This window comes from Tursiops truncatus, chromosome 2, assembly GCF_011762595.2.
Source record: "Tursiops truncatus isolate mTurTru1 chromosome 2, mTurTru1.mat.Y, whole genome shotgun sequence".
Classification (NCBI taxonomy): Eukaryota; Metazoa; Chordata; class Mammalia; order Artiodactyla; family Delphinidae; genus Tursiops; species Tursiops truncatus.
The window spans coordinates 45,422,915-45,691,176 of record NC_047035.1 but is presented as its reverse complement, the minus strand read 5'-3'; the positions used below and the strand labels follow the sequence as shown (position 1 = coordinate 45,691,176).

General features: G+C 41.1%; 3 protein-coding genes across 27 annotated transcripts; 1 reads left to right on the top strand and 2 right to left on the bottom strand.

The window, feature by feature from the left end:
* Positions 1-39,886: 39,886 nt before the first annotated feature.
* Positions 39,887-133,610, top strand: FBXO34 (F-box protein 34). 24 transcript variants are annotated; one of them, XM_033851111.2, is made up of 6 exons: positions 39,906-40,044; positions 59,648-59,752; positions 62,913-63,003; positions 90,299-90,386; positions 110,350-110,520; positions 122,363-125,617. In XM_033851111.2, the coding sequence occupies exon 6, from the start codon at positions 122,373-122,375 to the stop codon at positions 124,509-124,511; it is 2,139 nt and encodes a 712-aa protein (XP_033707002.1). In that variant the 5' UTR covers positions 39,906-40,044; positions 59,648-59,752; positions 62,913-63,003; positions 90,299-90,386; positions 110,350-110,520; positions 122,363-122,372; the 3' UTR covers positions 124,512-125,617. The 24 variants fall into 24 exon arrangements, 19 of the variants coding, with proteins under 19 accessions (XP_033706995.1, XP_033707002.1, XP_033707003.1 ...); XR_012329970.1 differs by lacking the exons at positions 90,299-90,386; positions 110,350-110,520; positions 122,363-125,617 and adding exons at positions 126,259-126,461; positions 131,602-133,610; XR_012329971.1 differs by lacking the exons at positions 90,299-90,386; positions 122,363-125,617 and adding an exon at positions 111,733-112,127.
* ATG14 (autophagy related 14) lies at positions 133,048-170,923 on the bottom strand. Of its 2 annotated transcripts, none has more exons than XM_004328634.4 (10): positions 170,517-170,923; positions 157,691-157,753; positions 156,130-156,172; positions 153,817-153,898; positions 148,915-149,152; positions 145,794-146,023; positions 142,898-143,015; positions 141,484-141,574; positions 141,319-141,404; positions 133,048-135,995 (listed from the first exon to the last, which is right to left on the bottom strand). In XM_004328634.4, exons 1-10 carry the CDS (start codon positions 170,735-170,737, stop codon positions 135,689-135,691), a joined length of 1,479 nt encoding a protein of 492 aa, XP_004328682.1. In that variant the 5' UTR covers positions 170,738-170,923; the 3' UTR covers positions 133,048-135,688. The 2 variants fall into 2 exon arrangements, with proteins under 2 accessions (XP_004328682.1, XP_019779319.1); XM_019923760.3 differs by lacking the exon at positions 170,517-170,923 and adding an exon at positions 155,306-155,385 and having other exon boundaries at positions 157,691-157,755.
* A 1,754-nt stretch (positions 170,924-172,677) lies between these two features.
* Positions 172,678-197,577, bottom strand: TBPL2 (TATA-box binding protein like 2). The gene is made up of 7 exons (XM_033852580.2): positions 197,444-197,577; positions 194,481-194,845; positions 193,602-193,689; positions 191,508-191,599; positions 187,988-188,155; positions 184,441-184,535; positions 172,678-172,898 (listed from the first exon to the last, which is right to left on the bottom strand). The coding sequence occupies exons 1-7, from the start codon at positions 197,495-197,497 to the stop codon at positions 172,822-172,824; spliced, it is 939 nt and encodes a 312-aa protein (XP_033708471.1). The 5' UTR covers positions 197,498-197,577; the 3' UTR covers positions 172,678-172,821.
* Between the last annotated feature and the right edge of the window lie 70,685 nt (positions 197,578-268,262).

Sequence of the window (268,262 nt, the reverse complement as noted above, 5' to 3'; positions counted from 1 at the left end):
AAAACTCCAAACCTGTAGAATAACCAGATGTGACATTTGCTGAACTGTCCTGTATAAATAAGCAATAAATTACATAGTGAACAAGGACTATAGCAGGTGTGGTAAATTAGGAATGGCTTTTTGACATAAACTGATGATATTTTTACTTCTTCTGGAACAATCAGAAGTATTTTTTTTTTTTACATGCTCAATCTTTTTTGTGAAACTTTCTTTCATAACAGTATAAAATCTAGCAACACTTTATCACAGCATCCCTGGGTGGGAGGTGTTGCTTTCCTTCACCATCTATAAATGTCCCTAAATGAAGAATTTTTGCCTCAAGATGTGCATTCCTCCAAATTATTTGTGAAATTTCCTTTGAAGAGAGTCCAACTACTGTAGAAAAGTTTAAATCCCGCATAAGGATAGTCATTTTGTTTTCCAATATTTCACGATTTTTAGAAGGTGGCAAAGTCTTTAAGCTTTTTTGTCCAGACCTGGGCTTTTTTATTTATTTTTATTTTTGTTTGTTTGTTTGTTTTTTGTTTGCAGTACGCGGGCCTCTCACTGTTGTGGCCTCTTCCCGTTGCGGAGCACAGGCTCCGGACGCGCAGGCTCAGCGGCCATGGCTCACGGGCCCAACCGCTCCGCTGCATGTGGGATCTTCCCGGACCGGGGCACGAACCCGTGTCCCCTGCATCGGCAGGCAGACTCTCAACTACTGCACCACCAGGGAAGCCCTGGGCTTTTTAAAATAAGAATTTGAAGAAAACCGGTCTTCACTCAAGACACATGGAAAGACATCCCTAGTTTACAACGTCTTCTCAGACCCTTATGGTAAGGTATCCATAATCCTATTCTCTCCACAGAAAACTGCAAGGCACTTTTGGTTACAATTTGTGTTGCAACTTCTCTTACTTATTTATTACCTTTTGGTTAATTATTGGAACTCACTGTTCCATAAATCTGTGCCTGTCTTTTACCTTCTGTTTGACTCCCTGATTCTTGACTCTTACCTTCCTTCAACTTCAACTCTCAGGTGAAATGGGTAAACTCAGACTTGAAGATATATTTAATGTCTTAAATTGCTTTTATTATCGTCTTCGATGTTATATATAGAAAGAAGTTAATAGATCCTTTCTTTCACATCGGGAAATTATAAGTCAATCCTGTTTAGTAGCATGTGTCTCTCCATGCTCACTAATAAACTCATAGCAACTGATGGTTGGTATGAATCTCTTTCTAATTAGGGAAGCACATGCTCTCATATCATTCTGAATAAGAGCAATGGTGTTTAATTTCTCTGATCCTTCTCACTTTATTGTCCATTAAGCAATACATGATGATTGTACAGCTTGTCAGAGAGAGTATGGGATGGTAGAATAACATGGGATTTGGAATATATTGCTTGGATTTGAGTTGTACACCATAACCAAGAAATTTATCCCAGGAATGCAAAGTTGGTTTAATACCCGAAGTGAATTAATGTAATATACTTTATCAATAGAATGAAGGACAAAACCATAGATGTAAGAAAAAGCGTTTGATAAAATTCAATGCCCTTTCATGATAAAAGCAATCAATAAACCAGGAATCAAAGGGAACTTTCTCAACCTAGTAAAGGACATCTACAAAAGTCTTTCTTCTGGGAGCCCACACCGTCCTTTGCTCATCCATTCCGAAAACTTTACTTTTACCTGATTTTATGTAGAGAAGTCTGGAACAGTCCAATGTCTGGGCCTGGGTCAGATTGTCTTCTAAGTGTGGGACTCAGTTTTAAGAAGTCTACTTGCTCACAGGTATATGCCATATTATCCACTCTAGTCTTTATTAATAATAAAGGTGATATTTTGGTTCATCTCAGCCCCAAATGCCTTAGACTTTATATTATTCCTCAATTGGCTCCGAATTGAGGCAGGGAAGAGGGGTGATAGTGTTGGGTCCCTTTAAAGACCCCAGCATGGGGCAATAGAAGACCCCAGCATGGGGCAATAGAAGACCCCAGCATGGGGCAATAGAAGGAGCAATTTACAGACAGGTTTTAGACATGCACAATAGTAATCACCAGAGTAATGACTAGAATCTTAGACTGTTTTTTAAAAGTTGGAAAGGATCCCAGAGGTCATCTAGCAGCTAGATTCTAACCCACAGGGGTTAAGTAATGTGTACAAGACTACCCGGCCATCTAGTGACATATCACAACTAGAATCCAAATCTTCTTTCAGCCCACTGCACTTTCCACCACACCCTGCTACTTCCTCAATATACTGAGATAAAAAATAGCACATTATGCTGTTTGTTATCATCTTATCTGCTTCCATGAAGGTCAGAATTTTGTCACTGCTATAGATGAAGAAAGAAATGCACTTAAGTTAAATAACTTTCCTTCGGTAATAGTGCTTATCAGAGGTAGCCCTGGAAATGAAAAATAGTACTCTAATTTTAGTTCAAGGCTGTACTCATGAGATCATTTTTTCTGTCAAAATGCCAAACTGAAATAAATAGGAGAGTGGGGCAGCATGGAAATACAGTCATTGCAGCAGAATCTCTGGTTATGTTAATTCAGCTGACAATCTTTGGTTCCTTTTCTAGCATGATGTCAGAGTATGTTGTGGTATTAAAATTTCCTCCTTTAAGAATAGAAGGAAATAAGTAGAATGGGGTGTCACTGCCTAACTCGAAAGCCTGTGATCTTAATTAACTATGATGTTTACTGCCTCCTCAGTTTCATAAGGTGCAAAGGCAAAAGTTTAGACAATAAAATGAAAGTTATTCATAAAAGGAATAGAACTTAGCACTTGGCTATTACAGCTTTCTTTAAATAATCGTTCCTGTAAATTTATTGGTGGAAACACAATAATGTGAAAGGAACACATAAGGCCACTGAGATGACAGCAGATCTGTTAATCAGGCCACTACTCTTTGCTTTTCTACAAAATCTACAAATGAATTTGATTTTCTACAAAAAAAAGGTCTTTAATCCTATCTGCTTGCCGTGTTGAGAAGTCATTCATTCATTCATATGTGGTTTTTGAGCACTTACTGTGTATCAGGCACAGCTTTATGTACTGGGGGTAATACACAGAACGAAGTCCCTAATCTCATTGAGAAGAGGGTATTATGAAACATGATAAAATCCCTTATTTGCCGTTGTTAGAGGTAGGCATTACTCTATTTAATAAAATTGTAATATAGAAAATAGAATAGAAAAAAAACTGTGGTCAAATAAGTTTGGGAAATAATGCAACTATAGTCTCTTCTTAATGCTTCAAATTACACAGTGGTATATTAAAACCCCTAAGATCTTAGCCAATAAAAGAAACTCTTTAACTCCATTTCCCTGACTTATTTGACCATTTAGGCTTTTTTTTTTTTTTTCATTTTTGGGATAGCACTTAACCTCCTGTGGAATGAGTGTTCCAAAGAAGCCAGTTTTAGAAAATACTGAACTGTAAGAGCTCTTCATATTGCTCTTTTTCTGTTTATATATGTTCTATGATTCTTTTTTTAAAATTATAGTTGATTTACAATATTGTGTTAGTTTCAGATGTACAGCAAAATGATTCAGTTATATATATTTTTTCCAGATTCTTTTCCACTATAGGTTATTACAAGATGTTGAATGTAGTTCCTTGTGCTACACAGTAAATCCTTGTTGCTTATCTATTTTATGTATAGTAGTTTTTATATTCTATGATTCTATATCAGTTTTAGTTTTATTTTATATGGTTAAGTTTTGGAAGACAAAAATGGACCTGCACTTGCCCAAATACATAATAATAATCAACTATATTATATAAGGGTCTATTCGGGCTTCCCTGGTGGCGCAGTGGTTAACAATCCGCCTGCCAATGCAGGAGACACGGGTTCTAGCCCTGTTCCGGGAAGATCCCACGTGCCGTGGAGCAACTAAGCCTGTGAGCCACAACTACTGAGCCTGCGCGTCTAGAGCCCGTGCTCCCAACAAGAGAAGCCACCACAGTGAGAAGCCTGTGCACCACAACGAAGAGTAGCCCCTGCTCACAGCATCCAGAGAAAAGCCTGCATGCAGCAACGAAGACCCAATGCAGCCAAAAATAAAATTAAATAAATAAATAAATAAATAAATAATAAGGGTCTATTGGACATACTTTTTTCTTTCCTTTTCCAGGTTTATTTATCTCTGTAAACCACTGTAACTTTTTAAAAAGTAGAGGGACTTCCCTGGTGGTCCAGTGGTAAAGAATCTACCTTACAACGCAGGGGACGCAGGTTCAATCCCTGGTCGGGGAACTAAGATTCCCACATGCCGGGGCAACTAAGCTCGTGTTCCACAACTACTGAGTCTGCATGCTGCAACTACTGAAGCCCGCACGCCCAGAGCCCGTGCTCCACAACAAGAGAAGCCCCTGCAATGAGAAGCCCGCGCACCGCAAAGAAGAGTAGACCCCGCTCGCCACAACTAGAGAAAGCCTGAGTGCAGCAATGAAGAACCAACACAGCCAAAAAGAAAAAAGAAAAGAAAGAAAAAGAAAAAAAAATCTTGTTATGTCTTTTAAATCTCTTTTAATCTACATGTTCTCCCTCTGTCCTTTCTTTTCCTTATATTTTGTCTGTTATAAACTCAGTCTGTTTGGCACATAGACTGTTCTACCAACTGGATTTTGCTGATTGCACACTCATGATATAGTTAAGCATGTGTCTGTGCCCTCTGCATTTCCTAGAAGCTGGCAACTGGATCCAGAGGCTTCATCAGGCTCAGGTTCGATTCCTTTGTGTTCTTTTTTCAAGAAGTCTAGTTTTTCACTCTTTTTTCCTTTTAACATTAGCAGCCATTGATACTCAATATTTAGATTCATTAATTCACTGAGAGTTGCAAAAAGATGATATTCTCTTTCTACCATTTTGCTTTTATGTATTACTTTAGATAAATGATTGTCTAATGAGGTGCTATCTTTCATCTACTATTTGGTTATCCAATGGAACAGTTTTTACAGAAAAGGCAGGAAAAATGTTTGAGTTTTCCCTTCTACTTCCCTAGGTTTTGGTACAATGAATTGATTCCCTATCATGTTTTAAAATTTTCAGTGAGGGCTTCCCTGGTGGCGTGGTGGTTGAGAGTCTGCCTGCTAATGCGGGGGACACAGGTTCGAGCCCTGGTCTGGGAGAATCCCACATGCTGCGGAGCAACTAGGCCCGTGAGCCACAACTACTGAGCCTGCGCGTCTGGGGCCTGTGCTCCGCAACAAGAGAGGCCGCGATAGTGAGAGGCCTGCCCACTGCGATGAAGAGTAGCCCCCGCTTGCCACAACTAGAGAAAGCCCATGCACAGAAACGAAGACCCAACGCAGCCAAAAATAAATAAATAAAATTAATAAACTCCTACCCCCAACATCTTCTTAAAAAAATTTTTTTTTCAATGAGATTTTTAAAATATTATAATGAACTTAAACATATTTAAGGGACTTCCCTGGTGGCACAGTGGATAAGACTCTGCACTCCCAATGGAAGGGACCGGGGTTTGATCCCTGGTCAGGGCACTAGATCCCACATGCATGCTGCAACTTAGGAACCGACAAGCTGCAACTAAGGAGCCCACCTGCCACAACTAAGACCCGGTGCAACCAAATAAATAAATAAACATATTTAAGAGATTTCAGTTTATTGCAACTCTTATCCATTTTTTTTAGGCCGCGCCCTGTGACATGCAGGATCTTTGTTCCCCAACCAGGGATGGAACCCACGCCCCCTGCAATGGAATTTCAGAGTCCTAAACACTGGGCCACCAGGGAATTCCCCAACTCTTACATTTTTTGAAGTTTCAATTTTCCCTTGTTTGACTGTGGGGACTCTTCACATTGGCTCCTTGGACATGATCATAATAGTTTTCAATAGCATTCTTGCCAGCTGGTATGTCAAGGTGCTCCATTTTCTGCCACGGACTTTGAACCCTAGAATCAGCCATTTCCCCGAGGACTCCTGGTTTCTTTGAATAGGAAATGTTTCAAGACCACAACATAGTTGCTATTTCTAAGCCTCTTTAGTAGAATATATATTACCTTACAAGTTCATATTCATACTTCTGTTTTAAATTCAGAACGACATAGTTTTTACTTAACCTCTTCTAATATATTACATCTGTATCTTCTGTCTTCCACACCAAGAACCCTGGTTCTCGAGGTAACAGGGGATGATAGAGTTAGCATATTCCATAGTTTTCATTTACTTTTTCCCACACGATACTAACAACCAACAACAGAATAACAATACTGGTTGTCTCAGAATAACAATACTGGGACTTCCCTGGTGGTCCAGTCGTTAAGACTCCGTGCTTCCACTACAGAGGGCATAGGTTCCATCTCTAGTCCCTCGTGCTGCATGGTGCAGCCAAAAAAACAAACAAAATAAAAACCAAAAAAAACCACAAAACTAATACTACTACGGATATTAATATTACTAATATTATCACCAATTACTAAAAGAATAGAAAAGCTATCTAACCTGACTGTGGTGCTTCTTCTTGTTTTTATTTAATGTTTAAAAAATATGACTGCTTTCTGAGATATCCTAACCCTGTTCCCCTCAACTACTTTTCATCTGGATCTCCTCTTTACTTCATCAGTGTTGTCCCTATCCTTAGCAGTTTTTATTCCAAGGCCAGTAGTTTCTCCTCAGGGGTATGTCCTGGAAGCGAGGTTTGGTTGGTCAGCATTGAGAATTCATATGCGTGAGACTGTTCCCACCCTTTCAGGTCTTACGAGGACTCCATTGCACTCATCTGCTATTGGAATGGACAAAACCCCTCCCAGTTTCATTTGCTATTCTCAGATTGGCTTTCCAGCAAATATCTGTTTCTCCTTGGGATTCTCCAAGTTTCTGGTTCATTGACTATCTAATTGATTGATTCCTCTCCTCTCTTGCATAGACTCCAATATCGTGGTCCTGTGGTTGTTGGTGATTTGTCCCTACCTGCTCATATTTTGTGGGGATAATTTATCATCTTGTTTTGTTGTAAGTGTTATCCATGGGTTTTAATTTTGCTTTTCAATTTCTCTGTTTGTATGTAGGGTTTTGAGAAGATCCAAAAACTATGCTGTTACTTCCTAGATGCCCAATATAACTTTCCATGGACTGAAATTTAATTATTTTTAAATGACACATTATGCTTTTTCAAAATAACTATTCTAAAATCATTTCACCCTTACAGAAAATTCTCAGAACAGTACGAAGGATTTTAGTTTGCCCTTTACACAGATTCTCTAATCAGTTGTTAACATTTTACCATATTTGTCTTATTCTCTCTCTTATCTCTTTCTCACTCAATTATTTTGTATGTGTAGTAAAATTCAGTAAAATCATTAAAATCGAGAAATTAAAATTGACACAAAACTACCATCCAACCCATAGCCTGCATTCGAATTTCACTAGTTACGTACCATTAAATCACCCGTTCCCTTTTAATCCTGGATCCAATAGAGGATCTTGTGTTATACCTAATTTTATGTGTCTTTAGTCTCCTTCTTGGAGCAGTTCCTCAGTTTTCCATGTCTTTCATGATGTTGACTATTTATTTATTTTTTGGCCACAGCACGCAACTTGCAGGACATCTTAGTTCTCTGACCAGGGATCAAACCCCAGGCCCACATCAGTGAAAGCACCGAGTCCTAACCACTGGACTGCCAGAGATTTCCTGATATTGACTTTTTAAAAGAGAATAGGCCAGTTACTTTGTAGAACGTCCATCAATTGGAGTTTGCCTTATACTTATTATGATTGGATTCAGGTTATTCATCTTTTTGGAGAAGTACCAGAGACATGATGCTATGTTCTTCTCAGTGCATTATCAGGAGGCAAATTAGCAAGTGTTAATTTGTCCCATTTCTATCAGTGTTGACTATTATCATTTCATTAAAATGATGTCTGCCAAACTTCTTCATTGTAAAATTAATAAGTATCTTGTACTTATTAATTAATACATTGTTAATAAGTATTTTATGGAGAGCTACTTTGATGTTATGTAAATGTCCTGTTCCTCATCACATTTTCACTCCCAGTTTTCATGTCCGTTGTTGGTTCTTTGCTGAACCAATTATTACTATAATGGTTGGCAAATGGTGATATTCTAATTCCATCATTCCTTCTACATTTATTAGTTGGCATTGTCGTACTCTAAAATAAAGCTTCTATTCTTGCCCCATTTATGTATTTACATCTATTTACATCAGGATAGACCCATGGATTCCTTTTTTTTTTTTTGCGGTACGTGGGCCTCTCACTGTTGTGTCCTCTTCCGTTGCGGAGCACAGGCTCCGGACGTGCAGGCTCAGCGGCCATGGCTCACGGGCCCAGACGCTCCATGGCACGTGGGATCTTCCCAGACCGGGGCACGAACCCGTGTCCCCTGCATCGGCAGGCGGACTCTCAACCACTGCGCCACCAGGGAAGCCCCATGGATTCCTATTTTATCCAAAGAATCATAATCTGTTGCTTTCATTATTCATTTTAAGTTTAAATTGCCATAGGGGCTTCCCTGGCGGTCCAGTGGTTAAGACTCCGTGCTTCCACTGCAGGGGGCCTGGGTTCAATCCCTGGCTGGGGAACTAAGATCCTGCAGGTCACACGGTGTGGCCAAAAAAAAAAAAAAAAACGTTTAAATTGTCCCAGATTTAGCTGACAGAAACTCTTCAGTCTGGCTCTTGTCCTCATGAGCCTCATCATTTTCACCACATGTCCTCATCATTTTTCGGGTACTTCTTTACTTTTATGCTCAACAAGATGTTCCAGGAACATAGTGTACTTTCCCTGTCCCAGCCCTGAATTCAACCATTTCTTCAAGGAGTTCTGGATCATCTTAGTGGAGAACGATATTCAGAAGCCACCCTCTGGGTGCCAGGAGTGCTCATTACTACTAGGGGATCACTTCTTCCAGGCCAAGTTTTCTTCCTTTCCACATTAAGTCTAGCTCCCACTGTCTCAATATACTTACTTAATCTTCCTGTGTGCCATCAATCTCCTGACCTAATGGCAGACTGAGACATCACCCGCCACTGAGGCCAACGTGTAGTGGAAATGAGGCCTCTCCCAATCAGCCAGCTCCATTGCTCTTCCCACTGTAACGTGTGAATTGCATTATACCAATACAAAGCAGATGAGATACTTTTCAACTCATTCCTATTCTTTATGCAAAAGAGAGTATATCTGAAACTTGGGATTCCATTCATATAATTTATCGTAATTTAAAAGATTCATTTTACTGTAGAAATTAATGTCATAAATATTATAACTCAAATTTTCTTACTGAAATTTCTGGTTTTGTGTTTATGTGTTTGTTATGACACAGTGAGAATATTTGCTCAACTGCTTTCTGGGTGTACATCAAACAGTCTAATAGGCGACACATGACCAGTAGGAAAAAAATATAGTGAGAATTTTAAAAAATTCAATTAGCCACAAAAATCACTTCTTGTACTGAAAGACTGATCTTAAAAAGCTAACACAGAGCACAATGATGTGAGTGTGTTTATTAATACCACTGAACTGTACACTTAAAAATGACTAAGATGGTAAATTTTATATTATGTATATTTCACCATAATAAAAAAAAATGGGGAAAAAAAAAAGCTAACACAGGGACTTCCCTGGTGGTCCGGTGAGTAAGACTCCACACTCCCCGTGCAGGGGGCCCAGGTTCGATCCCTGGCTGGGGATCTAGATCCCACATGCATGCCGCAACTAAGAAGCCCACATGCCACAACTAGGAGGCTGCATGCCACAACTGTGAGCCCGCATGCTGCACTAAAAGATCCCACATGCAGCAAGCAAGACCTGGCACAGCCAAAATAAATTAAAAAAAGGAAAAAAAGCTAACACAAATTTAACTCAATAAATGTGTCTCTGAAATATGAACAATGTTATTGTAAGCTTTGCCATAATCGATAGCTACTGTTTGCAGATAATAACTTTTATCTGTATGAGCATTACTGCTTATAAAACACTTAACAACTATTGATATTATCTCAATTAATCTTTTTCCAGCTCTGTGAAGTAGAAGATATTATCGCCATTTTACAGATAAGATCACAGGCTTATAGAGGTTATGCAACTTGTTAAGGACTGCCCAACTATTAGGTGGCAAAAATGGGATGTACACATAGTTCTTTTAACACATAACTTATTGTTTCCTTTTCACTATTTCATTCCTCTGAATTGGGATTTTTCTCTCATTTCACTCCTGTTGGCCAGATTACAAATGGATAACTACTTTCCCAAGTAATTTACTAATTAGCCTGAGGTTATTCAAGCAACTCAGATCTCATTTCTCCAGAGCAGCAGAGAGTGCTTGTCCCCCAATATTAATTTTCCCCTCATTCTACAGTAATAGAATGGTTAGCCGGGAAAATGGCCACCCAGAGTAAAGTTCATTCCCTAGCCTTGCTGGCAGGTAGGTATGATCATGTGGTAAGGTAGCCATGTGTGACAGCTTCTAGGAACCTTCCTTCACATGTGCCCCTTTGCCCTTTTTTGTTTGTCACTTCCTCCATCCTGCTGCCTGCAGGAGAGATCTTCCCTTGGACAATGAGAATTAGGGCTACCCCCTAGGAATGTCATTAGGGTGGTGAGCTAGAGCGAGACTTCTGGGTCCCAAGGACGTTATGGAGCAGAGCTGCTGTACCAATCCTGTGCTACAAAGTTCCAGACTCTTAATGGAGAGAGAGAGATTGAAAATTTCTACTTTGTTTAAGCTAATGGTACTTTGACTTGTCCAGTCACAACCTAGTTCAGTATCCGTTTGTGGAATACTAGTTATCTTCCCAACATTTGTTTCAGCCTTCTGCCATTAGGAACCGGCCTGGTGGTGGAGTGAGATTGACCATAAACCCCACAACTAGAGGTCACATGACTGATTACCAGCCAACCTGGGTTATTGCAATGTGAGGTGGTAAGAGTGATTGGTTCAATGATGAGAACCCAAGGCAATCAGCTTATGGCTTTCCAACCTGGCCCTAGCAGTTGGTTCAGGTGTGATACAAACAGTGTGATGTTTGGGAGAAGGATGTAACCCTAGATGTAAACACTGAAGCAGGTAGCTTTAGAGAAACTGGGGTGAGGATATAGCTGGCTTGTGGAGGAAGGTGAACCAAGAGAAATGTGGGAAAATGGTGTTTTCCCTAAGTTTGGACCAACCCTAAAGCCTGCCCATTTAGTGGTCTTTTCAGGAAAGTGAGCCAGCAAACTCAGTTACATTGGTTAAGATAATTTGAATTGGTTTTTATGTTATCTGCATCTAAAGACATCTTAACTAATATACCTTCCAATGGCTTCAGGATTATATCAGTATCCAATAATGTAAATCAACATTTCCAGGGAAGTTTTTTTTTTTTTTTTGCGGTACGCGGGCCTCTCACTGTTTTGGCCTCTCCCGTTGCGGAGCACAGGTTCTGGACGCGTAGGCTCAGTGGCCATGGCTCACGGGCCCAGCCTCTCCGCGGCATGTGGGATCTTCCCGGACCGGGGCACGAACGCGTGTCCCCTGCATCGGCAGGCGGACTCTCAACCACTGCGCCACCAGGGAAGTACTTTTGACAGGAGGTCCTAATTTAACACAGCTTGTTCATATTGGTGACCCTGTTGCTTTATTCTCTAATTTTATTTTCAAAATCTTGAAGGATCCTTTTGCAAAGGCTGAGGTGTCTGTGTTAAAGTTCAAATGTAGGGACCCCCCCTGGCAGTGCAGTGGTTAAGACTCCACGCTTCCACTGCAGTGGGTGCAGGTTCCATCCCTGGTTAGGGAACTAAGATCCCACATGCCCTGCAGTGCGGCCAGAAAAAAAAAAAAATTCAAATGTAGAGTTCATCCTTTCTGGAAATATTCCTTGGTTTTCTTATGCTGTCTCATTTCTCACCTTTTTCTCTGCCAATTTTTCACATTGTTTCTGTACTGACCCCTTTATTTTATTTTCTCTGTTTTCTCTTCTAACTCCCTAAAGGTGGGCATGTCTTAATGTTTAGTCCTGGACCCCCTGATTTTCTTTTTTTTTTTTCGGGCCCAGCCGCTCCGCGGCATGTGGGATCCGGGGCACGAACCCGCATCCCCTGCATCGGCAGGCGGACTCTCAACCACTGCGCCACCAGGGAAGCCCCAGACCCCCTGATTTAATACGAAGTCTTTCTCAGAGGTGCTGCTCACTCTTATGACTTCAAGTCATGTCTTCGGCCTTCTCCTTTTGTTTCACGCCTCCATTTCCACCTCCACTACGAAGTACTGGAGCCACCTAAATGCAGTGTACCTAAAGCCTAAATAATTTTTCATCTAAAACAGCTCTCTCTAAGAAGTTTTCTATTTTTGCCTCTGCACCATCATTCTCTCAGTTTCTCAATTTCAAAACTTGTCATCCTTATGTTCTACTTTCCCTTTTCTACCACACGTACCCTGTAACCAAAGTGTAGTTTCTTCCTTTGTGATGTTTTCAAGGACCACTACCCTGGCACAGACCTTCACACCCTCACATCTGGATAACTGCATTTATTTTCTAACTTGTCATCCTCTCTCTATACCTCCAATCTATTTTATATGTGAATTCTGAAAAACTGTCTTGCTAAAAAGCTGGGGCGAAGTAAGAGAGTGTCATGGACATATATACACTACCAAACGTAAAATAGATAGCTAGTGGGAAGCAGCCGCATCACACAGGGAGATCAGCTCGGTGCTTTGTGACCACCTAGAGGGGTGGGATAGGGAGGGTGGGAGGGAGACGCAAGAGGGAGGAGATATGGGGATATATGTATATGTACAGCTGATTCACTTTGTTATAAAGCAGAAACTAACACGCCATTGTAAAGTAATTATACTCCAATAAAGATGTTAAAAAATAAAATAAATAAAAAGCTTTAAAGACTCCTTACAGCTTTTATCCTGGCATTTAAGGCCTCCCAAATTGGTGTTTGCTTACATCAACCAGCACAGTGGTGTACTCATTTCTTCCCAACTGCTGCATTTATATCTTCTTTGCTCACATCCTTCTCCACTTTCCGAAATGCCCTCTTCCTTATCCATTGTCTAATGTTTCTCCTTTAAAGCTAATCTCAAGTTCTGCTTCCTCAAAGAAGTAGTTTTTAGGGTGGTAGGATAGAGGTCCCCTCTCCAACTCCTCCCTTTCTCTCCCAGAGTTAGATACATGTCAGGCCAGCCTAGTAGAAGACATCCAGCCTTTTAGTAAACCTTCTAGCAAGTGCAGGAAACAACTACAGGATTTTTAACCATATCTATGGATGATTGATTATTTTACGGATACCACAACCTGTGTGCAGACCACTAAGTTCTCTTTTTTCTCTTTCCATCTTGAGCCTCCAGGGTTGGAAACCCCAAGGGACTTGGTCAAAAGACTGACAACTGGCACAAGAAGAAATGGGTCCCTGAAGCCAGGGAAAGGGAGATTAAAAAACAAAAAACTCTGTAGCTATAGGGGAGGAGGCTTCTCTGATAAGGAGATGGGGGAGGGAGAGGTTGAGATCTGGCTCCAGTGAAGGAATTTGGGGAGTAGAAACTGATATAAGAAAACAGGTCACTCCTGTATCTCCAGTGCTAGATGTTAAAGGCTGTTTTGCACCTTCTTTCAGTCTCTGTGAACTGGACCTGTCTCCAAGTGGTAAGACTACTTGGGGACAAGTACAGTACAATTTCCGCCTTTCTAGAATATCAATATAATGTATCGGTCAGCATGCTGGCTGGAAATAAATGGCACACTCAATGGGGTTAACTGAAGAGTTTATACAAGGACTATTGTCAGAGTTGTGGGCAGGGTTAAGGGCCCCGACACAGTGCTGGTGAAGTACCCAGGGATTAGCAACAGCTGAGAGCTGTTACCACCATAGATCTGAAAAGGCAAGGGAAGTGAGCAGTGTCAATAGAGACTCGGGGAGCTGGAACCATGGAAGAGAGACTCCCTGGCAGTAGGTGCGGCCATAGAGTAACATGACCTCTGCCAGAACCACGCAGGGTTGTAGACAATGAGTTCCCATATCTCTCCTTCCCTCCCTCCCATTATCAGGAGCAGTGCTTCTCTTTGGCTATTCCCAAGGGAGTACAGGGCATGCAGTCCTTGGAGGTCATCCTTCTAAGGCACAGAAAGCAGGGCAGAGAAGAGCAGATAATGGATTTGTGGTGAGCGGACCAACCCAGAGTACCTCACGCACTGGAGTTAGAACAGCGATTGTTCCCTATTCTGAATCCCACAGCACTTAGGCTTACATCCTCATTTCAGTTTTCAACAAACATCTCCTGAGCACTTTCCATAAATATTAGATGCTTTGGGATGAAATTAACCAGACGTGGGTCCCTTAGGAACTCAAATCTAATGGGCAAACCCTGGACATTTGGAATTTGCTTGGCTTTGGGGTGTGCAGAGGATTGCACATTTCAGACTGCAGGAGCAGAGATGTGTTCAGAGATGTCTTCTCTTGGGATGTGAGTTTTATGTCAGGCTCCTTTTAGAACTAGAACATTAGTCCGGATATTGTGGCAAACCTGGCAATACCACAATGGCTTTTGCAAGAATCACCTCTGAATCAGGTGGTGTGGCTCTCTGTTCCCTGCTCTTGTCTCTCTCCCATCTTTTTTAAATTTTTTTTGGGGGGGCTACATCGAGTCTTAGTTTAGGCATGTGTGATCTTTCATTTCGGCATGCAGGCTCTTCGTTGTGGCACGCAGGTTTCTCTAGTTGTGGCGCTCAGGCTCAGTAGTTACAACATGTGGGCTTAGTTGCCCCGCAGCACGTGGGATCTTAGTTCCCTGACCAGGGATCAAACCTGTGTCCCCTGTGTTGGGAGGCAGATTGTTAACCACTGGACCACCAGGGAAGTCCCTTGTCTCTCTCTATTCTTGTAACCCTACTTTTCTCTGTTTGCTAACTGCTCATCTCTTTGTATGTCTCCCTCAGATTCCCTGAGACAGGGTTATACTGTGTCACTTTGACCCTCTATGCCCCTATTAGAGTTCTTCTATAAGCCACTTCAAGGGCAAATATTTTCCTTATGTTTAGTCTATAGATGAACCGTTATGTCCTGTGTAGCCAGGTCACATGATCCAAGTATGGCAACTGTAATGAGCATCTGTCATTCACGGCTGCCCCAAATCTTCTGATCATTCTCTCTCCATAATCATACTTCCTCACAGTAGAAATCCTGCCTTCAGTGTGGAACCATTTCCCTTTCCCAGCTTTCCTTCTTGTTAGGGTGCAGACATGTGATATAAATTCTGCTAACCAGATTCAAGACTTTGTTTCCGAATGGAGTTCTATGCACAAAGAGGGAGAGGTCAGGGTATGCATTTTGCAGCTGCAGATCCTAGCAAATGTGGTGTGATTCTGGAGCTGGTGAAGTGAACCATAGAAACAAAAGGAGATGGGCATCAACAGCTACTCTTACTCTGTATCCCAGTTCCAAAAAGCTTTTAGTCTCCCAGAGGCTGAGGACTATGGAAAGAAAAGAAAAGGCCATCAAAACAGTTGACGTCTCACAGCCAGAGGAAACTTCTTAAAATGCAAAGACTCCCTTCTGCCTCTGCTGTTGCCAAGCAAAGGTGTGACTGGGCTTTTCCGCTGTTCTAGGTGGAAGATATGGAACAGATAGGGCAGAGCTCAGTGCACAGCAGGGTCCAATCTACATCAGCTGATTCCCATCTGACCCAGAGATACACTGAGCTAGTCTAGCCCCACCTACCCTACATCCACTCACCCCAAGACACATGAGCAAATCTAGCCAAGATCAGCAGCACTGCCCAGATCAGCCCAGATCAGCTCACCCCCAGGTAACCTTGACACATGTAAGCAAGGCCAGCTAGGGACCATCAGACCTACTCATCCCTGACTAGTTAAAACCAGCCAGTTCCCAGATGACACAGTTTCATTGTCAACAAGATTGAGCTACTCATTGAGCTGGACCAGACCTGGGTACCCCATGATTCAAGGACCAGGCTCTGCATTGAGGAGACGCTCACATGGCCCAATACTCCTGCCACTGAGAGGAGCATCTATCCAGCACACAACAGCCCCTAAGATTCTCACTCTGAACAGCAGCCCCTGAAGGGCTTCTGGGTCATCAATCATTTTACCACTATATACAGGCATAGTTTGAAAATCATGCTTTCTTTGATCCCAGCTGGACTGCACATTCTTGAAACATGAAGACTTTGAAAATACCACTTGCTTCTCCCTTAGTTTTTTTAAAAAATTTATTTAATTTATTTTTGGCTGCGTTGGGTGCTCGTTGCTGCCCATGGGCTTTCTCTAGTTGCGGTGAGAGGGAGCTACTCTTCGTGGTGGTGCACGGGCTTCTCATTACGGTGGCTTCTCTTGTTGCAGAGCATGGGCTCTAGGTGCGTGGGCTTCAGTAGTTGTGGCATGCAGTCTCAGTAGTTGTGGCTCACGGGCTCTAGAGCACAGGCTCAGTAGTTGTGGTGCACAGGCTTAGTTGCTTCGTGGCATGTGGGATCTTCCTGGACCAGGGCTCGAACCCATGTCCCCTGCATTGGCAGGTGGACTCTTAACCACTGCGCCACCAGAGAAGCCCTCTCCCTTAGTTTTAAATGTAAAATTAGTGAAGTTGAAACTCTGTAACCCCTTCAGCACTTCTCACTCACATTCAAAGGCCAGCCAGACACAAACCAAGGAAGGGAGCTGAGAACAGGGAGTTTTCTGTGAGCTTTGTGCGCAGGATAAGGCCTCCAAGGCCTCAGAATAAAATGTTTACTCAAAAAAGGGAGAGCCATTGGCTAATGTTTTACTGGCTCTTCTTCCCCGCCTCCATTGAGGTCTGTGCCTATTGCCAGCCACTGGTTTGGCTCTGGGCCAAATGATCTGGTGTCTTCTCTGCAGTTTGAGGTAGCTGGCAGGGTCCTGGGAACATGAAGTATTCCAAGAGATTCTCTGTGTCATACCAGTCCCAGAGACACCGTGCCAGGTGGTGGCAGCACACACAGAGGAATGCAGACCTGGCCCAGATCCTCATGGATTCCTGGAAATGATGTACTTATATTCATAGTCATAGTTTTAATTATTAAATGCTACTTTATGCAAGTAGACAGAAAGAACTGGCTACTGGAGTCTGTGCCCTTCTGGAGAAAGACATCTAGTTTTTGACAAGCTTAGCCTCATTCAAAAAGAATTTAGAAAAGGCTACATGCTGCATGATTCCAACCACATGACATTCTAGAAAAGGCAAAACTGCAGATACAATAAAAAGATCAGTGGTTGCCAGGGGTTGTGGAGCTAAAAGGAATGAATAGGTGGAGCACAGCAGAATGTTAGACCTGTGAAACTGTTCTGTATGAAACTGTAAGGAGGGTTACCATTTGTCAAAGCCCAAAGAATGTACAACACTAGGAGTGAAGCCTAATGTAAACTATGGACTCTCGGTGATAATGATGTGTCAGACTAGGTTCATCAGTTGTAGCAAATGGACCACTTTGGTGGGGGATGTTGATAATGGAGGGGTGTGTGCTTGCGTGTGAGAGAGAACAGGGGGCGTACGGTAACTTTCTGTCCCTTATGCTCAATTTTGCTGTGACCCTAAAAGTGTTCTAAAAAAGAAATTTTATTAATTACAAAAAGCAATCTGAAACTTACAGAAAAGTTGCAAGTGCAATACAGATAACATTTTATCTTAAACCATTCAGGAGTAAGTTACCAACCTGATGCCCCAGCAACCCCAAATAGTTTAGGGGTCTGTATAGGACATTCTCCTTCATAGTCACAATACAACCATCAAAATCAGGAAATTAACACTGATAATACAAACCAATCCTGAGAGCTCATTAAATTTTTTTTTTTTTTTTTTGCGGTACGCGGGCCTCTCACTGCCGTGGCCTCTCCCGTTGCGGAGCACAGGCTCCGGACGCGCAGACTCAGTGGCCATGGCTCACGGGCCCAGCCGCTCCGCGGCATGTGGGACCCTCCTGGACCGGGGCACGAACCCGCGTCCCCTGCATCAGCAGGCGGACCCCCAACCACTGCGCCATCAGGGAAGCCCAGAGCCCATTAAATTTTATCAAATGTCCCAGTAGTATCCTTTAATGCAAAATAAAAGATACAATTCAGGAAAAGAAAAAAAAATGTAGACGCCTCAAATCAACTTTAATGGATGCCACATTTGAGGACAAATGATCAGAAATATAAAAACTGGAAATCATTAAAAAAGAGTTGGAAATTTCCGATGCTTTTTGGGGGCTTAAAGAAATTGAGAAAAGAAACGAAAGAAGAGAAACGTAAACACTTAAAACAAGTTGAGCTGATGATTGACATTAAGAAAGATTCAGTCTTTAGAATGTTACCAAGTTCTAGTTCACTCTGCTCCCCACAGGACAGGCCAATAAATCGGGAGACAAGGTGTTGAGGCAAGGAAGAGCGACTTTATTCGGAAAGCGGGCAGAAGGAGAAGATGGCAGACTAATGTCTCAAAATAACCATCTTATGGGGTCTGGGTGCCAGTTTCTTTTATACAACAGAGAGAGGGAGGAGGTGAGGAAGTAAAGTTAAAATGCCATTAGTTTTGCCTGGTTGGCCAGCATTGGGGATGGGATGTGTTACTTTCTTCTTTTCTGTAGCCATTCACAGGTGGGCAGGGTCAGATTGTCTCCCTGTGAGCTGAACAAAGGCACTTTAGTTTAAAATTCAGGCAGATGGGCTTCCCTGGTGGTGCAGTGGCTGAGAGTCCGCCTGCTGATGCAGGGGACACGGGTTCGTGCCCCGGTCCGGGAGGATCCCACATGTTGCAGAGCGGCTGGGCCTGTGAGCCATGGCCGCTGAGCCTGCGTGTCTGGAGCCTGTGCTCCGCAACGGGAGAGGCCCGCATACCGCAAAAAAAAAAAAAAAAAAAAAAAAAAAAATCTTAAAATTCAGGCAGAGGGGCAGGGTTCCCTGAGGCAGGCCATTATATATGATTATAATAACAGAAGCAACAAAAAGCAAAGTTAAATTCAAAGAAACAGATCCAACATGGAGTCAAAATTGGCTCTTCCCTGTTACAAGAAGAGGCATCAAAAAACCCCCACAGAATATCAAGTAACTGCAACCAAAACAGCCTTCAATATACATGACAAGAGTGAGAAACAATTTCAGAAGCACTAAAAGATGCTTTGAATGAAAATTCTGATTTTCAGGGAAACGTAAATCTGTACTCAGAAGAATAGAAAGGAAGAATGACCAAACTAATCCAACAGAAAAAAAAAAAGTTAGAATATGCTAAAATGCCCATGGAACAAGTTCTGGATGATAAAGTCAGAGCAAGGCTCTGGTGAGCGTGTGCTAACAATGAGCCATCAGGCTGCCATCCTTAAGACTACATACATGGTGGGCACTTGGAATTGGATATAACAAATGCTTTAGAAAATGTTCACCTCCTAGAAGATGAATAAAAGGGATTTTGAAGAAGTGGATCGATACATCTGAGTTAAATATTTATTTAAAACTTTTTAAAGAAAAGAGAAACCAAATGTACACTGAATTAATGGAAAAAGGTAAGTTACTTGATGCACTTAAGATCACATTAAAAGTCTGTAAATGTAAGTGCCTTTAAGTGAGAAAAAAAAAAAACGAAACAGGGCAAGGGAGGGGCCCACAGTCTGGCTGAAGCTCCAAGTTCTTTCTGAACTGCATCAAGAAAACGAAATGAATTTTTACCAAATAACCATTTTACTCTCGGTAGATAGAGGAAAACCTTTTCAAAGCAGATGTGAAGATCAGCTATGCATGTGAAGAGCTGAAGTCCTACTAAATAGAAACCAAAGTTCTTTCAGAAAAATTCAAAAGAACTGCTGGCTATTATCAATGGTAGTTTATTTTCCATGAGAGAAAGGCTCATGTAATGGGTTGAGAGCTGCTGGCTGAGAGAAACTTTGATAATTTAAGAAGAGAAAAGCATGCTTTAAGACGTTTGGAAAAAGATCCTGATGTTCCTGGTCTTCCAAATAGGATATTTGGCAGAGATCCATGAGGGCCAGGGTCCTATATGGACCAAATGCCACCCCCAAGGGGTTGTTACCACATGCAAGTTCCTGGGCCCGATGCACAGTGAGGCCAAACAATCGGAAACATGGGAGTTTGGAGCAGAGAAAGGTTTATTGCAGGGCCAAGCAAGGAGAGTGGGTGGCTCATGCTCAAAACTCCCCCCTGAACTCCTCAGTGGTTTTGGGGGAGCTTCTATAGGTAAAATTTAGGGTGAGGGCTGCAGGGTGTATGACCTTCTCCTGATTGGTTGGTGGTGAGGTAACAGGGCTGTGTTCCAGGAATTCTGTTCTCAGCCAGAAGTTACCAGCCTCCTCCTGGGTGGGGGCCTTAGCTCCTGCAGAAGAACTCAAAGATATTATTATGTATATTCCTTGAGAAGGAACCGGGACTCTGCCCCAAGACTGTATTATTGTTTCCTGACTGCTCCTCCCTTGTTTCTGCATTCCCTCCCTTCCCTCCCTTCCCTCCCTTCCCTGATTAGCAACTGTTTGAATCTGCCCTTTGGAACTCAGGGAAAGTCCAAGAGGCTGAATGAATCCTATTTCCTACAAACAAGAAAGGGGTGGGAGGGGAGGGGTGGACAGAGAAAAGATTTGTACCCGGAAGGGCCCCACAGGGTCCTGCTCCGTTCCAGGGTCTGGATCCCAGAAAAAGGATCCACCCATAAGGCCAACTTCATCTTTTTTTTTTGGCCATGCTGCTCAGCTTGTGGGATTTTACTTTAGTTCCCAGACCAGGGATTGAACCTGGGCCCTCGGCAGTGAGAGCATGGAGTCCTAACCACTAGACAGCCAGGGAATTCCCAGGCCAACTTCATCTTGATATGAATCCTCTACCAGGAGCAAGACAGAGTTTTCCCGGTGCTCCTTACATTGACAGATGCTTAGGATCTTTTTTTTTTTTTTTTTGGTTCAACTTCCCACTGAACTGGGAGCCTCTGAGCCAGGCAGTTCCTCTCTCATCCTCCTTTCAGGATTTTGCAGGGGGGACACTTGGCAATTTCTAAGAAGTAGGTCCCCCTATTCTTCCCTTATTCTGGAAAGTAAGGACAAAGCTCCCCAGGAATTCTTCCCACCCTCCCCTGGGCAAATTCCTGACCCAGCACATCCTCCACTGGCAGCAAGAAAGGTCTGTACACCAAGGCTCAGTCTCTATCCACACAGCCTGAAAACAAAGTGTATCACCTTCCAAGTTGATCTGCCCTCAATGAGTCTACTTTTGAAAATCCAAGACAACAGCAGGTTACTTTTTTTCTCTCTTCTAAAGTAAATTACATTTTTTTCTTTTAGTTTTATTGCTACTAAGTGATTATACAGTGGCTCAAATGGAGGCTCGATAGGATTATAAATTATTAGGGTAATGTTTTACAATGGTAGATCTTTAAAATGTGAATCTTTTAAAAATGTGAATCAATTGCTGGACTTCCCTGGTGGTCCAGTTGTTAAGAATCCGCCTTCCAATGCATGGGACATGGGTTCCATCCCTGGTCTGGGAACTAAGATCCCACATACCATGGGGCAACTAGGCCTGCATGCTGCAGCTACTGAGCCTGAGTGCCACAATTAGAGAAGGCCGCATGCCACAATGAAGAGCTCGCAGGCTGCAACAAAGATCCTGCGTGTCTCAACTAAGACCTGACACAGCCAAATAAATTTTTTAAATAATCAATTGCTTTCATTTTACAACATTTGTAGATAGAATAATTATAATATTTTCATCTTTGTTAATAGATTCATTAAGATAATTCAAAACACACGAGTTTTTGCTTCTAAAATAATATTTGATTTTTTATTTTGTTTAACTGATTATACAATAGCTCAAATAGAAACTTAATAGGACTATAATTCTTTGTACACTACATAAATGTGAATCTTATTAATAAATTGTTTCCATCTTATTTGATTTCTAGCTAGTGTATGGTACTTTTGTATTGTTGTTTAACAAGTCTCTTCTATTGATCCAGAAAAAGCTTTTTTTTTTTTTTGGTCTCTCTTACAGGGTGATTTTGAATTTTCTCATTTAGTTTCTCTGCTCTAGTTAAGTAGTTATACACTTGCTCAGAGATAAGCTTGATAGGATTATAATTCACAGGTAGTGTTTTATAAATGTATTATTTAAAAATGACTTTCACAAGTGAATGGTTTCCTTTTCTTCTATTTCTGGATGGTATAAGGACAACATTTCTGTTGTTTCTGTTTAACAAGTCTTCCATACATGAATTGTTGTAACAATTTTATATGAGATGTCTCACAACCAGAGGCATTTGAAACTCATAGTTTATTTCTCTACACCAAAGACTAAATTTACTCTAGTTATGAGACTGATAAGTCTAAATAAATTATTATTGCAAAAATGACCTAATTTCAAATATTAATTATTAGTAAAGTGGAAAAAGATATAATTCTATTTATAAGAGTGATATTTAAAAAATAAATTTTGGTTTAAAGAATAGAGTGGAAAAACAACAACAAAAAATAAATAATAATTTTAAAAAAATTTTAAAAACAAAAAAAATAGAAAAAAAATAAAGAATAGAGTGGAACTGAAACCGTGCACCTCAGATTGGGACTTGAACCCACGTGGCAGGACTCAAACCCAGCCAAAACCCACAGTCTTCCAACTGAGGTCACACACCTGGTTTCAGGACTTAATGAAGCTCAGGTTCTTGATGTCTCACTGCAGAAAGAATTCAGTGAGAGACAAAGTGATAGGTAAGAAGTGGATTTATTTAGAGAGAAGCACACTCCACAGACAGAGTGTAGGCCATCTCAGAAGGTGAGAAATGCACCAGGATATGGGGTTATAGGGGTGGGTAATTTCGCTAATGAGTGGGAGGAGTATTCCAGCTATTTTGGGAAGGGGCAGGGATTTCCAGGAATTGGGCCACTGCCCACTTTTTGATCCTTTTGGTCAGCCTTGGAACTGTCATGGTGCCTGTGGGTGTGTCATTTAGCTTGCTGATGTGTTACAGTGAGCACATACTGAGGCTCAAGGTCTAGTGGAAGTTGACTTGTCCACCATCTTGGACCCATTTGGTTCTAATCAGTTTCTGTCATGTCCTCGGGCTATGTCATTCTTTCAAAGGTTGTGCCCTGCCCCCTTCCCTCCCGTTTCAGAACAAGCAAAAACTGATGAAATTGTAGATAAGTCATGGTTTAATATAATGTTGGTTTTTCCTCATATTCTCATGAGGAAATGATCTTTGACTTAAGGCTCTATGGTATGTAAAAAAGCCCCAGGACGTAATTTATTGCTTTCTCACCCCTGACTGTAACTTCATCACCAAAAGCTCCTAAGGGTGGTTGCTGGAGCTGGCACTCAGGAGCTTGTGGGGGCCGATTATGCACGTCTCTTTCCAATTCCACGTTGTCTCTTCACATTAGTAGCTTGAAATTGGCCAGGGTGGGAGTATTTACACGAAGAAACAGGCACATGCTGTATGAATCAGAATCCCTGGAATAACCCTCCCCCACCCCCAAGAAACACTTTACCAGCAGATCCCTGGCCCTATAGCAGCAATTCTTAATCTTATTGTGCACCAGAATCACAAATGCCTGGGCTCCTCCTCCCAGAGATTCTGATTCAGTTGGTCGGGTGGCGCCTTGGCATCCTGCTCTTCAAAAACTCCCTGGGTGGGCTTCCCTGGTGGCGCAGTGGTTGAGAGTCCGCCTGCCGATGCAGGGGACGCGGGTTCGCGCCCCGGTCCGGGAAGATCCCACGTGCCACGGAGTGGCTGGACCCGTGAGCTATGGCCGCAGAGGCTGCGCGTCTGGAGCCTGTGCTCCGCAACGGGAGAGGCCACAACAGTGAGAGGCCCGCGTACCGCAAACAAAACAAAACAAAACAAAAACTCCCTGGGTGATTCTAACGACAGCCAAGGTTCAGAACCACTGCCTATAAATACTTTCAACCAGCCTTTGATCTGTTTATTGTGCAAGAGACCTTTGGATGTTTCCTTAACACTTCTTTATGGAAAAATAAATCTACCCTATCAAGTCTGAGTTCTCATTTCCTGGGACCTCTCTTGAGAAGATTGTAGAATGCCTTGCACAGAGCCACAGGCTTTTCTCAGCTGGAAATCCCTCCTGAGGATGCTTGGGTATTATCAGTTCTCTCTCCCATCAGCTCTCTAACGTTATCACTGCATGGTTTCTTTATGCTGCACTGCTGCTTTTGACGTAAGTCCCTGGCACTAACTCATTTAAATAAGTAGAGCCTTTTCTTTTTCTTTTTTTTTATAAGACTTTTAAATCTTTCAGGCAAAAGTAAAAGGTTTTAATGATTAATCAGCTTTTTGTTTAGAGCTTACTGAGACTTCATTAGCCCTAACAATATGTTTGAAATTTATTTTGCATGAAGCATAGGGGTCAAGGGTTTGGGCACTTGGTGGGGTGACCATAGACAGTGCCTTTGCCACAGCTCCGTAAAGACACATGATGGAATCGTGTGGGTGTCTCCTTACATGCGTCTTAGCTCCTGTGCCCTCCAGAGTGCTTAGTCATTGAATGATGCTTTGTCATAGGTGAGACATATATTTCTGTGCTTTGTTTGTGTACAGCTCTAGAGGACATGGAACTAACCAGAAAAGAAGCTGATAGGGACTTCCCCGGTGGCGCAGTGGTTAAGAATCCGCCTGCCAATGCAGGGGACACGGGTTCGAGCCTTGGTCTGGGAAGATCCCACATGCCGTAGAGCAACAAAGCCCGTGCACCACAACTACTGAGCCTGCGCTCTAGAGCCCGTGAGCCACAAAAACTGAGCCCGTGTGCTGCAACTACTGAAGCCCGTGCGCCTAGAGCCTGTGCTCCACACAAAGGGAAGCCACTGCAATGAGAAGTCCACACACAGCAACGAAGTGTAGCCCCTCTTTGCCGCAACTAGAGAAAGCCCGCGTGCAGCAACAAAGACCCAATGCAGCCAAAAATAAATAAATTTATTCTTAAAAATTAAAAAAAAAAGAAGCTGATAGGAGGATGATTTAGGGATGAGAAGAGAACTTTGATACTCTGTCTCACTGCCAATTCTGTGTGTGCTTTTAAACCTCTTTATGGAAGCATTTGCCCCTAGAGTTCACATTCCAGGTGGCTTATAAATGCCTGAGATTTGTTATTGCCTTCTTGCTGGAAAAATGGAGCAGTAATGCCAGGGTAAGTAAAGACAGAAATCTTTTTTTTTTTTAACGTCTTTATTGGAGTATAATTGCTTTACAGTGGTGTGTTAGTTTCTGCTTTATAACAAAGTGAATCAGTTATACATATACATATGTTCCCATATCTCTTCCCTCTTGCGTCTCCCTCCCTCCCACCCTCCCTATCCCACCCCTCTAGGTGGTCACAAACCACTTAGCTGATCTCCCTGTGCTGTGCAGCTGCTTCCCGCTAGCTATCTATTTTACGTTTGGTAGTGTATATGTCCATGCCACTCTCTCACTTTGTCACAGCTTACCCTTCCCCCTCCCCATATGCTCAAGTCCATGCTCTAGTAGGTCTGTGTCTTTATTCCTGAAAGACAGAAATCGTAACTTCACTTCCTCCACTTAACAAAGAAGTATCATTTTTGTATAGTAAGACTTTTACATGTTTCACTAATAGTGTCATAAATACTTTAGGGGAAGAGGGGAAAAAAGAGGAATGAACTGAAGGTTTTTTGCTTTGCAGCAATATTACCTATAGGCAATAAGTAAGTTAATTGGTTTTCTTCCCAAGGGTATTCTTCACATCACAACGTCTTCTAAAATTTTCAAGTGAAAATTTTTCATTTACTTGTTACATTTATGAAATACATCTAAGATGCAAAAGAAAAATTCAGAATAATTTTACAAATATCTATGTATTCACCATTTTGATTTTTGCAAATATTAACAGTGAACCACTCATATTTGGTTCAGATATTTCCTTTCTTAAATAAATAAAATGTTCTGATATGATCGAAGTCCCTCTTTGTGCCTCTTTCTAATAGTTTCTTCTCCCTTTCTTCTCAGAAGTAACTATTATTCTGAAGTTGTTTTGGACCCTTCTCACCCATGTCTTTATACTTTTATTGCGATTGTAGCTGTCCATAAACAATACTTAGCATTGTTGTGTGTGTGTTTTATTTGCATGTTTTTAAGATTTGTGTAAATGGTAACGTATAGTGTGTATCCATCTGCGACTTGCTTTTATCACTGAACCAAATGTTTTCTGAGAATTACCATGTTGATACATATAGATCTAAATGATAATTCTAATACTGTTTCTTATTCCATTGTATGAATATATTCCTACATAGTCATCTATCCCCTATTTGTCCAGATCTCCTTTTCTTCTTTTTTTACACCTATAAATAAGGGCAAATTATATATACATGAAAATAATTTACTTTTCCTTAAGTATTTGAAAACAGCTTTCTTCTTCTTCGTCCTCGTCTTCTTCTTCCTCCTCCTCTTCCTTTTTCATTAGGTGCTAGTCATTCCTGCTCTGGATTTAAACTTGACTGACAGTTTTATAAAAATGACAAGGGTGGGCTTCCCTGGTGGCGCAGTGGTTGAGAGTCCGCCTGCCGATGCAGGGGACATGGGTTCGTGCCCCGGTCCGGGAAGATCCCACATGCCGCAGAGCGGTTGGGCCCGTGAGCCATGGCTGCTGAGCCTGCACGTCCAGAGCCTGTGCTCCACAACGGGAGAGGCCACAAGAGTGAGAGGCCCACGTACTGTAAAAAAAAACAAGACAAGGGTAAAAGAGAAGGGGGAGCCCATCTGGAATAAAATTTAAAGTTGGAAGGCTCAATTACTGCCTAAATGAATATTAAATTGTGCTTTTAAAACAAATAAGAAAACAACACTTGCCACAAGTTCATTAAATTGTAATTTAATATTTTTAAAAAAGATTCAAATAATTCATCTTTGACAACAATGCACAAATTATAGTCCAACACAGGATAAAACCCAGTGTTAATTTATAGCATCAGTGTCTCTGGAGAGAATATATAAGTCATTTTACCTTTGAGAAGGCACCGAGGAAAAATGTGAGCCTTTGAAAGGCCAACAGGCAGCGCTCCGGGCATGAAGACAAGTTAACCACTCAGGGAAGGATAACAGAGCTATGACCGTTGGAGAGGGTCATGCTCTTTAATTTGGTTTCATTTAGGTAAAATTGACAAGTTTGGCAATTGAAATAGCATTGCACTTAATGAAAAGATATTTTTACCTCTGAATATTTTGATATAGTCAATAAAATTGTTCTCATAGCTCATTCATTCACTGATTGCACAAATCAGTTTATGTCTTTAAAGAGCTCACAGAGGAGAAGGCAAGCTCTATACATAATAAAGTACATTGAAATGGTTTAAGTTAAATAGCAAAAGTGGAACAAGTTACCATGAAACATAGATTGGGAGGATGACAAATTTTGCTTAGGGATTCAGGGAATGAGTCACCGGAGTCGTGATATTGTAGTAGGTAAATAACATGTTTGTGTGAACCACAGCACTTGTGTCTTCTCTGGGCAGCTGGATAGCCACCCTAATGTAAGGGCAATGGCGAAAAAGGTAAAAATGAAGAACACCAGTTTTATTCATTTTATGCCTCTTAGTCTAAGAGTGGCTTAACCAATAATTTTGGAGCTTGAAAAACAATTTTTTTTTCCTGTGATGTTCTAGCAAGGCTTTTATCATCAGAGTACAACTTCCTCCGCAAAGCAGGAAATTAAGAATCAGATGTGTCAACATAGAGAATAACTCATATGTGGAAATATATTTAGGACATTTCAGAGAAGTATTTAATGAACTTAAGAATGAGATTCTTACCACACATATTAACCACACATTGATTTTATTCAGAGAGTGGAGCTCTAGAGCTTTGCCAATACTGGAAATGTGAAAAAAATAATGCATGCAGCCATGCAAAAGTAGCCCCTGAGTAGCAGGGAATGAAGGAAGTCACTGAGAAAGAGAGAGGATTCAAACCTACCCTCAACATGTAGAGACTCGCATGGTATCATGTACGGACCAACAGGAGTCTTCTTCTCGACTAGCAATGTTTATAAAAGTCAAGTCATTTTGGTAAGAAAGTCAGGAAATATGAGAGGTATAGTGAGGTCAGAGGCAGAAGAGAGAAGGACAACATACAGGGAGCTGGAGAAGTGCAGCAGTAGTCAAAGGAACAGATGGCAAAGCCACGGGAGCAACGAATGGGGCCTTAAGGAGCATATAATCTGAATGTGAAAATGGGGGCTCCGAGATAAGAAAGCCAGAGTGGCTCTGAATGAGAGGGAGCAATCAGATGCTCCCACTCTTTCGTAAGGTCATTATGCCACTTTGGAGGCATGCTTTGTCTTTGTTGAGAGGAGGGGCACTGAAAGAAAGGACAAAACAGGCTCAATTTGCTTTAACAATACACGTATGTATTGTTGATCGCATGCGTCTTGCTGAAGGCCCACCAAAACATTACATATAACCCAGCAGTCTTAAGAAGGGGCAAGGAGTGAGGTGTGAAAAATTGGTGGGATTCTCTTAGAGTAACGGTCAACTCTAATACAGTAGGGTGATGGGGTCCGTGTGGTGGTGCATTCAAAAGAAGCCAACCACTGTATACTTTTCCAAGGAAAATATCTAGTTGATTAATTTAATATTAGTACAGTACTCATTGATAAAACAAATGATTTAGCAAGGAAATGCTGGGAACTGAGCTCTGTACTTTTTGCAAAGTATCTTTGGTATTTCAAAGTAAGACTTGGCACTAAGAGCGTAGTTATGCCTGGTAGAAAATGTCAGCAAATTCTATAATTGCAGAATATGTTGGTGGCTTTTTTTTTTAAAGAACTCACTTTTGAGCAAAATCTATGCCCTGGACCATTTTAGCAAGCTGATGTAACTACGTCCCTTTAACCAGGCAGCCTTTCCTTTGCTATGGCAGGTGCCTGTGAATTAGGTGTGCTGGAGCTGAGGAAGAATAAGGAGAGGCTGGCTAGTCTTGTGCTAATGCCACAGGCTCCCCCAGATTACATTTCAATGATTCGAAAATATCATTTTCTTAAAGATTTCAAAGTGTCACGAGTTCCTACTCATTTATTTAAAGACACAAACAGGGCTTCCCTGGTGGCGCAGTGGTTAAGAATCCACCTGCCAGTGCAGGGGACAAAGGCTCTATTCCTGGTCTGGGAAAATTCTACATGCCGTTGGAGCAACTAAGCCGGTGCGCCACAGCTACTGAGCCCACGTGACACAACTAGTGAAGCCCGCGTGCCTAGAGCCCGTGCTCCTCAAGAAGACAAGCCACTGCAATGAGAAGCCCACGGACTGCAACGAAGAGTTACCCCTGCTCTCCACAACTAGAGAAAGCCCGCGCTCAGCAACAAAGACCCAATGCAACCAAAGATAAACAAATAAACTTAATTAAAAAAATAAAGAACACAAACATGCATTAACAGAGATTCTTTTCCCACTGGTTTTGTCAACTTCTAGTATCATTAGTTTAAGATTATTCCAGAAGCATAGCAAAACAAAAATTTTTTTTTTTCGGTACGCGGGCCTCTCACTGTTGTGTCCTCTCCCGTTGCGGAGCACAGGCTCCGGACGCGCAGGCTCAGTGGCCACGGGCCCAGCCGCTCCGCAGCATGTGGGATCTTCCCGGACCGGGGCACGAACCTGTGTCCCCTGCATCGGCAGGTGGACTCTCAACCACTGCGCCACCAGGGAAGCCCAACAAAATTATTTTATTATTAGGTTATGGTAGCACTTGCACCCAAAGAAATAGGTTAGTGTCTCTCCCCTCTGATTTATTTTCTATACGACAAACTCCCGCCCACAAATAAATATTATATGTATCAGGATGTTTTCAGCTACTTTCAAATTTTTCAGGAAGTCCTATAAATGCCTTAAAAGTAATATAATTTATTATTTCATATAAAAAGAAGTCTCAAGGACTGTTTTAATCAGAAGTTCAACGATGTCATCAAGGATGCAAGTTACTTCCATCTTTCTGCTTTGCCATTCTCTCATGTTCTCTGCAGCTAACAACTCTCATGGTCCCAAGATGGCAGTCATAGTACCAGGCACCACATGCAGACACAATGACATCTAGCAGCAGATGAGGGACTTTTTCTACTTGTGTGTTTCTCTCTCTGTCTTATTGTCCCTAAATATAATTTTATTTAGGAAAGTAATGCATTTCAACCAAAAATGAACGTTTTTTATTTAAGGGTAAGAAAAGACATTTCCAGAAGTATCTCAGTAAACTACCCATTGCATTTCATTAGCTAGATTTGCATCACACACCTGTGCCTGAACCAGACCCTGACGAAGAGTTCGGGACCACACCGATTACTCTAGTGCAGTGTTCCCCGAGCTTAGCACCTTTGGCCTTTGGGGAGGGATAGTTCTTTGTGCTGGCAGTGCTGAACTGTACACTGTAGGCTGTTGAGCAGCGCCCCTGGCCTCTCCTACTAGATGCCAATAGTACTTCCCCCCAAGTTGTGACAATCAGAAATATCTCCAGGCCTTGCTGAATGTCCCTTGGAGGACAAAATCAATCACCCCACTGAGAACCACTGGCTTAGGTCAATCATTATTCATCCCATGGATCTGGGTCCAGCTCCCCTGAAGCACACAGAAGGTGCCCCAAACCAGGATTCTGTTAGCAAGGAAGAAAAAGGAAATTGCTATTTTATAGACAGCCAATGGACTCCTCTCTGCCCCCACCATTTTCTTTCTTGTCATTTTTCAACAAACAGATCAGAGCCTTATTAAAAATATGAAAGATATAAGAATGAGTTACCTGGTATTACCCAACGAACACTAGTTCCCGTCTAAATGCCAAGTAGATAGTATAAATATACTTACAATCAATTGGTGAACCAGAAAATTTGATCAAGCGTAATTTGTGTTGAAGCACTAAAATCATGACTGGGTGGTTGGGTTCTGCAGGGTTCAGATGTTCCTACTTTTGGTCATTTTCTTGTACCGATACCTTAGATTCCGACTTTATTCAGGTTCTATTTCTAATGTATAAGACCTTCTACTCTTGTTGCTTTTATTAGTCATCCATTGGTGATGAACATATGCATCCTGGATTAAGTTGTTTGGTGTGAAAAAGTATGAACATTTAAAATAATTCAACAGATATTTATTGGGCGCCCATTATGTGTCCTGCATAGATACTGTGAAGGAAAGTGACAAGGCTGAAATACTCCATAGGAGAGTTAAAGAAAGCTCTCTGGGGAGGTAACATTTCAGCCAAGACAAGGGGCAGAATGGAGAGAGATTGAGGAAGGGGACATGTCTAATTATAATGTGCTGTAGTAAAGAGTTCCAATTTTATGCTAAGAGCAGGAAGAAGGATTGATGGGCTTGGGGATGGTGTGTGTGTGATGAACTGCTTTCCTTTTGCCTGTTGTATGTTTGTACACAGAATGCAGCATGATTCTTGAGTGGGTTTAATTTCCTTTGTGTTATAATAATTAGCAGGATATGCAAAACTGCTTTCTGCTTTTTTTAAAAAAATATCTATCTATTCATTTTTGGCTGTGCTGGGTCTTAGTTGTGTCACACGGGATCTTTATTTGCAGCATTTGGGCTTCTTAGTTGCGGCATGCATGTGGGATCTAGTTCCCTGACCAGGGATCGAACCCGGGCCCCCTGCATTGGGAGAGCGGAGTCTTACCCAATTGACCACCAGGGAAGTCCCTGTATTCTCCATTCATGATTTTCTTTTCCTTCTGTTTCTTTAGACAACATTGCTCCTTGGTTTCTAGTCTCTTCCCTACCCCCCACCCACCATGTGGCATGCAGAACTTCCCTGACTAGGGATCGAACCCATGCCCTTTGCACTGGAAGCACAGAGTCTTAACCATGGGGCCACCAGGGAAGTCCAGGCTTCTAGTCTCTTAAACACAGCTGTCCTCCTGGTTCTGTAAGAAGCCCCACCATCTAGCTTCAGACTTGGTGTTCTCACATCAGTGGCTACAGGCTACTGAGTCTATGGTCTTATCTGGACCATCACTTTTGATCTTATTCCACTAGCTGTGGAGAGAATATCTCCTGGGGAAAATCCCACTAAGAAGATTCTTCTAGGAGCAGGAAGATCCTTCTATTTTTTCTACCTCCCTTCAAAAATTTCTACCTCTCATAACTGCAGGAGTTAAGCCATTCTGAATATAGATCACTGCTGTCCTTGCAGAAAAATCTTTCTAGCATTTAAAAAGAAGTCACTCAAACATTACTCACTGAGTACCTTCTAAGTCTCAGACACTGGACTTGGCATTGAGATAGAGCAATGAATAAAACTCAGTCCCTCTACAGGGAGTTATAATAAATAAAAAAGTAGTGTGATTAGTATTATGAAGTTTTGTGAAACAATTTTGTGAAAGAGGGTAATTTGGGAGATGTTACTGAACTCAAGTTCAGTTCCTCACCAGTCGAAAGCCAATATTTGAGAGACAAGTGCTAGTAGGAAGAGAGAGGTTACTTTATTCAGGAGGCCGGCAAAGTGGAGAAGGTAGACTCATGCCCCAAAACCAACTCTGAAGATTCTGCTCAACTGTGAAAGTTTTTAAAGGGAGAACCACTTGGGGAGGGGGTAAGTGTCTTTGTTATTTTCCTTATCTTCCATTGTGTGCAGACTTCCTTCTGATTGGTTGGTGGTGAGGTAATAGGGCCGTGCTCCAAGAATCTTGTGCTTCAGCCTGAAGTTACCATCCTCCACCTGGGTGGGGCCTTAGCTCCCACAGAAGAACTCAAAGGTATTGTTATGTACATTCCTTGAAGAGGAACCAGGACCCTGCCCCATGGCTGCCCTATTGTTTCTTTTTTTTTTTTTTGGTCATGGGATCTTAGTTCCCAGGGATCTAACCTGTGCCCCCTGCAGTGGAAGCATGGAGTCTTAACCACTGGACCGCCAGGGAAGTCCTGCACTATTGTTTCTTGACTGCTCCTCCTTGTTTCTGCATTCCTTCTCTTCTCTGATAAGCGACTGTTTGAACCTGCACTTTGGAACTCAGGGTAGGTCAAGGAGGCTGAATGAAGCCTATTTCCTACAAACAAGAAAGAGGGTGGGGGGATGGGGGGAGACACAGAAAGGATTTGTACCTGGGAGGACCCCACAGGGTACTGCTCTCCTTCAGAGAGAATAGATAGTATGGCTAGGGAAGTCATGGCCTGAAGAGGCTTTGGCTACCTCCCCATGTGACCCCAGATGAAAATAAAACCTAGGGGAGGGAAGGACTGGGAGATTGGGATTAGCAGATGCGAACTACTATGTATAGGATGGATAAACAACAAGGTCCTACTGTATAGCACAGGGAACTATATTCAATATCCTGTGATAAACCATAATGGAAAAGAATATATACATGTGTAACTGAATCACTTTGCTGTACAGCAGAAAGTGTTGTACAGCACAACATTGTAAATCAACTATACATCAATAAAATTTTAAAAATATATAAAATCTAAGTAAAAACCGGATTTGCTAGGCAAAGGTACTTTAAGCCAAGTTCGCCAGCTCACCTTCCTCTCCCTCCAAGGTCCCTCTTAAATATATTAAGGCACTTCCAATGCTCTGAAGAGCTTTTAAGCCAACATGTAAAGTAGTGTCGGAGCTAACCAGGTGCTGAGAGGGGGAAAAGGGGCCCTCCAGGCTGAGGGATGTGTAGGCCCAAAGGCCTTGAGATGGAACAGAGATTGCCTGATTTGATAAAGGAGCTAACAAAATGTTTCTTGCTGAACTACTCTTAGATTTCATTGACAATACAGAGATTTAGAATGTAGGAACATCAGGAATGCAGATTGTTGCTTATGCCTTCATTTCTGGTAAAAAGTCAGACATTAGGGAGGGAGACCATTGGGCAGGGTATCAAATCTACCCAAGTGTTAATTATGATGATAAGAATGTGAAGATTTCTGGAAGGATTCCCTTTTTTTTAATGTTATCAAGAGGTGGGATACATATGGAAATTGCTGTGGATCTTTGTGTTGGTGTTGTAGAAGCCATCATCTGAATGTTGCTGAAAGGTCAAAGGGCACTGACAACAATGGGATTTTTTTTTTAATTAATTTATTTAATTAATTTATTTTTGGCTGCTTTGGGTCTTCGTTGCTGTGCAGGCTTTCTCTAGTTGTGGTGAGCAGGGGCTACTCTTTGTTGCAGTGCGTAGGCTTCTCATTGTAGTGGCTTCTCTTGTTGCGGATCATGGGCTCTAGGCGCACGGGCTTCAGTAGTTGTGGCACGTGGGCTCAGTAGTTGTGGCTCGTGGGCTCTAGAGCACAGGCTCAGTACTTGTGGCACACAGGCTTAGTTGTTCTGCGGCATGTGGGATCTTCCTGGACCAGGGCTCAAACCTGTGTCCCCTGTATTGGCAGGTGGATTCTTAACCACTGAGCCACCAGGGAAGCCCAACGATGGGATCTTTTAAGGGCAATACCTTGGAGAGAGGAAGTCCTGAGACCTTGATTTGGTTTTGCCTTGGCATTTCCCTGGAGGAGGCTGCTGTCTTTTACTTCCCTTTATAAGTGTGCAGGTCACCATAAAGCAAGTTGATCTAAGGGACTTTTAAAAAAAATTTATTAATTCATTTTTGGCTGTGTTGGGTCTTTGTTGATGCGCGCAGGCTTTCTCTCTAGTTGTGGTGAGCGGGGACTACTCTTCATTGTGGTTCGTGGGCATCTCATTGCAGTGGCTTCTCTTGTCACGGAGCCCAGGCTCTAGGCAAGGGCTTCAGTGGTTGTGGCACAGGGCTCAGTTTCTCCGCAGCATGTGGGATCTTCCCGGACCAGGGCTTGAACCCATGTCCCCTACATTGGCAGGCAGATTCTTAACCACTGTGCCACCAGGGAAATCCCCTAAGGGACTTAGTTTTTGAATAAATTAAAATTATTTTCAAAATGATTTCTGCATATATCAGTTTTTGTTTTTGTTTTCTCCTGAGAAGACTCCTGGTTGTTAACTTTTATCAGATTTTCACAAGGGCACAAGATCCAAAAAGAAAGATAAGAACTATGATTTTCTGGTCTTTTTCTGGTTTCAATACTTATTCAACTTTCTATCCCTCACAATCCACATCTCAGTTATGAGATATACTCTTCTCTCTTGGCAGTTTGCTGCCCTGGTTCTTCTGTTTCTCTTTAGTTGCTCTTTTATTTACTGTGAATGAAGCTCTTTCTTGTGGCTGCGTAGCCTCTACCGTCTCCATTCACCACCACCACGTTTCATCCATGCACAGGCCGGGCATAAGCTCAGCGCTTCACACATGCTCCAATGACTTCATTCCAGGCGAAGTTAAGTGCGTGCCTTTGTAAACTTTAAATTTTGGAAAGCACGTTCACTTTTCTCATTTATTTGAGCTTCATGGTAATACAGTTAGTAGGTAGGGAAAGGCACAATCACACTCAGGGTTGTAGTTCTGTAGTAAAGAGACCTAGAGGCAAAGTCCAGTGGAGCCTGCCTCTTGGTTTCCTCTGTCTGGCAGTGGAGGGAGAAGGTTGGGTTAAGGATGAAGAGTTTGGAGGTGGGGAGGAAGATGAGATGGTGTTTTTCCTTTGGAGGTAGGAGTGAGCTATTGAGGAGCAAGTGGTAAGTTCTTAGTTTTTTTCTGAGCTGAGAGTCCCGGTCTATACAAATAAGCCCATTGCACTGGGTTTTAATTTAATGTGATGTTTGCTGATTTGAGATGACTAAGTTCCAATCATTGATGAAATAACCAAAGTTATATACTACGTATATTTAGAACTTCTCTGTGGCTGTGCCATCTCAGGCCACCTTAATCTGTTCTTCTGTCAGCACCTTATCAGTCCCATGACCTCACCACGCCACACTGATGCCCAACCCCACCCAAGAGCTCCCTCTCAGGCCTGAGGCACTGCACTAGCTCTACTGGCTTGTTTCAAGGATTATTCCCATTGTACAAATGGAGAAATAGAATCAAAGGAAGGACTTGCCTCAAGTGGTTTCACTGCCTCCTAGTCTGATCCTTCTCCTAGACCAGTGCTATTCGAAGTGTGGCCCACTGGCCAGCTTTAGAGCAAGCCTGTGGTAAGAGCAGAAATGAGAGGAAAAGTTTCAGAAAACTTACTAGCAATTTGACTAACTTTCTGTGTGCTGAGTTTAAGAATCAAGAATTTGAGCTTTTATTTTTTTTCAAACAATTTCATATTTCTAGTAGTTTCAGTTTTACTATATTTTACAAAATAATCAGTTCTCAATGTATTAAATATTTTTAAAAAAACCCACAACTGGTCCTTAACCAGAGACAATTTGAGAAACACTGCATTAGACCACACAGACTCTTTTTTTAAATTTATTTTTTATTTATTTTTGGCTGCGTTGGGTCTACGCTGTTGCACATGGGTTTTCTCTAGCTGTGGTGTGTGGGCTTCTCATTGCGGTGGCTTCTCTTGTTGCGGAGCATGGGCTCTAGGCGCGCAGGCTTCAGTAGTTGCAGCATGAGGGCTCGGTAGTTGTGGCTCGTGGGCTCTAGAGCACAGGCCCAGTAGTTGTGGAGCACGTGCATATTTGCTCTGGGGCATGTGGGATCTTCCCAGACCGGGTCTCGAACCCATGTCCCCTGCATTGGCAAGCAGATTCTTAACCACTGTGCCACCAGGGAAGCCCCATAGACCACACCGACCCTAATGGAACTCTTACGATGAAGATGTGCTGGCCACATGGAAACCATTGTCATTTCATTTTGATGATATTTGTGTTGTGTTTTGTAGTTTCAGTGTCTTTCACCCCTCCGAAATTCCCAGTAACAATACAGTGAGTGATATGGTAAGAATTCTGGGGCCTTTGCTAACTTTGGCTCTAATAATACCTGTTTAATCTTGGTCAAATGGTTTAACTTTTCAAGCCTGGGTTTCCTCATCTGTATGAAAATTTTATATTCCATACATATATATATATTTTATATTCCATACACATAGATATATTCCATACATTCATACTGTGTGGAATTTTATATGGAAAATTTAATATTATATTTTGCTTAAACTGCAGAATATTCATAAGCTCTCAGTAGGTATACTTAGCTTTAAGGTTATACATTTGAAACAAGAGGCAAGGCACAGTACATTTTTTATTCTGCATTGGTTAATGTACAGAATATCCCCACTTCAGTTGAGAAACAGTATCATTTCTAAAACACACTTTGATGAACACAGAATATTGAAACATTATATAGTTGTCCCATGGATTCTGAGGGTGATTGGTCCTAGGATCCCTGGTGGATATCAAAATCTGCAGATGCTCAAGTACCTTATATAAAATGGTATGGATATGAAGGACCAACTGTACTTATCTCATACAGGTGTTTTCTGATTAAATGAGATAATGTATACAAAACAGTTAACATAGAGTCTGGATTATACGTTGTAAATGCAATAAATGGTGGCTATTAACCAACTTCAGAAAACACTGAAAATGGAGATCATATTCATCTATTGTCACGAGAAAAGTGCAGATGATTAACATGGATTTAATTATTAAATGTTTAAGCAATATCAACTGCAAGATCCTTTGGCGGATACTAGGGTATAATTCTTATTTTCCAGCAGTTTAGAATCTTTTTTTTTTTTTTTGCGGTTCGCGGGCCTCTCACTGCTGTGGCCTCTCCCATTGTGGAGCACAGGCTCTGGATGCACAGGCTCAGCGGCCATGGCTCACAGGCCCAGCGGCTCCGCGGCATGTAGGATCCTCCCAGACCGGGGCACGAACCCGTGTCCCCTGCATCAGCAGGCAGACTCTCAACCACTGCGCCACCAGGGAAGCCCTAGAATCTAGTGGGGTGTATTAAATACACATATGCAAGATGTGCATGGAGTAAAATAAGGGCCATAAGGGAAGAGGAATCAATTATTGATTCATTGAATAATCAAGAGGTTTTGAGGACAGTGTTTGAGATGAACCTGAGAGGATGGATTGAACTTTGAGTCAAATATTGACATAGGGCTTCCCTGGTGGTGCAGTGGTTGAGAGTCTGCCTGCCGATGCAGGGGACACGGGTTCGTGCCCCGGCCCGGGAAGATCCCACATGCCGTGGAGCGGCTGGGCCCGTGAGCCATGGCCGCTGAGCCTGTGCATCCAGAGCCTGTGCTCCGCAACGGCAGAGGCCACAACAGTGAGAGACCCGCGTACAGCAAAAAAAAAAAAAAAAAAAAAATTGACATAAAGAAGGTTCAAGTGATCATGATACATTGAGCTAATATTGATCAGATATTAAATAAGACATGGCTTAATTCCAGTATGTACAATATGACCCCCTCCAACTTTGATTAAAATTATCTATACGGATAAAAGTCTAGATGGAGGTGTTATGTGGTTATTTCTTGGTGGTGAGATCATAGGAAATACTTATTTTATTTAATTTTTTGATACTTAAGGTTTTATAATATATATTTTAAGAGTAGTTATAGGGCTTCCCTGGTGGTGCAGTGGTTACGAATCCACCCGCCAATGCAGGGGACACAGGTTTGAGCCCTGGTCCCGGAAGATCCCATATGCCACGGAGCAACTAAGCCCGTGCGCCACAACTTCTGAGCCTGTGCTCTACAGCCCATGAGCCACAACTACTGAAGCCCACGCACCTAGAGCCAGTGCTCTCCAACAAGAGAAGCCACCACCATGAGAAGCCCGTGCACACAACGAAGAGTAGCTCCCGCTCGCCGCATCTAGAGAAGGCCCGCGCACAGCAATGAAGACCCAATGCAGCCAAAAAATAAATAAATAAGTAAATTAAAAAAAAAAAGAGTGGTTTTATAACTGGACAAAACTACTTTTTAAAAGGGCTGGCTAAAATCAAAGCTGCAGATTTAAATGAAACTTGGTACAACCTTTTAAAATGCATTTTGGCAGTTTGTATTAGTAACTATAAAAGTGGTGATACTCTTTCAACTAGAAATTTCATTTCTGGGTATTTATCTTTAAAAATTTACATTCATGAGAATGTCCTATGGTTTCTTTATAACGGCATAAAGGGAAGGAAATAAGTAAGTCCAAGAACAAAGAATTTGGTAAAATTTGTATGTCTGCCTAATATAATTTTATGCAGCTGTTAAAGTGTTTATGAAGCTTATGTAGAAATAGCAGAAATAGTTATGAAAGAAACCCCCCCAACCCCAAAAAACCCAAAACCCACCAGGATCCAAAATTTTGTGTACACTATGATCACAACACTGTAAAATAAATATGCATGAGACAAAAGGTCTAAAAGAAAACAAGCTGAATGCTGAGTGGCTGTGTTAGAGTGAAGGATTTTTTTTTCCTTATTGTCCTCATGTTTTATGATGTGGTTAAAATTATTTTTACAGTGAAAGCAATTAGCATTTTAAAGGCTGAGTGTAAAAGGGTCCTCACTGGCACTCTGATTTGAAAGTATTAAGTAAAATACTAAAAACTTCTTATAGTCATCATTTACAATCTCTTAAACTTCTAAAGATCATATTTTGAGACTGTCAACCTCAAAGTTTATCAGCTTGCTGGTAGATATTCCTGCCATGATTTGCATAGAAAAGAATAACATAAAGGACTCTTTCAACCCCTTCATTTTACAAATGAGAACTCTGAAGCCCAGCCTCCCGACTGTAGCAGAAGCAAAATTTGAACCCAAGTCTACTAGGTTATCTAACAGTAATCTAACACCATTTATAGCTCCACATCCACCCATGAGTATTATTAGTAGATGTGTCATGTCTATTGGCTGTTGAACACTGGCGTTACTACCATTCTGGCTAGCCTGAGGGGTTGATTCCTTTCTCTTCAGGTCTTACTCGAGCTTTCACTCTTCACCACTTGGGGTCCCGAAGATGCCTCACCCGGTTCTCCCTTTTTTAAGTCCCCCACTCTTCGCACCCCCAGCGTCCGAAGTGTCGCAGAATCCCGGCAGGGGCGCTGCGACTCCCTGGCTCCGCGGCTCCTCCCCTGGCCAACCGTCGATTGGGCCGGCGCGTGACGTCACGCCGTTCTAGCCAAACAAATGGGTTTCGGGGCGAGCGTTGGGCTCCGCCGCGCCGCGCTGGGCGCTCGGTCCGCCTCAGCGGTGGGGAGCGAGCCAGGCCAACTGCCGCCGCCGCTGTATCGCGGTGTGCAGCCCCGGGCCAGGCCCCGGCCGGGGCAGGAGCGCAGGTGGGTCTGGGCCGGGGTGGGGCGTGGCGTGAGAGCGGCGCGGTCGGGGTCTGGCGGCGGCCACCGTGGCCGCTCCCCGCCCCCTCCCGCCGGCCGCCTGCGCTCTCGGGGCGCCGGGCGGGTGGGGGTGGGGGCGGGGGCGGCGCCCGCGGGTCCGGGGCTCGGTCTGAGGCAGGGACCCGGCGGCCCGCACCTCGTCCGGGGGCGTCCTCTGCCCGCACACGGGCCGGGCGCTGAGCGCCCCCACGGGGCACGGAGGGTCGGGCAGGCCGGCGGGCGGGAGTGGGGTCCCGGGTCAGGGCTGAAGCGGAGGAGATCCGGGATAGGCCGTGGGGAGGTTCCAGGTCGGCTCTCCCACCCCCGGGACCGGCGGCCGGTGAGGAAATCGGGCCCTGGGTGGGGGTAGCCTCGCCCTGTCGCGCCCGCCGGGGCTCTACCGCTCCGTCCTTCCCCGTCCCAGCGCAGGTGAGCTGGCGCCTGTCCTTAACCTTCTTCGGGGACCTGGCAGGACCGAGGCTCGGAAGCTTCTCTAGCCTCCGGGCTGGCGCAAGTCGACTGCGGTTCCGCCCCAGTCCCGATGAAGTCATAGTGCTGTGGTTTAGCGTGTCTGTGACGTCAGGGGTTTCCAAGAGATGAGCTGTGATGTCATGCAGACTCCGGCGGGGAGCTTGACACGCAGAAGGGCCAGGAGGGCCGGGAGGGGAGAAAAAGGAAGGTAAAGCTTCTGTCAACGCCTAGCATCGCAGAGATTTTGAATCGAAAGTTGTTCGATATCAGCATTTTACAATTTTAATGTAATAGTTGTTAAGTTCTTTAACTTCCATTTCGAATATTGTTAGTACAGTTCAGTAAGACCCATATGATTTAGGAAAATCTCAATCAGGAGGTTTTTTTTTTGTGGGGGGTGGATGGGTGGGTGTTTAATGTAAATGCATTTGAGAAAGCTAAACTCATAGTTTGATGGCTTGTGATCGGAATTGCTGGAAAAAATAGAACCAATTCGAGTGCTGATAATTATTTGCCTTACTCTTTTTTGCTAGACAATTTTGAAATCATTTATCTACCTATTTGCTTTCTTTGTTAGTGGTCTGGAAGAGAGAGAGGAGATTTTAAGTCAACTTTTTCTTTTGTAAAGAAGGGAGGAGGAGTTCTGAATTAATCCAACATTCTTCTTAAATAATAATTACCTGGGGATTTAATTTATCCAGGTTGTCCCTGTCCATGGATAGTTGAGGGTTTCCTATGCTTATAGCTCAACAAGAAGGATTTTCCTGTTTTCTTACTGAGACTGGGCTGTAACAGTATAATAACATATACCAGGACTGCTTGCCTGGACAAGTAACTAATATTACATCTGTAATGCTTTCAAATATGAAACTACAGAATTAAAAAAAAAATGCCCTGCCTATGAATATTGCTTTTCTTCCAAAAGAGATCAGGCCAGAAGAGAAGCTAGTCACCTGCCATTAATGACTCTCTTCAGGTATTGCAGCATCTCAGTACTTTTGCTCATTTCTTCCTCTCTATAAAATCACTTAAATAGGATCTAGTTTGAGAGGTAGATGGCTTAAAATTGAAGCATAATTACAATTTAGTGTCTTCAGCAGGAAGCTTGGATAGGAGTCCTCAGCCCGTCCCCGCTGACCTTGACTTGTAATGTTAGGGTTTTTTTGTTGTTAATACTTCCTTCTCTTATTTGCTCTTTAAAAGTGATTGATAAGGTATTGTCTGTCTAGATTCTGCATCAACATGCTGGTGGAAATCATGCTCGGTTACTACGTTTTTGTAGAAAATGAAAGCAAAAATTTACCCTTGTTAATTACCATTAGATTTGACTGGAAGTTTACAAAACAAGGTGTTCCTGTAAATCTCATTTTAATGCTTACTGTATTTGGAAATTCTATAGCATTTTGTGCAGTACTTGAAAATTACTTTATATTTATATTTATTTTAAGAAATTAGGAATCGTGTGGTGACAGTGTTAAGGCTCTAAAGACAAAATTTGGGTTTTTGGGTCTTCAAGACTGATAAGTACCAAATTAACATGAAATTGCTGATTTTGAGGTGTTAATCAACCTACTCTTTAAAATGAAAAGATCCTGACAAGATCTTATGTAATGAAGTTGAAGGAGGTACAGAAAGGACACTTGCATGTGTCTTTTCCAGGGAGCCTTTCTGGGGGAGACTACGTGGATCTGTGTAAATTAAATGTACTAGGGTATATGGTGAAAGTCAAACTACATGTGAGTTGAAAGACATATAAATGCTGATAATAAAATAGCTTCTCCTTGGCAGTACGTTTTTCCTCCTCAATGGTGTTTAGCAGTTATGATTTTTTTATGAAAAATGAGTTGATAGGGGCTTCCCTAGTGGCGCAGTGGTTGAGAATCCACCTGCCAATGCTGGGGACACGGGTTTGGATCTCTGGTCTGGGAAGATCCCACATGCCCTGGAGCCACTAAGCCCATGCACCACAACTGCTGAGCCCGTGTGCCACAACTACTGAAGCCCGCACGCCTAGAACCCGTGCTCCACAATGAGAGAAGAGAGAAGCCACCACAGTAGAAGCCCTTGCACTGCAACGAAGAGTAGCTCCCGCTTGCCGCAACTAGAGAAAGCCCGTGTGCAGCAATGAAGACCCAACACAGCCAAAAAATAAATAAATTAAATAAATAAATTTATTTTTAAAAAATGAGTTGATAGGTGGAGAATAAATGTCTTCATGTATTCTGATATGACCTAGGAACAATGACAGGTGTAAAAAAACCAGCTTCTTTGTATAGTTGTATAACCGTTTCACCAGCCATAACACATAACACTCTGAAACATTTTTACAGTTTGTTTCTACTTTTGGCAGGTTATTTTTCACCCAGGCCTAGCAGTTTTGGGTCTAGGAAGCAGCTTCCACTTCTTATAAATGGAAATTTATTTGAGATCGGTATTATTTTGAAATATTTTGTCATTTTATCCAGTTACAGCATTTAAGGGACTATATCAGCCAGTCATTAGTGATATAGCATCTTTCTGACAGGTAAAAGCAAATGTGAACAATGAAAGTGTTGTATTTTGAAATTCTTTAGGATATGTTTATTGGATCAATTCTATTAACATAACATCTAGAATTTAAATTCTTGTACAAATTTTCTACTTTCTTTTCTTTCTTTTTTTTTTTTTTTTTGAGGTACGCGGGTCTCTCACTGTTGTGGCCTCTCCCGTTGCGGAGCACAGGCTCCGGACGCGCAGGCTCAGTGGCCATGGCTCACGGGCCCAGCCACTCCGTGGCATGTGGGATCTTCCTGGACCTGGGCACGAACCCGTGTCCTCTACTTTATTTTCTAATAACTTTATGCTCAGCCAGTTTAATTTGCACAGTTTTGATACTCTAGTAAACCTTAATCTTGTTTTCATATTTGTTGGGGAGAGAACTACTAATGGTTAGAAACATCATTCAGTGTTATCTTCCAAAATTTGCAGCTGTTTAGAACCAGATACTTGAGAGAAGCTACTATGGTAGAATGAATGCCTTCCTTGTTAGGTCATGTGTGACAAAGGCAAAATTCAGCAAGTGCATAATCTGCAGTCCTTTGGAAGCTACAGTAACAAAAAGCAAATTAACTCCCAAGTGCATTTAGGTCATTGGAAGTTGAATTCCTATCAATTCTTACTGTTGCATAATTTATCTTTCCCCCTGTAGTTCATGTTTATGGCACTTTGAAGCTGATGAATGTACTGTATTATCTGGGAAAAGCATTAATAATTTAAATGTAGGTGTTTCTTAATGTCAGTTGAAAGAGTTTGTCAACCTTCTGTTTCCAGCTCTGTCTTCTGGTTTGCTCTTCACAGAAGAGGCTCCAGATCTCCCCTTTTTAAATGTTCAACTCCAGAAACTTAGCACACACATTTTCAACCCTCAGCACAATGTAGATTTAAATGTGAAACTAAGCTCTATTTATGTGTGTATTATATTATTATCAGGCATGGGTTTTATTCATCTAACAAACATGTTTTGAGTACCTCTCTGCCAGGTCCTCAGCCAGGGACTGTGTGACCTTTGTTTTAACATTCCCTTGCCATGGGGGCCATGGGTCTGAAGGGCAAGAATTGGACCAAGAGGATGAACCATTTATGTTATGCAGATTGGCCAGAGGTTTTGTCTAAAGGTCAGTTAAGGAGGTATTAGAAGCTCAGGTAAAAAGAATAGGGAACAGATTATCATAGCCCAAGACAGACAAAGGGGTCAGGCTCCACAGGTTTGGATTGTGCTAGAATGAAGGGAGCTTAGTGAGAGCATTTTCTTTCAGGCAAGAGCAAGCACTCAAGGCCAGAACTAGTCTGTACAGGCAGTCTAAGACTTGAGGTAGAGAGGAGAGGAACAATCCAGACATCCCTCTCTCAGAGGCATGTATATATACCTTCCTTTTCTTCTCTAAGGTCAATCCTTTAATTGACAAACTTCTGAAATAATGTGAGCCTCACATTATTGCCACTCTGCTTTTTTCCCCTAACATTTTATCATGAAAATGCCAATCACAGAAGAGTTGCAAGGAGTGTTTATACATTGAATATGAATATCTAAATATCCACAATGTAGATTCTGTAATTCTTATTTTGCTGTATTTGCTTATCTATTTATCCATCCATTCTACCCTCTATGTATTTATCAATCCATCTTATATTTTGGTTGTATTTCAAAGTAAGTATACTTTACCAGTAAATACTTTTGCATGCCTATCATGAACTATTTGTTTACTTATTAAATAAGTAAACAAATAGTTTAACTTGTCCCTTAGTTTGGACAAGTGCATACATCTATTTAACCCATAACCCTGTCAAGATATAGAACATTACCATTTCTACGGAAACTTTCTTTGTTCACCTTCCAAGTCAATTTAATTAAATTTTTAATCTCCTGCGGTCTTACTTCCACTCTTCTGAAACTACCTGTTGAAAGGGCCTAGCTGTTAGCAGTGCATTTGAGTGGCATTATGCTGGGTGTTCAGAATATAAAGAAATGAAGAACATAGCCTCTGCTCTCTTTAAGCTTATAATTTAGTTTGGATTTTAATTAGGCGTCTGATAAATGTTACATGAATTCAGAGGAGGCAACTGGGACTGCCAGACAAAGCTTCCTAGATGTGGGCCTTGGATTGGGCGTTTATTTTGGGATCTGGAGAAGAGGGTTTATTTACTTATTTATTTTAAAAAGACTGATTAAAAGTATGGTATTAAAAAAACAAAAAGAAAAAGTTATGGTATGAAGCTGCAGTAGCAGACAAGGGACCCAATTATGGAGGGAGTTTGAGCATTATTTTTTACTCAGGACAATCTTTGAGAAAGGAAGTAATGTGAAAAACGGATCTTTTAGTTAAATTCCTAGCCCATTTGTCATCTTTGGTATTTAGTTGTACAGAAGACATCTTCATTTTTTGAATTCTCTCCTTTCGGTTCTTTGCCTATCTCTGATTTCTTCTGATTTATCAGCTTGGCTGGCAATTCTTTCTCTTCCAGATCCAAACTATCTAAAGCTCTGTTCTCTTCTTTTTTTTTAATTGAAGTATAGTTGCTGTACAATATTATATGTTAACAGGTGTACAATATAGTAATTCACAATTTTTAAAGGTTATAGTCCATTTATAGTTATTATAAAATATTGGCTATATTCCCCATGTTGTGCAATATATCCTTGTAGCTCATTTTATACCTAATAGTTTACACCTCTTACTCCCCCACCCCCAATTGGTAACCACTAGTTTGTTCTCTATATCTTGAGTCTGTCTAAAGCTCTGTTCTTGACTCTTGTTGTGCTCCTTGTAATCTGGCCCTTAGCTCTTAAGGCTTCTCAGTTATTATGCTTTCCAGGTCAAGCCTATATCTGTATCCATAAGCTGTTAACTCTTGTTAGGTTTCTAACTGGCAATAGGATACTGTTGATTTTTTTTTAAATTTTTAAATTTTATTTATTTATTATACAGCAGGTTCTTAATTAGTTATCCATTTTATACATATTAGTGTATATATGTCAATCCCAATCTCCAGATTCATCACACAGATGCTGCTGTTTTTTACATCCATGTTTACTTTGTATTTATTTTTCAAGAATCTGTAGCAAGAGCATTTGCTCTAAGTAGTTGTAGCAAATGGGATTTATTAAGAAAGAGATAGGTAAATGTTGAGTAGGCTGAATGAACAGATTAGACTGAACTTCTAGAACAAACACCACAGAGACACTGTAGAACTTGCCTGATAAGGGAGCTACTGCCATTACGGGCCACCATATGTGGCAGAAATTTTAACTTCCTTGGGCAGGAACATCATTACATGTTACTTTCTGCTCTCTGTATCTTAAGTGGGCTGCTTGGCCACACTTAGGTCTTATGTGAAACCTTAGCTTCAAAGGCATCTGGAAAATGTGGTTTTTAGCTCTACAGCCTCTGTAAAATAGGAAGTCCATGTGAGAGTGGATTGGAGTGCGTATTGAGTGAGTCTTCAGCACACTTGGTTTGTGAAAAACTAAACTCATTTTCCCCAGATTCCCTAATGGTGGTAAAGTGAATCCTTTTGTAATTTTGCTGTTGCTATGCCAAGAAATGGATATTGCTCTGGTTTCCTGAGATAGAAACTATTGCAATCAGCTGTACCATTTAGATGTTGAGTGTAGTGAGTATAACAGGAAACCAAATCAAATTTACTGGCTTGTAGTACTAAAAAGACCAAAGATGAAGCTTGATCCACTTGTACTTAGGTGGTCAGAATCTCATCTTCTTCTTATTTCCTTTATTTAATAAGCTCTGCTTCCATGGTGTTGTCCCTTTGTTGTTACAGTGTGTTTGTCAGCACCTCAAGCTCTACGTCCTTCTGTCATCAAATCCAGAGGTGGGGAAGGAGAGTTCTTCTATAGAAGCTGTAGGGCAGGGCTCTTGACAGTTTTTGCTCCATAGACACCTTTGGCAGTCTGAAGGCTATTGGACCCGTTTTCTGAGTAGTATTTTTAAATTACATAGGATTACAAAGAAAACCAGTTACATCAAAATACAGTTATCAAAATATTTTTTTAAATTATGAGTTAGTAACATGTGCTTCTGTATTAAATAATAAGATTTAGCGTGGGTCTAATAATTTCCAAGTAATGATGAACATTGTCACTGTTTGGAGGTGTCTGCAACTTACGATTGTGTGATAGGAAAATATCTATGATTTCTACTACTGACAGTGGCAGATATTGTTAATATTATTGTGGTCTGACTGACTTTCCAATAGAAGGAAATGCTAAATTTCAGTTGGAGGTTACTGAAAGTAAAGATAATTTCCCCCATCATCTGAGTTTATAAACATCCCAAATTGAGTACTTAGCCACTTAGCACTTTATACCGTTATTTATTACTCTTTGTTTCATGTGTATTAGTCTTCTCTCCTCTACTAAATTCTAAGCTTTCATATCTTATATCCCCAAATTGTAGACACATAATTGAAGGCTTAGCTTTTTCCCCTTATCTTTAAGGACATACCTGGGCTATTTAAATTTGTACCTTTAAAAAAAAATTTTTTTTTCCATTTTTCTGTTTAACTGAGACACCTTCTAGCAGATTCAGTTATAGGACTTTGTGTATTAAAGTGTTCATTTGCTTCTTGAAAATTAAAAATTTAAAAAATAATGTATTTTAAATAATAATATAAAAATAGTCTATCTAAAGCTCTGAAATCACTCTTGGAACTACTGTAGGGAATTATTGATTAAGCTGGAGTTTCTGAAGATGAAATTTGAGTTTGGTAAGGAAGTCTCAAAGGACACATTTGGTCTATTGTCCAGGAACCAGGAGAGGCAGGCTTGTTTCCAAAGTAGGGCAAGAGATTTGATTTCAAGTTCAGTCATCAGGATTGTTCTCTGGAGGTTCTAGGTACTTTCTACACACCACTTCAGCCCTTGGGGTTAGGTTTCTCTGGTTCAGGCTGTATTCTAGTTGAAGAGCTATACCATCATCACAATAGTCAAGCTTATTTGGGATACTACAAGGACTATGAAAATGGATCCTGAAAAGTCCGTAGAAGGTCTATAGCTTTATGCTTTAGGAATCCTATTTTTCATTTGACATTTTCTTTGCCTATGTTTTATTCAACATGCTATGTGGTTAGCTTGATAAAATGGTTATATACCACCATTTTTAACTTGTGGAATTTCAAGGCCTTTTATTTATTCATTTACTGAAAAAAAGGGTAGCATGTTTTATACTCCAGGCATTATGCTCAGTGCATTAGTTAACTTCTGTCACTTTTTCTCTTAGCACTATTTACAGATCTGTGTATTCTTTGGCAAGTACCAGTCTTAAATTTAAGAATTTATTCTTTTGTCTTTTTATTGTTTATCTTAACACCTTGTGGGTTCCCCTGCCGTATCATTAATAGAATTGATTATTAAAGTCCAGATAAATACTAACTTTTCTGGAAAATCCACATTTTTGTTTGTATTAGTAGGAGGTTGTATATTAAAACATAATTTTACACTCTAGTTGCATATATTTTAAGACTATATAGTATAACGTTTTTGCACTTAAAAATGACAGTATAACACATTTTAAAACTACTGATGTTTAAAAATTTCATGGCCTTGGAATTTAAGTGAGAACTTTAGCCATGTTAGCTATTGTTTTGTTTCTGAATCTAACAAATGAATTATTTCCTCTCCTTTATTTGATCTAGGGGCTTAGCCTCTGTATTACAAATGTTATCAGTTACCTAATATTTTTGTGTATATTACCAAAAAGTTACTTGATTCTTACTGTAGTTGTTACCTTGTTTTATTGTGTGAACCAACTTTGACTATCTTGTCTATACTGCTTGAATTTTTTTTTTTTTTTTTGCTGTGCCATGCAGCTTGAAGGATCTTAGTTCCCCCACCAGGGATGGAACCCATGCCTCCCGCAGTGGAAATGCGGAGTTCTAATCACTGGGCGGCCAGGGAATTCCCTATTCTGCTTGAATTTTAATTGTTCTATTTTAGTAGAGAATGAGGAGTTGTAAAGGCTTTTTAAAGAATTGTTCCTTTATTAAGATGTCATGGATTTTCCCTTTTTAGGGGACGTGGAAAGAAGGGGACTATGCCTCTTTAAAAGATATGAGTAATTTTGGAGATTAAAATTTGCTTGCCAACTCATTTGTTGGGTTACATAAATATTATGGTTTCATTTTATTAAAGTTCTTTTCATGTGTTCCCAGTGTTCCCAGGCATTTCTTTTACCAAACACCTGTTGAGTCTTCTCTTGTTAAATGGTTCTGATTTAGATACATGTTACCTCTTGACCACAGTTTATAGTCCAATAGAATTCTTAAGATTTTGGCTTTTTGAGTAAGTCCCTTAAGGACTGGTCTGACAATTACTGATCTTTGTTTCCTATAGAATCAAGTAATAATTTGTTAGAATTGAATCTGAGTAACCCCTATCCTTGTGTTTATGCTGTTTATTTCGTATTCTTTGAGAATATTATATGAAATTAATTTGATTGGTCCATTTTTCTTTCCTCCAAATTGATAGTTCAGGAGAAGTTAGGAGGAAATTAATCTTTACCTTTTCCCTTTCCAATTTTTCAAAAACAATGAGCATAACTTCTCACCTTTCTACTTGCAAAGGATATTAGTGTTACTGGTTTACTAAGGTAATAGCAGTACCACTTTTGAAGATTTCAATTTAGTGTTCTTGGCAGATAGCAGATCTGTTTTTTCCCCCTTTGGAAAAAGTCAAGCCTTCATTAATGAACCTCAGTATAATTACTCAGTTTTTAAGAAATTTGTCATTTGTATGCTTTTAGTGTAGACATCTTATTCAGAGAAGTAAAGCTTAATTTCATTTCCATGTGCACTGTCTTTGTTTCTAAACTGTTAGTGTTCAGTTCACCAAATGTTAATTCTATGCCTACTTTGAGCCTTCTACATTTGAATGTTCATTTAGTCTTTGTTGCTGAAATCTTTATAGGATAATACACAGTACTGTATTGGAAAATATAGTCTTTGCCTTCAGAAGGATTTACTTTGAAGGGCTTAATGATATTGTCTATGCCTACTTGTGTGCCAGAGGCCCCAAGAAATTTCCATAGTAGCTACTAGGAATTTCTAAAGGGTTAGAGATTTTGTTTGTGACCATCCAACCCTGTTAGAAACAATTTAATATTTTTACTGTTATCAGCAAGAGCATGTAAATGATGCCTCCTTTTTCTGGGTTTATTTGTATGTATTTGTCACTTAAGAGGTTGTTGGTAGTTGGGATCATCAGTAAATGGTTGGTGGCCTCTGACTTAGGATCTGAATAGTCATCTTCCGGAATTAGAGCAAGAGATAGGGCTTTCTTACTGAGTTACCTTTTTTTTCTCTCTTTTTTTTTTGTGGTACGTGGGCCTCTCACTGTTGCGGCCTCTCCCGTTGTGGAGCACAGGCTCCGGACACGCAGATTCAGCGGCCATGACTCACTTTGGGCCTAGCCGCTCCGCGGCACGTGGGATCTTCCCGGACCGGGGCACGAACCCGTGTCCCCTGCATTGGCAGGCGGACTCTCAACCACTGCGCCACCAGGGAAACCCCTTACTGAGTTACCTTTTAAAAATAAAAATCCCAAATTTTATGGATTTATAAAGTGAATATTTTTTATTTCATTCAACTTAATTATCATTACATAGAAATAAGTATGTGAAAATGGTATATAAAATATATATACCAACCATACACAAAAATACATGAATGTATAGGCCAAGGCTTGGGCAACTGACAAAATTAAATGGTCTATTTAAGAGTAGTAGATTTTCAGTAACTTTTTTTTTACATAAATTTATTTATTTATTACTTATTTTTGGCTGCGTTGCGTGTTTGTTGCTGCACACAGACTTTCTCTAGTTGCAGCGAGCAGGGGCTGCTCTTCGTTGCGGTGCGTGGGCTTCTCAATGCGGTGGCTTCTCTTGTTGTGGAGCATGGGCTGTAGGCGCCCGGGCTTCAGTAGTTGTGGCTCGTGGGCTCTAGAGCGCAGGCTCAGTAGTTGTGGCTCACGGGCCTAGTTGCTCCGCGGCATGTGGGATCTTCTCGGACCGGGGCTCGAACCCATGTCCCCTGCATCGGCAGGCGGATTCTTAACCACTGCGCCACCAGGGAAGTCCGAGTAACTCTTTTGTTATACTGTTTACACCATAAAAACTTAACAGAATTTACATATACATGTTACAAAATAGTGTTGAGAACAGAAAACCACCTATGGTCAATTTGATAAATTTCTCAGAAATCCTCATTTTATTTCAATTTCTAATCTGATACGGAGACTTTCACATTACTATTTGTAACTCTTCAGAATCTATACTCCTAACAAGAAAGAACCTTTTGTTTGATTCCTTCAGCTAATCAGAGAAAAGCCTTGTTGGCCTTTTTGATTTAGCTAGCTGCTTTTGTTTGTTTTTCATTAAAAGCAGATAATGAGAAATTAAAAGATACATAGTATATATTTCCAGCAGTAGAGTGACCCCAGTGCTTCTCTTTTTGGTTAAAATGTTTTCTTGCCGTTTTCCTCAAAAGAAGAGTTCTCAGCACTCTCCTTCCCTTTTTACCACTTCCAACACTTTTTATTCTTTTGTCATTTTTGTATCTAGTGGTCTCAGTAATTAAGTTCAGTGTGGGATCATCTTGAAACTAAAGTCAAAGTAAGTCTTCAAATCATTAAAATCTGCATATACCAAAATTTCAAAAAAGTTAAACGAAATATTTAATTTTGTTTAATAGGATTAAAGAACATTTATTTTTTAAATAGGTAATGTGTTTGCATGGTTCAAAATGTGAAAGGTGCAGAAAGTGAGATATTTTCTATTCTGTGCCTTGGGCATACTTTTCCCTCACTAGGGCAACCACTGTTACTAGTTTATAGTCTTCTGGTGTATAGTCTATTTTCCCTACCTTTAAAAGCATAAATGGTAGCATAGGGCTTCCCTGGTGGTACAGTGGTTAAGAACCCAACTGCCAATGCAGGGGACATGGGCACGAGCCCTAGTCCGGGAAGATCCCACATGCCGCGGAGCAACTAAGCCCGTGCGCCACAACTACTGAGCGTGTGCTCTAGAGCCCGCGAGCCACGGCTACTGAAGCCCACCTGCCTAGAGCCCATGCTCCGCAACAAGAAGCCACCACAATGAGAAGCCTGCGCACCGCAACGAAGAGTAACCCCCGCTCGCTACAGCTAGAGAAAGCCCGTGCGCAGCAACAAAGACCCAATGCAGCCAAAAATAATAAATAAATTAAAAGTAAATTTATTAAAAAATAAATAAATGGTAGCATATTCTACGTAACGTTATCTTGCCTTTTTCACTTGATTTTTTCATTCTTTACATATTGGCATATGAAGAGTGTATTAGTGATAGAAAAGCTAAACTAGCAGTGGGTTAAACAATGAAGTATTTCTCTTATAAAAGTTCAGGTAAGTGTTCTAGGGCTGGTATAGCACTCATGGCATTACTCTTTTCTCTTTCTCTCTTTTTGAGGCATAATAATTACAGTAAAATTCACAGAAACATGTGGATAGTTCGATAAGTTTTGACAGTTGGATGTACCTGTGTAGCAAACGCTGCAGTCAAGATAGCCCTTTAGTCTATCCTCATTCCCCTTGTCCCCTGCCTGTCAGCCCCACCCCCATCCCGCAGTGATTGCCTGGATTCTTTCTATGCTCTTACAGCTCTGCTGCATGTTGCTCTCGTCCTCATTGACCTAGCTGGATCTCCAACTACTGCAGCCCATTCTAAGCAGCAGGAGGATGCAAGAGGGGGCAAAGGTTTACATGCCAGCCTTTTTACAGGGAGGTTTCTAGAAGCTGCTACTTCAGGACACTTCTAGTCAGGTTTTGTTAGCCAGAACTTAGTTCATGGCCACATCTGAATGCAAGGGAGGTTGAGAAATGGAGTCTTGCTATCTTTTCCTATTAGAAACAATGTTGTAGCGAATAATTTTCTTCGTGGGTTGTCTTTTGGGATAAATTCCCAGAAGTGGAACTACTGGGTCAAAGAGTATTTGCAGTTTGAGAGTACACCTATTTTTTCATATCCTTGCTGACAGTTTTCATATTTGCTAATCTCATTGGTAAAACATGATGACAGGGCAGCTCTAATATGCCTGATAGGCCATTTAAGTAGAAAGTGACAAAGTACTTCTGCTCTATGTACGATACCTTGAAAACATGGACTACACAGCCAGCTAATGTAATGCTAAGTTGGGTGAAGCATATAGCAGCATGTTACCATTTTATTTAGGCCAGTCCTAAGAGGAGACTGATGGTTGAGGTTAGAAGAGAAACGCTTCTAGCCATAAATACTTAGGAGTGTTTTTCAGGATTTGTGCACTTAATTAAAAAGTAGATCAGGGCATGAGGTTAAAGTGTGCTACTCTTTTTTCTTTTGGTCCTCTGTTTTCTCTTGCATACATGCCTTAATATGTAGAAACTTGTTTTCAACTAATCTTAAAATATCCGTTAACATAATTGGGGAAAAATAAAGTAATCAATAAATATATTCCATTTGGTTCCTTTTTTTTTTTAGAATTATTTCTTTTTCTTTTTTCTTTTTTTAAATTTATTTATTTATGGTTGTATTGGGTCTTCGTTTCTGTGCGAGGGCTTTCTCTAGTTGTGGCAATCGGGGGCCACTCTTCATCGCAGTGCACGGGCCTCTCACTATCGCGGCCTCTCTTGTTGCGGAGCACAGGCTCCAGACGCGCAGGCTCAGTAATTGTGGCTCATGGGCCTAGCTGCTCCGCGGCACGTGGGATCTTCCCAGACCAGGGCTCAAACCCGTGTCCCCTGCATTGGCAGGCAGATTCTCAACCACTGCGCCACCAGGGAAGCCCCATTTGGTTCCTTTTATATGACATTTCTTGTTGTGGGTCTCTTAACTTTCTAAGCTTTTACTCTCTAGTTGCTAAGTGGGATCAGATAAATGATATAAAATATATTCTGCTAAGATTGTAATTTTTTATAGTGTAAGGGTTTGTAAAATGTGTTTTCAACTCTATAAATACAACCTTTTGGTTGGGATTTGAGGGAAAAAAATTCATAGTATTTTTCTTTGCAACTAAGTGGTATTATGAGCTATACTTACTTTTGAAGTAGTAAATAGCATAAAAGATATATAATGCATATGTTTTCCATACCACATGATGAGGTTTTGGAGAGCAGAGACCTCTTACTTAGCTACCATGGTGCATGGCATATAGCACCATGTACTTGGTAGATCACATTTTTTCTACAATTGAAGTGGATCTTGGAAAAGTGTTAGAAAAATTATTAGACTCCCAGTAGCAATGTTTTGGCCTGTTGGAGGCAGGGGGAGAAGACGTTAATATAATATCATTGTTAGTATTTTTGAAATTTTCAACTCTTTAGGTGAAGAAACTTAAGGGGCCAATATCTGTGCTTTAAAGAATAGAGACTTTGAGATACTTTCACTGTAGGTAGTATCATCCCACCTTATCTGGAGGACAGATTTCTGTAAATCTGCCTTTTTTTTTTTTTTTTGAAAAGCAGTGAAGTGAAGGCCCAATAAGCGAAATAACAGAAAAAAACCGTATTTCTTACACTTCAGAACTTTGTAGTCAACCTCAATCCCCTTGCTGAGGTCTTTATAGTTGAGAATAGAAAGTGGTGCATATCATGTTCTCTTCTGTGTCCTTAGCTAAACATTTGTTGAATGAATTAATATATATATATATTTTTTGGTTTTGTTAGCACAGGTTTTTCTTGGGAGAAGGTGATATTAGTAAGAGACAACATTTTTGCTTATTTGTTAGATCGTGGTGATGGTGTAGGCAAGTGCCTGCCTTAGGCTGTTACCTGTACCTAGATAAATCTTCATGCCTAACTTCCTTACCTCTTCCAAATCTCTTAAGTAGCACCTTCTCAAGGAAGCCTACGCTGACCACCCTGTTTAAAATGGCAACCGCCACTCTCCTCCTGCACTTCCAAGTTCCCCTACCCTAGTCTGTTTTTCCCCCATAATAGTTACCTCCTTGAAGCATATGCTATAAAATTTGCTTATTATGATTATTTATTGTCTTTCTCACCACGAAAATGTTAGTTCCTTGAGGGCTTTGATCGTTTGTTCACTGTATTCCAAGAGACTCATAGATGCTCAACAAACATTTGTTGAGTGAATGAAGGTCAAAAAGAAAGTAATGTGAGAAAGCTAGCTATAAAATAATTTACATTAAAAATTTATATTTAGAAGTACTTCCATTGTTTAAAAAGTTTTGCTTTTGTCTACCACTGTGTTCCATAATGATACCAAGGTAAACAAACCTGTGCAAAGTTTAAGGACTCTGTCCTCTTGGTAGAAAAGTGACTGAGTTTGGCTTGCTGAAATGCATCATCTGCTTCATGCTTCTAGCATCTTTTTAGTGACGTTCCTTTCCATAGCCTTCAGTGGTGGTTTAATTAATAAGAAGAGTCTCTGTTCCACTGTGTGCAGATGGAACATCTCTTTCCTACTGGAGGTGGCTTTCTATGAAGTAAGTAGTGACAATATTAATAGCTGTCTTCTTCCCTTTCTTTCTTCCTTCTTTTCTTTCTCTCTTTTTTTTTTAAATTTTATTTAATTAATTAATTTATTTTTGGCTGCGTTGGGTCTTCATTGCTGCATGCGGGCTTTCTCTAATTGCAGCGAGCGGGGCTACTCTTTGTTATGGTGCGCGGGTTTCTCGTTGCAGTGGCTTCTCTTGTTGCAGAGCACGGGCTCTAGGCACGCTGGTTTCAGAAGTTGTGGCACGTGGGCTCAGTAGTTGTGGCTTCCAGGCTCTAGAGCGCAGGCTCAGTAGTTGTGGCACATGGGCTCAGTAGTTGTGGCTTGCAGGCTCTAGAGCGCAGGCTCAGTAGTTGTGGCACACGGGCTTAGTTGCTCCACAGCATGTGGGATCTTCCTGGACCAGGGATCGAACCTGTGTCCCCTGCATTAGCAGGTGGATTCTTAACCACTGTGCTACCAGGGAAGCCCTCTTTATTTCTTTTGACTAGGTCTTATGCCAAACATTTATGTGTATTTTTTAAAAAAATCTTGATAACAACTGTATGAGGAAAGTATTTAGTCCCTTTTTTCTTGCAGAAAACTGAGTCTTAACCTGCTATATAAAAAAATAAATAAAATAAAATTCAAAAGGAAAAAAAAAGAAAACTGAGTCTTAGAGGTTAAGTAGCTTGCCTAGGCAGTGTGTTGGAGCTGGATTTCAAACCCACGCAGTCTGACTATTGAGGAACTTCACTACACAAAAAGCCTTCCTAGTGAAGAGCACCTAGAAGTGAAAAAGAAATTAGCAACACCTTAGTGAAACTCTAACTTCACAGAGATCTTTTATTTGCTCCAGCTTCTCAAGAGTTAAGTAGATTGACTGAGACCACTGTGATTGAATTAGTAATGTTAGGTTAAAGTTAACTAATGCTGATTTAAATAAAGTGTATTTTAAATAAAACCAGAGCTAGCTCCTAACCAGATCCTATTTTACTTAGACTTACAGTTTAGCTCAAGAACACTTTAGCTTATTTCTGGGGCAGAATTTGTATGCTCTTCCTTTATTTTCCCTAAAAATTAGATTCAGCAGGAGGGCAAAAGTTACAATGTGGCTGTATAGGAAGTATAATTTAGTGGAGGAGTAGAGGGGTAGACAGTGGGTAGGCTTTGCTGTTCTGGATTTTTAAGAAAAAACTTCCCTGTAATTTGTATAAAATTATACTAAACAGAAATAGTCATCCCCTACCTACCATACAAAATAATTTGTAATTTCAAATTTTGATTAGAAAATTCTGATTCTTTAATGTGAATTACTTTTTGAACCTTAATTAACTTTTTTTCTTGTAAGATGGCATATTTTATTCCCTTTGCCATAAGAATATTTCTTCTTTGTTCCCATAAATTAATTTTAATTTCACTTTTAAAACTAGTGATTTAGGGGTAACCTAGAATCTATAATTGCAGGAAATTATGCTTAAGGATACATATTTATATGCTGAAGCCAGTAATGTGCTTTCCATAGAAGTTGTAGGACACTATTGTGTACATAGCTAGTAGAATCATTTTATTGAACAAAACTTCTCCAAAGCAAGATGTGACATACTTCTTTTGAGATACATTAAGACTGTTTTCTGGCTTGAGATGATCATTGGTGAGAGAGTTTCCCTTTTAGGTTTCCAGAACTGTGATGAGAGGATCATACTTAATTAGGTACTTTTCTTGATGCTACTATTCAATTTTAGTGGGATGAAAGTACTGAAAAGATTTTTTTCTTGTACACTTCTTTTTTTCCCCTTTAAAGGAGCCAGGAAAGGCTTCTTTCTCAAATGCATGATGGTGGGGGGAAAATGTAATGGTTCAGAAGAGTTTATGGTGAAAACAGTAATCCTCTTGTCCTATGCCTCCCCAGTTCCTTTCCTGAGGGAACTACTTCAATTGTTTCTCTGTTTGATTCTTTTAGTGATAATCCCCCATATTAATGTGCTTTTACTTCCATTTCTTTTTAAAAATTAATTAATTGATTAATTTTGGCTGCATTGGGTCTTTGCTGCTGTTCATGGGCTTTCTCTAGTTGTGGTGAGCAGGGGCTACTCTTCATTGTGGTGTGCAGGCTTCTTATTGTGGTGGCTTCTCTTGTTGTGGAGCACGGGCTCTAGGCGCGTGGACTTCAGTAGTTGTGACATGTGGGCTTCAGTAGTTGTGGCACACGGGCTTAGTTGCTCTGCGGCATGTGGGATCTTCCTGGCCCAGGGCTTGAACCCGTGTCCCCTGCATTGGCAGGCGGATTCTTAACCACTGCTCCACCATGGAAGCCCTACTTCCATTTCTTGATGTGTCAATTTTAAGCATTATCTATTGACTTTCTGAAGTGATAGTCAAGATTTAGCTCCCATTTACCACCTGTCAAGAATTACAAAGGGAACTTCCCTGGTGCACCACAACGAAGAGTAGCCCCCAGTTGCCACAACCAGGGAAAAGCCCGCGTGCAGCAACGAAGACCCAGCACAGACCAAAAAAAATTAAATAAATAAATAAAATAAAATAAATTAATTAAAAAAAAGGATCCGCCCGCCAATGCAGGGGACTTGGGTTCGATTCCTGGTCCAGGAAGATCCCACATGCTGCAGAACATCTAAGCCCTACGCCACAACTACTGAGCTCATGTGCCACAACTACTGAGCCTGTGCTCTAGGGCACAGCTACCGAGCCCGTGTGCTGCAACTACTGAAGCCTGCACCTGGGGCCCGTGCTCCGCAAAAAGAGAAGCCACTGTGTTGCGAAGCCTGTGCACCACAGCGAAGAGTAGTCCCTACTCGCCACAACTAGAGAAAGCCCGCACGCAGCAACAAAGACCAAACGCAGCCAAAACAAAAAAAGGAATTAGAAAGGATCTGAGAGTTTACTCTACTTGAAGCTAACAAATTAACCTGCCACAGTTTCATGGATGCTGGTGGAAGGTAAAGACTCCTATTCTGGTAGGAGGCAGAGTCAGAGATGAAGTAGAGTTTATTACTTACAGCAATAGCAGTAGCTAAGGTTTCAACATTCATTTGTGCCAGTGTCCTGAGCCACAGTTCCCACAAGGCACTGAGGGGAGGGCCAGATAACACCTGTTCACATAATGAGTTTTGTTACTGGAGAAAACTCTTGAGTTTAGGGATTACAAATATTTTATAATGGGCAGTAAGCATGCCTGCTCTTTGCTCCAGAGGGAGAGAGTAGTATGCTGGCTCTTTGCTCTGGAGGAAGAGTTTCTGTCTTCTAAGGTGGTTTGATATATGAACATCCTTGAGATTATATTCCAGAACAAAGAGCAGACAACGCCTTGCTTGCAAGACGTAGAGACCCATGAAGAATTATATCCCAACACCACTACCCCATTCCCTACCTTCTTTTTGAGATAGTTATATATCATCATTTTTAGCTCTGGTCACCTTAATAAATACTATATGTTTATTTTTATTTCATTAACAATAGGTGGTATCTTTTGACTTCTGGCTTTGAAAGAGGAGTGTTGTGGTTAGGGATCCTTATAAGTGTTAGAAAACCAGTTCAGTTAGAACTTAAGTGAGAAAGGAAATTGGTTTCCAGAACTGAGAGTCCAGAGGGATAGAGTAGGATTGGATCCATGTGCTCAGATGTTACTTTGAAGAATTGGTCTCTCACTGTATCTGTGTGCTTTCCTCCTTTGCCTTTATTTTCAGTAACATCCTACTTCACCTCTCTCCCCAACCAGTACTGATTCTCGGCTCTGTGCATATTTCTGAACCAGTTGCTATGGCAAGGTGGAGAGAATAGATTAGAATAGTCAGAGCCTGGTCACATGCCCAGATGGAGATGGGTGTGGAGTCTGCCCCATTTGAAGCACATGTGTTGGGGTGGGGAGAAGGTAGTTCTACAAAGATAAAACAGGGTGCCACGACTTCTCCACATCAGAGTTCTCTGTTGTATTTTTTTGGAGGGGGGGGTATTGTTAGCTTTTATAACTGACCTTAAGTTTTTCATTTTCTATAAGATAGAATGAAATTTCTGGTATCTCCCTTTTTCATTAGTTACCCCTCTCTTGATGTTCTGTATCTTCTGCTCTAATCTGTTTTATTTAGAACTGCTGCTCAGTGAACATCCTGTGACTTGCCTTCATTATGCTCATTTCGCATAGAGTCGTCTTCCTTGGTTTATTGCCTTGTTTTGCTGGGGTACATACTAAGGTAAGATGTGTGGGAGGTAAATATTGAGTAATTCCTTGTCTGAAAATGTTTTTATTTTATTCTTAAAATGGAACGTTAGTGTGGCTGGGAGTAGAATTCTAGGTTGAACATAATTTTCTGTCAGAACTTCAAAGGCATTGCTTCATTATTCACTAGTATTCTTCAATATTGATAAGTCTTACTTCAGTTTGATTCTTTTTTAAAAAATTTATTTTATTGAAATATAGTTGATTTACAGTGTTGTGTTAATTTTTGCTCTACAGCAAAGTGATTCAGTTGTACCTATCTGTACATTCTTTTTCATATTCTTTTCCATTATGGTTTATCCAAGGGTATTGAATATAGTTCCCTGTGCTATACAGTAGGACCTTGTTGTCTATCCATTCTATATATAATAGTTTGCATCTGCTAATCACAAATTCCCAACCTCTCCTCCATCCTTGGCAGCCACAAGTCTGTTCTCTATGTCTGCGAGTTGGTTTCTGTTTTGTAGATAAGCTCGTTTGTGTCATATTTTAGATTCCACATATAAGTGATATCATATGGTATTCGTCTTTCTCTTTTTTTAAATTTAATTTTTATTTTACATTGGAGTATAGTTTATTTACAATGCTGTGTTAGTTTCAGGTGTACAGCAAAGTGATTCAGTTTTACATATACATATATCCATTCTTTTTCAGATTCTTTTCCCATCTAGGTTATCACAGAATATTGAGTAGAGTTCCCTGTGCTATACAGTAGGTCCTTGTTGATTATTTTATATATAGTAGTGTGTGTATGTTCATCCCAAACTCCTAATTTATCCCTCCCCCCCCCCCTTTCCCCTTTGGTAACCATAGGTTTGTTTTCTATGTCTGTGAGTCTGTTTCTGTTATGTAAATAAGTTCATTTGTATCATTTTTTTTTAGATTCCACCTGAAACTGATATCATATGGTATTTGTCTTTCTTTGTCTGACTTACTTCACTTATTGTGATAATCTCTAGGTCCATCCTTCTTTTTTGCCCACGCCATGCAGCATGCGGGATCTTAGTTCCCCGACCAGGGATCATACCCACACCCCCAGAAGTGGGAGTGCAGAGTCTTAACCACTGGACTGCCAGGGAAGTCCCTAGGTCCATCCACGTTGCTGCAAATGGCATTATTTCATATTTCATTCTTTTTAATGGCTGAGTAATACTTCAGTGTGTGTGTGTGTGTGTGTGTCTAGACACACACACATCCTACATCTTCTTTATCCATTCCTCTGTTGATGGACATTTAGGTTGTTTCCATGTCTTGGCTATTCTAAATAGTGCTGCAGTGAACATAGGGGTGCATGTATCTTTTCCAGTTATAGTTTTGTCTGGATGTATGCCCAGGAGTGGAATTGCTGGATCATATGGCAACTCTATTTTTAGTTTTTTGAGGAACCTCCATACTGTTTTCCATAGTGGCTGCACCAATCTACATTCTCACCAACAGTGCAAGGGGTGTTCCCTTTTCTCCACACCCTCTCCAGCATTTGTTATTTGTAGACTTTTTAGTGATGGTCTTTCTAACCGGTGTGAGGTGGAACCTCATTGTAGTTTTGATTTGCATTTCTCTAATAATTAGCGATCATGAGCATCTTGTCATGTGCTTGTTGGCCATCTGTAAGTCTTTTTTGGAGAAATGTCTCGTTAGGTCTTCTGTCCATTTTTCTTTTTTTAAAAAATTAATTTTATTTAATTTTATTTATTTTTGGCTGTGTTGGGTCTTTGATGCTGTGCATGGGCTTTCTCTAGTTGTGGCGGAGGGGGCGGGCTACTCTTCGTTGTGGTGCACAGGCTTCTCATTGCGGTGGCTTCTTGTTGCAGAGAACAGGCTGTAGGTGTTCAGGCTTCAGTAGTTATGGCTCATGGGCTCAGTAGTTGTGGCTCATAGGCTCTAGAGAGCAGGCTCAGTAGTTGTGGCACACGGGCTTAGTTGCTCCGCGTCATGTGGGATCTTCCCGGACCAGGGCTTGAACCTGTGTCCCCTGCTTTGGCAGGTGGATTCTTAACCACTGCACCACCAGGGAAGCCCTTCTGCCCATTTTTTGATTGGGTTGTTTGGTTGTTATTGAGTTGTGTGAGCTGTTTTATATTTTTGGAAATTAAGCCCTTGTCAGTTGCATCATTTACAAGTATTTTCTCCAGTCCGTAGGTTGTCTTTTTGTTTTATTTATGGTTTCCTTTGCTGTATAAAAACTTGTAAGTTTGATTAGGTGCCATTTGTTTATTTTTGGTTTTATTTCTATTGCCATGGGAGAAGGCCAGTTTGATTCTTGTTCCTTTGCAGATGAGCTTTTTTGTCTTTGTTGTCTGAAATTTCCCAGTGATATAACTTGATGTGGGTCTCTATTCATTTGAACACTGAGTGCCCCCAATTAATTGGAAGACTCTATAAATCTATTAGTTTATTAAATCTTTTAGTTGTGGAAAATTTATATTTCTCTGAAAATTTCCTCTCTTCAAGTTTTTTTTCCTTTTCATCCTGGAATTTTTGTTAGTTAAATACTGACCTCCTGGACTGATGCTGTGTGTCGTTTGGTTAATTTCTTGTCTCTGTTTCCTATTTCTACTTTCTAGGTTTTGTCTCCACCATATAAAACCTTATACTGCCTTTTTTTTTTTTTAAAGAAGATATTGGGGGTAGGAGTTTATTAATTAATTTATTTATTTTTGCTGTGTTGGGTCTTCGTTTCTGTGCGAGGGCTTTCTCTAGTTGTGGCAAGCGGGGGCCACTCTTCATCGTGGTACACAGGCCTCTCACTATCGCGGCCTCTCTTGTTATGGAGCACAGGCTCCAGACGTGCAGGCTCAGTAGTTGTGGCTCACGGGCCTAGTTGCTCCGCGGCACGTGGGATCCTCCCAGACCAGGGCTTGAACCTGTGTCCCCTGCATTAGCAGGCAGATTCTCAACCACTGCGCCACCAGGGAAGCCCTATACTGCCTTTTAAAATTTTTTTTTTCAAGAGTCTTTTCTTGTACTCTTTTCCCTTTTCACAGCTTCCTGTCTTGCTTTATGAATGCAACATCTTGCCTTTCTGAGGATCTGAGTTAGAGAGCTTTTCACAAGTTCTGTTCTGTTTTATGAATTGTTTATTGCTTTGTCACATTTCTTTAACTTTTTGTTTCCTTGTCTCTTTCATGTTACAGATGTTTGATTCTGATTTAACCAATCAAATGGAAGAATGAAGCAATATGAAACTGATTGGGATCTCTGTATCTAGACAGGGTTCGTCAGCTGGTGAGCTTTGCGTTAGGGTGGGCAGTTAGGGGACCCTATTAGCCTTGGTCAGTGGTTCTAATGTAATAGCTGCCGTTAATTCTCTCCAGACTATTTAATTTCATTAAAGAAGGACCTGCCAGAATTTTTTGGTTTTGTTAATTTCCTTTGTTTATTTTGTTTTTTTAATAATGTAAAATCTCAAAGGTAACCAGGAATGTGAAGAGGGTCAATGATCTAGGGTCTAGAAATGTTCAAGTGGTCATCTTTCCTGCGCTTCAGGGTGAAAAGTTAGGGTACAGAGTAGTATAGCAGAGAGTAGCCCAGATATTGGAGCCAGACTGTTTGGGTTCAAGTCTGGTTCTGCTACTTAGTTATAGAAAGCTACTTAACAAGTTACTTAACCTTTCAGTGTTAAGAGGACTTAGTTAAAAATGCATATTAAATAGTGACATTTAGTAAAATCTCAGAAAGTGTTAATTTCTTTTTCTCCCTTCTAGTAATAACAATTATGGTGGTGATTGCCCACAGCAGAAATTTTGGCGGGATTAGGTAATTTTAGATTGTGTTTTTCTCTTTAGAACCTCAAAGTGGTATCATTACTTGAAGTGCTGAGATGTATATGGGCAAATGTTTTCATAAAAGTCTTTCAAAGGTCCTCATCTTCTCTCCAAGAAAGGATCTCACTCAAGATAACTTGATAAAAGTAGTTTTGGAGCACAGCCAGAAAACTAGCAATGAAAAAATACCATTTTCACACCCAGAATCTCTATGTACAAGCAGAATCATATATGCTCAGGGTATTAGGAAGCTTTGTTTCCATACAAAACACTCACTGACAATCCTACTTCTTGAACTTGAGAAACACTGAAAGTTTCTTTATAAATGGATATCTAGGGCAAGACTGGCAGGAGGAAATAATTCTTGAAAAAAAAATTTTTTTTTCTTTGCTTCGAGTGTTGCCCCAATTATGGTGGAACACTCTGAGATTTTCCTTACCATACTGTCTGCTATTTGTAAAATTCAGGTGAGGTGAAGGAATAAAACTTTTTTTTTTTTTTTTTTTTTTTGGCTGTGTTGGGTCTTCGTTGCTGTGTGCGGGCTTTCTCTAGCTGTGGTGAGCGGGGGCTCCTCTTTGTTGTGGTACACAGGCTTCTCATCGCGATGGCTTCTCTTGTTTCGGAACACCGGCTCTAGGCGCGCAGGCCTCAGTAGTTGCGGCACGTGGGCTCAGTTGTGGGCTCACGTGGGCTCTAGAGCTCAGGCTCAGTAGTTGTGGCACATCGGCTTAGTTGCTCCGTGGCATGTGGGATCTTCCCGGCCCATGGGTTCCCGAACCCGTGTCCATTGCATTGGCAGGCAGATTCTTAACCACTGTGCCACCAAGGAAGCCCGGCAGGTGGATTCTTAACCACTGCGCTACCAGGGAAGTCCCAGTAAAACTCTTGTGTAGTGGTTCTTGCCCTCCTCCCCCCAAACTTGACCCTTATCTGAACTAAGATGTTTTAGTTTGGGTTATTTATCTTGTTTTTTTCCTTCTCTCACATAGTGGAGGAAGTTCTTAGAATCTATTATTGTTACTGTTATTATAATCATATTATTTACGTTTTAAAACGGAAACACACACAAAGATAGAGTCACTGAGCCCCTATATATGTACCAGTTAGTTTCAATATTTTGCCATACTTGTTTATTCTTGTCCCAATTAAATTTTTTTAAAGCAAATTCTAGATATCATGTCATTTTAGACCTAAATACATCAATATGTGTCTTTAAAAAATGATTTTCCCCCATAACCACAATACCATTATCCTACCTAACAAAATTAACAGATTGATCTGACACCTAGCTTCTGAATTTTACTCTCCATCTGAGTATCATAAGATTCCTTTATGTCATCTAAAACCCAGATATGTTCAAGTTATATGTGGTATCATTTTTAAATGATTTGGTTTTCATTTACATAAAAATATTTGCATCTTGCAAGTATTTGACTTTAACTTGTTATGGAAAATTTTAATCACATAAAAGTAGATGAAATGCATTAGTAAAGCCCCATGTACTTATCACCCAGCTTTGACAGTAATCAAAACATGCCTAATTTTGTTTCATTTATTCCCCCTCTTCTTCCTCCCGGATTATTTTTAAGCAAATCCCAGGTATCATTTCATTTGGAGTCTAGTGTATCTTTAAAAGATAAGGACTCTTTAAAAAAAAAAATCTATCTATCTATCTCACCCCCCTTAAATTCCTTAATATCATCAGATATCCAGTGTTCAAATGTCTGGTTGTCTCAGATATCATAGTTTGAATCAGTATCCATATAAAGTCCCTAATTTGCAGTTGGTTGGTAATGGCTTTTAATCTAGAGGTTCCCCTTGCTGCCTCTCTCATTTTCTCTCTCCCTTGAAATCTATTTATTAAAGAAATAAGGTTTTATGTCCTTTAGAGTTTCTCAGAGTCTGGATTTTAATGACTCTATCCCTGGGGCTTAGCTTAATTAACACGTTCTTATGTCCTCTGTATCTCCTGTAAATTGGTGATTGAATCTGGAGGCATACTTCCTTATAGAATATATAATACATGCAAATGATAAAGGTTTAAAATGGTACAAAAGGGTATATATTGAAGTCAGTCATTTTCTCACAGTGTACCTTTAGATGTCTTCCCCAGAAGCAATTATTGTGTGTAGAGTGAATGATATGTTTTTATTAAGCTGTTATATCACCAGTAAGCATACTAAATATCCTAGTAATTCTGAAGATATAAAGATTACTAATTTGTACATTTTAGAATTTGATTTTTTTAAATTTATTTTTAATTTTTACCTTGTTTGTTTTATTTGGCTGCATTGGGTCTTAGTTGCGACACGTGGGATCTTCGTTGCGGCATGCGGGATCTTTTGTTGTGGTGCATGGGCTCCAGAGCGTGTGAGCTCAGTAGTTGCGGTGCACGGGCTTAGTTGCCCTGTGACATGTGGGATCTTAGTTCCCCAACCAGGGATCGAACCTGCGTCCCCTGCGTTGGAAGGCAGATTCTTAACCACTGGACCACCAGGGAAGTCCCTAAAATTTTTTTATATTTTATTGAAGTATAGTTGATTTACAATGTTGTGTTAGTTTCTGGTGTACAACAAAGTGATCCAGTTATACATATATATTCTTTTTTATATTCTTTTCCATTATAGGTTATTACAAGATATTGAACATAGTTTCCTGTACTATACAGTAGGACCTTGTTGTTTCTCTATTTTATATATAGTGGTTTGTATCTGCTAACCCCAAACTCCTAATTTATCCCTCTCCCCTTTCCCCTTTGGTAACCATAAATTTGTTTTCTATGTCTGTGAGTCTGTTTCTGTTTTGTAAATAAGTTTATTTGTATCATATTTTAGAGCCCACATATAAGTGATATCATATGATATTTGTCTTTCTCTGTCTGACTTACTTCACTTAGTATAATAATCTCTGGGTCTATCCACATTGCTGCAGATGGCATTATTTCATTCTTTTTTATGGCTCAGTAGTATTCCATTGTGTGTGTGGGGTGTGTGTGTGCGTGTACCACATCTTCTTTATCCATCTGTTGATGGACATTTAGGTTGCTTCCATGTCTTGGCTATTGTTAATAGTGCTGCTGTGAATATTGAGGTGCATGTATGTTTTTGAATTATAATTTTCTCTGGATATATGCCCAGGAGTAGGATTGCTGAATCATATGGTAACTCTAGTTTTTTAAGGAACCTCCATACTGTTCTCCATAGTGGCTGCACCAATTTACATTCCCACCAGCCGTGTAGGAGGGTGCCCTTTTCTCCATACCCTCTCCAGCATTTATTGTTTGTGGAGTTTTTAATGATGGCTATTCTGACTGGTGTGAGGTGATGCCTTGATTTGCATTTCTCTAATAATTAGTGATGTTGAGCATCTTTTCATGTGCCTGTTGGCCATCTGTAAGTCTTCTTCAGAGAAGTGTCTTTTTTTTTTTAAAGAATCCATGATAAACTTTATTTTTAAAAATTTGTTTATTTATTTTTGGCTGTATTGGGTCTTTGTTGCTGTGTGTGGGCTTTCTCTAGTTGCGGCGAGCGTGGGCTCCTCTTTGTTGCACTGTGTGTGCTCCTTGTTGCAGTGGCTTCTCTTGCTGTGGAGCACGGGCTCTAGGCGCGTGGGCTTCAGTAGTTGTGGCTTGCAGGCTCAGTAGATGTGGTTCGTGGGCTCTAGAGCACAGACTTAGTAGTTGTGGTGCGTGGGCTTAGTTGCTCTGCAGCATGTGGGATCTTCCTGGACCAGGGCTTGAACCCATGTCTCCTGCATTGGCAGGCGGATTCTTAACCACTGCACCACGAGGGATGTCCCAGAAATGTAATTTTTTGATTGGGTTGTTTGTTTTTTGTTATCGAGTTGTATGAGCTGTTTGTATATTTTGGAAATTAGGCCCTTGTCAGTCGCATCACTTGCAAATATTTTCTCCCAATCTGTAGGTTGTCTTTTTGTTTTGTTTATGGATTCCTTTGATGTGCAAAAGCTTGTAAGTTTGATTAGGTCCCATTTGTTTATTTTTGCTTTTATTTCTGTTGTGTTGGGAGAGTGAGCTAAGAAAATATTGCTGTGATTTGTGTCAGAGAATGTTTTGCCTGTGATCTCTTCTAGGAGTTTTATGGTGTCCTATCTTATATTTAAGTTTTTAAGCCATTGTGAGTTTGCATATGGTGTGAGGAATTGTTCTAATTTCATTGATTTACATGCAGCTGTCTAGCTTTACCAACACAACTTGCTGAAGAGACTGTCTTTTCTCCACTGTATAGTCTTGCCTCCTTTGTCAAAAATAATTGACCATAGGTGTGTGGATTTATTTCTGGACTCTATTCTGTTCCATTGATCCATACGTCTGTTTTCATGCCAATACCACACTGTTTTGATTACTGTAGCTTTGTGGTATTGTCTGAAGTCTGGGAGGTTTATGCCTTCAGCTTTGTTCTTTTTCTTCAGGATTGCTTTGGCAATTCTGGGTCTTTTGTAGTTCCATATAAATTTTAGGATTATTTGTTCTAGTTATTTGAAAAATGTCATGGGTAATTTGATAGGGATCACATTAAATCTGTAGATTGCTTTGGGTAGTGTGGCCATTAGAATTTAATTTAAATAGTGTATAAGTATATGATGCCGTTTAAGATGTGGCATTTTCTTTTTGGTGAAGCAGAATTTTTAAGGTGAGGTGGTAGCTAATTAGAAATTGTTTAAGCTAGATTCCTTGGCACTGCAGTGGACTACTCTTCACACGGTGAACAACATGAAAAGTAACCCTGTTAAGGGAAACATTAAAAAGAATATTAACATTATTCAATATCTGATACAGTTAGCTTTATTTTCTTAAATATGAAGATAGTGGAGTTCTGTGGTTTCTTCATGTAAAATGAGGGCAATATTTATATCAATGGGCTTTGGTGGGTCTTGAGTGAGAAAGCTCCTAGCACAGTACCAAGTGTGGAAGAGATACTTGAATGCTAGCTTCCTTTTCTGTAAGCATGGCCATAATTAACCATGAGACTCTTCTGCTTAAGTAGAATATTTTGGGTACGAGATGGGTGGCCAGGGAAACCATACCCAGTTTAAACGGTTAGGTTGGGTCAAGAACAGGTCTGCTAGAGTGAGCCAGGGTGTACAATCTGAGTCACTTGGTCAGGACAGGTTGTGGAACTGCTGGTTAGAACAGGTGAGTTATGCCACATGTACCCATAGTCCACTACTATTTCTTGTGGTCTCTCCCCCCCACCTCAGCCCCCTCCCCAGTGGTTTTGCTGTCTGATAGACAGTACAGTTCAGAAGATAGGCATTAGATCAGTTTTAGGCGTACAGGAAGAACAGTGATTGGATTACTGGGAAGACAAGCAGCAGGGGGGACCATGTGAAGCCAGGGACCAAGCAAGCTGACTGGCCAGAAGATGTAGCTGTAGCTCTAGCTGCACAAGAGCAAGCTGGTTACAAAGTTATATGCAGAAAGTCTAATGAGAACAAAAGTAGGGGAACACTTTCTGGCTCCTTAAATGATAGTTTCTTTCATGAGACCAACCTAAAAACAATTTACTGGTAAGAGTATTCCAACTAAGCTTCTAGGTTTGAATTGTGGGACATCAGCTGGAGATGACTTTTGGATTTTATTTCTGTTTACCAGCTAGATCAGACATTTGGGCCTGGGATAATGACCATCTGTTAATTTGCCTCTGCTTGATCACGTAGGAAATTTGTATGATGTTAGGCTAGTTAATAGGATAGAAATGTAAATGGCTTTGCTCACAACAAGTGATTCCGTAGTATTTTGTTTGGGAGAAAGTATAGAGATAGCGGAGTATTCTCAAGGAAACTCCCTTTAGTTATTTTTCTCATAGCTAGACGTGGGTCTGAATACTCTGTGACTATAGTAGGCTTTATAATTAGAAAGTAGTGCTGGGACTTCCCTGGTGGCGCAGTGGTTAGGAATCCGCCTGCCAATGCAGGGGACACGGGTTCGAGCCCTGATTCAGGAAGATCCCACATGCCGCAGAGCAACTAAGCCCGTGTGCCACAACTACTGAGCCTGTGCTCTAGAGCCCGTGCTCCGCAACAAGAGAAGCCACTGCAATGAGAAGCCCGCGCACCACAATGAAGAGTAGCCCCCGCTCGCTGCAACTAGAGAGAAAGCCTGCGCGCAGCAACGAACACCCAACGCAGCCAAAAATAAATAAATAAATATTTTAAAAAAGAAAGTAGGGCTAAGTGGTTACTTACTAGATATGGGAAACAAATTGTATGGTGTCTCCTGGGTTTAGAGAAGAATTGATTAAAGGATAAGAAGTTGTTTTCCCTTCTTTGGCAAGGTTCTTTCTAAATCCAATCTAATAGTCTTTGGGCAAATATGTCCAAGTATAAGGGACTTGACTGTGATTTGAACTAAATCTGTTTCCTTTTTCTGGTGAATAATGGAATAGTAAAGGGGCTAATAGTTGTCAGCTTGTGGAGGGATTCTGAGGCAAGTAAATCTTGCCACCACTGTTTGCTCCTAGTGTTCCTTAATTTAAGCAGGTAGTTTTATGTTCCTGTTCTAGAACAACTCTGAAAACAATATATTGGATCAGAGTGGAGTGTAAGAAATAGTCAAGGACATTGTGCATTCATTGACTGGAGTAGAAGGTACCCACATGGCCTACATTATCCTCATACAATAGAACAACCTAGTTAAAACAGATAAAAAATATTTTAATACGTATTAATTTCTAGAGTTCTTTAAGACCCTCCCCCTCTTTTAAGCACAAGCTGTTCATTCTTTTAGATAAAATTTATGTGCTGTCATCATTACAGGAATTGCTCCAGCTGTTGAAAAATAATTATACTAGAGTGAGCACTTGTTTTGGTTTGCTTTGAACAAAGTAGACAACACCTATCTGCATGATTATAGTATCAACTGGGTATTGTGCTGAGTGATCTAATCCTCACCACAACTCTGAAATATCAGAAGTAGTGACTTGCCAAGGCCATAGAACTAAGAAATGGTTATTCTTAGAGTAGAATCCAGGCTTTACTAGAAGTGAGGTGAAATTTTTAAGTAATTTACTGTATCTAAGGCTATGATATCATAATTTACTAACTTTTACCAGGTTTTACAAATTAGAATTTGATAGCTGGGACAACACCCCCCTGTGCCCCCCAACATGGAGATAAACTAGGATGGGAGTCTCTAGTTTCATAGGCATTAGCCTGTGGGGAGCTGTTGGGAAGGGAAGAATTTGAATCCCCTTTCTATTTCTGTAGTTGTAAAGTTTCTGGAACTTTTGGAGCCATGGGAACATGTTTTGTTTTTCCTTATCCCCTTAATTTCCTTCTCCCTCATCTTTCCACTCCCACTCCCCAATAAAAATAAACATATTTGTGAAAGAGGGCTAAGGGTATTGTGAATCCAGCAGGTTCAGACAAGTGTTGTAAGTGTGAAGGGCAGGAAGCCATGTTTGCTAGGACCAAGTTACTGCCTGAGAAGAAATGTGTCCTTAGAGAAGAGAAAGCCTGGGTACAAGGGTAGGAAAGAGGGAGACAATTTCAGTTGCTCTTGAAGACTGTCATTCATGTGGATCCTATAGGGCTAACGTAAAGAGGAGTTGTCTCACTAGACTGATGGAAGGCCCTCGTTATTCTGTGTCCAAGTGGATCAGAGGTATTTTCTTTCTGAACTATAGTGAGTGGTCTGTTGAGCACATAGGAGCTGAGTGTGGAGTCTTAAGTAATAGTCAAGCACATTGTACATTCATTGACTGGAGTAGAAGGTACCCACAGTGGCCTGGATTGTTCTGATACAATAGAATAGACAGAAGAGAACAACAAAAATGAAACAATTCTCAGTTCTTTAAATTTTAGCAGTTTGTTTCGAGATCCATTTATAATAGTAAATCAATTTATAGGTGAGTTGAATCAACAAGTTTTTGCTTGGTTGCTGTTGCAACTCTAATGGTTCCTTTCCCTACTGGGAATCCAGGTGGACATTTTTAGAGAGGAGAGGAATTCCTCAGGTCCACACTGGGTGTGGCAGAGTGGAATTGGAAGCTCACTTCCAGATGCTTCCTCAGACAAAACTTGTTCCCTTTGGGAGGCTGCTGGGTGATGCCCACTATTCGGAACAACTAACAGTCCTGAGAACCCATAGCAGCACGTAGTAGGTGCTGAGTCGACAGACTTTGTTAATTGAATAAATGATTCTATTGGGACACAAAAAGCAAGCCTTGAGGCTGGGAGGGGATCCTCAGTCTTGTCTGCAAACAGGAGGTCTTGCTCCTTTTTGGTGTGGGTGGCTGAAATGGGGCTTGGGAAGGGAAGAGGTGCATCATGAATTCTTTTGTAAACAGAGGACAACGGGGTGTTGGGAAGAGGATGTGAGCAGGCACATCTCAGAAATTGAACACAGAGAACTCAGTGGCTGGACCCTCACCTCTGCTCTCTCCGTATCACACTGTCTCCCACCCAGGACACAGGGCAAACAGCTCACCCAGGTGGACTCTGGAGAAAAGTACTTGATTATGTCACCTGGCATAAGTGTTCCACCTGGCATTGGTGATCTGCTGAAAAACATTTGAGATGTATCTCATATACCCCTATGAACTTGGGACTATGAATGTACCAGGGTTTAATACTACGATGGTATTAAATAAATAAACTTCCTCATTTTGCATTTAGGTTTTTCAAACTTTAAGTTTGAAAAGCATGCTGTTAGTCCTTTGGCAAAGCTCTCTGAAGTTGAACAATCTTTGCTCATGGAATGACTTCCCTACCACTGGAGAGGTTCAGGCTGTGTGATCTCTTAGGGGATGGGTTATAAAAATATATTGGTACAGCTCAATCTTACATAATAATTGTACATCAACTATACCTCAATTAAAAAAAACACTAAAGCTATATGAAAGGCTGTGTTTTAAAAAGGCACCCCAAATGATCACATCCTAATATTAAAGCTGACTGTGCAAAAAGTAAATTAAAACAAATAATAAAAGGGACTAATGTTTTCCCCACTGATTGAACCCAACAGTTCTTTTTAAATAAATCATTTATTTATTTATGGCTGTGTTGGGTCTTCGTTGCTGTGCGCGGGCTTTCTCACTGCACTGCCAGGGAAGCCCCCAAAAGTTCTTAAGAATGAGGCTGACATTAAAATCTCAAAGGGGAAAAAAAAGAAAAAAATATATATACACATATATATATGTATATATATATCATATTGAAAATAGGTAACCTTTAGATTATATACACATTTTGTTCATTTATAAAATGTAAAAATTAGGGCTTCCCTGGTGGCGCAGTAGTTGAGAGTCTGCCTGCCGATGCAGGGGACACGGGTTCGTGCCCCGGTCCGGGAAGATCCCACATGCCGCGGAACGGCTGGGCCCGTGAGCCATGGCCCCTGAGCCTGCGCGTCTGGAGCCTGTGCTCTGCAACAGAGAGGCCATAACAGTGAGAGGCCCGCGTACCGCAAAAAAAAAAAAAAAGGAAAAATTAAAGATTTTCCCAAATCTAACAAAATAAAACTGGGGAAAAGCCTTTAAATTTCTTCTTTTCTCATTCCTCACCCATGTTAGGTTTTCATAATTCTAATCAATACCTGTGTTTCCCTCCTATTTGGAAATATGGTTACTTCGTACATAGAGTTTTTATTAAAAAAGGGGGTTCAAACCTTCTCTGCTTCCACCATCCAAATGTAAATAAAGCTTATTTCCATTGATTCCATTTCAGTTAACAACTTTAAGTCCCTTTCCACTTACCAGGCAGTGAATTGTTTTTGAAAAGGATGGTTTTTTAGTGTGTTTATATACTCTGGTGGTATTTGCATACACATTTTATTTTTAAAATATATAGCTTAATTCTAATTCATTTGTAACACAGATGTACTACTGATTTGTTCAGCTAAAGCAAACAACAGTCAAAGAAAAACAACCCTTATCCTTTATTCCAGTCGAAATTTTTGGTAACTTTTATTCTTTGGTTTTCTGTCATATTCCAGGCTATTTGTGAGCTCTCCTGTTATTGCTAAAGTTATAAGAAACTGGCTTTCTTGGGTGAAAGTGGCAGAATTTTGCAGCCTTAAATGAACTTACTGACTTACCATTTGCCCATTCCTGCACATCTTTTCAAGAAAAAGTAGATTTGCTAACATCATTGGACAAGGGGCACAAACAAAACATTATACTTTGGAAGATAGCGGCTGTGTTAAATCTTCGTCATTCTCTTTTGAAAATACTCAAAATACAAAGTAACACCAAAGAGGAGCTTTGATATCACTGTGGAGTTGAATGTCTCATTTGCAAACACTTTTAAGTAACCTTGTATTGTATATAATGGGCTTCTCCTATTAGCTTGTTTGAATATATTGGTGTCTCTTTTTTTCCCCGTTTATGGGGAAAATAAGTGTCTGTGTGAATGGCTCTATGAACAATAGACTTCTCTCACTGTTTTGTGTTGCCTCTTATCCATGGGCCAAATTTTAACTAGAAATCTATGATTCAAGTGATATAATTAACAACTTTTACTCTTCCCTTTATAAATCAACTATAAGGATCTATATACCAAAGGATATTTGAAAAAAGTAGGAATATGAATTTGAACCCGAGTTTTTAAAGTTTACCTTAGAGGGGCTTATAAACAAATTTTTTCATTTGTTTGATTTTTTGTTAATGAAACAGCTTAAACAAATGTTGATTCTGATCAGAAACTTAAGAAGAGACTTCAGAAGAGCTGAAATTTAAAGTGTTTACAAAGATAGCTCCCTTTTCCTGAGTGCTCACAAGTATTTTTTGCTAGGCACTTTACATGCATGTGTGTTAAGGACATAGAACAGGATTATTGTTGTCATATTATTACTAGACCCACGAGTGAGGTTTTTTTTTTAAGCTCTTTGGGAAGTTCTAATATGCTGCTAAGGTGAGAATGATTGCTCTAGGAAGATTCACAGATTTCTGGCTTGGGCCTCTGCGTGGATAGTTGTGCTTTTTGAAGAGATAATATGGAAAGAAAGAGGCTTAGTTTGTAAATATGTGGTTGGGTTGGCAGTTGGAAATAGGATCTGAAGCCCAGAGGCAAAGTCAGTTCTAAAGATGAGATGTGGGAGAATTATTGGCAGCTAGATGGTACTCAAAGTTAGGGGATTAGGTGAAACTGCCTTGGGAGAGCTTGCATGTAGAAGAGAAGACCCAGAATTCTGGGGAACCTTGAGATGTTTTGAGTGGACAGAAGGAGAGGAACCAGAGAACAAGTGTTCAAAAAAGAAGTAGCAACAAGGGAGTGAGTGATATTTTGGAAGCCAAGGGAGAAGATAGGATCAAGTTATAGGGGACAGACTTGCGTAGCACGTGGTAGGTGCCCCATACATTTTTGTTGCAAGTAGAATTGAATTAGTTTTAAGGAGTCATAAGTTTCCACTGGATTATCAGTTAGGAGGCTGCTGGTGACCTTGGTAAAAATAATTTAATTGGAGTAGTATTTCTCCTACCTTACTGTGGCCTCTTCTTGGTCTCTTTTGTAAGTTTCCTATCCTAACTATCAGAGTTTTGTAGGGCTTTGCTGTAGGTCATTGATTCTCCCAACTGTGGTTCCCCAGACTTGCCACATCAACATCAACTTGTTAGAAATGAAAATTCTCAGGTCCCACCCAGACCTACTGAGTCAGAAGCTCTGGGGATGGGATCCAGCCATCTGTGTTTTAACAAGCCCACCAGGTGATTGTGATGCTTATGAAACTTAAAAACCAATGTTTTAAGACCTTTTTTCTGTCTATGCTTTCTCCTTAGGTATTTAATCTATTATCATGGCTTGAGTTACCATGCTGTATGCCCAAACTTCCAAATTTATCTCCTTGGTCCAGTTCTTCTGAGGACCAGGTCCACAGATCCAGCTGCATGTTAATTCATTTTGACTTTGATATCTCATAGTCATAGGGACTATCGTCCACACAGATGCTCACACTAGAAACCTAAGCTTGATCTACTTTCTTACACAAATACTAACAAGTTCTAACGACATTCTACTTTACTGGTTTATACACATAAATGAAATAGTGATAATATTAATAATATAATGAATAAATGCCTCCTAAGTTGTGTGAAACACGTCTTTCAGGAAGTCCTAATTCTCAGAGCTGCTAATAAGTGATCAACGTGTCTTGCTGAGTGTGATTCTAGAGTTTAAAGGTTAAAAGTGTTATAAAACCTGGTCTCTAAACCCAAGTTGAGTACTTCACCTAGTGCTCAACCAAAGAAACTTGTGTATAAATTTATAATATATCTGCTTACTGTATAGGATTGAATATATAAAACTAGGTCAGTTGTAATTAATTGATAGGCAATTTCCAGGAAAGGGTGGGTTTTGAAGTGTTAGAGTGTGGGGGGCTTTGGGGCCAGAATGCTTTGGTTCAAGTCATGATAGCACCACTTGCTGTGACCTTGGGCAAGTTACTTTCCTCCACTATGCTGCAGTTTCCTTATCTGTAAAATGAGGATAGTAACTGTCCATACCTCAAAGAGTTGTTAGGATTAAATATAATAAATAAGGGTTTGGAGTAAGAAGTGCCTGGCACATAGGTAAAGGTTCAGTAAATGCAAGCTACATTATTACTATCTCTTCCACTTATTCACTGTACCCCAGCCATTCTTAAATTCTCTTAGCTACTAGCAGCCATTCAGACGTGCCATGCATGCACTTTTATGTTTTAAAACGCTTATGCATCCAGGTCTTCACTAAACTCTCCTGATTCTCCAGATTAGGTTAGGATTCCTTTTATATGTTTCCTTAATACCCTGTTTTTTAAAAGTAACAGCTTTATTGAAACATAATTCACATACCACACAATTAACCCATATAGAGTGTACAGTTCAGTGCTATTCACAGAGTTGTGTAATCATCACCAAAATCAATTTTAGAACATTTGATTCAAGTCATGAGAGTACTACCTGCTATCATGAAGGTACCAAAAAGAATCCCTGTACTCATTAGCAGTCACACGCATTTCCCCCATCCCTCCAGCTACTAGCAACCACTAAATCTACTTTCTGTCTCTCTAGATTTGCTTATTCTGGACATTTCGTATAAATGGAATCATACATTATGTGGTCTTTTGTGTCTGGCTTCTTTCACTTAATGTAATGTTTTCAAGGTTCATCCATGTAGCACATATCAGTACTTCATTCCTTTTTATGGCTGAATAGTATTTCACTACATGAATATACACTATTTATTCATCAGTTGATGGACATTTAGGTTGTTTCTACTTTTTGGCTATTATGAATAATGCTGTTATGAACATCCATGTACAAGTTTTGTGTAGATAACATGTTTTCATTTCTCTAGAGTACATAACTAAGGGTGGAATTGCTGAATCATGTGGTAACTCTCTCTGTTTAGTCTTTTGAAGAACTGCCAAACTGTTCTCCATGGCTGCTGTATATTTTACATTTCCAACCCGAGTGTATGACAGTTCCAGCTTCTCCATATTCTTGCCAACAATTATTATCTCTTTTTGATTCTAGCCATCCTTAAGTGGATGTGAAGTGGTTTCGATTTGCATTTCCCAGATGACTAATGATGTTGAGCATCTTTTCATATGTTTATTGCCATTAGTATATCTTCTTTGGAGAATGTCCTTTCCTCATTTTAAATTGAGTTATCTCTTTGTATTATTATTTCTTTGTATTATTTGTATTTCTTTGTATTTTATTGAGTTACAAGAATTCATTATATTCTAGATACAAATCCTTTATCAGACATATTATTTGCTGCAGGTATTTTCTCCCATTCTGGGAGGTTCTGTTTTTTACTTTCTTGATAGTTAAAATTAAAAGTTCTAAATTTTGGCAGAGTCTATTTTTTCTTCTGTTGCTTATACTTTTGGTGTCATATCTAAGAAACCATTGCCTAATCCGAGGTCATGAACACTTAGAAGTTTTATAGTTTTAGCTCTTATTTGTTTTATAACTCTTTTTCTGTCTTCCCTGTTAGAATGTCAGCACCACAGGAGGGCTTGGATGATGCTTATCTAATTTATTTGTTGTTTGGAGCTCGTTTAAGTCTTGGAAAATACTAAGTGTTCAATAATGATTGTTAGTTGTTTTGGAAAGGCAGACTTTAAGGAGCTATTATCAAAATGTATTTAAACACCCTAACTTGAAACACTTTTCTATTTTTTCTTTGAAAGCTAGGAACTGAAATATTGTATTTTGTTGGTGTTGCCAGGAGTTGTATTTATACTGCCGAGGGTTTAGGAGACTTAAAATAAGTGTGTTTATTATGATTGCCTTCCTTAGTTCTCAGAACTTGTCCCTCTTTAGGTTACAAAATTGGGCTTTGTATCTGTACAAAATTGGGCAAATTACATTTGCTTTTAGCCTTGGAGAGTTTTGTTTATTACTCTGGTCTCCATCAGTGATTCTAGAATAAACCAATGAGCAAGTCCCATGTTTCTAAACTTCTCTGTTTCCTTGTGATAAACAGAACTTTCATGCCACTTTCCAGGAGTCTGATAAACACCCGCAGTAGGTGTTGAAAGACAGATTCTCTTTACTGATTATTTCTACTAGGAAAGAGAATTTTGTAGGGGTTTGCTACCACAGATTGTTACTTCTTCCTGTCATACTAGATACGGGGTTAGGGTAGCATCTGAAATGAGGGCTTTGGCATATATTAAATTCAACTGTTGTGACTTTCTTTCGAGGTTAATGTATACTTTGTCATTATAAAACTGAATGCTTAATCTTTTTATATATATATTTAATTTATTTATCTATTTATTTTGGCTGCATTGGGTCTTTGTTGCTGTGCGCAGGCTTTCTCTAGTTGTGGTGAGCAGGGGCTACTCTTCATTGCGGTGCGCGGGCTTCTCATTGCCGGTAGCTTCTCTTGTTGCGGAGCACGGGTTCTAGGCACACGGGCTTGAGTAGCTGTGGCACGCGGGCTCAGTAGTTGTGGCACACTGGCCTTAGAGCACAGGCTCAGTAGTTGTGGTGCACGGGCTTAGTTGCTCCGCGGCATGTGGAGCATCTTCCTGGACCAGGGCTTGAACCTGTGTCCCCTGCATCGGCAGGCGGATTCTTAACCACTGCACCACCAGGGAAGCCCCTGCATACTTAATCTTTTGAGGAGGGAGAACTGACACTTTGATAATGAGTGATTTTATACCTTAGACTATAAAATCCGTTTTTAGTTTCTGTTTTTTAGTGTATTGGTGTTATAAAGTAACTTTAAAATGAAAAGTATCGAACTGGTGCATTAACCAGATGTAGGTATATTGCTAGACATTGGACAGAATCCTGGAGGAATATTCTTAGGATTAAGCTAAATCATGGATGGAAATACCGTCTCATCTACCTTTTTTTTTTTTTTTAATGTGGGTTTAAGAAGGTCTCGGTAGTGGGTGTTTTTAAAAAATGTGTATGTGTTTGTATGCATTAAACAAATTTAGGATTTTACATCAGAAAATAAATCAAGCTATTTGATACCTTCTAAGGATGCACAAAGGAAAGAATAGTATTTGGATTTATTGCTTAGTTACAGTGACATGTCTGCTGGTAAAGTGATGAAATTGTTTAATGAGTTAGTATGTCTCAATTCTAATAAAATTGGCTATAGGTTTATGTTTATGCTTGTGATTTTAGTTTTTACTATGGTAACCTCTGTTCTACCAGTTAAAAATTTAAAAAGACTTTCCAGAATTGAGTGCTGTACTTTTTATATTGGGAATCGCAGATCATCTCTAATTCTTGAAACACCAGCCCTGAGTTGTCTTAATACCATCACTGTCATTCTCATCCATGAAAAAATCTTTCAGAATATATAAGTTTGGGTATTAATTAGACATAATTTCAAGTCATTTTGGGAGGTGGGGCTGGAATCTTTCAATGAATTCTCCTGTATTTCAATTTCCTTATACTCTCCCACCACTTTATTTTACTGTGAACTTGAATAATTTTATGTTTTCATATGATTTTTCTTTGATCCATAGCAGTCAGTTTTATTGGAAAACAAAAGCACAAAGCAAAATACCCCAAACTGAAGCTTCCACAAATGTCAAGCGATTAGCAGAGTTCCTGTACTTCAAAGTAGTGAGGGTGAGGTGAGGGTTTGATTGAAATGAATGATTTATTAGTTTTCTATGTTCTGTTCAATTAAGCTGTTTTTTCTTTTGACCTTTAAGTAGGTTCCAAATACATAAAACAGAGTGAATTCATTTATATTTTCTAATTTTGCTTTAAAAATAATTTATTATTTATAATAAATAATTCTGAAAAGATTTACAGCATTATACTTGCTTTGGGCAGTTTTTTGGAATGCCATTTGGAGACATGAGATGTACCTCTCTTTTGCTTTTTGCAGTGCTTTGGGTAAGTGCTAAACTTCTTGCATCGTTCTCACCGAATTTACAGGATAAGTTTAAAAGTATGGCCTCAGTCTTAACGATAAATGATTGTGCCTAAAGTCACTGTAAATAACAAATAATTTAGGTAGCCAACCTTTATTTATTTATTTATTTATTTGGTTGCACCAGGTCTTATTTGTGGCAGGCAGGCTCCTTAGTTGCGGCAGGTGGCCTCCTTAGCTGCAGCATGTGGGCTCCTTAGTTGCAGCTCCAGGGCTCCTTTAGTTGTGGCTCGCCAGCTCCTTAGTTGTGGCATGTGAACTCGTAGTTGTGGCACGCATGTGGGATCTAGTTCCCTGACCAAGGATTGAACCCAGGCCCCCTGAATTGGGAGTGCAGAGTCTCATCCACTGCACTGCCATGGAAGTCCCAGTGGCCAACCTTTTTTTTTCTTTTTTTAAAATTTTTATTTATTTTCTTTTTTGGCCGTGTCGGGCAGCATGCAGGATATAGTTTCCCGACTAGGGATCGAACCCATGCCCCTTGCAGTGGAAGCAGAGTCTTAACCACTGGACCACCAGGGAAGTCCCCAACCTATTTTTTAAAAAGTATTTATTTATTTAGCTGTGCCAGGTCTTAGTTGAAGCACACGGGATCTTTGTTGCGGCATGTGGGATCATTTACTTGCGGCATGCGGGATCTAGTTCCCTGACCAGGGATCGAACCTGGGCCCCCTGCGTTGGGAGCGTGGAGTCTTAACCACTGGACCACCAGGGAAGTACCATCCCAACCTATTTTTATTGTAATCTTTCTTCTAGGTTTGGAGCTCTGTGTGAGGCTGGTTTTCAAAATACACATTTTAAAAAGATTTGTTAAAAATATGGGTTTTATCTACCTTGTGATTTTTGGCAGAAATTTTCATAAATGGTTCCTATTCTTAGAGCAAAATAGGGCAGTAGATATTGAACCTACTGAGGAGCTGCCCAAGAAGAGAGAGCTTAAACTCTGTGGGGTCTTTTAAAAACAGCGTGTCTGGGCTTCCCTGGTGGCGCAGTGGTTGAGAGTCCACCTGCTGATGCAGGGGACACGGGTTCGTGCCCCGGTCCAGGAAGATCCCACATGCCGCGGAGCGGCTGGGCCCGTGAGCCATGGACTCTGAGCCTGCGCGTCTGGAGCCTGTGCTCTGCAGCGGGAGAGGTCGCGACAGTGAGAGGCCCGCATACCGCAAAAAAAACAAAAAACAAAAAAAATAACAGTATGTCTGAGAAGATACTCCCCTTTCAGTTTAGTTTGAGCAGTAGCTCTCTTGTACTAGCTATTAACCTAAAATAGAAGTTCTAATTAATGCATTAGAATTGTATCTGAACGTAATATTTCATAAATATGGGTCTTAAAAGCAACCTGAACGTAATACTTCATAAATATAGGTCTTAAAAGCAACCTATTAAAATTGTTGTATAAAAGTTTTCACTGAATTTTATCCCTCATATTTTTTCCATTTTACTACTAATAGTACTGTTTGTATATAAGGCTATGTTGATGTAATTATGGTCATATCATTGTTTAAGCTCTTTTTTGTCCCTTTTCTGATTTTTGCCTTGAAGCCAGTTAACAGAGCATCAACTATTGTAATTAATTTAGATTGAATACATTGCTTAAAATATTGACATGCCACAATGACAGATAAAGTGCTGCATTTTAAACCTGTGTAGTCTAGTCGTACAGAGTAGCTCACTGTTTTATCAGACAAATTTTACATTCTAGCTGAAAGGCCTACTTAAATATATGTGCATGTATATAATACATAGTCCTCTTCCCAATCATTTAAAAAACAATTAGCTTATACTGTGCTTGAAAGTAAGCCATGAAGTTATGTGATTACCAAATTTTCAAAAACAATTGCTTAATGTTTTGAACTTCATTATGGTTAGGAAAACGGAGTCAGGAAAACCAGTGGGAGAATAATTTGTTTCCTGAGGAATAGAGCAGTAGAATACCACAACAAACCAAGCATTAGCTTTTATGTTACTTATTGCCTTCATTCAGTTTCCATTTTCATTAAATGTTTGTGAAACACCTGGTTTTCTCTAGTTGCAGTGCCTATGTTTAAAGCTTTCTACTATAGTTGTTTCTACATAGTATCCTTTTTATATGATGTCAAATCTAGTATCCCGTGCATATATTTTAAGTTTACAGATTATACAAGGAAATAATAAGCATCTTTGTGCTTAAAAAAAGGCCATATTTACATCTTAGTAAATGGAACCTTTCTCGACTAGCGCTTTTCAAATAGTAAAAATTTTTATTGTGTAAAGGAGGAAGGGAACTTAAGCATCGGCATTATGATCATTTTTTCCCATATCCTATTAGCTAATTCCAAGATTGTTTAATATGGTATCCACCCATTTCATTTGGCTGCAACCTTTGCTCTTATGAAAGTAAGACTGATTGTTCTGAATTGCTCTGTATATGTGCTTTGGCACAGCATGAAGGTACCCTTAATAACATTGCCATTGTCTTTAAAACAGCTTGCAGCTATGACTACAAATAAAAGGGTGTGACAGGAGGGCATGACAGATAATGGTTCTTTTTTCCGCCCCTAGTGTTTAACAAATCTGCTTTGGACTGTGAGCCTTTTGTGTTTCCAAGACTACCTACTGTATTTTCTGTATATTGTTCCTAGTCAACTAAAATGTTTGCATATAACTTTGACATGTCTACAGTCGACCACTTTGAATTCTTTTTGTGGAGGCAAGCAAAACAAAATGCATGGGAAGAAGTTGAGTAGCCTTGCCTCTATTGGCATTTTATTCCCCCACTTGCATACTTAAATATGTACTTAAATTATTTTGTGTGACTGTTGTCTTCCAAATGTTTGTTTGCTTTTGTCTGGTTTAGAAATTTGGGAATGGCCTTTGGTTTTAATTCCCTTCCTTTTTCAAAGCACAGTAACACTATCTTTACTGTGTAATTTCTTTTTAAACATAGAAAAAAATTGCTGGCTATTTGATTGGCTTTCTTTTAGATTGCTGAGAGATTCTGCACTGACCATGAATTGAGGATATTATTTGTGTCATACTTTATTCTATTTTAAATAATTTTATCAAGTGACATTGAAACAAGAGGGAAGGGGGCAGGGCACAACCTTTAAAAGAATGACACAGCCATAGTACTTGGCGAAAACTTGTGAGAACCGACTAGGTCCAAGATGGCAGAAGGTTCGACTTCCAGTAGACCTTGAGCCTCATTATACACTCATTGTAATACATTAGCATGCTAAATGACACACCCACCAGCACCATGACAGTTCTGAGGCTAACCATAAAAGGCCGAAAAGTGGGCGGTGGCCCAATTCCTGGAAATCTCTGCCCCATCGCCAAAATAATTGGAATAATCCTCCCACTCATTAGCCTATGAAATTATCCAGCCCATAAAAACTAACCACACCATATGTGAAAGCTTCTTGCCTCTTGACTTTCAAGATGGCCCACACTCTGTCTGTAGACTGTGTTTCTCTCTAAATAATTCCACTTCTTACCTATCACTTCTTTTCCAAATTCTTTTGCGATGAAGCAAGAACCTCAAATTCACTAGGAACAATATGGGGGAAAAAGTAAATATCCATAATGCATAAATCAGAAAAGCTTCCTTACTGCTTTATGAAGTTATCTGAATCCCATATTCCTCACTGACCCTTTTAAGAGAAAGGGATTGACGTTTAATTATGGCAGTCTCATATGGTTGTTAGCATTTACTCCTATTTTACTGATTGAAAAACGGAGGATCAGATAAAACAAGCAGTTTGCATAGAATTACAGGCACATAGCTTGTAAGAGTCTGACTCCAAAGCCAATACTTTTCGTTCTAAACATATTTTCTACTTGAAGTTGAAACAGGTGGGAAGGGAGCAGGGCCTTTGAAAGAATGACATAGCCCGAGGACATGACATAAACTGATTAGAACCAAATGGGTCCAAGATGGCGGACAAGTCGACTTACCCTAGACCTTGAGCCTCAGTATATGTTCACTGTAACATGTCAGCAAGCTAAATGACACACCCACAGGTGCCAAGACAGTTCCAAGGCCAAGCTTAAGGATCAAAAAGTGGGCAGTGGCTGAATTCCTGGAAATCCCCGCCCTTTTCTGAAGTAGCTAGAATACTCCTCCCACTCATTAGCCTATGAAATTACCTGTCCCTATAAAACCTGACAAACCCATACCCTGGTGCCTTTCTCACCTGAGATGGAGTGTGTTTCTCCCAAGGCCACTCTTGCCTTCTGAGATGGCCCACACTCTGTCTGTGGAGTGTGTTTCTCTCTAACTAAATCCACTTCTTACCTATAACTTTGTCTCTCACTGAATTATTTCTGTGATGAGACATCAAGAACCTGAGCTTCACCAAGCCCTGAAACCAGGTGTGTGATCTCAGTTGGAAGACTGTGGGTTTTGGCTGGGTTTGAGTCCCGGCCGCATGGGTTCAAGTCCCAGTCTGGGTTTTGGCTGGGTTTGAGTCCCAATCTGAGGTGCACGGTTTCAAAGTGGCTTATTTCTAGGGTCAGTTTGTCTTTTGGCAAATCCACTTGATAGCATAAAATATTTAATGTAAATAAATCACAATTTGATGATATTTAAGGTGTACTAAGGAACAAGAATAACTTGCCTTTGATTTCTCATGGAATTAATTGATAATTATTAGCCTTACCTTTAAAGGTACTGCTATAGTATTTTAACATGGATTTTAAAATTTGGTTTTCACATTAAAATTCTTCCAAAGTTGGATTATTATCTTTATTTTACAGATGATGAAACTGAGATGCAAGTTTGAAGTAAGTGCTAAGTATGTCTAGATGTGAGATTCAGGTTTTCAGAAGAAAACAGTGGTTTACTTTACATAGAACTCGGTGATTTGGAACGAAGATACTTCAGGCAAGCAGTGTCATCAATTCCTCCTTAGTTCCCTTATCTTTTAAATGAAGAGGTTGAACCAAGTGATCTCTAAATGCCTCTTGTGCGACACGTGGGATCTTAGTTCCCTGACCAGGGATCCAACCTGCACTCCCTGCATTGGAAGGGCAGAGTCTTAACTGCCAGGGAAGTCCCTAAATGCCTCTTTAAATGCTCCAGGATGAGCATACTTTAAAAGCCTCAGCGATCCATGAGCTTGAATGAGAAAAATGTTAGATTCTTGTTTTCACTAATCTCTAACTGAAATGTACCATTTGCTTCAAACCACAGCAAGTCAGCAGTCCCTGTGACTTTGTCATCAATTGACAGATATTTTTATATTACATTGTAGTTGTTATAGATACCTTGAAAATATTATTTATGTTGGTCATAATTTGGAAATTATGGTAGTTAATAGACTTGTCATTAGAGCTCACTATTTTATATATTAAACAAGAAGTGTATTGAATACTACATGAGTTTTAAATATTTTGATAACCGTATAATCGGTTTTCTCAGTGTATGTATTTTTGCTTTAAAAAATAATTCCAGAGTCTATAATGTTTGCATACTGCCAAAGAAGTTTGTAGCACAAAAAAGGTTATATACCCCTGAGCTACACGTTCTCCGCTGTGACTACAAAATGGCCCATGTTGATTCTGGTCGATGTGAAATAACTTTTGGACATTGCTTCTTCAGGGGGCTGTGTATGAATGGGGGAATCATCTCTGCATTGCTCTCTCACGTTTCCAGAATGAATGGACTATGATTATGTAACTTTCCATGAATATTGAGCAAGCTAGATAGACGCAAAATGGTGATGATAGAAATACATGATCTTCTCTGTTTTGGATATCTTTTTTTGCAAGAATTAAGTTTCTAAATAGTTGTTCCATTTGAGGGATACAGGAAAAGACCTATTATTTTAGGTTATCTGCTGTTGATTGTCCAAGCCAGGAGGACTAGCTTGCCAAAAACAAGTTACCCGCACAACACATGTACTGCACAAAATATTTCTGAAACAGATGATCAGTTGGAAGGCTGTATCACCTTAAAAACATTCGGGCATTTGCTGCTGTTTCACCTTTTTGTGTTGAGTGTGTGTGGTGATTTTTTTTTTTCCATTTTTCTTTTGTGCTTGCTTGACTCTTAGTAATTTATGTATTAATTGGTTATGAGGAAGGAAATAGTAAATTCTTCATATTAGTAAGAATTAGGATTATACACAAAACTCAATAGCTTAATTGGAACACAAAGACTGCTAGAGTTCTGTCCTGTGGTGAGTCCATTATTCCATTTGTAATAAGTTTATCTTTAGATTGGGTAGGGTGGGATTTGCATTCCCGAAGTTACAAAGAGTTTCCAGATTCTTATCAGTCAGTATTAGGAGAGATTGTTTTCAATGGTGATAATGAGGCTATTCCCAGGAGGAGACTTAGTCACTGGCAGAATTGTCAGAACCCTGAAATAGTTTGGGAAAACTTAGAATGGAAAAAGCAATCGTTTCAAAAAACAAAATGTGACAAAAAAAGCTGCTTTTGGGGGGAGGGTTAGATGGGGATGGATGGAGGTGGCAAGAAACCAGATGAAGGCCGAGAGCTATCTAGAAGCTGGAAGAGATGAGTATTATTTACCTAAAGCACTCTAGTGTGAACATGAAGTTTTGAGTGTCCTGAGATTAAGCTGGTTAACAGCCACTAATCTGGAAGTATGTTCTTTGTGTATATTGGCAAGGTTTAATTTCACTTTGACAAAAAAAGAAATTCTTCTGGTAGCAGCTTGTTTTTGTTGCAAGTTTGAGAAAAATTTAAGGCTTTTTTTTTTTATGTCAGAGGCATATTTTATTGGCATTAGGTGTACGTATGTAAGGAGTGTTCATGATCCTACAGGCCACATGACCTAGGCTAGGGTTCACTAATGAATAATGAAGACAAAACAGTCTTTGCCATGATTAGGCAGAATGAAGATGAGAAATGTAGTCCGTGCCTTCAGGTATGTCTGACCCACCTCAATTTTAAGTGCAAAAGGGATCTTTTTTAGATTAGGATTTCTTCATGACTACCTGCCTGCCAACATAATGAGCTGTAAAACCTTGTTTAGTTTTCCTTAAATCCAGAAATGATTCTATAGCAAATCCAAACAAATCCAATCACTCTTAAAGGAATAAGTGAAAACATGTGTAGCTGCTTGAGCTGGACTACATCTGTCTACAGATAGGCTTAGTCCTCTGTGCTAAGCAAGTTCCTCCTTGAATATCCTATGCTGACCATGACCACCATCATCGTTCAATCTGGAGGTGCACAGAGGATGTGACAGCATTTACTTATCTGAACTGTGTTTTGTAAACTGACTATAATAACTTTACTAGCTAGATAAGAGTCAACCTGACAGCTATATAAGGAAAGAATAAAAACAAATACTAAATGCTATCCAGTTGTGTTTAAATAAGGTATCTTGAAATTTATATGTACTGAAAGCTTTTAATTTAGTGTCTGGAATAATAAAGATGTGAAAGAAATTGAATTTGTTGCCCTTAAAGGCACACTCTTGAGTTTGTTGTGTTTATTATTTGAATTTCTCACAGGGTTAAATGGAAAGTCTTTTTTATAGTGTTTTGAAAGAATGTAGGCTTGCAGAGGGAAACCCATTGTGAGATAGGGAGTCATTTGGTGTGGACTGCTGTGGTAACTCCTGGGAGGTAAGCTACCACCATTTCCCAAGCTGCACCAGGTTGGGTATCATATGATACAGGAATATCCCTAAATAATAGTTGGAGTATCTGTAAGATGATTATTAACTTTTTACTGGGCAAGTAGTAAATGTTGTAGAAAAATTGGAAATACCACAAATGAAAGGAGAAAAATTTCTTATTGGGAAACCTTGTAATCTGAAAAAGGAATCATGAACTAAATCAAACTGAACTTCTGCTAGCTTTTCTCATGTTTTTATTTTGTATTTTTTTCTATCAAAGTGTTAAATATGCATAGTTTAAAGAGTCAGTAGCTCTGTAAGACTTGTTTTGAAAAGCAACAGTTCTCCCACTTCATCCCTCACTTCTCCCTCTCTAGAGGCAAACACTTTAATTTCTTATAGCTGATTCTTACCTCTTTGTTCTTGCAGGGGAGTAAAAATTCTTCCTACTCTACTCCTAGGTTCTCTAGCTAGCGCCCTGTAAATGGACTGACAAGAGACGTACTAACAAAGGAAAAGCATATACATTTATTTAATATATGTTTTATGTAACATGGGAGTCTTCATGAGGAAATGCAGACGTGAAGAAGTGGTTTAGCTTGAGCATTTTTATATTGGGTTTGAAAGAGTAGAAAGTCTTGGAAGAACGTGATAGGACAAAATAACATGAGCTAAAGTTAGTAAACTGGGGAAACAAGGCCAGTTACTTTGAATTTCTCTCCTTGTCCTTCCAGCTTCAGAAATGAGGATCCTCCCTTCCTCCAGGTATAGGGAGGACATCTCTCACATGAGGGTCTTAGGATCTGCTTCAGGGTAGAAGAGAAGGTCAGAGAGTCCTTCCTGCACCTGTCCTTTCTCAGATTTCTTCAGCTTAAAATATTCACTATGCCAAGGCACGGTTATTTTGGGGTAGCAAGTTCTGAACCTTGTCATTCTTAATAGCATTCTTGTATTCTGATTTCTCACGTTCAAGTATTATCTCTTGATTTCCCATTATGGCAGATGAGGATTTAGTTCTTTTTCCACATCCCCAGGTACCTTTTTTGTTTTCCTGTCTTGGTATAGATGTTCATAACTGCTTAGATCAGTATTCAGTGTTTACACTGAATACTGGAGGTGGTCCAGTGGTGGTCTGGTGGTCCAGTGGTCCAGTGGTTAAGACTCTGTGCTTGGTGGTCCAGTGGTTAAGACTCTGCACTTGGTGGTCCAGTGGTTAAGACTTTGCGTTCCCAATGCAGGGGGCTCGGGTTCGATCCCTGATCAGGGAACTAGATCCTGCATGCCGCAACTAAAGATCCCGCATGTGGCAACGAAGACCCCGTGTGCCACAACTAAGACCTGACACAGCCAAAAAAAAAAGTATACACACACACACACACACACACACACACCTTTAAAAAAAAAAGAGTGAATGTGCTATTCACAGTTAAGCCATGTAGTAATCTGTGAACACTTTTACTTTTCTGTACAACGTTTGTTTTTCTCTGAAATTTATATTTTTCTTTGTTGCCTACTTTTATATTAACTCCTTTTATAGTTCAAATTGCAACTTGCTCAACTTTCCTTTCAGGATTCTGACACTTCAGGTGTTCCATTAACTTCCCATCTTCCTGAAGGTGTGATCACATCTGGACTGGTTGCCCACTGTTTTTATGCATACTTCTTATCCTGGGACTTCCCTTCACCAGCATCTTGGGGTTACTCTTTGCCTCTGTGTGTTGGATTTCTTGTTTTCCAGATCTCATATCTTCCTGTGTCTTACTTTGTTAGAATGTATTCTCTAGTAGCTGCCTGAGAAAGATTAATGGGAGTTTGATTTTTAATCACCTCTGAGACCTTGAATGACTGAATATGTCTTACTTTGTCCTTACTCTTAATTGTTTGTTTGGCTGGTATAGAATTCTAGCTTGCAGATCTTCAAGGCATGACTTCATTGTTTTCTAATTTCTTCCATGTTTACTGCATTGCTTTTGAAGCTGAAAGCCATTAAGTTTGTGATTATTTATATGATCAGTTCTTTCATTTCTGAGTGTTTAAAATTGCACAATAATATACCTTAGTGTGAGTTTGGTTCCCTCCATTGTGCTGAGCACTTGATGAACCCTTTCAATCTGGGAACTGTTTTGTTGATGACTTTCTCCCTTTTTTCCTTTTTATCCCCTCTTGAACTCTTATTATGCAGATATTGGACCTCCTGGACTAATCTTCCAGAATTCTATGCTATTCTGTTGAGTTTTTCATTTCAGCTGTTACATTTTTAATTACCAAGAAAGCATGCTTGTGATCACTTTCTCTTTTTTGTCTTTTTTTTTTTTTTAGCATACTCTTCTGGCTTCATGTTTGTAATATTTTATCTTATGTTTCTGAAAATATTAATGGTGTTTTTCTCCCCAGAATTTTCTTCTGCCTACATAATCTCTATCAGGACTAGCTATGTAATTTGTAGGGCTGAGTACGGAGTGAAAATGTGGGACTCCTTGTTTAACATTATTAAAGCATTCCAAGACAGCAAGAGCATAGCGTCAAACCTAACATGGAGCTCTTCCAAGTACAGGGTGCTATGTGACTGCCCAGGTCACGTGCCTGTGAAGCTGACCCTAGTCTCTCTCTCAGCTTTCTTTTTCTGTTTCCGTTTCTATTTTTCATACTAGAGATGTCTAACAACTCTTGGCTGTTTGCTAATATTTAAGAGTGGGATCCTAAGAAGCTGACTGTGAGCTCTGAACATGCAAGTAGGACTTATCAATTGTGTGCTTTGAGGTAGGATGATCTGTCTGGTCAAATTTAGTTTGGGAACTTTTCAGTGTCTCTATATTTTTCCTTGTAGACTAATCACTGGTCAAATTCCCCAGAGACATCTCTTCTAATCTCCACTGCCTGGAAGTGAAGGCCTGGCTGTCAGCCTTTTGGGAAAGGTATTGATAGAGGGGAGGGAGCTGGGGTCAGTGACTAGTACTAGCACATCAGAGACAATTGTTAAATTTTCAGGAACTTTGCGAGTGAGTTGCTACATACTACAATTATTAAAGGTTATGCGGATTTATAATTAAATGTTATATTAAAAATTAATAAGTACTAAAACCCCACCACTTTCTATGTATTGTATTACTTTTTTTTCTTTTATTGTGGATGTTCTTGAGAGTACGTCTGTCTATATGGTGGGAATACCATGTAGTAATAGACATCGCTTCTGAACTCTGCATTCAGTGACATCATTTGGTAGCTTGAAGCAGCTATACTAGTAAACAGCAAACATTGCAAATAACTACACTTGTCCTCCCGCCCCCCCAAACCCCAGCCAGTTGTTAAACGTTTATTTACCAACACACTATGGACTGGAATCTAGTACATATGTTAACTTAAACTGCCTTCACTTTACCTGGTGATTCCTAGTCCATACAAATCTCTGTTTATTTATAAACCTCCTTAGATTACCTTCAGTCTTGCAAGGGTGAGGGAAGGGCATTTGTCTGCCTGCCTGAGAGAGTGAAAAGGAATCTGAGAATTGCATTTCAGAAAGATTTTCTGTTAATTCTTCCCATTTATCCCTGCTGAGCCTTTTGGAGAAGTATTCCCGGAAGCTTACCTTAGGATTCGTTTTCTTGGGTCTTTGGGTCCTTTACCTTTTAATCATTTATTTTCCAGCTTTCAAAAATTTGTGGCTGTAATCTTCAGTTCTCTTCATCTCTGTGGGTTTATATCTTAAAAAAAAATTATCCCTTGGTGTTTGGGGAAGGATCAGTGAATAGCTATGTGTTTAGTCCACCATCCTTACCCAGAAGTCTCAGATCTAATTCTTGAAAAAAATAGGTAAATAGATTCAACAATTTAAGGGAGTTCTCAGTAGGCTTAGCCAGTCTCCTGTTGGTTTGCAAATCATATATAAATGCAGTCAGGAAAAAATTCTACTGATTCTAGAATACTTTTCATTTTCATAAAGGAAGAAGTTACCATCTGTAAGTAGATGTTGAACCAGATGACCTGCTGTTAGTTTTTGGTATGGATGTGTGGGGACATAAGGAAATACAGAGCAGTTTCAGGTCACATACTTTGGTATTACAGAGAATTGGAACCACAGTACCTAGCTGTCTCAGATTCTGTAGCCATTCCAGTTGCCCAAGTGGCTGGATCTGGCAACCTGGTCACCTCATCCACTCTGCAGCAGACATTTATTGCTCACTCATTTAGTGAGTCGTCCAATCTTGTGACTTGTCTCCATTCTTAACTTATTTTGCTCAAATTCAGTGTCCTGCTTTCCCCATTAGATTTGATGTGTTTGGGTTGGTTAGACTCTCATTACCCTTAATTTCACACCAGGCCACCTCATAGTCCATTAAGTTCTCCTTTGTCGATTGATTGATGGATGGTTGCCTTAGGTCTTCATTGCTACCCACGGGCTTTCTCTCATTTTGGTGGCTTCTCTTGTTGCGGAGCACGGGCTCTAGGTGCGTGGGCTTCAGTAGTTGTGGCTCGCGGGCTCTAGAGTGCAGGCTCAGTAGTTGTGGCGCACGGGCTTAGTTGCTCCACGGCATGTGGGATCTTCCCAGACCAGGGATCGAACTCGTGCCCCCTGCACTGGCAGGTGGATTCTTAACCACTGCGCCACCAGGGAAGTCCCCTTTGTCTATCTATTGATGGTTACCTTTTGGTTAAGTCTAGAATAGAAAAGTGTTAGGATACCAGTGTGGCAACTGAAGTGGAAGAAATTGCTTGTAATCTCTCAGGAGGGGGATGTGGGACTCTCAGGTACTTCTCCTGGATTCCTCTGTCGAGAAATGCATCTATTTACATATATTTTTAAGGCTCAGGACAGTTGTGGCTAAAAGGAACAAATATCTGACAGGATATAAAAGGAATAAATATTTGACACTGTGCATGTGAAATTATATTAGATGTCCAGGTGAACCTTCTTGTTCAAAGCTGTGAAGATGGTAATAATTTCTAAAGACCGAGGGTATAGCCATATCCACTTGTTAAATATTGCTACTAAAATGGCTTCTGGTAACTGCTGCTTATTGCCCCTTTTTTCAGTCTTCAGTTTTTTCTCCTTCCCTCACCATCTTTTGTGTTTTAATTAGAGAGTTTTTCCCCCTCTGTTTATGAGATACAGGTCAGGCACTTTGTATGTGCTAATGGCTGGGGCGGTTTTTTTTTTGGTTGTTATTTGTTAGTTTTTGTTTTTTAAATCTGTTGTAATTTCTGGTGATCTCCTGCCTGGGAAGAAATGCTTCTTTTTCTCAAATGGCTCAGGGGGATTAGGCCAGGTTTTTTCCATATGATTATATGCTCTCTACAGAGAGTCTGAAAAGACTTTTTTTTCTGGGCTTTGAACTTTATTCTTTTTTTAAAAAATAAATTTATTTATTTATTCATTTATTTATCTGTTTTTTTGTCTGAGTTGGGTCTTTGTTGCTGCGCTAGGGCTTTCTCTAGTTGCGGCGAGCGGGAGCTACTTACTCTTAGTTGCGGTGCGCAGGCTTCTCATTGCGGTGGCTTCTCTTGACGCAGAGCACGGGCTCTAGACGCGTGGGCTTCAGTAGTTGTGGCTCACAGGCTCTAGAGCACAGGCTCAGTAGTTGGTGCACGGGCTTAGCTGCTCCACGGCATGTGGGATCTTCCCAGACCAGGGCTCGAACCCATGTCCCCTGCATTGGCAGGCAGATTCTTAACCACTGCGCCACCAGGGAAGCTCTGAACTTTATTCTTATTAAAAAAATATTTCATGAGTACGACTGTTAAATCATTTTGAATAACGTATTTAATTAACAAGGCATCTTATGTGAAAACAATAAAATACTATGAAATTGGGACTGTTTTGGGGTGTGCAGGTCCTAACTGTCATGCTTGCCATAATCTCTTCCTCAGAAACTGACCTCTATTTTCCTTGGCATTGCCCACAGCATGCATTTGAAATAGGAAATCTAAAAATGAGGGACCTTGTTGGTATGGTTTGGGGAGAATTGTGGTAGCATTATGGTACCTTTAATAAAAGCTCATTCAGGCGGTGGACTTTGTCTAGGTGATAGTGATTGCCTGCTTAACCAGCAGCGTCAGAGGAGCTCCTTTTCTCAGCCCTAGATGATAAAGCAGTTAGCCCTAACGTAGTGGTATAACGTGGAGCTGCTGCCACACTTCTCACATCTTTGAAATGCCCCTAAGCTAAGTGGTAGGGTGAATTGTTTGCCAAAGTTACCAGCAGGTTTTTTTTTATTTTTCCTGCCTCCCTTCACTTAGTGGACACTTTTAAAAAATGAGTTTTAAGATGAGAAAGTTTAAAAAATTTTTATGTATAGTCATGGTCTTTAACTTTTGCTAAAACTGGGTTGCTGTTGAAATAGCAGATGGGTGTGATAAAAATGGGAACATGTCAACTGTAAAAAGAAACCAGTGCAGATTAAATCACAATTAAAAATATCTATAATATGATTCACTAAAATGTTTTTCCTTTGGGTTAACTATTAATATTGTGTCCTGTTTTTGGTCATCTTTTGTCAAAACCAAGGAATGAAAAAAAAAATGGATACAGAGAAAATGACCAAGGGTGGCTTTGAAATTTCTTCGTTCAAAGATTTTTAGGACATGGGGTTTACACAGTCAAAGAATCTTGAAAACAGGACTTGCAGGAACAGGCTGATATGGACTTTTTGCTTTTTCTATTCAAGTTGTCAAAAAATGGATTATACTTATTAGCAGTATCTGGTCCTCTTGTAAGGTAAGGAGTATCAGAAGGATATTATCCACAGAGGCCTTAAAAATGATGCCTTATGTCCCTTGTACCAGTCCCCAAAGTATTGTATACCTAGTATACTTGACCTTTTGCTGAGACAACTTGCAACATTTCTAATTGGTCCCAGTGCTTAACTCAGTGCCGAGCCCCAGTAGGTGTTCAGCATTTGTTGAATACAGAAATGAATCAATACCTGTTTCCAAACTGGTGCTTTTCATAGCCCTTCTTTGTAAAGCTGCTCCAGGGATCTGTCAAGAAAACTAATCCAACCAGCCTACTTCTCTTTGAAAAATCCTTCAGTGGCCCTCATCTCCTTGAAGTTTTGCTTCTCAGTCTTTTTTCCTTCTAAAATTATTTTTGATATTGTAAAGTCAGAAATTCAAAGAGTGTTTGAAAATAGATGTGAAAAAAATAACATGTCCCTAACTCACCTTCCAAAATATCCAGTTTGCTGGGCATTATATATCTTTCTATGTATTTGGCAAACTGTATATAGTCTTTTCAGTTTTGTTTGTTTTACACCAGTAGAATTATGCTAAAATATTGACACTCAGCTCCTTCCCCATTGGCTAGGGTGAACTGTTTAATGTCATGGAAATTAATCTTTGTGTATATTGCAAATATTCTCCCAGTCTTTTGCTTGTCTTTTAACTTTATGGTGTCTTTTCCCCAAATAGATGTTTAAAATTTGTATTTAGTCAGATATGTCAATATTTTGTGTCTTTTGCTTAGGAAAGGATTTACTTCCCACTAAGATTTTAAAATCATATTCTCATAATTGACAGTATTGAATTTTACAGTTTACTCAATATGGCACTTTTAAGTTTTTATGGTATAGTAGGCATCTACCTTTTCACTCAGATATTTGGTTTTCTCAATTTATTCAAACATTCTGCTTTTCCCACTAACTATGCATCTCCAATATTGAGGATGCTGTTATCTTGAACTCCTTACCTGTTTCTGCTCTACTGCCATACTGTTTTGGTTACTATAGTTTTAGCATATGTTTTGGAGTTTTTATGTTTTTCCCACCTCAAATCTTATTGACTGTTCTCTTCCATTCACTTTTTAAATTTAGATGTAAATCACATACTGTAAGATTCACCTTTTTTGTCTTTCAATTTTTTTTTTTTTTGGCTGCGACACATGGCATGCAGGATCTTAGTTTCCCAACCAAGGATCAAACCCTCACCCCCTGCAGTGGAAGCATGGAGTCTAACCACTGGACACCAGGGAAAGTCACCTTTTTAAGCTGTATGGTTCACTGGTGTTTAGTGTAGTTACAGAGTTGTGCAACCATCACCTCTAATTCTAGGACATTTTCTTTCTTTCTTTCTTTCTTTTTTTTTGGCTGCTCTGTGTGGCTTGTGGGATCTTAGTTACCTGACTAGGGATTGAACCTGGGGCCACAGCAGCAAAAGTGCTGACTCCTAACCACTGGATTGCCAGGGAAGCTCCTCTGGGATATTTTATCACTCCAAAAAGAAATTCTATGCCCATTAGCAGTCATTTCCTATCTCTCTGTGCTCTCTCCCCTCCCACTGCCAACCAACCCTAGGCAACCACTAATCTACTTTCTGTCTCTATAGGTTTGCCTATTCTGGACATTTCCTACAGATGAAACCATGTAATGTGTGACCTTGTTATCTGACCTATGAGTCTTTCACTTAGCATTAATATGTTCAAGGTTCATCCATGTTGTAGTACATATCAGTACTTCATTCCTTTTTATGGCTAGATAATAATCCATTGTATGTATATGCCACAATTTATCTATTCATCCACTGGTGGAAATCTGGGTTGTTTTCCCCTTTGGCTATTCTAAGTAGCTCTGCTATAAACTTTTCCATACAAGTATTTGTTTAAGTACCTGTTTTAGGTACATACTTAGTAGAATTGCTGGGTCATGTGGTAATTCTTTTTAAGATTTGTTTTGTTTTTAATTTTGATCTTTGATAAGTTTTTGTACTATTAAACCAAATAGTTTTTAATTTGATTGTTTAACTTGAAAGCCCCATAACATATAGTTTGCAAATAATGACAGATTTTTGTCTTTTCCCTCAATGTTTTAATCTTTTTTTATAATATGATGGCTGGCATCTTTATTCTTGGTTCTAAGAGGAAATATTTTTAATATTTTGCTGTTGTGTATGCTATTTCCTATAAATTTCTGGGAGAGTGCTTTCATTAAGGTAAAGTTTTACTCTATCCCTAGTTTGCTAAGAACTTTTTAAAATCAGGAATAGATGCTGAATATTATTTTCTTTTAAGAATTTTCTTTTAAGAATTTATTGAGATGTGGCATCTCTCCTTTAAACTGTTAATGTTTTGGGAGCATTGGGCTTGGTACCACTATTTGCTTTGGTTGATTTCCTGGTTACTTCAATGGATTTTTCTTCCCATCCAGACCAATCTGAAAACCAATCTGAGAACCTCTGTTCTGGAAAATCTGTAGTGCCAGGTTCAGTGATGGTGTAGAGCTATACGTGTTAGAATACGCTGCAGCATGTTTATTTTCTTCAGTTCTCTTATTCCCTTCATTTTTTTCTTGTAAACTAAACAATTTAAAATCTTGTTATTCAGAGTTAAGAAACACACTTCTTTACATGTTTATAAATGCACTCCATAATTGCTTCTGCTGCTCCTCCTACCTTATTCCTGATAAAAAACAAAGCTACCGAATGCTTTGAAATTACATCTGTTCCTAGGGCCCTCATTACCATAGTAACAAGGAGGCAACTCCATTGCTTTTCAAAAGGACCTAAGACAATCCAAATACCTTTTCATAGATTAGACCGCAGGCCTGCTCAAGGGGGTGTCTAAATACCCTCAGCATACACAAAATACAACTGAGATAGTTTGTAGAGGAGAGGAAGTAAAATCTAAAATCCCCTGAGTTGAGGTTCCATCACATTACGAAGACTCCAGACAAATCCTGATGGGCTTTACTTTCTACCTGGTGATGATCAAGTAGCTTCCTATTAAGGCTCATTAATATGACCACCCCACTCCACCCCCAGTCCACATTGAAAATAACTGGTAGAGGTCTGGGACTAGAGAATCAAATGAGGCAAAGGTTAAAAGTGATATTTATCTAGTTTTTGGCCACACCGTGTGGCATACGGGATCTTAGTTCCCTGACCAGTGATTGAACCCACACCCCCTGCAGTGGAAGCTCAGAGTCTTAACCACTGGACCACCAGGGAAGTCCCCAAAAAGTGATTTTTATTTTTGGGCCAAATTGTGTAGGTGGGGCCCACAGGTAATCTTTGGTTTAAACATGTTGTGGTTAGATTTTTATTTTTGGCTGCATTGGGTCTTAGTTGCTGCACACAGGCTTTTCTTTAGTTGCGGTGAGCAGGGGCTACTCTTCATTGAGGTGGGCGGGCTTCTCATTGTGGTGGCTTCTGTTGTTGCAGAGCACGGGCTCTAGGCGCACGGTCTTCAGTAGTTGTGGCTCGCTGGCTCTAGATTGCAGGCTCAGTAATTGTGGCACATGGGCTTAGTTGCTCTGCGGCATGTGGGATCTTCCCGGACCAGTGCTTGAACCAGTGTCTCCTACATTGGCAGGCAGAATCTTAACCACTGCGCCACCAGGGAAGTCCTGTGGTTAGATTTTGAAGTGCCTTGCCACCTGAAACATCTCCCCTGATTTTATCTAATCTTTTAGCTTATGAATAGAATTAAAGAGCTTAGGAAAATCAAAGTATAATTCATTGTGGACTAGCCAAATAATTTTCTGTATGGATAATGATGACCAAAAAAAGCCTAAGTTTAATTATTATCAGGAAAACAGGAGAGTTTGAGATGCAGGATAGAAAAACTCCCAATAATACAAACTCTGGGGAGTATTTTGATATTAAGTAAAACATCCTAAAGCAATTGGTATAATTTTTATTCAACAGTATTGAGTGTCTGTAACATATGGTTTGGGGCCTGGTAGATATAACAGTGAACAAAATTAAGTCTTTTCCTAGAGCTGATGTTCTAGCAGAGGAAAGATGCACCAGCATAGACATGTCAGGAGGGAAGGAGAAAGTGCTGCAGAGAATGTAAAGAAGGGGTAAAGGGAATAGGGAATGCAGGGGAGTAATACTCCTTTATGTGGATGGTCACGGAGTGTCTCTTGAGAAGATGACATTTGAGCAAAAATGTGGAAGAAGTCAGAGTGACACAGGTAAATATCTGGGGGAAGAAGCAGAGGGAACAACAGCAAGTGTAAAGGCTCTGAGGTGGGGTTGTGCTTTGCATGTTTGACAAAGAGCAAGAAGGCCAGTCGCATTGGAACAGAGTAAGCAAAGTGGGGAGAGACAAGTAAGGAATGAGAGATGGTGGGGTATCATCGTAGGGGAAACCATTGAACGGTTTGGCATTGAAGATGATATTGTTGAATTTCCCTTTTTCCTTATAGGATCACTCTGGCTGCTGAGTTTGAGAGTAGACCATATGGGGAGTAAGAGTAGAATTGAGAGAGACCAATAGGAGACTCATGCAGGTGAAAAATGCTAGTGGTTTAGCAGGGTAGTAGCAGTGGAGGTGGTGAACGGTAGTTGCATTTTGATTATATTTTGAAGGTAGAGCCAATGGGATTTGCTGATGTGGTTGTGAGAGGAAAAAGGGGGTCAAGGATGATTCAAGGATTTTTGGCTTTAGCAATTGGAAATAGGATTGATGTTTACTAAAATGGGTAAGATTTTGGAAGGGTGGTTTGTGGAACGTGCACAGGGAATCAGGATTTTGTCTTGGACGTTTTGAGTTTCAGATGCTTATTAGATATCCAAGTGGAGATTTAGAAAAGTCAGTTTACAAACCCGGAGCCCTGGAGAGAGGTTGGGAGCTGGCCACTTTGTGCACTGTGTAGGTTATTTTTAGAAATGTTAGACTGGGGGTGGGGCACTTAAGGTGCCAGTTTCCAAACTGTTTGAGGTGCCCTGAGGCATCATAGCCAACTTGGGTTGCTGCAGGTTATTTTCAGATTTCCAGGAAAACATTACAGATGGTGCATGTGCTTGACGTGTGTTTTTTTAAAGTTTTAAAAAAGATGTTTGAGTTGTGTGCATGTGTGTGTCCTGTGCTGCTGGGATCAACTGAGTGCAGTTTTGTATGTGCACCTAGTGTTTCTGACAGAAGAAATCCTACGTAAGCAAACACGAAATTCATATTTTACTCAAATTGTTCCCCAGTATATCAGTCAATCCTGTATAGCAGAGCTGATTTTACTTATTTAGAAGTTCTTGGAGGGTGGGATAGAGAATCTGTCCTGAAAGGTAGAGAACCACTGCCTGGAGGGCCAGGAAAGGACTGATGGGTATTTGTGCAAAATGTCTTTAAAAAGCAGTTTATTTCAAAAATTCTTGCATATTTTGCATTCTTTCTCTAATGTATTATCCCATTCTTAAACCTTAAAAATGGTTCAAATTAATGCCATGGAGTAACATTTGTGGCAAGAATGAATGGTTAAGTAGGTTCTTCTCTTTCAAGTTAGTATGCTATTCAACTTTGAGATAAGATGACTCTCATAAAATTAGGGAGAGTTGAGTAGTATTGGATGCAATCAGACATCTTTAGAAGGAACATAATCTAGCAAATGAGCAGTTAGAGAGATTTAGAACCGTCAAGGAACTAGTTCAAACTCAGAAGGGTAGGAACACCTAGGAAGCTAAAATCCATTTAGTTAATCAGCTGAAGAAAGTATGTAATAAATGGAAGTTGATTAGGCCTTAAGGAGGAGCTTAAAAACAAAAATTTAAGCCATGTTTGTCCAGCCTTTAGGAGAGAGAGGGGTCGGGGAAGAGGCTGAATCTTTCAGTGTTGAGTGAGCTCTTTGCCGGTGCGGGGTGGTGTATAGAAACTGATTATAGCTTGGTTGAATTCTTCCTTAGATTCTTCTTTCTTTGTTTTTTTCATGTATAACCCAAACCTCCTGGTTTAATATCAGAAAGAGGGGACAGTATGAATGGAGGACTCAGGTATTCCAATTTCTGAAATTGGAATTTTGATCCCCATTACGACTTAATAAATTGACACACTGATTTATAGTATGAGCTAGCCTTGGGAGCCTTGTCAGCTCAGAGCACAGTGATAAAGGTGGGTTTCTGGTCCTCCATCAGTGTGTGAAGTTATGGCTAGGTGGTCATCTCATGATTCCTTTGTGATTCTCAGGATTTATAATTCTAGCACTAAGGAGGTACTATTCAGGAGACCACATAAATATCACACAGTTTTTTGTTTTGAGCATGAAATAAAAGAATTGCATGATCTTAAAGTATATTTAACCAAGTTTTGTGTTTCTTGAAATTTTTGAAACGCTGTTTCTTTCTATTCAGTATTGTTTTGGAGAGTCACTGAATTTTCTTTGTTTCTGGGCTTTGTGGGATGTGAGTAGACATGTGACGGTGGGATAGAATTAAAATACCTGTGTAACTTTTTGTAAAAGGCATTTGGGATTTAAAAAAAAATTTCACAATAATTTGATTTTTCTAATAAAATTTGCCTATTTTAAGGGGATTTTCTCTTGATTAGCCTATTCTTTGTTCCTCTAACTACTGATGACCCTCCCTTCCCTTCCCCATCTTCCCAAATAAGAGCCTGTGGAAGGCATTTATCTATAGTTTTGATTTGTGTGTTTTCTGTAACCATTAAAGAAATTTAGAGCTGAGTGGCATCAGATAGCCATGATGTCACTTTTCTCTTTCTATCCAAATTAGTTTTTAGTATTGAAATCAGAGGAAATACTGTGCACTTAGGCTAACAGTGAGTGACCTACAGAATAATCTACCTATTTTTAACTTAATTCCTGGGTATTCTTCCTTTCCCTGTATTATCTCAATCTCTCCTTAATTTTTGTGTGTGTCTCCATAAATATTCTTCTAAAATTTGTTTCACATCTATTTAGAGTATTTCAGGAATGGGTTGAGCACATACCAGGATCAGAGTCAGTGTCCAAAAAGACCTTGCTTTTTGTGCCATTTTGCTTCTGTGTGTTATCCTGATAGTCTCATCTCATTTCTGGATTTGTCATGTAAATGGGCACTCATATTCTTTCTAATGGGTTTTATTTATTACATTTTTGTTTCATGATACAGTGACTAAACATAGCTTTCTGAAATCTTATGCCTATATATATCATTAGTACATGATGCATATACTTCTTGCTTCCCTTTCCCTCCATAGATAACTTTATGTATCATATGCTTTATTCATCTGTCTCCCACTTAGAACACAGGTTTGATGAGAATGGGAATTTTTGTACTTGCCCACTGCTGTATCCCCAATTTCTGGAAAAGTTCCTGGTACTATCTACTATAGATGCTCAGTAATATTAAGTGAATGAATGAAAGATCTGTTCAATAATTTAGCTGTCAAACTGTGAGATTTGAATAAAAGGAGAAATAATTGCTTGAACATTCAATTAGAGACTAGAAATTGTTTTATACTTGTGAAATGGGAGAAAATTCACCAAGGTTTAGGATTGGTGAAAATTCCCAAAGGTAAGGGGCCCGATCTCTTTACGTCCCTCCAGATGGTAGCAGTTTGAGTGCAACTACCAGTGTTGCCAATCTGGATGAGGATGGGCCTACCTTTTTTGTAGTTTTAATCAAATCACTGTAGTATATACTTATATATTAATAGTTTTTCCTATGCGGCTCTCATCCTCTCTTTTACTGAATAACTTCAGGTCTTGGAGCAGTGTTTTGTAAATTTGAGGAACATGTGAATCCCATCCTAAGGAAGAAATTTATTGAGGTCCTTCAATATGAGTAGAATTGAAAGTTTTGTAGGGAATTCCCTGGTGGTCCAGTGGTTAGAACTCCACGTTTCCACTGCTGAGGGCCCGGGTTCAATCCCTGGTCAGGGAACTAAGATCCCGCAAGCTGCATGGCGCAGCCAAAAAGAAAAAAATAATTTTTTTTACATTACATTATAATGTAGTTAAATATATAATGAACAAAACTAGTAAACCTTGTATGCTTCTAGATCTTAGGCAACACTAAAGAGCAAATAGGTACATAATATATACAATACTTCAATATTATTTTGATGTTAGTTTGAGTAAAGTTTGAAAAACTAAATTGGTACATGCAATATAAATGCTGACATTCAATCTGCAGATTCTTATGGGTTTGTCGTGTTTTAAAGATATGTGACTGTGATAACTCACTCTCAACTTTTTCTCCATTTGAACTGCTGCTGAAACCTTTGTTCACATTGTTTGGCTTTCATTTTGCCCTCATTAAATTAGGGTTTCAAGCACATGGGAGCATATCTGTAGGTATTAAATAATTATTTTCTAAGTGAATTCAGGAACTGAAGAATATCCTATATGATTATGCTTTGGTGTTTAATATTTTTCTCACCTAAACATTCCACTCAGTAGAAGTAAGAATTACAGTTAGTGTTACTCTCCATGAGGGCATTGTTATGTGCAACACTGAATAGACTGATTTAAAGGGTCTATTTATATGGGAACCTGGGTCTAGCACTATCACCTCTCCATAAGTTCCCAGGTAATGCAGGTTAGCTTCTGGTTTGCCCCTGGGTAATTTTTAGTTCTTTGCTAATCACTGTAGAAGATTTTTCAGATACAAAGCTCTTTCTCAGATTGTCTTTTACTATGCTTTTTAAAACTGGGAGGGAAGTGTTTAATACAAGATGAGACTGAATGTCAGTTCCTGAAATAAAACATATTGTATAATGTTTTCATAAGGAGGACTTGGTGAACCTCTTTATTTAAATCTTTTATAACTTAAAATGTGCGTTTAAAATTTTTAGTGTGTCAGAAAATGTTGACCTCTGAAGTAATGACTACATCACTACTGTGGTCTTGAGCAAGTTTCAGTTTCTGGGCTTTTATCTCCTTTTTCAGCACAGTGGTTGCAGGCTGTGAACTACAAAAACACTGAGGAATATGAAGTTTGTGGTGACGTGAGGGCCACAAGGTGATAGGTGGGCATGCAGGGATTGGGGAGAAAGAAGGAGCAGCTGGTACAAAGACCCCAAGATGCAGATGCGCTGAGGAACAGAAAGAGGACCAAGTGAGATGTTTGTAAAAGTGCTTTGTAGATACAAAACATTCCTTACAGCTCAGGTGCTGTTATGTTTAGGGAAGATGTTTGTTTTCTTTTTCCAGTGGGCTATGTTTGTTAGCTACAGGGCCATCTTGCCTAGGGAGTAGGATCCTGCTTTGAGGATGGAAAGCAAGAGTTGGACCCATGTGTCACAAATTCAAGCAGTTTGTGAATTAGGATTTCTATTACTTTATTTGTGCTAATAATCTTTTATATAAGATTGGGCAGTAGGAAAGAGGAATAAGCTTATTACTAGAAATTTTTGGGGAGGGAGTTTTGTATCATTTCTAACTCTCACCATGTTTGGCTTTGCTTGCTGTGTGTAGTTTTGCATCTATTATAAATCTGATCTTGGGTGTCAGTTTTTCCTTTGTGGTTTGGTTTGTTAACAGTTGAAGTACCTAAAGGTTCTGGGTGTGAACTCTGCATGCTTTATAACTAATTTAGAACCAGGGAAGTTAGGGTTTTCTATTGAAGTAATTAAAGCATTGTGATATATATATATATATATATATATATATATATATATATATATATACACACACACACATACATAATACACACACACACACATGTAAACTTTATATATATAAAAACTTACACAGAAATTACCAAAACATGATAATAGGACATTATTTATGTTTTTATATACTTTACAGATGGAAGTTTTAAAAATTTCTTGGTGTCTTCTTCTTTTCTAGTTTGGAAATTTATTATACATTTATTATACATTATACATTTTGTTAATGCTGTTTATTATACATTTTGTTAATGCTCATGTTGGTTTGGCTTTTTTTTTTTCTTAATCTATATGTAAACATGACCTTAGACAGCTGTGTTTAATATAGTAAAGAGTCATGGGGAGACTTTGCAGTGTTTCTTGTTGGGACTTAGTGTCTATGTATTTTAGTATTTAAAGGATGTGGTTTGGGGCTTTGAAAATGAGAAGGAGGTTGCCTAACTCATAGCTGAATGCCTGCATATCTAGATTGTTCTGTCCTGGAGGTTATTAGTAACATGAAAGTTTTTTTTTTTTTAATTGCTTTCCATTAGTCTGGTGTGAAAAAAATGAAAGTTGTTTTTATTCTAGTTAAAGTGACAGTATTAAGTATTGTGGCTCTGTGTGTTTGCGCATGGCTGAGAGTAGGATTTTCTTTAAAATCTGATGTTGCATAGGAATGTTTTAGGTAACTAGAGTGCTGGAGAAAAGCTGCTGCTCAAGCCAAACTACTTTTTGCTTTGCAGAAAAGTGGCGCCCGAGAGTCTCTGTGTCTCCACCTTATTTATGAACCTCCCGTCTCTGAGAGAGCAGGGTGCTAGATCAGGAAATGGTGGGTGGAGTTGCTTAATCGCATCAACTTCCTGGGCTGCCCAAGCATTGATTAGTCAGACACTCATAATGTTCCGTTTAAGAGGTTCTTGCTGATTGGCTGGTTTCTTCTAAATCCTTAGGTTTGACATTCATGCTTAGAAAACCCTTGCCATGTGCAAGGCACTTTGCTGCATGCTCTGTGAGAGATACAGAAAGGAGTAAGAGTATTCTTACCTTTCAGGAGCATACAGTATAGTAGGGGAGATGAAGACAAGATAGACCATGGTAAGTCTCCCAAGAGAGTAGTTCTGGAAATTCAAGCAAGGCTTATAGTAACCATTGATGGGTGTGGGTGGGGCTGTGGATGAGACCTGGGCAGGGAAGGGCCCAGTTGGGTTTCAGTAGTTCCTGTAGGTAAAGAGTGACAAAGATGTTAACATCTTTGTCACTCTTAGGCTTCCCTGGTGGAAGATGTTGATAGGTAGGGAAGAAAGGTCAAATGGCTACTGTGAAGGTGAAGGAAAAAGTAGGAGGAGGCAGGAGCTATTAATCATAAGCACTGAGTTTTCCCCAAAATTCTGTCCAAAATTGTTCATGTGCGTACTCTGGCATTTTTCTGGGCCAGAGAACTCAGACGTTTTCTCAGATTCTGAAAAGGATCTAGGGTCCAAGAAGATTGAGAACCACTGGGCTGAGTTATCAACCTTAGATGACTGAGAGGATGTTGAGGCTTTGTAGAGAAACAAGGAGGTCATGTGGAACAGTTTTCCTTGTGGGAGGTGGGGTGGGATTTGGGGGAACTGAGCTTTTGAAATGGTTCCCCTAGGGGGGCAGGTTGCCTTGTCAAACTAGCAAGTTAGGTGGGTCCATTAATAACCCTGTATGACCCTGAACGGCAGGTGTTTTCAGGAGCTCCTTAACATTATTTCCCCCTTTATTTGGAGTTCAGATTGATGAAGATGTGGGAGACGAGGATGCTACTGTAGAATAGTTCTGGCATTTACTTTTCATGAAGCTCTTCCTGTGTGTAAAGCGTTCCGTGCTTGATCCAATGGGGTATTTATAAAATGTCAGACAGGGAATTGCCTTTAAGGAGTTGATGGTATTGTAATGCTTTTCCTTTGGCTTTTTGTTCAGCTTGGATCTGTGTTCGGTTATCTTCAGGTCTTTGACCATTTCCTGGGCAAAGAGAAACATTTCTATTAACATGAACTTGAAGTGACTTTGGTCTGTGACAGTTATAAATATACTGTACTTATAATTAGGAACCTCTGTACAGCTGATTTAGTGACTTCTGGACAAATCATTTGACTCTTCGATTAATTGTTATATAGTATGTGTTTGTATACACACACATGGCCTCGTTTAAAATACTATGAAGCACATTTTAAAAATGACCTAGTGGGAATTCCCTGGCTGTCCGGTGGTTAGGGCTCCACGCTTCCACTGCAGGGGGCACGGGTTCGATTCCTGGTTGGGGAACTAAGATCCCACATGCTGCATCACATGGCCACAAAAGACCCAGCACGTAGTATTCATTACACTTAGTTGGTCAGCTTCCACATTTGTGAAATGGGAATAATAAATAATAATGATAATTTTATGTATCTCATAGAATTGTCCTGAAGATGAAACTAATACATATACATACATAATCAAGTTCTTTAGAATAGTATACAGCTTAAATACTCAATAAATATCAATGGCTACATTATTAATAATAACATTTTAATATTAATACTATCATTTCCCCTGCCCCATGAGTGAATGTGGGGCGACTATTGTTGTAAAAGAATTTGCAGTAAGATGTCTCTAAATAGTAAAATTCCCTATGTATTTATTTAAATATTTAATTTATGTTTATCTTTAAAGTTGTGGAAGTTAAGTGCACTTATGCAAGGCAGAGTCAGGTATTAATTAGGCTGCTCATTTAGGTTACAGCATGAGGGATTGAAAGCCATATTTGTTTAATTAATGGGTTGATTGGCCTTGACCACTGTTGTCTTTCAGTTCTTTTTTATTTGACTGCCTGTGTGTTTGTCTCCCTTTTCTTATCTTTTTTGTGCCTTCTGGTTTATTTCCTGTTCAGTTTTCAGTAAAGGGTGTGGAGTAGGGCAAGAAGAACTTATGTTGGTTGGTGCCCTGGGTCTGAACCAGGAAGGAGTGCTGCATCAGACAGCCTGGGGCTTAGTGGGGATGGACTTAACAATGATCCCTGCAGAGCTGCCCTACCCAGGGAACCTGTGAATTCCACAGTTTCTCACTCCAGATCAGATGGTATGCAGCTCCACCTGTGTGTGCATAATTAACATTTCTGGGCTCATTCATCCATTGTTTCCAAATGCTTCCATTTATTTATTTCTCCTCTTGATTATGAGAAAATTTAGTTGTGTAACAAAAATACAGAGCTAGAATGATAAAACCCCACTTTGCCATTGCCCAGCTTCAACAGTTTATCACCTCATGCAATCTTGCTTGATTTCTACTCTGAATCTCCTCTTCTCCCCCATCTTGTTTTGAAGACATCATATCATTTAAGCTAAAAAGATTTTAGGATGTATATCTAAGGGATGAGGACTTAAAAATACATACATACATACATATATGTTAATTTTTATGGTATGTCTGTTTGAGGATCCACATATTTTGTTGATTGGTTGGTTAAATATCTTAATGTATAGGCTCCCCTCTTCTTTCTTTCTCCCCCCAGCCCCCCTCCCATCTTGGAATTTGCTTGAAGAAACCAGTCTTATTTTGTTCTATAGTTTCCCCTCAATCTAGATTTTGCTATTTTGTATTCCTCAAGTTTTTAGCATATTGCTGTCTTCTACATTTCCTCTGAGACTGGCTCTAAAGGATTAACCAGATTAGAATAGATTTTTTTTTTTAAGTGTCTTTCCCGCCCCCCCCCCATCAGGAGCATGTAATGTTGGGTTGTGTTTCAGTTTTGTGATGTTAGCAGCTACTGATGATCATTGCCTAGATCCATTAATTCAATAAAGTTGGAAAATGGTGATGTCTATTTCTATCATTCCTGCTATTTATTTTGAATCAAAACCTGTCGGGAAATAAAATTTAAGGCATTTAATGGCTTTAAGTGTATTTTATTTTGAATAAATATTTATTTGAATTAGTATTCTCTCTCTGACTTTGTAGCAGTGGTTAAAATATAGTGCATGATTTGGTGTTGAGATGTGCGATATGTTATATTGGGTAGCTGATAACTTCAGAATGACTTAAGACCCATGTAGTTCACCTAGTTAGGAAATTACCTTAGAGTGCTTAAAATATGTCTGCTTAGTATAGTTAACTTCGGTATTACTTATTGAAGACCTTGGTTTCAAAATTGTGCAGTTTTTTTGTAAAACTGTAGAAGGGAGGCTTGGAAGATGATCTGATTTTGTTGAGTTTTTTAGTCCTATTTCATAACTGCCACGTTTTACATTTGAGTGTTTTTTTGTTTGTTTTGTTTTTATTTATTTATTATTTATTTATTTTTTGGCTGCATTGGTCTTCGTTGCTGTGCATGGGCTTTCTCTAGTTGTGGCGAGCGGGGGCTACTCTTCATTACATTGCGGTGGCTTGTTGCAGAGCACAGGCTCTAGGTGCGTGGGCTTCAGTAGCTGTGGCTCGCAGGTTCTAGAGCACAGGCTCAGTAGTTGTGGCTCACGGGTTTAGTTGCTCTGCGGCATGTGGGATCTTCCCGGACCAGGGCTCGAACCCATGTCCCCTGCATTGGCAGGCGGATTCTTAACCACTGCGCCACCAGGGAAGCCCTACATTTGAGTATTATTCACTGGTTTGTGGGGCTTACTTGGTATCTTTGATGACCTTCCAAATATTCCTATTAATATTTATAATATGACAATATTTTTGTTTATGGAAAGAATTAATTTGTTTATTAGAAAAACCCAGTCACCTCATTTGTATTTCATTTAAAGCAAGCAGCTGAAGCTAGGGACTAGAGAGTGATCTAAGGCCTAGTGGTCTGAGCAGCTCAATGAAGCTCATAAGAATATCTGTGGTGGGGTTAATAGGGGAGGTTTTCTTCAGTAGATCTAAAAGTGACCAGATAATTAACTTCTTTCCTCTCATACATTCTTACTGACTTTCTTCTGTACTCTCTTCACATCTTGTTGTCAAGCTCAGTGCTCCTGAGGTGAGCCAATTTACCTTACTATTCATAGCTAATAAGTGTGGTTGAATTTTTTCTTCAGATACATCTGCAATGAAATGAACCTGATTTTTTCAGTAGTTTGCCAGATGGATCTTCAGCAAGTTAATTACCTAACTCTAAAGAGTTACCTAACTCTTTAGAAAATAATGGTATCCCTTTAACAAATAGCAGTTTTGTTTTCTGAGGCTTCATCTTGCCACTAATACTTTGTTGGATCCAACAGGCTATAGCCATCCAATTGAGGTGCTTGTACAGTAGAGGTGGATGTTACATTCTCACTCTGTTTTCCAGATTCCGGCTGTCTCATTTAGAATACATCATTCATTCAAATTCAACAAACATTTTTTTGAGTAAAATTCTGGGCAGCAGTGGTAAACCAGGCAGATTAAGGGTCCCTGTCCTTGGGAGCTTACATCTTAGTGAAATTATCCGCAGAGTTCCCCAGGTCAAATTCTACATAAATTTCTCTTTTGCCCAATTGTCTGAACATGTCCAAAGCTGCTTTTTGAGGAAAGTCAAAGAGAGCACCTTTGCAAAGAGAGAGAGTAGACTACAAGCCAGGTTTTAAAATTTCACAGCACAATGTTATCTTTGCTGGCTATGAGTTTGGTATGTAGAAAATAATGGAGCTTCTTTCACTAAACAAGACTTGCTAGTGATTTCTGCCTATTATTTTCTTTTTATTCTAGGATTTTGTGCTGAATTGCAATAGGTTTTCTTAGTTTAGATTTTCTGAAATAATATTTCTTCTCTCTTCCCCCCTCTGCCCACCTTTAGTGTTGGCTGGTAAGATTAAAATTTATTCTGATATTATTTGGTTGATCATTAGCTACTTCCAGGCCTTTGGGAAGTAGCTAAATGTAAATGATTATCACATATCCTGTATTTTTCAAGATAATCTCAATTTCAACTATTTTGTTCCATTTTTGGACAAATTTGGTTTTTAATTTAGACAGTAAGGGGTCCTTTAGGACAGTCCTCTTTAACCTGAATCCATGGACCCTGATGAACTTCAGGGAGGTGTGGTTTGTAAATCTCCTGAAACAATGATGCCAAACTTTGTAGACAAGTGCCCTTTACTCAGGAGAGGCCTCTTTATTTTCATCAGAATTTCAAAGTGCTTATGCGGACTGCAAAATGGCTAATAACCACTGTATTCTGTATAAAAAAGATTTTAATTAATAGGAATGATGACATTTTTCCCTTCCAGACATATTTTGCAGAAAGTTAGAAGACTGTCCAGCTGTTTACTGTTGGAGCAGTGAGCTCTTGAATCATTTGAAATGTTCTTTAGCGCCATCTTAGGTTATACAGAGATCAAATTGAAATAGCTTTCTTGTTATTTTTATTTCTTGTTATTTTTCTTTTATGTGTTCTTAAAACATCACACTTTAACCTGTGAGTCCTTACACTTACCCCATTGTTACGGGCTGAATTGTGCACTCCTCCCACCTGCATATTTTGAAGCCTAACACCTTTCCCCCCTCCAGTACTTCATAATGTGACTGAATTGAGAGGGGCCTTTTAAAGAGGTAATTAAGGTAAAATGAGGTAGATAGGGTGGTCCCTAATGTAATCTAACTGGTGCCCTTAGAAGAAGAGGAAATTGGAACACAGAAGAGAGACACCAGGGACCCGTGTGCACAGAGGAAAGTCCGTGTGAGGCTACAGTGAGAAGCCGACCATTGGCAAGCCAAGAAGAAAGCCCTCAGAACAAAGCCAAACCTGCCCGTACCTTGATCTTGGACTCCTAGCCTCCAGAACTGTGAGGAGTAACTAACTGTTCTGTTGTTTAAGCCACCTCGTCTGCGGTATTCTGTATGGTAGCCCTAGCAGACTAATACACTTATGATGAAGTAGCAGTTGAGTGACAATAAAAAGTGTAGCAAGGCAACTATTTCTCTTTGTCCCAGTACATTTTGGGACAAATGATGAAGTGTTGTGTATAGCTTCACATAATCTAGTGCCTGAAAGAGATGGTACGACCTGTGAAATCTCAATAGAACATATTAATTTCTATTCTTATTGGTCTTATTCTTTATTGATTTGTTTTATCCTTTTACAGTTTCCCGTTTGCCCATGGTTATATCTTAATGTCAGTCTCTTTTATTCTCTAGCATTTCTCACTTTATGGAACTAATTTTTATAAGTAGGTCTATTTTAAATCAACACCAGAACAGTATCTTTGTATTCTTCTGTGTGTGTTGTGTACAGTCATTCCAGCCCAGCCTTATTCAGTAATGTCACCTGTCCTTAGGCCTCTGTTTCAGGCCACCACACTTACATTCAATTTTTCAAGTTTCTCTTTGTCAGAAATAATAAATTCTAATGATGTCTGCTTCTACTGCTAACTTGATTCGATACCTTGGAAACTTTTAGATTTGGAAGTGAATGAAAGGCTAAGGGAACGATGTGTTTCTCAAATTTGCCATGAGGGTAGTTCTATCAGTTTTGTTTAGACTGAAGCCCTATGGTCTAGCACAACACCTTGTTTCAAGGAAAATTAAATATTTGATAAATGAGTAGATTAATTTTAAGTAAGGGATCAAACCCAAGTATCCAAAATTGAACCCATAGCCCAGATTCTGCCGTTTCACAGACTTCTCAGTCTTTATTCATGACACTGAGAATAAGCTTGTTAAGGAGTACCTACTCCATCCACATGTTCCTCACCTGCTCTCTTCCTCATTGCATAGTGTGGTAGGTAAGAGCCTGGCCTTTGGCTCCTGACTCAGTGCACATCCATGCTCCTCGATGTGCTTATGTGATCTTGGCAAGTTCTTAACCTCCACACCTCTACTTTGGGTTCTTCATCAGTAATTGGAGATAATAAGAGTATACAATTTGCAAGTTTTTTTGGAAATTATGAGTTTAGAACAATGCCTGGCACATAGTAAACATTTTAAAGCTGTTAGAGCTAGTATTATCCTAGAGTAGAAACAGATTATTCTCACATATTTGTATCTTTTCTCTCTAGTTCTACGTTGATTTCTTTCTCTAGGCACAAAACCAATTCACTTCAAATAACCAAATCTTTGTCATCAAACTGGCATGGTTGGGACTTTCCTGGTGGCGCAGTGGTTAAGAATCCGTCTGCCAATGCAGGGGACATGGGTTCGATCCCTGGTCTGGGAAGATCCCACATGCAGCGGAGTAGCTAAGCCCGTGAGCCACAACTACTGAGCTTGTGCTCAAGAGTCCGCAGGCCACAACTACTGAGCCCATGTGCCACAACTACTGAAGCCTGTGTGCCTAGAGCCTGTGCTCTGCAACAAGAGAAGCCATGACAATGAGAAGCCTACACACTGCAATGAAGAGTAGCCCCTGCCCACTGCAACTAGAGGAAGCCTGTGTACAGCAATGACGACCTAACACAGCCCAAAATAAAAACAAACAAATAAATAAAATTTATTTAAAAAAAAAACTGGCATGGTTTTCGTGGTGGTAGCAATGTAAATTAGCGTTAACCTGTTTGGAAATGGTTGGGCAAGATATATCCGGTCATAAAAATAGTGACACTCTGATTCATGAATTCCACTTCTGAGAATCTTCTAAGGACATACCCTTAAATGCTTAAGAGATTGTATCCATGAAGATGTTACGTTATAATATCCAGGGCTGGAGGGAACGGTTTAATATATTCTGGCACTTACACATTTACAGTTGATGGGTCTGAAGACCGTGTAATAACATGGAAGATATTTGTGGTGAAAAGTAAAACATTGTATGTACAATATGATTACAACCATGTTACATACATACATCCAGGAATTTCCAGAGGATAGGGCTTATAAGGGCTCTTTTAACCCCCTGACTTCTTTTCAGATTCTGGATTTATATAAAGCTGGTTCTAAAGGCCCAGAGTTAACCCTGAAATTGAGTTCTTTATATCTTGTTATAAACCATTACCTTTCTTCCTATTTGGTTTGGGAGCTCCAGATTTAGTTACATTCTGCAGAATGGGATTGGCTGTGGGGTTGCAAAGATGAACAGACCCTCTGTGTACTCAAGGAATGGTTTTATATGAGATGTCTTATGCAAGTACATAAAACCCAATATGTAGTTTTTGTCCAATAACGTGACAGTTTGGGCTCCTTGGTGCCTAATGGTTGGTTGGTTTTCTGTAGTGTAGATTTCTCACTTTTACCCCTGGAAAAATACTCATTTTTAACTTCAGTACTTAAACTGGCTTTAGTAAGCTCTAATAACAGCCTCAAAGCAACAACTTTTTCAGTTTTCTATTGACCATAAACTTCTTTTCTCTACAAGTGGTAATTCTTAACAAGAATTAACAAGTAGCAGACTGCTACTTCAGTCTTGGTTCAACAGATTCTAGAGGGATGTGGTAGAAGGAAGAGTAATTACTAAAGAGCTGGGCACAGTCAGGACTGTGATTTAGGCTTATTTCTTTGATGAACACTGTGGGTCCTATTTCTGAAGTAATCCCCCACCCCTTCCACCGCCACCCAGGATTGCTGGCAGAAATCTTAACTTGCCAGCTCATTTGTCTGCATTGATAATGCAAGCAAACGCTTTTGCTTGATGCCTTAACGTTTGTTACCCTGAAGTTTTACTTTTTTTACCTTTTCCCTTCCTGAGGGGATAAGCCATTTTAAAATTCAGATGTCTAATACATAAAATAGATAACTAATAAGGACCTACTGTATAGTACAGGGAACTCTTAATACTCTGTAATGACCTATATGGGGAAAGAATCTAAAAAAGAGTGGGTATATGTATATGTATAACCAATACACTTTGCTGTACAGCAGAAAGTAATGTAACATTGTAAATCAACTATACTCCAATAAAAATTAAAAATAAAATAAAATTTAGTTGTCTGTAACAGTGTTAATGGGCCAGCTTGTGCCCAGTGGGCTATGTTAGGTGCTTGGCTCAAGATCGAGGCCCGAGACTTAGTGGTGTGAGTACATTGGCAGTCAAGCGCAGTGTGGTGCTGCATTTATTTATACTCGAGAATTAGTTGCTATTCTCTGATTTTTTCATATGAAATGTTATTTGGCACCTTAATGGATTTTTGAACTGCATTCACGGTTGGCCTTAGAGTCTTTAACATTTATTCCCTAAAGGGGATGACATCCTTATGTCCGAGTTACATTTTGATCAAATAGGGCATATGTTAAAGCTCTGATTAGTTCTTTGAAAGTACTGCATGTGCAAATGATATCAAAAATTGTTGCCTCAAAAGTATATAAATTCTGGGCTTCCTTGGTGGCACAGTGGTTGGGAGTCCGCCTGCCGATGCAGGGGACACGGGTTCGTGCCCCAGTCCGGGAAGATCCCACATGCTGTGGAGCAGCTGGGCCCGTGAGCCATGGCCGCTGAGCCTGCGCGTCCGGAGCCTGTGTTCCGCAACGGGAGAGGCCACAACAGTGAGAGGCCTGTGTACCGCAAAAAAAAAAAAAAAAATATATATATATATATATATATATTCTATAAAAATATATATGGAGGGAATTCCCTGGTGGCACAATAGATAAGACTCCACGCTCCCAGTGCAGGGGACCTGGGTTCAGTCCCTGGTCAGTGAACTAGATCCCACATTCATGCTGCAACTAAGAGTTTGTATGCCACAACTAAGGAGCCCATCTGCCGCAACTAAGGAGCCCATCTGCTGCAACTAAGGAGCCCATGTGCTGCAACTAAGACCCTGCGCAACCAAATATTTTAAAAAATGTATGGAAGAATGATGGTTTCAAAGTTTAAAAAAAACATCAGCACACTCAAGGAAGTAACAGCTTTCTATGTGAAAGAGTAGAGGTTTTTCTCCTTTGTTTTCTGTAAGAAATATTAGAATAGGAAAAATAAGTGTAAACAAAGAATGCTGCTCCAGTTCCCCTTCTACGAGGATCAAGCCATTAGCCTGAGGGGAATTCAGGTTGGAGAAAAACAGGAGGCATTTTGTGCTTTGGACACATGGACCTAGATAGTTAAGATGTGTAGCTAAGGAATAATTTCAGTGAACCCAGCTTCTTATATCTTCCCATACATAGAAAAGCACTGAAAGCATTCCCTTGAGATGTCTGTTCTTTGTGATTAGCAGTAATCTTTTGCTTAACTGCACGGCTCCTCCACCCCGCCCCCCCCCCCCCCCCCATGCTGATAAACCACATATACGCATCTTGGTTCCTCCCTTACCTTTCTGGAGCAGTTCCTCAGAGCTATCTGAGAGGCTGTCTCCTGGGCTGTAGTTCTCAGTGAGGTCCCCTAATAAAACTTAATTCACAACTTTTACATGGTGCATTTATTTTTAAGTCGACATAAGCAGTAGGGTTTTAACAGAAATGCTGAATATCTGAAAATCTGTGGAAGCAAAATTTTCTTGGTAATCCTCAGTGTACTTTTCAAAATACGTTAATGATTTTGGGGGAGCTAAACTTTTTATTAGGTTTCATTTGTTTTGATGTTCATTCTAGCAGTAGATGTCTCATCAGCTTAGATAGCAGTAAATTGTGATATGCCAGAGTTTTGTATTTGGCATTATGTCACAGGAGCAATAGGAAATAATTTTGTGAACTACTGTTCACAACATGGTAAATTTAACAAAACCTAATACTTCGATTTGTCTCTATTCCCAATTGTTATTTAATAATTGATAACAGCTGTAGTGAGTGTTTTGTCCTCCAGGCCCTTCCCTTTCCTCCTTACTTTAAGAAAAGGGGGGAGGGGTCCCATGTAAACTTGGATAATATCACTAAATCAGTATTTTGCAATACAGTTAAAATGTGTTAGGTGTTGCTTCTGTTGCAGTCATGGTAGAAGAGCAAAGTAGTGGCTACCCTTCTTAATTTGTAACCTTTTCAGGATGTTTTAGATACTTTGTTGTCCCATCAAGTTCATCATAAACCTTGATTTTCTGGAAGTTTTAAATCATATAGCATCTATGTTACAGATAACTATGAAGCAGGTGTGTCTTATATTTAAATACCATGGTGAATTCTGAGATTGATGAAAACTGTGAGTGGTGAGTTCTTGAAAACCATGCATGTGTGTTTCCAAAGGCTATTTTCTGTATTCAGTATCTATTAACAGACAGTAAAGGATTTTTCCATTAAATTGTGCACTACTAACCATCTAATCCTCCTGAGGCGAAGTTCAAAATTCCCATGAAATGGTTTTACGTAATATTACTTTAAAAAAAGAAGTGAACTCCCTCTCGGAAAAAAGCCAGTCCCCAATATTTTGGAACTCAGTTTGAGAAATACCGTCTTTTCTGGCTTAGAGTTTATTCTGTTTTATTGTTAGGGTACTCTGAGAGTTGGGTGCATTCTGTCAGTGCTTAGAGGTTAATGAGAGTCTTTTCTTATGTCTCCGCCTGTATTCACACCCTCCCGGTGTTGGCATTTTTTCTGCTTTAATAGCCATAGGAGCAGTTTCTACATACTTTTAAATTGGTGTGGCTTCTTATGTTATATGATATGTCTGCTTTACATCATCACAGTTCTGTGTAGAGGTTTTATGTGGCACTTAAGAAAAACTGACCCCAGTTTGAAAGATAGAAGCTCTTTGAATAGATGCTGTCAGAATTATTTAATTCTATTTGTGTCATGATTGAACCTAGGATTTTAATTTTTATTTATTTATTTTTGTAAGCAAGGAAAATATAGATCTGGGAGACTTATCTGATTCTAATCTTAATTCTTCTACTATCTACCTTTGGGGCTTCAAAAGTCATATTAGCTCTGTCACCTCATTTGCAAAAAACAAGGATTTTGTTTATATATGTGGAGTACTTCGTTGAAGTTGCTTATCGTTTCTATAATGGTCCAGTGAAGAAGGTGGTCATAAGCTGTTCTCTGGAAGCTTTTATGTTTTTAAAGAAACAGTGATTTATTTACTGTACACTTTTTTTCCCCTCTCAAGGTACCATGGGAGGGATCTTTCAGGGACTATTCTATGTTTATTCCTCTAACCTTTTGTAAATAAAGAGTAGCTCCAGTTATACTAATAAATGACTCCTCTTTGGAATTAGCATTCCTGAAACTTTAATAAAGCAGAAAGAAAAAGGAAACACCTTATCTTCTAGCCTGTTTAGATGGGCAAGGCTGTGGACTAGGAGTGACAAGTTAGGAAACAGGCCTTCGATGTTAGGCTCCTATTAGCACGAAGTCTGTTAGCACTAAGAGAAATCTCGTCCTTTCCCTTATTCTGATCGCATATTACCATTTGATTCCTCATTGATCAAGTTCAGTCCTCTATAGACTAGAGTCAGTGTGATTCTTTAGACTTTAGCATTTATCTAGGCCTTTTTGCAAAGTTAAATTCTCTCCCATGGCTTAATTTTTGGATTGTACAATATGTTTAGGTTAGAGTTTTTCCAGCTTTTTTGAGCTGAAATCAGAAATTAAGAGTCAATAAAGAATACTGGAATTATTTGAAAGCAAGATTTTGGTCTTTACTGGAGGAAAGTTGTTCAAGTTTTAATTGATTCATTATTATATCTCAATTTATTCTTGGAAAGGATTTAAGGTGACAGGTATGTACAAAGACTTTCTCCTTATAGCCAAACTTTGTGAAAAAGTTGCTAACGTTCACTGTTTCACCTTCCATTCACTCCTTCACCATGAGTTTTTGGCTCTGCCCAACTCACCCACTGCAGTTCCTCACAGCAGAGTCACCAGGGGTCTCCATCACTAACTGGACAGAACTCTTTTTTTCTTTCCTTTTTTTTTTGCCACACCGCGTGACTGGTGGGATCTTATTTCCCCAACCAGGGATTGAACTTGGGCCCTCGGCAGTGACAGTATGGAGTCCTAACCACTGGACTGCCAGGGGATTCCCCCAGACAGAATTCTTTATATGACCTTGCTAGGGTGTGTGATTGCTCTTTATTTTTATGTACATTTTTTCTTATTATAACGGTAATATATGCAATATATGTTCATTGTGAAAATGTTGGAAAAAGACATATGTAATCTCTGTCCAGAAAACTTTTTCCTCATTGAATTTCTGTCACAACTGTCTTGTTCCTTTCCTCATATTTCTCTTGGCCAGACTTGTGTCAGTCTGCCTACTAGGTATCTCTAGCTTGCATGCAGCATTTTTTAAAAACTGAACTTACCGTTTCCCCTGCTCCAAATCTGCTCGGCTACCTTTGTCACCATCTCACTAAAAGGTAGCACTCTTCGTCCAGTTGCTGTAGCCTTGAGGACTCATCCTTGACTCCACTCCCTCAACCTCCATTTATAATCAGTAGCTAAAATCCTGCCTGTTCTTCCTTTCTAACCCATTTACTTCTGTCTGTCCACCTTAGCTGGGACTTTGATTATTTCTCACCTACCTCACCTACCTTTTGAATTTTTAGGACTTTGTTTATCTTCCTTCAGGGCTTTTCTGACCTGTTTCTGTACCGTCAAGACTAAGCTTGGTGCTGGTGGTCTCCTCTCTTCCTTTCATACACTCCTTCCTTCTCTGTCCTCTCCTTCCCCCTTCCTCCCCTCGTGGACTCCCGGCACCTGTACTATCCTTATAACACATATCACATGCTGTCGTAATTGCTTATTTGATTTTCTGTCTCCTTAAGGGCAGTAACTATGTCTTATTCATAATTGCAACACTAATATCCAACCCAGAGTGTTTAGTAAATTTCAGATAATGAATGGATAGAAAGAAATGGGTGGCAGTTAGTATGAAAAAAGTTGGAAGCTGTTCCGTTAGTTTTATGTGGCTCTGCCTGCCTTAAAATTTGTGTATTAGGTGATATGATTGGCCTTCATCTACTTGGTCCTGTGGTAATGGTCTGTGAACAAGCTTCCAAAGTGTGAATTATGGTAGGGCAGGAGTGAAGCTGTGATAGGTTGGCTGAGGTGGGCTCCATGACCTTGCATTTCATGGATGAGGAGGTTAGGCTTTCCTGTAGCTAACGACAGTGTAGCAAAGGTAAGATATGACAGCTAAAACTAGGGCAGTTGTGCTAGGGATGAACAAGAAGGGAGGGTGACTTGGTGATTGGATGGGAGGAGGAATCGAAGTGACTCAACTTTCTGGCTTGGTTGACCAGGTACTTGGTGCTGTCATTAAATAGTCATTTTGATTTTTGAGATTCTTTTTGACATCCAGGTGAGTATGTCTGTTAGGCATGTCATAGGATATGACGTTTGGGAGAGCATACCACTGGGGAGTCATGAATCTGTGGTCATTAAAACTATGAGGTCACTTAGATATATAGCTTAAGAGTAATAATGGTCTAGAAAAAGAAAGAACTCTGAGGAATACATCAGTGCTTAAAGGCTGGAGAAGAAGAGAGCTGGGAAAGCAGTGTCAAAGAAACTGAGGAGTTGGAGTTGGAGAGGAAATTTGGCAATAACATGGCCATTGACTTTTTTGGTGTTTTGAAGAGAATAACAGGTAAGAAGATGGGTCTGTCTTGACGCATCTTTTAGAGTAGACGCCTCAGTATGGACTGTCCCACCGGCTTTTTGTTGGGCAGTTCCACCTCACCCCTGTCAGTAGCCCAGCCCCCCAGCCCACATCCAGAACCCCCCTGACATGCTTAGATCTAACACATGACCTTTTTTTTCCTTTTTTTTTTTTTTTTGCGGTACGCGGGCCTCTCACTGTTGTGGCCTCTCCCGTTGCGGAGCACAGGCTCCGGACGCGCAGGCTCAGCGGCCATGGCTCACGGGCCCAGCCGCTCTGCGGCATGTGGGATCTTCCCGGACCGCGGCACGAACCCGTGTCCCCTGCATCGGCAGGCGGACTCTCAACCACTGCGCCACCAGGGAAGCCCTAACACGTGACCTTTAAGTTCCCTTCCGAATTAAATCTAAGGTTAAAAACAGGGACTTCCCTGGTGGTCCAGTGGGTAAGACAGCGGGCTCCCAATGCAGGGGTCCCAGGTTCGATCCCTGGTTCGGGAACTAGATCCCACATGCCGCAGCTAAAGATCCCACGTGCCATGCAACTAAGACCTGGCGCAGACAAAATAAATAAATAAAATTCAAAAAAACAAAAAACAGATTGTTGGCCCAGTCCCAGAAATTCTGATTCAACGGGCCCAGGGATCTTAACTTTTTACAAGGACATTTCTGAGTGTCTAATGAACACTCATGTGTGGGTAGGTGCTATAACCCTGCATTAAAGTAGGACTTTAACAAAGCAGGACTTTATCGTGGCGAACTTTTAAAATACTCCTGTGCAAAGAGATTGGCAACCATGGAAACCTGGCTGGAGCTTTCTGCGGTGCCTGTCTGTATTTGAGGGGGTGAGTTGGAGGGGTGGGGAAAGCACCACCATCTGATGTAATCTGTTAGAGATGTAAAGTTTTTATTTTATGAATTTTTGCAGTAGATGCCCTTGATGCTCTGCATCATATCCTCATGGTCCACCACTGATTTCAACCCAGACTCAGATTTTTGCCATTTCTTTGAGTCTTGCCAGCACTTTTCTGTCTCAGGGCCGTCAAGCCCAGCACAGGAAGGGGGAGAGGTTAATACTCCAGCCATCCTTCAGCCAGTGGAGGACGTGAGCCTGTGCCTAAAGGTTCTGCTTCCTTTGGGGGTCCCACAGAATCACCACTCACCCTCCAGCAGTCACCCTTGTTGCATCGAATGACCTTACTGGCTTTTTTCATTCGCTGTTGTACCTGTCTTCACTTTTGTTCCATGGGATCATCTCCTGTTTTAATCCCGCTGAAACCTTGTCTATTAGTAATGTATCAGTTGAGCTGACTTTACAGGTTAATATACGCAAACAAAAGCCATCTGCAATCACATTAGTTTCTTCCAAATGTTGCTGTCTATCAATAATGGCACCTAAAATAATTTGTGGGGGAGGAATGCGAAGAGAACATATTGTGTGATGCAGAATGGCACACACATTGCTGAAGCTTAAATTTATTCACAGACATTCTGTAATGAGATCATTATGTGAGAATTAATTGGATTTTTCAACAACCTCCATTTCTTAGATTTCACTTAGACAGGGATTGAAGGGATATGAAAAACCAGAAAATTGTTGACAGAGAGATGGCACTAGATGTGCCTCTTTTATTCATTTATTTTATTCATATATCTTTATCTTGTTCTTGAAGAATTCTGGGTGGCTCTTTTTATAAGACTAAATTATAGATATAGAACATAATGTTTCTGTAATTCTATAAAATATAAAGCTATTAAAAATGCTGTAGTGCACAAAGGGGGGAGATCTCAACAGATGTAGGATATAATTGCTAAAGATCAGAAACAAATCAATCTGATCTATTTCAGGGGTATCTTTTAAAAGGTACTTTGTGTGCCTTAAAAGTAAGATTTCTGTTTACCTAGCTAGAAGATATTCATATCCATATTTCTTCTTTTAGCTGAGACTGGACTCTAGGAATTAAATTTGAAGTGAAAGGTAAATTTGTTCTGGCTGATCACTTTCGTTCTTGATGAATAAAACTGATACCTGAAAGCAGTTCCCATGGAGGCTGCCGCATTGCAGGCACTGGGTAAATGTTACGGAGCGAATGAGAAAGTGATATGCTGGATTGCCCAATGTGTGTGTCTTAGACTCTGTCCCCAGGGGCGAGAGTGAGTGAGAGCCCATGTGCTTAGACCTGTGAAAGTTCTTGCTGTTGCTCCACATCTGTGACTGCAGATGTTTATTTTGGTCTGTAGGTTTACTTTGTAGGAGACCAGGCATCCCTACGAGACACTTTTTCCTCAATCCAGGTGTTCTGTGTAGCAGTGGGATATTTTGACATACAAATTGACAAAATCATTAAATAATCTAGTATTCCAACCCCTCAGTTAACATTTCAGCTCAGACCCAGAGAGGAAGTGACTTACCCAAGGTAAAATCACCCTGTCTAGCTAATTAGTGATATGACAAGGACTAGAACACATGTCTCTGCATGTAATCAATCATCTTTATAATTTCTAAAATGGTTACCATCTCCACCCCTAGCCAGGGGACAAAACAGGCACTGTTTTTCTGAACTAGTGAATTAATAAAGATTGTGGGCTTTGTATTTAATTTGCAGAAAATTTAACAGTTAAGAGCTTACACAAGTACATTGTTTAGAAAATCAACACTAATAGATGGGCAAAGCAACATAAGCAGACAAGTGAAAATACAGATATCTAAAATATTCAACAGTATGGGAATAGCTTAGAAAGCAATATAACAATTTTGATAGATTGTTTTGCAATCAATAAAATGCTAGTTGTGATGACTTAGAAAGAAATAGTGTTACTATACTAGAGATTCTGGATGGGTTCCTTTTATACTTCCGTTTCTTCTTTACTGTGCCTTGTACTGACCCTTGAGTGTTTTTAGTAAGTTCAAATTTCTTTACATTTAAAGCACTAATTTTATGTATAGAATGTTAACTAATGTCAGTCTGAAATTCACGTAGTCTAGTCAGTCTGAAATTCACCCATTTATTTTTTGGTCTGTATACCATGGAAAGTTGTTATTTTTGCTTTTGTTGTTCTTGATTTGTACGTTAAAAACTAGCTGAAATGAGAGTTGGTAAAGATTTAGTGAACTGATAGAAAATGTTTCTATTACTTGCTAGAACCATCTGAGTGTAAGTTTAAAAAAAAAAGCTTTTCTAAAAATGAAATCAGTATCTTAATCAAATGTGTATTTCCTCCTTGTAGAGCCTCTGTTATGCACCTAAAGCCATACTGGAAACTCCAGAAGAAAGTGCGACCTTTGGAAATCAGCAAGGAAACTCTGAGAACTCCTATGAGCCACCAACAAGCTATAAATGATGAAAAATGCAAAGCTAGCTGTATGAAACCAAGTGTCTTTCCTTCAGCCTCTCTTGGTAAAGCATCATCTCGAAAGCCTTTTGGAATCCTTTCTCCAAATGTCCTGTGCAGTATGAGTGGGAACAGTCCTGAAGAGAGCAGCGTGAATGTTAAAACCAAGAAGAATGCATCGTCTGCAACAATCCACCAGGGTGAGGAAGGGGAAGGGCCACTTGATATCTGGGCTGTCGTGAAACCGGGAAATACCAAGGAAAAGATTGCATTCTTTGCAGCCCACCAGTGTAGTAATAGAATAGGATCTATGAAAATAAAAAGCTCCTGGGATATTGATGGGAGAGCTACTAAAAGAAGGAAAAAATCAGGGGATCTTAAAAAAGCCAAGATACAGTTAGAAAGGATGAAGGAAGTCAACAGCAGATGCTACCAACCTGAGCCTTTTGCGTGTGGCATCGAGCATTGTTCTGTGCATTACGTGAGTGACAACGGGGACGGAGTCTATGCCGGGAGGCCTCTGTCGGTCATACAAATGGTTGCCTTCCTCGAGCAAAGAGCCAGTGCTCTGCTAGCCAGTTGTGCGAAAAACTGCACTAACTCACCTGCTGTGGTGCGGTTTTCCGGGCAATCCAGAGGTGTGCCCCCAGCCCCCGAGCCCTTGTCTGCCCCAGGAGCATGTGAAGAACCCATGGAAAGGAGAAATCCTGAGGTTGGTGAACCACAGAGTGAGCCAGTCCGTGTCCTTGACATGGTAGCCAGGCTGGAGTCCGAGTGCCTGAAGCGGCAGAGCCAGCGTGAGCCTGGGAGCCTCTCGAGGAATAACAGCTTCCGTCGCAATGTGGGCCGCGTGTTGCTTGTGAATGGCACCCAGGCTGAGGAAAGCAAAACAAACAAAGGCGCCTTGGAGGTACCTGACACTCAGGTAAAAACTGTGGGGTCTGTATCTGTGGACTGTGGCCCCTTAAGAGCTGACCATTGTTCTCCCAAGGGGGACCAGGCCTGGGACGGCGCTCCTCGGGGCTGTCCCTCATTGCCAGCAGGCGTGAGTTTGCACACGGACAGTGCAGAATTAGAGCCAGATCAGCAGACTGCCATGAAAAACAGCAATACACATGATGTGGAAATGACAGAGGAACTTGTTGGGTCACCTTTTCCTCCTCGCACCTGTCCTCAAGCCATTGAATTGCCCCCAGATGCTATTGATGGTATGAGTGAAGAGCTTGTGCCTCTTGCTAGCCAAAATCGTGATCAGAGAAGAAAAGAATCTTTGTGCATTAGTATCACTGTGTCCAAGGTAGAGAAAGACCAGCCTTCCAGCTCAAAGTCCTGCGAAGACCCACTTCCAGGGATGTTGTTTTTTTTGCCATCTGGTCAGCACCAGTCGGGCTGTTCCCAGCTGAATGAAGGCACAACAGAAGAGTCTTCCGAGGCCAGTCAGCTTGAAGATGCTGCTGAGGGTGACAGTGCATCTGAGGAAAAAAGTGTCTCGGCTGATTCATTTGTCCCGCTGGCTTCTGTGGAAAGTACATTACCAGTGCTCGAGGCATCCAGTTGGAAGAAGCAGGTGTCGCATGACTTTCTGGAGACCAGGTTTAAAATCCAGCAGCTTCTGGAGCCTCAGCAGTACATGGCTTTTCTGCCCCACCACATTATGGTGAAAATCTTCAGGTTACTTCCCACTAAGAGTTTAGTGGCTCTTAAATGTACCTGCTGCTATTTCAAGTTTATCATTGAATATTACAATATCAGGCCAGCAGATTCTCGCTGGGTTCGGGATCCACGCTATAGAGAGGATCCGTGCAAGCAGTGCAAGAAAAAATATGTGAAAGGGGATGTGTCCCTGTGCCGGTGGCACCCCAAGCCCTATTGCCAGGCATTGCCCTATGGGCCGGGATACTGGATGTGCTGCCACCGGTCTCAGAAGGGCTTCCCTGGCTGTAAGCTGGGGCTTCATGACAATCACTGGGTCCCTGCTTGCCATAGCTTTAATCGGGCAATCCATAAGAAAGCAAAAGGGACTGAAACTGAAGAGGAGTACTGAAGTTTATGTGCGAGGCAAGGGATTGATCTTTAAAACTGCAAACCACCACCTAGATACGCCGTTCCAGTGAGTGTTGCCTCTCAGTCTTCGTTCCAGGAGAACCTCTGCTACTCCATCAGGACTGCCATTGCTCAGGCATCTTAAATCTCTGAATTTACGAGCTGTACAAGAAAATCGGTCTCATCGTTTTATAGTGGTGCCTCATGCTTGATCCAGGGCTGTATCCCACAGTTTGATCCACTTGGCTGTGAATAACTATGCCTGTTTTCCCAAATCGAATCCTTCTTCAAAGGATTGTTCAAAGAAGACTTGCCACCGTCAAGAATGTTCAGCAGAGTTCATCGCAGACTATGCAGGCAGTCCCCAAAAAGGGGTTCTGGGCATGTTTTGAGCACTGGCACCGTATCTGAAATAAGTGAATAGTGTCCTATGAAGAGAATAGCAGTACTCTTGGGTGAAAAGTATGCTTACAAAGAAAAGTTAGGCACCTTACCTTAGACCTTGTATGCTTGATCTGTGAGACTGATGTTTGTGGTTGGAGATGGATTTCATGCCCTGTGGTGTTTACAGTGTATATAATGGTTATGTTTTCATAGGGCTATGAAAGTGCACATTAAACCCGAGCGCCTTTACTTTAGATGAGTGCTTTTGGCCCCTCTGTAAATAACACTATTAAAATCCAGGTGTAAATAGCGGACAGCTGACTGAACATAATCACCACAATGCAGCTAGGATAGTGTTGCAGCTACAACTGTGTGGATTTTTTTTGGTTTTTTGTTTTTTTGGTCTCGTCTCAAATTTGTATAAAATATGAATGTTTCCCAAATAAACTATGAATGTTTTCTGTATAATATATGAATGTTTCTGAGAAGAAACTCTAAATAGTTAAGAGGTTAACCTGTTGAAAGGATACCAAATAATGGTCTAACTGGACAACCTTAAAAAATTAGCATAGAGAACAATCCTTTGTTATATTTTAGTGATTCACCAAGAATGAGAGAATATTATATAGTCAGATTATAACATTCTTGTCTATTTTATTCTTTCTGTCTGGTTACAAATTTTTTTTAACTTCAATAAAAACATGCATCTTAAATGGGACCTGAGTTTTGCAGATGTGTTTTCTTTTTTGAGGTAATATTGATGAGGGATATGGTGAACTGAATCCTAAGAATTAAAAAAAAAAAATTGAGTTGTTAGAAGGGGAGAGAGAATTCTTTTCTACCACTGGAAAGAGACCATCTTCACTTAACATGAGCTTCCATTTTTGCAACCCTTTAACACTTAGTTTGAATTTGTTGTCTGCCCAGCACCCTCTGTATTTCCTGTTGGATGAGGTATTATTATCTATGCGTAATGAGTTAATTGTTTAGAAGTCATCGAGAATATATTCAGACCTATGGTCATGTAACGCTTGGCAGGGCTGGAAGCTATCTGGCCCCAGAAAGCTGCAGTGGAGGACCTAGAAGCTAGGTTGGCTTCAAATTGAAACCCACCAAAAAAGCCTTGGAGCTGCATCAGCTCTGGGCTGTGGAGAAGCAATGGTAAGTGTGCCAGGGGTGGGGCTGTCTTGAAAGTGATGAGTGAAGGCTCCGGTGGTCCCACAGGAGAAAGATGGAAAGGTGGAGTAGGCTTTGGCCAGGGCTGCCAAGCAGAGTGGGGCAGCGCTGGAGTCCGGGAGCCAGGTTCACCTGTGGCTGAGGTGGTATGTGGCCACAGAGCAGCTTCTTTCTTACCTTATCCTTAGGCAGTAGCTGCTCCTGCCTGAAGAGGGGGGACAAACTGAAAAGTGTCTGGATGCTGAACAAGTCTGCCCTGCAGGCACATCACCATGCTACCTCCTACGTGTTCGGCTGGAGCCTGTCTGTGACACAGGAACAGGAGAGGCTGCGAAGGCTGACTTCCCCTTCAGGGTGTCGGTGTCCTTCCTCATGACTCACCCCAGCCAAGGTACGTGAGAATGCTTTCCATCCCCTGGGCTGAAGTTTCCAGTGCTGGTCGTCCTCCGCTGTGGTTTGCTCCAAACTGGCAATCTCTGTGTGTACCTTCCTAATAGATTTGTTTTGACTCCTAATTTAGGATTAAAGGAGACGTGCACATGCAGGACTTGCACAGCTTGGTGCACAGACCTGCACAGCTTGGTGTGTGGAATGTCAGCTTTCATTGTTATTGGCTCTTGGTTCTTCTACATGTGCCCAGGTGGTTTTCTCAAGTCAGCCGTTCTAGATGTGGTTTTCACGTGGGACACAAGCTGTGAGTCTGCGACGGCCTGAACTGACCAAGAGCAAAGGACAGGAAGAATTATGCCCTAACCCCATCTTGGCATGCAGTTCTCGGGGTTCTCAGAAATCACTGATCCCTTTTGAACCGTGATGCGAGACCCACTTCCCAGGGATGTCTGTGTGAATGACAAGAGGATTTTGGCAGGTGGGGCCCAAGGGCACCCTGGTCTTCATTTCTAGGCAAGTGTAGCTGTTCCCCTTAGGAGAAAGATGCTGTGCTTCAGAGCCCCCTAGTGCCAAGCTGAGGAAACCAGCTCACGTTTTACTTCTGCAACAGTGCAGTGCTACCTGCCTTCCTGCGTGGCTGGAGAATCCCAGACTCACAAGAAAGGAAGTAAGAATGTGGGCTCGAAGAGCCTAGGCTCAGCCCAACTCCACGCCCATGGGGACCCAAGTAAAGGATTCTTACCCCTTCAGCTTTTGCTCAGAGGGTCTGATACACCTGGCCTAGATTCTCTCCCACCCCTCACTTTACCATTTGAAAGAAAATGCAGAACCAGAGAAAATGTGGAAGAGTCAGCAGCTCCCTGCCCCCAATCCCTGGGGCAGTTTGGCTTTGTTCCCTGCTCAGTGAGTGAGACCAGATACCAAGCAGGGATGAACTGGAAAGGGAAAAAGGGCCAAGATTGTAACTTTTTCTTCAGGCCTTGTCAAAACGACTCTGGAATTAAAATGGTCATGTGAAAGGCTCATTCACAACTGGCCATGTTCCCTGCCCTAACGAACACACTGACAGCCTGTGCACAGGAGGCGTGTCCTTTGCGTCCCCTGCCCCGTCCTGTTCACCTCGGTTGGCTGCACGGTGCCTCTAGGTACCTCTCTACCGCCACCGCCTCTTTGGTGTATGGAGCCCTCTCCACTTGGGGCTCATGCAGAGCAGCTTGGTCAATGCCACCCCTCAGTGCCTCACACCCAGTACACACCCTCCATAAAATGTTTATATTCCTTTCCAGTCGTCATCTTGATGTGAGGGGTGCTGGCAGGTTCTGATTGCTCTGGGCTCTACTGTAACTCCTTCTAGTATGAGAAACCTGAAGGGGGATGGGGGGATCTGGGAGGATCCTTTCCTCTGGCCACAGCTGGTCCCATGGGAGCTTTCTTGGTTGGGGTCACTTCCGCAGCAGCCCTAGGAGTTTTGCTGGGTAACTGTCAGTTGCGCATTTGATATGATCTGGGCTTTGTCGTGGCTTCCCCAGCAGCAGTTGCTTTGGGCTTTCTGACTGCAGAAGGCTGTGAACTGATGGTTAAGCTTGATCTAGGAGCCCCTTCCTGGACTCTGTCCGACCACCCTTCTAACTTGGACTTGTCAGAGCCTCCCTGCCAACCTTTACGGACTGGCCTCAGACACTATTCCTATTATGTGGGTCTTCCTGGGCATTTTTCCGTGGCTTCAATAGCCTCTATTCCTTCTTTACTCAGCAGACTGGCTACTCCTCCTCTCCTGCACCCCACAGCCTACCTCAAAAACAGCACAAAGCCAGTCTGCGCTAAAACGCCGCCATACACCGTAGGCTGCGCCAATAACCGGAGCTGATGTTATCTAGCTCTTACTGTCAGGTACCACGCTGCATTTATGTAAAGGCGTTCTCTGCTGTGCACAGCGACTGGCACTCAGGGAATCTGACAGTTTCTATCCCGGGTTTTCCTTTGGGTTCAAACAAGCTAGAGTTGCAATCTCCAAGACGGGTGAGAGTATCTTTGTGGGAAATGTGCAGTATCTTCTATTGACATGCACCTAAGTGTGTGGCCATAGCTGGTGTTTGCATAACCTCACGGGAACAGCAAACATCACTGTGGTTATGAACCCTCTGGGGACTTACAAGTGTATTTACACCTAACTGGTTTAAGCAAAACCCACAGTTAGGTAGCAACCCTCTTCTAGGTGGTTGGTTTGACCTGGGTGTTATTTTAGAGGCGCAGGACCACTGAAGTTGATAGCTGGGAGGGGACTGGGAGCAGGGAGATGGCCATCTCTTACACCACACCTCTGGGGAGATGTGGTGCTCCTCTGTTTAAAAAGCAAAATGAAACCTTCGCCTCTCAAAGGCCCCCATCCCCTCCCTCTTCAGTTTGCAAAGAACAGGCCTCAGAACAAATTAACTTTGGGAACCGTTGTTTCAAATTCTTTTTGGATTAAGATTCTTTTGGGGCTATAAAAGTTTAAAATTAGAAAGCTCTACTTAAATGTTTTGTTTTTCTCTTTGGAATGATAAAACCCAGCAGGGATTAGGTTCTAAAGTTAGCATTTAGGGGGAGAATGGCACAAAGCTGAAATTACTCTTGGAAGTCCTGTGTGTCCATCACCCACCCAGCAGAGAATGATATACACCAGGTACAGTGGTGGGAAATGCGTAAGTCCTGTAAGAGGACTTCTTGGGGCTTCCCTGGTGGCGCAGCGGTTGAGAGTCTGCCTGCCGATGCAGGGGACGCGGGTTCGTGCCCCGGTCTGGGAGGATCCCACATGCCGCCGAGCAGCTGGGCCCGTGAGCCATGGCCGCTGAGCCTGCGCGTCCGGAGCCTGTGCTCCACAACGGGAGAGGCCACAACAGTGAAAGTCCCGTGTACCGCAAAAAAAAAAAAAAAAAAGGACTTGTTCTTGCTGAATGATGAGCAGTGTACAGACACCAAGACTCGGGGAATAGCAGATCGCATCATCTAGTTAATTGGGGCAGAATCACTTGTGCTGTTTAAATTATTTCCCTCCCTTATGTCCACCCTCTGTCCCCCATCAGAAAATCAAATAGCTGCTTTACCAACTGTTTTCAGATGTCTATTAAGTAGCATGAAGAGGTTGATACAGATTCAAAATCAATTAGTTGCCAATCAGTAAAATGTAGAGCAAAGTTGTATTTGTGTTGGTCCCCTGTCCATTAGAAGGGGAAATGGCCCGTTTGTATAACTGAGTGTTTGCAGTCCAGTGGGAGGATAGGGATGGAGCCAAGCCTGGGCACCCCCGGCTTCCGTATTCTGGGACTGAGCTGTTGGCCTTCTCTGCTCTACCTCACCAAGCCTCCTGTATGGGCAGCCAAGCATGATTCTGCTACAGGGTGTGTGGACTGCCACAAACCTCCTTCCACCCCAGCCCTGATTGATTCTTCTTCTAAGCAGAGATGGTGCTTTGGCTGCCCTGGCATCTAAGCTGGGACCTCCTGCATGATCTTATCCTTTTCCAAGGCCAGGAGTCTCGCTTTCAGGCTTCCAGTGTGTGTTCTGCAGAGGCTCTTTATTGTGTACCTTCTCAACAGGAAACTGCTGACACACCCAAAAAGAGTGAATTCAAAGAGGGTTTATCACAAGTGTGTAGATACAGGGGCAAGCCTTTCCCAATTTTTGTGGCCCAGGGCAAGAATACAAATGAACCCTCCTGCAGCCCCTCTGCCCTCTTAATATTTTTCATACTTATTAGATGAAATAATGTTTTTGTATATCTTGAGTTACATTCTATTATAAAAATACATTTTACCTATTTCTTTTTACCTTTTTAATGAGACTACCAGAAAGTTTAAAATCAGATGTGTGGGCTACATTAAATATTACATTGGACAGCACTGCTATAGGTCAATGCTTTTATTTTTTTTTAAGACATGGCAAGCAGAGGTTCTCCAGAGAGCTCTCCAGAGAAAGGGCATTTATTTATTTCAAAATATTTATTTACTTATATTTTGGCTGCGTTGGGTCTTAGTTGCAGCCCACGTGGGCTCTGTAGGTGCGGCATGTGGGCTCAGTAGTTGTGGTGCGCAGGCTTAGTTGCCCCATGCCATGTGGGATCTTAGTTCCCTGACCAGGGATTGAACCCATGTCCCCTGCACTGGAAGGCGGATTCTTAACCCCTGGACCACCAGGGAAGTCCTGGTCAGTGCTTTTAAAATGTTAATGTACATACGTATTATTGAAATGATTCTGATTCTGATGGCACCCAAGACCTTCATTTCTCACAAGCTCCCAGGTGATGCTGCAGGTCCTAGGATCACACCGTGAGCAGTAGCAACTCCAGAGAAATTAGGTGCTAAAGATCTTGGGCGTAGTATATCAGAGACCTCTGCGGGAGCTCTCCAGCTCTTAGCAGGCTTTTTCTCAAAGGCCATCAATGCAGTAGAACTCCCAACTTAAGCCAGTACCAATGCCCCTGAGCCAGAAAATAGGGGCACCAGCCTGTGGGTGGGTGCTAGACGTGGTCTTTACTACTTTGAAGGCAACTATTACGCTGCTGACACAGAAGATATGCCCCGTTTCTATCATTCATTAATCAACTTTGGATTGGGAGGTGTGTCCCTGCCATCTACTATTTCCAAACCACTTGCCACTTTCTTACCGAAATCTAGAGCCACCTACTTGCTTATGCTAGTAAGTTAGAAATGTCTTCCTGATAATGTTTTAAATTTAGGGAAATAAGTTGCTGAGGGTAGGAGAGCCCGTTCTTCAAAATCCAGGTGTCTTCTGAAGTCATACAGTAAATGCCAGAAAACCACGCCCAAAAGGGGAGATGATGAACAAGCTGATATGCACCTGGAGGTTATTAATGCCTTCATGATGCTGAGCTGCTTCCACTCCACTGACTCCAGCCCACTTTTCAACACTTACCTAGTGCTGGCAGATTCCTCCTGCCTATTTCTCACTTTTTTAAAGGGACCATTTGAATTCTCCATCAGATTTTCTCCCCACCAGACTATCCCTCACTCCTTCCCAGAAAAAGCACAACAAAGAAGTCACTGATGTGGCTCTTGCTGTTTTACCATCCCTTTTCTTCTAGAAAAGACTGTCCCACTGGTGGTTTTTTGTTTTGTTTATTTTGTTTTGTTTTTAAAAAGGGACTTCCCTGGTGGTCCAGTGGTAAAGAATCCACCTTACAACGCAGGGGATGGGGGTTTGATCCCTGGTTGGGGAACTAAGATCCCACATGCCGCGGTGCAACTAAGCTGCGTGCCACAACTGAGCTCTCGCACCTCAACTGGAGCCCGCGTGCTGCCAACTACAGAGCCCAGGCGCCCTGGAGCCTGTGCGCCACAACTAGAGAAGAGATTAAAAAACCTGCACGCCACAACCAGAGAGAAGCCCGCGCAACACAACGAAGGATCCCGCATACGGCAACTGAGACCCCACGCAGCCAAAGATAATAAATAAATAATAAATAAATCTTAAAAAAAAAAAGAAATCCACTTCACCTATGTAAAACTCTTAAGCAGATGGTGAACCCTTTTTCCAGGGTATTTTCTCACCAGATCCTTGGAATGGGGTGCTAGTGGTGGCTTTCTCTCACTGAGTGTTTCATAGCTGGGATTCAGATAACTTGCCCAAAAGCCAGTTTCAAATTTCCTGGTACATTTTGTTGAAGCAATTTTCAAATCACCTCCCGACCACTAAGGACAAAGTTATCCTTAGTTCTTTCCATCTGCTCCAACCTGATTCCTGCATCGATCATGAAGTAACTTTTGAGGGCTGGGAATCTATGGGTACACACATAGATGGGAGCGTGTTTTTAACTGTTACCCAGGGAGGTCGAAGGACTAACACTGAAGCACATGCCCTATTCAGGAACCCTTTCATTTCCTTGCCTGTTCTGCTGCTGCTGGCTGGCCTTCTCCTGCAGGTAAAGGAGTACGATGACCATGGCAACAGTTCCTTGGTACTTCTCTGAGTTGGTCTTGCTGTTCCACAGTAATCACTCTTGGTATCCCTCATCCACCTTGCAGGTGGCCCCTCTCCATAATAATCTAACCTGAAAGGTACAGATTATCCATCTGGGAGAGACTACACAGTTATTAAAACAAAACAAAACACAGAAGGGAGGGATTCTCCAAAAATACTCTGTTCTCTCAGCTTGACAGATCCCCTCTAACACTGCCCTTTATCTCATCCTGAAGAAAGCCTAGGTAAATTCCATATGGGCAACCTAGAAGGCCCCATCTCTCCCTCCCTCCCTCCGTAAGGGGCTGTTGCAATACACCAGAAGTCACTGCCAGAGACTTGCATCAAATGATGGCTACAGGAGAAAAATGCATCTTTAGAGAAAGATGTAACTGGTAAGCGACCGATTTTCGAGCTTACTTAAGATGGACCATTATTGTTAATACTACTGTAATTTAAAAAAAGTATTAACAGGTATTTTCCATTACCTGGCAAAAAATTCTTAAAAAAAAAAATTATCCTCTAATTTGTATAGAATACTCCAGAGTTAGATCTCATTCTTGCTACCCTCAATGTATTCAGTAGAAATGAATAATCAGAGCTTGAAAAAGACATACATATTTGCAAAGTACTGTTAAAAGATTTATTGCAATAATACAATAATAGTTTAGAAAACATTTGTATGACTCAAACTGGTTTGGAAGTCGCAGAGCAGTGGGGAAATCCCTGCAACATGACGCCCCAAGGAGATTCTTTAACAGCATGCCACCAAATGTTCTTCCCCAAATTATCAATACACGACTCCTTAAATGAATCCTGTCCACTCCCCAATGTTGACACTGTTTTTCCCCTTAACTTACAGATGTGCAAAACTTTCCTTAGTTATACTCCATTACAAAAAAAGTCTTTAACAGACCATTTTAAGCAGCCTATCTGGTGCCTGTGAGTCTTTTTAGTATTATCTTGTTTCAACAAATCGTCTTATGATGGAAAACATGACCAAGTTCTATGGCTTGTTGTTTAAAAAAAAAAAATACCAGCTTCAATTTTTTAAAAAGCTGTTTACATATGGTTCTGGCACCTACATGAAAGATTTTAATGAGCAGCAAAGACAGTAGAAAAAACAGTGGTTGAAATGTATATTTAAGAATATTTACAGGGTGGATCCAGTGCAAAATAATGAAAACCAAAATATCCCAGCAGTGTAAGCCAGTATGTTGGTGTTCAAAACCATTAAAGGTTTGATCATTTAACCCTAAGTAAAGTGCCTGCAGTTGATATTAACAACAAAACATACCCCACCAATCCCTACATTTCCCATATCCTTGTAAGTTTTGTTGAATTACTCTGGTTTGCGATCTCATGGTTTCGTCAGAGGAATACTTGAGACAAATCATGACTGTTGTGCATCTTTCAGCTGAAGTCATTCCCTGCACCCAAGCCCCGAATCCCAGTGTTCCAACTCTTAAGACTAAGCTCTCCTTTCTGAGGGTTTGAGTGCCTAGACAACTCTTATGGGATTTTAAGTTCATTTGGTATTTGTTAAAGTCTACCACAGCCTCTCTCTATGAACTACACTACAGACCTGGATGGGACAATGCAACCCAGCAATCATGAAGCCCAGCACTTAAAACAGATACTGGCTGTATAAGAACCCACAAGGAGAAAATCCTGCTTCCTCCCTAAGTGGAAAATTTACAGTCAGGAAACTTGGGACTCCTGGATAGGAATAAACACCCTTCTGCAATTCTATCCCAAACTCTACCCAAACACTAAATATACCAACAGCAAGAGCTATATATAGCACCTCGGATTTGGAGGCAAAGTATCAACTATAATAATTATGAGAAAAGAAGCTATAGGGCAGGGCAAACCTCCAAGTGATTTATGAGGTACTATCATGCTAATCACACTAACAAGATATGGTAATAATGCCTGTTAGGAATTTTTCATGGGGTTTCACTTTGTAGTTGTTACATAGATTTCTTTTTGCAGTTATTAAAAATAAAAATCTACTTACATATTTGTACATAATGCCTCTCTACAGTTTTCTTACAAGATTGTCACTAAGAGAATGACAAGACACATTAGCTGAAAAGGATCTCTTGGTGAGGGAAAATTCTTTCCATCAGGGCTTTTCCAGGATACAGAAGAGCGGTATTAGCTGTAATGCTGTGCTCTGCATTTCAGAGCAAAGGTAGTGTCTTTAGAGCAACAAAGACCTCTAGGAAATAAACAAGCAGGGTGGTTTTCCGTAGAAAAACCTGCCACTTACTAAATCCCTTAGAAAGAAACCAGACACCAGAAAAATGACCATAGGCCACTTCAGTGGCTTTTAACCTGCGCCCAGGCAGGAATTTAGCTTCCATAAGGGAACAACCTTAGTCACTTATTTTTCACTCACAGAAAATAAGTTCAATTTCAAAATGCACATAGTGTGGATGGTAGGAATTCAATAATCTAGGTACGAATGAACTTAATTCCCCTCAAAATCCAAGGAAATAGTTTTTAAATCTCTAGGACATTACTGCAGCCAGGATTTCTTCCCTTCATGGATGTGGGTCCTACAGAAAAAAAGACCTTAGTTTCTTTGCTCTGTGGGGAGAAAGAAAACAGTAATGTCCAACAGGCCACAAGAGAGCGGCACAAGGGAAATCATTTTTTAAACTACCTCTCCCCCACCAAAAGAAACCCCTACCCTTTGAAAAGAAGACAAAAATCCTTGACCTAAAAACCAAGCGTGACCAAATTATAAAGAAAACAAATGTTTCAAACTGCCTGCTTGTTCTCTGTACAAAAAATAATGGCATAAAAACAAACTCATAGTAAACAGTTTTTATCTTTCAAATCCTAACCTTCAGGAATCACTTCCTTGTGATTCAACCTCTGAAGCAAAGTGTTTAGGAACAGTCTTAGCATCACAGGGATCGCCATGGCAGCTGCGTCTGTGGGACCAATGGCCTGTGCTTGGAAGGGGTTCTGTGTGTTTCTGCCTCAAAAGAACTGGCCATGCACACAGGGCCTTCCTCCACCGGCGCTGGTCTGGGAGAAGGGCCTGTGACCCCTCTGTTCTGTTAATTATCATAAGCATGTCAGTCACCACCACGGCCCAATCGACAAAGAGAAATGCTCGTCTCCCTGTTTTAAAAAAACCCAACAGCTTAACCTCTTTCTGTTCCAGGCACTATCTTAGCTAAACACATAACGTTTACTAGGGCGTGGAAGAAGAGCTTTCTCCAGGCCCATCTGGTGTGTCTCAGTTCCTGCTCGTTAACGGTGTCCAGTGTAAGCTTTAAACCAGGAGGTGACGGAGGCCGCAGCAGAGGAGATCATCCCACCGGCACTGCTGCTCGCAATGGGCGGGGACGCCTGGGTGCTCTGGCTCTCGGAGACTTCCACGGGCTGGGAAGGAATGTCACAGAACCGGGGGCTGGGCAGGTTCTCCCAGTCGGTGCCCAGGTCGGTTTCCTCGTCACTTACGTGCTCGTCTCCACTCTCGTCTGATTCTCCAGCAACTCCGGGATCCACAAACTCCATGGACTCCTCCAGATCTGCTCGCACTTCAAAGGGTCCCGACCTGTGCGCAGATAGGGAGGGCCCCTTTAAGACAAGCACCCCTCTTGCAACATAAGACCCGATGGGACATGGCAGGCCCAGAGCCGTCACCACACCCACGGCTGGTCTAGAATGGAGCTTTTCTTTACCTAAATAATAATGGCCATCCAAGTAATGAAAAAAACACCACACCACACTTTCCCTCAACTCAACCTACTTGGGAAGACCCTGGATGGAAAAAACCCATCCGCTGAGACTAGGCATGCTGGTCCAACATACGATTTCCTGTTTCAAGCCCCCACAGTATCCATGCATGCCAATGGGAGAATTCGGACAAAAACAGTCACCTGCACACACAGGCACATCAGTGAACAGTAAAACTGTACAGGTGTTCTCTGCCTCATGGAAGCCCCCAGTTAGTAAACTCTTACGCTCACAGGGGCTAAATGATAGGGTTGTATGCATGCTAGCAAAGCTTCCTTGGATTAGTGCCCGCATTTTAAGGTATCATTACGTAATTTTCTAGGGACACATTTACAGCATTGAATGAGAGACAACTATTTAGAACATATTCATCTGGAATAGTGCATATTTCTGCACTATATTTCAGGAGAAAACTATTTTTATTTCCCAAAGGTCCCTAATGACATCATCACCTCCAAGTCAGGCCTCATCCCCTGTGACCACCCCTCAGTGCCACTGTGGAACCCTTTTGAGCAAACTCCACACAGCCCCTGCTGCTCTTCCGTGCCCCCTTTCTAGCTCCTGCCTCAGGGGAGCCAGGCTGCATTTCCTTTGGGTGGGCAGTCACCCCACCTACTGCCCCTCCAGGGGGGTTCCCTGCAGCCAGCTACAGGGTGGGACCACATCACTCCAGCAGCCTCCCCGCTGTTGTCCCCAAGATAAGGACATGATGCCTTGGTTCACTTAAGAGTTTCACTGACAGTTACTTTGGGGAAAATGACAGACATTAGCAAAAACAAGAGACATGAGAAATAACTTAGAATTGTACAGCCTGTCATTTTAGTCTATGGTCCAAACTTCTCTGCAGCCTTTATGATGATAAAAGCCTAGCGCTGGCCTCCAGTGCACCTCACCAGACCTGTACCTTCTGACTCACTTTTCCCAGTGTCAAGCAACCTTCATTCTTCCAAGACAAACCCTGCTTCCCAGCTAAAACACAGCAATAGCATATAGCCAGCATTTCTGTTCCAGGCACTGGAGTCCCCGTTGGCCTCTCAGATGTCTGAGCCAACCAGTCTCAAAACACAAGCCAGCGGGGGTTCTTCCCCTCCTCCCTCACGCTCCCGCCCGCTATGACCAAATAAGCCCCCTTTCCACCCTGTGTCCCCCCAGCTCAGGCCCTCACTGCACCCCCTCCTCCTCCTCGCCGGGGTCCCACCTCCTCCGGTCAGCCTCCCTCCACCCCCTCAGCTTGCTGAGAGCTGCCTCCACCCCTCTCCTCATGGCAGCTGCCTACCAAAACACGGTCACAATGTAAGTGCCTTAGCTGGGCTCCCTCTTTTCCTGAACACAAAGCTCTTGGATTCTGTTCTGTTCAGCTTCACTGTCCAGGGGACCTCAGCATCTACTGCCAGGTTTCATCTCCCAAACCCCCAGGCTCCCTCATAGACCCAGGTCAGCTCTCCACTGCAGTCACTTCCTTGCTGCCAGCCCAAGAAGCACAGCCTGTTTTCTGTTCCTATTTAATGCTGCCAGATCTCCTCTTGGGATCCTTCTCGGCATGGGACTGCCATCACCTCCAGGCCCTCTCTTTAAGGGTTTTCCCAGGAAACAGGCAGGAGTGATACACGGGGGGAAATGACACTCCCTCCAGGCAGAGCTCCCTGCCAGAAGCCACGGGGACTCCAGTTCTCTGCTTGGAACTGCATAGGGCAGAGTCCAGCTGGCCTGGAGAAGGTGCCCTAATGAAAAAACTATAGGGAGGGAGGGAGGGAAGCACAAGAGGGAGGGGATATGGGGATATATATATATATATATATATATATATATATATATATATATATATATGTATAGCTGATTCACTTTGTTATAAAGCAGAAACTACCACACCATTGTCAAACAATTGTACTCCAATAAAGACGTTAAAAAAAAAAGAAAGAAAAGAAAAAACTAGTAAATGATTCCCAAAGTGGCCAGTCTGAACAATTTTAGTTCCAACGAGTAACCTACATTTGTGAGGGCCTGTGAGAGCAGAAGACGTTTCTCCACTCAGCCTCTGTCCTGTCACTTCTAGCTTAGAGATCTATTATCTGCCCAGCATACCCCAAGCCACACACACACCCCACACAAAATTAACTAGCAAAAGAATTAAGTCTTTTCACTTAATGGCTTTGGGAATAAAGATTTTCAAATCATTCCTTCAGTTTTCAGTTTAGCTGAATAATTGATATCTTTTTATTCAGGACCCTGAAGCCAAGAGTACTCATTTTTTCATGATGCTGTAGGGGGTTATTCTCATCGATTAAGGCAACAAAATGTTCTTTTGGCTTTTAGGAAGTCTCTTTTGCAAAATATTTCAAAAATATTATATGATAGAATATACAACCTCAAGAGTGAACCCTACTGTAAACTATAAACTTTGGATAAAAATGATGTGTTAAGGGCTTCCCTGGTGGCGCAGTGGTTGAGAGTCCGCCTGCCGATGCAGGGGACATGGGTTCGTGCCCCGGTCCGGGAGGATCCCACATGCTGCGGAGCGGCTGGGCTGCGGAGCGGCTGGATTTGAAAGATTTTAAGTAGCCTAGACTTTAATCCATTGTCTATTATAAAGGTTGCAAAACATACCTGTTGCTTGTCTTTTGTTTATGGTATCTTTTACCAGAGACATTTTGTTTTGACACAGTAAAATGTGTAACTCCTTTCCTTTCTGGTTTTTGGGTTTTGTAGCTTGCTTGGGAATTCCCTCCCCACCCTGTGATTATAAAAATCGTCTTTCCTCCTAGTTATTTTACAGGTTTTATTAAAAAATAAAGTAATAAGGTCTTTCATATCATCTGGAATTTATTTTTACATATGGAATGCAGTATGATTCCAACTTTTCCCCACATAAATACCCAACTGGCCCACCACCACTGAGCTGCTATTATCCGATTCAACATGCCACCCTATCATCTATTATATTCCTACATACATAAGGGCCTGTTTTTGGCCTCTTTATTTTCTTCCTCTAACTGCTCCACCTATTTGCATGCTAACAGCAGATAATAAAGGTTTTAATTACCTTTATACTATGTTTTAAAAGGGGCCAAGCCCATCCCTTATTATTCTTTTTCAAAATTTCCTTTCAGACTGTGCTTCTAGTTGAACTCTGGAATCAGCTTAACAAAGTTCCATGAAATATCTGTTGAAATTCTGATCAGGTTTCCTTTTGGGCAGAAGTGGCATTTTTACCACACTGAGGCTTCCCATCCTAGAAAATCCTAAGGGTCTTCGCGGCATCGGGCTTACTTTCATTCAGTGCCATACCTCATACAGTGCCTAACAGACATTCAGGAAATACATGTTGAATAATTTTTTTTTAAAGTTTCATATTTTCTTTATAAAGGTTTACAAATATTTTGTAAGGATTATTCTTATATAATTTATATTTTTTGTTGCTACAATAAAAGGGACCTTTTTTCCATTACATTTTCTAACTAGTTGTTGGCATATAAGAAAGCAATTGGTCTCTCTGTACGTTGAGCTTGTATCTAGGCACCATACTGAACTATCATTTCTAAGAGTTTCTTAGTTCTCTTGGATAACCAGTTCAATAATCACACCATCTACCAATCTCACCTTCTTTCCAATATAAACACACCTTACTTCTTTGTAAAAATCTTTTGCCTTGGCTAGGCCTCCACAGCAATGTTAACACAGCAGTGATAGTAGGCATTCTTGGTTTTTCCTGACTGTAAATATCAATGTAAGTAACATGTCATTAAGTATAGTAGTTTTTGCTGTAGGTTTGTAGTAAGTATCCTTTATTAATAACCTATTTTTAATTTGCTAATTGTTTTCCTTTAATTATTAATGGGAACTGAATTTTATTCATTGCTTTTCTCCCATCTGTCAGGTTGATCTTATGCAGGTAAAGCAGCTGGCACAGTGTCAATAAATATTGGCTCAATAAATATTAGCTGTTATTATTAAGGATAAATTTCCTAACGTGGAATGCTTTACAAATAATGTATAGAGAGGATGGCAAGCAAACTCACAGGAATCAACCACTAAAAACGGGATGGATTTCTAACAGGTTTCTGAGGCTTATAAACTAATGAATGGGATTTGGGGTGAGGAGAATGAACTCCCTCTAAAATGGCACGAAATTCTAGGTGTATGTGCAGTTTCCTGGAGAGATTTCACAGCTTTTCCCAGAGGGGTCTGTGTCCCAGAAAAGTTAACTATGGTTTTAAATGGGGGGGTGTTGAGGAAGAGAAGAAACACAAAACAAGGTTAAGGGCAGATTACCAAGATTAAGGGCAGATTACCAAGGATAAATTCACTGCAACATGGAGGGGGTCTCCCCTTGAGCCACGGTTCCAGTGTCAAAGAAAATGAATGATGGGGAAGGGAGTCCCCAAAGAACTTCCCCACCTTTTGTTTTTCTTTCTTCTCTTTCAAAAGTTCAAATACATTAACCAAGTCGTATCTGCAGAAATGTATAGAGAGACTGCTCAGAGCAAGGGAAAGAGATAAGCACCCAGAGAATGGGTCTTGTTTGGTCCCAAAGATAAGCCTCATCTTGTCATGCTTTTAAGGGCCGAGAGACTAAAAAGATCCCATAGACCAGTCCTGGTTGGTCTTTTTTGTTACTTACTCCTGTTTTTAAGATAATGGATTTCAAACTAGTTCATCTCATAAACTTCTCATACCCTTTGTCTCCAACAAATGGTGGCCAGATGGACTCAGTGACAAAAAGAAAATTGTGAAGAATTGTTATGATGGGAAGGAATGAACAGGCACAAAAGGAAATGCACAAGAATCAGGAGAGACACTAGGCAGAGCTAAGGAAGAATCAGATGTGGATTCAAAGTAACAGATTTTGGTCTTCAGGGACAGCACGAGAAGTCCCTACTCCAGGAATATAAGGGTTCTTCTATTCTGTTTTAGGTGTTAAAAATGTTTGATACTAATTTCCTCTGAGAAATGATTACGTAAGGACCATAAGGGATCAAATATGACTTTGTTTCCTTCCATACAGGACTGTGTTATCTTTGTCCCTTCTGGAGAGTTTGGGGCTTGGGATCAGGCCCCTGTTCTATGCCCACACATACAGCAACTCTACTTAAAAGTCGTCATAACACCACCACTTAGAGAAAAGTAACAAACACCCTTCTTACCTGCCTAGGTGTTCAGCGTTCGGACTGACCAAGTACATTAGATTCCTGAGAGTATGCAGTGGTTGTAATTGATCTAAATTTACATGCTAGAAAAAGAAAAAAACTGATTAATATTTTCAACCATGTAACAAATTAAAAATTAGCTCACAGCATTATTTTCCATACCTGAGAAAAGCACAGGTAAAGAATATTTGTATTTAGTTTCTTCACTGCTCGAGTAAATTTCTGTTTGCTGAGGTTTTCTCCACAAAATTCACTGTAAGATAATGTACGATTTGTAAAGTTGTGATTTTTGAAGAAATTCTATGTTAAAATGTTCATTTTGAAGAGTATGCTTTACACTACAGTTCAGTACAAAACATACCCCATGTCCTTTGCTCTTAATAAATTGCACTTAACAGAAACTCTTCTAAGGATGAACTACCGCTCTCATAGCAATTTCACCACATCCATAAAATTACAAACGCACATATCTTTTGACCAAGCAATCCTACTTCTGAAAACTCACTCTACACAAATGCTTGCACACTAATAAAGCAACGAATGTACAGATTATTCCTTGAAGTATAAATTGGGGACAGAGCAGACCAGTATGATCTTGGTACATCTGTACAAACGAAAACTTTGCTACTCTCCACGTTAGGCAGAGTGACAGCTGAAAGCCAACGATGGCCCTATAAGGCGCCACAGAATCTACAGCCTCCTGTCCCTGCTGCCTCGTTCTCTCACCCCGGGCTCTGCACCTGCCCTTCTCCTTGCCCAGGGATCCCTGTGGCCTGCTCCCAGCCTCCCCCAGGTTGACATGTGATTCCACACCTACCCAGTCAGACGTGGTAAACCCTTCCTTGCCCTCACAGGCCCGCTCTTTCACCTGCTCTAATGGTCGCCCGAGCACTCATCACCACCTGACGTACTGTTCGTTTATCACGTGTCTCTCCGTTAAAGTTAAGTGTCAGAAGGGCAGAGGTTACGTTTTCATCACCACTGTACCCCCTCAGTGCCTAGAACAGTGCCTAGCACATAGCAGGTGCTCAACAAATCTTCGTAAATAAATAACAAATTTAAAAAGCAAGGTGCAAAACACCTTAGTTTAGCATGATACCTTTTGTGTTTAAAGGGGGGTGGTGGTAGTGGTAATAACACATATTAATATTTACTTGAAATGCAAGGATAACTGGAGGGAGACAGGAAGGTCTTCGTAGGAACTGGGTGGACTATAAACCTTTACAATTTAAAAAAACTTTAAACCACGTGTTTTTCATTAAAAAAAAAAATCGAAGTGTTACAATTTATCCAGTTCTTACACATAAGCATGCCCTCTGAATATCCTGGTTTTCCCTTAAATTATCTTTTCACATGGGAGAATTCCATGGTCTTTTCAAAGACGTCATGTTTAATTGTAAGATAATGACACAAATTTGCACACTGGCTTATGAAATCAATCTCAATATTTCATGGTCAGACCTTTTCTCTCTTGATAATACTTAAATTCTTGTTTTTGTTTTAATTAGAATAAAGAACACAATAGGAACATAAGAGAGCCATGATAAAGATGACATCACCGTCTTCAATTACTTGCCTGTTGCACAGCTTTTTGGGAAGATTTACGTCGAGTATATGAGACAAAATGTTGACCAGCTGAGTCGCATAGCACAACGCAGCGCTAATCGTGTAAGCAGGGTTATTATGCTCCATATCTAAAGTATAAAAACAAAAGCCTAATCAATACAGTATGGTACTGGCACAAAAACAGAAAGATAGATCAATGGAACAGGAATAGAAAGCCCAGAGATAAACCCACGTGCACATGGTCACCTTATCTTTGATAAAGGAGGCAGGAATGTACAGTGGAGAAAGGACAGCCTCTTCAATAAGTGGTGCTGGGAAAACTGGACAGGTACATGTAAAAGTATGAGATTAGATCACTCCCTAACACCATACACAAAAATAAGGTCAAAATGGATTAAAGACCTAAATGTAAGGCCAGAAACTATCAAACTCTTAGAGGAAAGCATAGGCAGAACACTCTATGACATAAATCACAGCCAGATCCTTTTTGACCCACCTCCTAGAGAAATGGAAATAAAAATAAACAAATGGGACCTAATGAAACTTAAAAGCTTTTGCGCAGCAAAGGAAACCATAAAGAAGACCAAAAGACAACCCTCAGAATGGGAGAAAATATTTGCAAATGAAGCAACTGACAAAGGAGTAATCTCCAAAATTTATAAGCAGCTCAATAACAAACAAACAACCCGATCCAAAAATGGGCAGAAGACTTAAATAGACATTTCTCCAAAGAAGATATACAGATTGCCAACAAACATATGAAAGGATGCTCAACATCACTAATCATTAGAGAAACGCAAATCAAAACTACAATGAGATATCACCTCACACCAGTCAGAATGGCCATCATCTAAAAATCTAGAAACAATAAATGCTGGAGTGGGTGTGGAGAAAATGGAACACTCTTGCACTGCTGGTGGGAATGTGAATTGGTACAGCCACTATGGAGAACAGTATGGAGGTTCCTTCAAAAACTACAAATAGAACTATCATATGACCCAGCAATCCCACTACTGGGCATATACCCTGAGAAAACCATAATTCAAAAAGAGTCATGTACCAAAATGTTCACTGCAGCTCTATTTACAATAGCCCGGAGATGGAAACAACCTAAGTGTCCATCATCAGATGAATGGATAAAGAAGATGTGGCACATATACAGAATGGAATATTACTCAGCCATAAAAAGAAACGAAATTGAGCTATGTGTAATGAGGTGGATAGACCTAGAGTCTGTCATACAGAGTGAAGTAAGTCAGAAAGAGAGAGACAAATACCTTATGCTAACACATATATATGGAATTTAAGAAAAAAAATGTCATGAAGGACCTAGGGGTAAGACAGGAATAAAGACACAGACCTACTAGAAAATGGACTTGAGGATATGGGGAGGGGGAAGGGTAAGCTGTGACAAAGCGAGAGAGTGGCATGGACATATATACACTACCAAACGTAAGGTAGATAGCTAGTGGGAAGCAGCCGCATAGCACAGGGAGATCAGCTCGGTGCTTTGTGACCACCTAGAGGGGTGGGATAGGGAGGGTGGGAGGGAGGGAGACGCAAGAGGGAAGAGATATGGGAACATATGTATATGTATAACTGAATCACTTTGTTATAAAGCAGAAACTAACACACCATTGTAAACCAATTATACTCCAATAAAGATGTAAAAAACAAAAAACAAGAGCCATACACAGCTTTAATTTCAACAAAAATATTAATGAACCTGGATTTTGTGATTTGTGGTTTTGTCAATACATTATTGATGGCTATGCTTTGCTCTTTAGTAATAAAAGGTCCATGGCCAGACATTAGTATTTCATTGTTTATGATTTTTGTTGAGTGGAATGTAAGCTAAGCAAATGGGCCTAAATGGAGCCAGCACAAACGAAACTGATGTCTGAGCTGCTTGGACCTGATAATGTATTATTTATCCAAACAATTAATGCCCAACTTAAATGTCACCTCCTCAGAGAGGCCTCCCCTGACTACCCTATGGAGAAATAGTTCCTTCCTCTGTAGCCCCATCCCTGAAGGTGCTGGTTCTGTCGTCCATAGCCCATACTCAGTGTATGATGCCTTTGATCATTACTTGCTTCCCTTCCTCTCCACAGAAAGGCAAAGGGCTACACTTGTCTTGGTGACATCACCTTTGTAGCACCTGCACTGTGCATGACAGAAAGCACATACTCACTAAATACTTGCTGGATGACTACATGAATAATCTTTCTCCACCAAAGAGAAGCTACTGAAGTTGTAAAGGGTTTTTCTACTGGGGTATTTCAATCTCCATTTAGGACTGATAAAAAAAAGTTCTTTACAAAGTTCGAAACTTATAAAAATGGGACCCAACAGGCTAAATACACTTCTTTAAATAGATCTTTTTATATAAATAAAACAATATTGACCCCAAAAAGGTGAAATGTCTAAAAAAAATACATGTTTTCAGTCCATCCACTGATAGATAAAATGTGGCATATTCATGCAATGGAGTATTATTCAGTCATAGAAAGAATGAAATGCTGATATGATACACGCTACAATGTGGATGAACCTTGAAAACATTATGCTAAATGAAAGAAAGCCAGACACAAAAGGCCACATAATGTATGATCCCATTTATATGAAATATCCAGAAGGGACACCTATAGAGACACAAAGCACAACAGTGGTTCCCAAGGGCTGGGAAGAGGTGGGAATGCGAGTGACTGCTTCAAGCCCCAGAGTTTTTGTTTGGAGTGAAAAAATGCTTTGGATCTAGACAGAGGTGATGGTTGCACAACACTGTGAATGCACTAAATGCCACTGAATTGCTTCCTCTAAAACTGTTCATTTTGTTATATAAATTTTACCTCTATTAAAAAAATATATTTATAAAAGTTTTCAAAGACTATCTTGCTTCTCACCAGGTCCCTGCGTGGTTTTCTTCTCTTCCACCCAACTGTAGTAGGCAGAGTAGTCCCCATTGTTGGGAAGGCTAATCCAAGGCCCTGTAATGCTAATGCTGGTGTCCCCGTTGTGATCGTCACAGACCCATCTCCCTGAGAGGTAAGTTGTCCTCCGGGCTTCGGCAAGCTTGCTCACGGTGCTGGAGGTCATGGCACTGTCACTCTCTGAAGACACGTCTGTGGGATCTCTAAAAACCGAAGATGCACATGGATGTCAAGGGGCTGGGTTTTGCAGAGCATGCAATTACCTGGCAGATACGCAGAACACTGGGAAGATGCACGTGAGGACAGGAATTTTTTTTTTCCAGGTACAAGTCATAAATTTTATTAGAAGTTGAGTATCTGTTGAGGACAGGAATTTAACTGGAATATACAGAGGTAAGCAATTGCATCAGAGGTGAAGGTCAAACCAGCTGTGGCACAGAAGCCCACAGCATGTGAGGAAGATGGCACCATGAGCTAGGGCTCCGAGTGGTAGGTTCTCAAACTATTTGGTCTCAAGACCTCCCTAACATGCTTAAAACATTCTGAGGATCTCAAAGAGTTTTCTTTATGTGGGTTAGATCTATTAATATTTACTGTATTAGAAATGAGGAAATTTTAAATTATTAACTGATTCAAAAATAAGAAACCCATTACATGTAACATAGCATGTTTTTATGAAAAAAATCTGTATTTTTCAAAACAAGAAAATTAGCAAAGGGTGACATTATTTGTTTACCAGCTGAGTTCACGGCACACTGCAGCACTGATCATGACTTTTGAAAAAATCTCTTTAATACCCACGTCTTTCCGTTGTGCTTTCAAGTAGATACAGTGTTCCATGGAAAAACCAACTAGTTTTGCTTACAACTCACTCAAGGGCTCTCCCTTGAGCCACCACGGCTTTCAGCATGCAGCAAATGTGCTTTCTGCAGACTTCCTACCTCGCTGCATGGCACAATCACATGTGCACGCAGGGATCGAGACATAATTTAAATAGAATGAGTAATTTCTGCTGCTTCATCAATAGTGTTCTTGATGTGAAACTGGCTGGTTTTGTACACCGCAAGGACACTGGAACACAACAACGATTACTACACTATGGCGTCACTGCCTTGATAACTGTCAAGACAGAGGTTTTACCCACCACGGCTTTTGAGCCACCAGTGCAAACATCAACAGAGTGAAAAGGGAAAACAAAGTGTTAGTAGTAGTATGAAAATAGTTTTTGACTGCACAGACCCCGTGAAAGGGCCTCAGGGACCCAGAGAGGTCCACAGACCACACTTTGAGCACTGCTGGCCTGGAGCATGGAAGGTGAATGAGAAGGCTCGGCAGGTACCGTGCAGGCAGGGGGAAGAACGTGGCGTGTTTGGGGAGCACAGGGATCAGCGTGGTTGCCTGTAGGAGGCATGAAGGAAGTGCCAGGAGGTGGTGTTGGAAGAGGAGGGATGAAATGCACAGGCTGGGAAGGGCCTTCTGTGCTGCGCTAAGTTTAGAATCCATCCTCTTGGCCAGTGGCCCTCAATCCTTCTTCCTCTACCACCAGGTGCACGTAAGTGCACTCCCACTGGCTGCCCGGACAGGACTGGGGGAGGGCACTGTGGCCAGTTCTAAGCTGTACCTCTACTCCCTCCTTCCACTCAAGGCAGGTTGAGAAGAAATGTGAATGAACAAGAAATCTTATGATAGGGATAACTTCAAAACTATCAGCTTAAAAAAATTCATGATATATAGTAATATAGACTAACATACAAGATTTAAACAGCACAGGCATGGAAGAGGAAGATTTTCTCCACAATTTCTCTCCTGCGACTTTATATTCAGTTGTCAGTCTCCTTAGTCTCCTAAAATCTGGAACAGTATCCTAGTCTTTGTTTACTATAATGTGTTCTAACATTGCTATCTGGGCCCATCAGAATTTAATTTGACAGAGTGTTTCTGTCTGTCAGCTTTTTCCCCCTCAAAGCCCTGGCCAGCTGTCTTTACACCAATTTTTGGATAATCCAACTTTTCCCACTGATTCAAAATGCCACCTTGGGGTCTATTTCTGAGCTGTGAATTCTTCTCTATTTTGCACCTGCCTTTTTATTTTTATATTTGCTAACTATTACTAATGACAAATTACTTGGTAAGAGTCAGAGAGCAGGTCGTCAAGCTAGGAGCAACGATCAGACCTTTAGGCTTTTAGGAAGCCAACTCTGGCAACAGACGAAAGGAAAGACTGAAGCGGAGGCAGCAAACACTAAGTCCTAAGTAGCAACAGTCCACTGACTGTCCAATTCCAAGGAAAGCTGCCGGAAAGTAAGGGTAACCAGAAGAGACAGGGAAATCCTCAGCTGGAACAGCCCGATGGTTAGTCAGAAAGCAATCGAAACTCTTCAGTGGAAGTTTCAGAACCTAGATGATCACCCGCATCATCTGGGGAAGTTTAAAAAATAAAGTATTATGAGATGAACTAGGAGGCTGGAGCTGTGTCCTCTGGAGCCTGTCTTTTCCTAAAGTTCCTGAGTGACTCTGATGAACAGCCAGGTGGGAACCACCATCCTGTCCACCCCACGGACTCATCAGGGTGTCTCTGCACTACAGCCAGTGAGACGACCAGTGCCTGACATGCTGGTTACCAGGAAAAGGCGGAGTCAGCATGTCCTGCCCACCAAGTAAGAGAGCCCGAGGTGTTTTCTTCCATCTTAGCTCATGGTTTCTCTGTGAAGGAGGCATTTATTATCCCCATCTAACAGACAAGGAACTAAGACTTCAAGGCTCAAAAACCTGCCTCACAGCATCTGACTAATAAACAGCTCAAGTGGCCCTGCAGCCACGAGATGGTTCCTGATCAGGGATGTGAGCCTGGCCCTCATCTGGAAGCTCTACAAGTATACAAACCTGGGCCTCACTTCTCCGAGGGCCACCATCCTTCACCCTGGCCACCTCCCCAACTTCCTGCAGTGTTTACTGTTTGCTGAAGCAGGTAAGACTTAAGTTTCATTACCAGGAAAACCCAGAATGAGGCCCAATAAATGTGCTGACATACTTGAAAGATACTTGATCTTTGGAACTTGTATTTTCCTAGAGTCAAAAGACTCACTCACTGTACCTCACACCCGTCTTTACTTCCTCGATTGGAAAAATGACAGAGGTGAGCTCTAATATGTGAGACCGCCGAAGATTTGCCAGACGCTCGTAATGACTTCTTAAATCAGTGTTTTTTTTTTCTACCAGGTCGCCAAGTTTGCGATTATGCCTCTGAATCTTCTCCTTTTTCTCCTGATGCCGTTGTGCTCGAGTGTAAAGTTTCTGATTCTTTTCCTTGGTTTTGAGGAGACCTTCAGAATCTAAAATAAATAAATCACATCCAACAATGAGCTGTACAAATAGTTCCTGGGTACTGCACACTACCACCGCCCCCCGCCACCCCCAAAGCATTAAGTGTCTTCCTGCAGTCTAAACTGAAAGCAAAACCTCAATAAAATTAACTACATGACATTCACTAAGTATGGAGACCGGGAGTTTAGTTCAAGTAGGTATTACACACAGAGCAAAGGGGACCACCACTAAAATGACTCTGGGTCTCCATTTGTAATCAACATCAGTGAGCATCACTCAAGACTATCAAGTTTAAGTTTAGCACAGGAAGTACTTGACTTTCTTACAGTAAGCACTGAAGAGCAGCCATGTTGGGCAGAAAAGAGATCTAAATCTAAGTTTGAAAAATTCACTGGCTATCTGATTTTCCTTAGAAAACTATTAAGTGTCCCTTGGGCTACATTCAGAGAGCCCAGGGATAATCTCATGGCAGGTGGCCATGCAGCAAAGAAACAGACCAACGCCCTGAAAAGTCACAGTGGAGTGCAGCGCCCCCAGCAGGGTGCGAGCACCTCCCATACACCAGCATTTTAACCACTGGAAGGGTAACCAGAGCCTGGCCATACAACGATAAAACAGACAGACACTCGTCCTTCCCAACGTATGTTCTTTTTATGAAGGTCCTACAGGTTCTAGATCCCAAGATGTATTATCAAACAGATCAGGTTGTAGCTAAACTTCTCTAGTGTAGCAACAACTGGCTGTAAAATCTCAGACACCCAGGAACAACTTAAGAGGCTCAAATAAGTTTAAAACCAAGCTCATTATCTTTCCTCTTGACACATTTTAAGCTAGGCTCCCTACTTCACAATTATTTCTGACCTGTCCTAAATCAACCTCTCTCTTCTTTTAAATTTATTTATTTATTATTTTTGGCTGCATTGGGTCCTCGTTGCTGCATGCAGGCTTTCTCTAGTTGCGGTGAGCGGGGGCTACTCTTCGTTGCGGTGCTCAGGCTTCTCATTGCGGTGGCTTCTCTTGTTGCGGAGCATGGGCTCTAGGCACGCGGGCTTCAGTAGTTGTGGCTCGTGGGCTCTAGAGCGCAGGCTCAGTAGTTGTGGCGCTCGGGCTTAGTTGCTCTGAGGCATGTGGGATCTTCCCAGACCAGGGCTCAAACCCGTGTCCCCTGCATTGGCAGGTGGATTCTTAACCACTGCACCACCAGGGAAGCCCCCCTAAATCAATCTCTTGATGGTCCATTCCATGAGCTGTCCTACAGTTCCTTCCATCTAGGTCTTTCTTTTCATTTCCACTGTCACAATCCTGGTTAACTCTCACCCAAACTCTGCCTGTCTCTAGTTGGTTCCACTCCACACCTCCACCCCCTCTTTCACTGGCTCAGTCTTCATAAAGTACAGCCAGTGCTCAGCGATTCTCCTCTGCCGATCAAACACAGACCAAACTTCTCAGCCTCCCAGCCACCACCAAACTGGTACACACCCCACAGTTCCCTTCTCCACACCCTCCATTCCAGTCTCATTCAATTACCAGATACTTCAAATGAACACACTAAGTAAGCGCACAGATGGATGGATGGATGTCAGACAAGTCATTCCTTAAATATTTATCTCTATTCTGTTGTTCAAATCAACATCTCTCTAGGAACACTATTTTCTCCTATTCTCCTAATGTCCAGATTGTACTCATTCTTCAAGGCTCCCTCCATAAACACTCCCTAGACCTCTTGCTCCCAGGAGCTCTATGGTAATGTGTGTGTACCTCACCTAGAGCACATGGCTCGTAGCTGCTTACACCAGGTCCAACTGAAGCCTGTTGTCTCCTGACTGGGATATGAGAAGCAGTTGATAAATGTGTGTGGACCGAAACCACCCTCTTCAACTGAGGACCAACGAACCTAGGTTATTTCATTGCAGGCAGAAAGTTTCTTATGTTTTCTTTCCTCCTCAGATGCGTCTCTTCACCATTCCTGACCAATATGAATGTCCTTAAGGTTAAGTCTCTGGTTCTATCACACACTTTCCAGCAAGTTCATTCATTTTCATGATCTCTACTGAGCTCTCTACAAGTGCTCAAATGCATCTGTCTAGCCATGGCCTAAGCCATATGGTGGTCAGATTTTTAAAGGACATTTTCCAATTTCATATCAGGACCCCTTGTAGGTGGCAGGAAATCATCACAGTCACCCAACTTGCACTAGTGCAGACTCAATTTAATTTACTCTTCTCTCCATGCTATCTCCCCCTGAACATTAAAACATTTGGATACTGGGGACTTCCCTGGTGGCACAGTGGTTAAGAATCTGCCTGCCAATGCAGGGGACACGGGTTCGATCCCTGGTCCAGGAAGATCCCACATGCCGCGGAGCAACTAAGCCCATGCGCCACAACTACTGAGCCTGCGCTCTAGAGCCTGCGTGCCACAACTACTGAGCCCACCTGCCACAATTACTGAAGCCCACACGCCTACAGCCTGTGCTCTGCAACAAGAGAAGTCACTGCAATGAGAAGCCCGCGCAACACAACGAAGAGTAGCCCCCGCTCACCACAACTAGAGAAAGCCCGCGCACAGCAACAAAGACCCAACGCAACAAAAATAAATAAATAAATAAAACAAAAACAAAAAACATTTGGATACCGTCTGTAATCCACTCTTCCTTTTTTGGACAAGTAACAGATCAACTCAACTCTGAAATTTCAAATACAATCCAACTTCCCTATCTATACTGTATTATTCTGTATCATGACATCTTAAAAGATTCTGGAGAAAATATTCATCAGGCTCTATAGTTTATAATTGATATTTCAACAAGATTCTGTTTAAAAAGAAAAAACCAGACTATTTATTGAGTAGCAAGCGCTTAATCTAATCCATTGACTTGAGCCCATAGCTCAAGTCAATGGATTGAGCCCACAGCCCATAGCTTCTGGAATCCATTAACTCCCTTAACTTGTTTGTAAAATTTTGTGAGTCTGGTCTAGTGGGTGGCAACCAGCCTGTATTTATGTCCTAAAGAACAGTGGTTCCTGAGCCTGGCAGGTCCTCAGAGTAGTGCTACTACTCAAAGTATGAACTATGGATCTGGCCCATCTGCAAACTTTTACCAGACAAGAGGAGTACAGAAATATAGACTAAGTTTAGAAACTATTTTCTTTGATATGGCTATGTGACATTGCCATGACATCCAAGTGTGCAATCATTTTTCTAGTAACTAATTTTACTGTATTTTAGAAAAGTATTGGTATCGGTTTATGACACATTGGAAATGAAAGAGAATAAAGTGGTCTTTTACTAGAGACAGTTTAAGAACCATTGACCCTGGTCCCCATGCATGAGGTTTTAATTTCCTAAGTCCAAAGCAGGTCCCAGGATTCTCTCTCTAGATCTTAAAAAAAGGTTATCAGGTGACTCCAATGTTTTGCTAGGGATGGAAATCACAGTTATAGAGTCCACTAATTTAGAACCATATCTTTTATTTTCCATGGTTGTTGCTTTTGTATTTTGGGGCTAGGAGCCTATTAAAAAGAGCTGACCAAAGTTTTAAACTTGCTCATCAGAGAAATACACCAAGCTCAGTCAATTCAGCAATTTCTGGAGGTTCACAGATGCCTGGTGGCAAACTCCTACTGCGAACATCCAGGGAGGAGGGGAAAGAGGGTGAACCCATGGTAAGTAATGAGTCCCTACACTGCTATTGACCCAGAGCCTTTGGAGAGTGCAGGCCAAACTCGGTGGAAGAGTGGCTGGCTGCAGCTCTGAGCAGCTCTTCACCCAGCTACCATGCTTCTCTATGCAAGCACTTTATTAGGACAAACATTTTCAAAGACAGCTTTTACACCATTACCTACCACTATAAAATACTTGCTTCTGAAAGCAATGAGTAGACAAGAAACAGATTTACAAGGTATGATGACGACCCATTCTAAACTTGAAACACTTATCTTCAGAAATACATGGACAATTTCTTTCTTTTTCTTTTATTTTTATTTATTTATTTTTTGGCTGCGTGGCATGTGGGATCTTAGTTCCCTGACCTGGGATTGAAACCATGCCCCCTGCATTGGAAGCATGGTGTCTTAACCACTAGACCACCAGGGAAGTTCCACCATGGACTGTTTCTAAGGACATAGGACTTCTAAGAGGACTCTTAAAACTTGACAACCACCTTTGATAAAGTATGAAATACACAGATGTAATGCAAGATTAATACAGATTAAAATATGTATAAGACTCACTGAGTCTTATATTCTGTGCTTCTGGTGTGAACTAACAATTATTATACCTGATTACCAAGACTGACTCTGAGCTTCCTGTCAGCTAAGGGAAACGGGACACATACATTACTTAACTTTTTAAGTTGAGAAATGTAGCAGTTTAAAGGTCATTACATTTGCGTGCATGTGTATATGTATATATGGACATATGGGTATGTATATATATACACACAGATATGTTTTATATACATATATATGAAAAAAATATATATATATAAATTCCTTATACAGATGTTTTACAAAGAGAAAGGCAAGCAGTAAACTCTTCCATGCTGCTCTTGCCTCCCCCCACCCCTTGTCTGTCTCCCTTCCTCTGTCTCTCTAGTTTGTTTATTAATCGCATGAAGTTCCACATGAGTCCATCCTTTATTAGGGCTGGAGAGAGGTGGAAAATTACTTACTTTTCTTCATTTCTTCATTTCCTTTACATATAGTTTGTTTCAGCTGTTCAATCCTCATCTTGCAGGACATTATTTTCCATCTCTTAAAAAAGGTATGAAATAAATATCACAAATGTTGGTCTCTAATGACTAATATGATTATCTACTGGGGACACTACTTATTTTGAGGTGTATCTTAGAAAATGTAATGAATAAAAGATCAGTATAATTATATTTCTTATAGCTTGTAACTAGTGGATTACAAAAAAGAAAAAAAATGTTACTCTGGTTCAGTGCAGAAGCTGCTAGGAAATTAAGAGAGAAAGAGAAATTCACACAGTTCTTTTATGTATTAATAAGCACAGAGAAAAGTGTTGAAGGATATTCTCTTAACCTGCCCTGCCCAATATATAGCTACAGGTCCCATGTGGTTACCTGCAAGTCAATTAGATTATATGAAATTTAAAAAAAATCCAGTTCCTACGCTCACTACCCACGTCAGGTGGTACATGTCAACACCACAAGTGACTAATGGCTACCATATCGGGCAGTGTAGACAGAGAACATTTGCATCATCAGAGAGTTCTATGGATGTGCTGCTCTAAATTCTCAGTGCTGGTTACTGAGGAGACCACCAACTGTATTATCTCACAATAAGCAAATATTACTCGCAAAATAATAAAAACTGCAGTAAAGCAGAAGTTTTTTTTTTAAGTTTATAACTCATGTAAGATTTCTTGAAAAGCCTCAAAAAGTTATATGAAACTGCAATTTTATATTACCAGGATTTAGGTACAGCTTCCCCAAAGAGAATAAAGGATAAGTAAAAATCTGCCCCACTAGTTTTAAAAAAGTATTATTTATCTATTCCATAATGCTTCCATAAACGGGGATAATTGAAAGCGTACAACATCAGTCAAATGCCTATAATGTTTCACACTTGTCTAAGTAGTCTGATGGTACAAGATACAGAGTAGATTACAGGAATGTTCAGTGGGTAAAACTCTCCCCTCTCCAGTGGGGTGAGAGAAACATCTGAGAACACATGCACGGGAACTGATGGATTCAGGAATAAACTGGAAATGAGATGTCTTTACTTTTAAAAGGTATTAGTCTTTAAGAATCAATATTTAAATATTTGATAGAAAAACGAGAAAACTTAGAACTTAGAAAAACTGGGATGAGATTCTTTATAAACAGCCTTTTATAACCTTTTTGCATACAACTTGTTTATATAACATTCAGAGCATAAGCAGAATTCACCTATATCACATCTCTTTAAGTATCATTTAAAATTTATGAAGGACGCTTATTATTATTATGAAAAAAATTAAGCAACACAAAAGAGAAGAAAGAGATTGTTAACCTGACTCCTTCCCACTCTTCAGGGTTGATCTCAATTAAAGTTTGATATGTATTTTTTAAGATATATATTTAAAACACATACACAAATGGAATCATACTTTACCCTAGCCTGCTTTTTGTTTGATTGTTTCATTAAAAAATATACCTTGGACATCATTCCATACAAGTGCGTGTAGACTGACCACATTCTTCTCAACAGCTACACAGCATCATAATCATCTCATTCTGTTTGATGAGTATTTAGATTATATATTAACTTTACTACCAATGATGCAGACAATCAGCCTCTTTATCCATAAATCTCTACATTCATGTATATTTTCTTAGGAGGAAAATTGCCGATATACCACATGTGCATTAAAAACACCAACAAGCCACCACCAAATTGTCCCCCAAACAAATGTGTCAATATACACTCCCACCAACAGTGAATAAAAGTATAATCAATCAAACTCCTTATTTTCATATGTTGTACTCATTTTTTCCCAGTTTATATTCATTTTGCTACAGTCTTTAACATATAGAACTTTTAAACTTTTATGTAGTGTGTCAAATGTTTTCCTTTATGGCTTATAAAGGTCTGCTCACCCCCAGATTATATAAATACTCTCCCATATTGTCTTTTAATATTTGAGTTTATTTTTCACATTCAATCATTAACCCATCTACAAAGTAGGTGTTTACGATGAGTAATTTTTTAAAAAAGGACACCTCACTGTTCTTATATCTTTGTCAATACCAGACTTCATAATTATTCCTTACAGTGGTTCCATAATTAATTGCCAAAACCCTGTTTTTGGTACCTGGATGAAATATCTGAGAAGCCCACACTACGAATATATTCACAGAGAACTGCCAAAAATGATCAAAAATAAATTTAAATTTGAAATGATTTTTTAAGTTCTGCCAATTTAAAAACATGTAACCTCAAGTGTAAAGAATATTATTTAAATTCTTCTTATAGCTTACCAACTGATCTGTTATCCATTTTCCTTCCATAGCTTTTAACACTCTGTATGGAGAAGAGACAAAGGAAATATGCTCTTAAAATAATGAATTCGGTGAAGCTCAAAAATGCAAAATCAACAACTTTTTAAAATAAGGTCTTAGAAACAGCTGGATATACCGAAGTGGGATGTAAGCACTGAAAAATGTTTCCCAGATTCCCTGCTCTCTTCAATTTTTTCTCACCTCCTTCCTTTTGCACTTTTAATACAGCTCAGAGCCTTTCTATAAACGTTCACAATAAACTTCCATAACAGCCATAGCCTTTGTCCTCCGTCATAATCAATAATTTCCATCAGTCATAATTAATAATAATGATAGTTACAAGAGAATTCATGGTCCAAATGCTATTGTCAGCTCCCCGCAAAATGGCACAAGCCATGGGAGTTCCCTGGTGGTGCAGCTGTTGAGAATCCACCTGCCAGTGCAGGGGACATGGGTTCGAGCCCTGGTCCGGGAAGATCCCATGTGCCGCAGAGCAACTAAGCCCGTGCACCACAACTACTGAGCATGCACTCTAGAGCCCGCGACCCACAACTACTGAGCCCTTGTGCCGCAACTACTGAAGCCCGCATGCCTAGAGCCCGTGCTCCGCAACAAGAGAAGCCACCGCAATGAGAAGCCTGTGCACCACAACGAAGAGTAGCCACTACTCGCCACTAGAGAAAGTCCGTGCACAGCAACGAAGACCCACACAGCCAAAAATAAATAAATTAATTAATTACTTTTTTTTAAAAAAAGGCATAAGCCAGCTTAGGCAAAAATTTGTTCTAAGGAATGAAGTGTTCTATAGGGAAAAATAAGTTTCCGTGATAGAGTAAGTTAGAGAAATGACTGAGTTAACTAAATCTAAGCGGGTTTTTCTAATGCAGAGTATCTCTGAAGATTTCATCTACTCATAAATGTGTTAATCAGGTCTGGGGTGTGTATGGAGAATAGTGACTGGATCAGTTTGGGATAAAAGGTTCTACAGGACAATTCCCAAATCCAGAGGATGAGAGATTCATCGGGTGCTCATTAATACTCAGATTCCTGGGCGTACCCCCAGACCTACTGAATCAGGATACCTGAGGACAGGATTCCAAGAATCTACATTTTTAACCAGTACCGAAGTTAATGAATTCTGATGTAGATGTTCTGCAGACCACACTTTGCAAAACCCTGATACAGAAGAATAAAGATAAACAGAAGCAATAATGTCCTACAAGAGCCACCACTGCTAGTCTAATATGCCTTTTGTCCTGGACCCATTTACAATACGTCAATTATCAGGGCCAGCGGTTTGATTCATCCATCCAGTCACTGCCTGCTGTGAACCAGGCACCAGGTTTGATCCCAGTGTTTTCTAGAAACTTGATCATCTCTCCTATTTTGCTTCTCCCAGATGTTCTGCTCTTCACACGGGGAGATTTGTAACCTAAATTCAATAAATTAGCAATCCACATGTATGCATACCACAGCACTGAATTAAACCATGTGGTGACAAGACAACCTCCACAAATTAAAAAACAAAATGAAAACTCACTCTTTTTGAAATTCTTCTTGCTTGCTCTTAAGTTGGCTTAACCTTTCCTTCTTGTCTATAAACCTGTAAGAAAAAAATTCAGTGTTTTATTTAAATGTTTATTTTTTTTCAGTTGAATGAGATTATGCAAATTCCTGAGAGCCAAACATTTCTGCAGACTCATCAGGAAATGTCACTGTCCTGAACATATCTTCTCAATGGCACACAGCTGCTTATCATTTGGTTATTTAAAACTAAGTTCAAATTCTCAGCTTTAAAACTCTTTCATGGGTTTATAAAATATGCCTATAGGTTTTTTTCACCCCTAGTTTAAATTGTCCTCCAAAACAGGTAAATCAGAGCACTAAAATGAATCAGAATTCAAGAAAACAGAGGCTTCCATTATAAAAATAATTATAATTATTAAGCTTAATTTAACCCTACTCTCATTTATAAATTGGTTCCTTATAATTCTTAAAGTACAATTTTTTTCTAATTTTACTGCTAGTCATTACGGGCTAGCAATTTACTTAATAAAAGTTATTAAAAGGAAAGAATATCACATTGCAGTTCATTTTTGCTGTTTGTCACTATTCTACCCTTATTCTTATTTTCTTCCTGCTACCTTATGTGGGATTAGTTTGGTTTTTTTGCAGTTTAAGGTAGGAAGTTCAATCATCAACTTTAAGCCTCTCCCTTTTTAATATAAGTATACAGAGTTATGAATTTCCTCCAGAAGTATTGCTTAAGCTAAACCCTAAACATTTTGATATCGTGTATTTTACCACTTAGTTTGACATTTCTAATCTTCCATCAAATTCCCTCTTTGACCAATGAATTATTTAGAAGTGTATTGTTCAATTTCCAGATATATGGGTTTTTTTGTAACGTACTGTTATTTTTCTACTTTAATGCTGATGTGGTCCCAGAGTATTCTCTATGAGATTTTAATCTTTTGACTTGAGGCTATCTTATGGCCTTGCATATGGTGCGCACGTCTCGGTCAAAGTTCCATGTGCACCTGAAAGAAAGTGTTTCCTATAGCTGCTGGATACAGAGTTCTATAAATGTCAACTAGCTGAAGGTGGCTAGCAGTGACACTCATATCATCTAGGTCTATGCTGTTCAACACGGTAGCCATCAGGCACATGTGGCTACCGAGTACCTAAAATGACTTGTTGCTTAATAAGAATTTTAGGTTAAAAAAAAAAATGTATGACTAACATCATGCAACTGATTTTGAATTGAGCTAATGGTAGCTCACTACTTTCAAAAAAACAAAGGTAATGCCACATGCTACAGTAACATGGTGTGGAGTCCAAGATTAGGCCTTTGGCTATCTCGTGAAAAAATGAAAACAATTTAATAGAACCATAACAGCCCTAAAAATCTCTTCCTTAAAATAATCCAGACATAAAAGTCTCTCTAACATACTATTTCTATAATCCCACATCTGAAACATACCCAGATATCTACTTCTAAATGGAAGGGATAAAATGGTCTAATTATGACCCTACCATTTAATAGTCAATCACTGAAAATGTACAATATATATTAAACAAGAAACCAAATCAGATAATATTACATGTGACAGAATTATATATTTTCATGACTAAATTAAAATTAAATTAAAAATTCAGTTTCTCAGCTGCACTACCCACATTTCAATAGCCACATATGGTTGGGGGCTACCTTACTGGATGGCATGGATACAGAACATCACTGCACAAAGTTGTATTGGGAGGCACTGCAATGGCCAGTAAGGTGGTAACTACATGAAACAATATTAGAAAACTCAGAAACCAGTGTGGAATGTGGACAAATTCATAGATTCATCAATTAATTTATCAGGCATTTACTATGTGCCTGCAACTTATGACAAAGCATTTTACAGAACGTTAAGAAATCTAATCTTTCATTTTTCTGCAACTGGCTGTGAACTAGACAGGTTACTTGTTATATGCTTCCATTTCCTTCTATCAAAAATGAGAAACGAATGTGGTATTTACTTCTACCTAATGTGGTGATTCATGCTCCGATAAGCTGAAGGAGATGACAAACTCACAACACTCATCCACCTGTGTAAACAAAGGACTGACATGGAGGATAAAATCCTGCTTTTAGGGGCTATAAATCAGATCTGTTGTAAAAAATGCCACTTTGCACTAAAACAAATTGGGATGATAACACTGTCCAGCTTTATATCAAGCTGGTTAGTTCTCTTGGATTTTGTTTAAAAAAAAACCCAAAACAAAACAACAACAAACTTAAAACATAAACATACAGAGGACAGCAGGAATAACAAACAGAAGATAACAGTTCCTACTGTATCAAACACTTCATGAGTAATGTCATTCTTCATGAAGGAAATGAAAAATAGGTGGTGTGAACAAAGCAAAAGCAGATGGTTATCAACGAATGCAGCTGGTCAGCGAGCCAACTGCTCACCAGCTCCTCATCCATCCTCTGCATTCTCCATCCCAGGACTCACAGAGATAGATTAGGAAAAAAAAGAAAAAAGAAAAAGGAAGGGGGGAAAGGCCTTTTTTATATACTGTCTTTGAAGCTAGGTTTATCACGTAAAATGTTTTGTATCCTTTTTCACTTCAGAACATAAAGACCTATCTCATTCTTTAACAGGTACACAGAATTTCACTGAATGGACATCATATAATTTATTTACAGAAATACCTACTGATGAACATTGCCACCGCTTCCAAATTTTCACTATTATCAGTAATGTTAGAAATGAATATCTGGGTGCATTTAGGTTTACATGGCAACTCCTGGCAGTTATCTTTAAATTTCCTCGGAATCATTTCATGTTATATTTCCAACCCTACCAACCTGTTTTCTTACTCGCAGCACTGCCCATTTTACTCTTTGCTAACCTGACTGGCCTCCCACTCCCTCTCTTCAAAGACAGTTCACAATTCATTTATTTGCCTTTCTTCATTTCACAGTTAGAAATGTTTAACACCTTTTCCTATCTTATTGGCTACTTTTCTTTTGTTATCCCCCTATGCCCTTTGTTCACTTTTCTATAGTTTTTTTTTTTTTTAAATTTTTGGCTGCACTGGGTCTCATTGCTGTGCACGTGTTTTCTCTAATTGCGGTGAGCAGGGTCCACTCTTCATTGTGGTGCGCAGGCTTCTCATTGCGGTGGCTTCTCTTGTTGCGGAGCATGGGGCTTCCTCTAATTGCAGTGAGCAGGGTCCACTCCTCATTGCTGTGTGCAGGCTTCTCATTGCGGTGGCTTCTCTTGTTGCGGAGCATGGGGCTTCCTCTAATTGCAGTGAGCAGGGTCCACTCCTCATTGCTGTGTGCAGGCTTCTCATTGCGGTGGCTTCTCTTGTTGCGGAGCATGGGCTCTAGGCATGTGGGCTTCAGTAGTTGTGGCTCGTGGGGTCAGCAGTTGTGGCTCGTGGGCTCTAGAGTGCAGGCTCAGTAGTTGTGGCGCACGGTCTTAGTTGTTCTGCGGCATGTGGGATCTTCCCTGACCAGGGCTTGATCCCGTGTCCCCTGCATTGGCAGGTGGATTCTTAACCACTGCGCCACCAGGGAAGTTCTATAGTTTTTTTTTAAAGGGTTATTTATTAGAGAAATTATCTATTTCCTTTCATACATCTTGAAATTATTCTTCCTCAATCTGCTTGGTGACTACTTATGTTTCTGCTCTACAAATTTTCCAAAATTTTATGCAGATACATTTATCAATTTTGTTGTTGTTGTTCAGTGGCTCTACAGTTTTCTATTGTTTTCCGAAAAGAATCTGCCCGTAAACTATACCATGCATCAGGGCTTTTACAACACTATTCCTTCCTTCCTTCCTTCCTTCCTTCCTCCCTCCCTCCCTCCCTCCCCCTCCCTCCCTCCCCCTTCCCTCCCTCCCCCCTCCCCCCCCCTCCCTCCCTCCCTCCTCCCTCCCTGCCTCCCGCCCTCCCTCCCTCCCTCCCTCCATCCCTCCCTCCCTCCCTTCCTCCCTCCCTCCTCCCTCCCTTCCTTCCTCCCTTCCTCCCTCCATCCCTCCCTTCCTTCCTCCCTCCCTCCTTCCTCCCTCCCTTCCTTCCTCCCTCCCTCCCTCCCTCCCTTCCTTCCTCCCTTCCTTCCTCCCTCCCTCTTTCTTTCTTTCTTTACTTATTTATCTATTTAAGCCGGGTCATAGTTGCGTCACGTGGGATCTTCGTTGTGGCATGCAGGATCCTTTTTTCTTTTTAGTTGTGGCATGTGGGATCTAGTTCCCTGACCCGGGACTGAACTTGGGCCCCCTGCGTTGGAAGCATGGAGTCCTAGCCACTGGACCACCAGGGAAGTCCCCACAACACTATTTCTTATATTTTCCTTCCCAATTTAAAAATGCCTTCTTTGTTATTTACCAAATTCCTCCAGACTTATATTTGCTTTTCTTCCCTACAAAAGTACTCCCTTAAGCTGACTTTAAAAAGTGCCCCCGTGATAGAGACTGATGAAAACTAGGAGCAGATGGTCATACAGAGTCTGGGTTGTGTGCCACCTCTTGTAGTCAACAGTGCTACAAGAGATGGCACACAACCCAGCTCAGGCTTCAGAGGGAGCTCTCCAGCAGTCACATTTGCGTGGGCTGCCCCTTGAGGACAGGTTAGAGGTGGCCTTGCTAAGGGAAGGAAGGCATTATAGGCAGAGGAAATTCTGCTGTTTCACAGGTGAGAAGTTAATCTGTCCTGCCCTAGAGAACCTCAATACACCAGCGGGACAGCAGGGACAGGAGTGTGCTGCTGATAAGGATCAGTTAAGAGTGTGACCCTCATCACTCCACGCTATCCCATGGCCACAGGTCGTCCTGGGCGACTGAGTGGATCTGGCTACAGGTGGGACTGGTCACCTAAGTCTGTCCCACGCGATCAGAAAAGTAGCACCCGGGCATGCACTCTATCAGGGATCCTACTATTAATTCTGTGCTAGATGATCATTAACATCGTCATAACACCTACAACTTACTGAGCACTTACTTAGTGTCTTTCATAAAATAACTCTAATCCCTCCATCCGCCTTCTCAGTTCTTTCCCTCATCCTTTGTGCCTAGGGTAATGGCAATAGAAAAGTCCAAGAAACACTACTAATGTATTTTAAGAAAGGTAAAACAAACAAACAAAAAACACAAAACTTTTGAATATGCCATTGAGGGCCTTAAAAATTAGCAAACCCTTTGAACCAGTTATGCAATTCAAGGAAAAGATCAGAGGTGACGAAGAAGATTTATGCCAATTGTGGAATTAGTCATAATAGCAAAAACTGGAAACTTTAATGTCCAAAAGGAGAATGATTATCAAATGACACCATATGGCCATGAAGGACATCAAAATATTTTTGTAGACAAACACATTAGTATGTGTTTATGAGATGCTGGGTTAAAGAAAACAAAAAAGCAGAGCATCAAACTATATACACATCGTATGATTCCAAATGAAAAAAATATATTTACAAGCACACACATACATATAAACAAGGCTGGAAGCAAATATAACAAAACACTAACAGTTGTGAGAATATGGGCAAAATCTGTTTCCTTCTTTAGGTATTAATGTACTTTACAAGTTTCCTACAATAATCATACATACTTTTATAATCAGAAAAAAAGACAGTATTCAATCAATTAAAATTTCTCAAGCTCTGCCTTTGAGGATCATATCCACTGTAAAAATATACACAATCCCCTAAAAGTATCTAAAGTCCTTAGGTCTCTTGACACCGATTATATTCCTTAGGTTCCTTAAATCTAAAAGCAGAAAATGAGCATTAACAGTTTTTAGGTCAGTGGTGGAGAATGATCCCCAGCTCGAATTTGGATACAGGTTTGGTGAAAAGTTAACGATGATTCTGGCTCTAGAAATAAGGCAGAAAGGCTTCTTGGGGAAGAGAGAGCACAGATGCACCTGGAGAATAGCACAGCAATCTCCCTTATTTAAGCAGAAATGGTTAAAGAACTGCATATTTCTTGAACTAGGATACTAACACAGCAAGAATTACTAGCCATCAAATTTTTCTCCCTTAAATTCTTTAGGCATTTAAGGATATAATGTTTATGGACAACTGCAATATGAAAAAACACAGTCCTTATCAGAATGGTTCTTCTATCTTATGTTAGAATATTTAGGTATGAGAAAATACACAGCTGACCCTTGAACAATGTGGGTTTCAACTGAGTGGGTCCACTTATATGCAGATATTTTTCAACAGCAAATACTACAGTACTACATGGTCGGAATTTGGTTGAATCTGTGGATGTGGAGAAACTGCGGATAAGGAGGGCTGACTATAAATTACAGGAGAATTAACCCCTGTTGTTCAAGGGTTAACTGTAGTAAAAACATACTCCACTGGCAGGAATGAAGGTTAAGTGATTAGGAGAAAGTAGAAGCAGAGCATTGTTTCATTGTCTCCCTTGTAAAATGGGAATAGTGATTATCCTACTTGGTTATAGGGATTAAATAAGATAAATGTGAAAGCATCAGGTACAGGCACTTAGCACATAATATAGGCTAGTTTCCCTTTTCTTCATTGCAATGAGTGATTTTGCACTTAATCTTACTAACGTATTAAACTGAATATTTATTTATTTATTTATACATGTATTTCAGATCTAGAGGTAAATTCAAGAATTAGCATAGCCCAGCAATAAGTAAGGAACAACTACTCTGAGTTTCCTCATTCTAAAAACAGATTAATAACTCACAGTTTTGTGGTAGGGAACAAATGACATAATAAATGTGAAATTCTTTTATAAATTCTAAAAGGTACACATAATGTTAAGAGTAGCCACTGATACTGATTGAAAACAAAAGTTACATTTTCTTAGCAGATCCACATGTATTGGTGTAAATACAATTAATAAGCTGCATGGGATGGGAGTTGTGACCCTTCTTGAAAGACAATACCAAACAGAACTCAGGTTGATAAACCCTTGTCTAAAGATGGGGAGTCCAGCTACCTATAGAGCTTTTATTCTGTTGAGTGGGGCATAAAAATGTGGGCCCAGAATCAAAATCCCATGACAATATTTTTATTAGCTATAGTGACTGACAACCAAAAAGATACTGGAGGGCAGAACAGAGATGTCTAAAGGGTAGTTTTTTGGATGTTGGCTGTGTCTTCCCCTTGAAATGTTTAGTAACATCTACATTTCTTGCTCGTCCTTTATCCCACCTCTCAATTTGTTCAGCGCCCATATTTCTGTTTCTTGGTAGAACTGTAGCATATATTCTTAAAACTCATCAGTGAAGGTAGTGCTGCATCATTCCTGATGCAGCGTACATATAAAAGCAATACAGGAACTTCCCTGGTGGTCCAGTGGGTAAGACTTCACACTGCCAATGCAGGGGGCCTGCGTTCAATCCCTGGTCGGGGAACCTGCATGCCGCAACTAATCATTTGCATGCCACAACTAAGAAGCCCGCATGCCGCAACTAAAAAGATCCCGCATGCTGCAACTAAGATCCAGTGCAGCCAAAATAAATTTTTTTTAAAAAAGCAATACTGGGCTTCCCTGGTGGCGCAGTGGTTGAGAGTCCGCCTGCCGATGCAGGGGACACGGGTTCGTGCCCCGGTCCGGGAAGATCCCACATGCTGCGGAGCAGCTGGGCCCGTGAGCCATGGCCGCTGAGCCTGCGTGTCCGGACCCTGTGCTCCACAACGGGAGAGGCCACAACAGTGAGAGGTCCGCGTACCGCAAAAAAAAAAAAAGAAAGAAAGAAAAGCAATACTACCCATATGCTCATAAATTTTGCCTTTCTTTTTGATCCACACTTTAAAATAACTGGTTCCTAAACCAGCAGGCAGATGTTCCTGGGTATCCTCAGATTATGATCCCTGTAACACTCCTACACTATCATAAACTGGTAAGCAATTTTTTTCAGTTTTGAGTGGAAAGATTACTTCAACTTGTTATCTATTGGGTAGCAGTCTTATTTTTGGTGTCAGATAAATGTACAATCCAGAAAATTATGTTCCTGTTAAAAGACCTGTAATTTTTCTTTAATAAATTTATTTATTTATTTAGTTTTTTAAATTTTGGCTGCTTTGGGTCTTCGCTGCTGTGCGCGGGGTTTCTCTAGTTGCAGCGAGCAGGGGTTACTCTTTGTTGCGGTGCACGGGCTTCTCATTGCAGTGGCTTCTCTTGGTGCAGAGTACAGGCTCTAGACGCGCAGAGGATTCAGTAACTGTGGCACGCAAGCTCAGTAGTTGTGACTCACAGGCTCTAGAGCTCAGGCTCAGTAGTTGTGCCACACGGGCTTAGCTGCTCTGCGGCATGTGGGATCTTCCCAGACCAAGGATCGAACCCGTGTCCCCTGCATTGGCAGGTGGATTCCCAACCACTGCGCCACCAGGGAAGTCCAAGACCTGTAATTTTTAAATGTTCTCCAGTACAAGATCCAAAGGAGATTGTGTTGAGAGTACTGCTTAAAATCATTCCTCTTCATCTCTTAAGGAAGCACACACATCAAAAGGCAGATGAAAAAGCAGAGAAGAAAGTGGGCACTGTTTTCGGACTGAGGCCAAGGTGGGAGATGAGGAAAGGATAGTGCTGGGAGGGTACCAAGGTTATAAGGAAGTGTTCCCACTGAACAGTAACAAAAAAAGTAGCGCATTCAGGTATTTTTCAATCTAACTGCCAAACTCATACTGTCCACAAAATTATGTAAAGATGCATGTTCCCTTCTTAGGAGTCAAAAGAACTAATTATTGGGAGACAGATTTGTTCTTTAATATCTAATTTTCCTTGAACTGCTAAACCATTACAAACTATTTATTCAGCTAGTCTATTAATTAAACATGAAAAAAATCTACATTTACAAGAACTTTGATATGCACATCACATTCAAGATCCTTATAGGCACAGCTAATCTGGCTAATTTACTGAAAAGAATCAGAGGTTAAACAAGAGTATTTAAATTGTACTGTAAGATTCCATATTTTATTTCAAAGTGGTTTCCCACAGTTAGTGAGGAGCTTTTCATAAGTAAAAGGAAAAAAGAGTCTGAAAGCAAAATTTTTCTTAAATACTGAAGACAACAGAGTATCTCACAATCAACCTTTGGCCCAAGAAATTTAAGGCTTATTAGTAGTCAGTGTAAAGCTTTGAGAGCAGAGACCTGCCTTTCTCTTCTGTAACTGCCAGAATATTTTATGCAGATAACTGTACCCAACGAGAGCTCAGTAAAACTGATTTGACCATTAGGACTGTGGTCCTGGATCTCAACAGATTCTCACATCCTATTAGATGCTAGGCACTGTTCTGGGAACAAACGAAAACAAACAAGCAAACTCCTCTTCCTTAGGAATACAAGGTTCAGAACGGGGAACGATGGAAAGAAAGTGAAGTGAAGCTGTCTGTTATCCCTGAACCTTAAAATTTCTTTTTCATTTCTAAATTTTGAATGGTTCTGGTATTTATTTTTCACTTTTCTGCTTGGAAAAGTAAAAAGAAATCCACTATAACACATCCCTCTTCCGAAAATAATTTGTATTTCAGCTTCTAAAGTTGTCTTGCCTTTACCATTCCTTTAACAATCTGCTTATTGTGTGCTACCCACTGCCGCTGCACTAAGCACTGGGGATCCAACTGAACAAAACCAGAATTCATGCCTGTGTGGAACTACATTCTGGATGCAGTTACTTTCCTCAAAAAAGTAACACCACTTACCATGCTCAATACCATGAAAGAATTGAGTATTGTGACAGAAATGGGGGGGGGGAGAGGTGGAAGTGGGGACCTATCTTAGTGAAGGTCAGGGACGTCTCACTGAGGAAGTGACATTTAAGTTGAGCCATGAAAGGAAAAGTGACAATCAGGAGGAACAGTGTTCCAGGCAGAGGGAACAGCAAGGAAAAAGACTCACGGGTGGAAAAGTTTCATGTGTCTGAGGATGTGAGAGAAGGCCCAACTACTGAGCTGTGAACATGAGGGTACATGGCAAGCGTTTATTTTTTGAGTACGTAATACATGCTAGACATCATGCTAAGTACTTCAGTGCATGCTCTTATGTAATCACTACCAGAAACCTATGAAGTTAGATACTCCATTTTCAAAATGAAATAAGCACAGGAGAGATTAAGAAACTTCAAAATCACATAGCAAGTGGTGGAGCTTGGATTCAATTCAATACAACTTGAATCCAAAGACCACATTTTAAACTCAACCTTACAGCCAAAGTTAGAAGGTAGGCAGTAGCCAAATCACATGGGGCTTAATATGCCATAGTAAGAAGCTTGAATTTTATTTTAAATAAAGTGGAAACCCACTGAAAAGGTTTAAGCAAACAGTGACATTATCTGATTTACATTTCTACTGTGGCTGTTATGTGAAGGCCAGAGGAAGGCTAGGGAGGAGCTGTATGTGTAAAAGAAAGGAAACTAATAAGTAGCCAGGAGAGAAATGATAGTGGTCTGGACTAGAAGTAGACAGATTCAAGATCTACTCTGGAGCAGATCAAATTAGACTTGTCAATATTTTGGATACACGGAATAAGAAAAAAGGAAAAAGCTAGGATAACTCCCGGGTTTCTGGCTTTAGTGACAAATGGGTCATGATTTATAATAATGAAGTGATTCAGAATCGTACTAAGTTTGGGAAGGAAGGGTAGATTGACCCAATCATTCAACAAATCTTTATTAAGCTTCTACTATGTGAGGATACAGCAGAGTACAAAACTGTTTTGTTCTCACAGAGCTTACATCACTGGAGCAGGGGGCAGTTAGACAAATTCATATGTAAACCATAAGATGGTGATAAGTGCTATGGAAAACAATAAAGCAGGTTAAGTGGGAAAGGAAGTTACTATTTCAGTTGAATAGTCCAAAGAAAGAGTTCCTCTAATGTATGAGCAGAGGCCTAAAGGAATCAAAGGAAGGAGCCCTGAAGACTTCTAGAAGAAAAGAGTTCTGGCAGTCTGAATAAGACTGCAGTGGTCCTGAAGCAGGAGTGTTCGTGGTATGTTTGAGGACTGGCAAGGAGGCCAGGATGGTATTGCAGAGTGGGTAAGGGAAAAGCAATAGGAGATCAATGGAGGAACAGACAATACAGAACTTTGGATAAGGACTTTGGCTTTTTTTACTTTAGGTAAAACAGGAAACCCCTGGAAGATGTGAACAAAGGAATGGAGGAGTGGTGTTACTCTGGCTGCAATATGGGAATTACACTATAAAGGAGAAAGGGTGGAAGCAGGAACTCAAGAGGCAATAATCCTCTGGTGGACCAAACCAGGAGGGAGTGAAAGGGTTAGGATTTAGGATAGGTTTTGAAGGGTGGATGGGATTTGTTGATGGGATTATACATGGTGGCATTAAGAGAGGAGTCAAGGAAGACTGGAAGGTTTTTTGGCCTGTGCCAGAGAGTGAGGTTACCATTTACTGGGCTGGAATGAGCATGAGAGGAACAGATTTATGACGGATAATCATGAATTCAGTATGCCATATTAAGATGGAGATTCTCATTACAAATTTAAATACAGACAGAGTATGCAGCTGTTTTCTTGATTTCACAAAGGCCTGGGTTGGAGATACAAGTCTGGCAGTCTTCAGCATATAGACAATATTTAAATTATGGAAATGAATCTAAGAAAAAGTATATAGAGAAGAGGGTCCAGAACTGAACCCATGATAAACTCCATCAGTTAGACATTTCCATCTCATACCTAGTATTCTTATGATAAAACTGTATTAATTTTTAAAGTTATTACTTATTACATCATCAGTTTCTAAAGTCATCAAGTACATCAATGAGACACAGTGATGAACTAAAAGATTGTATCATACAAATCTCCTCAAAAGAAAAAGAAATGAACTCCATTCATGATGAGAGGACTGTCAGCAACTCAAAAAACACTTCCAAATACAGCCGTTATATAATCCAGGGGTTAAGTGCATGGCATATGGGTTCAGGCTGCCTGGAATTTAATTCTGGTCCCCACACTTATTATCTGTGTGACCCAGGGCAGGGTACTGTGCAGTTTCTTTAGCAGTATGTTACAGAAAATAACTTACCGGGTTGTTGTACATGAATTAATACCTGAACTTTTGCACTGAAAAAATTAGCTGGCTTACTATCATTGACACTAAGTTATTGAAACAGAAGTTGGGCCTGAGAGACCTTGCAGCTAATCACACTAATTTTTCAATTATCTTAACCAAGGACTTGCAGGTCTCTTGTTTAAATTTCAAAACAAGGCCAAAACGCGTTCTTGAATTCTCTTAACTAAGGGCTTGCAGCTCCCAATCTGGATTTTAAAACAAAGCCAAACACATACCCAAACTCCTTAGCATCTAAAACAATCTTTGGAAAAGGGAGGAACTAGCTAGCCTAGTTCACACATTAGAGTAAGCATGTCTGATAAGATCCACCTGTGACACAGGCTACCAGGGCCCGAATCCCTCTTAACCAGTTATTTGATTCTCCTTTGGTCTCTCCTCTAGAGAATGAACGTGCTTTCGAAAACAAAGGTTAAACCCAGCATTTCAATTGGAGTGGAACAAAGTACCGAGAATCCAACTCTATGGCAGTAATAGGAGAAGACCTCTCCACAACCACCATCTATCCCTCTTCTCTAGTACCCAAGAGCACCGTGAGGTCAGACTCCTCTCGAGTGGGTTAAGGGGAAACGGCGATCTTCTCTCTTCTGGCCTCCCTCCCCGACTCTCTCCTGGGAGCAAAGCGCCGGCGCAAAACAGTTACCCACCCTACCTCCCCCTCCTCTCGCTGGGCTCCGGGGCCCAAACTCAGGCTCCGGGGCCCAAACTCAGGCCCCAGGCTCCAGCCTCCGAGCCGGTGGAGACACCAGGGTTAGAAACCATAGGGCCGTGGCGGCTGCCGTACCTTTCACGGTCGCGGCCGTCGAAGTAGACAAAATCGCCGCTCTGGACGCACTTGGCGCAGGTCAGCCGCCGGCGGGTGGTGTTGCACAGTGGGCACCGCTCGACTGCCACATACAGCCCCTCCGCATCGTCCACGGAGTCTACGAGGTCCCGGGCGACGGGCTGGGGCCCGCAGCCAGCAGCCTCCGGCGCCCGGGATCCCTTCCCACTGGGAGACGCCATGATGGCCTGAGAGCAGAGTCAGTCACGTGGGATTTTGTTTTCAACCAGGTGCATCCTGGGCGAGGAGGAGGAGGGGCCTGGGAGGGGCCTGGGGTGGGGCCGGAAGCGCGGCGGGAGTCCCGCGAGACCCTTGCCCGGCCTCACCTAGCCCTCGGCCGCCGAGGGCCGAAGGGGCAGTGGCTTTTTCTGACTGCTCGCGGGCGGCCGCTTCTGAAGCAGGAATTATGTTTAGAGGGGCGAGTCAGCCCAGCAGAATGTCATCAGCGCTCAATCACGCCCAGGCTACACGTTAACGCCTCCAGCTCGTGCAAGAAACAGTAATACGATGCCCTAAGGATTCTGGGAAAACAGACTGGGAACACAATGAGGGAATTTCTGTCATTCGCTCTGGATGCTTTTAAATTTGGCTAAAACAACCGCAGAGTTGGGTGAGGGAACCGGGTCTTGGAACGAGGTTGAATTTTGGCCCCCCCTCCTTCTTAATAGCTGTGTAGTTCGGGGCAAATTCCTCACCTCTCTCAGCCTGTGTTCTTAACTGTTAAATGGAGAGAATTTCAGTACCCACCTAAGGATTAATAAGTAAATCCGTTTAATAGTAATCTGATAAGTACTTTACCAATAATAGCTAACCAGTGGAAACAACTGTACTGAACGTGTAAATCAAAGTTGTATCTTTATGAAAAATAAATTTTAATGTCCAGCATTCCACCCCTTCTCTGGGCCATATCTTAAAGAATTTGAACTAGGTAGAATTTAACATGGTTAGATGACTCCAAATTTCTTTCTGTGGGGATAAATAGGGTGGGTTGGAGGATTATATCAGAGTAACTAGTGTTTGAATATGCCTGTAAACTACAGAAGAAAAAAAATTAGGCTCATAGGTCAAATAATCAAGACCACTGATTCTCTAGGATTATTTTGGCAGGCTGTAAATTAATGACTGCCCTAAATTCTCTCTCCAGCTAGGGCTTCTCTCCCAAGTTCCATACCCCCAAATTCATAACTGCCTACACTAGGCTTAAAGTAATGTACAGTGACCACCAACAAACTCAGCAATTGGGAAACTGAAATTAAAACTGAACTCTCAGGAATTTCCTGGCAGTCCAGTGGTTAGGACTCCAAGCTCTCCCTTCTGAGGGCCACAGTTCGATCCCTAGTCGGGGAACTAAAATCCCACAAGCCTGCACGGTGCCGCCAAAACAAAAATAAAACAAAAAAACCCTGAACTCTCCCTCCCCACAAATGTCTCCTCATCTTAGTGAAAGACAATCACTGCCCACTTGGGAACAAGGGCCATGACTCCTGTTAGCCCATCCCTCCCTGTTAATCTCCACCTCTCCATCAAATGCGGCTGATTCCACAACCTAATTAGGTCTTGAAGCTGAGCTCTTTGCTCCAGCCTCTTAGTCTTATCTGGTCTATTTTAATACAATTACATAGGATTATAAAAGTACCCCCCAAAAGCCCAAAATCCCTAAACTGTTTTCAAAGAAGACCTTATACTAAACCTGAATGGTTCCTGAAAGTTTAAGATTTATTTTTAAGGGAGAGAAATAATTTTCTCTGACCATTTCAAACAAAAGGATGTTTGTTTAATTTTTCTTAAGTTTTCAGACTTCCATGTTTCATTTGTCTTCTGACAGGATCCTTCACAGGCCCGTACCCAATGGCCCGGATCATCTACTCAATATTTAAAAAGCCAAAAACAGACAATTTTCTATCCTGTTTTATGCAGTTATTTGAAATTTCTATATATTGCTATGTATTTTTAGAGAACACATGTTAATGTACTACATCTTTAACAAGAGCAAAGCATTAAATTTTAATGATGTTACAGTATCATTCTAGCAAGGCCCTAAATCTTTCAAATTCTGAAGTAAGTTTACTTTTTCCATTTTAAAAATAACATACACGAGTCATTTTGAAAAAAAGTTTCTTCATTTCTTAGGCATGGTTACTCATACAGAATCACACTTTAATAACTGAAGTCAAAATGTGCATGGAATATCTATAATCCAGCAGTTTCTGTGCTGGGCTTTTGCACATATTCAAACCAACATACTGTGAGATGTTGAATGATATACTCAAGTTTTTTTAAAACCCTTTAGAATAGGATAGATGTTTTCAAATGCTTCATAGATCTCAGAACGTTCTTTGGCACCTATAAAGAAATCCAAGTTTACATAATCATTAAAAACAATACTAAAATATTCTTAAGACTAAAACTTCATTGTCATCTCCAGTTACTTTTAATACAATAACATCTCTTTAGGTGTACCTGAGAAGTGACATTTATTCCTGGTAAAGACAAAAGAATTTGGTGACCACAGCTACATTCCCACAAACACATACCCTAGAGCAGAGTTCTCCAGTATCAGTATGTCTTTGGCCTCCTAGGGCATAGTATGAAATATGAAATGTTATCTCTCAGTGTGTCATGAATGTGACCACAGAACATGACCTTCATCAGCACCTGTGGGCACTTAGCTACCAGCAAAAGGAACTTCCTTTGATCTACTCATGTCTAGTTAACATGCTGATTCCCTAATACTGACTGAGACAAACTATTCTAAAGTTTTAAATTTCAGTATATGGGAAGGGATTATTAGAGGGGAAAACGGTACCATTGTTACCCTTAAAGTTTCAAGAGCTCTTTAATTATAACTGCTCTAGGAGTTAAGATGGATAAAAACGTGAATTAGACATTCCCCACCCTTGAAAGAGATTATCAGTCAGCCCTACTCATATCTCTCACCACCAACCACCACTACTAACTTTCCCCTTTCAAAGCTATGCAGACACATTATGCTAAGGGTTAAGGACTGGTGGTATTTATGTTTATGTGGAACTGTCAGCTAATCGGGAAACTATTATCTGATATTATTGGGCAGGAGGCAAGGAGATTAATGAAAATATAAAAACTGTTAGCATGAAGAAAAATGGAGATAGTTTAAGTTGGTAAAGACTCGTTCTTGAGAACTATAAACAAGGAGGAAGGCTCAGTGAGAGAGCAGGAATAACCTGTGAGAAGTGGTTATCTGGTTGAAGGATGGGACTAGTGAGAGGGAATTACCGAAATGAGGATCACCAGATTTGAGAAGCAGGTAGAAATCAGGATTCAGAATCCAGGATGAGCTATAATAATTTAAAAAATGGAAAATAGCAAGTGTTGGCAAAGAGACTGAGATATTGGAACCCTCATACATTGCTGGTGGGAACTTAAAATGGTTCAGCTACTATGGAAAACAGTTTGGCAATTCCTCAAAAATGTAAAAATAAGAATTACCATGTGACCCAGCAATTTCACTCCTGGGTATCTGGGTATATACCCCCTCAGATTGAAAACAAGTACTCAAACAAATAACAGGCATGTAGCTGCATATTCATTGCCGCACTATTCATAATAGCCCCAAAGTGGAAACAACCCAGTGTCTACCAACAGATGAATGTACAAACAAATTGTGGTAGATACATACAATGTAATATTATACTGCCATAAAAAGGAATCAAGCACTGATACATACTGCAATTGGATGAACCTCAAAAACATTATGCTAAGTGAAAGAAGCCAGACATGAAAGGTCACATATTGTATGATTCCATTTATATGAAGTCTCCAGAATAGGTAAATTCACAGAGACAGAAGGAAGACTGGTGATTGCCAGGGGCTAGGGTGAGGGAGAAATGGGGAAAAACTGCCTAATGATATGGGACTTTATTTTGGAGTAATGGAAACATTTTGGCACTAGATGCGGTGGTTGCACAACATTCTGAATGAACTAAATGCCCCTCAATTGTTCATTTTAAAATGGTTAAATTCGTACTATTTGAATTTCACCTCAATAAATTTAAAAAAATTTAAGAATCAAAAATGAAGTACTTATAAGCCTAAAACCGGGGGGTGGGATAGGTAAGGGCAACAAGTTACTTATTCATTGCCAAAGAATTTACTCTCTGAGTCTCCACCCTCAAAGATGTGGGGTGGGGAGGAAGGTGAATTATTGACATGCTTAACAGAAACTCTGTACCTCTGAGGTAGGAAAAATCCCTTAAGTCTCAGCAAATTTTAATTATAGCACTAAAATTTTAGTTTCTTAAGAGATTGGTTTTGTAGAAACCAAAAAGTGAGTTGGGGAAGCAGTTAAGTAAAACACTACTATAAAGAGACTCTCTGCCTCTGGTTTGATGGACTTTTTCAGCTTCTGGATACATTTGAACAGAACAGCTTTAATTGGGAGACAGTGAAGTATAATAGGTAGAGCAAACACACACACATTCACCCAATGCCCCCCTCCCCTAAACTAAGGTTCTTTTTATATTTAATTGAGTAACAGAGTATTTAGGTCCAGCATTTTGGGTAACCATGTACTTTGGGTTTTTTTCTTAACACTTAAAAAAAAAATCATACCTAAGAGCATTACATTTAAGCCCAAAAGAGTATAACGTTCTGGCATCCCCTAGAGAGTAGAAAACACCCATCACCCAAGAGGGAATGGACATTGAGAGTGATCATTATTTTATATCATAGAAAAACAACTTTAGACACAAAAGGGCTTTAGGGAAATTATCTAGTACAATTTTTTTATTTCCTGTGTGGGAAAACGAGGCCTAAGAAGTTGAAGTTCCCCTGAATCATGAGTATCAGCTATGAGGGAAGACCTCATGTATCCAGTGTTCCTTCCTTTACACCAAAAGTCATCAAATAAACACTGCCAGGAATTGTAAATCCCAATGAGGGGATTCGGTCAATTTAGTGAAATATCTCCTCACTGAAATATTGGCATAAAAATTTTGAGGAAACCTAAATTGTCCCCATAGTCCTATTAATAATCAATCTATAATCAAACATCCCAATTTGTAGCACCAGACTCTGATTATATATATGACCCTTGTCTTTTACGCAAAACCTACCAGTCCTTTCCTTCAAGTAACGATGACCACCACTTTGGGGGATAAACGCCATTCCTAACTGCGGCAAATGAGGTAGAAATTCTGTGGCTGGTGCATTGGAGAAAGGACTGGCTTGAGATCAAACCATATGGGCTCAAATGCAAGGTCTACAACTAACTAGGTTTGAAATCACAGGCAGATTGTTTAACTTCTGAGTTTCCATTTCCTTACCTATAAATAAGGACAACAGCCTTCTCATAGGGTTACTATAAGGGTTACATGAGCAAGTTTTTGCAAAAAGTCCTTTGCAAACCATAACATTTAACAAGATTTAAGCCATTATTATTGTCCTAGAAGAATGTACTTCAGGATTAGGGATGCTGGGATGGCTGGCCCACGAACACATGGCTTATTATTTGGTTCTGTGAGAACCAGTATCACGTAATTTCTCTTCTTCACCAGGGCAGGATTTTTGCCAGATGAGGGGTATGTTATATTTGCTTTGGTATCCTCAGCACCCAAAACAGTAATATGTACCTGGTAGGCACCCAAAGTTTCTTAAATATCTATCACCTGTCGATAAGGTTTGTAAGCTCATCCCTACCCCTTAGCCAGCCCAAATATCACTTTCCAATACTACTTGGATTTTACAATACTATTCTTATACCGAGTCACAACTACACATCTTATTTTTCCAAGTGATAGCATACGCGTGTGCACGAAAATCTTACAAATTGCAAAAAAACCCAGCATTTAATCACTCAAGGTATACATTTTACAGTATATACTAAGTCACTATTAGTGGTGGATTCCCAGTAATGATTGACAGGGATATCCTGTTCTGTCTCTGGCCCACTCACTATTAAGTCTTGCCATTTTTATGCTGCCCTCTTGGTTCTTGGTTCATTTCCAAGAACCACTGACATCTAACTGATTGAGAGTGGCCCTTGGTAACAAAGATCCAGCTTCTTCGTTCTTTATGCTGGAAGGAAATAAGTGCGTGAAGTATTTTTCTAAAGCCTCTTTAAATTTCATATTCCTATCATCTGGGCAAGGCATGAGAGCAAAATTTCACCTTTTTGAATGCTAGGGAAAAAAGAAGAAGAGTGGGAGGTAATAACAGCTAACGTTTACACCATATTTACTGTACGCCAGGCCTTGTTCTTCTGCCTCCTCATAACACTTAGCAGGTAGCTTCTATGGGCACCCGACTTTTACGTATGTGGAAATCAAGGTGGAGAACAAACTCACCCAAGGTCAACACAGCCAATAAATGGTAAAGCTTGGATTCAAACTAGACAATTGGCTTCCAGAGCTCAGCCTCTTAGCCAACACACCTGCTGCCTCTCACCACTAAGAGAGTATTTATCATTCCTTAGCTGACAAGGAGGATTAGGAGGAAGGTGCCCAAAAGACCACACAGGCGTTTTCACAGACATCGAAAGAGCTGGGGGACGGTGAGTACGAGAAGATGGTGGGCTCTGAAGCCAGGCATGTGCAGCACGTATAGCTGTTTGACATTGTTAAGGTTACATGATCTCTCCATTGTCCTCTTTTTTTTTTTTTTTTTTTTTTTTTTTTGCTGTACGCGGGACTCTCACTGTTGTGGCCTCTCCCGTTGCGGAGCACAGGCTCTGGACATGCAGGCTCAGCGGCCATGGCTCATGGGCCCAGCTGCTCAGCGGCATGTGGGACCTTCCCGGACCGGGGCATGAACCTGTGTCCCGTGCATCGGCAGGCGGACTCTCAACCACTGCGCCACCAGAGAAGCCCTCCATTGTCCTCATTTTACAGGTGAGGAGACTGAGATATTAAGTACAGCCTCAAAGAGTTAACCAGAACCCACATAAAAGCCCTTACTTATCATAGTGCCTGGCACATGAGTGCCCAACATATCTTAACTCTATTACGTCTCATCTTAGAAGTGAAAGTTGACGTATTTGCTGTTCATTGTATATTGTTGCAGCAGATCCTAGCTATACTATTCATTTTACCATGGTTTGAGAAAAATCATTGGTCCTAAATGTCACATTAACCATAGAAAAGCAGCACAGACCTGGAAAAGCAGTGTTAAGCTTGACCCAGGTCCCTTCGCTGTTTGCTGTCTGGGACCATGACAAAGTAGGATAGTAGAGCCTCAGCTCACTTAACCATTCATTCAGATGTAGCCTTAGACATGGTGGCTGCAGCTCTGGCACCTCAAGGGAACAAGACAATTTTACAAGGATAAATTATTTTCGAAGACCCTGCAAGCGGCATGTGATACAAAAGTTTCCAATTGCCACCCATTTGTTTTATGTACATTGGTGTTCTACGGCTCCTACCTAGGGGAGAGCTGGGATCCACTATTTAATACAGTGAAATTCAAAGTGTGTTTGTAATTTCAACACTCTAACACTTTCTAGGCAAAAGTTACTTACCCTTGCTGGGACCTTGATTTTAAAACAGCTCTGCAGAGTCTTGCCATGTTGGGCTAGACCATGGGAGCCTCTAGGACTCCACTGGCTGCTCTACACGACCATCCCCAGCTGAAGTTCTAGAGTCAAGGCTAAAAGGAAGCCTCTTTGATCCCTTTCCCCAGGTGTACACCCAAAATTGGGTCCTTGAGGTTTTAACCCACTTGCAGGTGAAAAGAGTCTAGGTAACTAAGGTTAAGGAATAAGGAGCATTTGTCTCTAGGTTTGGAGCAAAAGCAACCTAAGCCATGTTGTTCTAGGTAAAGTACTTTAAGACAATATGGCATAAACAGGGGAAAAAAACTCAATAGATGGTAATTATCCATATTTTAGTAGTAAGACATTGGCTAGCTTTTACTTCAAAATACGTATAAGCAGAAATTTGGATTTCAATCAATATATCTCTTTCCGCCTCTTCACAAAAGTGATGATCTATGTCTTACAAGAGTGAAGAAATTTAGCTTTGCCTGTTCTTTGGGCTGAATGCATTAACAAATTTTAAGAGAAGTATACTGTATGGTCTTCTGGACTGTGTGTTGACAATCCTTTACTTGTGTGATTTGAAACTTCTAGCAAATGTGCACATGAATTTTTTTTTTCCTTTTAATTTGGGGTAAGAAAGTTGGTCTGAATTAAGAATATTTAAAGAAACTTGTTCTGGTGTACCTGTAATAGGAACTTAGCCTGTACTTGGCAATTTGCACTTTTAATAAGACAGTTCATAATAATACATAGCACATAGATGAAAGCATCCTTCCAAAGGTCTTGAAGTTTATTCCCTTGAGTAGGGCCTATATTTGCCTCCAATATCTATTCTATTCCATTTACTTTGCAGACTTCTTCCCCTTCCTTCAGAACATATAGAGGGAAACTTTATGTCAGTCACTAGGAGGTCTTAATTATTCCAGACACTATATTGGTGGCATCTGAGGAATTGCAGCTTTGCTGTATTCAAAAGGCTCTTGAATTCCAAACAGGCTTTCCCCACTTTGAAGACACATTAGATTCCTTTTTAGAGAAAAGAAAACTACAAAACTTACTGAGCTTACTGAGTTCTAAAAGAAGACTTAACAACAGATACTCCGTGTTTTTGGATGCTGAGTGATAGAAAGTTTCTCAAATTAATTCAGCTAATGCAGAAATCTCAATTGGTTTTAGATGGGGCAAGATGTTATAAAATTTTAAAGTTTATTTGGAAGAATAAATATTTGAGAGGAGCTAACAAAAGAGAAGTAAACTGGGGATATAAAGAGGGGAGTAAAGAGGGGAAACTGGCCCTATCAGATATAGAGACCACTAGAATGAAAGCACATTTATAACCACAATATAGTATAAATATAATAGGATTATCATAGCATATTTCTGGAGCAAAGGCAGGACTGGAGAACAGACCCATATATAAAAATAAAGGTCAAAAGGAGTCATCACAAGTTAATAATGAGGAGAACATGTAGTTTTAAGATGTCTAGCTAGCTGTTTGGGGGCGGGGTATAATCAATGTGGCTCGTACCATATAAACTTGGTATTCATCCTGGTACAGGAGACTAAAATGTGGAAAAAGTCAGACAAAATAAGGCAAAAATAGTAAACTTCAGTAGAATGGTATGGAAAAGAGTCTCCGGGAAGCAGAGGAAGATGGCCGAAGAGTAAGACGCAGAGATCACATTCCTCCCCACAGATACATCAGAAATACATCTACACGTGGAACAACTCCTACAGAACACCTACTGAACGCTGGCAGAAGACCTCAGACCTCCCAAAAGGCAAGAAACCCCCCCACGTACCTGGGTAGGGCAAAAGAAAAAACAGAGACAAAAGAATAGGGACGGGACCTGCACCTCAGGGAGGGAGCTGTGAAGGAGGAAAGGTTTCCACACACTAGAAAGCCTTCGCGGGCGTAGACTGCGAGTGGCGGAGGGGGAAGCTTCAGAGCGGCGGCGGAGGAGAGCACAGCAACAGGGGTGCGGAGGGCAAAGCGGAGAGATTCCCGCACAGAGGATCGGTGCCGACCGGCACTCACCAGCCCGAGAGGCTTGTCTGCTCACCCGCCTGGGAGGGCGGGGGCTGGGAGCTGAGGCTCGGGCTTCAGAGGTCGGATCCCAGGGAGAGGACTGAGGTTGTCCGTGTGAACACAGCCTGAAGGGGTTAGTGCGCCACGGCTAGCTGGGAGGGAGGCCGGGAAAAAGTCTGGAGCTGCCGAAGAGGCAAGAGACTTTTTCTTCCCTCTCTGTTTCCCGGTGCGCGAGGAGAGAGGATTAAGAGCGCCACTCAAAGGAGCTCCAGCAACGGGCTCGAGCCGCAGCTATCAGCGCAGACCCCAGAGACAGGCCTGGGACGCTAAGGCCGTTGCTGCCGCCACCAAGAAGCCTGTGTGCAAGCACAGGTCACTCTCCCCACCTCCCCTCCCGGGAGCCTGTGCAGCCCGCCACTGCCAGGGTCCCGTGATCCAGGGACCACTTCCCCGGGAGAAGCACAGCGCGCCTCAGGCTGGTGCAACGTCATGCCAGCCTCTGCCGCCGCAGGCTCGCCCTGCACTCCATAACCCTCCCTCCCCGCTGGCCTGAGTGAGCCAGAGTCTCCGAAGCAGCTGCTCTTTTAACCCTGTCCTGTCTGAGCGAAGAATAGACGCCCTCAGGCGACCTACACGCAGAGGCAGGGCCAAATCCAAAGCTGAACCCTGGGAGCTGTGCGAACAAAGAAAAGAAAGGTAAATCTCTCCCAGCAGCCTCAGGAGCAGCGGATTAAAGCTCCACAATTAACTTGATGTACCCTGCATCTGTGGAATACATGAATAGACGAGTCATCCCAAATTGAGGAGATGGACTTTGGGAGCAAGATAGATTATTTTTTCCCCTTTTCCTCTTTTTGTGAGTGTATATGTGTATGCTTCTGTGCGAGATTTTGTCTGTATAGCTTTGCTTTCACCATTTGTCGTAGGGGTCTGTCCGTCCGGTTTTTTTTTTTTTACTTAAAATTTTTTTTTCTTAATTATTTTTTATTTTAATAACTTTATCTCACTTGATTTTATTTTATCCTCTTTCTTTCTTTCCACTTTTTCTCCCTTTTATTCTGAGCCGTGTGGATGAAAGGCTCTTGGTGCTCCAGCCAGGCATCAGGGCTGTGCCTCTGAGGTGGGAGAGCCAACTTCAGGACACTGGTCCACAAGAGACATCCCAGCTCCACGTAATATCAAAAGGCGAAAATCTCCCAGAGATCTCCATTTCAACACAAAGACCCAGCTCCACTCAACGACCAGCAAGCTACAGTGCTGCACACCCTATGCCAAACAACTAGCAAGACAGGAACACAACACAACCCATTAGCAGAGAGGCTGCCTAAAATCATAATAAGGCCACAGACACCCCAAAACACACCACCAGATATGGACCTGCCCACCAGAAAGACAAGATCCAGCCTCATCCACCAGAACACAGGCACTAGTCCCCTCCACCAGGAAACCTACACAATCCACTGAACCAACCTTAGCCACTGGGGACAGACACAAAAAACAACAGGAACTACGAACCTGCAGCCTGCGAAAAGAAGACCCCAAACACAGTAAGATAAGCAAAATGAGAAGACAGAGAAACACACAGCAGATGAAGGAGCAAGGTAAAAACCCACCAGACCTAACAAATGAAGAAGAAATAGGCAGTCTACCTGAAAAAGAATTCAGAATAATGATAGTAAAGATGATCCAAAATCTTGGAAATAGAGAAAATGCAAGAAACATTTAACAAGGACTTAGAAAAACTAAAGAGGAAACAAGCAATGATGAACAACACAATAAATGAAATTTAAAATACTCTAGAAGGTATCAATAGCGGAATAACTGAGGCAGAAGAACGGATAAGTGACCTGGAAGATAAAATAGTGGAAATAACTACTGCAGAGAAGAATAAGGAAAAGAGTCTCAACCATTTACTTCAAGAATTTTAAAAACCTTCTTTATGTAAAAATAAGTCACCTGGAAAAAGTCACAAATAAAGTAGTTACTTTCGATATTATGGTGAACTCATACAAATCCTTAGTGAAAATAAAAACAAAAATAAACAAATGGGACCTAATTAAACTTAAAAGCTTCTGCACATCAAAGGAAACCATAAACAAAACAAAAAGACAACCCACAGAATGGGAGAAAATATTGCAAACAAAGCAACCGACAAGGGATTAATCTCCAAAATATACAAACAGCTCATGCAGCTCTATGTCAAAAAAAACAAACAACCCAATCAAAAAATGGGCAGAAGATCTAAACAGACATTTCTCCAAAGAAGACATACAGATGGCCAAAAGCACATAAAAAGCTCCTCAACATCACTAATTATCAGAGAAATGCAAATCAAAACTACAATGAAGTATCACCTCACACTGGTCAGAATGGCCATTATCAAAGTCTACAAAGAATAAATGCTGGAGAGGGTGTGGAGACAAGGGAGCCCTCATACACTGTTGGTGGGAATGTAAATTGGTACAACCACTATGGAGAACAGTATGGAGGTTCCTTAAACTAAAAATAGAACTACCATATGACCCAGCAATCCCACTCCTGGGCATATATCCAGAGAAAACCAGAATTAAAAAAGATAATGTACCCCCCCCGCCAGTGTTCACTACAGCACTATTTACAATAGCCAAGACACGGAAGCAACCTAAATGTCCATCAACAGAGGAATAGATAAAGATGATGTAGTACATAAATACAATGGAATATTACTCAGCCATAAAAAAGAATGAAATAATGCCATTTGAAGCAACATGGATGGACCCAGAGATTATCATACTAAGTGAAGTAAGTCAGACAGAAAAGGACAAATATCATATGATAACACTCATATGTAGAATCTAATTTTACAAAAATGATACAAATGAACTTATTTACAAAACAGAAACAGACTTACAGATATCAAAAACAAACTTATGGTTACCAAAGGGGAAACATGGGTGGTAGAGATAAATCAGGAGCTTGGGATGAACATATGTACATTACTATACATAAGATAGATAACCAACAAGGACCTACGGTATAGCACAAGGAACTCTACTCAATATTCTGTGATATCCTATATGAGAAAAGAATCTGAAAAAGAATGAATATATGTATATGTATAACTGAATCACTTTGCTGTACACCTGAAACTAACACAACATTGTAAATCAACTATACTCCAATAAAATTTTTTAAAATTTAAAAATTAAAATAAAGAAAATTTTAAAAAACTAAGTAGACAAGAAAGGAGTAAGTTATGTACATACTATTTACAAAAGATAAAATGCTATTTACAGGATATGTTGAAAAGTGATCAATTTCTAGTTCTGAGTACCAGTGAGGTTAAAGCAGTGAGATCACTTTCACTTATGTAGTTAAAGTTTTCTTTTGTACATTTTTGTTTTGAATGCTGATGAGGTTCGTAAAAGACACTTAAGAAACATTGCTGGTAGGAATGTAAATATGATATAGGAGAACTGTATATATATACAGTTCTATGTATATATATATAACCCTTTTTAAAACAATTTAGTAATTTGTACTAAGAACCTTAAACATGGTCCAATCCTTAAACAAAAGTTCAATTTCTGAGCATTTACAATAATAAAATGATCCCACACATAACAACAGCCGAAGTTTTGTGTCATTTATAAGCAGCAAAGAAAGAACATATAAACACCTGACAATGGGAAAATAAGTTTGATGGAATAACGTGTTAGAATGGAGGTCGGAAAACTTGGATCTGCTGGCCAAACCTAGTCTGCTGCCTGATTTTTGTATAGCCTGTGAGCTAAGACTGATTTTTATATTTTAAATGGTTGGGGGAAAAAAAAAAAAGAAGAAGAGGAAGAAAATTACTTGATATATATAAATTAAACGAATTACATTAAAATCACACCTCAGAGCCTTTTCCTTTATGTGATGTCTACGGCTACTTTCACAATAAAATGACAGGGTTCAGTAGTTGTGACAGAGACTCTACTGCCCATAAAACCTAAAACATTTAGTATTTAGCCCTTTGCAGAAAAAGATTTGTTGACCCTTCTGTTGGAACGCTATTCAGCCGTCAAAAGCCTTCATCAAGAGTTTGTAACAATGAGTTAAGCTACATATGTTATAATGTTAAAAGGTAGGATATAAAGATGTATATACATATCAAAGTGACATAAAAACATGGAAAAAAGTTATATTGTTTGACTATTGGGGCCAATGGGTGATGCTATCTTTCTTTCTACTTTTCATTTTTTTCCCAGGTATTCTAAAATACCAAGAATTGCTTTATAATAGTGCATAAAGCTATTTAAAATGTAAAGCAAAGCACACACATAGCTATTGAATTTTATGAAAGTCAGAATCTTAGAACTTACCTGTCAACACAACTTTTCCAGATACAAAGATAAGCAACACAATTCGTGGTTTTACCATTCTGTAAATAAGGCCAGGAAACAGTTCAGGTTCATAACTGTTAAGATATAAAAGAAAAAGGTTAAAAATAGCACTATTCAACTGCTTTCTCATAATATTTAAGACCCAGTGTGTACTGAAAAGCAGTTTTCAAAAGCTTTTTTACCAAAAACCTTTTGACTATCTTGATAAAAGCAGTCTTGAGTGTCCTAGGTAATTTCTGTAGCTGTCAAGAATAGAATTCATTTTTGGTCATAATATTTTTCCAAGTGAAAATCATTTCACTTGGAAATGAAATTAAAATTAGAAATTAAGCTATAGATCAACATAATTTAGGACATCAGATCTAATGTTTTAAGATCTTGTTAGTTAAATATTTTCCATCTGTCAAAAAAAGTATCAATAAAAATACATAACACATTTTCCAAATTTTCCAAGTTCTACAATAATGAGCACATTTTGTATGTATTTATAAACTCCTAAAGTTAACATTTTTAGTGGATAGGACCTAAAAAAATTTCTAGACCACTGTAATTTGTCTTTGGACAGATGCCGTCTAAAGAAAGAAAACTAAACCATCCCAAGTTTTAAAAATTCAGGATTTGTTCCTATACGTAGTAACTCACTCATATTTACTATTAAATGTAAGCTGGTTTCTCTGAGGAACAAAGGATGATTGGGCTAAGAACTGCTTCCCCACACTCCACCAGAGAGAAGAGGAGAGATTCCTAGAAAGGCCTGAGAAGCTTAAAAAAGAAGTCAGTAGTTAAGAAGAAGTTGATGAAATAAAACTATTCTCAAAACAATGGCTAATGGAGATATAAGAAATTGAAGAAATCTGAGAAATGGAGCACTATATATAATACACGTGAATTTTTGCACTTAAAGGGTGAGTCCAGGTCACAAAGAAAAACTCCATTCCATTCTGCAATGAATAAGACCCATACCACAGCAGATGTGAAACTTCTTATTGGCACCAGCAAGATGTATCACAGTGGTGAGGCTACCTATCTGAAGTATGTGGAGGTCATTACGGGTGGACATGTCTTCCTGGGACATCACTCTATCTTACTGCAGAAAGCCTGTCAGGACTTCTACCCACAAACCACTTCTGGACACTGGGGACACAATGACAGTAGCTGGAGCCCTGGGAAACTTCTATGGGAACTACAAGGTTCAAGCCAAGAAAGTGAAGTCTGGGGCACAGAAGAAATGTTTCCATCTAATCTTCCAGCCAAATCTTATGACACTAAAAGGGAAAAGAGAAAATAAAAGTCTTTGGTATGTAAATACCTGTAAACTTCCCTAGACTGGGAAAGGAAACAGACGTCTAGGTCCAAGAAGCACAGAGACTTCCAAACAGGATCAACCCAAAGAGGACCACACCAAGACACACTGTAATTAAAATGGCAAGAATTGGGACTTCCCTGGTGGTCCAGTGGTTAAGAATCTGCCTTCCAGTGCAGGGGATGTGGATTTAATCCCTGGCCAGGGAACTAAGATTCCACATGCCGTGGGGCAACTAAGCCCACGCACTGCAACTACAGAGCCCTTGTGCCGCAACTACTGTGCCCATGTGCTGCAACTACTGAGCCCATGCACTCTGGAGCCCGCATGCCAGAACTAGAGAGAAGCCAGCCCATGCACCATAACAAAAGATCCCGCATGCTGCAACGAAGATCCTGTGTGCTGCAACTAAGACCTGATGCAGCCAAATGAATAAATAAATAAATATTTTTTAAACTGCCAAAAATCAAAGATAAAGAGAGACTATTAAAAGCAGCAAGGGAAAAGCAACAAGTTACATACAAGGGAACTCCAATAAGGCTATCACAGCTGACTTTTCAGCAGAAACTCTGCAGGCCAGAAGGGAGTTGCACAATGTATTTTAAATGATTAAAGGGAAAAAGCTACAACCAAGAATACCCTACCCAGCAAGGCTGTCATTCAGACTTGATGGAGAGAGCAAAAGTTTTACAGACAAGCAAAAGCTAAGAGATCAGTACCACCAACCCAGCTTTACAAGAAATGTTAAAGGAACTGCTTTAAGTGAAAAAGAAAAGGCCACAACTAGAAATGTGAACATTATGAAAGGAAAAGACCCTGGTAACATCTTTCCCATGTTCAGAAAAAGTTGGTTCCAAGAAAGATAGACAGGAGGTGTAAGGCTGAGGATCTGGAAGATAAGACGAAGCATGAGTTGAGAGACTCTTAAAAATGAAGGTTTTACTATAAATCTATGAGTTATTCCAAGATTGAAGAAAGAAAAGGACACATAAAGAGGGAATATGTCTTGCGTGGGGGACTTCCCGATGAACTCAATGGGTACCTCATAGGCACTTAATAAGCCTATGCTGAAGAAAATTGAGGCAGAGGAAAAAAGAAAATATAATCAAGGGGAAAATAAATATTGCCTGAAAAGTATCATAAAAGCTAAATCTCAGAATGAACAAATTTTTTTGGAAAGTCAGGGGAAGAAAAAGGCAATTTTTAACTTCTGTCTAGGTCATGTCTCAAAGGAGAGCTAACAAATGTCAGCTCACAAATGCTAGAGAAAGCAGAGCTATGTGATCCCTCTCTACTCTATTAAACAGAATGATTGCTCAAAGGCAAAGGGACGGAAAAGTAGAATGAAAGAACTTCAGTTCAAGCTAGATCATGAAAATTTAAGAGCATCTGTGACGCGAAGGCAGTTCAAGTGCCCTGGCCCAAGTGTATATCCCAAGGGGTGGCGGCATTTGGTGTTTGTCAGTCACCCTCCATCACGGCTCTCTGAGGGCCTGAGCAGGCTGGGAGAAGCACCGAAGCAGCTGAGGGAGGAGGAGGCGCATTTGCTGTTGAGATGGAGACATTACGTGTGAAGAAGCCAGGCAGCCTAGAGATACTCCCAAAGGAATATGAATCCGTGAAAGAAAAAACAATAGTGGGGGCTACAGCTACACACAGAAAAAGAAAACCCTTGAACAAACTCAACAGGACAAAAACTAGATAGGATTGTCTTCCAAGAACATGCTATGGCCATTCTTTTTTTCATCTTCTCTCCAGCCCTTTCTCCCCTCACCAGCTGTCAGCCCTTCCTACTTAACCTCATCCATGTCATACCCCTTGCTCTTCTGGCCACTGCCACCACCCCCCAGCCAGATTTGTTTAGAAATCTATACATCAGGGGGTCTCAGGATGTGGGCCTCTGGACAGCAGTGCTGGCATCACCTGTGAGCTTGTTAGAACTGCAAATTCAAGCAGAATCTCTGCATACCACAGCCCAGGCACGAATGTGTGTTGATAAGCTGTCCAGGTGATTACTATGCAATTTAGTTTTGAGAACCACTATTGCAGAAGATTGGACACGCATGGTAACCAGTGAGGACTTAGGTATAGCATCTTAACCTTTTCACTTATTGTAGTTTTTTAAAAAAATTATATTTCTCTGAAAAATACATTATATAAGCAGCCCATAATAGAACTTTAATAACTTGGGAAACTCAGAGTTAAGTTATGCAACAATCATACCTACTGAACTGCTGATGGGATAGCACCAAACCTTCCAGCCTAATAGGAAATCTCACATCACAGCTTCCAACCATGTTCTGAATTTTAAAATCGAGGAATCTGGCAGGAAAGCCCAGCTTCTGCACCACACGAGCATACTTTCTTGCTGCAAGTCGAGACTGCTCTTCGCTGGGGAACGGCAAATGTAATTAAAGATGTCTTAATCACTATGACTGCTAACTAGCTAGGCTTTATTCACACACTTCCCTGATTGTATTTTTAGCGTATGTACCATGTTTATCTTTCAGTGTATACTAGGAAGCTATAGACTTTGAGGAGAAGGACCTACCTCCCCTACTTTTGTCCCTAGCACCTAGAAAAGGGTATGGTACAATGTACAGTTGTTGAACTGAATCATAAACAGACTTTTGTCTTCATTTGCCATCTTTCACATATAAGGTAGTTTTTTCTTTTACTTGTTTTAAGTGTTATTAGATGAAATTAACTATTCCGCTGGTTCTCAGAAAGTGTCCTCAGGCCAGCAGCAGTACGACCACCTGAGAACTTGCTAGAAATGCAAAGTCCCAGGTCCCACATCAGACATGCAGACATTCTGGGGTTGGGGCCCAGCAATCTATGTCTTAACAAGCCCACCAGTGACTGTGATGCTCACTAAGGTTTTAGAATCATGCTTCTGGTCTAAAGGTGTGTACCATTTAGATGGGAACAGCAGTAACAAAAATAAGGACACATACATACATACAAAAAAAATCAACACGAGGAAGTAAGTTATGTGCCAGCTGAGTGGCATAGATAGGATGCCAGGACTTGGAACTTTATGGGACAAATTATATACTTTAAAAAAAAACATGAAAATACCTCAAAATCTGCCCAATGTTGCTCAGGTTTTCTCACACAATTGTCATTCAACTCATACTCAATATGAGAAAGAAATAGATTCATCCAACTGTGTGGCTATGTTCTTCTAAATGTTTGTCCTACTCCACCCTTAAATCCATGGTAGAGAATGTGAAATCCTGAGATCTGGGGCTTTATTTTTCATCAGATACTTTTCAATGGTCACTACCAAAATAAAAACAGTGAGTAGCAGGGGTTGCCAAACAGGGGCAACACCTGGTGGGTGAATCCTATGAATTCCACCCACTCTTATGGGTTATCCCCACCTTTAAGTTGAAAATCAGAAGTACGTTAAAGAAAAGCCAGATTGAACTTATTTGCCTGGACAAAAGGGAGCGAGCGGTAGAGTCTCTTTCCAATCTAGATCTGTCACAACACTGTGCCATTTTCACATCACCTCATTTCATGTTGATTCTCCTCATCCATTACCAACTCCTGAAAAGTCCCTAGCAAGGCCGTGTCCCCAAGACAGCAGTGAAATAAGTGGTTTCCATTTTGAAAAACCACATTTTGTCTAAATGACATAGTGCTAATATTTATAAGGTCAAATTTCAAGAATTTGCATAGCCTTATAGTTTCTTGTATCACACAGAAATTCCCATTCAAACAACTAACAGTTAAAATCTACATACATTTTCTTGTACAAATATTAGAAAAGAGGTTAAGAACCTTGAAATTTCACCACCAGTGGTAATTACCACTGATAAATTTGGCTCCTCTGCACTTTTCTGTGCAAAGGCAGGTATCCTGCACTATGCAAACTCTGATTATTGCAACTAAAGAGAATACGTTTGGTTAAATTTTTGGAGATAATTCTGATATCTCTTATACTAACCAAACTTTGACAACTCTCTATCCAAAATTCAACAACCAGATAGATTTGGATAACAAATATCTCTTATAATCTGAACTCACCATCCAAGTTTTCACTATCAGATTTTGGGAACCAAATAAATTCAGATAGGAAACAAAAACTCATGAATTAGGAAAAAAACACTCATGAATCTGTGTGTTCTCCCCTCCCACAACTTATCCTTCCAACTCAATATACTATACATGGCTAAATAATTTTATTTTATGATTTATTCAAAACTGTATTGCTAGAAATTTGTTCCCTCTGCCCCTGTTTTAAACAATGCTGAAATGAACATCCTTGTAGTTATCTTGCAGAGTTGTCCAAAAATGACTTAAAAATGGAGATTTCTAGGTCAAAGGATACACAGATCAACAGAAGAGTTAAGGCCACAAACTTACTCAGACACAGGTAAAGAACTTAACATGTAAAAACAGGTGGAGGAGAAATACAGCAAAATAGATTCTTCTATAAATGTACTGGGACACTGACTGGGCATTTGAAAAAAATGATCTTATATTGAAGTAAAATTCTAGACCTGCTCTGCCCAATATGGTGGCCACTAGCTACATGTGGCTATTTAAATTAAAATCAATTAAAATTAAATAAAAAGTTCAGTTCCTCCATGGTATTAGCTTATTTCAAGTGCTCAAAAGTCACATATGACTAAAGACTACCACATTGGACAGCACAGATACAGAACATTTCCATCATCCAGAGAAAGTTCTAGATGAGTCAAAACATTAACCTCCTTTCTTCAATACAAAGCAGGACCTGAAAAAAACCAGAAAAATATATGGAGGTCAATACTTATGTCATGTTGTGTGTGGAGAACGCCTTCCTAAGCATGAAGCCAAACACTGAAACCATAAAGAAAAAAGCTGGATAGACTAACCGTACACACACAAAATTAAATTGCATTAAAAAAACCCATAAAATACCACTAACATTAATATGGGAAAAATATTTGTGGTATAAAATGGTGAAAATACTTAAATACCAAAAGACAAATATCTCCACAGAATATTGGGCAAAAGATACAGTAGGTAGTTTATATGCTTATGAAAAGTTAGTCTCACTACTAAATCAAAAGAAATGTGATTAAAACAACTTTTTGCCAATCAATTTAGCAAATATAAAATACAATATTAACACCCACTGTTTACCAGAGAAAATGAACACTAGGTGCATCTCTCGAGCGAGGAGAAATTGGTACTATCTTTCAGGAGGATAACTTCCTACTCATCCTCCAACACTTAGAGGGAAGAGCAGCTCTCCCACTAGTTCTATGGTGAAAGGATCTACATCAGCACATGGCTACCTCTGCATGAGATCCAGGAAAGATGAGCCTGTAAGAGATTGCCTCCTGAGTGAATGCTCAAGCTAGCGGTCAAGAAATGTCTAATTTCCCTCCTGTAAAAAGTTCTATCCATTCTTCTGCCTGCAATGAGGAAAATACACAAGAACTTCTTTCCCAGGTTTATAACAGGCTTTACCACTACTATAGCCTTTTTTTTCTTTTAAAATATACCTTAGAAACAAGTTGTAATAGCCTAGTAAAGCCCCCTTCACTATGGGGGACTGTAAAGTGGGATATAAGTCCGTATTATGAGGCTGAATGTTTTTAACCCCAAATTTGGCATTTCATGAATTTAACTCCTTAGCAAAGTATTTTGCTTCTACGATGTGTTTTAGAACCTTAATGCCACCCTTCCTTGTTTTACATAGTGAATTATTTGTCTGGTAGTGCGGGAGGACGGCTTCTCTTACCTTCTGGCTCCTGTGCAGACCATTTTCCCAGAGCTAAATATCAGGGCTGTAGTCCTGGGCTCTCGGATCCTCATTATGACGGCGGCAAACCTCTACACACAGAAGCCAAAAGGACAATTAGCCTCTGCTAGGGGTTAACACTATTCCAGCTGACCAGCTGGGCTGGACATGAAAACAGTGTTGAATAAATTGAAATTTAATGGGAAAACTAAAACCTGTCTGGGTCTATTCTCCCACGTTAAGGTTAACAAAACGATCATGATTCTAAAATGTACATACTTTGAAAAAACAGGTAAGAATAATAATAGTAAAGCTAAAATTTAAGTACCTGTTATGTTTCAGACCCTATGCTAAGAGCTTTATAGGTTTTATCGCATTTAACCTCATGACAGGACTGAGCTGAATCCATTATAATTCCCATTTAGTGCACAGGGAAACGAAGTGGTTATTTAACTTCCAACATTATACAGGAAACAGTTAAGTTGAGATTTAAAACCACGACTATCAGACTCCATGCTTTTTGCTTTGATATACTTTTCTTTCAAAGACTCTTTGAGAAAAAAAAAAGTATGGAGCATGTTACAGCCTTGCCAAGACTCTAGAATGTACTAAAAAGCAGCCAAAATATAGAACAGAATACATATATTGATAGGCGTTCTGAAGATGAATGACAAAAAGTTGATTTGTCAAGCTCTTGCCCGCCATAGTCCTCAATGTGGTCCCCAGGCCGGCAGCACTGGTAAGTCCTCCAAGTGTTGCTGACGCAGGGGAGGGCTGAGAACCACTGGCCTGCCACATCAACTTCCCCCATTAAGCTGGGAAGGAAACTGGGGTGGGTACCATGCAAGACCAAAGTTCCATGGGTTAGAGCCACTCCACAGGACAACAGATCACTCCAAGGCCAGACTGGCAATTTCAGATATGAAGTGTTAACAGTAAAAGAACCCTGAGTCAGCACTACACAGAGCCGAGCAAGGACTATTAATGTTTTCTAGGTGTTCACTAAAAAGGTAGTGCTCTCACCTGGCATTCATTTTGTTAAATTCTCAAGGCAGCTTAAGTGCCAAGTCAGAATTTTTCTGGCTGTCAAGTCCAAGTTTGGACAGATTGTGTATACCAAACTGAGAGGAGAGCAGAGGATGGTAGAGAATAAAATATGCTTAAAATGTTGATTGCTCAATAGTGTGGTCCATCGTAGCTACAGCCATAAAAATCCTAGCTCATCACTGCCTTTCTGTCCTCATCATAGCCGGCTACATGAAATATAAATAGGAAAGCTTAGCTGCATTCGGTAACATTCAGGTAACACTTCAGAGGTCAGCAACAACACTACACAACAGGAAAAACAAATACTTAATCCATAAATAGTTGATGTTGGCAAGGTCCTCTGGGTTCCGACTAATATGACCTTTTTCATCTAACTCCATAAATCCTCCCCCACCCAAGACAGTGAACTTTTTCCCAGCAGGGACCAGGCCTCACTCATCTTTGTACTAAGTACAGAGCCCACCAAATTGTTAAATGTTGATTGAATTAACAAATCCACTTCCTAGGTAAATAGACCATTGAAAATGGGATGCCTGGCCTTGGGAGGACACAAAAAAGAATAGATTTTATTAAACTTTGACGGAAAACAAAAAAATCCCTGAATCTTACACTTGAACTTTACACTTTAAACAATTGAGCTTTCTCAGGTAAGAGAAACTGTAAATGGAAAAATACACAGGTGTCAGGAGATAGGACAAAAATTAGAAAAAATTATTTCCAAGAATATGATGACATTGTAAGAAAGTTAGCATTTCCATAGTCAGGTTGAAAACAGTCATACTGAAAGGTTTTTCTGAATGACAAGGGAAAGAACTTTTAGGAACTGCTCAATAATTACTGTATTCAGCACAGAAAATGAGATTATTTTTTTATAAGTTCAAAACAGAGAATGAGCCGATTAAACTTGTGTTGCCAAAAGCTTTTCACTAACAAATTTTTTTCTTTTTAAAAAATAAAAACAAAGGAATGAGTCAATATCATGATCATATGAAGGAAAGAAAATCTAAATAGAACCTAACTGTGGAAAAAATTACTGGGAAATCTTACCTTTGGGTTATATTCTGCATTTTTTGCATGCAAAGCTATTTTCTTCAGATCCAATTTACAGGCCAGGTTTACAGTGGAAACTATATTCCTAAAGAAAAAAGTCAACCTATGTGATGAATTGGGAGATTGGAATTGACATATATACACTAATATGTATAAAATAGATAACTAATAAGAACCTGCTGTATAAAAAAATAAAAATAATAATTAAAAAAAGAAATAAGTCAACCTAGGTTATACCAGATATGAAAAGTAAAAAATAATTAAAACGTATTAACTTCCTCATTTCATAGGTTTGGGTGACTTCCTGGGGGAGAATTATTCTAAATGTGAAATGTATAATAACACATTTAGTGGTTAAGACTCCTCGCTTCCACTGCAGGGGGTGCGGGTTTGATCCCTGGTCGGGGAACTATGATCCCACACGCCACAGGGCCAAACAAACAAAAAAAATAGCTTTTTCTAAAATTTCCTGACTAGCTGACTAAAATTAAGCTTTAGACCTTTTTCAAAATGTCTCAAAATAGAAATCACAATATCAAATCAACTTGCAAATCAAATTCAATTTTACACCTTTATATCCTTTGTGTTATTCCAACTCCAGCCACAAGGTTCAACTACAGTGCTTTACTATAAACAATACAATCCTTCAAGAATGTGTATACTCACCTTTAACTCCCTCTTAGGAGATCAAGAGTTAGTGCTTCATTTTACAGATAACCAAACTGTCTAAAGTCCATTACGAACTAACAAAATCAAGGAAAATGACATCTGAAATTCTCTTCCCTACACTATTATCATCCCATTCAGGAATATATTGATGAAATGTGTACTCAGAAGCATCACCCATTTAAAACAACAACAACAACAACAACTTACTGTAGTTGAGGCACAATTCCAGAACATCCTGAAACAGGGGTCACTGGTGTCATGGGAGTTATGGATGCCAGAGGCAAGGAGTGTGGTTTCTCAGGAGAGGGCTGGGCTGAGTCAGCATCACCAGCATCACCAGGGTGGAGATGTGAATGGGAATTTGACCCACTGCTGCTGTTTAAGGCCAGGTCAACGTCCTGTTGGCTGGGTAATGGCAACCTACTTTGCCAACTTTTAGTTTTACAATTTTCTTCAGTTTCATGCTTGCTTCTAATGACAGTCTGTTCTTTATTCTCTTGGGTAAGCTCATCTGGTAGGAAGCTAAGATCCACAGATGAGAAATTGCCAGATGTTTCTGTGACTTCTTCAAGCTGTGAATTAAACAAAGTCTCTGGATTGGATGAATTGGGTATGTACACATCATAAGGCACAATTGGGCTGAGCAGGGGTGATCTGGGTGGAGCAAGGTCATCCTAGGCCATTCCCAAAACATAAACAAAACACAACAAACAGAACATCATGTCACACCAAAGGGATGCCACCTTGGCTGGCAGGCAGTGTGTTCACGATGAGGCAGTTCAGGTAGCTTATATTCATGCCCTGCTCTTTCCGCAAAATATCATTAAAATTCTACTGTAGGGTTACAACACTTAACGAAAACAGGAAAGTATATCTTAAAATGCAGAAAAAGCATTTTTCATAAAATGTTTTCCCTACTTTGGTTAGACCTGTAGTAAGTTGCCACTCTAAATCCAATTTTGTAACTGAGGCAATTTGGCAACCATGCTCTAAACTGCGTGTACTTTGAAGAGTACAGATTTTCTGTACTCCTTAAGTTGATTTAAAGATTTTTTTGGAGTTTTAAATTCGTATTTTAAAGAGAAGAGCAGTAAGTGAAGGAAGCTGAGGAGATAGCTTTGAGCGCTAATCAAGCCTCCACAAGGAGCCATCTTTATTTCTTCTAGTCAAAGGAAGGAAAAGAAATCATTCCATTTACGTGAATGTGCAATAGGGAAAAAGTTATTGAAATTTAAATGGCAAGACTACTTTAAATCAATGTATTATACTTCCAGTCCGGGGAAGGCTGCTCAACTTCCATTAAAATCAACCGAGGGAAAGAGGCGTGCAACTGAGGGAAGCAGCTAATGTAAAATTCATGGCCTTTGTTATGGAAAAAAATCCTTGGTACATATATTACCATCCACTTCACCCAAGCTGCAGGCCTGGATTCTAGATTTTGACCACTGCTGGCAGGATAACCTCATCCCTTAGAAGATCATACTTCTGACAACTGAACAGTCACCAGTGCCTTGTGCTGCATCTTCTCCATCACAAAGCTATTTAGCTAGTGTCTGGCTAGATCCTGTTGAATTGTGCTGTTACCACAAGTCCAGCAGATGGCAGGGGTGACTAAATGTTAGAAGAAAACACTTTAAGAAGAATGCATTTATTCTCTGGAAATAAGATTTGACCTTATTTCATTTTGAATTATGTTATTAGTCTCTAACTCCCTCCACCCCCATCCCACAGATGGGCCCTGAGGGACACTGAGGTGGGGACAATGGCCCAGATTCCTCTCCATTGTTTTTTTGGCCTCTTCTGTTCTAGCCAGAAAAGATTCCATCAGCCAATTTACACTAAAGCACTAATACCTGCAACTATCAGTGTCTCCCCTCCTTTCTCCCATTATGGCATTTTAGCAGGGTACAAAGCCTCCACCCAAAGAACTAAACTTCAACAAGGAATTTAAGGCAATGGCAACAAGATATCAAAGGGGGATGTTTTATGGCAGTGGAACCCTGACAGCCTCCTTTCGAGAGAATATGCTTACAGAGTATTCCCTGCATCCTTGGCCTTATACCTGAAGAAACTTTTTGTTAAACTGTCTTTGCAGAGTCATTAACTCATCTTTCTCAGAACCTTTCCAGCGTGGGCTCTCCTTTTGCAATGTTAAACGCTGTGGGACTTCACTATTTCTACCTCATTGCTAATCATTGTCTATTTAAAAATCCGGGGACTTCCCTGGTGGCACAGTGGTTAAGAATCCACCTGCCAAAAAAAAAAAAAAAAAAGAATCCACCTGCCAATGCAGGGGACACGGGTTTGAGCCCTGGTCCAGGAAGACCCCACATGTCGCATAGCAACTAAGCCCGTGTGCCGCAACTACTGAGCCCACGTGCTGCAACTACTGAGGCCCGCACCTAGAGCCAGTGCTCCGCAACAAAAGAATCAACCACAGTGAGAAGCCCGTGCACCACAACGAAGCGCAGCCCCCGCTCACCGCAACTAGAGAAAGCCTGCGCACGGCAACGAAGACCCAATGCAGCCAAAAATAAATAAAATTTAAAAAAACAAAAAAAAGAATCCGGGGCTTCCCTGGTGGCGCAGTGGTTGAGAGTCCGCCTGCCGATGCAGGGGACACGGGTTCGTGCCCCGGTCCGGGAAGATCCCACATGCCGCAGAGCTGCTAGGCCCGGGAGCTATGGCCGTTGAGCCTGCGCGTCCGGAGCCTGTGCTCCGCAACGCGAGAGGCCACAACAGTGAGAGGCCCGTGTACCGCAAAAAAAAAAAAAAAGAATCCGACACCACCCCGCCGGCCGAAAGTTTTTCCCTCGCTTTTCTTTTTGAAGACTCCTTCCTCTCGTTTCTACAGTTCTTAAATTAAAAAACAAAACCCAAAAAACGTAAGAATCACAAACTGAAAGAAGCCACAAGTGCCTCCAATTTGTATTCATACTACACCAGGTTCGAGCTCCGTTGGCAACCTTGGGTAAGTTATTTCAACTCTCGAACCTTCTATGTTTTTCAACTGAAAGACGGGGATAATCAAGCCCACCTCCTAGGGTCGCTAGGAGTTTTACGACAGAAAAAATAAAGCCAGAATCCTTAGTGCGCAGCACCCAGCGCCCAGCAATGGGGCGGGATGCGGACCCTGACTCTGGGACCGTGGTGGCGGCTTCCAGGCTCACCTGGGTGGCGCATCGGGCCAGGAAGAGCTCCAGGAACGTTTCTTCCCCCTCCATGGACGGAGGGCTCACTGGAGGGGTTTGGGAATCGAAGGGAAGAGCCAGCGCGACTCGAGCTGCCGCTAACTGGGACAAGGCGCGCGGGGCGCGGAAGCCGTTTATCCGCCCGCGGCCGCACGTGGCGAGGCGTGGCCCGGGCTGGGGGCGGGGATCCGGGGACCAGGGGCTGGGCGGGGCCTTTGTGCCGGGCCTGCGCAGTCCACGCTCCTGTAGCCGGCGCGAGGGAATAGATGCTGAGCCAGGGAGCTGGGTGCGGAGCTCAGCAAGGGGCCCACGGGTCTCGAGCAAGGGAAGAAGAGCTGGGGCTGGGAGGGGAAGACTCTCCTCACTGGGGTGCTGTCACCACACCCGCCCACAGCTGAGAAGCAACTCGGCCTGCAAATCTGGAGATCTCCTTCCACCTGCGAGTGCTGCCTTTGCCTCCTGCAGGAGAAAAGGTATCGGTGTTCGTAGCATGAAAGGTGAACGAGTTGGACAGTGAGAAAATAAATTTTTTTGAAGATAATTTTTTTCTTTTCTTGAGCAGAGCGAGTGGAATTTGAAGCGCTTTACCCAGTCAGGTGTTGCACTTTTATGTCATAATTACTTCTCACTTTCAAATCCCAGCTGGCTTTTTTCCAGTCTAAATTCAGTCTAAAGCCACATATAAAAGAATGTGTTGCTGCAGTTAGGGTTGATGCAGCTGAAGAAGGTAATGTAAAACCAAATAATCAGAGGATTTCCCCCTTTTTTGAAATTATTTTAATTTTTAGTGCCTCAGCGTTCATAAGAACTTACATGTGCGGAATGGTTCTATAAATATAATTGATACCTTTTATGTAAGATATTTCAAAATGTACGTGGAGACGCACACATAAAATACATCTTCCCTTCTAGCCTATACTCTGAGAGCAGGGATTTTGATTACTAACCTTTGTGCCTCTGTACCAAGCTCATAGATGATCAATAAAATTTGATCAGTGAATGAAAAACCACCCTCAGAATGGAGCATAGTAGAGACAGAGTACTCTAAGAATCAGATCAATAAAAATTGTGTAGAATTTCTAATCAAGAACATAGGAAATATTTTGATAAAGCTGGAATTTTTAAAATAAATTTATTTATTTTATTTTTGGCTGCGTTGGGTCTTCGTTGCTGCATGCGGACTTTTCTCTAGTTGCGATGAGCCGGGACTACCCTTTGTTGCGTGCATGGGCTTCTCACTGCGGTGGCTTCTCTTGTTGCAGAGCACGGGCTCTAGGCACGTGGGCTTCAGTAGTTGTGGCACGTGAGCTCAGTAGTTGTGGCTCCCGTGACCTAGAGCACAGGCTCAGTAGTTGTGGTGCATGGGCTTAGTTGCTCCGCGGCATGTGGGATCTTCCCAGACCAGGGCTTGAACCCATGTCCCCTTCATTGGCAGGTGGATTCTTAACCACTGCGCCACCAGGGAAGCCCAAAGCTGGAATTTTATATAATGGTTATACTGATATATAATTAATCTAATGATTTATGTTAAGTGAGATAGCCTGTCAAAAACGTTTAGCATAATACCTGCTTAGTAGCTCAAATATTAGCTCTTAGTTTTGTTATTAGACAAATATGGACCAAATTGTGTCTGCCTCTCCCCCAAAATTCATATGCTGGAACCCTAATCCATGTAACTGGTGTCCTTATAAGAAGAGAGAAACACCAGGGATACCTGTGCACAGAGAAAAAGGCCATGTGAGGACACAGTGAGAAAGTGGCCATCTTTAAGCCAAGGAGAAGGGCCTCAGGAGAAAACAGACCTTCTGACACCTTGATCTGGGATTTCCAGCCTCCAGAACTGTGAGAAAATAAATTTCTGTTTTTTAAGGGATTCAGTCTATGCTATGTTGTTATGGAAGCCCTAGGAGGCTAAAATATATGCTTATAAAGAATCTCATCATATGTGGTAGGTGGAATTCTGAGATGGTCCCCAAAATCTCCACCCTCTCCAGTTATGCAAACACTAATCTAGGTGCTGCTGTGAAGGGATTTTGCAGGTCTAATTAAGGACCCTAATCAGTCAACTTTAAAAAGAGAGACATTAACCTGAGTGAGCCTGACCTAATCACCTAATCAGGCGAGCCCTTAAAAGGAACTGGGCTCTTCCTGGGGAGAAAGATTCAGAGCTAGAGAAAGAATTACCATGAGGGAGATTCTCCATTGCTGCTTTGGAGATGGATGGGGTTATGTTGCAAGGAAGGTGGGTGACTTGCAGGAGCTGAGAGTGGCCCATAGTTGACACCAGCAAGGAAAGCAAGACCTCAGTCCTGTAGCTGCAAGGATCTGAATTTCGCCAAGAACAAAGAAAGGAGGCCTTAAAAGGAGCTCAGCCTGGCCACTACCTTCATTTCAGCCTTGTAAGCTCTGAGCAGAGAACCCAGTCATGTGGTGCTCAGACTTACAACCTATACAGCTGTGATCTTATAAATAGGTGTTTTGGTTTTTTTTACATCTTTATTAGAGTATAATTGCTTTATAATGGTGTGTTAGTTTCTGCTTTATAACAAAGTGAATCGGTTATACATATACATATGTTCCCATATCTCCTCCCTCTTGCGTCTCCCTCCCTCCCACCCTCCCTATCCCACCCATCGAGGTTGTCACAAAGCACCGAGCTGATCTCCCTGTGCTATGCACGTGGATTCTTCCAACTAGCTATCTATTTTATGTTTGGTAGTGTATATATGTCCATGCCACTCTATCACTTTGTCACAGCTTACCCTTCCCCCTCCCCATATCCTCAAGTCCATTCTCTAGTAGGTCTGTGTCTTTGTCCCGTCTTACCCATTGGTTCTTCATAACATTTTTTTCCTTAGATTCCATATATATGTGTTAGCATACGGTATTTGCCTTTCTCTTTCTGACTTACTTCACTCTGTATGACAGACTCTAGGTCCATCCACCTCACTACAAATAATTCAATTTCGTTTCTTTTTATGGCTGAGTAATATTCCATTGTATATATGTGCCACATCTTTATCCATTCATCCGATGATGGACACTTTGGTTGTTTCCATCTCCGGGCTATTGTAAATAGAGCTGCAATGAACATTTTGATACATGACTCTTTTTGAATTATGGTTTTCTCAGGGTATATGCCCAGTAGTGGGATTGCTGGGTCATATGGTAGTTCTATTTGTAGTTTTTTAAGGAACCTCCATACTGTTCTCCATAGTGGCTGTACCAATTCACATTCCCACCAGCAATGAAAGAGTGTTCCCTTTTCTCCACACCCACTCCAGCATTTATTGTTTCTAGATTTTTTGATGATGGCCATTCTGACTGGAGTGAGATGATATCTCATTATAGTTTTTTTTGCGATACACGGGCCCCTCACTGTTGTGGCCTCTCCCGTTGTGGAACACAGGCTCCGGACGCACAGGCTCAGCGGCCATGGCTCACAGGCCCAGCCGCTCCGTGGCATGTGGGATCTTCCTGGACTGGGGCATGAACCCATGTCCCCTGCATCAGCAGGCGGACTCTCAACCACTGCGCCACCAGGGAAGCCCTCATTGTAGTTTTGATTTGCATTTCTCTAATGATTAATGATGTTGCGCATCCTTTCATGTGTTTGTTGGCAATCTGTATATCTTCTTTGGAGAAATGACTATTTAGGTCTTCTGCCCATTTTTGGATTGGGTTGTTTGTTTTTTTGTTATTGACCTGCATAAGCTGCTTATAAAGTTTGGAGATTAATCCTTTGTCAGTTGCTTCATTTGCAAATATTTTCTCCCATTCTGAGGGTTGTCTTTTGGTCTTGTTTATGGTCTCCTTTGCTGTGCAAAAGCTTTGAAGTTTCATTAGGTCCCATTTGTTTAATTTTGTTTTTATTTCCATTTCTCTAGGAGGTGGGTCAAAAAGGATCTTGCTGTGATTTATGTCATAGAGTGTTCTGCCTGTTTTCCTCTAAAAGTTTGATAGTGTCTGGCCTTACATTTAGGTCTTTAATCCATTTTGAGCTTATTTTTGTGTATGGTGTTAGGGAGTGATTTAATCTCATACTTTTACATGTACCTGTCCAGTTTTCCCAGCACCACTTATTGAAGAGGCTGTCCTTTCTCCACTGTACATTCCTGCCTCCTTTATCAAAGATAAGGTGACCATATGCGCGTGGGTTTATCTCTGGGCTTTCTATCCTGTTCCACTGATCTATATTTCTGTTTTTGTGCCAGTACCATACTGTCTTGATTACTGTAGCTTTGTAGTATAGTCTGAAGTCAGGAAGCCTGATTCCTCCAGCTCTGTTTTTCATTCTCAAGATTGCTTTGGCTATCGGGGCCTTTTGTGTTTCCATACAAATTGTGAATTTTTTTGTTCTAGTTCTGTGAAAAATGCCAGTGGTAGTTTGATAGGGATGGCATTGAATCTGTAGATTGCTTTGGGTAGTAGAGTCATTTTCACAATGTTGATTCTTCCAATCCAAGAACATGGTATATCTTTCCATCTATTTGTATCATCTTTAATTTCTTTCATCAGTGTCTTATAATTTTCTGCATACAGGTCTTTTGTCTCCTTAGGTAGGTTTATTCCTAGATATTTTATTCTTTTTGTTGCAATGGTAAATGGGAGTGTTCTCTTGATTTCACTTTCAGATTTTTCATCCTTAGTATATAGGAATGCCAGAGATTTTTGCACATTAATTTTGTATCCTGCTACTTTACCAAATTCATTGATTAGCTCTAGTTGTTTTCTGGTAGCATCTTTAGGATCCTCTATGTATAGTATCATGTCATCTGCAAACAGTGACAGCTTTACTTCTTCTTTTCCGATTTGGATTCCTTTTATTTCCTTTTCTTCTCTGATTGCTGTGGCTAAAACTTCCAAACTGTGTTGAATAAGAGTGGTGAGAGTGGGCAACCTTGTCTTGTTCCTGATCTTAGTGGAAATGCTTTCAGTGTTTCACCACTGAGGTTGATGTTGGCTGTGGGTTTGTCATATATGGCCTTTATTATGTTGAGGAACATTCCCTCTATGCCTACTTTCTGCAGGGTTTTTATCATAAATGGGTGTTGAATTTTGTCGAAAGCTTTCTCTGCATCTATTGAGATGATCATATGGTTTTTCTCCTTTAATTTGTTAATATGGTGTATCACATTGATTGATTTGCGTATATTGAAGAATCCTTGCATTCCTGGAATAAACCCCACTTGATCATGGTGTATGATCCTTTTAATGTGCTATTGGATTTTGTTTGCTAGTATTTTGTTGAGGATTTTTGCATCTACGTTCATCAGTGATATTGGCTTGTAGTATTCTTTCTTTGTGACATCCTTGTCTGGTTTTGGTATCAGGGTGATGGTGGCATCGTAGAATGAGTTTGGGAGTATTCCTCCCCTGCTATATTTTGGAAGAGTTTGAGAAGGATAGGTGTTAGCTCTTCTCTAAATGTTTGATAGAATTCACCTGTGAAGCCATCTGGTCCTGGGCTTTTGTTTGTTGGAAGATTTTTAATCACAGTTTCAATTTCAGTGCTTGTGATTGGTCTGTTCATATTTTCTATTTCTTCCTGATTCAGTCTTGGCAGGTTGTGCATTTCTAAGAATTTGTCCATTTCTTCCAGGTTGTCCATTTTATTGGCATAGAGTTGCTTGCAGTAATCTCTCATGATCTTTTGTATTTCTGCGGTGTCAGTTGTTACTTCTCCTTTTTCATTTCTAATTCTATTGATTTGAGTCTTCTCCCTTTTTTTCTTGAGGAGGCTGGCTAATGGTTTATCAATTTTTCTTTATCTTCTCAAAGAACCAGCTTTTAGTTTTATTGATGTTTGCTCTCGTTTCCTTCATTTCTTTTTCATTTATTTCTGATCTGATCTTTATGATTTCTTTCCTTCTGCTAACTTCGGGGTTTTTTTGTTCTTCTTTCTCTAATTGCTTTAGGTGCAAGGTTAGGTTGTTTATTCGAGATGTTTCCTGTTTCTTAAGGCAGGATTGTATTGCTATAAACTTCCCTCTTAGAACTGCTTTTGCTGCATCCCATAGGTTTTGGGTCGTCATGTCTCCATTGTCATTTGTTTCTACGTGTTTTTTGATTTCCTCTTTGATTTCTTCAGTGATCACTTCGTTATTAAGTAGTGTATTGTTTAGCCTCCATGTGTTTGTAGTTTTTACAGATCTTTTCCTGTAATTGATATCTAGTCTCATGGTGTTGTGGTCGGAAAAGATACTTGATAGAATTGCAATTTTCTTAAATTTACCAAGGCTTGATTTGTGACCCAAGATATGATCTATCCTGGAGAATGTTCCATGAGCGCTTGAGAAAAATGTATTCTGTTGTTTTCAGATGGAATGTCCTATAAATATCAATTAAGTCATTCTTGTTTAATGTATCGTTTAAAGCTGTGTTTCCTTATTTATTTTCTTTCTTTCTTTCTTTTTTTTTTTTGCTGTACGTGGGCTTCTCACTGTTGTGGCCTCTCCCATTACGGAGCACAGGCTCCGGACGCGCAGGCTAAGCGGCCATGGCTCACGGGCCCAGCCGCTCTGTGGCATGTGGGATCTTCCCGGACTGGGGCACGAACTCGTGTCCCCTGCATCGGGAGGTGGACTCTCAAGCACTGTGCCACCAGGGAAGCCCTTATTTTCATTTTGGATGATCTGTCCGTTGGTGAAAGTGGGGTGTTAAAGTCCCCTACTATGAATGTGTTACTGTCGATTTCCCCTTTTATGGCTGTTAGTATTTGCCTTATGTATTGAGGTGCTCCTATGTTGGGTGCATAAATATTTACAATTGTTATATCTTCTTCTTGGATCGATCCCTTGATCATTATGTAGTGTCCTTCTTTGTCTCTTCTAATAGTCTTTATTTTAAAGTCTATTTTGTCTGATATGAGAATTGCTACTCCAGCTTTCTTTTGGTTTCCATTCGCATGGAATATCTTTTTCCATCCCCTTACTTTCAGTCTGTATGTATCTCTAGGTCTGAAGTGGGTCTCTTGTAGACAGCATATATATGGGTCTTGGTTTTGTATCCATTCAGCCAGTCTGTGTCTTTTGGTGGGAGCATTTAATCCATTTACATTTAAGGTAATTATTGATATGTATGTTCCTATTCCCATTTTCTTAATTGTTTTGGGTTTGTTATTGTAGGTCTTTTCCTTCTCTTGTGTTTCTTGCCTAGAGAAGTTCCTTTAGCATTTGTTGTGAAGCTGGTTTGGTGGTGCTGAACTCTCTCAGCTTTTGCTTGTCTGTAAAGGTTTTAATTTCTCCATCAAATCTGAATGAGATCCTTGCTGGATAGAGTAATCTTGGTTGTAGGTTTTTCTCCTTCATCACTTTAAATATGTCCTGCCAGTCACTTCTGGCTTGCAGAGTTTCTGCTGAAAGATCAGCTGTTAACCTTATGGGGATTCCCTTGTGTGTTATTTGTTGTTTTTCCCTTGCTGCTTTTAATATGCTTTCTTTGTAATTAATTTTTGACAGTTTGATTAATATGTGTCTTGGCATATTTTTCCTTGGATTTATCTTGTATGGGACTCTCTGTGCTTCCTGGACTTGATTAACTATTTCCTTTCCCATATTAGGGAAGTTTTCAACTATAATCTCTTCAAATATTTTCTCAGTCCCTTTCTTTTGCTCTTCTTCTTCTGGAACCCCTATAATTCGAATGTTGGTTTGTTTAATGTTGTCCCAGAGGTGTCTGAGACTGTCCTCAGTTCTTTTCATTCTTTTTTCTTTATTCTGCTCTGCAGTAGTTATTTCCACTATTTTATCTTCCAGGTCACTTATCCGTTCTTCTGCCTCAGTTATTCTGCTATTGATCCCTTCTAGAGTATTTTAAATTTCATTTATTGTGTGTTCATCGTTGCTAGTTGCATCTTTAGTTCTTCTAGGTCCTTGTTAAATGTTTCTTGCATTTTGTCTATTCTATTTCCAAGATTTTGGATCATCTTTACTACCATTATTCTGAATTCTTTTTCAGGTAGACTGCCTATTTCCTCTTCATTTTTTAGGTCTGGTGGGTTTTTATCTTGCTCCTTCATCTGCTGTGTGTTTCTCTGTCTTCTCATTTTGCTTATCTTATTGTGTTTGGGGTCTCCTTTTTGCAGGCTGCAGGTTCGTAGTTCCCGTTGTTTTTGGTGTCTGTTCTCAGTGGCTAAAGTTGGTTCTGTGAGTTTTGTAGGCTTCCTGGTGGAGGGGACTAGTGCCTGTGTTGTGGTGGATGAGGCTGGATCTTTTCTTTCTGGTGGGCAGGTCCACGTCTGGTGGTGTGTTTTGGGGTGTCTGTAGACTTATTATGATTTTAGGCAGGCTCTCTGCTAATGGGTGGGGTTGTGTTCCTGTCTTGCTAGTTGTTTGTCATAGGGTGTCCAGCACTGTAGCTTGCTGGTCGTTGAGTGAAGCTGGGTGCTGGTGTTGAGATGGAGATCTCTGGGAGATTTTCGCCGTTTGATATTATGTGGAGCTGGGAGGTCTCTTGTGGACCAGTGTCCTGAAGTTGGCTCTCCCACCTCAGAGGCAGAGCCCTGATGCCTGGCTGGAGCACCAAGAGCCTTATCCACACAGCTCAGAATAAAAGGGAGGAAAAGAAGGAAGGAAGGAAGGATGGAAGGAAGGAGGAAAGAAAGAAAGGAGGGAGATAAAATAAGGTAAAATAAAATAATGTTATTAAAATAAAAAATAATTATTAAGAAACACATTTTTTAAAAAAGAAAAACAAAACAGATGGATAGAACACTAGGACAAATGGTGAAAGCAAAGCTATACAGACAAAATCTCACACAGAAGCATACACATACACACTCACAAAAAGAGGAAAAGAGGAAAAAATAATAAATCTTGCTCTCAAAGTCTACCTTCTCAATTTGGGATGATTCATTGTCTATTCATGTATTCCACAGATGCAGGTACATCAATCAAGTTGATTGTGGAGCTTTAATCCGCTGCTCCTGAGGCTGCTGGGAGAGATTTCCCTTTCTCTTTGTTCGCACAGCTCCCAGGGCTCAGCTTTGGATTTGGCCCCGCCTCTGCGTGTAGGTCGCTGGAGGTCGTCTGTTCTTCGCTGAGACAGGACAGGGTTAAAGAAGCAGCTGCTTCGGGGGCTCTGGCTCACTCAGCCCATGGTGAGGGAGAGGTGTGGATACGGAGCAAGCCTGCGGTGGCAGAGGCCGGCGGGACGTTGCACCAGCCTGAGGCGCGCCGTGCGTTCTCCCGTGTAAATTGTCCCTGGATCCCTGGACCCTGGCAGCGGCGGCCTGCACAGGCTCCCCGGAAGGGAGGTGTGGATAGTGACCTGTGCTCGCACACAGGCTTCTTGGTGGCAGCAGCAGCAGCCTTAGCGTCTCATGCCTGTCTCTGGGGTCCGCGCTGATAGCCGTGGCTCACGCCTGTCTCTGGAGCTCCTTTAAGCAGCGCTCTTAATCCCCTCTCCTCGTACACCAAGAAACAAAGAGGGAAGAAAAAAATCTCTTGCCTCTTCGGCAGATCCAGACTTTTTCCCGGCCTCCCTCCCGGCTAGCCATGGTGCACTAACCCCCTGCAGGCTGTGTTCACGCCGCCAACCCCAGTCCTCTCCCTGCGCTCGAGCTTCAGCTCCCAGCCCCGCCCACCCCGGCGGGTGAGCAGACAAGCCTCTTGGGCTGGTGAGTACTGGTCGGTACCGACCTTCTGTGCAGGAATCTCACCGCTTTGCTCTCCGCACCCCAGTGGCTGCGCTCTCCTCCGCAGCCCTGTAGCTTCTCTCTTCTGCTACCCGCAGTGTCCGCCCGCGAAGGGGCTTCCTAGTGTGTGGAAACCTTTCCTCCTACACAGGTCGCTTGCACTGGTGCAGGTCTCCTCCCTATTCTTTTGTCTCTGTTTATTCTTTTTTCTTTTGCCCTACCCAGGTACGTCGGGGAGTTTCTTGCCTTTTGAGAGGTCTGAGGTCTTCTGCCAGCATTCAGTAGGTGTTCTGTAGGAGTTGGTCCACGTGTAGATGTATTTCTGGTGTATCTGTGGGGAGGAAGGTGATCTCCGCGTCTTACTCTTCTGCCGTCTTCCCCCCTCCCCCAGGAACCTTCTAGGTGTGGTTTTAAGACACCAAACTTGTGGTAATTTGTTACTCAGAAATAGGAAATACATACGTCATAAGTTGTAAATAAGAATTAGGGACACAGATTTGCAGTGATCTGAAGGGCAAATGATAAGGCAAATAAATAAAATGTGATGAATTCTAATTTTGAAGTTATTTTCAAATAAAAAGTTTCAAAATACAAGATGAGTGACTTTTGTGGATGTTTTCAGCTTTGGTAAGAGTTAATTTATTCAGAATCTTAAATTGTTCTGTTTCTGAGAATCAAAGATTGGTATGGTTTGGTTGAATAATAATTAATTGCTGGCATTCATTGAACTCTTACTATGGGCCAAACGCTATTATAAGTATTTCAAATCTATGAACTCACTTAAACATCACAGTAACCCTGTGAGGTAAGTACTGTTTTATCCCCATTTTACAGTTTAGGATACTGAGGTACAGAGAGGTTAAGTAACTTGTCCCAGGTCACTCAGCTCCTATTCAGAATATCTAACTCTGGAGCCATATGCTATGTATTGTCCCCCCTCAAAGACTACATATGCCATTTCAAATTAGTAGTTTGTTTTCATTTGAACTGCACTTGTTAATCTGTTTTGATTCTGAGGTTTTTTGTTTATTTGTGCTTCAGAATATGTAATATTTTGTACTTTGGCAACAAAACAAAACAAAACAAAACACACACACACAAAAACCCTACTGTATCCAAACATTTTAATTCCTTATTTCTTAATTTACTATTGTAAAGATTAAATGAGTTGAATGGGAGTATGTGTAAATTTTTATCAAGGACTTTGCACAAATAAAGTATTGTTTTTAATGTCTTTAAGAGAGTAATGCCAAGACTTAGATGGACCATGTCAATGATCATGAAGACTCTTTAAGAGAGGTCAACTCTATGAAAAAAAGGCTTTCAACTCTTATTTTAAGAGGCCCTGTCCCTCATCATAGAAAATAGTAAAAAGAACTCACATCTCACATTAAATGTAATTTGTATGTAACTACTTAATAGTTGAATTACTGTGACTAGTTGATATGTCACATTTTGTAGACATTTAATCAAATATACTAGTTTCAGTTTTGAATTTTAAAAACTTTGGAGCCAACAGATTTTTCTCAGCTTTCAAACTATTTACTTATTTATTTATGGGTGTGTTGGGTCTTCGTTTCTGTGCGAGGGCTTTCTCTAGTTGCGGAGAGCGGGGGCCACTCTTTATCGCGGTGCACTGGCCTCTCACTGTCACGGCCTCTCTTGTTGCAGAGCACAGGCTCCAGACGCGCAGGCTCAGTAGTTGTGGCTCACGGGCCTAGTTGCTCCGTGGCATGTGGGATCTTCCCAGACCAGGGCTTGAACCCATGTCCCCTGCATTGGCAGGCAGACTCTCAACTGCGCCACCAGGGAAACCCTCAAACAATTTTTTTTTTTTAATTGGCCTTTGAAAAGCTTGTAGGCCCTAGGCACTGGGCCTTAGTCTCTAAAATGCGATCACGCTGCTATAAAATGGAGATGGAACTTCACTGTTGAAGGACTATTAGGAAACATTGTTTCACTAGGGGGTGCTCTTTCCTCTCCATGAAGGGAATTTCTTCTCATTTGGGGAGCAAACAAGCTTCTGGAGTGAGTACAAAGCGGTCCATGCATCCCCTAGATGTTAAAATAAAAAGTGAATATTTCTCTGTGTCAGAAGACCAGGGGGTACTTCCAAAAATAATTGGGATTAGGGAATTCCCTGGTTGTCCAGTGGTTAGGACTCTGAGCTTTCACAGGTTCAATCCCTGGTCAGGGAGCTAAGATCCCACAAGCCCCGGGGTGCGGCCAAAAAAAAAAAAAATTAGGATTAGTCACTGTACCAATCAATGCAGATATATTTGTACATATTTATACAAGGAGATTCAAATTTGTCAATGGCTAACCCAACTGAAAGTGCTTGTAGAGTAATCTACATTCGTACTTCCTTGATAGGTGCTGTATGTGAGGGAATTTTGCTGCCTAGGAATAAGCCGAAAAGCAAGAGCTTGCGTTAATGTGATTAGGTTTCTTGAGGCCATGTTAGGAGAGGACATTTTTTAATCTGGTGGCAATTTTGCTAGATGCAGCCTTCTCTTTCTTTTAGGAGCTCTGGACATTCATTGTGATGAATCTCTACATTGAGCTGTCAGTTCTCCTGACAGGGGTTTTATATACAACAATAGGTAGGCTGATTTGAGCATTGCTTGAAGGTTTTGTCTAGATCAAAATTTGATGAGTTCTTGTCCTGTCAGTAATTATTTGAAATAAAAATATCCCGCAATAACTCATCCTTCGCCTTTTCAGTGGATACGGAGCATAAACGTCAGCATCTGGGAAGGAACCTGTGTTAGGACTTAACCGAGGAGGCTCTGAAGCACAGTCACAAATAACCCTCTTAGCCGCCATAGCCTTGGCTCACCAATCGCAGAACGTTGAAAATCTTGAATGCTAATGGTACCACAGTGCCTCCCCGGTAATGCCACTGCTTTCCTTCTCAGGTGGTACTGTGTTCTGCGTGTAAAGAAGATTTGCAGTGTTTTAATTTTCCCAGGAAAATGGCTCAATTTTGTGTAAAATTAAAGAGAAAAGTTAAAATTTCACGAGTTCTTTTCTCTTTGATTAATCCCCATTATCTTCTTTCTGTAGGTACCATCAGAGAGTTTCTACAATAAGGAATACATTATTTTTTAAAGCATATAAATAGGAAGTGTTATTTATGAGCACAACTTTGGCAGATTTATGAGCACAACTTTGGCAGATTTGGTTCTGTTCTGGAAGCAGAACCAAATCAATCAGCACTGATTGGGGCAGAAGAGAATTGCTTTACCATTTCCCAAACTGAACAAAACCAGGGAAGTCTGATCCCAGATGAAAGCTCCCTGCGCCTGCCAGGCACAGCACATTAGGTTTTACAGTATTTGTTTGGGAAACTACACATAAGGATTTCAGCTTCTGTCTTCTCACTGAACAGCGCTGTGTACACACCTCACTAAAATATGAATCTTTGCACGTGCCCGTGCTTGCATGCTGTATAATTAGAGTCAAGTTGGGAATGACTCTCCAGTACCATCTTTCCTCCCCAAGAATAACATTTAAAAATTTAATTCTGATACACATCCTCCGGAAACTTGAAACATGTTTATATTTCTCATGCAAAATCAGGTAAACTTCTGAGATTGCAGCTGTTTACCCATCCGTGAAGGATCTGCCTCAGATTTCTAACCCGAGAAATGCGAGAAGAAGATTGTTATTTTCATTCCCTACTTCCGTATCAAGTGGACTTCCTTTTTGCAGTTGTGGAGAGAGAAATCTGCAGATGCATATTAGGAGGTAGCGGTGTTCAGTGGTTAAGAGCCTGAACTTGGGAGTTAGATCCAGTTGGAATCTTTGCTTCATCATGCACAAGGATTGTGACTCTAGGCAAGTTATTTACTATCTATGAGCCTTCAGTTTCTCCCCTGTGAAATGGAGCTAATCCTAGGTCTCTCCTAGAGCTGTGGTAAGGGTTACAGGAGATAATCGGTAGAGCACAGTGCCTGGCACATACCAAGTGCCCAGTCAGTGGTGGAGGGGTTACTAGGAATATTATCTGCAGCCAGATGGGAGTGACTACCAGCCCTCACTTCTAATGGTGAACATCTTTTAGAAAACTTCAGAGTATTCTAAAACAGAAGACAGGACCATTTGTCAGGAGCCTTGGCCCTTTAGAAATAGCCCATGGGATCACGTGGGGGAGGGTGTGGTGTATAGAGAGAAGAATTGGCAGTGCAGCGAAGGCTTCCACACTCCCAAGAGGCTCTTGAGGGGAGCAACCTTTGGGAGGACGCCCGGGCCGACGTGAGTGAGCACACCTTCCCAGTTCCGGAGAGAAGGCTGCCAAGGGCTACTGAGTCACTTTTCCCTTAAACCAGGAGTCAGCCCCCTCACTCACCCCTTTTTTCCCTTCTATTTCATAGTCGCATCAGTGCTAAGAGGTACAATGAGAATGATAAAATACAATTACCATGATGACAAATCCGCAGATGATGTTCTTTATGAAAATGAATTCTCCGTTGGATATGCTGTGCTTACTCAGAAGGGCCACAGAGTGCCAGATCTCCAGGTCGTGCTTCTTGTAAGTCAAAGGGAGCAACTGTTGGGAGAAATGTCCTAGGAGTGGCTAAGAAGAGACTCCCCACCTTTGGGAAAGACCTGAGCACTTCACTGCTGATGGAGAGCTGGATAGAGCGCTCATCCCCTTCATAACAGTTCCAAATATGTCTCTATGTTGACTATTTTATTTCAAGACAACTTATCTGTCATCTGCCACCAGTATGGTTGCTCATCCATTACTCTGTGCAAGACACTTTTTAGCTGCCATGGAGGACACAGAGATGACTGTCTTTAAGGAACTTACAGTATAGTAAGGAAGATGGTAGTCACCACCACAATAAAGATAATAACACTTACTGATAACTTACTATGTCCAGGAACTGCTTTAAGTCCCTTAAAATGTCTTTTTATCTGGACTTCCCGGGCAGTCCAGTGGTTAAGATTCCATGCTTCCACTGCAGAGGGCACGGGTTCGATCCCTGGTCGGGGAACTAAGATCCGGCATGCCACCTGGCCAAAAAAAAAAAAAGTCTTTTTATCAAAACAATGCTATAAGTAGATGTAATTATCATCTCAGTTTCAAAGATGAGGAAACTGAGGTCTGTGGAAGTCAGGCAACCCACACAAAGATAAGTCCTGCATACAAACATGCAGTAACACCAAGTGGAATTTAGTTGTGTCCTGGCAGTTTACAGGAGGGAAAGATTACTTCCTGTGGATTGGCATCAGGGCATTCCTCACAGAGGAAGCAGTGACAGAGCAAAATATTGAAGGGCAGACGGGGTTGAATTGTGGCCCCTCCAAAAGACAGCTCCTCCCCAAACCTGTGAATGTGACCTTATGTGGAAAACGAGTGAGTGTAGGTGTAATCAAGTTAAGGTGCTCGAGCTGAGATCATCCTGCATTTAGGGTGGGCCCTAAATCCTATGACAAGTTTAAGAGAAAGGCAGAGGGAGATTGGAGACACAGACGCACAGGGAGAAGAAGGCCATGGGAAGATGAAAGCAGAGATTGGCAGCCCTAATTCAGGGATGCTGGCAGCCACGAGACGCTAGGAGAGAGGCATGGAACAGATTGTTCCTGAGAGCCTCCTGAAAGAACCAACCCTGCCAGTACCTTGATTTTGGACTCACGGCTTCCAGGACTGTGAGAGAATAAACTTCTCTTGTTTTAAGCCACCCAGTTTGTGATCATTTGTAGTGGCAGCCCTGGGAAACGAATACAAAGGGTATGTGAGAATCGCTGGGAAACAACAGCTCAAGCTAAGACACTAAAAAGGAAAAATACAACAGATTTGAGCATGTGTCTATTTCGGTTTGGCTAAAGCACCAGGACCCTGAAAGGGAACAGGCTGTTGAAAATGGAGGTCATATCATATGATGGAGGGCTCTGAATGTCAGGTTAGGAAATCTAGATTTTATATGCTGAGCAATGAGGAACTTGATGAGAGTTGTATATTTAGAATATTAAGGTGTCCTTGAGCTGGCAAGGGGTAATAGGGGCCTGAAATAGGGCAAGGGCATTGGGAAGGAAGAGAAGGGACAGAGGAAGGTACCTTGTAGGAATCCGAGAGACTTGGCAATCGATTGATCTCAGTCTGACTTGCTAAGTAGCTTGATTCGTATTTTACCTGACATTGTTCATGTGCTTTTGTATTCTGGGCTGCATCACACCCACGTGTTAGATGAGCTACCCCGAGTCTTTTGGCCGCCTGTCAAGTGGGATTATTAACTTGTTCTGGCTTCCTGGCAGTCAAGTTGTGCTCTATGTTGGCGACTTTTCTTTTTCTGAATCTTAGGACTGTTTCCTTGGCTTGCTCTGCCCCTGCTTCTCCTACACGAGCTGAACCTTTGGAAGCTTCAGAAGCTGTTTCAATACCGTCAAGTCACCTCTTCTGGGCTCCCATCCTGCCTGAGCTGGGAGCAGGGGGCAGGGTTTCAAGACTGCTGTGCTGGCCTCACTCCAGCATTCTATAATAGATCCTGTCTTGACATTTGATGCTACGTGTGATGGAGAGGCGGCGTTGATGAAGCCGTGACATCTGGAACAGATGCAAATCTCAGAGCCATTTCAGAAGGTGGACGTTGACCATGCCCTGGAGACCTTTAAGGTGGTCTGAGTCTTCAAGCCTCATTAGCATCAAATTCCTTTGGTTAGTTTCCAAAAATCACACTGACCCTCCTGATCTGGCTTTATACTGTGAGACCAATGGGAGGGAAAGAAGAGGAACCAGAGTTTACCCAGGGCTGACTCAATGCCAATTATCATGTAAGGTGCTTTGCATATCATCTTTGAGTCAGAACTATGAGGCAGGTGCTATTATCTTCATTTTACAGATGAAGAAATTGAAGCTGAAAGCAATTAGGTCATACAGCGAGTGGTGCTGCCAGGATTCAACCTTGGGACTTTCCCAGAGACCACACTACCTCCTACATAAGAGATTATTTTTAGTCAATGCCGCTAAAGCAGTAGAATTCAGTGTTGGGCACATGTGCAGGATTTGCTGGGTACGTGCTGGGTTTTCACTGTGTGTCATGATTTTGTATGATCATTTCTCCCATGGTTCCTTCTAGAGCCTAGGCACTGACCTAGCACTTCCTGGACATCAGCTTCAAGAATGTTTGAGGACTTTCTAGGCTGATGAACTTGTGCTGTTTCCCTAAAGAACAATAGTGTGTTTCAGCATCAGGTTGCTGTTTGCAGTCTTCTGGTTGCATCTCTGGGTTTGGTTGTATTGGAAAGAGTGAATGCAATGGTTCCTCTTATGTAACCTGCATCTCCGCATTGGTCTGGGGAAAGGAGATGGCCTTGATGGTGTCATGGCGGTGCTGCTTGCAAAACCCGTGACGCTAGGGCCTCTGTACATGGTTTCTAAACCCAGGCCAGTACCCCCGAGTCCACTACTCTAACAGCCTTTTTTTTTTTTTTTTTTTTTTTGTGCTACGCGGGCTTCTCACTGTTGTGACCTCTCCCCTTGCGGAGCACAGGCTCCAGACGCGCAGGCTCAGCGGCCGTGGCTCACAGGCCCAGCCGCTCTGCGGCATGTGGGATCTTCCCGGACCGGGGCACGAACCCGTGTCCCCTGCATCGGCAGGCGGACTCTCAACCACTGCGCCACCGGGGAAGCCCCTCTAACAGCCTTTGTGTGAGCTGTTTCGTCCCACCTTCCTCCTGTTCAATCCCAGAACGTGCTTCTCCCTTCTTTCTGCAATTCCAATCCTACACTTTGTTCTTGGCTCAGTCCCAGTTCATTTCCTCCATGAAGCACCTCATGATTTTCTTTCCCCTTCTGGATTCCTGCAGCCAGTTTGCTTCTATGATCCTCCTCCCCAGCTCTCCTGACTCTAGTCCGTGCATTAGCTCTCTAATTGATTGTAGCCTCTTAGAGTAAGGAGTGTGGTCTTCCATTTAGCGCCATGGTGCCTGGCAGAATGCAGGGCATACAACCCGGGCATTAATTGTTGATTGAGTCCATAAGTTGCACATATATTTCTAGAACACAGACTACCTTGCAAAATCTGCATTGCTTTCCCCACTGTGCAGAGAATAAAGTGCAAATTCCTGAGCATGGATTTTTTTTAAATTAATTAATTTATTTATTTTTGGCTGTGTTGGGTCTTCGTTGCCTGTGCACAGGCTTTCTCTAGTTGCGGCGAGTGGGGGCTACTCTTCATTGTGGTGCATGGGCTTCTCATTGCGGTGGCTTCTCTTGTTGCAGAGAACAGGCTGTAGGCACGCAGGCTTCAGTAGTTGTGGCTCATGGGCTCAGTAGTTGTGGCTCGCAGGCTCTAGAGCACAGCCTCAGTAGTTGTGGCGCACGGGCTTAGTTGCTCCGCGGCATGTGGGATCTTCCCGGACCAGGGCTTGAACCCATGTCCCCTGCATTGGCAGGCAGATTCTTAACCACCGCGCCACCAGGGAAGTCCTGAGCATGGAATTTTTGTTTTAAGGAAAAACAAAAAGAACAAAAACAAAAGCAAAAAATCAAACCTCTGCATCTTCAGTTTCCAAACTATACTTCAGCCTCTGAAAAAGCAGTAGGTTATCATTGCTTCCACGGTTCTCTCAGCCGGGAATACCATTTCCAGATTCTCTGTCCCTGGAAATTTTTCCTAGTCTTCAGATGCTGCCTTCTGTGTGGAGCCCTTCTTGATCTCCCAAGACACAGCTAAGACAGTTTTTCTTCTGAACGCCTATACCATGTCACTTTAGCTCCATTTGGCCTGTATTTCATCTAACCTTGTCCTATATTTTATCGTTTACACTCCCTCTGGATTGCACACTGCTTAAGGAGCAGAAGGCTGTTGATTCAGTTTTGTACCCAGTTAATGCCTAACATAGGATAAGTAGCCTTTCATAAAGCCTGGCTATGCTTGGCATAGTTCCTACCTGATAGGAATCAACAGCAGCTCTTAACGCTCTTGCAGCAGCTTTTGCTTGTAGAGGAGCTAAAAGGGGAGGGTTAGGAGGAAATGCACCCGATCCTTCCTTCTTTCTGTCGCCCTCCCTGGTGGCAGAGACAGGGTTCTTAGGTCTCATTTCTGGATGCTTAGCTGGCCGTCCTTAACAACCTCTCTTTGCTGGAGAGGAAATGGGAAATCATTCCTGGTTCAAGTGTACGTAATCACATCAGAGGCAGGCCAGGGCCCCTACGTCTTATGAGTCAGCAGGCATTAGACCAAGCGCATCTCTTCCCTTACCTCTAAAAGCCACAAAGCAGCAAACTCATTATCGCTGCACAGGGAATCATGAGCATTAGGCCAAGGTCAGAGCAACCTGGATTGTTGCAAGGGCTGCTTTTTTTCAGGGATGGTAAAGTGAGCCAGTCTCCTTCAGTTGCTCACTGACAGTGAACCAGAGACATCCGCTTGACATCATTAGTCAGGTGAGCCAGATGTCAGCTACTAGCTGTTTCTAACTTCCCCAGCTTGCTGTGCTCATCTGGTCCTTTATGATTTAGTAAAAATTGTCTCAGATCTTCATCGCTTATTCAGTAAGTAGCCCAGATACTTTCCCAGTAGCTCTGAGAATTCTTTCTTGCAACACAAACAGAAGGAGCCTGTGTTCCCTCTGCCACTTCTCTCTGTTTCCACTGCTTTCTTGGTCTCCACTCTGCATTCTGCCTCCTGTTATGCCCTGTTTCTTTTGCATATACTGTCTACTTACTGGACTCCTTACAAACCCTCAGTACCCAGAGTGCCGCTGTTCATTGCCGTGGGTGCTGCAGACTTTACTGAAGATCGGGGCAATGGAGTGCTTGTGTGTGTGTGTGTGTGTGTGTGTGTGTGTGTCCTAGGACTGTTGTAACAAACTAACACAAACTGATTGGTTTAAACAACAGAAATTTATTGTCCCACAGTTCTAGAAGCTAGAATTCTGAGATCAAGGTGTCAGCGGGACAGTGTGTCAGCTCAGAAGGTGCTAGGGAAGGAGCATTCCAGGCCTCTCTCCTAGTTTCTGGTAGTTTCTTGGGTTGTAGCTGTATAACTCCAGTCTTCACATGGTGTTCTCCCTGTCTGTGTCCAAATTTTCTCTTTTTGTAAGTACACTAGTCTCACTGGATTAGGGGCCCACCCTTCTCCAGTACCACCTCATCTTAATTATATCTGCAACAATCCTATTTCCAAACAAGATCACATTCTGAGGTACAGGATTGGGGGCGGGGGTTAAGATTTCAACATATGAATTTGGGGGGGATATAATTCAACCCATAACAGAGTATGTGTGGGTGTGTTGTGTGTATTAGGGTTAGGAGTGTTACATTACAGAACAGAAAGGCAAAACACTTGCAACTGAATACTTAACCATCTCAGTTTTTAAAAGTCCCTCAGCCATTCCATCCTCTGGGGAACTTCCTGTGGTCATCTCTTCCCCTTGGCCTCCTGCCATGTTGCTGGACCCCTTCTGACCCTCTTCTTGGACTTCTCTTTGCTTCATTGTGGTTCATTCAACAACAACTTCAAAAATTACTGTGTGTTTCTGATGTAAAACAGTTTAACTATTTTCCTCTCTCTTCAAACCATATAGATGTGGCCTAGAGGGCCATACTAATAACCAAAAAGTCCATTTAAGATGTTTCTAGCAAAGACAGTTCTCTGCCTGAGAAGAAATTCTGTGATCAGCTCTGACAGAAACCTTTTTTTCTCCTTCCATCAGTAAATAAAATGAAATTATTTATTGTTCTAAATATTTTAGTGAACTAGCTTTTGTTTATTTCTGGGTGCATTAAAAAAAAGAATGCCTCCTACACAAAATGAGAAAAATACCAAAAATGATAGTGAGCATAGGTTGTGCATCTTAGGCCAGGGATGGGCAGCTCATTACCCCTCCTTCTACTGGAAGACATACTTATAAATATGGTACTCTTTTCTGCTGAGCAAGGACATGGCTTCAGGATCCTTCTCTACAGAGCTGATTCAGGCTGGCATTATTAAGTCCATTAGAGTGGATGGGAGAGATGAAACCAATTTGCCACCACTGTTCTAGACATTCCATGGAGGGAGTTGTATGCTTCTGGTGATTACTTCTATTTCTGTTCATTAACAGTTGCCATTTTCCCGAAATGAATAGGTTGTGGAGAATGTGATTTCTGTATTGGTCAGTATAAACTGGGTTATGCTGTGGTAACAAATGACTCCTAAATTTTGGTATTTCTTGCTCATGCCACTCGTCCTTTCAGTAGCCGAAGGTTTGCTCTGTGTCACCTATTTTTTATAAATTTATTTTATTTTTGGCTGCATTGGGTCTTCGTTGCACGCAGGCTTTCTCTAGTTGCGGTGAGGGGGGGCTACTCTTCCTTGGGGAGCACAGGCTTCTCACTGCGGTGCTTATCTTGTTGCGGAGCATGGGCTCTAGGCCCACGGGCTTCAGTGGTTGTGGCTCGCGGGCTCTAGAGCACAGGCTCAGTAGTTGTGGTGCACGGGCTTAGTTGCTCTGCGGCATGTAGGATCTTCCCAGACCAGGGCTCAAACCCGTGTCCCCTGCATTGGCAGGCGGATTCTTAACCACTGTGCCACCAGGGAAGCCCCTGCTCTGTGTCACCTTTATCCAGGGATTCAGGCTGACAGAGCAGCCTCTCTCTGTGATATTGCTGGTCTTGTGGCAGAAGGAAACAGATCATGGTGAACTGTCTCTTAAAGCTTCTGCTTGTAAAGTAACTCATGTCACTTCTACTCACATTTCAACAGCCAAGCCTAATGCCAGGGAGGTGGGCAAGTATAATTCTCCCTAAGGGCTGGGCAGCAGATACTTACATTTTATTGTTCTCAAATAAATGTAGTGAAAGAAAATAGAGACCTTTCTATTTATCAAATTTTAATGACTATTCCTTATTCTTCTTACTATATATAGTAGAAATCTTATTTTGAGGTTTAAAGAATAGACATTTGATGTGATTTACATCAGGACCTTTATTATTCAATGTCTTTTCTTCAGCTGGGATATAGTTTTAACCGAAGGCTGCTTAATGGTCAAAATGAGGTATAATATTAATGCAGACTAAGATAATAATCTTAGTGGTTAAATTTGGACTCATCATCCAACACAATAGTGCTGCCTTTTATTCACCTTCATAGCAGAATAAGGTAAACCTAGCAGTATTAACCTCATGAGCCATACCCCCTTTAACCTTCTGAAAATATGTTGTACTCTTTTTCTTTTTTGATGGTTGTTTTGTTTTGCTTTTTTAAAAAAGTATTCATTTTGGCTGTGTTGGGTCTTAGTTGTGGCAGGCAAACTCTTAGTTGTGGCATGCAGGATCTAGTTCCCTGACCAGGGATCAAATCCGGGCCTCTTGCATTGCGAGTGCAGAGTCTACCCACTGGACCACCAGGGAAGTCCCTGTTGTACTCTTATGCCTACTTTTAATAGGAAACTAATATTTTCATATTGAAATACATTAAAACAGATATGAAAACAATGATCATATGCTGTGATAATTATTCACTTTATCCCATTAATGTAAGAGTTTCAGCATGTGACATACAAAGTAGAGTTGCTAACGGATGTTTGGAAGAACACTGGTTTAGAAAATGTTAATAGATGTTACATTAAAAGAGGTTTAGGGCTTCCCTGGTGGCGCAGTGGTTGAGAATCTGCCTGCCAATGCAGGTGACACAGATTCGAGCCCTGGTCTGGGAAGATCCCACATGCCGCGGAGCAACTAGGCCCGTGAGCCACAACTACTGAGCCTGCGCGTCTGGAGCTTGTGCTCCGCAACAAGAGAGGCCGCGACAGTGAGAGGCCAGCGCACCGCGATGAAGAGTGGCCCCCGCTCGCCGCAACTAGAGAAAGCCCTCGCACAGAAACGAAGACCCAACACAGCCAAAAATAAATAAATAAAAGAGGTTTAGTAATTCAAGGGTTCAGGGAGTGCATGGTTATAAACAGGTTTCTGTTATGCAAGGTGTCTCAGAATCTTAATGATGCATTATTAGTTCATGAGTCATTTATCTGGTCATATTCTTCAGAACACACTTTGGGAAATGCTGACTCACAGCTTTCAACCAGTCCCCTTACAACCACTTTTTAACCTCATTGGAAAGCCAATCCTTTGAGCCTTCTGTTTGCTTCTAATTATCAGCTCTCTGCTTTCTTTACTTCCCTGTTTATCCACTTTAGACTGAATGATTCATCATTTTAGTAACATGCTTGGCCAATTATGTAAGCCCCCTTATCCCTTATTTGTACCAACGGATGGAGCCAACTTTCTGCTTCCACTGAGCCCTGCTGGAGAAAGCCGTATGATCATTAATTTCAAACAGGCCCTTAATATCTGACAGTCCTACTATGTTTCCTGTTCAGCTTACATCCTACTCTCCCAATCCCTGTGGCACTATTTCAGATCCTTTCTACTTTCTGGATTCTACCTCTTTCCTCTCCCCCGCTGTGTGCCCTACCCACCTAGCTCCTTTACACAGTACAATTGTGCCTGGTGTTCCCAATCCTACAAACTTCCTATAGCTGCCCCCATTCTAGCTTCCTTTTCTCCTGTTGGGACAGTAGAAATGTTCCTCCTCCATCCAAGGACAATCCCTCTGCTTGTTCTTTTATTTCCATATCCTCCCAACTTTCCAAGGATCTTACACTATTGATTGTACTTTTTTATGTTGTGGTTATTTAGAGTCAATCTTACTTTTCAACTGGTCTTTCTTATTAGCCATCAGCTTTTACATGTGTTTAGTCTTTCCCATTACAAAAAGGAAGGAAAGAAGAAAGGAAGAAAGGAATGAAAAACGGAGAGAGAGAAAAATTCTCCCTTGACATTACATTCTGTTCTAGTTAGTGCTTCCTCTTTGTGGCCCAACGTCTCACATTTCCATTTCCTCATCTCCCACTCTTAACTCAATATGCTACCATCTAATGTTTTAAATTTTAAATTGAGATTTAACATACATATGGTAATGTACACTAACCTTAAATGTACGGCTCAGGGAAGTTTTACATATTTATACACCCCATGTAGCTACCACCCAGATCAAGATATAGAGCATTTCCAGGAACAAAAAGTGGCAATATCCTCAGTGTTTACTAACTTGATATCTTCACTTCACAATACATCCTGAAGATTACTGCATAGCAGTGTATTGAGACCTTCTTCATTTTTTTTCAAATGAGTAGTGCTTCACTATGTAGCTCTGCTATCATTTATCAGCATTCTGCAGATGGACGTTTAGACAGATTCCAGTCTTTTGCTATTACACACAGTGCTTCGACGAAGAGTAACATACAGACGTCATTTTGTATTTCTTCCAATGTTTGTTTGATTCTTAGAAGTGAAATTATGGGCCAAAGGTTAAGAACATTTGTAACTTGGCTAGATATTGTCAAATCCTCTCTATAGAGGTTGTACCGTTTGCATTCCCAATAGCCCTGTGTTAGTGTACGTGTTTCCCCACAGACCTACTAACAGTATAAGTTGATAAAACTGTTTTTTTAATTTATTTATTTTTAATTTTTGGCTGAGTTGGGTCTTTGCTGCCGCGCGCAGGCTTTCTCTAGTTGTGGCGAGTGGGGGCTACTCTTCGTTGCGGTGCATGGGCTTCTCAATGCAGTGGCTTCTCTTGTTGCGGAGCACGGGCTCTAGGCGTGCTCGGGCTCCTAGAGTTCCTAGGCGGGCTCTAGGAGCACGGGCTCTAGGCGTCACCAGGGAAGTCCCATAAACTTTTAAAATTTATATGCATATCTTTTTTTCCTCTTCTTACTTTCTTGTAGCTTACTTGAGATATAATTGACATACAATATGCTACACACAATTTGATGAGTTTTGTCATATGTATACTATGAACAATACTACAATCAAGATAGTGCATGTGGTAGGAGTGAAAGAAGGCTAACTCCTTATCTTCCCACAGGCAAACTGAGGGAGCATTCTTACAACTGAAAGATCAAGAAGGAGCAAAACAAGCATGTTCTCAGCTCCCTCCAACATAGCCTTACATCTTGGCTTGACTGACACGTCCAGGTGCCACTTTTCCTGACTGTCCTTGGTGACTCTCTTTTAGGCAGTCTTGTGCATACGTCTGTTAGGGCACCACCATAATTTTTTATTTATTTTTCTGTATACCCATGAGATTGTGAGCTCCTTGCGGGACGACAGTATTTTATAACCCCTTGGTCTGATACACAGAAAGTGTGAATTAATGAACAATAGTGCAGAATACTGCAAAAGCAAAACTTACAAAGTCTTGGTAAAATTAAGAGAAATTTAAAGGGTCTGTTAAGAACTACAGTATACTGAAATTAAAATCAAATTATAATGATTTTAAGACATTTACTCATTTGACTCTTAAAAGCCTTGAAACAGTCTACCTTCCACAGTATTGAGCTGTAGTCGTGCACAGATCTCCACTTAACTCTTTAGGCTATTGTGCATTTTTCTTTCTTTTCTTTTTTTAAAAAAATAAATTTATTTATTTATTTTTGGCCGCATTGGGTCTTCGTTGCTGTGTGCAGGCTTTCTCTAGTTGCAGCGAGTGGGGGCTACTCCTCCTTGCGGTGCGCAGGCTCTAGGCGCATGGGCTTCAGTAGTTGTGGCACGCAGGCTCAGTAGTTGTGGCTCGCGGGCTCTGGAGTGCAGGCTCAGTAGTTGTGGTGCATGGGCTTAGTTGCTCTGCGGCATGTGGGATCTTCCCAGACCAGGGCTCAAACCCATGTCCCCTGCATTGGCAGGCGGATTCTTAACCACTGTGCCACCCGGGAAGTCCCTGTGCATTTTTCTTAATAAGACTAAGTGCTTAGGGCCCTTTCATAGGGGCATTTATTTAACTTCTTCATTCACTAATAGAAAGATTTTACATTCACTTTTCTATTACCTCCTGCTAGGGTACTTTCTTTTTTTTTTTTTTTTAACATCTTTATTGGGGTATAATTGCTTTACAATGGTGTGTTAGTTTCTGCTTTATAACAAAGTGAATCAGTTATACATATACATATGTTCCCTTATCTCTTCCCTCTTGCATCTCCCTCCCTCCCACCCTCCCTATCCCACCCCTCCAGGCTGTCACAAAGCACCGAGCCAATATCCCTGTGCCATGCGGCTGCTTCCCACTAGCTATCTACCTTACTACGTTTGTTAGTGTGTATATGTCCATGACTCTCTCTCACCCCGTCACAGCTCATAGGGTACTTTCATAATCCCTAGGTATCTTATCAGGAATAAGAAACCAGTATTGCCAGGAAACATGATGGGATATTAAACTGTAGTTAACAGTGCAGGTGTGTATTACTTTTAAACCTCAATATCAAACATGTTAATTGGTAAAATATATCAATTTTGCTGGAGAAGGAGAGCAGGTGGGAAAAGGAAGTTAGAGGATGAAAAAATGACTATTTGATTAATAAAAATAATTTTCTTTTTGCTGAACAACTTCCTTTACATTATGAGCTCCCCAAATGCATTTAACATTCAATTCAAGTTGCCACAATTTGACTTACATACAGATTTTTTTCCCCTAGGGGCACATAAACATGTCAATTTCTCTTTTTCCTAAAACTACAGTATTTTCAGCGATATACTCCATATGACAATGTGGGAGGAGGAGGCACCTCTGATCATTCCACTCAGTAACCCAGTTGCAAAATTTTCATTGCCCATCTTCAAAGTTCTGTGCTTTGTCATGCCCAGGGGAGGAATGCCTCCACTAGCAGATGCAATTATGGTTCTAATGGATCAGAAGGTGAGGTTTCCACGTGGCATTGGCTGAACAGACATAAACAGAGAGGTTTACAATGTTGATGGGGTGATTGAGCCCGGCTCCTAAGGGGAAATGAAATTGCTGCCTGTGGAAAATACAGAGATGAGCTGGTTAGATCCCTCTGAAGGAAGGACTTGTGGTCCAGCTACAGGCAGCAGCCAGCTTCCAGATACCAGATCCTTAGCTGCCAAGAGCCACCTTGCATGTGCCACACCCTTCCTGGGGTAGCCAGTGACTGAGTGACTGGCCATGCTTCCTCCAGAACTCCCCACCAGGCTGGCTGAGGCTTGCCAAGCTTGCCCTGCACTTTGATTCCTCTGCTCAATTCTGCTTCTGCTCCCTTAACATCATCGGTGTTGATCCCGAACAAACAACTTGCACTCCAAACTCCATCTCAGTATCTGCTTTCAGAGAACCCAACTGGCAAGATGGTGCACAGTGAGGGAAGAAGGAATATGGATGGGATACAAGGGAACCACTGACCGCTTCCTCCACTGCCAATGGTAGAAGTAAGTGGAAAACTAGTAACTCGATAGCAACTGGACCGCAAAAGGCTTAGCTCCCACAGAAATTAAGGTTTGGTTTACTTCATCGGGTAAAAAATCCCAACCAGCTGAGATACAGGTGGAAAACCAAGGGAACATGGAATAGGTGGTGGAAAAATAAGTCATAAATACTAACTATAGTATTTATACAACATTGCAGAAGTAAGAACAATTTCAGCAACTCGTGTTTTCTTCTCTGCTGTGTTGTCTATATGCTTATGTACTTTAATTTCCCCTCTTCTTTCTTCTCCCTTTCCCCCCCACAGTCTTATATAGAGAGCATATTGGTGGTTGTTAACTTTAAATTTTACTCTACGTATTACAGACTATCAGTAAGGGCTGTGGTAGAACAAAAGACAAATGGACACCTCCCAGATACCCTGGACTTAAAGCTGGATGTAGTAACTGTTTAGACTTTGAGACTTTGTAGAAGGGATGAATATATTTTTCTTTGCATAAGGATAGTTTAATTTTGATAGGTGAGAGCACTTTGGGGATTATAAATATGTGAAGAAAGGTATTTGTTGATGTTGGTCTATGAAGGAGTGGAGAGGAAGAGGGAAAAGGAGGAGGAAGAGGCAGAGGGAGAAGAGGGGAAGGAGGAGGAGAAGAAGACAAAAAAGAATTACTTTAATATATCTAACATTTACTGAGTACTTGAATTAACTTTGCGGTACGCGGGCCTCTCCCTGTTGTGGCCTCTCCCGCTGCGGAGCACAGGCTCCGGATGCGCAGGCTCAGCGGCCATGGCTCACGGGACTAGCCGCTCCGCGGCATGTGGGATCCTCCCAGACCGAGGCGTTCTGAACCCGCGTCCCCTGCATCGGCAGGCGGACTCCCAACCACTGCGCCACCAGGGAAGGGAAGCCCTGAATTAACTTATTGAATGAATTAAGTCATTGAATCAGGACAGCACTATGAGAATGGTACTATTCATTTCTCCATTTACAGATGAAACAGAGGCTCCTACAGCTTAATTAACTTGGCCACAGTTGCAGAGTGTTTGCCCCTAGGCATTCTGTGTATAGGGCTCATGCCCTATATTGACTTATTTTACTGTAGAGGAGATAGGTCATTCTTTTAGGTTGCCCAGCATCTGAATCCTGTATTGTGCTTGGGAAATACTCTTTCACATGTATCTTGGTAGGAGACAGAGCCCACCTGCCTCTACAAAGCTGAAAGTGCTAATACTTACTTCCCTGTTTCCCTGGCACCTTGGGTGCGGCATGTGATCAAGGCTCACCCATCAGGTTCACTCTCTGGTGGCCATTGCCGCGAGGGCAAGTTTCAGGAGCACCAGGGGCAGCACTGCTAGTGATATACTCCAGTGTCTAGTGCCAGGGGTGTTAGGGTCGTAAGCTGCAGCTTCCAGTGCTTGCTTGCTAGTAGCAACAGGCCTGTCCTCACTAGACCAGTCTTTTTTTTTTTTTTTTTGGCCACGCCATGTGGCTTGCAGGATCTTCGTTTCCAGATCAGAGGTCAAACCTGTGCTCCCTGCAGCAGAAGCATGGAGTCCTAACCACTGGACCGCCAGGGTATTCCCTAGACCAGTCTTGAAGCATTGTTTTGGAAGTTCTTGGCTATGAAGACTTTGAGGTTGCTATGTAGGCTTCTTGGCAATTCTGTGAGGTACCCAATATTCTGATTTGTAGCAACAAACCCTCACTAGTGGTTTAGCCTTATTACTAAAATGAAATATAGCTTCACCTATACAGCTTACAGCTTTTTCTGTACCAGACACTGTTCTAAGTGCATTTTACACATGAGCCAAATGAAATCTTAGAAAATCTTAAGACTTCAGTTCAACTATTGTCTGCATTTTGCTATGAGGAGACTTAGGTACAGAGAGCTTAAATGACTTGTCCAAGGTCACAGAGAGATGTGAGTCAAGCCCAGGTAGTCTGTCACCATAGTCTATAGTCACCATCAGTCATTTTACCAGGGCTCTTTCTTTTCTAAAATCCATTGTTTGGTTCTACTCTCTCTCACATGACTGCATTTTATTATCAAAGAGTTTTGTTTTGTCTTCTTTTTCAAGAAGAGCTCATAGTTTTTGTTTCGTTTGAGCTCTCTCGTGCTGGAGAGTATTTGTCTTCTACTTTTATTTATGAAGAGCAAATTTGTGAAAATAAATTCTTTTTTTAATATAAACTTTTAGGTCACACTTTCTTATAGAACTCTCCAGACCTGGTTCTGCTGTCTTCTGGAACAGATGATTTTTGCCACTGGATTTTTCTCTCTTGTGTGTAACTTTTTCTTTTTTGCTTTTCTCTGTCTGGATTGGTCCTTTTCCCTTCATTAGAATATATCTTGATTTGGGGTAAAACCTCAGTTTTTCTTGGTCATCTTATGGCTTTTTGTCTTGAAGACTCGAATCTTTATTTGGAATGGTTTTCTTCTATCAGTGTTTGGAAAAAAAATTTTAATTTATTTGTTTGGTTCTATTCTTTGGGAATATCAATTATGTGTCTGTTAGAGCTCCTTTGACTGCTATATCTCTCATCTTCTCTAATGTTTTTATATCACTGCCCTTTTCCATCTCTTTCTGGGGCTTTAAAAAAGCCTGTCATTTATGTCCTTTGTTATGTTTTTGATTGCATTTTTTCCACTTTTATTTATCATGTAGTGTTTTTTGGTAATGATTTTTCTGTTTCTATCCCACCATTTCTTTTGAGCTCTGATGCCTTGCCCTATTGTTTTTTGAACCCGTCCTCTGTTTCCTTGGATAATTCCTCTTTTTAAATTAATTTATTTTTGGCTGCGTTGGGTCTTCATTGCTACATGCGGGCTTTCTCTAGTTGCGGTGACTGGGAGCTACTCTTCCTTGCGGTGAGCAGGATTTTCATTGCCGTGGCTTCTCTTGTTGCGGGGCACGGGCTCTAGGCACGTGAGCTTTAGTAGTTGTGGCTCACAGGCTGTAGAGCGCAGGCTCAGTAGTTGTGACGCACGGGCTTAGTTGCTCCGCAGCATGTGGGATCTTCCTGGACCAGGGCTCGAACCCATGTCCCCTGCATTGGCAGGCAGATTCTTAACCGCTGAGCCACCAGGGAAGCCTGGGTAATTCCTCTTTTATACATATTCTTTATCTGCAGTTTGATTACATTCGTTTACTCTTTTCTTTCTTCCTCCAGTATATATGCATAGACCCTGGATGGTTCATTTCTGATGTCAGCAGGGGGAGGTTTGTTGGGGGAGGAGGTCAAGAAAAATTGGGTAGTTTTCAGGTCCCTATAATTACAACTTCTTCTTTCCTAAGGGTTCATATACTCTTCATATTTAGCATTCAGGAGGTTAGTGTGGTATACAGTAAAATCCCTTAACCTCTGGAAAATCCCTTAAACTCTCTTTCTTTTTCTCAGCTCTAGACCAGGTTATAGACAAAACAACTTATTGCTATCATGGTCTCTCCTTCAGCTATCCCTCCTCTGCCACTTCACATTGCAAAATTGGCATCTCGTTTGGGGCAACCACTGCTTCTCCCATGGTCTCCCCTCACCCCTTAATCTTGGTGCTTTAATCAAAGACTCTTTGGAATTGTCACCTATTCTCAGAAACATATACCCGACCTGAGGTCCAAGGCTCTCCCACCATTTCTGTTCAAATTTGAAAGTGTTTGGCAAACGTTCTTCATGATTGTTGTTTGAAATGGTAGTATCTCCCTGTTTCACTGAAGATGGGAATAAGGAATCGAGGAGTGGCTTACCTACGTGGTTCTAGATCAGGGTCTCTCATGAGACTGCAGTCATCTCAAGGTTTGACTGGGGCTGGAGAATCCCATCCCAAGCTCACCGTCATGGTTGCTGGCAGGTTTCAGTTCTTTGCTGATAACTGACCAGAGGCTTTAGTTCCCACCACATGGGCCTCTCCCATAGGGCTGCTAATGCATGGCAACTTGCTCCCCCCAGAGAATGTGATGGGAGTGATAGAAAGAAGGAAAGTGAGAGGGAGCACAAGAGAGCACCCCAAATGGCAATCATATTCTCATATAATTTAATTTCAAAAGTGACACACTATCACTTCTGCTGTATTCTACTGTTCACACAGACCAATGCAGGCACAATGAGAGGGGACCGCACTTAGGTGTGAATACCAGAAGGTAGGGACCATAGAGGCTATCTTGGAAGACGGTTACCACAAGCATGTGTGTGTTTGTGTGTGTGTGTGTGTGTGTGTGTGTGTGTGTGTGTATACTTGTACAGGTATATATATATGTATGTATATATATATATATATATAAAATACCACACACATACACACAAAAATTAACATGAAGAATGTTTATAACAATTCTAAATTTGAATGTACTTAATAATATAGCTTCAAAATATATGACTAAAAAATTGATAAAACTACAAGGAGAAAGAGAACTCTCCCATCATAGTGAAAGATTTTAATTCATTCACCCAGTAATGAATAGATCAAATAGATGAAAATATCAGTAAAGATAAATATATTTTGATTAATACAGTTCACAAACTCAATCTAACGGACATATATAGGACCCCATAAAACAATTGGAGAATGCACATTCTTTTCATGCCATACAGATCCTTGTGAAATTTGACTACTTAATAGTCCACAACTTGTGTCAATACATTTTGAGGAATTGGAACTGCAATTTCTGACCACAATGCCTTTAAAATGCAAATCAATTTGTAAAAAGATGATCATGAAAATCTTATACATTAGCAAACTTTAAAATAAACTGCAAAATTATTCACAGGTAAAAAAAGAAATCATAATGGGAAATTTAAAATACATAGAACTGAAAAATAAAAACAAATGCAACATATAAAAATTTTGGAGATTCAGCTATAGCAATGCATAGAGGGAAACTTATAATCTTAAATGGATAATTTAGAAAAGCCAAAAGACAGAAAATTAATGAGCTAAGTGGTTAATTTATTTTATTTATTATTTATTTATTTTTTTGGCTGCATCGGGTCTTCGTTGTGGCACGCGGGATCTTCGTTGATGCAGGCGGGATCTTTTGTTGCAGCCCGCGGGCGTCTCTCTAGTTGTGGTGTGCAGGTTTTCTCTTCTCTAGTTGTAATGCGTGGGTTCCAGAGCGCGTGGGCTCTGCAGTTTGCAGCACACGGGCTCTAGTTGAGGCGTGCGAGCTCAGTAGTTGTGGCACGTGAGCTTAGTTGCCCCACGGCATGTAGGATCTTAGTTCCCCGACCAGGGATCGAACCTGTGTCCCCTGCGTTGGAAGGCAGAGTCTTTGCCATTGGACCACCAGGGAAGTCCCCGTAAGTGGCTAATTTAAAAGTTATTAGTGTAACAACAGAATAAACCCAGGAATAGTAGAAGTATGGAACTAATAAAGTAGAAATTAATGAAATAGAAAACAAAGGTAAAAAAAGAATCAAAAAGCAAAAAATTGGTTCTTTGAAATGACTAATAAAATTAACATACCTTTGGAAGATTAGTTTAAAAAAGGGAAAGGGTGCAAAAGCACTATACTGGAAATAACTGGGACATAACACAAGGGGCAGCAGAGATTAGAAAGAAGTTAAGAGAAAAACTCATTTTTAAATAAATATAAATGAACAAATGCCTAGTAAAAAAGTAATTTACCAAAATTAACAAAAAATCCAAACCCAACACTGTGTATTCCTTTAAACACATAGAATTGGTAATTTCAAATGGGATTCTCATAAAGAAAACAACTGCTCCAGATAATTTTGAGGACAAGTTCTAACAAACATTCAATGCAAACTCTTCTAGAGAATTGAATAAACAAGCACATTTATTCATTCTATGGGATTTATTAAATTATTAATTTCAGAAGGTTGTAGTAACTATTAGAAAAATCAGCAAAGCATTTTGTTAATTCTTCTGTTAAATACTCCAGCAGTTCAGGGTAACTCTTGGGTTTATTGTAAGCTCTATCTGATTCGGTTTACATAACTGAGCTTACCTCAGGTGTTTAGAGCCCAAGAGAATCCTGTTTTCAGTCTTCTTATTCATCCATGTTAATAGAAGTAATCGTCTCTTTTGTGAGGTGTACACTTTCCAGCAATCTGTGAGAGCATGGTGTTGTAGTATCTGCAAGCAGAGAGTTTGCAAAGTCCACAAACTCTTCCGTGGGAATTACAGATGGAAGAACTTCTTGTATTACCCATATCAGTTCGAATTTGCCCCAGTTTTTCCACTTAAATAATCTTATATAATATGCCTGAGTTGGTGTAATCCCTTCTCTCCCCAAATTCCAAGAATCTGAAATCTGGAACTCAACCTTTACCACTGAGTTTAAGAGGAATATATTTAATTGACATAAAGTATAATTCAGCCCTTTTCTCTCTCTGTTCTGCATGCTGCCATAGTTTGGACCTTGTGAAAATTTGTCCATTTATGATGCCTGAAAACTCCTCTCATTAATCCTTTCTGTGCCCTCTGATGCTCTTGCTGGGCTCCCAGGGGCTGTCTTTTTCTTTCATGATCAAATAAATGAACTCTGTCCTAGATGTTTATGAATCACAATTGCAGACTTCTTGTTGATTTGTCTATTTTCTCCCTTCTCTGAGTTTATCTTTTATTTCCAGTGGAAGCATCACTCCCAGCCTCTTGGGGAGGCTCTTTATTTCCAACAGCCCACAGAACCTTTCCTGTGTGGCATTATGCTAAAGGTATGGATTGGAGTAAGACACGCTCAATAAAACTATCAAGTATCAGCGCAATTTATTCAACATGGCAATTTACTCAACATGTTTCTGCTCAGTTTTCTCATCTGTTAACTGGGAACAGTGATCCTACCTTGCAGGGATGAATGTTTGTGTCCCCCTAATAGTCATATGTTGAAACCCTACCCTTATACCCCAGCATGATGGTATTGGGAGGTAGTTAGGATTAGATGAGGTCATGAGGATGGAGCTAATCTCATGAATGGGATTAGTGTTCTTACATGACTCACGAGAGAGCTTGCTTCTCTCTGCTCTCTTCCATTCAGGATGTAACTAGAAGTCTGCCACCAGAGAGAGGGCTTTCACCAGAACTCAACCATACTGGCACCCTCATTTCAGACTTCCAGGCTCCAGAACTGTGAGAACTAAATTTTTGTTGTTTATAACCTACCCATTCTATGGTATTTCTGTTAAAGCAGCACAAACAGACTGAATCTAAGACAGTAATAATAGTAAGGTTAGAATGAAAGTAAGTGCTTAGCATTATGCTTAGAACTCAGTAAACATGTGCACGCTGATCATTATTATTATCAGAATTCCCATTCCCAAAGCCAAGACAAATCGATCTTCAAATTTTTTATTCTAATCTCTATTGATTATCTATTGATCTTACTCATTTAGGGGAAGGGCACATTTTTATATTTATTTTTATTTTTAATTTAATTTTATTTTTGGCTGCACTATGCGGCATGGGGGATCTTTGTTCCCCAACCAGGGATGGAACCCAGGGTCCCTGCAATGGAAGCGCAGATTTTTTTTTTTTAAGATTTATTTATTTTTGGCTGCATTGGGTCTTAGTTGCGGTACGCAGGCTCTTCGTTGTGGTGTGCGGGCTTCTCTCTAGTTGTGGCGCGCAGGCTCCAGGGTGTGTGGGCTCTGTAGTTTGCAGCATGCAGGCTCTAGTTGAGGTGTGCGAGCTCAGTAGCTGTGGCACGCGGGCTTAGTTGCCCCGGGCATGTGGGATCTTAGTTCCCCGACCAGAGATGGAACCCGTGTCGTCCCCTGCATTGTAAGGTGGATTCTTTACCACTGGACTACCAGGGAAGTCCCAAGGGCAAGTTTTTTTTTTAATTAATTAACTTTATTTTTTTATTTTTGGCTGTGTTGGGTCTTCTTTGCTGCGCGCGGGCTTTTCTCTGGTTGCGGAGAGTGGGGCCACTCCTCGTTGCGGTGCACAGGCTTCTCATTGCAGTGGCTTCTCGTGTTGTGGAGCACAGGCTCTAGGCACACGGGCTTCAGTAGTTGTGGCGCGTGGGCTCAGTAGTTGTGGCTCGCAGGCTGTAGAGCACAGGCTCAGTAGTTGTGGCGCACGGGATTAGCTGCTCCGCGGCATGTGGGATCTTCCCGGACCAGAGCTCGAACCCATGTCCCCTGCATTGGTGGGCAGATTCTTAACCACTGCGCCACCAGGGAAGCCCCCAAGGGCAAGTTTTTAGATTTTAATATTTAAATACCCAGTGAGATATCTGGGAGCATGAACTGGGAACATAATTGTGATGATGGCTTGTGTCTCTAATTGCCTTTAATGTACTCATAGCCTTCCTGGATCCTGTATCGAGTCCTCGTGAAATATCTTATCTGTTAGTATGGCAATGTCTCTTGCTTTCAGGATCCTCAACAGTGAGTTGATATTTAAATCTTAGAAGGTCAGATGAGACCATTTTCTCTGTGATTTTTTTCACAGATGTGCATAAGGCAGTTTTTCTTACACTTTCAGCCTCATTTGACCCCTTATCAGTGTTTGGCATATTTGTGAACTGAAAAATTTAGGTGAAAATTTTAAAAGATTCCTCACTAGTAAAAAGTAATATTCAAAATTTATGATGATAATTTCAGATTTTTAAGGATTGTATGCAATTTTTGTCAAGCCAGGGTCATAGTGGATAACTTGAGTTATAGATCACATTGGTTTCTTTTCTTATTGTTTATTTCTAACTCAGTTAGAAAACCCAAACTCACAACGATAGGTGGCTAATAGCGGCAAGTGTTGGTTTTTCTTTCAGATAATTCTCGCTATTAGTTGGATAGATGTGGACCCCAATTTACAAACATCAACACCCCCCATCCCACAGCCATTTGCAGTAATCCTCTGCTACTCCTCTCATTAAGAGGTGAAATCTCCTCCATCCTCTACATAGTTTTCCCCTTCGAAATGCTCCGTGGTTTTTTTTTTGTTTTTTTTTTTTTTTTTTTTTTTTTTTTTTGCAGTACGCGGGCCTCTCACTGTTGTGGCCTCTTCCGCTGCGGAGCACAGGCTCCGGACGCGCAGGCTCAGCGGCCATGGCTCACGGGCCTAGCCGCTCCGCGGCATGTGGGATCTTCGCGGACCGGGGCACGAACCCGTGTCCCCTGCATCAGCAGGCGGACTCTCAACCACTGCGCCACCAGGGAAGCCCGTTTGGAATGCAGCCTTTTCGCTCTAAGAATGTTCAAGCCGGCCATGTTGAGGAGAACCTAGGTGTCCCAGAGACAGCCCCAGTCATGCTCCCAGCCGACAGCCAGAACCGACTGCCAGCTATGTGAATAAGACCATTCTCAGAGTTATCCCCTGCCTGCCTCTCAAAATTTCGCTTTACGTCACTTCGCTTTTACGAAAGACGTACACCTAGAACTCACTTGTTTCCTCTAACCCAAAGAAATCCAAAGGGGATTTTGCTTTTAGCAAAAAAGGTGAAAAGTTAAACTAGCGTTCAGCCTTCATTTTGCAGCAGCCCTATACAGGTAGCACGCACCCCGAGCAGCAAGTGGGGCACGACCAAGCTCTCCCCCTGGGAGCTACACTCAGCATCTCAGCATCGAGCCTCCATATCTTTGAACTGTGTCTGTGCATTCTTTAGCAAGATGTGTCCTAAGGTAATTGCTTCTCTTCTTTATGACGTTTTGGCTTACAAAAGGTTTCATAGGAACGCTTTGCTTTCTGATAGTGGGGAAACCTGCAGCCCAGCCCTTAGTCAGGCCATCCCAGGCAACACCAAAGAGCTCAGAGACAAGCTGTCCCTGCTGAGGCCTGTCCAAATTGCAGAATTGTAAACAAATATGTGGTTATTGTTGTTTTAGGCCACTAAGGTTGGGGGCTATCCGTTATACAGAAGTAGAAAACTATTTTAGGGCTCCATCAGATGCCAGAACCGTAGCATGTCACACTCCACCATTGAAGTTTGAACGCGTTCATTTAGGGGAGGTGAGGTAAATGGATTCTTAATACATTCTTTGGTCACAGTAGACTCTGGAAGTGATTGATTCACTGATGCAGCTTTTGAATGTGATTTAAAATAGGCTGAATAATACATCCTTGGTTTATCTCCCAGGTATCTGAAGAATCATCAGGAGTTCGTGAAAATTTAAGGTCTTGGTGATTGAGCCAATAGCACACAATGCAGTTTTCTGAAGAAATCCTGATGTTTTACCTTCATCATTAAAAATCTAGATAATTGGTGCTTGAAGTTAGCTTCAGGTCAGTTTCAGATACAGTTTATGCTCCTGAGATTTCCTTGGATGCCACGTCCTGAACCCTTAGCTATTTATTCTACCTTAGCCACAACCAAGCCACCCAACTCCACTGCAGCCCACGTGGTTCTGCTCCCTGGGTCAGACCAACCTCTCACTGGGAGGGCTGGGTCACCCCCCTTGCTGTGATCCTGCGTCCAGGCCAACCATCCCTGTGCCTGGGCGTTCTGGTGCCTCCTGTCACTTCTGGACCTGGACAAATACCATACCACAGGGCATGGGGGTCTACCTTCCCAGAGGTCACAAAGGGGCTTGTATTAATCAAGGTTCTCCAGAGAAACAGAAACAACAGGGTGTGTGTGTGTGTGTGTGTGTGTGTGTGCGTGGGTATGTGTAAAACTGCCTACTATTCTCTCTGAATAAAATACAATGTGAATTGGCATTCAGGTGCAGCCTCTTTTATTTAAATATCATTCTTGTCACATACCTGTCTGGTGCTTTGTCAGTGCTGATCTCAACACACTTATGTCCTGTTAAGATTATGACTCACAGAACTTTGACCAAATGAATGATTAGCATGGGTTTTCAGGGATAAGGAGAACAAAAAGTCACCCAGAACTTCTCATGCACATATTATATCACAGTATGCCAAGGGCTGATTTGTACCCCAATTCTCATCAGCGATTTCCTCCTCTGTGAAGTACTAGTATCCACAACGGATAGTGACTGCTCTTCCACCATGCGTGCCTTTGTTAGTAGCGTCTACAATAGAGTCATTCATTAAAGGATTTGCCAATAGCTTTTTCAGTCTTCTCTCTGAATATGATTCTTGTCATTTGCTTTGCAACTATTGTTCAGCAATGCCATGACATGCACCTACTTTTAATGACTCATAAGAATGAACATAGGCATTGTTTTAATCTAGCAGCAAATTTTATTGTTTTCATATTGGAGGACATTATTTTCTGTTTGTTTTGGAATAGGACAGATGGTTGGTTCATATGAGTGGTCATGATGCTTTGTTTGAACATTACACAAAGGATACAGTGCTACTATTTGACAAAATTTGAAGGAGACAACATGCTGAGAACTAGAGAATAAACTGATGAATGACTATCATTCAATTTCAAAGATTTATCTTATTTCCTGTCTATACTTTTTATATTTGGTTACTTGTGGGAAATCAGTATACTCACAATTCACTTGTCGCAGCATGACTAGACTCACATTCTCTGTTTTAGATTCCTGGTCATTTTTTACATTTATTTGGTTGTTCTCAATAATAGCATTTATATTATTATTTTCATGACTATATTTACACTTCAATGAACCATTTTTATTTTATTTATTTATTTAGCCACACTGTGCGGCTTGCAGGATCTCAGTTCCCCGACCAGGGATTGAACCCGGGCCACGACAGTGAAAGCCCTGAATCTTAACCACTAGGCCACCAAAGAACTCCCTCAATGAACCATTTTGAAACTATTGTTGCCTTGGACATAAAATATTACAGAGAGTAATTTCAAAAGTGCAAACTCAGCAAATATAAACACTATTAAATGATATGAAAATATGTTCTCTGAGATAAATTATAGCATATTAATTGAATATAAGCTGAAGGATTGAAGTAGTCCTTGTAACATTTTTACAACTTTAAGAATGTAATAATTACCACACGTGAAATGAGATTCGCGGGAAAATCCTATGTAGTTATATTAATACATCTCACATTTTTAAATGTATGTGCAACTGTTTATGAGGCTTTGCTTGAGGCTTTATGGTATGATGTTTCAGATACCCAAAGTTCTAAGACAGACCGCCATGCAGAGACTTTGAAGTAGGTGTTCAAGAATCAATAGAACCGTCTACAATGATGGAGATGTTCTGCATCTGCGCTTTCCAAATGTTAACCTCTAGCCATCAAGTGGCTGTCGAGCACTTGGCATGACTGAATTTTTAATTTTATGCAATTTTTAGTCATTTATTTATTTTTATTTTTTTGGCTGCGCCACGTGGCTTGTGGGATCTTAGTTCCCCAACTAGGGATTGAACTCACGCCCTCGGCAGTGAAAGTGCAGAGTCCTAACCACTGGACCGCCAGGGAATTCTCAACTTTGATTCATTTAAATTGAAATATGGAGGACCACACAGAGTTAAGTGGCTCTTAAATCCTTCACCCACACTGAGAGCACAGATGGGTTGAGAGAGAAAGGATTGGAGAGAGCTATGATATGGATTCCCCGAGTGCCACCAAAGAGTAGAGCTGGTGGGTAGGTGCTCCTCGCTCAAGCCTAGTGAAACAGAGAGTGGGCTGGCTAGCTGCTGACATACAAATAAACTTTAGTGCGGCTAAGACTGCCTAAATGTTTCCCAAGACCTAGATGTGGGAGAGAGGTGAGGGTACCTCTCCACACATACTGTCTGATAGGGTTTCCTGGGGGTGTGGGTGATGAGGGCCTAGCAGAGACTCTGAAAAAAATCACCAGGTTCCCATGGGCTACAGAAGGAGTGAGACAGACAGACCAGACAGACCTGAGATATGATTGCTCAGATCAAGGAAGCTACAAGTGAAAGATCTCTGATTGGGACTTCTCTGAAGAAACCATGGAATTTACCCACAAAAGGAAAGAGTCAGCTTGAAACACCTGCCAGGACAAAGTCTTCAAGGCCGTTTAAGGTCATTCATATGAGAAGTTTCCTGGCTTCCTTACTTCTTTCTCTTGCTCACTCCTCTCTCTGCCTAGGGGGTCAGCAACCATGGTTAGCAAGCACGACAAGTGTAAGAGCCTAGACATTCCACTTCAACTAAAGGTGGTTTGCTGATGTCAAGTCATGGTAAGGATTTTTGTTTCCTAAAAGGGATCAGAAAAGGCGTGAGACTGCTTGAGGTCATTCAGAGGTAAAGGAAGGACTAGCTCCATCTAATCAATCTGAAGGGATTGTGAAAGGCAAAATTAAGTTGCTTTATGATTATAAGTGATGAGTCCAGCCTGTTCACTATACTAGGTACTTATGTGAACAAAACTGTTCCATCACTTTTCCCTCTGAAATGAATCACCAGAAAACCACTTGATGAAACGGTATATATTAGACATGGTTGGAGCCCCACCCCGATCCTCTTTACTGGGTTGTCCAACGCATCCTTCAGCTGCTGTGCGTGTTGGTGGCAAACCACTCACAGCTGCACCTTTCCCCAGAGAATTGTTCTAGTCCAGAGAGAACTAGCTCATCCAGAGATGCCTGGGAGGTTGTTAGCCACTTACCCTCAGCCAACCAGTAACTGATTGATGTGGGGAACAAAGCTCTTTGCCTCAAGGGGAGACTAACTCTGTGATGCAAGACACATCCCAAAGCTCCCCATGGGATCCGTGTGAAGCTAGACTCCAGCTGAACCTATGGTTTTGCTTAGCTTTTACTCCTGGCCTATCCGGTTACCCTTCTCCCTTGCAGGCTTCTCCAGAGAGCACTGCTCAATAAATGACTCACCAGTCCCATCTCAGGCTCTACTTCTAAGTAACCAGACCTAAGCCTTTAAAAGTTATTAATTGTGTTCATTCTTTTCATTGATTTGCCTACAAGTTCCCAGATTTATAATTTTTATTGTCCAGTAAAGTTTTTTTTTTAAAAATTAGGGGACCAACATTGTGTCACCAACTTTTAGTTTTGCAAATAAAAATTAAGGGGAAAAAAACCTCTCTATGACAGACACCATTGGTAAGATATTAAAATCTCATGCTCTTCTTCCTTGTTTGTAGAACTCCAATTTTGTTCAGGTATCTAGCAGCCAGGGGATTCAGGAAAATTGGGCTCCCCTTCTGCAGCAAGGGGTGAATGTTGATCAGTATAAGCCAATTATGTAATCCCAACTCCCTTGCCAATGATTTGTTTAGGAGTGAGCCTTGACTTAGGTTTAGCCAGTGAGGTATAATGCAGGATTTCTGGGAAAGGTTTTTCTTACTCTTAAAAAGAGAGATACATGAAGAAAAAGTGCTCTTCATGGTAGGATTCAGGTTGTAGAGGTTGAAGCTTGTACAATTTGGGGGCCCTTTTCAAGGAAAAAGGTGAAAAATTGTCTTGCTTTTTCACAGTTTACAAAAATATAGGACCAGGTGAATGCATTGCTAGGGTCCTCTCCAGGACCTTGTAAGGAGCCTGTCAAAGTGAAGGGTTCTAAAGCTTAAGCTTCTTTAGTTTCATGGTAAATCACCCCTGGCAGCCTTTCTTTTTTGGACATTGTTGTCTTCATGGGACAACTGGAACTGTTGCAGCCATCTTGGGACCATGAGGAAAGCCAGCTTAAGGGGAGAAGCCAACACACAGCAGATGACACAGTCCAAGGATGAAAGGAACCTTGTTGGAATCACAGCACATGACTTTCCTTGGAACCCCTTTAAGTGTCAGCTTCTTGTATGAAAAATGATAAATATCTTTATTGTTTAGTCACTTTTCAATAATTTGTAGGCAAAAGCATCCAAAAGAAGACAACTAGCATCTACTCTCCATTGTTTCACACACATACACAAACACGTACACCCCTAAATATTTGGAAAGGAGATAATCTCAGAATATAGGATGGTCCTTTCCATCAAATTAGCTTTATGGAAAACTCAATTCATTATCCTCATTTTTCTAATTGGCTGTATGCCCAATGAAAATTTCACCATGGTATTTGGGAAGCAGTTGCCTAGACCAGTGCTACATGAAGCGTGGTCCGTGGGCTAGTGCCAGTCCATGAGCTGTTTGTTAACAGACTATAATGAGACAAGTACTGAAATTGAGAATGGGAATTTAGAAACCTTTTAGACAGTAATTTTGTTACAATTAATGAACCAATATTGATACATTATTATTATTAATAAAGTCTATACTCAGATTTTCTTAGTTTTCGCTAATGTCCTTGTCTATTCCAGAATCCCACCCAGGACACCATTGTACATTTAGTTGTCACAATGCCTTAGATTCCTCTTGGCTGTTTTTGATGGCCTTGACAGTTTTGAGGAGAACTGGTCAGATATGCTGTTCAGTGTCCCTTAATTGAGATTTGTCTAATTTTTCTCTCATGATTAGTATGTTTTTGTTTTTTAATTTCATTTTTCTAGCACAGTAATCCAATTTTATTGTGTTTTACAAAATTATTGGTCTGCAACAGATTAGACAAAAACCTGGTCCCTCATCACAGGTAGTTTGAGCAGCACTGGTCTAAAGCACTACTGTTCCAGCCTTAGCATTTAAAATTCTCAAACAATTTCTCCTAATGAAACTACTGGTTTGCCTTTGGATACCATTCTGTTCTCTGAATCAAAGTGTTAGGGGTGGGGATTCTCAGTTTGAATCTTAAGAAAAGGTAAATTACCTTTTTAAAAGATTATTTTTTGGGCTATCTATAGTGTGTCAGCAGATGTTTGATGGCTTACAAAGCTTTTGAAAGAACACACACAAATAAACTCTCAACTATGATGAAGATGAAATGTTTCTGAATCAAGATTGTAATAGAGAAGAACATATCTTTATGTTCTTCATAAAGTATTGATCTAACTCAGTATTCTAAGTATTTGATCTGTTTCTTTTACTTTAACCTTTGTATTCTATTGCTTTTGCTACAAGTTAAGAATTTTGCCTATAGCCTGAAATGTACAGGATAGACCATTCTCTAGGCTCTGACTTTTAAAGGTATAACACTTTTCCATTCACACAGAGAGAAAAAGTTGTAGATCAGAGAATAGCATTTGTCTTGTTGGAGGTTTACAGGAACATCATGACCTGACCTACGTGGACAGCAGCAAGAACAAAAGATTCTGACACCAAGAAGTTTGCAACAACAAAACCACATCCCCTCCCCTTTTAGATTAAAACAAGCTTGAATTCTAACTCAGGTAAGATGGTTCTTTGGGACACTAGTCCACCATCTTTTTGGCCTGTGGGCTTTCTGAATAAAGTCACTATTCCTTGCCCTAACACCTTGTCTCTCAATTTATTGGCTTGTTGTGCAGCAAGCAGTTCTGGGCAAGTGCAGCAAGCTTGGACTTGGTAAGAAGATCTTTACTCAATGGGTTTCTACTCAGTGCTCTGTGGTGACCTAAATGGGAAGGAAATCCAAAAAAGAGGGGATATGTGTATACAAATGGCTGATTCACTTTGCTGTACAGCAGAAACTAACACCACATTGTAAAGCAACTATACTCCAATTTAAAAAAACACAAAAAATAAAAAAATTTTTAAAACATACTATTTCCATCAGTTAAAAAAAAAAAGATCTTTATTCAAAGGGTTTCATACAATTTAAGCCAGAAGCCCTAGACGTATCATACAAACTAGAATATAGTCATAGTGACTATTCATCTACATTCTGCTTTGTTTTGCGTTGCCATTAGGTGTTTTGTTTTTGTTTTTCTTTCTTTTCTTCATTTCACTATAGCAAGCACCTTGAGCATTGACGGCCAAACTTTCTCCATTATATCACATTCCTCAGTAGGTTATCACTGTCATATTCATTTTTTTCATGCCTCCTCTGATATATTCATGTTGATGACATAAGGAGTCCCCTAAACCTTGCTGCTTTGGGGATTCTGTCTTTGATCCTCGTGTCTAGAATCCTTGTATAATGAACCTGCTTTGGGCTTTGATGATAAAAGCTTCACATGGTATGTGTTTCCTCTCTGGAACTTGATTTTTCCAGTTGCAAGATGTGTTTTAAACAGTGTATATAAACCATTGTATGCCACTTCCTTTTTTTTTTATTTTTGTAGTTCACGAAATTATAGGCAGTTTTTTTTTTCCTGTGTTTAACGTAACAGCCTTTAAATTTTGGTTTAGATCTCCTTTTTGCTTTTGAAGCTTTTGACTTCATTTTGAAAAGCTGGTTATTATTTCTTGCCTCACTCATTATGATGGACACAGCCACGAGCTTGAGTTCATTTTTGTTGGTTGTCCAATAAGTCAATTGAGTAGCCATGGAGGTTTTTCAAAAACAGTTTGCCTTAAGGCTTTTGACTCTCATTTAAAAACTGTGGTAAGACTTTCCTTGCCTCACATCTTGACCTTTACATAACAGTTGCCGACACAGAAGGATGAAGAAAAGCACATTTAAGACTATCTTTTCATTCATTCAGTGATGTTCACCTGTGAGATACTACTCCTGCCCCAGCATTGCTGGGCTTGCTTCAGAGGTAAACTGCTCCTGTTTATTGTGGGAAACGTGGGTATATTTTTAAATGTCCTGTCAGAGCCATTTTTTTCCTAAGTATGTTTCTTTAGAACCATTTTATTTTCTTGCTACAATTTTGTCTCTATTTGCCTCTGATCTGGAACTCTGACTTTCAGATGTCTGTTATGATTGGTTTCTTTATTTCCTTTCCTGTCTCATTTTAAACAACTCAAGGAAAGACAAATTATATATTCTTCTGTAGGTCTGCTAAGCCAAATGTGATTTTGCCACAGGGTTGTCTGTTCATTTGCTCATTTATTTATCCGCATAGTCAAAACATGTTTGGAGAGAGCTTGTTGTGGGGCAATGCTAGTGTGATGTATTAGAGATACAGTGGTGAAGACAGACAAAACCTCTGATAAGAAACTTTTCATGTAGTGGGAAAGAGACACATTAAATACATATATACGTACATAATTAAAGATGAAATTCTGACCAAGGCTGTGCAGAATAAGTACAAATGCAATTACCCTAGTTTTGTGATTAGAGATGGGGGGGGCAGTAAAGGCTTTCCTTCCCTAAAGAAGTGACATTTAGACTGAGACTTGAGGGATAAGGGGAGCTGATCAGTGGAGGTGGAATGAAAGACCTTTCTACAATGAACCATATGCTGGACAAGTCTGATTTTCTTTGCTTTTTTTCTTTACCCTGGAAGAATTCACTCATTCAGCTAATATTGAGAATCCACTATGTGCCAGGCAGAGATAAAAACGTGGTGTGAAAAGAATGTTGTATTAAATACTTTTTAATGGTAAAGAGAAATTCACTCATAGTTCTGAGATTGGTTTGGTCTCTAGAGTTCATTTCTCCTCTTCTTTATTTCAGCAGTTGATTAAGAAGATACTTAAAAGCACTAAGGATAGAGGGGTGGATTATAATAGTATCTTATTAATAATAAAAAAATAATTGTGAACTCATCAATAATCCTTTCTGGGTTTCAGTTCCTTCATCTTTAACATGATGAGCTGAACTAGATACTGTGCAAGGCTGCTTTCAGCTTCAAGTTTTGGTTAAGAGCCACTAGCTTTCAGTATTTGCCTGTGAGAAATAATTCTGACAGCATTATTACTTGGCATGTTTTGCATGATATATACAAAAGAATTACTTCTATGAATATAGTTTTGAATTATATGAAGATGTTTTCAAAATTTTATTTTAATTTAGCTGTCAGTAAATTTCTTATCATTATTTATTTCTGTTTCAATTCACCAAATATACTATTGCTTGGAAACTTGTACTCAAGGAGCACTAAACTAATCAAGTGTATATTCAGGCAAGTGTAATCAGTTATGTAGTTAATTATGTATATAGGCACTTCCGGGAAGATGGCGGAAGAGTAAGCCGCGGAGATCATCTTCCTCCCCACAGATATACCAGAAATACATCTACACGTGGAACAACTCCTACAGAACACCTACTGAACGCTGGCAGAAGACCTCAGACCTCCCAAAAGGCAAGGAACCCCCCGCGTACCTGGTTAGGGCAAAAGAAAAAAATAAACAGAGACAAAAGGATAGGGACGGGTCCTGCACCAGCGGGAGGGAGCTGTGAAGGAGGAAAAGTGTCCACACACTGGGAAGCCCCTTCGCGGGCGGAGACTGCGGGTGGCGGAGTCGGGGAGCTTCGGGGCCGCGGAGGAGAGCACAGCAACAGGGGTGCAGAGGGCAAAGCGGAGAGATTCCAGCACAGAGGATCGGGGCCGACCGGCACTCACCAGACGAGAGAGGCTTGTCTGCTCGCCCTCCGGGGCGGGAGGGGCTGGGAGCTGAGGCTCCGGCTTCGGTCGGAGCGCAGGGAGAGGACTGGGGTTGGCGGCGTGAACACAGCCAGCAGGGCGTTATTGCACGGCGGCTAGCCGGGAGGGAGTCCGGGGAAAAGTCTGGACCTGCTGAAGAGGCAGGAGACTCTTTCTTTGTTTCCTGGTGCGCGAGGAGAGGGGATTAAGAGCGCTGCTTAAGGGAACTCCAGAGACGGGCGCGAGCTGCGACTAAAAGCGCGGACCCCAGAGACAGACATAAGACGCTAAGGCCGCTGCTGCCGCCATCAAGAAGCCTGTGTGCGAGCACAGGTCACTATCCACACACCCCTTCCGGGGAGCCTGTGCAGCCCGCCACTGCCAGGGTCCCGGGATCCAGGGACAACTCCCCCGGGAGAATGCACGGCGCGCCTCAGGCTGGCAACGTCACGCCGGCCTCTGCCCCCGCAGGCCCGCCCCGCACTCCGTGACCCTCCCTACCCCCGGCCTGAGTGAGCCAGAGCCTCTGAATCAGCGGCTCCTTTAACCCCGTCCTGTCTGAGCAAAGAACAGACGCCCTCCGGCGACCTACACGCACAGGCGGGGCCAAATCCAAAGCTAAGCCCCTGGAAGCTGTGAGAAAAAAGAAGAGAAAGGGAAATCTCTCCCAGCAGCCTCAGAAGCAGTGGATTAAAGCTCCACAATCAACTTGATGTACCCTGCAACTGTGGAATACATGAATAGACAACCAATCATCCCAAATTAAGGAGCCGTGTGGATGAAAGGCTCTTGGTACTGCAGCCAGGAGTTAGTGCTGTGCCTCTGAGGTGGGAGAGCCAACTTCAGGACACTGGTCCACAAGAGGCCTCCCAGCTGCACATAATAGCAAACGGTGAAAATCTCCCAGAGATCTCCATCTCAACGCCAGCACCCAGCTTCACTCAATGACCAGCAAGCTACAGTGCTGGACACCCTATGACAAACAACTAGCAAGACAGGAACACAACCCCACCCATTAGCAGAGACGCTGCCCAAAATCATAATAAGTCTACAGACACCCCAAAACACACCACCAGACGTGGACCTGCCCACCAGGAAGACAAGATCCAGCCTCATCCACCACAACACAGGCACTAGTACCCTCCACCAGGAAGCCTACACAACCCACTGAACCAACCTTAGCCACTGGGGACAGACACAAAAAACAACAGGAACTACGAACCTTCAGCCTGCAAAAAGGAGACCCCAAACACAGTAAGATAAGCAAAATGAGAAGACAGAGAAACACTCAGCAGATGAAGGAGCAAGATAAAAACCCACCAGACCTTACAAATGAAGAGGAAATAGGCAGTCTACCTGAAAAAGAATTCAGAATAATGATAGTAAAGATGATCCAAAATCTTGGAAATAGAATGGACAAAATGCAAGAAACATTTAACAAGGACCTAGAAAAACTACAGATGAAACAAACAATGATGAACAACACAATAAATGAAATTAAAAATACTCTAGATGGGATCAATAGCAGAATAACTGAGGCAGAAGAACGGATAAGTGACCTGGAAGATAAAATAGTGGAAATAACTAATGCAGAGCAGAATAAAGAAAAAAGAATGAAAAGAACTGAGGACAGTCTCAGAGACCTCTGGGACAATGTTAAACGCACCAACATTCAAATTATAGGGGTTCCAGAAGAAGAAGAGAAAAAGTAAGGGACTGAGAAAATATTTGAAGAGATTATAGTTGAAAACTTCCCTAATATGGGAAAGGAAATAGTTAATCAAGTCCAGGAAGCACAGAGAGTCCCATACAGGATAAATCCAAGGAGAAACACGCCAAGACACATATTAATCAAACTGTCAAAAATTAAATACAAAGAAAACATATTAAAAGCAGCAAGAGGAAAACAACAAATAACACACAAGGGATTCCCCGTAAGGTTAACAGCTGATCTTTCAGCAGAAACTGCAAGCCAGAAGGGAGTGGCAGGACATATTTAAAGTGATGAAGGAGAGAAACCTACAACCAAGATTACTCTACCCAGCAAGGATCTCATTCAGATTTGATGGAGAAATTAAAACCTTTACAGACAAGCAAAAGCTGAGAGAGTTCAGCACCACCAAACCAGCTTTACAAAAACTGCTAAAGGAACTTCTCTAGGCAAGAAACACAAAAGAAGGAAAAGTCCTACAGTAACGAACCCAAAACAGTTAAGAAAATGGGAATGGGACACACATATTGATAATTACCTTAAATGTAAATGGACTAAATGCTCCCACCAAAAGACACAGATTGGCTGAATGGATACAAAAACAAGACGCATATATTTGCTGTCTACAAGAGACCCACTTCAGACCTAGAGACACATACAGACTGAAAATAAGGGGATGGAAAAAGGTATTTCATGCAAATGGAAACCAAAAGAAAGCTGGAGTAGCAATTCTCATATCAGACAAAATAGACTTTAAAATAAAGACTATTAGAAGAGACAAAGAAGGACACTACATAATGATCAAGGGATCGATCCAAGAAGAAGATATAACAATTGTAAATATTTATGCACCCAACATAGGAGCACCTCAATACATAAGGCAAATACTAACAGCCATAAAAGGGGAAATTGACAGTAACACATTCATAGTAGGGGACTTTAACACCCCACTTTCACCAATGGACAGATCATCCAAAATGAAAATAAATAAGGAAACACAAGCTTAAATGATACATTAAACGAGATGGACTTAATTGATATTTATAGGACATTCCATCTGAAAACAACAGAATACACATTTTTTCTCAAGTGCTCATGGAACATTCTCCAGGATAGATCATATCTTGGGTCACAAATCAAGCCTTGGTAAATTTAAGAAAATTGCAATTCTATCAAGTATCTTTTCCGACCACAACGCTATGAGACTAGATATCAATTACAGGAAAAGATCTGTAAAAAATACAAACACATGGAGGCTAAACAATACACTACTTAATAACGAAGTGATCACTGAAGAAATCAAAAAATACCTAGAAACAAATGACAATGGAGACAGGACGACTCAAAATCTATGGGATGCAGCAAAAGCAGTTCTAAGAGGGAAGTTTATAGCAATACAATCCTACCTTAAGAAACAGGAAATATCTCGAATAAACAACCTAACCTTGCACCTAAAGCAATTAGAGAAAGAAGAACCAAAAAACCCCAAAGTTAGAAGAAGAAAATAAATCATAAAAATCAGATCAGAAATAAATGAAAAAGAAATGAAGGAAACGAGAGCCAAGATCAATAAAACTAAAAGCTGGTTCTTTGAAAGGATAAACAAAATTGATAAACCATTAGCCAGAATCATCAAGAAAAAAAGGGAGAAGACCCAAATCAATAGAATTAGAAATGAAAAAGGAGAAGTAACAACTGACACTGCAGAAGTACAAAAGATCATGAGAGATTACTACAAGCAACTCTATGCCAATAAAATGGACAACCTGGAAGAAATAGACAAATTCTTAGAAATGCACAACCTGCCAAGACTGAATCAGGAAGAAATAGAAAATATGAACAGACCAATGACAAGCACTGAAATTGAAACTGTGACAAAAAATCTTCCAACAAGCAAAAGCCCAGGACCAGATGGCTTCACAGGCGAATTCTATCAAACATTTAGAGAAGAGCTATCACCTATCCTTCTCAAACTCTTCCAAAATATAGCAGGGGAGGAACACTCCCAAACTCATTCTAGGAGTCCACCATCACCCTGATACCAAAACCAGACAAGGATGTCACAAAGAAAGAAAACTACAGGCCAATATCACTGATGAGCATAGATGCAAAAATCCTCAACAAAACACTAGCAAATAGAATCCAACAGCACATTAAACAGATCATACACCATGATCAAGTGGGGTTTATTCCAGGAATGCAAGGATTCTTCAATATGCAAATCAATCAACGTGATACACCATATTAACAAATTAAAGGAGAAAAACCATATGATCATCTCAATAGATGCAGAGAAAGCTCTTGACAAAATTCAACACCCATTTATGATAAAAACCCTGCAGAAAGTAGGCATAGAAGGAACTTTCCTCAACATAATAAAGGCCATATATGACAAACCCACAGCCAACATCGTCCTCAATGGTGAAAAACTGAAAGCATTTCCACTAAGATCAGGAACAAGACAAGGTTGCCCACTCTCACCACTCTTATTCACCATAGTTTTGGAAGTTTTAGCCACAGCAATCAGAGAAGAAAAGGAAATAAAAGGAATCCAAATCAGAAAAGAAGAAGTAAAGCTGTCACTGTTTGCAGATGACATGATACTATACACAGAGAATCCTAAAGATGCTACCAGAAAACTACTAGAGCTAATCAATGAATTTGGTAAAGTAGCAGGATACAAAATTAATGCACAGAAATCTCTGGCATTCCTTTACACTAAGGATGAAAAATCTGAAAATGAAATCAAGAAAACACTCCCATTTACCATTGCAACAAAAAGAATAAAATATCTAGGAATAAACCTACCTAAGGAGACAAAAGACCTGTATGCAGAAAATTATAAGACACTGATGAAAGAAATTAAAGATGATACAAATAGATGGAGAGATATACCATGTTCTTGGAATGGAAGAAGCAACATTGTGAAAATGACTCTACTACCCAAAGCAATCTACAGATTCAATGCAGTCCCTATCAAACTACCACTGGCATTTTTCACAGAACTAGAACAAAAAATTTCACAATTTGTATGGAAACACAAAAGGCCCCGAATAGCCAAAGCAATCTTGAGAACGAAAAACGGAGCTGGAGGAATCAGGCTCCCTGACTTCAGACTATACTACAAAGCTATAGTAATCAAGACAGTATGGTACTGGCACAAAAACAGAAATATAGATCAATGGAACAGGATAGAAAGCCCAGAGATAAACCCACGCACATATGGTCACATTATCTTTGATAAAGGAGGCAGGAATGTACAGTGGAGAAAGGACAGCCTCTTCAATAAGTGGTGCTGGGAAAACTGGACAGCTACATGTAAAAGTATGAGATTAGATCACTCCCTAACACCATACACAAAAATAAGCTCAAAATGGATTAAAGACCTAAATGTAAGGCCAGAAACTATCAAACTCTTAGAGGAAAGCATAGGCAGGACACTCTATGACATAAATAACAGCAAGGTCCTTTTTGACCCACCTCCTAGAGAAATGGAAATAAAAACAAAAATAAACAAATGGGACCTAATGAAACTTCAAAGCTTTTGCGCAGCAAAGGAAACCATAAAGAAGACCAAAAGACAACCCTCAGAATGGGAGAAAATATTTGCAAATGAAGCAACTGACAAAGGATTAATCTCCAAAATTTATAAGCAGCTCATGCAGCTTAATAACAAAAAAACAAACAACCCAATCCAAAAATGGGCAGAAGACCTAAATAGACATTTCTCCAAAGAAGATATACAGACTGCCAACAAACACATGAAAGAATGCTCAACATCACTAATCCTTAGAGAAATGCAAATCAAAACTACAATGAGATATCATCTCACACCAGTCAGAATGGCCATCATCAAAAAATCTAGAAACAGTGCTGGAGAGGGTGTGGAGAAAAGGGAAACCTCTTACACTGTTGGTGGGAATGTAAATTGATACAGCCACTGTGTAGAACAGTATGGAGGTTCCTTAAAAAACTACAAATGGAACTACCATATGACCCAGCAATCCCACTACTGGGCATATACCCTGAGAAAACCATAATTCAAAAAGAGTCATGTACCAAAATGTTCATTGCAGCTCTATTTACAATAGCCCGGAGATGGAAACAACCAAAGTGTCCATCATCGGATGAATGGGTAAAGAAGATGTGGCACATATATACAATGGAATATTACTCAGCCATAAAAAGAAACGAAATGGAGCTATTTGTAACGAGGTGGATAGACCTAGAGTCTGTCATACAGAGTGAAGTAAGTCAGAAAGAGAGAGACAAATACCATATGCTAACACATATATATGGAATTTAAGAAAAAAAAATGTCATGAAAAACCTAAGGGTGAAACAGGAATAGACACAGACTTACTAGAGAATGGACTTGAGGCTGTGGGGAGGGGGAAGGGTAAACTGTGACAAAGCGAGAGAGAGGCATGGACATATATACACTACCAAACGTAAGGTAGATAGCTAGTGGGAAGCAGCCGCATAGCACAGGGAGATCAGCTCGGTGCTTTGTGACTGCCTGGAGGGGTGGGATAGGGAGGGTGGGAGGGAGGGAGATGCAAGCGGGAAGAGATATGGGAACATATGTATATATATAACTGATTCATTTTGTTGTGAAGCTGAAACTAACATACCATTGTAAAGCAATTATACGCCAATAAAGATGTTTAAAAAATTATGTATATAAATTTCTTTTTGAATCCATTGCTGTTTAAACCTTGAGATTTAAAATGGTTATTTGGAACTGGAAAGCAAAATTTAATGCCAGGCTTTAGACATTTTCCCCTTCCTGCTCAATTGCAGAAAATTACAAGATACCAAATCTTGGCCTCTTAGTAGAGTTATAAAATGTTACACTTTCCATATAATCCTTTGTGTATGTGCACACATATATACACATATATTGTTTGAAGGGATATGTAGATACCATTTAATGTATTACAGTTTTGGCCAGAAACAAAGCCTCTGCAAAAGCCTCTGCAACAGACAGAGAGTGCTGTAGCCTTCTGCCAATTTTAAACGTGCTTCTGTTTCTCTTCTGATTTCTGGCTGAAACACGAGCCACCTTTATCTCTGCATAGATGTCACCAACCCAGCTGCTCGCTCATCAAATTAATTAATAAAGATTCCAAATGAGTCATAATTTCATCTAAGGAGTAATTTTGGCAAGAGTTACTCCTTGATGACTTGGCTGAACTCTCTTGCTTCTCTTTATCCAAAGAGAATATTAGTCTTAGAGTCCTGGCCTCATTCCTGCAATGTATCCCTGTGGACCACCACCTGCCATTGGGTAGGACGGGAGGTTTCTCTATCCACTCTAAAGATGGCAACACAGAGAAGAAAACCCCTACTATACTCACAAGGGAAAAATAAAACTAATAACTGCTTAGATGGGAAATGGGTTTGGGGCCTGATAAGTCAGGATTAGAATACAACTTTCATCTGTTATTTGCTATATAACTTCAGTATCCCCGTCTAAAAATGGGGTAATGATACTGCAATCCACATGCAAGTAGTCCTTGTTGGTTGCCCCATGCTTTCTTAAGATCCATTCAGTATATTGACATTTCTGGGAAAAAATAAAGCAAAATCCACATTGAAAAGTGATGAAGACCTATGAGGTTACTCAAGAAGTGAGGGGATTACATTGCACAACACCCAGCAAGGGTCTTTAAAACTCCTCTTTAAACACTTACTTTCCCCTAGGTTTCAGTATCTATATCAATGTTCATGTGCATTAGTTAGGGTAGTGATAAGTTACCATAACAAAGAGTCCCAAAATGCATTGGTCTAAAGAAAAAAAGGTTTTTCTCTGTCTTGCAACAGCTAGGATGTAAATCATCCAGGTGAGCAGTGCAGCTCTGCTTCCTTGTTATTCAAGAACCCAGGTTCTTTCTAAAGCCCTTCATCGACAACATCTGCATAATAAAAGATGGATTCCAGATGGAGGGAAGAGAAAAGAGGGTGTGGAGGAGGCACAACTCTGTGTCTGAAGACCCAGGCTCATAAACTATATTTCACTTCTGCTAACATTTTATCATTAAGTTGTTAACAACTTAATCACTTGACCACACCTACTGTAGCAGTTTGCAAATTGGCTGCAATTCTTAACCCTGCCCCGTACTCAACCCTTTTCATTGTGACTCTACAGCTCCTCTGATCAAGAGGCAGAGTTTGTTTCTCTTCCTCTTGAATCTGGCCTGGACTTGTGATTTATTTTTGCTGGTAGATGATGGCAGAAGCAATGCTATGGCAGTTCATAGTCTAGATTTTAAATGCCTTCTACTTTCTCTCATGGAGTCCTTTCCATCTGCCATGTGAAAAATTGAACAAATCCATGTGAACAAATCCAACTAGCCTGATGGAGGATGAGAGACCATGGAGCAGAGATGAGCCACTCCAGCTGAGCCCAGCCCACATCACTGACCCACAGAATTATGAACTAAATAAATGGTTATTTGTTGAAAGTTGGGTACTCTGGGAAGCAGATGCTGAGATGGAGTCAGGAATACAAAATACCTGTGAGGACGTCCCTGGTGGTGCGGTGGTTAAGAATCTGCCTGCCAATGCAGGGGACATGGGTTCGAGCCCTAGTCTGGGAAGATCCCACAGGCCATGGAGCAACAAAGCCCGTGCGCCACAGCTACTGAGCCTGCGCTCTAGAGCCCACAAGCCACAACTACTGAAGCCCGCGCGCCTAGAACCTGTGCTCCATAACAAGAGAAGCCACCACAACGAGAAGCCCACCACGCTGCAACAAAGAGTAGCCCCTGTTCGCCACAACTAGAGAAAGCCCATGCACAGCAACGAAGATCCAAAGCAGCCAAAAATAAATAAATTTAAAAAACCATGAAAGGAAAAGGGAGCAGGGTTTGGCAGGGGGGCCATCAGAGCATGATGTTCCTAACAAGACTCCATCCGCCCAGTAAGGAGCTCCAGAGCAATGACTGCCCGTTAGGGGAGTCCTGCATTGGACAGAAATGGCTAGACCTTTGTACCAGTGCCTTGCTCAGTCACCGGCTAGGTGCTACCCTGAGAAGAGAATGACCTCAGTGTGAAAGCTGTCAGCTAATTCCACTTCTTGCTACCAAGCGGTGAGTCCTCACTCAAAGAAGAATCTGAATGGTGCATCTTCATATATGCCACATTGTTTTAAACCACCAAGTTTTAGGGTTGTTTGTTATGCAGCAAAAGCTAACTGATTCACATAACTGCAAGGGAGGCTGGGAAATGTTATTGAGCTGGGCAGCAAACAAAGGCATCACCCTTTTTAAAAAAGAGTGTGAGTGTAGGCATGAGTGCAGGTGTACACAAATGCTTATAAATCAATGTTTACCCTTTATTAGCTATCTTATGTGATTTATGTAGTTGTGAAAATTAGAGCTAATATATATAAAGTATCTAGTAAAGTGCTCAGAGGTGGATCCAGGTTTTGTGGGGCCAGAAGCTTATATAATTTGCAGGTCCCTTTTCAAAGAAAAAGAATACAAAATTACAAAACCAAAATTAAGTTCAAGACCTTGGATAGGTCCTTTGTAAATGAGAGCCTGTCATTAGCTTTATAGTAAACCTGCTCCTGATGATGCCTGACAGGTGATAAATGTTATAAAGTGTATGTTATTATTTGTCCAGTGAAAATAGAATCACATAGCCATTAATTTATTGGTAGTCAGCATTTGCACAAACAAGGTGTCATCAGGTTCACTTAGGTGCAAATTCCATACCAACTTCAATTTCCTTCTGAGGGGACTAGGGGGTCCTTATCATAGGCAAAGGCCACTCATTCTTTTGTCTTTCCATGCTATGAACCTGTGAAAGGGGAATCTGCAGCCTTGTGAAGCAGAGTCAGACTTTCACTCTAGAAGCTGAAAATATCAGAAATGCACTTCCTGAGCCTCTCTTGCAGCCAAGACAGTGCCAATCAACCAGGGCACATGACCTAGACCTTGAAATGAAAATAACTGTGAGGAAGGAGCCCAGACGAAAGCTGTCTGGTAGCTGTTTGGACACACAGGTGCAGTGTCTCTGGCAACAGTGCCCAGTGTCAGATGTCCAGTGTTGGTGGGGCAGAGGTGCAAGTTACAGTGGCTGTACCTAGGGGCAGCACCAGTGAGTATAGATCCTGACCTGGGTTCACAGCCTCCCCCAAATTCCATGAGATGTCCAAAATCTTTTCAATAGATTTCCTTTCCTGCTTAAATTAGCCAGAGCAGTTTTCTCCTGCTTGTGGCTGAAACCCTGACTGACATATTATACATGGGTTTTTAATTTCAGCCCACACAACTGGGGAGCAGGAAATGTTCCCTTTCACTTTGGGAGAATTCTTACATCTGGAGATGCTGTGGAAAGAAGACTGCGCTTACATGAGAATCCGTTGAAAAGCATTTTCCTCGAGTCAGATTACTCATTTGATGTCTTCTGTCATTTACTTGCTATATGACCTTGGGCCACACAAGAAACTCAGTTTTTAAAATGTCTCTAAAATGTCACTTATAATGCATACACCTGTGGTTGGTGTAAGGCTTAAATGTGATAGCATATGTGAAAGTGATCTTTAAATTGTTATGGAGTTAAATTTATTTTTAAATATTAAAAAATCTACCGGGAGGGTGGGAGGGAGGGAGACGCAAGAGGGAAGACATATGGGAACATATGTTTATGTATGACTGATTCACTTTGTTATAAAGCAGAAACTAACACACCATTGTAAAGCAATTATACCCCAATAAAGATGTTAAAAAAAAAAGAAAAAGAATTATGTCCAGGGGGGCGGAATATTGTATCATCTATGAAGTGGCACATAATCAGTGGGAAGGTCTCAGCATCGCTAATGTATGACAAATAAAGAAGCACATGGTCTCCAAAAAAAAAAAAAAAAAAAAAATCTACCAAGGGCTTCCCTGGTGGCGCAGGGGTTAAGAATCCACCTGCGAATGCAGGGAACACGGGTTCGAGCCCTGGTCTGGGAAGATCCCACATGCCACGGAGCAACTAAGCCTGTGCGCCACAACTACTGATGCCCGCGCGCCTAGAGCCTGTGCTCCGCAACGAAGAGTAGCCACCGCTCGCTGCAACTAGAGAAAGCCCACGGCGCAGCAACAAAGACCCGACACAGACAAAAATAAATAAATAAATAAGTTTATTTAAAAAAAATCTACCAAGCTCTTGCTCTAAAACTGATACACTAATTCCTCCTTTGGATAGTTTGGATAGTAACGAAAGTCAGTTTGTGAGCTTATACACATTCTTCACATAATCTGAGCTTGTTCCATCTTGTTTATATAGTTAATTGGTGGCATTTACTATGTCAAATGTAACTTTGTAACTTTCTTCTTCCTATATAAGTCCTAGGAGTCACCCATCTCAACAACTCAGGTATTTTTCAAAATCGGTGAAATTTTATCATTTGGGTTCTTAAATATAATGTAGGAGAGAATAATAATTTCATGATCATTTATTCAATCCACAGCTTGGTCTTAGCTCTTTTCCATTCTTAGTTTGGAGTTTCAGTTTCTCTTTGGAGTTTCCTTTTGGAGTTTCAAAACTTGGTCAGAGAACTTGGATGAACAGGAAATCAGTCTCAGAGAGAGTAGATTTAAGTATTTTCGTAATTATTCTTGAGGTTCTTTGCAAAACATTGTTTTGCTTTTATATAATATGTACTCATTACAGAGAAATTGGAAATATAAATAAGAAAAAAAATTTTAAATCCCATTATTACTACTTTGGCATTTAGTTGTCTATTGTTAGTTATTTATTTTTTGTATCCATTGCTGCATAACACATGGCCCCAAACTTAGTGGCATAAGACATTTTATGATGCACACAGAGTCTGTGTGTCAGGAATTCAGACAGGGGACCAAGGAGTGACTTTTCTCTGTTCCATGATATTGGGGCCTCATCCGGCAAGAGAACTGCTAGTGACTCACGAGCTGTGCCTGGAATCATCCGGTGGCGTCTTCACTCACAGATGTGCTGGTTGCCCTGGGATGACGCAGAGGCCAGACTCGGCTGCAATTCTTTTTTTAAAACTTTTTTTTTTTTTTTTTTTTTGCGGTACGCGGGCCTCTCACTGCTGTGGCCTCTCCCGCCGCGGAGCACAGGCTCCGGACGCGCAGGCTCAGCGGCCATGGCTCACGGGCCCAGCCGCTCCGCAGCACGCGGGATCCTCCCGGACCGGGGCACGAACCCGTGACCCCCGCATCGGCAGACGGACCCTCAACCACTGCGCCACCAGGGAAGCCCTCGGCTGCGATTCTTGATTGGAGTCCGGAGCATCTAGGTTTGGCCTCCCTGTATGATTTGGGATTCTCACAGCATGGCGGTTGGTTTCTGAGAAGAATTATCCAGAGAAAAGTTCAGGAGAGTGAGCATTCCAAGAGAACCAGGCAGAAGCTCCCTGACATTTTATAAATTAACTCTAGAATCCACATAGTGTCACTTCTGCTATACTCTTTTGGTCAAAACAGCCACAAGCTTGCCCAGATTCAAGGGGAAGGGGACACAGATCCCACCATTTAATGGAAGAAGTATCAAAGAATTTGAGGGCCAAGTTTAAAACGTATATCTTGTAAGACTTTTCTGTATGGCTTACACAATAGACTCATATACACACACATATATATTAAATACTTTTTTTTCCTACCAAACCACGTGGCTTGTGGGATCCCCGAACAGGGATCAAACCTAGCCCCCCAGCAGTGGAAGCACAGAATCCTGGTGATTGGCATCTGGAGTGGGGGCAGTCTTGCAGGACTAAGCCCTAACCTGTGGGATCTGACGCTATCTCCAGGTGGTGTCAGAAGTGCGTTAAATTGTAGGACGCTCAGCTGGTGTTGCAGAGAACTGTTTGGTGGGGGGAAAACCCTCACATATCTGGTGATGGAAGTGTTGTTGAATGTGGTAGTAATATGAGAGTAAAAGAGATACACAGAAGAACTGAGTTTTTCCTACACAGTAGTGGTATCTCATTGTTTTAATTTGCATTTCTCTGATGACATGATGTGGAGTATTTTTTCAGATGTTTATTTGCCATCTGTTTATCTTCTTTGGTGAGGTGTCTGTTTAGGTGTTTGGACCATCTTTTAATCAGGTTTTTGCTTTCTTATATTTTAAGAGCTCATTATATATTTTGGATAACAGTCTCTTATCAAATGTGTGTTTTGCAAATGTTTTCATCCACTTTGTGGCGTGTCTTCTCATGCTCCTGACTCTTCTATTTTCAACCTGTTCCTTTTGCACTTAACAGTGCATCTTCTACTTGATTGTTTTTCACATCAGGCTCCATTCTGAGAGGGTTGCTTTCTTGGTGCACATACTCTGGGCACAGGCTGGTGATCTCGGGTTCTGATAACTCAGAGGGCTTCCCTGGTGGCTCAGTTTTTAAGAATCCACCTACCAATGCAGGAGACACAGGTTCAAGCCCTGGTCCGGGAAGATTCCACATGCTGCAGAGCAACTAAGCCCGTGAGCCACAACTACTGAGCCCACGTGCCACAACTACTGAAGCCCACATGCCTAGAGCCCATGTTCCTGCAACAAGAGAAGCCACCTCAATGAGAAGCCTGTGCACCACAAAGAAGAGTAGTCCCCGCTCACCGCAACTAGAGAAAAGCCCGCATGCAGCAATGAAGACCCAATGCAGCCAAAACTAACTAACTAAATAAATTTATAAAAAAATAATAATACTTGTAGATATTCTTTACTTAGGGCTTTGAAAGACAAGAGGGAGATTAGTTGAGATGATTGAATCCATATTATGGAATAAACTATGTATAGACATAGCTTATATGTAACTGTATGCTATATATAGAGTTATAATAATTTACAGGTGTAATTAAATGACTCTTTATTTTTTCTATTTTCTGCATAGTACTTATCTCCAGCTCAAACATTATGTTTTCGATCATTTATTTTCTACCTCTTACAATAGAATGTAAGGGCTAAGATTACAAAGATTTTGTTCTGTTCATCACTGTGAGCCTAAAACAGCATCTGGCACATAGTAGCCTCTGTGTTCACATTTGATGAATAAATAACTCTGGGGTCCTGTATCCTTCAGATATTGGTGAGACCTTAAGGCAGTTGTAGCTAGAGGAAATGTGTCTGCCTTGGTTCTAGGCCAATCTCTTGTCTTCTCATCTTCAGATCTGCCTGTACCTTTCTCCAGATCTATCTTGTATCAAGTGATGACCGCATCACTTTATACCATCAGCAGAAGCCTTCATTGCAAGGAATCCTTTGTTCCCCCATCTGAAATTGCTCAGAGTGCAGATTTAAAGTACAGAGTATCCAAGAAATGTATTTTTATGGCTCTAGTTATAATATATGTGACTCTAATTCTGCAAAATACTTGTTACAGCTGCCAGGAAATGCCCCTGAATGCTGGCCGTCAATTGCCTTCTGCAAGTGCTGTGGCAGCCGGAGGAGTCTCAGGAAGAAGAGAACAACTTTCAGTCTCTGCCTGGAAAATCCTCCATCCTACTCCCTCTGCTCAGGAGACCCCCTGTGCATTGTCACCTTGGCTAGGCTATCATAACTGGCTGGGTGAAAAATAACACACATTACCTTGCTAGGGCTCCTGTTTATATATGCACATGTGGTCCATATTGTGTATTAGGCATAGCAGAAGATACTCATTACTTTCTAATAGATTGTTATTATTGTTATTGATTGCATCACTGTTAGTATTTAGGGTTAATAATTAGGAAATATGTATCTCAAAAGTCACATGACACCAAAGAAGATATACAAATGGCCACTAATCATATGAAAAGATGCTCCACATCACTAATCTTAGGGAAATGCAAATCAAAATTACGAGGTACGATATCTATTAAGATGGCCGTTATCAAAGTTTTTAAGAAGAAGAAAATAAGTGTGGCAAGGATGTAGAGAAATTGGAACAGTCATGCATCGCTGGTGGGAACGTAAAGTTGAATTGTACATCCACTGTGGAGAATGGTATGGTGGGTCCTCAAAAAATTAAACATAGAATTTAATCCAGGAATTCCACTTTTGGATATATACTCCCAAAACTGAAAGCAGGGACTCGATCAGATATTTAGACACCAATGCTGATAGCAACATTCACAATAACCAAAAGGTGGAATCCAACCAAACGTTCATCAACAGATGAATGGATTAAAAAAACGTGGTATGTACATACAATGGAATATTACCCAGCTTTAAGATGGAATGCAATTCTGACACATGCCACACGTAGATGACATGCTAAGTGAAATAAACTAGTCACAAAAGGTCAAATACCGTATGGTTCCACTTATAGGAAGTACCTAGAGTAGTTAAATTCATAGAGACAGAAAGTAGAATGGTTGTTTCCAGGGGCTTGAGGAGGAAAAGAACGGGAAGCTATTACTTAATGGGTACAGAGTCTCAGTTTGGGAAGATAAAGTTCTGGTAATGTATAGTGGTGATGGCTGCACAACAATGTGAATGTATTGTACTTAATGGCACTGAACTGTACACTTAAAAATGGTTAAGATTGGGCTCCCCTGGTGGCTCAGTGGTTAAGAATCCGCCTGCCAATGCAGGGGACACAGGTTCGAGCCCTGGTCAGGGAAAATCCCACATGCTATGAAGCAACTAAGCCCATGTACCACAACTACTGAGCCTGTGCTCTAGAGCCCGCGAGCCACAACTACTGAAGCCCACGTGCCACAACTACGGAAGCCCACGCACCTAGAGCCCGTGCTCTGCAACAAGAGAAGCCACCGCAATGAGAAGCCCATGCACCGCAATGAAGAGTAGCCCTCGCTCGCCACAACTAGAGAAAGCCTGCACGCAGCAAAGACCCAACACAGCCAAAAATAAATAAATTTATTTTTTTAATTATTGTTAAAAAAATGGTTAAGATCAGGGCTTCCCTGGTGGTGCAGTGGTTGAGAGTCTGCCTGCCGACAAGTTCGTGCCCCGGTCCGGGAGGATCCCACATGCCGCAGAGCGGCTAGGCCCGTGAGCCATGGCCGCTGAGCCTGCGCATCCGGAGCCTGTGCTCCGCAACAGGAGAGGTCACAACAGTGAGGGGCCCGCCTACCGAAAAAAAAAAAAAAAAAAAAAAGGTTAAGATGGACAATTTAATGTTATGTATCGTTCACCACAAGAAAAGACCCTCCAAAACACTTTGTCACCGTCTGGCGTCCCCAAGGAAAATAAGATGGAATCTAGGTGATAAGGTCTAACCTCTTCCTTTGTGCTTCGTCTAGTTTCCCTCACTCATAGGTTGCTACACCCAGAGGCCTTGCACCCAGCCTTTCACACCAGAGTTCCTGGTGCAAAATGGCCGTGCCACTCGTCCGGCCGCGTGCAGAAGCGCTGCGACTGACACTCAATTCAAGATGGTGGCACCCGGCACTTCCACTTTGATCTGGAACCTGAGCAGCGCAGCTGTTCCTGGTCCTGAGAGAACTCCGCCCCCTCCCCCCTGATGAGATCCCTGTAAAGCAGCCACACCTAACGCCTGTCGGGAGAACGTGTACTCTAGAGCAGGAGTTCCCGCCTCTCCATTCTTTTTTTTTTTTAATTTATTTATTTATTTTTGGCTGCCTTGGGTCTTCATTGCTGTGTGCAGGCTTTCTCTAGTTGCGGCGAGTGGGGGCTACTCTTCGTTGCAGTGCGCAGGCTTCTCATTGCGGCGGCTTCTCTTGCTGCGGAGCACCAGCTATAGGGGCGTGGGCTTCAGTAGTTGTGGCTCGCGGGCTATAGAGCGCAGGCTCAGTAGTTGTGCCCCCCGGGCTTAGTTGCTCTGTGGCATGTGGGATTTTACCAGACCAGGGCTCAAACCCGTGCCCCCTGCATCGGCAGGCGGATTTTTTTTTTTTTTTTTTTTTTTTGCGGTACGCGGGCCTCTCACCGTTGTGGCCTCTCCCGCTGCGGAGCACAGGCTCCGGACGCGCAGGCTCAGCGGCCATGGCTCACGGTCCCAGCCGCTCGGCGACACGTGGGATCTTCCCGGACCGGGGCACGAACCCGCGTCCCCTGCATCAGCAGGCGGACTCTCAACCACTGCGCCACCAGGGAAGTCCTCCATTTTTTAATCAAAGAAAAAAGCTTTCCTTTGCTTCTGAACCAAACTCTGTCGTGTTCTATGGCTGCAGTAACACCGAGCAGGAGTTCAACTCGAAAAGGTCAGTAACAACATTACATACAGCTGCATCTATTTCCATACTGAAAATGTAAATGAAAAAGAAGTAACAATAGTAGTAAACACTTAAGTTTACTGTCTGTCAGGCACTTTTCTAAGTGCTTTATATGAATTCATTTAATCCTGCCAACAGCCAATGAGACAGGTTTCATTATCATCTCCAATTTACAGCTAGGGAAATAGAGACACTGAGAGGTCAAATAACTGACAAAGGGTCGCACAGCTAGCAAGTGGTGAAGCCAAATCAAACCCAGCCCCCCAGAGAGACTCTCCCCTTCCTCACTGTGGCACATTGCCCCTCTAATCCCATAACATCCTAATATGAGTGCCGGGTTAACACATAAGTCCTCAAGGAGAGAATATAACCCTGCCCCATTAACGCAAATGAAACAGCTAACTGAATGTCATCGGCTGCTGCCGCCATGGCTCTATCATTCCCCCATTTCACAAGCTCTCATTTTTGAGAAGGCTCGAGGCCTTCGGGCAGTGAGGACTGTCGTGTCCACGCCCGGGTTGGAAGAAGAATTTCCAGACACGAAGTATTTTAGAAAAGAGTGAGTTTACTGAGAACAAAGAGCAGAGCTAGTGAGGGGTGCTGCAGATACAGCGGGCCGACTTCCTGATAGACCAGGGAGAGCCGACCCCCTTTGTGGGCTAGTGGCCAACCTTTATAGCCTCAAGACAAAGAAAATTCCTGCTGGCGGATGGCGTTAGGTGATTGGTCAGGGTGCTACAAGGTTGCTACATGGGGAATATTTTACCTACTATGGAGCTGGGGGGCTGTCCGGTTTAGATTAGGAGAGCCCATGGCAACAGTTGCTATGGGGGCTCGGTTAATTCCAGAATTTTTGTCCTGTGTCCTTGATGTAGGGTGTCCTTGATATAGGGCTCCGCATTCCCCCCTCTTTTTATTTATGGACCAAATCTTTGGCCCCTTAACACCCTGCTCATGACTGACTATTTGCCTATCCCCATCTCGGGCCACAGGAACCCAGGTTATTGGGGAAAGGGGTGATGACCGTTCCTAGATTCTTCCTGCTGGACAGGGGCGTCGTAGGGGCCCTGGGTTCCCGATGCCCTCTCTCTGTCAGGGTGTATTTACGGAGGGAGATGAGAGCCCACAGAATGATAAGGCGGCTTGTTCCAACGTAGTCCGTGTGCCAGCTGGCTGGTAACCTTGTTGTAGCACCATCTGGAACTGAATCTTTTGAACCTGTCGGGAGATGAACTTAGATAATGTGTGAATAATGCAGGGGCTAAACAACAAAACAAGGGCCATCAGGATTAATGGTCCCAGCAGGGGCAATAGCCATGTCCATATCTGGATCCCCAGAGAGGAGAGGAGGCTGGAAAGCCAGCTGGGGCCCTGTCCTGCTCTCTCTTTTAAATCTTCTATTAATTTGATGTTTTTCTTTAGACTCTGGAGGTCTTCTTCAGCCTGGCCGGAGGCATTAATATAGAAGCAGCCTGTCTCATTTAGTAGGGCACAGACACCCCCCGCCTCAGCTGTTATAACATTCAGGGCCCTCCTATTCTGTAAAACTACATCGGCCAGAGAGCCTAGGGCTGACTGCTGTTTCCCAGTGGCTGCTACTGTAGCCTTCCAAGACTCCTGGACGATGATGGTGAGATGGAGCACGCTCCTCTCTAAGAGGGGTATGCCTGCAAACCAGAAAAGCCCTCTAAAGACACTATGTATTATTTTGGGCCAATCAAGAATTGGGTTATCATAACCGTGTCCCCCCCGTCGGTGGTTCATTTTTGCCTCTTCCGGACAGGTCTTAAGGCCTCCTCGAGGAAGGACCCATGGTTGCGGATGCCTCCTGAGGAAGCTAAATCCTTTGTAGTCATAATGGTCACCTCTGGGACCGCAGCAATAATCGTGCAGGAGCCCCCAAAGTGTGGGAAGATCCAGATAGACCCCGTTACCGCATAGAGATGAAAATCCAGTGCCCCTCAAGGATACCCCCGTTGTGGGTCCCCAGATCCAGGCCCTGACCTTTTGGAAGTTTTCCTCTGGAAATAGACTGGGGTACTGTGGCCTAGGATTATATTGGGAAGGCCAAACTCCAAGGAAATAATCATCTACACATAAAGGGGAGATTCCGGGCTCTGACTGATTATGAGTGTGACGGAGGGACTGGCAAAACAAATTTCTGAATATTAGTTGAATTATGTTATATTTTGGAGGAGAGTCTTGTCGGGAGGTTAAACTAAGTGTCTGGTGGTCACACCGATCCCCACATATTTCGTTCCCAGGGCCGAGCTTTTTATGGGGATATGGTCTTCATTAATATATTTCTTAGTCGCATTTTTCCTTGAATTTCCCCAACACAAAGTGGAATTACCTTCATGTACATCATATTCATCCTCCTCTAACCAGGGATCCCATTCCAGGCTAGTGTGATTAAAATTGAGGGTGTAGTTACAAAGAGAGTCATTTAGCCAGCCCCAAAATGGGTCCCCATCCATCCAGGTTGGAGATAGTCCTTTAAATTATGTCTTTTCTGGTATGCATAATCCCCTGATTGTAGGTCGTGGGGCATCTGATCTTCATCCAAAAATAGATTACTGAGATAAGCTTCAGAAACAAACTTAGAGTGTCCTTTAATAATTCCATTAAACATTTTAGCAATATAACATAACAGCAAGGAACTATCTGGGAAGTGAGTCTTGGTAAACACAGACCTTAATTAACAAAACTAGAATTTAATATTCAGTAAACATAATTGTTTTTCTTCATTGTGAGGGCATTAACCCTGCAGCCAGGGATGGCTTTATCCCATCAAATAAAAAATGAGGTTTGTCAAAAAGCCAAGTGGCTGTTTTGGATTTCCCTTAGCCCTGACTGTTTGATTGACAGCTATTGTTTACCCATTTTAAATTCCCTGATTTAGGAGTAGACTGCTGCCGTGTTTTAAGGACATCAGGATGGCAAAAGTCTGGTAATGAGGGGTTAATTTTTGTAGACGCAGAGTGCCATGATCTTCATAGATCATTGTGAAATAATATTTACTTTACCAAAGTAACAAAAGATTTTAAAAGTAAATACAAATCACTTAAAGGCAAAGAAATTTACATAGTCTGTTATTAAAAGCAGCATTCCAAGAAAACTTTGTTCTCTTAACAGAGAGAGAACCAAATTTCAGCCTGGTCTCAATAAACTTGGCCTAATGATTTATATAACTGTAATTGATCATATAGGCTTTTTGCTTGCGGAAATTTTTAGGAGTCTCAGACTGAACTTTTAAAAGACCTCTCAGGGCCAGGAAAGTCACACCAAGGGCTTGTCACAGATTTTGCTTACCAGATCTAGGTGAATTCCTCCCCTTTCAAGGTTCCCAAAATACCTTGAAATTTCTGTACCTGTTAGTGAGGTAGACTTCCTAATTTATCTGATAAAGCTGCTGAGAACCTAAGAGTTTCCCATCTCTGGAGGGAGCAGACAGACGGAAAAGGTAAATGTTTCAATTTTGCTTACAAAGGTATAATTTACCAAATTACTGTAAATCAGAATCAGTTTCAGGGGAATATTTTCCTTGCACCTGGAAAACACAGATTCAAACCAGTAATTTTTCAGATAGAACCCATAAAATTATAACCATATTTACCGGTTCATTCAGTCCTTTGTAATTAATTCTTTTTGTTAACAGCTTTATGAAGCCATAAGGTTTTTCATTAGAATTCTTCAATTTCTTACCGAGTTTAGCATTATAGTCTGCAAGTCAGAAACTTGTATTTATCCAAAAGTCCTTTTTTTTTTTTTGCGGTACGCGGGCCTCTCACTGTTGTGGCCTCCCCCGTTGCGGAGCACAGGCTCCAGATGCGCAGGCTCAGCGGCCATGGCTCACGGGCCCAGCCGCTCCACGGCATGTGGGATCTTCCCGGACCGCCGAGTCCCCTGCATCGGCAGGCAGACTCTCAACCACTAGTGCCACCAGGGAAGCCCCAAAAGTCCTTTTTTATAAATCTTCTTGAAGAGGAAGCATTTTTGCAAAGACATTAGAGTGAAACTGTAAGTGTCTATAATGACAAAAGACTTGAGAAGGCATATTAAGAAGGCACGTTTAAAACCTGATTATAATAAAATTAACAAAGTAACTTGGTTACTGCTGTGGCACACAACACTTAAAGAAGCGATAGTTATTTACTTAGCCAAGGTAACAATAAAAGATTTCAAAGGCAACTACAGAACAGATCACTTAAGAAGTAAAGAAATTTAAAATCTGTTAACAAAGGCAGTTCAACAGTTTAAGAAAACTTGTCTTCTTAACAGAAGGAAAAGCCAAATTCAGGGTTTGCACCAGCTTACTTTTAAAATTCATTTACTTAATTAAATTTATTCTAAACTTAGTCAATCCTGCCCATGCATAAGACTCTTTCCTCAGGGTCCACTTTTCACAAAACTTTTTATCACTTTCTGTATCTCTCACCTTATTTTTCCATTCAGAAGCAGTCAACTCTAAATTAGACCTACTTCCTTTTTTCTTAATAAAATGTAATTCCATTCCTCATAACTTCTTTACTGAAAACACACATCCTACTTTCCTTAAGCAACCATGAACTGTCCTTTATATCAGTACTTTGTAGATTGGTAAACATAAATCCAAGTAATGATTCCTTGAAAAATGTGCTACTTACAGAAAATATCTCATTGAGCACCAAACACATTTATTAATAGTTCTAAACCTTTGTTTCTCTGTAAAAGGAAGCCAGTGTTCAGTAATTAAAGTTTCAGTATCTTATTTTATTTGGAAATGGACTAGTTATTTAATAAACTTCCATTCTTCAACTTAATTTAGCACAACTCTAAATATTTTAAGTTGTCGAATATCTGGAGAGATTATTCTTAAGTAGACATTCCTAAAACATAATTATTCCTAAAAAGTTCACCCAAAGCTCTTATCTCATTTGTATTTCTTTTCTTAAAAGCTTCTTCACATTGAGTTATTTTCATTGCTGACAAATTTGCAACAGATATGGTAAGATCTTATTTAGTTTATATTAAACCTAGGCACAATAAAAGTATTAATGTTGATGTCTCGAAAGCCATGTCTTTATTAGTTAGATCAACAAACTTAAACATTAATACCAAGTATTAATTTAATATTGAATATTCCCCAGTTCACGTGAATCTGAAATTTATTTAGCTTAATTTTTCTTGTATTTAGAATTGTTTCATTTGTAAGCGCTTACTTTTCTTTTAAGCCAATTAAATAGAGCTAATTTACAAATTAACCTCAGCAGCATTATCCAAAGGCACAGACACATACTAAGACATACACATATATCCAGACAGTTAGGGATCTCATAGTTTCCGCTTGAGATTTAAAATGTCTCTTTGCCTCTTTTTTTTTTTCTTGGCTTGAAGTTCTACTAATTAACCCAAGGCTGAAGTCTCAGGCAAAGCGGGCTGTGTTTGTAGCTCAAGGACATGATAAGAGTTACCGTCAAACTTTTTTCCTTTTTCCTAGGCATATTTTTGTTCTCTCAGGGTCAGGATTCTGAAAAAAATATTTCAACAGGCTAGCTTTTCTAATTGCACATGCGAAAAGAACTCTTTTTGCAATTTCAAAAAAAGTTTTATTTTAACCGATTTTCTCCAGGGTCTAAAGAATATTGTGGCCATCCTGACCGAAGGAACCAAACTTGTTTTGAATTTGGGAAATGTCAGACATGGGAAAGGGAACATGGACTCTAATAGTGCCCATGTCTCCATTTGCTACTCCTCTTAAGGGAAGCTTATTAGAATCTGTTTCCTGGCTTTGGGCAGTCCTCGATCTTGTGTGTGGCGGGGAGAGGGGGCTTTCGCCCTGATAAGGGGGTGCCTGTTGGGGAGCTGTGGGTTGAGGCGGGGGCAGGGGCTGAAGCAAAGGTGTTGATGGGGTGGGGGACAGGAGAGATCGAGTAGAGGGTCGTCTAGGAGATCTGATGGAGAGGGAGACAGAGGGGGTCGGGAGGATAAGGCAGCAACAGAAAGACACATGTGGCATGAGTCCCTCAGATCTGGATTCTGACTAAGGGCCATAAAGTCTGGACGTAAGGAACCTCTGAGTCCTTTCCTTGTTTCCAGCAAAAGAGATCAAGTGGGAGGATCATGTCATAATTTACTGTGCCATTAAGAGGCCATGGTTCTTGGTCCCCCAGTTTATACTGGGGCCAAGCCGTGTTGCAAAAGAAAATGAGCCTCTTCGTTCTGAGATTTTCAGGGTCAAATTTTTCCAGTTCCTGAGGATACAGCCAAGGGGTGAGTCTGTGGGAGGCTCCCGAGACGTACCAGAACCCATTCTTAGCCTGTATGCCGTAGAATGGGGGTACTGAGAGTCACCGGCTGACAGAAAGGCGTCCCCTTTGTCCCAGGTATCTCTCCATGTGGCTAAGGCACAAAATGGGCCGACGTCCCAGCAATCGCGTCCGACCCTGAGAGGTGACCCCTGAGCGTGTGACTAAGGCACAAACCGTGAGACTGAGGCACAAACTGTGCGACTAAGGCACTTTGAGACTCGGGCAGGGAAAGAAAAAAAAGAGAGAGATTCCCGGGACCCACCGGGTGACTCACCATTTGGCAATTCCCTGAAACATGAAAAGGCACTCCTGGGGTGGCTCAGAGGCAACACCTAGGCTCCTGTAAGTCAATCCAGACTGAGAAAAAGGTGAAAGTAACAGAGAAGACAGGCTGAGGACTCGGCCTCGTAGTCCTGCCGGGAAGGCAGCGGCCAAGGGCTGGGGGCTCAGTGTTTTTTGTTGTTGTTGTTGTTTTGCGGTACGCGGGCCTCTCACTGCTGTGGCCTCTCCCGCCGCGGAGCACAGGCTCCGGACGTGCAGGCTCAGCAGCCATGGCTCACGGGCCCAGCCGCTCCACGGCATGTGGGATCTTTCCGGACCGGGGCACGAACCCGTGTCCCCTGCAACGGCAGGTGGACCCTCAACCACTGCGCCACCAGGGAAGCCCTCAGTGTTTTGCTTGAACCAGTATGTGCCCCACGGTGCATGGAAGTTGTCTTGCTGGGGGCAGATGCTCTAACAGCCTGGCCTGTTCCGTGACCCCCTTATCCTTTCACGGCATTCTTCAAGCAGCAGGTGCCCTGATGGCTTTTAAATGCCTGATCTGTGCCTGAATGCAGCTGGCCTTGTCCTCAGTCAGAAGGAAGACAGAGGGACCCTCACCCGTTCTGGGCGGCAGTTACTGGGGCAAAGTGAACTGTGGAGCCTTCGGAACACACCAGGGTGTGGCCCTGGCCAGAGTCCTCTGTTGCTTCCATGGTAACTTGCCTGTTCAAAGAGGGTCCCAAGAAATGAGGAGAGGAGGTCGGGGGAGGAGATCCCCCAAGAGATGTCCCCGTATGGGCCACCAAAATGTCGTGGTCCACGTGCGGGTTGGAAGAATTTCCAGACACGAAGTATTTTAGAAAAGAGTGAGTTTACTGAGAACAAAGAGCAGAGCTAGTGAGGGGCGCTGCAGATACAGCGGGCCGACTTCCTGATAGACCGGGGAGAGCCGACCCCCTTTGTGGGCTAGTGGCCAACCTTTATAGCCTCAAGACAAAGAAAATTCCTGCTGGCGGATGGCGTTAGGTGATTGGTCAGGGTGCTACAAGGTTGCTACATGGGGAATATTTTACCTACTATGGAGCTGGGGGGCTGTCCGGTTTAGATTAGGAGAGCCCATGGCAACAGTTGCTATGGGGGCTCGGTTAATTCCAGAATTTTTGTCCTGTGTCCTTGATGTAGGGTGTCCTTGATGTAGGGCTCCACAAGGACTAGATTATTCTAAACTGTTCCTGCGATTGGACTCAACAGATTGTTTGGCAAACACCGACGTGTGCACTGCGCGGGGATCCTCTGGGATATCCTCAATTTTTTTTTTTTTTTTGCGGTACGCGGGCCTCTCACTGCCGTGGCCTCTCCCGCCGCGGAGCACAGGCTCCGGAGGCACAGGCCCAGCGGCCATGGCTCACGGGCCCA

What these genes read in the sequence shown, in the direction of transcription:
- TBPL2 (XM_033852580.2), bottom strand. Translation starts at nt 197,497, where the DNA reads ATGGAGGGGGAAGAAACGTTCCTGGAGCTCTTCCTGGCCCGATGCGCC. An exon ending in TGGCCCGATGCGCCACCCAG is followed by an intron (nt 194,846 to 197,443) that starts GTGAGCCTGGAA and finishes TTTAATTCACAG; the next exon opens with CTTGAAGAAGTCACAGAAAC. An exon ending in TGGAAAAGTTGTGTTGACAG is followed by an intron (nt 172,899 to 184,440) that starts GTAAGTTCTAAG and finishes ATTTCTTTATAG; the next exon opens with GTGCCAAAGAACGTTCTGAG.
- FBXO34 (XM_033851104.2), top strand. Translation starts at nt 39,896, where the DNA reads ATGGGTTTCGGGGCGAGCGTTGGGCTCCGCCGCGCCGCGCTGGGCGCT. An exon ending in CGGCCGGGGCAGGAGCGCAG is followed by an intron (nt 40,045 to 122,362) that starts GTGGGTCTGGGC and finishes TCCTCCTTGTAG; the next exon opens with AGCCTCTGTTATGCACCTAA.
- ATG14 (XM_004328634.4), bottom strand. Translation starts at nt 170,737, where the DNA reads ATGGCGTCTCCCAGTGGGAAGGGATCCCGGGCGCCGGAGGCTGCTGGC. An exon ending in AATGGATAACAGATCAGTTG is followed by an intron (nt 153,899 to 156,129) that starts GTAAGCTATAAG and finishes ACCTTTTTTAAG; the next exon opens with AGATGGAAAATAATGTCCTG. An exon ending in GAAAACCACGCAGGGACCTG is followed by an intron (nt 143,016 to 145,793) that starts GTGAGAAGCAAG and finishes TTTATACTTTAG; the next exon opens with ATATGGAGCATAATAACCCT.